This window comes from Lepisosteus platostomus, chromosome 23 (assembly GCF_059453375.1).
Source record: "Lepisosteus platostomus isolate fLepPlt1 chromosome 23, fLepPlt1.hap1, whole genome shotgun sequence".
Taxonomy (NCBI): domain Eukaryota; kingdom Metazoa; phylum Chordata; class Actinopteri; order Semionotiformes; family Lepisosteidae; genus Lepisosteus; species Lepisosteus platostomus.
This window is the reverse complement of record NC_142633.1, coordinates 17,426,132-17,697,481: the sequence shown is the minus strand read 5'-3', so window position 1 is coordinate 17,697,481 and position 271,350 is coordinate 17,426,132. Positions and strand designations below refer to the sequence as shown.

Genomic DNA, 271,350 nt, shown 5'->3' with positions numbered 1-271,350 from the left:
GGGTGTGTGGGGCTGTGTGGGGCAGTGTGGGGCAGTGTGGGGCTGTGTGGGGCTGTGTGGAGCTGTGTGGGGCAGTGTGGGGCTGTGTGGGGCAGTGTGGGGCAGTGTGGGGCTGTGTGGAGTTGTGTGGAGTTGTGTGGAGCTGTGTGGGGCAGTGTGGGGCTGTATTGAACTGTCACGCCTGGAGTGGATCCGGCTGTCAGGCAGTGGGAGATTCACTGGGATCAGTGTTCAGACTCATTGGTGCAGCTCAGACAGGAGATCAGAGCTCACATGAGCCTGCTGATGTTCTCCCCCTCTCTCCCGTCCCCGAACCCTCTGTCCTCCTCTCTCTGCTCCTGGCTCTGTGTGCGTCCCCCTGACCCCCCTGTGCCTTACATGGCTGCTCTCCTGCCTGGGCTCAATTGAGATTAATGCTCCTTTAAAAACTGTCCACCTCGCTCTGTGAGTTTGCACAAAATTCAATTTCTGGGGCAGCAGAGGGGACAGAAATACATATTATATGAGGGTGCTGAGCAGAGGATGTTTGGGGGGGGGTGGGGGAGAATGACGTTTCAAGCCACCCCTGGCTGTTGTCAAGGTAACAGTACACCCCCCCCCCCCCAGAGAGAGCTCCTCCCCTGACCCCCTGTGCAAACTGCTTGCTCAGCCTGTCATTATTCACTTAAACTCTGAGTGTGTCGGTGTCCCGGCGCGGGCAGGGGGCGAGGGCACAGGGCTCTGCCAGCCGCTCTCTGGGTCACGGCTAGGCCATTCATGAATTGAATCTGATTTGCTTAAATGACCTGCGTGCTGAGGATCATTTCAGTAATAAATGATTAACTATAGAGGAGACTTCAGATGGACAGAATTTATTCCTTTCTTTAACAGGCTGTATTGAGCTATGTGTGTCTCAGTCCTACAGTACCCCAGTCTCTATAACAGGCTGTATTGAGTTATGTGTGTCTCAGCCCTACAGTACCCCAGTCTCTATAACAGGCTGTATTGAGTTATGTGTGTCTCAGCCCTACAGTACCCCAGTCTCTATAACAGGCTGTATTGAGTTATGTGTGTCTCAGCCCTACAGTACCCCAGTCTCTATAACAGGCTGTATTGAGTTATGTGTGTCTCAGCCCTACAGTACCCCAGTCTCTATAACAGGCTGTATTGAGTTATGTGTGTCTCAGCCCTACAGTACCCCAGTCTCTATAACAGGCTGTATTGAGTTATGTGTGTCTCAGTCCTACAGTACCCCAGTCTCTATAACAGGCTGTATTGAGTTATGTGTGTCTCAGCCCTACAGTACCCCAGTCTCTATAACAGGCTGTATTGAGTTATGTGTGTCTCAGCCCTACAGTACCCCAGTCTCTATAACAGGCTGTATTGAGTTATGTGTGTCTCAGCCCTACAGTACCCCAGTCTCTTTAACAGGCTGTATTGAGTTATGTGTGTCTCAGTCCTACAGTACCCCAGTCTCTATAACAGGCTGTATTGAGTTATGTGTGTCTCAGTCCTACAGTACCCCAGTCTCTATAACAGCTGTATTGAGTTATGTGTGTCTCAGCCCTACAGTACCCCAGTCTCTATAACAGGCTGTATTGAGTTATGTGTGTCTCAGCCCTACAGTACCCCAGTCTCTATAACAGGCTGTATTGAGTTATGTGTGTCTCAGCCCTACAGTACCCCAGTCTCTATAACAGGCTGTATTGAGTTATGTGTGTCTCAGTCCTACAGTACCCCAGTCTCTATAACAGGCTGTATTGAGTTATGTGTGTCTCAGCCCTACAGTACCCCAGTCTCTATAACAGGCTGTATTGAGTTATGTGTGTCTCAGCCCTACAGTACCCCAGTCTCTATAACAGGCTGTATTGAGTTATGTGTGTCTCAGTCCTACAGTACCCCAGTCTCTATACCAGATACAGTTTTCTATATATGTTAGATGTTAAGAATGTAAGAACACTTACAGTTCAGAGGGCACCATTCGGCCCAGCTAGCCTGTTTAGTAGGTGGTAGTAGCTGGGGTATCGGCTTCGGCGGCACGAGCACCAGGCTCCCCTCTCTGAAGCAGGGCTCAGTAGATTCTATGCGGCGTGTGCAGTGTGTGAGGCGTGTGCGGCGTGTGCAGTGTGTGAGGCGTGTGCGGCGCTCATGCACGTCTGGCGTAGCGGTCTCAGCCCTGTGATGGAGGAGGCAGCTCCCCAGCCCTTCGGAGGGTTGCTCAGTGTTGCTCAGTGTTGCTCAGTGTTGCTCTCGGGAGCAGCCCACGCGCTCTGCAGATAGAGCACGGCATGCCTTTATCTCGAGGCGAGCCTGATTGTCTGTCAAGGACACCTCAGATCACCGGAGCGAGAGCGCGAGCTCGCCCGCGCGCCAGGGTCGGACACGCTGACCTCTCCCTCTCCTCACGGGTGGGTTCGTCCCGGGCAGGGCGGGGCACAGCTGCCCCCTCCCGGGGGGGGGACGTCTGTGCGTGTCCTCCCAAGGAAAGGGCCTGTTATTGGGATTGACGGCCGAGCAGCTGCATGTGTCAGTAGCACATCTGTGGCATCTCAAACCTGGAGCCGCTAGCTGCTGGTCTTGTCTCCCTCTCTCTGCTCGGCAGAACGACTTCACTTCCTGTTTCACGGCATGAGGCTTTCTGCCCCGCAGAGTCGGGCACAGCTGTAGAGCTCCTTCCCCCCGGAGCCTCTCTGCGTCCGGGGGGGGGCCGCAGCTGATGTCTGTCTCGCTGTGTCGCAGGGCTGGCCATGGACTCCGAAGACGACCCCTCGATGTTGCAGTCAGACTGGCCGGAGGAGGAGGAAGACGAGGAAGATGAGGGGGTGGAGGGGGAGGAGGAGGAGGGGGGCAGCCCCGGGACCGTGCCCCCCAGAGCAGCGGGGAGCAGCCGCTGGGTGTGGGGGGCAGTCGGCTGGGTGTACACGCGCCCGTGGGCGTGCTGCCTGGTCCTAGCCCTGGGCGTCCTGCTGCCCTGCGCTCTCTCCGCCTTCATGTTCCTGCGATGCCCTCCCCTGGACATCGACCTGTCCTACAGTGCCTTCGAAGTGCGTGGCCACACCTCCTCCGAGCGGTTCGACGCCCTCACCCTGGCCCTCAAGGCGGAGCTGGGGTCCTGGGGGCGCAGCAGGCGCGATGTGGACGGCTATACCGCCCAGGCCCTCAGGGACCTCCTGCTGCAGCACCTGCAGAGGCAGAGGGGAGGGGCTGCGCAGGGGGGCGGGATGTCAGGTGGAGGAGGAGCAGCTGAAGGGGGATCCTCAGGAGCTTCAGGAGCCTCAGAGGGAAGAGTGGTTTTGAGTGACAGGAGAGGTGCCCCAGCAGGGAGTGGACAGCGTGTGACGGGCTTCAGTGGGGGTAGAGATAGTGTTAATTGCAGTGGGGTCAAAGGAACTCTCCCAGTGCCAGAGGGGGTGAGGAAACTGGTCCGTTTAGACAGAGCTGGACCCAGAGCTGGACCCTGCCCAGGCCAAGCAGAGGGAGGCTCCGGCTCGGAGAGGAAGGCTCTGGCCCCCGATCGCCCCCAGAGAGACAGACAGAGCGAGGAGGAGGGAGATGGGGTGCGCCCCAGGGTACCCCGCGGAGCCTACCCGCACGGGGAGTTCGTCATCCCCTCGTACACGCAGAGCCACGCGCACTGGCGGATGGAGCTGGTGTTCGTGGCGCAGGGGGAAGGGGACCCCAACATCTTCACCCCGGAGCGACTGCGGACTATCCACGCCGTGGAGCGCCGCGTGATGGAGCACCCCCAGTTCCGGCAGTTCTGCTGGAAACCCCCAGAGGTCCTGAGAGACCCCCCGCTGGGGCCCTTCTCGTACTGCTCCCCGCCCAGCTCGCTGCTCTCCTACCTCTTCCCCACCGCGCGCGGGGGCAGGATCTACTACGACGGCATGGGGCCCGACCTGGCCGACATCCAGGGTGAGCAGCAGGCAGAGCCGGCCGGGGGCCCCCGGGGGCCCCTGGAGACCCCCTACAGTGCTGTGCTGCGGTACTGTCTCTCTCTCTGTGTGTCTCAGCTGTCAGTATCAGTCCTGTCTCTCGCTCTGTGTCTCAGCTGTCAGTATCAGTCCTGTCTCCCTCTCTGTGTCTCAGCTGTCAGTATCAGTCCTGTCTCTCTCTCTGTGTGTCTCAGCTGTCAGTATCAGTCCTGTCTCTGGCTCTGTGTCTCAGCTGTCAGTGCTCAGTCCTGTCTCTCTCTCTGTGTCTCAGCTGTCAGTGCTCAGTCCTGTCTCTCTCTCTGTGTCTCAGCTGTCAGTATCAGTCTTGTCTCCCTCTCTGTCTCAGCTGTCAGTACAGTCCTGTCTCTCTCTCTGTGTCTCAGCTGTCAGTGCTCAGTCCTGTCTCTCTCTCTGTGTCTCAGCTGTCAGTGCTCAGTCCTGTCTCTCTCTCTGTGTCTCAGCTGTCAGTATCAGTCTTGTCTCCCTCTCTGTCTCAGCTGTCAGTACAGTCCTGTCTCTCTCTCTGTGTCTCAGCTGTCAGTGCTCAGTCCTGTCTCTCTCTCTGTGTCTCAGCTGTCAGTGCTCGGTCCTGTCTCTCTCTCTGTGTCTCAGCTGTCAGTATCAGTCCTGTCTCCCTCTCTGTGTCTCAGCTGTCAGTATCAGTCCTGTCTCCCTCTCTGTGTCTCAGCTGTCAGTATCAGTCTTGTCTCCCTCTCTGTCTCAGCTGTCAGTACAGTCCTGTCTCTCTCTCTGTGTCTCAGCTGTCAGTGCTCAGTCCTGTCTCTCTCTCTGTGTCTCAGCTGTCAGTATCAGTCCTGTCTCTCTCTCTGTGTCCCCGCCGTACTCACTGCTCCCCCTGTCTGTCGGCAGGAGCTCTGCGGCTGGCCATCACTCACCCGGAGTTTTACTGGTATGTGGACGAGAGTCTCACGGCGGAGACCCTGCGCAGCTCCCTCCTGCGCAGCGAGCTGCACTTCGGGGCGCCCCTGCCCTCCTTCCTCTCCCTGCAGGACCGGCCCGACGAGCAGCGCCGCCGGTTCCGCCAGTTCGTCATCACCTACGCTGACATGCTGGCCCAGCAGTCCACCAGGTCAGGGCTGGCCAGGCCGGCACGGGGGGGGCGCTGCCTTGACATGTCTTTAGTTTTAGGGTTCAGGTATGGATGAGTATGGATACGCACCCCAGCGTGGCTTTAAAGGAGCAGTAATGCCTAACCCTCCCTGTGCTTCTGTCTCTGTCTCGCTCTGTCTCTCAGTCAGGTGAAGGTGCTGTACGGAGGCACAGACCTGTTCGACTACGAGGTGAGGCGCACCTTCCACAGAGACATGCTGCTGGCGCTGGCGAGCGGGGCCTGCATCGCCGCGCTGGTCTACATCCTCACCTCCTTCTCAGGTGCCACTCCTTCGCCGAGTGGGCTGGCACAGCCCAGCCCTGCCCCCTGCCCTGACCCTGGAACAGCCCAGACCTGCCCCTGGCACAGCCCAGACCTGCCCCCTGCCCTGACCCTGGAACAGCCCAGACCTGCCCCTGGCACAGCCCAGCCCTGCCCCCTGCCCTGCCCCTGGAACAGCCCAGACCTGCCCCTGGCACAGCCCAGACCTGCCCCCTGCCCTGACCCTGGAACAGCCCAGACCTGCCCCTGGCACAGCCCAGACCTGCCCCCTGCCCTGACCCTGGAACAGCCCAGACCTGCCCCTGGCACAGCCCAGCCCTGCCCCCTGCCCTGCCCCTGGAACAGCCCAGACCTGCCCCTGGCACAGCCCAGACCTGCCCCCTGCCCTGACCCTGGAACAGCCCAGACCTGCCCCTGGCACAGCCCAGACCTGCCCCCTGCCCTGACCCTGGAACAGCCCAGACCTGCCCCTGGCACAGCCCAGCCCTGCCCCCTGCCCTGCCCCTGGAACAGCCCAGACCTGCCCCTGGCACAGCCCAGACCTGCCCCCTGCCCTGACCCTGGCACAGCCCAGCCCTGCCCCTTGTCACTGTGATATCACAGGTGTATTTATACTGTACCTGTCCAGGAGTGTGGTGTGATTATACTGTACCTGCCCAGTTGTGTGGTGTGTTTATTCTGTACCTGCTCAGGTGTGTGGTGTGATTATACTGTACCTGCCCAGTTGTGTGGTGTGTTTATTCTGTACCTGCTCAGGTGTGTGGTGTGATTATACTGTACCTGCCCAGTTGTGTGGTGTGTTTATTCTGTACCTGCCCAGTTGTGTGGTGTGTTTATTCTGTACCTGCTCAGGTGTGTGGTGTGATTATACTGTACCTGCCCAGTTGTGTGGTGTGTTTATTCTGTACCTGCTCAGGTGTGTGGTGTGATTATACTGTACCTGCTCAGGTGTGTGGTGTGTTTATTCTGTACCTGCTCAGGTGTGTGTGTGATTATACTGTACCTGCCCAGTTGTGTGTTGTGTTTATTCTGTACCTGCTCAGGTGTGTGGTGTGATTATACTGTACCTGCCCAGTTGTGTGTTGTGTTTATTCTGTACCTGCTCAGGTGTGTGGTGTGATTATACTGTACCTGCTCAGGTGTGTGGTGTGTTTATTCTGTACCTGCTCAGGTGTGTGGTGTGATTATACTGTACCTGCCCAGTTGTGTGTTGTGTTTATTCTGTACCTGCTCAGGTGTGTGTGTGATTATACTGTACCTGCCCAGTTGTGTGTTGTGTTTATTCTGTACCTGCTCAGGTGTGTGGTGTGATTATACTGTACCTGCTCAGGTGTGTGGTGTGTTTATACTGTACCTGCTCAGGTGTGTGGTGTGATTATACTGTACCTGCCCAGTTGTGTGGTGTGTTTATTCTGTACCTGCCCAGTTGTGTGGTGTATTTATTCTGTACCTGCTCAGGTGTGTGGTGTGATTATACTGTACCTGCCCAGTTGTGTGGTGTGATTATACTGTACCTGCTCAGGTGTGTGAGCAGATGTTCTGCTTGAGTGCTTGTTGAGTGGGTAGGCAGCTTGTCTGTGTTTCTGAAGCGCTCTGTTGCCCACAGTGTTCCTGTCCTTCTTCGGCCTGGCCAGTATAGGCCTGAGCTGCCTGGTTGCGCTGTTCCTGTACCATGTGGGGTTCGGGGTGCGGTACCTGGGAATCCTGAACGGAGTGGCTGCATTTGTCATCATCGGCATCGGTGAGCCCCACCCGCGTGCCCGGGGGAACCTGTAGCAGCTGGTGCTCCCTCTTGGCCCATCTCCTGGGTCTCCAGAAGCCCGTGTGCGAGCGGACCGGTCTTGGCCGAGACCCTGTGTCTAACAAGCATTTAACAACACGCAGAGCTCAGGTGGTGCTGGGGCACGAGCACTGTGTTGATACTCTTTCTGCATCACGGGTAATAAATCCGACATCAGCTCCATTTGCAGACTCTGCTCTAAAGTGTCGCTCATACAGGTTCGCTGTAGTAAACGAGCACCTTGCTGCTGTGCGTAAGCCCTTTATTTCTCCTTGCTGTGGGCTCTGATGTGGCCTTGGCGCATCACGCTCACTGTCACCTCCTTCGGGTCGCAGGGGTGGACGACGTCTTCGTGTTCATCAACACGTTCCAGCAGGCCGGGCACCTGCGCCAGCCTGGGCAGCGCATGGTTCACACGGTGCAGACGGCTGGCAGGGCCACATTCCTCACCTCCTTCACCACGGCCGCCGCCTACGCCGCCAACACCTTCTCACAGGTACGGGCTCCAGGGGGCGGGACAGAGGGACACAGAGGGACAGAGGGACGGAGAGGGAGAGAGGGACAGAGGGAGAGGGAGAGAGGGACACAGAGGGACAGAGGGACAGAGAGAGAGAGAGGGACACAGAGAGACAGAGGGAGAGGGAGAGAGGGACACAGAGGGAGAGAGGGACAGAGGGAGAGGGAGAGAGGGACACAGAGAGACAGAGAGGGAGAGAGAGGGAGTGAGGGACACAGAAACAGAGAGGGAGAGGGGAAGAGGGAGAGAGAGGGAGGACTGGAGAATTGGGGTGCAGATTTCCGATGAGAGACTGGTGTTTCTGCGGGGGTGGGTGCTGTTTGTCCACATGTGGGGTGTTGAAAAGCGATACCGGTCAGCTGTGTCCGTCTCTTCCCCCCGGATCAGATCCCGGCGGTCCACGACTTCGGGCTCTTCATGGCGCTGGTCGTGAGCTGCTGCTGGCTGTGGGTCCTGCTCATGCTGCCGGCCGCGCTGTGCGTGTGGAGCCGGTGGCTGTCGCCCCGGGAGACGGCCTGTCTGCGCCGGTACGAGCGCCGCCCCCCAACGCCCCTCTTCCAATCTCTGCACTGCTCCCAGAGAGCCGCAGGGCCGCTCTTGTAATTCTTCTGAACTGGCCTCATTGAATCAATTAATTTGCTTATTTGCTAAACACCTTATGCTGTTTTGTAATTCATGTAATTCTAATTGAGTGCACTTCCTGCGGATTAACACAGCACGCAGGCTCCACTCAATACAACTGCAGCAGGTGAGACAGCTCCCTCTGGTGGAGAAACATGACTGTGCATCTCTCCCCCGATGTGCACAGCATCTCTTTATAAGAGCAGAAGAGATTCAAATCTTTAACTCAATGAAATTCAGCAATTTATTCATCAAAAGCAATTAAAATTCAATCTGTAACTGTTAACTAACTTTTTATGATGATTTACAATGTTAATACTAGTAACTTGTAAATTTCCTCACCCCTGTCGCGTTCTCTCTCCCCTCTTTCTCCCCTCTCCTGTCTCCCAGCTGTCAATCTCAGCGTGAGACCCGGCTCCCTGGGCCTGGCAACGCCACTCTCTCCTACCTGGATGATGACATCCCTCTGCTGTCTGTGGCAGAGCCAGGTGAGCCTGGAATTCTGTGGAGGGCTGGAGTTCTGTGGAGGCGGGGCCAGGAGGGCTGGAGTTCTGTGGAGGCGGGGCCAGGAGGGCTGGAGTTCTGTGGAGGCGGGGCCAGGAGAGCTGGAGTTCTGTGGAGGCGGGGCCAGGAGAGCTGGAGTTCTGTGGAGGCGGGGCCAGGAGGGCTGGAGTTCTGTGGAGGCGGGGCCAGGAGGGCTGGAGTTCTGTGGAGGCGGGGCCAGGAGAGCTGGAGTTCTGTTGAGGCGGGGCCAGGAGGGCTGGAGTTCTGTGGAGGCGGGGCCAGGAGAACTGGAGTTCTGTGGAGGCGGGGCCAGGAGGGCTGGAGTTCTCTGGAGGCGGGGTCAGGAGGGCTGAAGTTCTGTGGAGGCGGGGTCAGGAGGGCTGAAGTTCTGTACAGGCGGGGCCAGGTGGGCTGGAGGATGGGGCCTCTGCACCTCACTCTCTGTAACCCTCCTTGTCTATGTTTCACACTTTTTATCTCCAATCTCTCTCCCTTCTCCCCCAGGCCCCTGTGAGCCTGACACCGATGTCCCTCTCCTCTCCCTGGCTGCGGAGACTGACGCACCTTCCTCAGGCCCAACGGGAATGGGTCTGGTGAGCTCCCGACTGCAGGAGGTGCTGAGGAGCTGGGTGGCACAGCCCGCTGTGGAATGGCGACATGTCATTGTGGGTGAGAGAGAGATCCCTGACTGGCTGGGGGCTGTGCCCAGAGCTTGGGAGATGGCTTCCAGATCCACTCCTCAATCACGCACTCACCTCTGCTCTTTCTCCCTCTCCGTCCCGGTCTTTCCACAGTGACCTGCAGCTGACCTGTACACGCCTGTTTCTCTCAGGGCCGTACGTGGTGGTTCACGTGTGTTCTGTTTCTCTCAGGGCCGTACGTGGTGGTTCACGTGTGTTCTGTTTCTCTCAGGGCCGTACGTGGTGGTTCACGTGTGTTCTGTTTCTCTCAGGGCTGTACGTGGTGGTTCACGTGTGTTCTGTTTCTCTCAGGGCCGTACGTGTTGGTTCACGTGTGTTCTGTTTCTCTCAGGGCTGTACGTGGTGGTTCACGTGTGTTCTGTTTCTCTCAGGGCCGTACGTGTTGGTTCACGTGTGTTCTGTTTCTCTCAGGGCCGTACGTGGTGGTTTACGTGTGTTCTGTTTCTCTCAGGGCTGTACGTGGTGGTTCACGTGAGTTCTGTTTCTCTCAGGGCTGTACGTGGTGGTTCACGTGTGTTCTGTTTCTCTCAGGGCCGTACGTGTTGGTTCACGTGTGTTCTGTTTCTCTCAGGGCTGTACGTGGTGGTTCACGTGTGTTCTGTTTCTCTCAGGGCCGTACGTGTTGGTTCACGTGTGTTCTGTTTCTCTCAGGGCCGTACGTGGTGGTTTACGTGTGTTCTGTTTCTCTCAGGGCTGTACGTGGTGGTTCACGTGAGTTCTGTTTCTCTCAGTGCTGTACGTGGTGGTTCACGTGTGTTCTGTTTCTCTCAGGGCCGTACGTGTTGGTTCACGTGTGTTCTGTTTCTCTCAGGGCCGTACGTGGTGGTTCACGTGTGTTCTGTTTCTCTCAGGGCTGTACGTGGTGGTTCACGTGTGTTCTGTTTCTCTCAGGGCCGTACGTGGTGGTTCACGTGTGTTCTGTTTCTCTCAGGGCTGTACGTGTTGGTTCACGTGTGTTCTGTTTCTCTCAGGGCCGTACGTGGTGGTTCACGTGTGTTCTGTTTCTCTCAGGGCCGTACGTGTTGGTTCACGTGTGTTCTGTTTCTCTCAGGGCTGTACGTGGTGGTTCACGTGTGTTCTGTTTCTCTCAAGTCCGTACGTGTTGGTTCACGTGTGTTCTGTTTCTCTCAGGGCTGTACGTGGTGGTTCACGTGTGTCCTGTTTCTCTCAGGGCTGTACGTGGTGGTTCACGTGTGTCCTGTTTCTCTCAGGGCTGTACATGGTGGTTCACGTGTGTCCTGTTTCTCTCAGGGCTGTACGTGGTGGTTCACGTGTGTTCTGTTTCTCTCAGGGCTGTACGTGGTGGTTCACGTGTGTCCTGTTTCTCTCAGGGCCGTACGTGGTGGTTCACGTGTGTTCTGTTTCTCTCAGGGCCGTACGTGTTGGTTCACGTGTGTTCTGTTTCTCTCAGGGCTGTACGTGGTGGTGCTCCTGGTCTCGGCCGGGTTCTGCTCCCTGCTGCGTCCTGCCAGCCGCGCTCCTCTGCTCTTCAGACCCGACACCAACATCCAGGCGCTTCTGGACCTGCGCAGCAACCTGAGTGCGGAGGGCCTGTCCTGCCACATGTGCTCAGGTGAGCTGGGGCAGGATGGGGTGGGCGGGGCAGGGGGTGGGGCTGGACCAGCGGGCAGGGGGAGGGGCTAACTGGGAAAGGGCGGGGTAGCCTTTCAAAGAGGCTCAGAGGTTCAAAGAGGTGCAGAGACCATCCTTAAACCTCAGCAATGTGGACCTTGCAACTTGAAGTAACTGAAGTGTCACAAAGTATAAGTTTTATGAACCAAGATATTTTGTTTTTACTTGTTACACGAGACACAAAGCATTATCTTCCTCTCTGTCCAGAAGCCTGTGCTGCTGAGCTGCCTGTACTGTCGTGTGAAGATGTGATTGGACATTCGGACCTTTCACCTTTCTCCCCTGGCAGGTCTGTTCCTGGAAAAGCCCCACTCCCTACCTCGCAGTGCCCGCCCCTGCGCTGGGAATTCTGGGAGGCACAGCCAGAGCCAGTGCCAGGGCACCGCGGGCTCTCAGACGTTCAAGCCAGGTCCGCCAGGCACGACTGACGTCACCACAGGTCAGTGCTGCTCTGGGGTCCTCTGCTGGAGATCAGGGAACATTTTGGAAATGTTTTTTCTTCATTGTAACTGTTTTATTTTTACATGCAGTAGAGCTGTTTGAGATAACACTCAGTGACCAAAACATTAGAGTCTCTGATCGCATGTGCGCCTGAGCAGCCGTCTCGCCCCCAGCAGGTCTCCTGCTCACCGTCTACGTGTCGAAGCTGCAGGCCGGCGCCGGGCCGCCCCTCTACCACTTCTCCCTGAACGCCAGCGTGCCGTTGCCTTGGAAACCACTGACCCCTGGGAACGGGGAGGTGCCGTCCTTTCAGGTGAGCGTCTGCCGCGGGGCCGCACCTGCTTGAGCCCCAGGTGGGGTCACAGCCTCCGGAGCAGCACGCGAATCACGATGCGATAGTGAAACAGACCCTGAGTGAAGCATCAGAGCAGAAGGTCGATCCGTGGAGCCTGTGCAGAGCCCTGTCACAGAATCGTGAGGGGTCGTCACTGTCCAGATGAGTGTTGTGCATCTCCCGGTCAGCCTGGGCAGAGTGACAGGGAGCCTCTTGCTCTTGCAGGCGTTCGGCGGTCCGCACAGGAACTTCACCACGCGGCTGACCGTGTGTGTGGCCGCCGCCGGACAGCCGCGCCCCGCCGGCATGATCACCTCCCGCTCCTGCGACCCCAGCAGGGGCTGGAGGTCGGAGTTCAGCTTCTATGTGGCTTCGGCTGAGCAGCAGCACAGCAGGTGAGCGAGAGAGAGGGAGAGAGAGGAGGAGTGTGCAGGCTTGCAGGGAGAGGAAGCCAAGCTCTTCACCTGCTCTTTATTTTTGGGAGTGGGGGAGTGGGGGAGTGGGCTGTGCCTTGCCCATGGCCTGGCCTGGCCTGGCCGGAGTGCTGACCGGCCTGCTCCTTGACCCACAGGAAGCTGTACTTCGCCCAGCTGCGCCGCAGCCCCTTCCACAGCCGCGTGTGTGCGGCGCCCCCTGGCTGCGTGCTGAGCTCGGGGCCGGACGGACCCACCAAAGGATCTTTCTACACGCCGGTCGACAGAGGTGGGTGTGGCCGGAGCGCTCCTGACCTGCAGCAGAACCGTCCCCCCCCCCCTCTCGCTGGACGCAGGGGTACTGTTTACTGTGCAAACCCAGCGTTCCTGCAGGGAGCCCGACTGGGGCAGTGTGTCCCTCCAGTTTGCTCACTGGTAAAGTGACAGCAGTGGTGGAAAAGGGAACTAAATGATTTTTTAAATAATGTACGTTTTAAAATGACCCGGAATTGATCCAGAATTAGAAGAAAATGGAGCACACACTGCACGAACGCATGGGGCTCCATCTTCAGCCTGTGGGCAGGGTGACCTCATCGAGCCAGCAGTGCGTCCAGTGAAGTAACGTGAAGGAGGGCTGGACTGGTCCTGCAAACTGCGCGGCCGGGGCTGGAGTCGCAGGGCGGGGCGCTTGTCTGAGCCTCTCTGGGCTGAGGGGTCTCAGCCAGTGACGCTCCAGCCCGCGAGCTTCCTGCTGTCCTCACACCGTCCTCACACCGTCCTCTTGCACCTCTGCTTCCAGACCAGCAGGGGGCGGTCGGCTCAGCCACCTCCGGCTTCAACCCCTGTGAGAACGGCGCGTGTGGCAGACCCGCAGCGCGCCCCCTGGTGGACACCGGGGCCATGGTGTTCGTGGTGTTCGGGATCCTGGGAGTGAACCGCACACGCCACACCGGTAACCACGTCATTGGGGACATGGTAGGTACTGGCACAGGCTCGGGTCTCAGGGGAGGACCAACAGCCCGTGTTGTCGCTGTCACAGTGCCTCTCCCCTCCTCCTGACAGGGCAGCGTGATCTATGACCCAACCTTTGACCTCTTCAGGGAGATCGGACACCTGTGCAGGCTGTGCAAGACCATCGGCAGTAACTCCCACCTGGTGAAGCCTGGCGGAGCGCAGTGCCTGCCCTCAGGTACCGGCCCCTGGGCACACCGACGCCCTCCAGCGCTCTCGCCCAGTGAGGCGCCGATGCACAGTGTCTGTTAACGCCCCTCCCCTCTCTCTCAGGCAGCGGCCTGTCCTCCCTCCTGCCCCTGCTGCACCCCGAGTGCCAGTCTCTCCCGCAGCCCAGCCTGCTGCCCGGCCAGCTTTCCCACGGTGCCCTGGGGCTGCAGGACGGCGCTGTGCGCTGGGTGTCCATGGCCTTTGAGTCTGTGAGTTTCTCCAGCTCTTGATGGAGTTTCTGTTCAGATTTAGCTGGGTTTCCATTTGGAGCCCAAGTATGTTGAGACAAGCCCAGCCTTCATTCTGAAAAGTTTTGAATTGATCATTGTAATCACCCGCTGTCATCATTGGGGAACCCCCCTGTCCTCTGATCGTCCAAGTCTCATCTCCTCTCTGTCCCCTCAGACCACCTACAAGGGGAAGTCCTCCTTCCAGACCCTGTCCGACTTCCTCCAGTGGGAGTCCTTCCTGCAGGAGCAGCTGTCCGCACTCCCACAGTCCTCTGCTCTGCGCCGCGGGTTCCAGACCTGCGAGCACTGGAAGCAGATCTTCATGGAGATCCTGGGCAAGTTGTCTACTCTCTGTCCTTGTTACACTCCCCCAGTTCTCTCTACTTCTCTGTCTGTTGGCCTGACTATGGTCCCCCCCCACTCTTCCCGAGCTACTGGTAAAGAAACGTTCAACACTTTGCACAGCACAGAGGTCTTGACTTGAATCTGTTGACACCTTCGTCTGAACAGGTGTGCAGAGCGCCCTCTACAGCCTGCTGCTGTCCCTGGCGATCTGCATTGCGGCCGTGTCGGTCTTCACCGCCCACCTGCGGCTGCTGCTGCCCGTGCTGCTGACCATCCTGGGTGAGAACGCACCTGAGCCTGGCAACGCCTTCAACACGCTTGAGCAAACGGCTTTTCCTCTTCTGCGCATGAAATAAAAATACTCTTAGACTCTCTCTCTCTACAGCGTCTCCCTCTCTCTCACTACAGCGTCTCCCCCTCTCTCTGTACAGCGTCTCCCTCTCTCCTGCCCTCTCTCTACAGCGTCTCCCTCTCTCTCACTACAGCGTCTCCCTCTCTCCTGCCCTCTCACCACAGCGTCTCCCTCTCTCTCTCTACAGCGTCTCCCTCTCTCCTGCCCTCTCACTACAGCGTCTCCCTCTAACTACAGCGTCTCCCTCTCTCCTGCCCTCTCCCTAAAGCGTCTCCCTCTCTCTCTCTACAGCGTCTCCCTCTCTCCTGCCCTCTCACTACAGCGTCTCCCTCTAACTACAGCGTCTCCCTCTCTCCTGCCCTCTCCCTAAAGCGTCTCCCTCTCTCTCTCTACAGCGTCTCCCTCTCTCCTGCCCTCTCACTAAAGCGTCTCCCTCTCTCTCTCTACAGCGTCTCCCTCTCTCTCTCTACAGCGTCTCCCTCTCTCCTGCCCTCTCCCTAAAGCGTCTCCCTCTCTCTCTCTACAGCGTCTCCCTCTCTCCTGCCCTCTCCCTAAAGCGTCTCCCTCTCTCTCTCTACAGCGTCTCCCTCTCTCCTGCCCTCTCTCTACAGCGTCTCCCTCTCTCTCTCTACAGCGTCTCCCTCTCTCCTGCCCTCTCACTACAGCGTCTCCCTCTAACTACAGCGTCTCCCTCTCTCCTGCCCTCTCCCTAAAGCGTCTCCCTCTCTCTCTCTACAGCGTCTCCCTCTCTCCTGCCCTCTCACTACAGCGTCTCCCTCTAACTACAGCGTCTCCCTCTCTCCTGCCCTCTCCCTAAAGCGTCTCCCTCTCTCTCTCTACAGCGTCTCCCTCTCTCCTGCCCTCTCACTAAAGCGTCTCCCTCTCTCTCTCTACAGCGTCTCCCTCTCTCTCTCTACAGCGTCTCCCTCTCTCCTGCCCTCTCCCTAAAGCGTCTCCCTCTCTCTCTCTACAGCGTCTCCCTCTCTCCTGCCCTCTCCCTAAAGCGTCTCCCTCTCTCTCTCTACAGCGTCTCCCTCTCTCCTGCCCTCTCTCTACAGCGTCTCCCTCTCTCTCTCTACAGCGTCTCCCTCTCTCCTGCCCTCTCACTACAGCGTCTCCCTCTAACTACAGCGTCTCCCTCTCTCCTGCCCTCTCCCTAAAGCGTCTCCCTCTCTCTCTCTACAGCGTCTCCCTCTCTCCTGCCCTCTCACTACAGCGTCTCCCTCTAACTACAGCGTCTCCCTCTCTCCTGCCCTCTCCCTAAAGCGTCTCCCTCTCTCTCTCTACAGCGTCTCCCTCTCTCCTGCCCTCTCACTACAGCGTCTCCCTCTAACTACAGCGTCTCCCTCTCTCCTGCCCTCTCCCTAAAGCGTCTCCCTCTCTCTCTCTACAGCGTCTCCCTCTCTCCTGCCCTCTCACTAAAGCGTCTCCCTCTCTCTCTCTACAGCGTCTCCCTCTCTCCTGCCCTCTCTCTACAGCGTCTCCCTCTCTCTCTCTACAGCGTCTCCCTCTCTCCTGCCCTCTCCCTAAAGCGTCTCCCTCTCTCTCTCTACAGCGTCTCCCTCTCTCCTGCCCTCTCCCTACAGCGTCTCCCTCTCACTACAGCGTCTCCCTCTAACTACAGCGTCTCCCTCTCTCCTGCCCTCTCCCTAAAGCGTCTCCCTCTCTCTCTCTACAGCGTCTCCCTCTCTCCTGCCCTCTCACTACAGCGTCTCCCTCTAACTACAGCGTCTCCCTCTCTCCTGCCCTCTCCCTAAAGCGTCTCCCTCTCTCTCTCTACAGCGTCTCCCTCTCTCCTGCCCTCTCACTACAGCGTCTCCCTCTAACTACAGCGTCTCCCTCTCTCCTGCCCTCTCCCTAAACCGTCTCCCTCTCTCTCTCTACAGCGTCTCCCTCTCTCCTGCCCTCTCACTAAAGCGTCTCCCTCTCTCTCTCTACAGCGTCTCCCTCTCTCCTGCCCTCTCACTAAAGCGTCTCCCTCTCTCTCTCTACAGCGTCTCCCTCTCTCCTGCCCTCTCTCTACAGCGTCTCCCTCTCTCTCTCTCTCTCTACAGCGTCTCCCTCTCTCCTGCCCTCTCCCTACAGCGTCTCCCTCTCTCTCTCTACAGCGTCTCCCTCTCTCTCTCTCTACAGCGTCTCCCTCTCTCTCTCTACAGCGTCTCCCTCTCTCCTGCCCTCTCACTACAGCGTCTCCCTCTAACTACAGCGTCTCCCTCTCTCCTGCCCTCTCCCTAAAGCGTCTCCCTCTCTCTCTCTACAGCGTCTCCCTCTCTCTCTCTCTACAGCGTCTCCCTCTCTCTCTCTACAGCGTCTCCCTCTCTCTCTCTCTCTCTACAGCGTCTCCCTCTCTCCTGCCCTCTCCCTACAGCGTCTCCCTCTCACTACAGCGTCTCCCTCTCACTACAGCGTCTCCCTCTCTCCTGCCCTTCCCGCAGGCGTGGTGTGCCTGGTGGTGGCGGCGATGTACTGGGCAGGCTGGGAGATGGGGGCCGTGGAGGCCATCTCTCTGTCCATCCTGGTGGGCTCCTCTGTGGATTACTGCCTGCACCTGGTGGAGGGCTTCCTGCTGGCCGGGGAGAGTGTCCCCCCCAGTCCCAGCCAGGTAGGGCCACGCTGGGGTCCGGCGGCGGGTCCCCCAAGTTTTAATTCACGATGCAGCGTTGCTGCTGCGTAGCTCCGGCGTGTGAAGCTGCGGACTGGGGCGAGGCTGCGGGCTGCCCAGGGGCTGATGTCTGTGTCTGTCGGCAGGACCCCGGCGCCCTGCGGCGGAGGAGGACCCTGGCCGCGATCGATCACGTCGGCGTGGCGATCATCTCCAGCGCCGTCACCACGGTGATCGCCACGGTGCCCCTGTTCTTCTGCGTCATCGCGCCCTTCGCCAAGTTCGGCAAGATCGTGGCGCTGAACACCGCGGTGTCCGTGGCGTTCACCCTGAGCGTGGGCGCCGCCCTGCTGGCCACCATGGGCCCCGCGCGCTTCTCCCGCCCCCCCGCGGCTGTGCTGCAGGCTGGCCTGGCTGTGCTGGGCCTGGGGGCCGCAGGCGTGGCCCTGCGCTGGGCGCTGGGGTATCTGGGAGTGCCCGCGGCCTGGAGCTCTTAGCCTGCGCCCCACTCGGCCCTCGCTGCACCCCGCCTTGCTGCCCGAGCCGCTGCTGGAGTTTCAGAAGCCAGGCCCAGACATGCTGGAGGTTTTTAGAAGAGATCAGGGATCCTTTTTTAACATTGAAAATAAAAAATAAATTGAAATCGAACTGGAAGTCCTCTGGTTTGTTCCAAGTCCCGCGTGCCGTGTTTCTGGGGTGTGGGGAAGGGCTCTGGGCCCCTGGGTTGTGGGGGTGCAGTTCCCCGGGGGAGACCGGTGGCCGAGCCCTGTGCTCCGCAGGGAGGAGAAGACAGACCCAGCCCTCACTCCGGGTTCAGCCGTGCCTGCGGGGGGCAGCCCGACGGCCCTTGGGCTCACGCTGCAGGTGGGAGACACACCTGCCTGGACTCCTGCTACTGCACCTGTTCTGGAGCTGGACAGCTGCTGACCATTCAGGGCCTGTCCTGTCCAGCCCAGCCCAGCCCAGCCCTGTCCAGCCCCAGCCCTGTCCAGCCCCTGCCCCGGTTCTGACAGCTGACAAACACTGTGCTCCCCAGCTCCAGCCCTGCAGGGTCTAAAGGTGTCCTCAATTAGGGGAATGACTTAATTGATCCATTTTAATTAAGTGCTTCAATTAAACAATTGCGTGCTGGGCTCGGCTGGGCTGCAGTCCCTGACCCAGCAGCGCAGGCAGGAACAGGTAAGCGGAGATCTTCAGGGAGAGCAGGGGCGGGAGGGGCGAGCCCACGAGCCCACGAGCCCACGAGCCCGAACACGGTCTCGAGAGACAGCGCGTGGCGGCGATTTTTCTCCGATCCTGGTCGCGCGAGAGGTCGTCGGACCACGTGACCTCAAGTTTTCTTCTGCGCGGTCGAGCGCGGGAGGCGTTGTGGCTGCAGATCTGCCGGCCCCTGTCTGGTGAGTTCGCGCGGCTTCACGACTGTCGTCTCGCTCGGCGGGGAGAGCAGGCCACGCGGGAGGGTGCTGTTATCTCGTGCGCGCAGCGCGGTTGTTTGCTTTTGCGGGATTTCTTGCGCCGCTCTATACTGGGCTGACGGGACACCGGGCTCGGTTCCGTACCGTGTCATCATGTTGTGCGGGTTCCTGGTCAGCGCGTGCCGGGGAGGAGCTGGTACCGGGCCCGACCGCCTGTTTGTTCCGCTCCCCAGAACCGCCATGGACCTGTTCTACGAGCTGCGCCGCTCCCCCGGCTCGCCGCGGCGCCAGGGGGGGGTCCGTCGCCACGCGTCCTGCCCCGGGGGCGAGGAGGCGGCCGGGGGGCCGGGGGCGGTCCTGCAGCGCGGGAAGTCGCGCTCCCTGGGTGGGCAGGACGAGCCGGGTCAGGCGGGTGACCCGTCTCCCCGGCCTGCCGGGCCCTGCTGGGAGTCTGCCGGAGGGATCGCCGCGGCCCTGAGGGCGGTGGCTGTGGACCCGGGCTGGACCCCGCGGGGCGCAGGGTGAGAGAGGGGGCCCGGCAGGGGTGTGTGTGTGTGTGTGTGTGTGTGTGTGTGTGTGTGAGTGAGAGAGCGGCCGCCCCACTGACCTGCTCTCTCTCTCTGGCAGGGCGGTCAGCCAGGACGCGCGGAAGGAGTCGCGGTACCTCCACGCGTGTGAGTGTCGCCGGGTGCGGGGCGGGGAGGGGGGCCGGTGTGGCGGAGTGGGAGTGACCGGGGCGCCCGTCTCCCCCAGTGCCGCTGTACCAGGACTACTGGCTGCAGTGCGTGCAGGAGGAGCTGCGCGGGTCCGGCGGCGGACTGGCCCGGCTCCTCTCCCCCCCGGGCCCCTCGCGCTCGCTCCGGGGGCGCCCCTTCTCCCTCTGGCAGGAGCTGCCCTGGGTCCGGGACAGCGGCCTGCTGGACTCGCTCTCGCCCACGCAGAGGCGGCAGCAGGAGGTGAGCTGACCGGACGGGGGTTACGGGCTGGCGTGTCCGTCCTGGGGACCTGTGCTTCAGGCCCCTGTGTCAGTGGGGTCTCTGTGCTTCAGGCCCCTGTGTCAGTGGGGTCTCTGTGCTTCAGGCCCCTGTGTCAGTGGGGTCTCTGTGCTTCAGGCCCCTGGGCCAGTGGGGTCTCTGTGCTTCAGGCCCCTGGGCCAGTGGGGTCTCTGTGCTTCAGGCCCCTGGGTCAGTGGGGTCTCTGTGCTTCAGGCCCCTGGGTCAGTGGGGTCTCTGTGCTTCAGGCCCCTGTGTCAGTGGGGTCTCTGTGCTTCAGGCCCCTGGGCCAGTGGGGTCTCTGTGCTTCAGGCCCCTGGGCCAGTGGGGTCTCTGTGCTTCAGGCCCCTGGGTCAGTGGGGTCTCTGTGCTTCAGGCCATGTTCGAGGTGATCGCCTCGGAAGCCTCTTACCAGAAGAGCTTGACCGTAGCGGTTGATCACTTCATGAAGTCGCCGGCGCTGCGCCAGACCCTGAGCTCCCTGGAGCACCACAGCCTCTTCTCCAACCTGCCTCAGGTCCGGGAGGTCAGCCACAGGTACGCCTACCCTGGACACCGCCGGACTGAGCCCCTCTGCTCACCCCTCTGTCCCTCTGCCTGACCGCCTGTCCGTGTCCCTGTGCTCACCCCTCTGTCCCTCTGCTCACCCCTCTGTCCCTGTGCTCACCCCTCTGTCCCTCTGCCTGACCAGCCTGCTGCTGGACCTCGAGTCCAGGCTGGAGGAGAGTGTGCTGATCTCCGACCTCAGTGCCGTCGTGCTGCGGCACCGCGATGCCCTGGGCCGCGTCTACATTCCCTACGTCACCAACCAGATGTACCAGGAGGCCCTGTGCCAGCGGCTGTGGTGAGCTCCCGGCGCTGGCCTCCCCCGTCAGGCGAGGAGCACCTGGGCTTCGGCTGGGTGACTTCTTGAACTGACCGCTGGAGGATGGAGGTCGGCCAGGGCCCGCTCCAGCGGGGTCGTGGGGGAGGGGGTCTTGGGGGGGACCCTGGGGACGCGCTGACCGGCGCCCGCGGGCTGTCCTGTGGCAGGCAGGGGAACGGGCGGTTCGTGGCGGCGCTGAGGAAACTGGAGCAGGACCCGGTGTGCCAGAGGCAGAGCCTGAAGTCCTTCCTGGTGCTGCCCTTCCAGAGGATCACCCGGCTGCGCATCCTGCTGGAGGTGGGTCAGCCGGGCCGAACCCGAACCCGGTATCTACTGTGAGACCTGCAGAGGCGCAGAGCACGTCTGACCCTTCACCACGCGTCCGGAGGGTGGAGAGGGGGGCGCTTCGGCTCTGCGGGTCTGGAAACGAGAATCTGGATGAACGAGCTGGCGCCCGCTGTCTTCCAGAACATCCGGAGGCTGAGCCCCCCCGGGTCCGAGATCGGCCCGTCACTGCAGGAGGCCATCGCGGCCGTGCACCAGGTGGGGGGGGGGGGGGTCGATGCCCCCGTGGGGCCTGCCGGTGACGGCCGAGGGGCGCCCCTTCAGCCCCCCGCCCTGACGCCGCGCCCTCGTGTGCCTGCAGATCGTGGGGCGCTGCGAGGACGGCGTGCTCCGCATGAAGCAGACCGAGGAGCTGGTGCGCCTGGAGGCGCGCGTGGACTTCGGCAGGGTCAAGGTACAGATGCAACGCAATTGGCCTGTTTTTCCTTTGGGATCGTGTCCCCGTGTCCCGCGGCTGTCGGCTCCGTCCAGCTCCTGGCTGGTTCCCTGCTGCCCCTGCGCCTTCCAGAGCCGAGGGAGCTGAAACGCCGATCGCGCCTCGTGCGCCATTTCGAGTGTGAGTGAAGTATCGCGCGGGCTCGCTTTCTGCCCTGTGTCCCGCAGGCTGTCCCCCTGATCACCAGGGGGCGCTGGCTGGTGCGGGAGGGGGAGCTGCAGGAGGTGACCGTGCAGGAGTGTCCCGGGACGGCCAGTATCACGCGGAGAGCCGTCTACCTGCACCTCTTCAACGACCTGCTGCTGCTGTCGCACAGGGAGTACGCCTGGCCGAGACCTGGGGCCTCTGACCTCTGACCTGTGCTCTTAAAGAGTCATGAGCCGCATTAAAAACCTGTAGCACGTCTGTGACACGTCTGTGTGGGGTGCTCAGCCCGGGCGGTCCCGACGGGACACTGCCCTCGCTCGCAATAGCGAGCCGAATCCTGGGGCCACTTGTGGGTTGTATTGTGCGATCTTGTGTTAGACCCAAAAAACAATGCCTCGTAAGTACCTGGGGTGTCATTTGGGTGGTTTGGGGGGGTATAAGTGGAGGGGGCCCCCAGAAGGCATATTGGAGCACAGTCGTGTTCCACAATATCGCATTATCCCGTCTGGGACTTAGTGAAGGAGGAATGTGGCACACCCACGTCCCCCGGTATTTTTGGTTTTACGAGGCGAAGACGGGCCGTGGAAGCTGTGAACCGGGGTGTCTCTCTGGCCTGCTGCAGGGAGGGGCGGTTCCGAGTCCTGGACTACGCAAACCCCTGTCGGGTCAGGGCGGAGAGCCTGCAGGTGGCGCCGCTGGGCCTGCCCGGTGAGGCCTTCCTGCTGCACATCGCCCGGAGCCACACGGGCACCCCCACCGCCCTCATCCTGCAGCCCCCGAGCAGGTGGGCAGTGACTGCACGCCGTCGAGCCGCGCACACCCAGCGTCTCCTCGGGCGTGTTCAGACAGGCGCCCGTAGTTCAGGACCTTAAAGTATCAAAATCTGCTTTCACACACTGTGCCTCAAGCTGAAGCATGTTTATCCACAGTCTGAGGCTCCAGGAGGTCTCGGTTCTCTCAGTGCGGAGAATGTTGTGTAAATGACCTTGGAATATCGAGGTGTCCTGATTTAATCTGCCTGTCTGCAGTGCTGACAAGGAGCAGTGGATCACAGCCGTTTCCCTGCTGAAGGACCTGGATGAAGAGGCCTGAGGTAGGGCAGCTAGGACTGTAAACTGGAGCACCTCTGCACAAAGAGTGGGGGAGGTCTGAGGCAGATCCTGCCCCTCCTTGTTGTTGGAGTGGATTCTCTGGAGAGGGCTGCTGTTTCTTCAGCTGAGCCAGGGTGTGGGCTGAAACATCATGGGCTCTGGGGATGGAAGTTGGGCACCCCTGGACTGGGAATTTGAACATCAAGAGTGCAGATACTCCAGCTACACTGGAATCCACTCAGTTCATCCAGATTGTTTCATGGTAGCCAGTTCTTCCCAGGATCTCATCCAGCTGTTGCTTGAAAGAGGTCAGGGTTTAAGAACATGACTGGGTAGTGTGTTCCAGACACACCACCCTTTGTGTAAAGAAGTGCCTTCTGTTGTTGGTGTTCCCCATAGTTTCTACTTGTCCTCTGTTGGGGTTTCCTTGTAGTTGGTGTGGAGCTTCTCTTCGGGACTAGGAATATGCTTTTATCTGGACTGATTCCAGTTAATCCTACTTTGTAATGGGGTGGGGTGTGATCATTGTACACAACATTCTTAACCGAGGTGTTTCTAGTGCATTATGCTCTTTTTAAGAGAACATTTATATGAATTTGACAGTCTTAAGGTTATTTACTTCATTGCTTCCTCCGAGTGCATAGACGTAACAGTGACACTTAATTGGATATGAGCTGCCACGACTCTTTTTCCTGTTTTACAGCAGCAGACACCTGGAAGATTTCTGTGACGGTTCTTCCTTGACCTACGGAAATTGGTCACCTGACACGCCACCCCTTGACTATATATTTAATTAACTTGTTGTGAATAAGTGATTGTTTTAATGTATATTAATAAATAAATGAATTAATTGATGACAGAACTTCGCGTCACTTACATGAGATTTGCATAACGGATAAGATTTAAATCTTTGGTTAAGATTTTGATCTAGTGCTTGAAAGCATAAGCACAGTCACTGATCACAAGTCGCATTGGTTTGAAACTTTTTGAGTAAATGGGGAATCAAAGATACAGCTACAAATATCTAAAAAGGCCACATATACTATATATAGCGTACTTCGGTTTTACACTGCTCCCTTTTTTGAGTGGTGTAAAACGGCTCCAAACACGGCCACCTGGTTACTATAGCAACCCCGAGTTGCCTGCTGGAGACGGGCGCGTAGATATGACGTCACGCCCAGACGCCTTGCTGCTAAGTTGGTGAGAACGAGTTTTTATTTTTATTCAAACGTGATTTCGGTACCTTTTACAGTTTAAGAAAGAAAAAGAATCTAGTTCAATCTTGCTGAAAGCGATAGTAAGTTATACGGCAGTTTCCTGTTCTCGTTTTAAAGTTTATAAAATGAAAGGTAAGTACTCTGTTGAGTCGGAAACGCATGATAAACATGATTCATTCGGACACGGGGCATGTTGTTATCGTTCCAGGTGAACTCGTGAGTGGGGCCAGTTAGGAGCCCGTTGGCTGCGTGTCTCTGGGCTGTGGTGACCAGGACGGGTCAGAAGCGCTGTTAAAGGTGGCGGACCAGCTACAGAGGGCTAATGGCCGAGCTGTCCCTAGTCTTGAGCTGCCCTCTCGGTTGGTCCTGAGTGCCCCGCAGTTGCTGTCGACAGGCACCCGCGTTTCTTCCCCTGGGCCGGTCGGAAGATGGACCCGACCCCTGTGCCCGGTTCGCTCGTGGTTCTGGACTGGCATCGCTGCGCCGACAGCAAGGAGCACTTCAGCAGGATCCAGCGCAGAAACGTCAGGAAACGGTTCGGTACGCAGCGCAACAGCCGTGTTCGGTCAAAAGTGTCTCTGATAAAAAGAAAGGAAGTAACGAATCAAAGCACAGAGCTGTTCTCGGTGGGTTTACCGTCTCCTGGACTGAGGTACTGGCTGGGCACTGGTAGCCCCAGCTCTTCACTCGCTGACGATGATGATAGTTGTTCCATTAGGTCCAGACCTTGACACTTAAAGCCAGGCTCCGAAGTCTCATGTCGGGCCTGGGCTGACAGACAGATGTCGGAGGCCCTAAGAAAAGTCCTTTGTCTTGCCGCGAAAGTGACGAGGTTGATAGTCTAGCTGGCAAGTCTGAGTTGTGCGGCTCGGAAGCTGGAGACGCCAGGCTGTCCTGGGGATCAGGCTGAAGCCCCAGCGCTCGTGTCAGGTCTGTTTACAATGGAGATGCTGGATGAGTGAATGGAGTTCAGAGGTCGGCGCCTCATTTAACACTCGGTGCCCCCGCAGGGCTCCTGGAAGCCCCTGTGCTGCGCCCCCTGCTGGCTGCCGACACCGTGAGCTACAAGATCTTCCTTTCGGGCAAGAGCGGAGTGGGCAAGACCGCCCTGGCGGCCAGGCTGGCCGGCCTGCCTGTACCCAGCATGCACCACGAGACCACAGGTGAGTGCTGGGCGTCGGGCCTTCAGAACAGCTGGGCACTGAACTCTTTACAGAATCGCCTTACAAAACTCTGGACCTGGGGTGAACAACTCAAGTTCTTGAGGGCCCGGGCCAAAGGGCTTTTGGTTCCCATTCGGATCTTATTCGAGCCAGTTAGTTTAACAGTAACTCAGATTGCCAGGTGCATTACCAGTCAGCCTTGAGGACTGGAGTTGCCTGTCCCAGTGTACCACACCACTGATGTGACTCAGTCTGCTCTGTCCCTGGTGCAGCAGACTGATAGATAACGTGCACAATCAGGACTTTAAAAGCAGTAAAAACAAAACAGCACTTAGTTTCAGCTTCTCTGGCCCACCTATCTGTTTTCGTTCGACCCGGAGTTGTGAGCTGTGACTTGTCTTGCCCCTCCCTGCCCTCCACAGGGGTGCAGACGACAGTGGTGTTCTGGCCGGTGAAGCTGAGAGAGAACGGCAGGGTCCTGTTCTTCCGATTGCAGCTGTGGGACTGTGGGGAGAACACCCTGCGCAGGTTCGACCACCTGCTCCCGGTATGTGACAGTACTGCCACCACCCTGACCCACTCCTGTCCGGTGTCTCTGTCCCTCTCCAGGCCTGTACAGAGCAGGCGGACGCTGTCCTGTCCTCTCACTCCTGTCCGGTGTCTCTGTCCCTCTCCAGGCCTGTACGGAGAAGGCGGACGCTGTCCTGTCCTCTCACTCCTGTCCGGTGTCTCTGTCCCTCTCCAGGCCTGTACGGAGAAGGCGGACGCTGTCCTGTCCTCTAACTCCTGTCCGGTGTCTCTGTCCCTCTCCAGGCCTGTACGGAGCAGGCGGATGCTGTCCTGTCCTCTCACTCCTGTCCAGTGTCTCTGTCCCTCTCCAGGCCTGTACGGAGCAGGCGGACGCTGTCCTGTCCTCTCACTCCTGTCCGGTGTCTCTGTCCCTCTCCAGGCCTGTACGGAGCAGGCGGACGCTGTCCTGTCCTCTCACTCCTGTCCGGTGTCTCTGTCCCTCTCCAGGCCTGTACGGAGCAGGCGGACGCTGTCCTGTCCTCTCACTCCTGTCCGGTGTCTCTGTCCCTCTCCAGGCCTGTACGGAGCAGGCGGACGCTGTCCTCCTCCTCTTCTCCTTCACGGACCGCACCTCCTTCGATGACCTGTCCAGCCACCTCACGCGGAGCTCCAGTCCCTCGGCCAGCACGGTCAGGCTGGTGGTGGGCACCAAGTATCCTGAGAGAGAAGGAGAAGGCCGTTGAGCACTCGCCGACCCTGTGGTTTCGGTACCTGCTGTCCTCTCTGCGGCAGCTGTCACACTGTAGCGAGATGTTGCACTGTTCTTCATCTGCGCTGCACGAGCCTGAAAACAAGATTCCACACTAATCAAAGTCTGGGGCTGTGTATATATCTGTTCTGTGATAAAGGAACCTATATTTAAGCTGAAATGAAGGCCAGCAGCTAAATGGCTTGCATGCAGTAAGTTCCGTATATATTTTTTAGAAGCAGAACTTCCCTTTTCAGCCACTAGGGGTCGCCACTGTTTCAACCCTACTTTGTCTGGACAGGTCAGGTGGACAGCGCCATTCTGTGCACCCGCTGTGCAGTGCGTGCAAGTCAAACACGGCCAAATTAATTAATTTAAATAGAGGTCGTGCTCCATAAGCAATTACTTTAAAATAGTTACTGTTTGGTGCTCGTGATGTCGTTGCGGCCGACCGTGACAGCAGCCCTGTCCTGAGAAGGAGTGGCCAGGGTGCTGGTGATGAGAGCAGGGGCTTTCCTAACCATGTCGAGCTGCCCTGTGTTTCCTTGACCGCGGCCCCAGGTTCGACCTCTTCATGCACACGGACGTGACGGAGCGGGAGCTGAGGGAGTTCCAGGAGGTGTGGGGCGTGCCCGTGTTCCGCGTCCCGGGTGGCGCGGGGGCGCCCGGGGTGGCGGGGCTGGCCGAGGTGGCGCCCCTGCTCGACGCCCTGGCAGAGCACCTGTGGCACAGAGACGTCCTGGCGGCCCAGAGCCCCGAGCCCGGCAGCGGGCGGGAGTGAAGGACTGTGGGCAGACTGTGCTCACTGAGCGCCCGCGCTGGCGGGCCCGAGAGCCCTGAGTTTGTGATGGATGCTTGGGTAGGCATTGGGGTGAGCTGGGATTAAGGGGTGCTGCTGACCTGTTACGTAGCCTCGGAAGTCCTGAACCCCAGGACCTCGTGCAGCAGCACTGGCTGCCCTCTCCTCTGCACTGGGAGTGTGAAACGCTGCCCCCTTGTGAATCCGGCTGGTACAGCTGCTCAAGGGTCTCTGCTAGACGCGGGTGATGAGGTGTGTTTTTACATAACCCTTTCACAAGGGGGTTTTGTATTGGTTCGTCATTCAGATGGTTTTGGGGGGAAAAGGAATTTTGTTTAAGCGTTGCTGAGGGTGGTCTTATCTTTGTGCTTTCCTTAATGACAAAGCTCCTCACCACGCAGACACTTTGTTTGACCCCCTGCTGTCATGTTAATTTCTGTCGTGTAGAAACATCTGGAAATGGAATCGATTCTCCTCAATTGTCTCAAACATTAAAGCAGCAGTAAAACACGCCAGAGAAACTCCTCTCTCTCTCTCTCTCTCTCTCTTGCCTCATGGGCACCAACATATCCTCTATCCTGACTCTAAACACTGGAGCCCCCCAAGGCTGTGTGCTTAGTCCTGTCCTCTACTCCTTATTTACCCATGACTGTGTCACCAGGCATCACTCAAACTCCATCAACAACGTTCATCGGCTTGATCACAGATGGTGAGGAGTCTGCACACAGGGAGGAGGTTGAAACCCTGGCAGTATGGTGCCAGGAGAACAACCTCTCTCTGAACATCAGTAAGACTAAGGAGATGATTGTGGACTATAGGAAACATCGGGGTGGGGACTACACACCTATTCACATCAATGGGACTGCAGTGGAGAGGGTCAGCAGCTTTAAGTTCCTGGGAGTTCACATCTCAGAGGATTTAACCTGGACCCACCACACCACCACTGTGGTCAAGACCATGGAGCAGTGCAGTGGCTCTTTGGCTCAGGATCTGCGCCTGTGGCTGGAAGGTTGCCGGTTCAAATCCCGCAGCCGGCAGAGGAATCCTACTCTGTTGGGCTCCTGAGCAAGGCCCTTAACCCCAGCTGCTCCAGGGGCGCCGTACAATGGCTGACCCTGCGCTCTGACCCCAGGCTTCTCTCCCTGTCTGTGTGTCTCGTGGAGAGCAAGCTGGGGTATGCGAAAAGATAATTCCTAATGCAAGAAATTGTAAAGGGTTAATAAAGTGATGTTGTTGTTGTTAAGAAGTAGGTTATGTTATGTAGCTATGCTGGGAACTGTGTTGATTGATATTCTCACAGGTTCGTGCTGGTGGAAACTGTGTTTGCCTCCATGTGGGTCCCTGATGCTCATCTGCAGGTGAGGCAGGGACGTGCCTTCTTGGAGTCTTGACGGGTTTTTGTTCTGACTTTGCTCCTAACCTGAAATCGCTCGTCATTGGCGTAATGGGATCAATGAGACGGCCACTCCTGCTCTGAATAGGCCTGGAACTGCTGCACACACCAGCCGTGTGAGACCAGGACTGGCCGCCCCTGTGGAAGAGGACGCAGAGAGAAGTGCTGAAACACGTGCAGATTCTCTGGAAGGGGTGGCCTTGAACGGAGGGATGAAGACAGGGGCCATGTGAAAAGGGTGGTGTGCGTTTTCCTTTTGGTAGGGCCTTTCCCCGTACAAGCCAGGTCTTTACCGCAGAGAATCTGTGCTTCCCCCTGTACTCCAGGAACTACGGTAGCGCAGTCTCCCAGAGGAGTGGAGCTGTAGTTGTGCAGCGAGGCAGATTGAAGGCAGAGCTGTGCTGCAGACTGCTCCCCCTCCCCCCTCTCTCTCCGTGCTGCAGGAGCTGAGCTGCTGCTGTTGGCATCTTCAGGTTCCATCCCTTCGCGGCAGGAAGGGTTTTCCGTTCCCGTCGGATCGGTCCTGCCCGTGTGCGTGTTATTCTGGGTCTGGAGCTGGGGGCCGGGGGCTTCTCGTTGCCTGATGGGCCTGGGTCGTGCGGGCTAGCCTAGGGACGCCATGCTGAGGAAGAAGAGCTCGGAGGTTCTGGTGGATTTGGATTCGGTCACGGATCTGCGCGGCACGGACTCCTATGGCAGCATCCAGAACGGAGGCTTCGTCCCAGCGAGATACGTGAGTGCCCTGGTCTCACCGTGCCCCCGGGAAACGTGTTCAGGGTGCTGTGTAGGTGCAGGGCACAGGTTCCCCCTCGAGGGATCGCGGTTTCCTGTTCTTGAGCACTCGCTGCAGTCAGTGTTCAGCAAGGAGGGGATCTGTGGTGCCCTGGGGCTGAGAGGACAGGTCAGGTTGAAGACAGAGCTGTAGATGACGCAGGGTGTGCAGTCTCACTCCCAGTGCACAGCAGTCTGATCCACTCCAGGATTTACAGTGCTGTCAGTCAGACTCCCAGTGCACAGCAGTCTGATCCACTCCAGGGTTTACAGTGCTGTCAGTCAGACTCCCAGTGCACAGCAGTCTGATCCACTCCAGGATTTACAGTGCTGTCAGTCAGACTCCCAGTGCGCAGCAGTCTGATCCACTCCAGGATTTACAGTGCTGTCAGTCAGACTCCCAGTGCGCAGCAGTCTGATCCACTCCAGGGTTTACAGTGCTGTCAGTCAGACTCCCAGTGCACAGCAGTCTGATCCACTCCAGGATTTACAGTGCTGTCAGTCAGACTCCCAGTGCGCAGCAGTCTGATCCGCTCCAGGGTTTACAGTGCTGTCAGTCAGACTCCCAGTGCGCAGCGGTCTGATCCACTCCAGGGTTTACAGTGCTGTCAGTCAGACTCCCAGTGTGCAGCAGTCTGATCCACTCCAGGGTTTACAGTGCTGTCAGTCAGACTCCCAGTGCGCAGCAGTCTGATCCACTCCAGGGTTTACAGTGCTGTCAGTCAGACTCCCAGTGTGCAGCAGTCTGATCCACTCCAGGGTTTACAGTGCTGTCAGTCACTCCCAGTGCGCAGCAGTCTGATCCACTCTAGTAGTTTTGGAACGTTTTTGTCAGTATCATAAAACAAGAGTCCATAGCCCATTAATTGTTGCATCCCTGAATATTTACAGGTCTTGTTTTTTGTTTTTGTGTTCAGTATAAGGTGCTTTTCCACAGTGGATATTTTTTTCAGATTTCAGTATTTGCTTTTAGATTTTCTTTCTGATCATGATGAAGCTTGCCTGTCCTGTGTGTGTTCAGCTCGATGACGACGATGATGATGATCCAATCTATATCCACTGCGAGAGGCCGAGGCTCCAGTCTCCACATCCCAGGGGAAACTACTTCAAGGATGGGAAAACCAAAATAGGTGACCGGAGCAGATCTCTTTCATTAATGAGGGCTCAGACAGTCAGCGTCACAGCGATGCTCCACCTCACAGTAAACTGGGGTCACACTGCCAGTGTCAGAGCGACGCCCCAGCTCACAGTAAACTGGGGTCACCCCTGGCTTGCTGCCCCAGCCCAGTGGGGTAGATGAGTTAGCTCTTCAGTCTGGGCCAGTTCTGCTCTGGAGCAGAGGAGGGTGGGGCGCAGCTCTTCAGCACCTGGCAGCCCCCCGAACCCCTGAGCTCAGGCGCTTAAAACTGCGACAAATGCTGCAGGCAGGAGTGGTGGGGTTCCTCAGTGGGGCTGCAGGTATCCCTTTCTTTCTGGGGTCCCCTGGAAGCTCTGAGAGGACCCGTCTTTGGGGAGCGCTGCATGGCAGTTTTAGAGGCCGCTGGCTGCGGAGGGGGTGACCGCTGTCCCGCTGTGGCTGTTCCAGACTTCGTGCTGGTGTGGGAGGTGAAGACCCCGTCCCAGCGCAAGCGGCGTGCGCGCGGGCGTTACCAGGACCTGGCGCGGGCGGCGCCGGAGCGGGAGGCGGACGGGGAGGGGCGAGCGGACCGCAAGCGCGCCCAGCACCAGCGCTGGAGGGACAAGTTCGTCCGGAACCTGCAGAGCAGCGGCCTGCTGCTGGAGACGGTCAGGCCCCGCGGGCGAGCTCGCCCGGCCCGGCTCGGCCCGGCCCGGCTCACATGTCCACAGGACATCTCTGCGCTTGCCTGCCTTCTCTTACCCCCAGCAGGCCCCCTCTGTCCCCCTCTGTCCCCCTCAGTCTCCCAATGTCCCTCAGTCCATTGTCTCCTAGTCTCCCGGTCCCAATCTGTCCCCCTCAGTCTCCCAATGTCCATCTGTCCATCTGTCTCCTAGTCTCCCAGTGTCCCTCTGTTCCTCTGTCTCCCAGTGTCTTCTGTCTCCCTCCTTCTCAATATCCCACCTCCTCTGGTCACCATGTTGTTCTGTACTTTCTCCACTAGGAGGAGACGGTAATCGAGAGGAAGACCATCCACTACCTGAAGCTGAGTGCCCCCTGGGAGGTGCTGGTGTATTATGCAGAGGAGCTGTGTTTGAGAGCGCCCCTGCAGGTCAGTGATGGTCACTGCATCACGGCTGTGCAGAAATATCCCCCTGTTAATCTTTCAGCTGGTCTTTTCACTGTTGAGCTGGTGTCTCACTACCCCAAGCCTGTGTCTGGGTACACCTGGAGACAGGGTGAAAAAGGCTGTAGATAATAAATCTGTTGACTCTGCCTCTTTGGGATCTTTAAATGCCTTGCTTCATCGGGATTTAATTTCAATACCCTGTTAGTCTGGAATGCCCCAGGGCTGTAGGTCACCCTCCCTGGTGCAGTCCTGCCTTGAACCCTGAGCTCCTGGGATAGACTTCTGCGTGCTCCAGCCTTCACTAGAAATAAGTGACTGTTATGAGATGGACCATCTACTGCCCCCCCAGTACTGTGGCAGTTCTTTGGGGTTTTAGCCAATAAATTCCTCAAATCAAATTCAAGAGTTGCGCCCCCTGGTGGCCCAGCCCTTGTGGTGCACTGTGCTCTAATCCCCAGGCTCAGCCAAACCCCGACCACAACACCTCCGACCGGATCCTGAGGAAGCTCTGTGTCCCCAACGTCATGGCCGAGACGGTCCCCAGCAAGCCAGTGGACTACTACACCTGCGCTTTCCGCAGGTCCAAGATGAGTCGGTGAGCTCACGGGCAAACGGGCCCTCCGGGTTGTGGTTCTGCTCCAGAATTGATCCTGAGGGGGGAGCTCAGACGGGGGTGCTGGGTGGGGAAGGTCACTGATCATCGTCGGAGCCGGTTGATAGCGGCGCTTTTGCCCCGTGGATTGAGACCCCGTGAGGCTCCCTGGAGCCCCGAGCTCGGCTCGGGCGAAGGACCGGCCCGCCTGTGCGAGTCTCACCGGGTCTGTGTCCACACAGGTTCCTGGGCTCGGAAGACCGGGACTCCTACTTCAGCAGCACCCAGCGGCACCGGATCGTGAGTAGCAGTGCCGGGGAGAGAGCCGGGCCGCCTGCTAGGGCTAGTGTCTGCTCGCGGTGCCGTCCCGCGCTCCTGAGTAACGCGCGCTTCTCCGGCTCTCTGTGCGGCGCCCGCAGGTGGCCGAGGTCCTGGCGCGCACTGCCTACGGGAAGCGCCGGCGCGCGGAGGTGGGGATGGAGCGGCTGCTCAGCGAGGGGGCGTACACGGCCGCCTTCCCGCTGCACGAGGTGAGAGGCTGCTCCTCCTCCTCCTCCTCGTCCTCCTCGTCCTGGAGCGGGCAGGCGCGGGGGAGGGGTGGGCTTGCCCGAACGCTCTCGTTTCCTGTCTTGTCTTCTGCCCTTCAAAACCTCAGAGCTGAATCTGGCTGAGTGTTGTTCACCGGGGCCTTCCTCCTGCACTTACTCCTCATACTCCTCCTCCTCTTTCAACTGTGTTATCTGTGTGAGGGACAGGGGGCCCTGTGAGGGACAGGGGGCCTTGTGTGGGACAGGGGGCTGTGTGAGGGACAGTGGTCTTTGCCCCAGTGTTGTGTGTGGGACAGGGGGCTGTGTGTGGGACAGTGGTCTTTGCCCCAGTTTTGTGTTAGGGACAGGGCTGTGTGTGGGACAGGGGGCTGTGTGTGGGACAGTGGTCTTTGCCCCAGTGTTGTGTGAGGGACAGGGCTGTGTGAGGGACAGGGCTGTGTGTGGGACAGTGGTCTTTGCCCCAGTGTTGTGTGAGGGACAGGGCTGTGTGTGGGACAGGGGGCTGTGTGAGGGACAGTGGTCTTTGCCCCAGTGTTATGTGAGGGACAGGGGGCTGTGTGTGGGACAGGGGGCTGTGTGTGGGACAGGGCTGTGCTGTCGGATCACGGTGTCTCGGTTCTGTTGGTTCTGTGCAGGGGTCCTTCGAGCTCCCCGAGTACGAGGTGCCACCGGAGCGGCTGAACCCGCGGCAGGTTCTGTACCAGTACTGGGCCCGCTGGTCCAAGTGGTACAAATACCAGCCAGTGGACCACATCCGCCAGTACTTCGGGGAGAAGATCGCCATCTACTTCGCCTGGCTCGGTAGGCTCGGGGCGCAGGGGGGGCGCTGGCGGGGCGCTGGCGGGGCGCAGGCGGGGAGCTGGCGGGGCGCAGGCGGGGAGCTGGCGGGGCGCTGGCGGGGAGCTGGCGGGGCGCAGGCGGGGCGCAGGCGGGGCGCTGGCGGGGCGCTGGCGGGGCGCAGGCGGGGAGCTGGCGGGGCGCAGGCGGGGCGCAGGCGGGGCGCTGGCGGGGCGCAGGCGGGGCGCAGGCGGGGCGCAGGCGGGGCGCAGGCGGGGAGCTGGCGGGGCGCTGGCGGGGCGCAGGCGGGGCGCAGGCGGGGAGCTGGCGGGGCGCAGGCGGGGAGCTGGCGGGGCGCAGGCGGGGCGCAGGCGGGGCGCTGGCGGGGCGCTGGCGGGGCGCAGGCGGGGCGCTGGCGGGGAGCTGGCGGGGCGCAGGCGGGGAGCTGGCGGGGCGCTGGCGGGGCGCAGGCGGGGCGCTGTCGCCCTCGTGCTCACGCGCTGTTCCCTCCTGCTGCAGGGTTCTACACGGCCTGGCTGCTCCCCGCCGCTGCGGCCGGCACGCTGGTCTTCATCTCGGGGATCGTCACCATGGGAACCAACACCCCAGCGTAAGTGCGATCCCTGGAGCCTGTGCTTCCCACGCCGGAGCCGCGGTGAGCCGTGACCCGGGACGGGGCGCTCCGATCCTCCGCTAGGGGGACTCGGGAGCAGAGCCTCTCCGTGGCTGCGCCAGTCTCCCGCGTCCGCCTTCCGCCCGGTCCTGCGTTTCCACGGCAACCTGAGCAGGCATCCCCTGAGCGCTGCAGTGGATAGTGGGGGGAGGATGCGGAGACAGCGAGAGCGTGGGAGAGAGCTAGGCTGTGCCGGCCTGTCCTTCATCCTCCCCCGGCTGCAGGGACGAGAGTAACGAAGAAACAGACTGCAGCTCTGGGGGTGTGGGCAATGGCTTTCATCAAAGACCTTCCTGCAGGACATAACGGACTGATATCTGTATTAACACGTCAATAAATAATCAATAGCATTGATGAAGTAGCACTGATCAGCTTTCTGTCTTTGTGGAACTTTGTTTATTTCACTTCCTGGGCGCAGTTAAGTGGGGAAACAATTGTAGCTCCTGCGACAGTGCTGCCCTTACAGCAGTACATTTATCAGAAGTATTAAACATCCTAACAAATCTGAATTGGAAGACTTTCCAACCAAAAGAAAGCGCTGTGAATGTTATTTTATTTTATTGCCAGTTGCAGTCTAGTACTGTGGTGAAGAAACATGGTGTGGGGAAGATCGCATAATTATTTCTGTCCCGAATGTGCGCGCTGGTGAAATGGAGCTTCATCTCCAGCGACTCACCGCCTGCACACACCTCTGTGCGTCTCTGTCTCCACATGCCCCTGCCCTCCTTCGTCCCGGGAAGGGAGGAGATCTGCTCCAGCCGAGGGCGCTATCTCATGTGCCCCCTCTGTGACACCTGCAGCACCTGGAACATCTCCGACATCTGCTCCATGGCCAAGGTAAGCCGGGCATTGTGGGATGCTTGGTCCGTTATTATTCCTGCTGATTTCTGGAAGAGGGGCATCAGTGTGCCTCTGTGCCTCATTCTCCCTCCCCCTCCCTCTCATTCTTCCTCCTGCTCTGCAGCTGGGGTACCTGTTCGACCACCCCGGAACGGTGGTCTTCAGCGTCTTCATGTCACTGTGGGCGGTGACCTTCCTGGAGTACTGGAAGCGCAAGAGCGCCACCCTGGCGCACCACTGGGACTGCACGGACTTCCGCGAGGTGGAGGTCAGGCCGCCCTGTAGCAGCGCCTGCTCGGGCTTGAGCTGGGTGCCCCCTGCCTCGGGCCCTGAGAGTGTGTCTGTTTCTCCAGGAACGCCCGCGCCCCGAGTTCGCTGCCACGGCGCCCAAGATGGAGCAGAACCCGGTGACCGGAATGAAGGAGCCCTACTTCCCGGAGAAAGACCGGATCTCCCGGATCCTGACGGGATCCATGGTCATCATCATCATGGTGAGAGGGGGCCCCGGGGCGCGGGTGGCCCGTCGTCGTGGTCAGGGTGGGGCGAGAGGGCGTCGCCCCGACTCACTGGTGTTCGTGCCTTCCAGCTGTGTGTGGTGATGATCTTCCTGGTGACGGTGATCATGTACCGCGGCATCATCAGCATGATGATGTACCACACCGAGAGCGCCGTGCTGCGGACCCAGGTACTGCCGCCTTGCTCAGAGGTGACGCCAGGCTGCGGAGAGAGAGGGAGACACGGCGTGTTTTCAGCCCTCCTGTTTGCTCACCCTGTCTGTCTCCGCGGCCAGGCCGGCAACATCGCCAACATCTCCGGCAGCATGGTGAACCTGGCTCTGATCCTGCTGATGGGGCAGCTCTACACCGCGCTGGCGCAGCAGCTGACCAAGTGGGGTAGGGCTCCGTCCGCGCCCCGCGCCGTGCCCGCCCCGAGTCTGGGCCCGCGGGCCGCGCCGCGCTGCGCCGCGCGGTGTGTGAGTGAGCGCCTGTGTCTGCCCCGCAGAGATGCACCGCACGCAGACGCAGCACGAGGACGCCTTCACCTTCAAGGTCTTCGTGTTCCAGTTCGTCAACTTCTACTCCTCCCCGTTCTACGTGGCCTTCTTCAAGGGCAGGTGCGGGACCAGTGGCTCCGCTCGGCGACGGGAGAGGGGGGCGATGACGATGGCGCGCTGAAACACGCTCTTGCTCCCTGCCTGCAGGTTTGTGGGGTACCCTGGGCACTACGGCACGCTGTTCGGGATGAGGAACGAGGACGTGAGTGTTCCGCTGCTCCGCCGCCGGGGTCTGGTTGTCCTGGGGTGCCGGGGCTGTCCGCAGGGCTGCTAACCCCTCTGTCTGTGTGTGCGAGGGCAGTGCGGGCCGGGCGGCTGCCTCATCGAGCTGGCCGAGCAGCTCTTCATCATCATGGTGGGGAAGCAGATCATCAGCAACATCCAGGAGTTCCTCATCCCGTAAGTCCGAGCATGCCGGTGGGAGCTTCCCTTCCCTTCCAGCTGAGAGCCCCCGCCCTCCCTGCATGCGTCTCATCATTTATCTCGGAGCCGGTGAGCCCGGCTTCATCCCTCACTTGGATAAAGACTCGCCGCAGCCCGCCGGCGGCCGTGCAGCAGTGTGCGGTGAGCCTGGGGGGATATCTCTCATATTCAAACGGACATTTGCGGAAAGGGCACGGAGCAGCTGGGCTTTGAGAGGAAGAGAGGAAAGCCGCTTGTGAAGTTTGTTTCACTGGTGCCGAGCGTCGGCCTGCGTGTCTGGGGTCCCTCAGGCAGCTCCTCAGCCCCCCCACTGCTCAGTCAGATCTAGGGTGAGGCGCCCCCTGGTGTCCCTCCTGAAAGGGGTACGGTGCGTGTTCATCCCCGGACGGGAGCGCTGTCCCGGGCCTGACCCCCCTCTCTCCCCACCAGGAAGGTGAAGTCCTGGCTGCAGAAGAGGGAGCTGGCGGCACTCCGGGGGACCCAGATCCCCCAGGAGCCCAAGCGCTGGGAAGAGGACTACGAGCTGCTGCAGTGCGAGGGGCTGTTTGAGGAGTACTTGGAGATGGGTGAGCCCCACGTGCGCCCCACGAGCTAGTGCTCAGTGCGTGCCATTGGCACAGGTGGCACAGGCCTGGAATCGATCACAACTCCACAGCTACAGGGCTCTGCGCTTCACCAGGAGCTGAAGGCCTGATGTGGGTCTAATTAAGCTCAGTCAAGCAGACACACTTAGGAGTACTAGTACTCTACCAGTCCCAGCCCTCTGGGAGAGCAGCACAGAGGGGCGCGGAGAGCTGGCAGCTCCGGGGTCTGTGCCAGGCGGACGGGAGAGATCCCCGGCTCTCTTCCCCTGTGCAGGAGAAGACCTGGCACTTCTTCAGAGCGAGCTGCGGCATGATTACAGAGTGGGTGTGGGTGGAGTGTCTGTGCGAAGCTCTTTGTGGAAAGGCGCTATATAAAACCAGGGTTGACTGAGGGTGAGTGAATGGGTGCGGGAGGGAGAGTTGGGGAGCAGGGCAGTCTTACTCTGGAAAGGCGCTGTGTAATAATACTGGTGGAGGGAGCAAGGGAGGGACTTGGGTAAAGGCGCCATATTGCCGTCTCCGCAGTCCTGCAGTTCGGCTTCATCACCATCTTCGTGGCCGCCTTCCCCCTGGCGCCGCTCTTCGCGCTGCTCAACAACTGGGTGGAGATCCGGCTGGACGCGCAGAAGTTCGTGTGCGAGTACCGCCGGCCCGTGGCGGAGCGCGCCCAGAGCATCGGCGTCTGGTTCCACATCCTGGAGGCGCTGTCCCAGCTCTCCGTCATCGTCAACGTGAGTGCAGCGCGGGCCGGAGCGGGCCGGAGTGGGCCGGGCCAGAGTGGGCCAGAGTGGGCCAGAGTGGGCCGGAGAGAGCAGGAGCAGGTCAGAGTGGGCCGGAGTGGGCCGGGCCGGAGTGGGCCAGAGTGGGCCGGAGAGAGCCGGAGCAGGTCAGAGTGGGCCGGAGCGGGTCAGTGCTCCAGTCCCAGCAGCAGGAGTGGTGCAGTCAAACAGTTTCTTATCCGCTGTTGTCGAGACCAGGCAGACCAGAAAACCAAGCGCAGCAGCCAGAACCCATCTTGCAGAGCTCAGGTGCTCAGCTGCCCGGACCCCGATTCCAGGACTGCACAGGGGCCCAGGTCCTGGCTTCTGGGGGCTGGATGTGGAGTAAAGAGAATGTTGAGGGGTCTGGTTTCTTGGGGTCTTATTTTTCCGTGGGGGAATTGCATGTGGTGTGTGGAGGTCATGCAAAATGACCTTTTTTTAAAAAGAGAGAGAAGTTAAGTTTGACCCGTTGTGTCCTCGAGCTCCGGCAGTGTTGTCCTCTGTGCCCACAGGCCTTCCTGATCGCCTTCACCTCCGACTTCCTTCCCCGGCTGCTGTACCAGTACAGGTTCGACCGCGACCTGCACGGCTACGTCAACTTCACCCTGGCCGAGGCGCCGGCCAGCTACACGCACGCCAACCACACCGGCTGCAGGTGCGACGCCTCTCCTCCAGGCCGCCTCGTGACCGGGAACTGTAAACCACGGTTGTGTTTTCAAAGAAGTGATCCGTATGCGACAATCCCCCAGTTACAAGTAAAAACTAGTTAACATCCTTCCAGCAGGGGGCGCACTTACACTTCTGCATAGCTGCTGTATAGCTGAATACATGGCTGAGTCTGCGCCCAGAGCGTCACTCTCCGCCTGTCTCCTCCGGTCCCCAGGTACAAGGCTTTCCGGGACAGCGACGGGAGCTACACTCTGTTCTACTGGGAGCTGCTGGCTGTCAGGCTGGGATTCATCATCGTCTTCGAGGTGGGGGCAGGGTGGGCCGTCTCTGGGCGCGAGAGAACTTGAAGAGTCCAGCAGAATCCCTCCAGTCCCTCCTGTGCCTTCATACCTCCCCTCCCCTCTCTGCAGCACGTGGTCTTCTTCGTCCTGCGCGTCATCGACGGGGTGGTGCCCGACGTGCCCGAGTCCCTGGAGCTGCAGGTGAGGAGGGAGCGCTACCTGGCCAAGCAGGCGCTGGCCGACAACCAGGAGGTCCTGATGGTGAGTCGCGGCTGCGTCTCCAGCCCAGGTCAGTCCCGCCCCCCGCGGCGCCGCGCTGCAGCAGCAGCAGCCAGACTTCCCAGCGTCCCAGCGCCACCGCCGGAGCCCTCCCGCCTGCCCGAGCACCGTCCCGGTCTGTCCCTCTCTCCCTGTCCCTGTCCCTGTCTGTCTCCGGCTCTCGCTGCTGGAGTGTGCTCTGCCCAGTGTGCTGTCTGGGCCCTCAGTGGGACAGGAGGAGGGGGTCCATCTCCAGGCTGCTGCTGCGGGTTCATGCGCAGACGCTCTCCTCCAGTCTCCCGGCAGGCGCTGGGATCCAGGCTGGATTCCGACATTAGGAAGCGCTGGTGTGCAGCCGCGGAGAGTGGGCCAGGGCTTGAGGCCTCAGCCCAGAGCGCTGTCCCTGCGGCTGGCCACCGGACCCGCGGGCTTCCCCGGAGACTCATCTCAAACACCAGCAGTGTTCGAGCTGGGAAGTGGAGCTGTTGCTGATGCTGATGTTTGGTGCCATACTGTGTCCGTGCGGTGTGTCTGTGTGTCTGTGTGTCTGTGTGTCTGTGTGTCTGTGTGTCTGTGTGTCTGTGTGTCTGTGTGTCTGTGTGTCTGTGCTGTGACAGTTCTGTGTCCGTGCTGTGTGTCTGTGTGTCTGTGCTGTGACAGTTCTGTGTCTGTGCTGTGACAGTTCTGTGTCTGTGCTGTGACAGTTCTGTGTCTGTGCTGTGACAGTTCTGTGTCTGTGCTGTGACAGTTCTGTGTCCGTGCTGTGACAGTTCTGTGTCTGTGGTGTGTGTCTGTGCCGTGTGTCTGTGTGTCCGTGCTGTGACAGTTCTGTGTCCGTGCCATGTGTCTGTGCGTCCGTGTGGTGTGTCAGTGTGACTGTGTGTCTGTGCAGTGTGTCAGTGTGACTGTGTGTCTGTGCAGTGTGTCAGTGTGACTGTGTGTCTGTGCAGTGTGACTGTGTGTCTGTGCAGTGTGTCTGTGAATGTTGTGAAGGCTCATTCTTATAAAACTAAAAGACAGCTGTGTTGGGTGTTTGGCTCAGATAGGAAGTGTCATCAAGGAGACAGCTTCAGCAGAAGGCATTTGGGCTCGATCCCTGTACCTGCCTGGGCTGTTAGTGTGTCTTGTTCTAATTTGCCTCCTGTGTTTTTTTTATGGCTTTCGTTTGCTTCTCTTCTCCCTCCCTGCCCTGAAGCTAGCGACGCGTCTCCAAGCAGCGTGAGCTGAGGAGGAGGGCTGGGGATCGCCTCGGAGCCCCGAACCGACCAGGGAAGACGGCCGCGCTGCGTGCTGGGGCGCCCGCTGTCTGTCTGAGGGAGGAGGGCACTTGTGCTCTCTGGTTAATTTCTGGCTCTCTTGTGAGCATGGCGAGAGCTGTTTTTATCAGCATGAGCTCCTGGTGTCTGTAAAGGCAGTGTTATCTCAGGCAGGAGCCCCAGCAGAAACCAACGAGACGTTTCTTCTTCTGTCTTCAGAGAATATCAATGTTTTCGTTTTCTCTACCACCTCCTTCAGAGTCTAGGTCTTGGTGCAAATTCCCCCCTGTGTCTTAAATGAGCTATTTTGAGTTCATTTACCAGATTGTCTAAGTTGCAACTTACCCAGAGGAATGACTGATGATTATACTTGGGGTCCAATTCAAACTCTGCAGAAACTGGTGACTGGTCTTGTTGAAGATAGGGGGCGCCAGACTGAGTCTACCTATGGCCTGCTTTGTCTTTTCACTGGGGCAGTCCCCTTCTAGACAGACTGCAAACTCTGAGATGCTGGAGTGCTCTGGAGGTTACACGTGTGCAAGTGAACAGACTTTCTTGAAATGTCTTATCTGTAGAGAGCTGTTTCCATATCGTCGCTTTTTCTTTCTGTTCATGAAACTCAAAACCGCAAAGCGTATTCGGTTCGGAGCACAGCAGTCCGAGTGCTGCATGATGTTATCTTCGTTGTAAAATACACGCGTTTGTGTTTGAGATGCGGGCTGGCGTGGGCTGTTTAAACGCTGTGGTTAGTTTGAAATAAACCTGTCTGATGATGCACTACCCGGGGTGCTCAGACCTCTTGCTTTCTCTCGGGAAGGGTGCTGGCGCCGTGACCCGCTGACGGGCCGGTGCAGGGCTGCTCCTCTGGGTCACCAGAACCCCAGCAGGGACGCGGATCTGGGCCGGACACCTGACTACTGCCCTGGACTGGGATGTCATTAGCTTGAGAACCAACCTTTTGAGGTATTTTCACTGTGGACTTTGGGTTCAGAAGCAGTAGCTGCAGTTTTGGCTGAATCCCGACTCCAGGTCTCGTCCAGTTCCCTACTCTAACTCCCCCACCAGGAGGAGAGGCCAGGTTCTTGTGCGAGTTGCAGAGCAGTCCGACAGCGTGGTTGCTCTGCGCCAAGGGCTATTACAGCCAGCTTGGACCCTCACCTGCTAGTGTGGCTGTGGGTTCAAGGGCCTTTCTGTGTCACACAAGAACACAGGCCTGAGGCCCCAGTGCTGAACCAGAGCGCTGTCTGTGGCCTGTGAGATCTCGGCGCACATGAGACATGCTGCTTATGTTGATTGGATTCTGGGAAAATTGCCGTAGTATGAGTGTGTGTGTCTTATGTTCCCTGGGATGGACTGGTGTCCCGTCCACGGCGTACCCTGCCTTGTGCCTGTTGCTGGCCAGTATTGATTAGAAACCGGATGGCTGGCTGTTCTACGTAATAAAGTGAGAGCTTGGGAGCCAGTGTTCACTGGGCGGTTCTGTGAAGGATGGATGACCCGATGACCTGACTCCTCGGTGGTGGGCAGCAGGGCGTGATTCCAAACAGCTCCTCTCCGCCAGCTTGACCCACCTGGAAGCACAGTGGATTCTCGGGTAAAAGCAGAGCTGTCTGTAACTGGTCAGGGAGCTCTAGAAGAGAGAGGCTGCTAAAATTATAGTGTCTGCATTATACAGTATATTATGCTTACGTCATGATACAAATGATGTCATGATTTAGTGTGTTAAATTTGAAAATGGGAGAAAAGGTTCTTTACAGTAAGAATCAGAGTCCAGAACTCTGGGATCTTCCAGGAAGGGGCTGGACGGACCCCCTGATCGTCACGTTTCAGACAACCCAGCAAGAGTGACGAGTCTAATGAGCTCCTCTGTGCTGGAAATCGTCCCGGTTTTTTAAAATTCTTACCAAAATCCAAATCCTCCCATGGATGTATGAAAACAAAAACATGCAGCTCTCTCCTTCCCCTTCCAGGGAGTGCTGGAGATGGCAGCCGACAGGCAGCCGGCACGGGCAGCCAGGTTAACGCCTTTTCCTGGTAATTGGAGCTGCGCGCTGCTCTGTAATTTGCCAGCTCCTATAAACGCATCTAGGATGAATTAAACCTGATGGGAGACTTAGCTAAATAAAAGGCTTTGCAGCTCTTCTCTCTGCGTTTTAGTTCCATGCTGAAGGAAAGAAAACACTCATTTGCAGTGTTGGTGCTTATTATAAAAATGCTCTCCCACACACCCTCCATTCCTCATCCCGGAGGGCAGGCTGGGAGGCAGCGTGCAGCACGTTCCCTCAGGATCCCTGTGATCCCAGATTTATGCCTGGATTGGCCACTCTTGTGCTGTGAATGAGCAGCGGTGTGCAGAGGTGAGGGTGGGTCAGGGCCCCAAGCCTGGAGCTGAGTGGTTTGCCAGTTCACAACCAAGGAGGGGCACAGCTCATGTATCCTTGAGCATGGCTCTGCTTAGGTGACTTAGGTTCACACAGTCTAGGTACTGCTTTCTTTACCCTGGTGAACCACGGTCCCTGGATAGACCTGATAGCTGCCGGTGTCTGACCTTCCCACACGAGTCACTCATCTGGACCCGGCGTGCTTGTTCAGCTGCTGGTAGTTTATTGTTTCCGGAATGTCTTCCTGCTTTTCACCGCAGTTGGGCCGGTCTGTTCCCACCTCTCCTGCCCCTGTACCCCTGTGTGGGCAGGAGGGCACTGCCAGTGGCCTCACTCTTCCTCTGCAGAAGGCAGGGCAGCAGCGTGGGTACCAATGCAAACAAGACTTGACCTGGATGCTGGGTGCCAGTGTACTGTTCCGATTGAGTTCATTACTGGTGAGCCACACGCTGTTTCAGTAGCCTGTACGAAAGCAGAAAGTGCCTGCTGCATTCGTGCACAGTGAACCGGAGCCTGTGTGTGTACACAGCAGCCCTGCGCGATGATGATGATGGTGTGAAAGCTCCTCAGAGCCCAGATACCTCTGTTCTCCTGCGGTGACCTGCAGCAGTCGTGCCGGAGCCACAGACGCTGCACTCCCCGAGTTCTGGAGCTGTCAGGCTCTGCATTCCACCTGCGTGCGTTTCAGAAGCTGAGGAATGTGAAACCGGAGTTCTTCTGGAGAAGACGGCTCTTTCTGCTGCTCTCCAGGAGCAGGGAGCCTATGAGTCAGGACTTGTCTGCCTGCAGCCGGGGAGTGAGGCTGGGCAGTGAGCCGAGGACCGGGCGCTAGGAGCGGCTGTGCTGGTCCTCTGCCCCACTGCTGCTGCCGTCTTCCCATTTATCAGCGACGGTGCCCCCGCGCGCTCCTGAGCTCCCTCAGCCTTCTGGGCCTAGAATACGGTCCCACAGCTACTGTGGAGCCCCACTCCCACGACTGCACCCCACGATTCCCCATCAGCCCACTGTACCCATGAGTCCCAGCAGTCAGGGTCTCTGATGCCACAGTTGGATCCAGGGGCACCAGGAGATGGACTGTGGCACGTCTGCCTTGAAGGCCGGGGGAAGGGACACGCAGATCGCAGGGGCTCCCAGCTCGTCCAGCCCAGCGCTGCCCTCTATGGCCTCCTTGAGAGAACTGCAGGAGCTGCAGGGGAGGATGGGTCAGGTGGTGCGTTGGCACTTGCCCACGACAAGCCCCTGCGCCGGGGGGAGCCCACTGGTGAGTGGGCACTCTGGCCCAATCCCTCGCTTTCTGCTGCTCTTGTCCTGGCTGTGGGGCCTCTTTCTCTGTGCTCTCTGCACACCTGGGGGAGACACTGTGGCCCTAAAAATGGGGCAGGTGTTGCACTTTCTTTCTCTCTCTTCCCCCCCATTTTTACATTTGTTATGTCTTTTCGCCTGAAGGAGCTGGCCCCAGCCTGCTGGGGGCCCGGGGCCCGGGGGAGGAGGGCAGAGGCCAGGAAGTGTTGGGCATGGCACCCAGAGGGGCTCCTGCTCCTGCTCCTGCTCCATGTGGCCCCACTTGCCCAGGAAGCTGCTCTGGAGGTAGCTGGACATTGTGATTCTGTCTTGTAGGCGTGCCCTGGTGGTTTGGTGGTTGTGTGGCTGCTCCTGACCTCTCTGTTATTGTCCAGCGGTCAGAGGACAGATAGCTCCCCAGCATGGTGGCTCCGAGAGGGCAGACCAGCAGGGAAGGAGGAGCACAGTGTTCTGGTTAATCCCAGTAGGAGAAAACAATTAACCCTCCAGTGAAAAAATCAGCACAGGTGCTTTAAATCCTTCTGTCCGGAGCGCTGGTGTCCAGCCCTGCTGCTCCAGAGGAAGGAGCAGTGGAGCTCCCTGACAGCCAGTCTGGCCTAACCTGTTTTTACTGCTCTCACAACGCAGGCGGCTCCAGAGAGAGACCGCTGGGCATGTCCTAGCAGCTCCGTGCCTTCTCCAAACACACGCGCTCTCTCTCCTCCTCTCTCTCTCCCTGCACACAGTCTGGCTGCAGCGCCGTGCTTGTGAGACTGAGGAGCACCAGTGCTCAGTGAGTGCACGGCTCTACTTGTGAACCCTCTCCAGCCTCAGTGCTCAGCGAGTGCAGGGAGCTCTGTTTGTGAACGCTCTCTAGCCTCAGTGCTCAGCGAGTGCACGGTGCTGTGCTTGTGAACGCTCTCCAGCCTCAGTGCTCAGCGCTCTGCTCCTGGCAGGTGCTACGGATCAAACAATACCTGACCCTTCAAGGGAGAGGGAGAGAGAGGCGCTGCACACCGAGAAGCAGGGACAGAGGGAGGAACTGTACTGTTTGCCTGCTGTTCTTAGGAGCCAGCGGAGTGGAAAGATAAAGGAGGAGAGCGCAGGAGGGAAGTTTGTGCAGGGGCAGCCTGCTTCCCTGCTGGGATACTGAACAGGGCAGACTGGGGGAGAGGAGGCGCTCGGGACTACAATGGACCCTGTGCCACCTCTAGCGGGAGCCCAGCGTGCCTGGAGTAGTACTGACAGCATGGCTACAGTCCGGGGAGGAAGGAGCTGCTCTCAGTGAGGTAAGAAAGTGTCTGTGCCAGGGCTGGACCCTGCGCTCTGCAGTCTGGGTCGGGGCTCGGCTCAGGCAGTGCTCCTTGCTGGGGTCGGTCTAGTGGCCCAGAAGGAGAACCGCCAGACTGGGACGTGGAGCTGGGTCATCTGAGATGGGGTACAGTGGGAGCACAGTGTATCGTGAGGGTATTGAGTTTAACTGGCTCTGTCTGGTCCTGCTGTTGCTATTAGCGTTTCAGATATTGTCGTCCTTTTGTCAGTTTCGTCTTCTCCTGTCGTGGAAAGGTGTGCTGTCCTGCCCGGGTCAGGGCCAGGTCCTCTTGTCCTACCTGCCGCTGTGTGTTTATTGCAGTAGTGTTTCCGCCAGTCAGTTTTGCTGATGAGAGTCGCTCTGCTCACGTGAAAAAGGCAGGAAAGTGGGAGGGCTGGCTCTGCGAATGGGTAGTAACTCGCTCTGGCTCAGGTCTCGAAGAAGGTGTACAGCGAGATCTGGGACTCACCGTACAGAATTTGTACTGCTCTCCAGTTTTCTAATGCGATATCCAAATGTGCTCAGACAAAAAGTAGTTGATCTGTTTATGTTCGTCAACACCTTCTGGGAGCTGTGACCTGCCAGGTCTGTTAATGTGTCAACAGGCTGCGACTCTTGCTCTTATGGACGGGAAGATAAGAGACTTGCGCAAGTTTATTGCTTTGTTTTGCGATGCACAGCTTCCAAAGTAGCCTGTCCCAGGGTTTTATGGGATGTCAGCAGTTAGGAGACCATGGAGGGTTCTGGAGCTCGCCCTGGGGGTGGACATCAGAGCCGCTCGCCGCTCTCCACTGCGGCGCAGTCAGCTGGTTTTGACAGCCCCCGCGGGACAGCGGCTGACTTCCTGCCAGCCCTGCTCCTCCTCTGCCTCGCAGGTTTCAGCGAGGGGTGCCACGTGGTTACTAGGCAAAGACAGCGGCAAGCGCACTCCTGAGCCCTTAATCCCCCGCACCTCTCCCGGGGAGAGGGGGGTCTACAGGAGGCTCTAAAGTTACAGCGCAGACGGTGTCTCCAGAGCTCGAGTGCCTGACCAGCCTGTCCAGGCCACCCCCAGCTTATAGTTAACACAGTTATTCAGTAACATGCCAATATTAGCATGATTATTACTCTAATGAACAAGAATTAGTTATTGGTTTGGTTAGCAAACCAAACAGCAGTAGTAGTGGTAGGTGTAGTGGAGCAGAAGTACGTTCAGATGGAGCAGGGATAGCGTCCTTCCAGCAGGATTACTGGCAATGGCAAGACCTGTCGTAGCATCAGGTGGTGTAGCAGTATAATTCTGACACTACTCATAGTATCAAAGTACGTTTGTTCAAGCAATTAGACCCTAATTGCCCGTCTAACCTGTTTGCTAGTAACTAATTGATCCCAGATTATATCCAGTCATTTCCTGAAAGAAGCCAGGATATCGGTTTCAGCCACATGGCTGGGCAGCTTGTTCCAGACCCTCACTCCCGTTTGTGTACTGGAGTGCCTCCTGTTATTAGTAGCAACAATATTGTTTGCACCTCTTTCTCATAAAGCAATGAGCAGCAGGGGGTGTGCAGATATCCTGAAGGCTGTGCAGGTGAAGGCCGGAGCAGGAACAGTGCTGTTGTTTGATATGGATTGCTTTATTGGTCCCATCCTGCTGCTCTGTGCCAGGCTGGGGCTGATGGATGTCGCCATGCTGATATCTTACTGATAGCGCTCTGGGCAGTAAATGGGTTTCAAGGCTGTGCTGTGGTTTGTGTGGTTTGGGCTTTATTTCCTGGGGTCAGATTTCTGCTGTCAGGCCCTGAGCCCGACTGCCTTCTGCATTCAATAAGGCCTGAATCTCACAACCTTTGGGGTGTACACACTTTCAAAGAGCTTTCAAAGAGCTTCCCCTGCACTCATTTGGCCAGTATGGGTGTAGAAAGTCATAAAGCTGTGCAAGAATAAATGTTGCCAGAATGAAGAATTTTGAAGTTGAGGACGACAGTACCAGCAGCTCTGCATTTAAAACAAGGTCACTGCCAAGTGATCGCTGTGACGTTCTGGTGCGCTGCTGTCACGATCCAGGCTGAGGGCCCGTCAGTCCACATGTGCACAGTTGTACAAGACCCTTCCAGGAGCCCGAGACAGACCAATCAGGCACTGCTGTGGGAGCCGGGGGCGGGGCGGCGCAGGTAGAGTTGAGCCATCTGGAGCAGGAGGGGGGACAGTGGCGTTTCGGGCCCATTACGAGTTAATGACATGTTAGGACGGATATGCTGCCGCGTGATCCACCCCTCCGAGGCCCTGGAGCAGCTGCTGCCCAAGCCAGGACAGGCTCGTATACCAGCAAGAGGAGGCAGCAGGAACACCTGCTGCTGAGCGCCCCGCCGCCATCAGCTTCTCATTACTGAGCGTCGCCCCCTCACCTGGCCTCACCTGGCCACCGGGGTGCTGGTGCTGGACGCCGAGCTGCTGCCCCGGCCTGTGAGCTGAGGGGAAGCGAGGACACGGGCGCTGGGCTGTGGAGAGAGCGTGGGATGGTGGAAGTGTGCAAGAGGTCCTGCAGAAGCAGCCGGCGCAGTAAGGGTGCTTGCTGGACCTGCAGGTGTCCCGCTGTCCCGGGCCGCCCGTTCTGATCGGGTTGCGGTTTTCGCCTTTGCCCAGCTTGGAGCTGCGTCTCGGAGCCGACCCAACCGGACCCGACCGGAGCGTCTCGGTGTCTGCCCCTCCTGGGTCCTCCAGGCCTGCCTGCTCGCACACACCTGCCTGGAGAGCAGCCCCGGGGCTCTGCAGCAGAGCAGCTGGCTCACACACCCCTTATAAAAGAATTACCGCGGTACAGCAGGGCACAGTCTTGGCAGTCTCAATCTCGCCGTTGTTTTTACAGCCTGTGCCCACAGTATCCCCGATGGAGCACGTGCACACAGAGCTCAGAGTGTTACTTCATTTCCTGGACAGCGGCGTCTCCCAGCCTAAACTGAAGTCTTTCTGTGGAGCTGTCCTCGAAGTCCGCCGGCTGACAGCGAGGTGGGCTTGGAGCAGTAGAGCTGAAGTGGCCACTGGAGGACTGTCCCCGCAGGAGAGCTCTGTTCTTCTCTCGAGCGGACAGTGAGCTCTGAGCTGTGACATCAGCACTGGCCACTGCAGGCGTCACTTACTGGACTGGAATGTGAAGACGGGTCAGTGGTGGCGAGGATGTCTTGTCCTGGGGTGTTCATTATAGCTACCCCAACCCTGATTCCAGCACAACACTGCTGCACATGCGGTACTGGTGCTTCCCATCCCCCAGGAAACCTCCTGACACCTAGAGCTATCTGAGGTGGTTCTGGTAACCCTTTAGATAAAGGGTACTAGTTCAATTAATGCATTCTTTATATTCTGTAGTAGGTCAACAGGTAATTCCTAGACTGTTAATAACAGTAGTATCTGCTCTCTGATAATTGTTTATAACACTTACTGAAAGAACTCAGACTGTTCTCATGTTTCGAGGTCCTAGTAAATGACAAGTTAGTGTTTACTGCTTGTTTTTCATGCCCCAGTGAAGTGTTGTTTGTTTCCCTTAAATTGAAGAGCTATCGATGCTCCAAATGTAGTCAGTTTACTGACTCACACGGCACAAGTGAGAGAGGGGCGCTTAGAACCTTAAAACACAAACCATTCCTTTCTTCAAACTGTGCCACAAACTGCTGTGCTGCAGAGAGTTAATCCCTTTAAATTCCTGTTCAGAAAACCCAGCCTCTTTTTTGTTGCTGCTCAGGTATTCTAAATTAAAAGACGCATACCCTCGAGATACAAATACATAATCCCAATCCCTCCCTCCCTCTGCATGAAGGGGAATGTCAAGAAATTAAGAAAGAGGAGCCCCCCCAGCCATGTGTAATAAACCATCACCTGGCGGTGCTGCACACCTGCTCAGGTGTGGCTCAGTCCTGCCTGCGGCTGCTCGGCTTCGGGCTTCGGGCCTGTCCCGCTTTGGGGTGCCCTGGTGCCCCACTACGGGGCGGTGGCACGGATCCGGGGGAGCTGAAGCAGGCAGGGAACGTGGCTTTGGGAAATCTCCGGGAGAGATGCATGCTGGAGTTGGGTGTTGAAGCCGACATGAGGGCCTTTGAGAGGCCAGGATTAGTTTAACAGCTGCCGGGACTTAGTCCGGGATCCCGATGGGCTTCAGGGCAGGACGTTTAGGAGCTGAATCTTGAATTGGGAGGTCCTGAACAGGGCCCCTCTGGAACAGTGCAGGATGGTCTGCCATGTGGAGAGGGAGGAGGAGGCCGTGGCCCTGGGTACGAGGAAACAAGGTGTGCTCTGGTCAGCGAGCTACTGAGCACCAGAGCCCTGCAGCTCAGTGTCACACTGCGGGCCGTTCTCTCAAGCATGCTGGAAGAGTGGCACCCGGGCTCGCTGGGCCGCTTCTAGCTGAGGAATCAGTCCGCAACGGCAGCAGGAAGGACACGGCCATAAAACAGGTCCCTGTGCTGACGGAGCATCTGCGCCACAGCGATGCCAGGACAGCAGAACGCACAGCTGGGGGGGCCTGCCGTGGCCTGGCCTTCATTTCCTGCAGATGTAAATATAGGATGTTATACAGGAGTCAATATCTCTCATTGATTTGCTGTGTCACTGAAAACAAGCTCTTAGGAAGGGTTTCTAGCACAGTGCATTGATCTGGGGCCTGGGTGGAGGGTGCAGTGTAGGTCCAGACCAGCCTCTTCCTCGCTCTGCTGTGAACCTGCTCTCGGAGGAGGAAGAGTGTCTGTCCTCTGTCCTTATCGCGACCGTGAGGTGACCTCAAGGAGCCCGTGGTGAATGACAATACAGCCCCAGACAGGAACTCCTGGTCTCTGCAGCTACAGCAGCAGTGTGGCGCAGCGCCCAGGGCTCTGGGCCCCTATCCCGAAGGCTGTGGGTTCGAATCCCAGCTGTGATGCTGCTGTCGTACCCCTGAGCGGCTCTTCCCCTGAACTGCTCCAGTGGGACACCCAGCTGTGGAAACGGGTGCGAATGGCAGCTGCTATGGATAGAGGCTTTAGCTCAATAAGTGAAGCAGCTCTGTTTCAGTGCGTGTTATCCGGACTCTGTCCTGGGATCCAGCAGTGCTGAGCAGGAGTGTCCCCTCATGGTGTTTTTCCTTCCCATGACCCGCGTGACCCAGGGACACCTGATTCCGAACCCCAGGGCGGAATCAGAGGAGGGGGGGGGTGGTCTCTCTCCTATTGCCTTTCCTAACAAGCGTGGAAGGCGAGCTTGTCTTTACTTGTGTGGGAGCGTTTGGAAAAGAGAGTGAAAGTCGCAGCTCTTGCAGGCTTGGTGCAAACGCAGGAGCAGGCAGGCACCTGTCCTTCCTTCTGAGAGAGAGGTGGTGAATTAGCACAATCGCAGCGGCAGGCCGAGCTCCGGTGTTCACACCAGAGCGAGGAATCTGACGTCGCAGCTCCAACAGCGGCCACGCATCCCAGAGTGCACTGAGGGCACCCTGTCTTCACCGCCAGGCCTCGTAGCTTTGCCCCCCTCCCTGTGGAAGTTGACCACTGGCGAGTGTTCACTGTGGTCTGTGCTGTTTACCCTGTGCCTAAACCGTGCAGTCTCTTGGTTTGCCCCCTTGAATTTGTCAACACCTCTCGGTCTTGACCTCAGCCTTGCCGTTCTCAGCTGCTCTCCTCCTGCAGGTTGACTGACGTGCCACAGCACACTGCCACCCGTGTCCTCTCTCCTACAGATGCTCCGACACGGAGATGAAAGCCTCTTGCTTTAAAGGCCAGAAACGGTTGAAAGTGTTGCTGGTCAACAGAGTCTCTCCCCGGCTGCAGGAATCTGGTTGGCCTGTGCTGCTGAGGGCCCATGGGAGCCTGCTGGGCAGCGAGCCTGAGGACAGGGTCTGAGTGAGTGTGTTTAACTCCTCGATGTTGAGCTGTGTGCTTGTCAAGGGGCTCGATGTTCAGTTACAGAGTCATAGGCTCCAGGACCCTTTGGTGTGTGATGAGTGTGATGTGGCTGTGTGTGAGGTGTGTGTGTGTGTGTGATGGGTCTGTGTGTGTTGTGTGTTGTATGAGTTGTGTGAGATGGGTCTGTGTGTGCTCTCCAGCCCAGACAGGCAGCAGCTGTAGTGCAGACGCTGTGCTGGGACGTTCTCCCTGCTGGTGCTCGTGTTTGTGCCAGTTCTCATCACCCCTGTGTCGGAAGTGGGACAGGAGTGTGAGATTCGGGAGGGCAGCTGTGCTGAAGGAAATGTGGGGGGAAAACTGGATGTTCAGTGTTGGGATGGGTTTTGCCCGAGAGCAGCGGCCCGCGTCACAGCGGCCGAGGAGCTGGGCCAGCAGCTTTGCCAGCCCTGTCCCGGGCACCTGCAGCTCCGCTCGGCGCGTCTGTGCGCAGACCTGGAATCACACCACCCAGACAGCTGTAATTACAGGGCTGTTGCTGCGTCAGTGCTGGGATGGAATCCAGCTGTGAGCAAAGTCCATTTCAAATCCGCTTTTTCCAGCCGAGAGGCTGAGCGTTTGTTTACTGCGCTCCAGGAAGCCGGCCGTGCGCGGGGCGTCCCCGCCTGGCCCTGACCCGGCTGGACTCCTTCGGCCCGGGGCTGCGTCTCCCTGCTCACGCATACCTGGGATTCCTTCCCTGCGCTCCGCTGAGTAACTCCAGGCCTAACTCGCAGGCAGACTCCGAGCGCTGCAGGGACACGCTCCGAACCGGAACAGAGATCACCCGGGCGGCAGGGATGCAGCAGAGTGGGACTGGACCTTGGAGACATGCACGAAGGCTCTAGTCCAGGCCCGGCGGGCCTCCGGCTGGACTGTACCGTGGTTCCGTCACTACAAACTCCCGCACCTTCATTCCAGCACATTAGCTGTGTCCGAAAGCCCAGGCTCTGGAAACTACCATTCCAGAGCACAAACCAGGTTCGTTGATCAACGAGAGACCTTTCTTAATTCCAAGACTCACGTCTAACAAGAAAGATTGGCCCTGGTGGTGCTTGGAGCATTCCAGAGAACCAACTCGAGCATCGCTCCTCGTGTCTATCCCCGGGTCCACCTCTAGAGATACCAGACGTTCGCAAACAAAGTCATGTCAGACACAGGGGGTGAGTATGAACGCGCTGAGCTGTGTGCACATCCTCTTAAGAAGTGTGTGTTCTTGTCTGTTGACACAGATGTTTGATTCACACGTGGTGGGGACGGCTCTGCTCAGAGCGGTTGGTTTTAGTCCGAGACCAGCAGGCGCAGCCCAGGGGAGACTGTGGAGCTGCCGGCGGCCGCCAGTCTCCTGTGCGCTCGGCCGCTGGCGAGGGGATTCCTGCGGAAAGCACAGCTTGGGATTGGGTTGCAGCGTCCAGCACTGTGCCACTCAGACAATGTGGCCACCTGACAGAGTCCTCCTCCCTCCGAAGAGCCTATGAAAGCCCTCTCTGTTCGGCCCCTCTCACCTCTGTGCTTGCTGGAGCGGCCAGGCCCAGCTGCTGGGATAAAGGGGTCTTTGTCTGCGGTGGGGGCAGGTAGCGGTGGCGGCGCACACCTTTCTGTGTGTGTGAAGAAGAAGGGCCGATGGGAGGTGGTTGTTCTGGGTTTCTGGAATGAGACGCTGGTGGCCTCACCTCACCTGCTCTGTATCCATCACTGCAGCAGCCTGGAGCCTCTACAGCAGCCCTGCAGTAGGATTGGCTGCGCTGAATTTTTACTTTTCCTTTCTGACATTATTTCTGAGCTGATTTTCCATGGTTTGCCAGGATCTGCTCTAAGGCTCTCGTGTATGGCATCTGCTTTTTAGCAGGATGTAGCTGTGTTTTACTGTTTTACCCTGGCATACCACCTGCGCCAGGATGAGTTTATGTACTGCCACCATCATCATCTGTCGTCTGTGTGGACGAAGGCCTCCCCAAGTCCTTCCATGAACATGGGCTCCCAGCAAGCACTGCGTTTATATGTCTTTGTGTGCTGATGCAACACTGAATTATTCTAAACGCAGACCTTGAAGAATATCCAACAAGATGTAAACCAAAGTGCAGATCAAAGAATTGGGATACATTTCGAAACCTACGGAAGGTGACGCACTGTCAGAGCAAGGAATGAGCCTCCCTTGGTGTTGATGCTATCCTGGCAGCGCTGGCACACGGGTGAGATCAGTCGGGACGCACCCCTGCCTACTGTCAGGGTCCGGACTGAGTTGTTGCCCTCACTTGCTCTGCACACCCCAGTCTCCCCCCCAGAGGAGCTCTGTGGTCCTGCTGAGGCCCCTGTGGTTCCGGCTGGAGGCTCTGGTTCTGGAAAGCATCATGCCTGAGCTGACCCTCTGACTGCTGGGACGCAGCCTGATCGCCTGTCTGCCTCAGGAACCTCCCGACTCTCGACCGCGCCACCCAGCCGCCTGGCCTGGCTCCCTCGCACCGCGCCCGGCTTTCGGAATGCCTCTTCACTCAATTCCAGAATCCGCTCCTTCTGTGAAATCCCATGACTTGGGCTCTGTGTTTTGTCACCCCGAGGGGCCAAACTGCTCCAGCAATCGGCGAGCTTGTCTGCTCAGCACGTTCCGGTGCTCTGCGGACTCGTGCGCTGTTGTTGTGCGTCAGGGCGCCAGCAGGGCCGGAGATCGTACTCGCGTGTGTGTGCATGCGTGTATTGTGTGCGTGCATGTGAGGGTGTGTGCGCGTGCGTCCGTGTGCGTGTGTGTTTGTATGCACGTGCATGCGCGTGTGTGTGCGCGTGAGTCCGCGTGTGTGAGGGTGTGTGTGTGCGTGCGCGTGCGTGTGTGTGTGTGAGTGTGTGCGCGTGCATGCTCCTGCAGCAGCACAGACAGAGTAAGCAATCTGAGGGGAGGATTAGCGGTATTACAGGCTGGCGTGGGGAACAGATGAGGCAGCTGGAGGATTAGGGGAGGATTACAGTGGTGCAGACCTGCTGTCTGAGCAGGGGCGAGGCAGCTGGGGGGGGGGCAGGTGGTTTGGCGCTTGTTGCATCTTTTGATTCAAAGACTGTGCACTTTGGGACAACAAAGAACAAAGGCGAGAGAGACCCCCAGTGTCTTCTGCTGTCCTCAGATCCTCTCAGCTGGCCCGGTGGTCTCTGAACGTGAGCCCGTGTGCGTGGTGGTACATGACTGGAGGTGCACTGGACAGTGTGTTTCCCACAATGCCCTTCGTGTAAGCAGCAGGCGTCTTCAGAGAGCTGGGGAGCGACACGCGTTCACAGAACCGGAGCCCACAGCCTGCTGCAGGCCTGTCCAGTGTGGAGACAAGTGTAGCTCACTGAGCGTTACTGCTACAGACATGACACCAGTAGATGTAAAAGTTAGCAGGGTTCCCTGCGCCAGGGCTGTGCGCAAACAAGACTGCCTCGCTTGACCTCTGACACCTTAACCACTCGTTAAGTCCTGGGTCAAAGATCATGTCTACCCCGGTTGTTAGTGTCTGCTCCTCGGGCAGCAGTAACACAAGAGGACGGGTTTTTGGTCTTTGTTTGTGATTGACAGGTGTTAAGTTTTTTGACTTGACAGGTTTTCCATCCCAGCCTCCCTGCAGGATGCTGAGCGCCTTCCTGTCAGGCGGAAAGATGTGAGGCGCGAGCTGGGAGGTGGCGTTTCTCCGTGCGCTGTTTTGTTTTGGAAAGATCAAAGCCAGCGATGGAATCAGGAGTCAGGAGAACAAACGTTCAGCCGAGTGCTGACTTGAGCAATAACAGGGTTGAGTCTGCGGGAGTCCTGTGGAGGAGGGGTGGACTGTGCTGGGAGCTCTCTGTAGCAGCATGTGCATCAATAGGAAGAGATCTTTGTGCGTGACCAGGGCTGCATTGATGTCCACTGATTTTGTGTGAATTCTATTAATGAATATTACTTTTCTTACAGCACATATTGCGCTGTATCAGACATTATTCCGGAGCTTGACTGTGGGATAACTTTACAGCTTCTGATAGCATCTGTAAATACAGGGGCTGTCAAGGTCTTTCCAGTGGCTTGTAATTACAGCAGGAAGATACAGACCTCAAGGGCCTGGGACTGCAGATATGGGGGTGCAGGAAAGAGACTACAGAGAGGACACTATCCTGCCCTGCAGTAATCTTTAGTTCTTAACTCGTTTTTTTTTTTGAAAGCTGGAATTGTTAGTTTTCTGTGGGAAAACTACATCACGATCAATACTATGTATTAGAAAATATTATATTGCGTTTTCATACAAAGCAAGAGTCCCCCATCTCCTCCTCTACACCCAAAACAGAGCCCCTGGAAAGGGCGCTGGAGAACAGGAAGGGCAGTGCTTGAGCAGGAGAGGGGGTCCGTGTCGGAGATGAGTGAGAGCAGGACCTCTCTCTCAGACAGCCCCTGCAGCACAGGCTGGAGATCTGCTTGTGTGAAGTATGAAGCTGTCGGCTGTCGGTGCCGCATGAGGCCTCTGTCTCAACAGTGAAGTCAGTGTCCTGGCAGGCGGCGAACCAGAGGCCAGGGCGCCCCCCAGTGGTGTTCCGGGAGGGAGCACCCGCAGTGCCTTTGCTCACCCGCACCTCTGTCTCTGTCCGTCTCCCTGCAGCTCTCATGTGTCCTCAAGCTATGCTGCCTGGGTATGGATTTCCTCCGCTCCCTGGCTTCCAGCCCCCCCTCCAAGCGTTCCCCTACCCAGGAGAGAGTGCCGACATGTGGATACCCAGCTCACCCGAGTCCCCGGCTCTGAGCGAGGGCCTGAAGGACAGGCCGTTCCCCCGCCACCCCCACATCGCCGTGTGCCAGCAGGAGACGCTGACCTTCATCGAGCTGCCCAGCCTCCCTGTGGAGGCCAGCAGGGGGCGCTCCCCCTCCCCGGTTGAGGAAGGCCGTCCTCGCGCCGGGGGCCGGGCGGAGGCTGTGTGCTCCTCCGGTGGGGCCGCGGACGCGGACGGCGGCTCAGGAGACAGCGACGGGACAAGCGCAGGCCCTGTCCCGGTGGACTCGGAGGGGACCTCCGTACCCCCTCTTTCTCTCCCACTCCCATACCCCCTTACCTTGTCCCTCCCCCCGCCCCCCACCCAGAGCGACAGGGACTCCTACCAGTCGTCCTCTCCGGGCTCCTCCCTGGGCTCGGGGCTGCGGAGTCCGGAGCTGTGCCGGCCGCAGAGGCGCCCCTCGCAGAGCTCCACGCGGGAGAAGAGCGCCCGTGAGTCTCCTGCCGCCCCCGACCCCTGACCCCTGACCCCTGACCCCAACCCCCGGTCTCCTGGAGCAGCCCAGTGTGTTCTGTGTTTGTCAGTGAGACCAAATATTGGCAGTCTTCTTATTTTGTTTAAATGTTGTATTGTTTTAAAAAAATAGGATAGTAAAAAACAAATCCCACAAGACTGTGCTGGTACTGCACTCAAGTACTAGATCAGGGCTCCCCAGCCCTTGGTCCTGGGGGATCACCAGTCCACTTAGTCTTCTAGGTGACCCTGAACCAGGGCTCTCCAGTCCCTCTTCCACGTGACCTGTTCTTGGAGATTCGCCACAGCTGAGCTACTGATGCATCAAGCAAGAGACCTGTTCAGCTGAGGGAAGGCTGGCCTTTCAGGGTGGAAGAGTACTTAGATTTCAGTCCTAAATGATCTCCCTAAATTACTTAATTTAAAAAATGATCACAATGAAATTGTTCCATATCTTTAGGAACCAGTAATTTTATGGACTGGGACTCTCCAGGACCAGTGCTGGAGATCCCTGATCCAGGTGGAGAGAAGAAAAAGGATTTTCCCATTGGTGGTTTCCTGCCTCTTGCTGGATGGTCAGCATGCAGGATCCAGGATGGACAGGGGTGGACAGGAGTGGATTGGGCGGGACAGGATGGATCAGGGATGGACAGGGACGGACAGGAGTGGATTGGGTGGGACAGGATGGATCAGGGGTGGACAGGGGTGGACAGGAGTGGATTGGGCGGGACAGGATGGATCAGGGATGGACAGGGACGGACAGGAGTGGATTGGGCGGGACAGGATGGATCAGGAGTTGACAGGGGTGGACAGGGGGTGGACAGGAGTGGACAGGGGCGTCCTGTTCCTCCTGGTCAACTTTTCCTGCCGCCAGCGGAGCTGCTGTTTCTGTGCAGGGGCTCAGACGAGCTTCCTGTCCTGGAGCTCGGCGGCAGCAGTCGTGCTGTAGGGCGCTCAGCGGGACAGGCCAGGCGTGTTCCTGCCTGTGGCCGGGTGGTCCACCCACACGGGCTCTGTGTTTCAGGGCGCAAGATGCGGGTGTACTCCCCAGAGAGCCTGAGCGACGAGTCCCTGAGCAGCCCCAGCCTGGAGTGCGAGTACCTCTTCCCCGGCCCCTTCCTCGAGGAGGAGCTGGGCCTTGGCGCACTGCCGCACTGCCCCGCCCCCCCAGCAGGGGGAGCCGAGGACGCCTCACAGGGAGAGGTGACGGCTGCGACTCCCCCAGGCCTGCGCCTGGAGGGGAAGCATGGAGCGGGACCGGAGGGATCGGAGGAGAGCGTTGCCGCGGACACCGCCGGCCCCAGCTCGCGCAGTGCCGATCAGGAGCGCCGGAGGTTTTCGGCCTCCGAGCTGATCAGCCGGCTGCAGCTGTCCCAGAGGAAGAGCTCCTTCACCCTGAAGCTGGGGAAGTCCCTGTCCGCTCGAGTGGCGCCGAAGGAGAGGGTCGGCCCGCGCAGCCTCAGCCCTGACAGTGAGTCTCCCCGCGCGGGTCCTGGCGGTCTGGGGTGCCCTGGCGGAGAGGGGAAAAGGGTGAATAGGTTACACTTTAGAAGCGGCCATGTGGCCCATCTGGTTCTCCCATCCAGTTCGTCTCCTTGACCTCTTGACCTCCAGCGCCTGTGACAGCAGGCATGACGGGTCTCTGCCCCCTCAGAGCCAGCACCCTGCTCGGGCTCGTTCACAGGCGTCTGTGAGGGGCCTGGACCGGCGGCGCGGTGCTCCAGGATTTCGGCTCAGGGTGGCCCGTTATTGGTAGATTTTGTTTTCCCATTTTTTCAAAGAGAGAGTTTGTCCTTCCCGAGGTCACGAGCTTCTTCGTGAGTGGGATTCCAGCTGTTGCACCCCAGCGTGAGACCTGGGTGAAGCTCCCTCTCTCACCCGAGGGGCCGCTGGAAAGCAGGTTTCTGGGGGTTTTCCTGCTGCAGCTGACGTGTTGAGTTGCCGTGTCTCCCCTCTCTCCCCTCCACGCTGCAGGCAAGCACAGCTCTCGGGACCGCAGCTCGGCAGGGTCCATCGACAGCGCTCCCCACAGCCCCATGGGCCCTGCACCGCCGCCCCCTGGTGACAGCAGTGCGGCACTGCACCGAGGCAGCACCCGAGCCAGGTACCCAGAGGTGCACTGCACTGAGGGGTCTGTCACACTGGCAATGTGGGGTGCCATGCCTTTATAGATCGGGGTTCTTCTTACTTAGCTCTTGATTGTGCTCAGAACGTACATCAAGCTGTTTCAAAGGAGATGTGGAGCTGTTGCTTTGTAAAGGGCTAGGGAATGCTTTGGAATTAAAAGCCCTTTATTAACTAAACATTTGTGTCATTCTAAAATTTGCTTTGGACAGACAGAGGTGATTATTTTCATGTGGTGGAATGGGCGAGAGAGAGAGAGAGACAACAGAGAATGGCCGACAGATGAACAGATTCTCTCATTTCCAGGAAGGACTCCATCGAGGAAGGTGTCTGCACCCCGGCCAGCCTCAGCTGCACCAAACGTCTCTCCAGATTCCTGCCCAGCTGTGAGATTTCCCCATTCCTGTCTTCTCCTCCTATTTCTTTCTGCTGTCTGCAGGCTCTCTGAAAGGCTCCTGTCTCGCTTGCCTTGCGGTTGCTAACAGGCCCGTTGCCCTCGCTCTCTCTCTTTCTCTCTCGTGCACAGCGATCCTGTACCAGGAGTACAGCGATGTCGCCATCAACCGGGAGATCCAGCGACAGCAGGGGGCGGAGCCAGGGGCGGAGGAGGAGGAGGAAGGGGAGGGGCGAGGGGAAGCCCCGCCCACCTGCAACCTCTCGCCCACCAACTCCTTCCGCTCGCAGCGTTCGTCGCGGGGCTCCGCCTTCTCTCTGTGGCAGGACATCCCGGACGTGCGCTCCAGCGGCCTGCTGGACACCTTCAGCAACGAGGAGCGCAAGCTTCAGGAGGTCAGGGACGGGGCTGGGATGGGGGCGGGGTGGGGAGCTGTTTGCCAGCTGCAGGCTCCTGTGTGGAAGCCACCACTGGGAAACACGGCAGAGGCAGAGGCCAGGTTTGCAGCAGGAGTGCCCGAGACCTGGGCAGCTCCCCTGGGGGGGAGGCTGTCTGCATGCAGCCAGTGCCTGCGAGCTGAGGTCTGCCCCGAGCCGGAGGCACTGCACTGAGGCGCTGTCCCTGTCTGTGTCCGCTTGCCCTGGACAGGCAAAGTTTGAGCTGGTGACCTCGGAGGCCTCCTACATCCGCAGCCTGTCCATCGCGGTCGACCACTTCATGTTGTCCCGGGACCTGAGCGAGTGTCTGGGCGCCCAGGAGCGTCAGTGGCTCTTCTCCAAGCTGCCTGATGTCAAGGATGTGAGTGAGAGGTAGGAGACGGGGGGGCAAAGGGTGGCTTCTGCACTTGTGCCTGTGCTTTCTCAGACTTGTGTATACTTCGACATAAGGGTCAGAGGTCAATGGGATGTGCATGGAACCTGTGGTTTTAACACTGGGGAACTCGCACTGTCTGAGGTCAGTGTGGAGCTCTCCGCAGTGTGGGGCTGTGTTTGTGCCCTCCAGCCATGGGCTGTGTTTGTGTCCTCCAGCCAGGGGCTGTGTTTGTGTCCTCCAGCCTAACGTTGTTTGCCTGTAGTGGGTCTGTCTGCTCAGTATGCTCTCAGTGAGGAGTGCTGCTCTTTGCTGTGGATTCCTGTAGGTTTCTCCAGGACCTGGAAGAGCGTCTGGAGGAGGACATCCTGCGCTTCGATGTGTGTGACATCGTCCTGGCGCACTGCCCTGCCTTCCGCAGAGTCTACCTGCCCTACGTCACCAACCAGGCCTACCAGGAGCAGACCTACCAGCGCCTGCTGTAAGAGAGCCCGACTCGTGTCTCAGCTTTATAGGGCAGGACACCAGCGCAGGGCAGGACACCAGTTCAGGGACACCAGCACAGGGCAGGACACCAGCGCAGGGCAGGACACCAGGAACGGGACAGTAGCACAGGACAGGACACCTCAACATGCTCGACACCCTTTCTCTCCTGAGTGCAGTGCTTTCTGCTCTTTGGCTGTTTCTCCCCAGTGTCATTTCGTGGGAGATTTTTCACTGTTGTGGGTATCTCCTGCGTCCTCCTCAGCGGGCCTGTGTGGAGTGTGGGAGTGGGAGCGCGACCTCTCCCAGCTCCCCTCTGAGCTGTGCTCTGACAGGAGAGAGGCGCGAGCCGAGCCGGAGACACAGGGCAGCAGCGCTCTGTCTCAAGGGCGAAAACAGAAAGAGGCATCGAGAGCGAAAGGAAGTTCGATGCATTTTTCGTTTCACACGCTGGCACAGAATTAAAACCGTTTCAGATATTAGTCATGTCATTCTTGATCTGTTTCTTTTGACCTTAGTGATTTTCTGAGTTTCAAATGAGGGTCTGACCTCAAATCCACAGCCCCTGTGTTGTGGTACTGCGGTGGTCTGCTTTCTGATGCGTCACACACGCAGGGTGAGGGGGTTTCCTGTAGAAAAGGCATCAGCTGATGTTTTATAACCTGTTTAATTTGCGTTTCGCATTCAAAATACGGCTGACTTGTCTTTGATGCACGATCTGCTCGAGCTCCAAGGCCACCAGTAGGCCAGTGCTGGTGCAGGAGGGGCTCAGGGGCTGCATGCTGGCGGTCAGTGGTGAGGCAGACTGACGCACCCCCTCCTCTGCTGCAGACATGAAAACTCCCGCTTCCCCGGAATCCTGGCCCGCCTGGAGGAGGACCCGGTCTGCCAGCGTCTCCCCCTCACTTCCTTCCTCATCCTGCCCTTCCAGAGGATCACTCGGCTCAAGATGCTGGTGGAGGTGAGGGCCCCAGTGTCCCCCGGCCTGTGTGTCTGAGGGGCAGCACGTCTCCCCGAGACCGTTGACCGGGCCAGGGTATAGCCTGTGCCCCTCTGCGATCTTCAGTTTGCTGTTCTGTCCTAATCTCCGTCACTGTCCTTCTCCAGAACATCCTGAAGAGGACGGCTCCCGGCTCCCGAGACGAAGACACCGCGACAAAGGCCTTTAACGAGCTCAAAAAGGTGCCGTTTCTCAGTCGCTCCGCCATGAGGGAGTCCCACAGGGCCCTCTCTTGGTTCCTAGCACACAGAGCACTCTCTCAAGATGGACACTGCAGTGAAAGCACGTGAATGTTGATCTTTGTGAACTTCCCCTGGGAGTTTTTCACGCATCAGTCCGTTTTTTAAGAGTTTCTTCAGTAGGAATGAGAAGCAGCTGCAGACTTTGGAAGCAAATTTCAAACTGCTCTCCTTCGTCTTCCCAGCTCATCAGGGAGTGCAACTCCAGCGTGCAGTCCATGAAGAGAACAGAGGAGCTCATTCACCTGAACAAGAAAATCCACTTTGAGGGCAAGGTATGGCGTTCGGCTGGTCGCAGTGAGGAGCAGCTCAGGAGCTGTTTGAAACGGGCAGCCTTGAGCTTGAGTTCTTCCTCTGAAAGGTGGGAACAAGGAGATTTTGTTCCCATGGTGGTTTGAGGCTGAGAGATGCTGAGAGAGTTGATTTATGGGGAAATGTAAGACAATCCATTAGGTGTGCCTTTGTGATGATCTGGTTCAGCCTGTTCGAAAATGTTGTCACAACCAGTCTCTTAGCTCTTTGAACATGTGACACTTATTTCAAGAATCCCATGAAGTAGCTGCAATGGTTCTTCGGATTCTAGTTCCAACCTGACACTCTTAACTTCAAGGATCTAATTATTTGGTAGTCAGGTGTGTTTAGTCTTCAACTGTTTTTGCATGATGATGGCTTAAAAGGTTAACTTGACTCAAGGTGCGCTCTCCTTGGACATCCAGGACCGGGGCACTAAGGGAGACAGACAGCGCTGACTGTGACTGTATTCAGCAGCAGCACAGCCTTTGGCTTTATTCTGCAAAGCACGGGCAGGCGTCCTGCCATTTAGCTCTTTGTCTAAGTAATTGTGTTTTTCTGGGGTCGGGTTTGGGGTGCAGATTTTCCCCCTCATCTCTCAGTCCCGTTGGCTGGTAAAACACGGGGAGCTGCTGGAAGTGGACACCCAAACCATGAGCATATCCGGGTCAAAGTTCAAGCTGCCCACGCGCCCCGTCTACCTGCACCTCTTTAATGACTGCCTGCTGCTGTCCCGGAAGAAAGAGTAAGTCTGGAAGTTGTGGGAGTGTGTGGCTATTCAGAAAGCATGGGGGCCCCAACGTGCCCCAACTGGGAAAGGGGAACACACGCGTAAATGTGGAGCTAGCTCTCTCATTGAATTATATCTTCACAGCTCCGGCAACTCGCCGTGTTCAACACGCACATGAAAATGATCTGAATGCAAAGTTCTGCATATTTAAAGAAACTCATAACTTTCACCCTCCCGTACATAAATGATTGAGGATGATTAACGTGACAGCCTTCTCACCTAGAAGAGGCGAGAAGAATTAGGGCACAGTTCCATAATTACTGGTCTTTTTCTGGTGAGCTTTGCACTTCAGGGTCTCTGTAAGAAAGCACCATGGTTTTGAGGTTTAGTAGTGTGAGAAACTACTCTGAAAGTCATGAGATTGCCGGTGTTTTCATTTCTGTCCTTGATTGCGCTCCAGCAGTCTGGCAGCTGCAGATTCTGCTAGAAGTATCGGATGAACAAAGTCTAATGCGTATCGGAAATCGATGAGAACGCGAAGCAGAAATCATATGCAAATGATAGGACTTTTGCAAAGAAAGCCTCACGCTGCACACTTGAGCGTTTTCTTTTGCAAGAAAATAAAAGCCAGCATGCCCGTTGCCTGCAAACGAGGTCGGACCCTAATGCTCTGCCCACGCGCAGCTCCTGGAAGTTTGTGGTATTCGTGCACGCCAAGATCGGGGCGCTGAAGGTCAAGGACCTGAGCCTGAAGCTGCAGGGCATCACCGGCTACATCTTCCACCTGCAGCTGTGTGACGACCAGCAGCTCAAGCACCAGATCCTGCTTAAGGCACACACTGAGTGAGTACCTGCATGCTGACCTCTCACCCCGGGTCAAGGGTTAGGGGGACCGCAGGAGTCACGGAGTGGCCTAGTTTCTGTTTTGCCCGGAGCTCTTGGCTTCCTCATTCAGCCACATATTCTGTTGTCAGTGATAACTGTTACAGTCCCAGCGCTGGCTGGCTGATGTCATGCTGCGCAGTGTAAAAGCCTTGTGTGAAAATTGGAACGCTGCCCAGGCCTCTGTGTTTCAGTTTTGTATTCGCATTCACCTTTCCTTGTTGCGGAAGTAAAAGTGCTTCTTGCTGCTGTGTCGCCTGTCTCTTCGCCTCCGCGCTTCGTTAGTGCAGCTCACTCGCCGCTTTAGAATTCACAGCTGTGGAATTCTAATGCCGGAGCACCTGTATTATACAGACCGAGTACCTGAGCCAGGCGCACTGTGCGGAATGTAAAGTCCCCAGGTGAGCTGATCTGAGAGACACTGTAGGGCTGATTTAGCACATGCTGTGTTTGGGTAATCGATGCCACATGGATGAGCTGCTGGTTTTTACTCTTCCGTCAGGAGTGAGAAGCAGCGCTGGATCACTGCCATGTTGCCCTCAGCCCGGGAGACGAGCAGAGCGCAGATCAGTGAGAACGAAGGTGTGTGTGTGTGGCAGGGGGTGTCCCAGCATGCCTGGGGACTGAGAGACTGGCAGGCTGAGTGGGAGGGTAGAGGAAGAGGGCTGAGCTCGTCACACTTTCCCCACGAGGCTGGGCACACACTCGGTATTTCCACCTGGGAAAGCAACAACAGAAAGAGCACTTTTCTACGTTCTTCTTTTTTCTTTGCAGTGATATTTGTAATTTTAGAGCTGAAGTGGGATGTTTTGCGAGCACCCCATGGGCCCAGTGGGTTGTCATGTGTGACCTCAGTGACCTCACAGTCACTGTCACTTGTGTCCTTCTCATCAGCCTGCCACAGAGTGTCTTATAGATCTGAGCGGAAAACACCCCCCCCCGGTGGGACAGAGAAACCTCTGAGGGTCCCAGGGCACAGTGCCAGCTCAGCGGGTGTGTGGCGTAGCCACAGCCTGGCAGTGCAGTCCCACAGTCCCGGTGTCAGATTAGGGGCAGTCCAGCTGCAGGGGAGACTTCTGTTATATTTCACAAGGATGTTTGTAGCAGCTCCAGCACCATGAGCCCATGCAAACAGACATTTTGAGATCAGGTACACAATGAACAAGGTTTAAAACTATACTGCAGTGTCAGCTGCAAGTCCAACTGACAGAAATTGTTGTTTATTAATGATCCTTTTCTGTTTAACTATGATGTGATTAAAGCTGGAAGATGGACAAGGTCTTCAGTCTTGTTCATCTCATAACAGTTTCCCAGTCAGTTACGTGTTTCTGTCAGGTCAGAGCTGGCCCAGTGAGGGGTCATTGGGTCACAGATCTCAGGTCACAGTCCCAGGGAGAGTGGGGGAGGTCAGGGTTTCCTCTGGAGGTGCAGACTGGCAGGGAGGCAGGGAGCGGGTGCTGTGCTGGTGACTCGGTGCCTCTCTCCCCAGACCTCTCCCAGGTCCAGTGCATCAGGAGCTACAAGGCGCTGGAGCACGACGAGCTGACCCTGGAGAAGGCCGACATCCTGCAGGTCCAGACCACCGCCAGCGACGGTGAGCCTGCCGCCACTTTCCGCCGGGGGCGCGGCTGGGCGCGGCCGCTCGCCACTGGCGCTGCCAGGCCAGGGGGGCCCTGAGTGACGGTGGCCCGTTGTGTTGTTGCAGGCTGGGTGGAAGGGATCCGGCTGTCTGACGGTGAGCGGGGCTGGTTCCCCAAGAGCTACGTGGAGGAGATCTCGAGCCGCAGCGCCAGGCTCCGCAACCTGCGCGAGAACAACCGGATCAAGTGCGCCACGCAGAAACTGGAGGAGGAGTACCTGTAGCGCACAGTGCCACCCAGTGGCTAGACCCCAGCACGGCGCGCGGTGTCCCCACCTCCCCTCTCCTCCCCGCCATGCTTCCATCCCAGCTGCCCCGAGGCCCCGAGCTGGAGCGCGATCGCTTCTGGGGGGCAGCATCCCGAGGGGCCCCCCGCCGGTGCTGGGAGTTGGGGCTGACGGCCCGTCTGTTTCCCGCGGGGAGCCCGGCCCGGCCCAAGTGGAAGTCCCTGCTGGCCAGCGATGTGCTGTTCGTGTCCTGCAGGCCCCGGCCCGGCCCAGGCTGGCTTTGATTTGTCTGGGTTGGGCCGCCGTGAGCCGGGTCTGCGCGGCCCGCGGCGACGCTCCGCTGCCAGGGGAGGTCTGGAGCCCGGTCCGGCGCGGCCCTCTCGCTGGAGACAAGCGGCCATGAGGCAGGGGAGCCCCGACAGAGGGACTCCGACGTGGAGACAGTCCCCCTACTTGTCCCTCCCTGGGTGTCCAGGAGATGTTCTGGAGAGACAGCTGCCATGTGAAGAACTGGAAGAAGAGCACAACGTTATCGTTCAGTTGAATACTCGTTGGTGCTGACCTGCTTGCTTCACTGACAGTCCCGGGGTGATGTTTCTCTCTGGGCCGGACCGATCCCTGTGCTCTGTACGAGAGTCCTGTAGCAAGGGGTGGACTGTCCCCTGGGATTCCTGAGAAAACACTAGGAAAGAGCTGATATAATAGAAGGCAGCAGTGAAGACCTCTCTTGGGCTGAGCGCTCCTGTAACCTAACGCTAGTACACCTTCTGTCACTCAATAAACACAAGTTAACCACTGTTCCTGACTGCTGGCGTGTCTGTGACGATGTCACAATGGATTCGATTCCTGGGGTACTATCTGTGTGGAGTTTGGGTGTTTCCTCCCACACTCCAAAGACATGCTGGTCGGTTAATTGGCTTCTGGGAAAATTGGCCCTGGCGTGAGTGTGCGTCCGTGTCTGTCTGCCTTGTGCCTTGCTCCCAGTGCTTCCCTGTATAGACCCCAGCTGACCCGTGAGCCCGTGCTGGATAAAGTGGTTTAGAAAATGGATGGATGGAAGTCCAAAAAACAAAAAAAGAACACTTGGAGGGTTTTTCCAAGATGGACCAAACTTCTAAAGTCTGTTTTCTGAGTATTTGTAAAGGTGCACACTACTGAGAGGTGATGGACTTTCTAGAGCCCTAGCCGGGCGCACACTGAGCTCACTGAGCACACTGAGCACACTGAGCACACTGAGCTCGGCCACAGACAGAAATCTGCATCTTTCATATGAACCTTGAGCGGCAGGAGGGAGGAGGGCGGAACTCCTCCTGCACAGCGACACCCGCTGGCCTTGGCCTTTGAAGAGTTGATCTTTTTCGATTGCACTCTCTCTCGGCTCTCTCGGATCTGCTGTATGCTGTAGGTAGAGGCTCTCTGCTTCTGCATGAAGTCAAGACTAAAACAAGCCGGGTCTGGCTGTGACACGCTCTGGAGGGGCGGGGGTGTGTGTAATCCCGAGACTTTTTTGCTTCCCTGGTTTTGGTCGGAATCAGGCGGCGCTGCACTGAAATGTTTGAGAGTGCTGTTTGTGGCTGGGCACGCTGTGGGCAGTGCTGCCCCTCAGTGGCCAGGGCGCAGGCAAAGCTGTGAGCGTTGGAGGAAGGCTGGCTCTGGTTTAAAGCCAAGCGTCCTGAGGGTCTGCTGGCAGCGGGCCCAGAGACACCTCTCCCTCCAGGATACGTGCGTGTGTGCGTGCGCGTGTGCGCGTGTGCGTGGCGGGTTGCTAGGCGAGCTGTTTCCTCTGGCTCGCTGTCACACTGAGTGTGGAGGTGAGGAGGAGCTGGGTGAGCCTTTGTAAATTCCAACCACACGCCGCATCACTTCCTGCGCCTTACTGGCAGAGGCCCGCAGCCGCCAGTTTCCACCCGCGCGCGCGGCCAGCCGCTGGCTTCCTGGGGCTTTTGTGTCTTCTTCGAAAAGACAGCTTGAAAAGCAGGAAAGCCAAGGAAATCTGAAATTCTGCTAGAGTTCTGTTTCTGACTTTTCCATAGCACTTTTTTTTTTTAAATGAACAAGTTTCAGGTCTGACTCAGAGGTGAAGCATTTTTGGATCTGTCGTGGTTGTGCTGAAACAGATCAGATGGGGTAGTACCTGTAGCTTCAAAGGTCTGTTTATGTGGACGACCAGGCTCACCAGCGGAGGGCGCTGTAGCAGACATTCTCTACACATTCCCAGATCCTCTCGCCTTTCTTCCTGCCTCTTCCTCCCATCCTCATTCTCTCAGTTGCCCCCTCCTCCTCTCGGCTCCACAGATGGCTCGCTCGGACTGAATGTTGCTGTCCTGTATCGTATTCAGATATTCAGACCAGCTGTAGACTAGACCTCTGCCCTACAGCCAGGGTTGATGTTGTTATACGAACCAGTTGTGGACAGTCTATAAAGAGCATGGGACCGCCTGCCGCTGTGTCTGCACCCAGGTGCATTCAAACGGACCTCAGCTGTGTCACTCATGCCAGATATGTGAGCTGAAATGTCTCTTGTGCTTGTGTAGTGTACTCCTTTGATCAAAGCGCAGGTCCTTTGTTTCACTTTAAAAGGTGTTGTTTGGGTTGGGGAGGGAACTAGATTGTTTTGTTTTTATGAGTATTCATTAATAAAAGAAACCCTGGGCTTGCTAGAAGTCTTTAAAGAAAGTCGGTCTCAGTCCAGCTTTATTACTAACTAGGCTTCCTGTGGTTAGCAGCTGCAGTTTCACTTCCTTCCTGTCAAGAGTGTGAAGGGGGGGTCTTGACGAGAAAGTGCCTTCTGTACTCAAGGAGATATTGTAGCACAGGTGCACAGAGCTTTGGCACCGTGCCTCATACTGTATTCCACCCCAGCAATGCTCTCTAGGAGACAAGCAGGGCAGATGAGGGAGTGGGACAGGGTGCTGTCTGGAAATGTATCCTCAGCATTTCAGAAATCCTCACCTGTACACAACCACTTAACACTTCTTAATGTGTGAAGATGTGTTTTTCACAAGCAACTCCAGTGTGAACAAAATGTGTCAAGATTTGTCAAGTTTTGATCTTAAGAAGAGACGTGGGACAGCACAAATGGCATCCAAGCTGAAGATTAGGAATGGTGTTTGGAACCACCCAGTAAGTTAGATCATCCTCTGCCACCTTAAGATTCCTCAGATACCTTTAGAGAGGAATAGGTTCAGTCCATCACACACATGGTGACAAACCAATGTCACATTTGCCCTTTTGACCCCAGGGTTGTTCTGACTGCTAGCCCCCTGAACAAGTGCAGCCACACCCTTCCCCTCGATGGCAGGCTCCTGCATCTTGATTGTGCATCTCTAAACCCAGAGTGATGTAATCTCTCCCCCAGTTCAATTTGAGAACTGCTTGTGCTCCATTTTCTTTAGTCAAACAAAACACACTATGAGAAAGGGTATCATTTGAAAGGAAACTGCTTGCGCACCATGATCAAGATAGATAAAAATGCAAAAGAACACTGATTAAAAATATAAAAGGTGATTATACATTTCAGACCTCCCTTTGCACCGCAGATAGCATCTGGTTCTGAGTAAAAAGCCCAGCGGGCACAGGGCGGAGCGAGGACGCTAGCACAGCCAGGGTGCTGCAGCTCAGCATCGCTGGGCAAGAGGGCCGCTTCTCTCCCAGCGCTGCGTGGGACACAATCGTGCTCGACCTTCTCCATGCTGAGGAACGTCTTTTTAACAAAGAATGTCAAGGCAAGCAGGTGATGTCCTTGATCTCCCCCACCCTGTCACTGATGTTGTTAGTTAACGCCTTGATTAATTGCAGACAGACAAACACATCCCGGGTCTTGAAAACACAGAGGTAAGTTGTCTCTTGCGCAAATATTACAGCAGTCCAAGTCTGTCCAAGCATGTGTACTCCTTCCCCATCTTTTTGGATATACAGTAGGACTGCAAGAACTGTGCAGAAATATGGAGACATAAGGGATGGCACTCTCGAGATGAAACTAGGCTATTGATTCACTTCTTCAGTGAACTGCATTGTACTAAGAGAGCTGTGCTTATTCAACAAAGAAGCTTTTTCTATTTTTTGAGTTCTTATTCATTCTGACCAGGTAGATTGCCGAACATACCTCTGAAGGTTCATTGGCGCCCCCAGAGTGTACCCCAGACACTCTGAGCCCCAGAGTGGAAGGGGCCTGAGTGCGAGGCCTCTGTAGTGTGCCCAGAACACGAGCCCCCCTCCGCCGCAAGCAAAGGCAGAGACATTTCGGCTTTCTCGCTTCTGGACCTTTAAATACCTGACGTTGAACAGTGGAGTGCGGAGGAGATGTTTTTATGTGGATCTTGTGTAAATTCGGTAATCCATTACTCAACTACCTATTTTGCTCAGCTTTTTCCAGCAGGTCACTGCGAGACGAGGATGCTGCCCTTTAAGTTGCCCGGTGACAGAAACGGTGTTCTCTCACTCTTCTGCGCTCAGAGAAAAGGTCTGGAATTCACCTTTTTCAAAAATAACAGGTTCACCCCTCTTGTAGGAAACTGTCAGGGTGCACTTTGCTCTGCAATCTCTGCACAGCTGCAGCAAAATACTGGAACTTCACTGGAAACAGTGCCGAGGGCTCAGAATCGGTGCTGAAGGTGGAGAAGCTGTGACACACAGATTCTTACAGATAAAAGCCTTTAATCTGCTCATTCTGTTCCGCGACCTGTTTTCACTTTTTTTGTGTCTCTGTTCACCTGGAGTGTCCTGTGGGAGGTGATTCACAGCAAGCATTTTCAGAAAAGACCTGCCCTGAATAAGCAGATTCGAACAAAGAGACTGAATGAAAGATAAGCAGGAAAATAGCAAAAGAAATTGTTGCCACCATAAATCTGATATCTGTTTGACTGTGAAACCCAGACAAAATGCTAGAGTTCGAGGAGCGCGGCTGAGAAGACTTCTCAGGCATGTGTGTAGTGGAAAAAGAGCAGTTTCTCAGCTGGTATTATCTGAAGCTCAGTGACAGGACTCAGATGAGACTCACGAGCCCAGACAGTCTGCAGACAAGAGGAGAGAGAGTGGGCCAGCTCTGCCCCGGGTCTGAGGAGAGAGAGTGGGCCAGCTCTTCCCCTGTGTCCGAGGAGCGATAGTAGAGCAGACCTGTCCCAGGTTCGGATTCTTCCTCCTTCTTAAGCTCTGGATCCAGCATCAGAACTCGGAGCTGACTCGACTCGCAGAGTCTGACAGAAGGGCCCTAGTTTATCCTGCAGTCTCTGTCAGCGTTTTAAAGCTGGTGTTGTGCTTGCAGTCATCTCAATAGCACTTTGCTTTGCTCAGAAAAAACCCCAGCCCATGGGGGTGTGGGCAAGCTGCTGTTTTTGTGAATGGAGCAGGGTCTGCAGAGCGGAGGGCTCAGTCTGACACACTCGTTACAGGAGTGAGGAGGAGGAGGGGGGTTTTGGACTGTGTTTATTTACTAAGGTCTGAACTTTTCTGTTTCTGTTTTTCTCTGATTGTGATTTTCCTTGCTGGTGTTGGCTTGAACCAGGGTAGCTTCTTGTCCTCTCTGGTTAATTCCTTTTGTGCCCCAGCCTGCAGTCTCATGTTATTGATGAAACTCACATGTTGCTGAGTTTTCTTTCCACAGTTTTGTGTAAGAAGGCTGTATCTGCGTGTCCCGGTGAGGCTCGAGCTGCTCGCTGAGCTGCCGGAAAGACCCAGACACTGGCAGCTGCCTTGCAGTCACACTCACAACCGTCTCCAAAAATAAAAAGTTGATCTAGGTTGTCGATTCGGAAAAAATGTGGAGGCACATGTGGGATTCCCCGGAAGGTAAAATCAGAACATATGCAGCCATCAACAGAAATCGAGCGCCTTGAGTAGTTTAGGAGAATTGCAAGTGGCCGGGATTTTGCCTGAATGTGCATTGGGCTCCTCTCGGGCTCTCCTCGTGCTCCTCTCGGGATCTGCTCGTGCTCTCCTCCTGCTCCTCTCGTGCTCCTCTCGTGCTCCTCTCGTGCTCGTCTCGTGCTCTCCTCCTGCTCTTCTCGTGCTTCTCTCGTGCTCGCCTGGGGCTCTTGTGAGTACAAAGGGAGATGTACCTGCTCTCCAGGCTTCTGCACACTGAGGTGTTAGAAAGCTCGTCCCAAGTTACACTCTCTCCCAGGGGGCTTCTCGACCTCTCGAGAGGAAGACCACTCGTTGGCCGGCTCGGCCTGCTCCGCGTTCTGCGGTTTGCGTCAACGCGCGTCAGAGGTTCTCACACCCAGTTCTCTCCGGCTCGGGCCAGGAGAGGAAAGTCGAGCGTGACGTTTTCCGTCCTGCTGTTTGTCAGTTGGTGTCAGCGGGGCCGGCGCCGGCCTGCTCGGGTCGGCGCTGTGATCGATAACCGGCTTGGCGTCCTCGGCCACAGCCGTGGTTTCCATGCCTGGAAAAAGAGCGGGCTGTCGCTGTCGCTATCACACCTACCCAGCTGCCAAGAAGCTACCAGTGATCAGGTGAGGGTTTGTTACGGTAAGAGCCCGTAAACAAGGGGCCCTGTGGTTTCTCAGTGTTGCTTTGTTAGCATCTCTTCTCTTCCTGTTAGTGCGTTTGTTAGAGGTTTCACCCCCTGCGGCGCTGCTGTTGTTAGATTACCATAAACCCTGCTGACTCAGAGAGGCCGGCGAGCGCAGGGCCCAGCCTCCCGCAGGTCTGCACGTACGCTGTCTGCCCCGCCACGCGCGGCACCAGGACAGGATCTCTGGACGGGAAACATTGGCGTGCCATGAGGCTGAAGCCAAGCTGAATTTCTGCAGTACTCTTATGGCAGCAAAGCACGGTTTGCTGAGTTTCGGGGCGCAGAGGCACACTGGCTCTCCCCGCGACCCCCCCCATCGTGGCAAAAGCACACACATCCCCAGGCAGCAGAGACGGGGAGAATGCAGAGACTTTTTTCCCATTTTCTTTTGAGGGCAACTCTGCACTCCAGAGTGGTAACTGAACAGCAGTCAGATGTGCTGCAGTTGAAGAGTCAACTGTGTTTTGTGCGTTTCAGCAGTAGCAAGGATGCTGGTTCTGCGGCTCCTTGCCTGTTCACTTCCTCAGCACAGGGTAGCTCGAACCCGGGAGCAGGTACAGGACGGCCCACTGTGCCCAGCTGCAGTTGCCCCAGATTCACACGGGCACGGAGGCTGTAGTCCCAGATAAACCAGAGCGGCCATCATGCAGGACCTGCAGTAGGTACAGGGGCGCAGCATGACCATGGGTACTCGTATCACGGAGGAGCCAGATATTGAGTTTTGAATCTCTTTGCAAGGAAATCTCATCCTGGAACTTCCCGGAAATGGAGACCAGGAGCCCCAGCTGTGTCCTGGCAGGCCCAGTGAATGTAGCAGGACTTCGGCTGGACCAGGCCTGTGCTGAGAACGAGTGTAGGAGTTCTGTGTCGGTTGTTTCAGTGCCTTATGACTGTGCTTCGGACGAGACAACTTTCCTTTAGTCAACTTTTCTGTCTCGATGCAGACACCGTCACGTGAAGGTCTCAGCTCTTTGAGAAAGAGGTGATTCATGAAGTCTGTTTTTTCAGACCAGGAGTGCACTGTAGGACTGTCCCTCAGTGACTCATGCCTCTTCGCAGGCCTCAGCTCCCCTTCACACAGTTTAGATACAAAACACTGCACTGCAGACTAACCACAGCAATCAACCGTGGCTAACCATAACTGGCCAGTTCTGAGAAAGTGATTCTGCATGCGTGGGCACTGCATCTACTGATGGGTGTTCACTTCGGGTTCAGGAAGACCGAAATCGTGCTCTGTTCTCATTCTAAAGCCTTTTTAAACAATAATACTTGCAGTCCAGTCACCCTGCTTTGTATCACCCCAACCTTGCCCAGGTCTGCTGGTCAACACAAGTCCTGCCTCCAGGGGGATTCCCTGTATCTCTACACGCTGGGTCATCCTGAATCACTAGCACAGATGCCCGAGCAGTAGGACATCAATGCCACGAGCCAAAGGTTACTGGCTTTTGACAGGAAGTGCAATCACCTGTGATGTCAGAGGTGCAGGTCTCGGGGAAGGCGTGGGAACAGGAAGGGATCGGCGCCTTGAGTTCGTCGGTCCTCTGCGAGTGAAGTGAACTATTCGCCCAGCTGGGCTCCCTCCTGCTGCTATGCTTCAGAGGACAGAGACACACCACACTGACTGCGGCTCCTTCCTAAAGCAGAGAGAACTGAGGCCAGTGACGTCAGCAATCGTCAGAGAGACTCACACAAGCCCTGCCCTATAAAAATTGGAGACTTTTTATAAAGGCTGCTGTTTCCCAGGCGAAGAAGGAAAGGCTGTGCTACGTAATTTCCTGAAGCTGGAGCAAGGCGGTGACTCGCCTGGTCTCCAGAGCGCTGTGTCATGAGGGGCTTGACTCTCCGGCTGAACCAGCTGAGTCAAGCAGAGAGGAGTCTTCTTTGCAGGCAGCAGCTCGTGGAGACGGACCAGCAGGGAGAGAAGAGACCCTGCAGGCAGGCAGCAGCTCCTGGAGATGGACCAGCAGGGAGAGAAGAGACCCTGCAGGCAGGCAGCAGCTCCCGGAGACGGACCAGCAGGGAGAGAAGAGACCCTGCAGGCAGGCAGCAGCTCCTGGAGATGGACCAGCAGGGAGAGAAGAGACCCTGCAGGCAGGCAGCAGCTCCCGGAGACGGACCAGCAGGGAGAGAAGAGACCCTGCAGGCAGGCAGCAGCTCCCGGAGACGGACCAGCAGGGAGAGAAGAGACCCTGCAGGCAGGCAGCAGCTCCCGGAGACGGACCAGCAGGGAGAGAAGAGACCCTGCAGGCAGGCAGCAGCTCCCGGAGACGGACCAGCAGGGAGAGAAGAGACCCTGCAGGCAGGCAGTAGCTCCTGGAGATGGAACAGCAGGGAGAGAAGAGACCCTGCAGGCAGGCAGCAGCTCCTGGAGACGGACCAGCAGGGAGAGAGACTCAGCGAGAGTTCTGGATTTTGGAAAGAGTTTTTGGACACTCAGCTGCTCCTCCTTTGTCCCCGCAAGGTCCCAGGTGACCCACCAGACTGACAGGGAGATGAACATACGGTACGAGTGTGTGGGCTGCTAATGTGGAGTTTTGTTACGGGGGAACAAAGCCACTTTCCTTCAGCCACTCAAGAAGAGTTAAAGAGTTAAAGTTCTGCTCCCAGACGTCTGTAAGTATACAGTATATATAGTGTAAACTGTTATTTAAAGGCAATGCCAGAGGAAAAACAACATTAGCCTGTTGCAAACAAGTCCTATCTGTTCCGTTTGGTCATTAGTAACAGACTGATCTCAGAATCTCACCCAGCCATTTGCTGGAGGAAGCCAAAGTCTCCGTTTTCACAGCTTGGCAGGGCTGCTTCCAGCTGCTGTAATCTGAGGGCAGTTGACCAGTGTATTGCAAGGAGGAGGTTCCCCAGTGAACAGAAACGGCCGGCTGGCGGGGCGCAGGGCAGAGGAGAGAGGGGTCTGGCGCATCAGGGTGCACGCAGGAGCAGTGCTCATGCCACTCACCCCAGCTTGGCCTTTGCACTTGAGTTGGTGTTCTCAGCCCGCGGTTTCAAGCCTGGCGCAAGATGAAAGACACGCAGCTGTCTCAGCGTCAAAACCCAGGTCCTCTGTCCCTGCCATGTGGGCGCAGCTGTGCTGGGGTGTCCTTGCAGGCACCTCCATGACCTTTCGCCTCACCGCAAGGCTCCGCGCCACGCTGCCCCCGAAGGCGCGGCAGTGGAACAGCAGCGGTTCTGGAAAGTAGCGGCCGGGGGTTTCAGGCTCACCGTCATCAGGTCTATCTGCCTTCTATTTTTGGCTTTTGCATGACATTTGCTTTCAAGCTCTTTTAAAACATGTTCAGTGTTTCTCTGGGACAGGCTGCTTTTGTAGGAGGGGGTATTGCCGTGATCTGTGATCTGGTCGTGCAGTGGCAGTGAGGTAGCTCTCTTCGGTCTGCTGACTGAGAGGGCTGAGCAGAGGGCCTGTTGGCGCAGGGTTCTGGGGCACGGGTCCCCCCTTCTCGGTGCTGTCTCCTCCCAGCCTGCAGCACCCCCAGCACTGCTCTGGGGGTGCTGCTGGGAGGGGCACTGCTTTCTAAACTCAGAGGTGTTTGGTCTGCTCAGCCAGTGGAACAGGGGCTGACCGGACAGCAGTGGACGGGCAGTGGGGTCAGCAGTACGTGCTCCACAGCCCCAGAGCAGGAGAGTAGACAACACAGCTCCTACACCCGCAATCACAAGCACAAGGACCTCCCATCAGGCACTTCTCTGGGTTTCTTAGGCTGCATGTCTTAATTATGTTCTCGATCATGTTTGCTTCTTTAATACATCTGTGAATTTATAGTCCCTCATTGTAATCTTGCTCTGTGTGAGAAAAACAACTGATGAAAGCTAGTGGCTTATTTCTCTTGATCTCACAGGCCCTTTCAGTATCGACCTCTTACTGCGTTTTCTGTCGCTGCTGTGATCTGATGTCATCCTTCCATTACGTAAGAGCTGCTTAAAAAAAGATCTGTGGTTTGCGTGATGTCACCTGGCAGACAAAACGGGCGGCTGTCCCGCTGGCAGAGCAGAGGAAGTGCAGTGTGACAACGTGCGAACAGCATGGCTCCCCTGCGCTCTGGGATACTGCAGCTCGCCGGGCTCTTCCTCCTGCTGGGGCACCTGCAGCGGACCGCGGGCACGCCGCTGTGCCAGCCAGGTAGGCTCTTCTCTGATTCGTCCGGACGGGCCTTTGGTCATCGTCTGGGCTGTCCGGTCCCTGTCCGACACAGAGCAGCACTGGCCCGGTGAGCACACAGTACCTGAGTGCTCTGAGTGCTGGCTGAATTAAACTGCTCACGGGCCCTGGGACCAGAAGAGCAGCAGTTCTTTGACTGAAGGCACCGGCATCTGGCCAAACGAGTAGGAGCAGCGCAGACCATAATGACACCAGTTAGTGTAGAAGCTGACACTGGGATAATTCCCAGGTGGGCCCCCCGGAGAGGCGGAGAGGGTGGTCTGGTCAGCAGACCCCGCTGGCAGCGTAGACTCAGGGCCAGGCTCTGTGTGGAGGGGGCTGAGTGAGGCAGAGCCTGAGGTGTTCGCCCTCATGCCAGTGGGCATCGCCAGGCTCTGTCCCACAGCCCGAGCTCCGAGCTCGAACCCGCGACTCTGATTGCCTCAAGTCTCAACACGGGGATGCTCCTCGCTGCTGCTCGGACCCGGGGCTCAGCTCGGCGCCTCTCTGACTGATCTCGGTGTAGCAGGGGTCTCCTCTCATGAGGGCTGGAACTCCGGAGGGGAGTTTCACACCCTTCTCACACCTTACATCACAGGATGCTCTGAGCACGGACCAGCCTGCCTCTGTAAACTGCTGCCTTCACTGCGCTTTACTGCACTGTTGCTACACTCATACTGGGCTTTACTGCACCATACTGTGCACACAGAGCTTTACGACGTTTTGCTATGTTTTTACTCTGATTTCACTGGGCGTTACTGAATATTGCTGTGTGTTGACCCGGACCTCAGTGGGATGTACTGTAGTGGCTGTAGTCCTTCCTCTGTGTTATACAGAGGTACAATATAATTCCTGCACTCCATCCCTGCACAGGATCTGGTTACAGTTGCCTTGCAGCTGCCATTAAATGATCTTGATATTAATTATTTTCACATCAACTTTAATTTTCAAGCTGGTAATGTAACTTGCTAAGTCCACTAAAAGTAACAGTGGAAAACACACCAACAGGTAGTTCCCAGCACTGCTGTCCCCAGTGGCGCTCTGTGTCCACACTGGACACCGTCCCCAGTGGCGCTCTGTGTCCACACTGGACACCGTCCCCAGTGGCGCTCTGTGTCCACACTGGACACCGTCCCCAGTGGCGCTCTGTGTCCACACTGGACACCGTCCCCAGTGGCGCTCTGTGTCCACACTGGACACCGTCCCCAGTGGCGCTCTGTGTCCACACTGGAGACTGTCCCCAGCGCTGCTCATTGCCTACACTGGACTCTGTCTCAGTACTGTACTTGCTCTTCCAGTTTGCATTAGTGCAGTCAGCATCGATGTCCTTTATTAAGTTTATTAACTTAACTTTATTAAGTTTATTATTGTAACTCATGCTTATATTTACACTCAATGTAATTTTTCACCATTTGGCTAAGAGCGTCTGTGGAGCACATTAATAAGCAGACGAGTATGGAGTTAAGGAAGCAGAGGTGCCACAGGTTTGTTCTGGGAAGGGCTGGTATTGTCAATTTTTTATCTTAAAACACCGCCTGGCTGTGTCAGGTGAGCATTATTATTCAATTTACAGTCATACAGCATTTAATGAAGCCGGCTGCGCAGGCAGTGTGTGGAGAAGCAGTCGGTTTTGCCCGCGGGGGGGCCGAGCTCTTGACCTGCCCACATGCTGAGGCTGCTGTGGAATTTCTGCAGCATCTTCTACTCCCCCTTCCTGTTGAAGCCTGCAAATCTTGCAAGACATGATGTAGGTGTGCAGAAGATTCTTTTTTACATTTCCTTTGCGCATCTGGAGAAATGACTTTAGAGAAGAAAAAAGAGGAGGCTGGGAGCACTGGTGCAGCCGATCGATGGTCACACACCTCTCCCTCCTCCAGCGCCCCTCAGACACGACACCCCCACACTGTTAATATTAGGGCACCTCACACCTCCTGTGGCCTGGAACCTGGGAGGCCTGTAAAGACCGAGGGGAACAGCATTACAGTGGTCCAACTGGGATCTCAGGGCTCAGCCTGTCCCGGGGAGTCTCTCTCCGTGTTGCTGGGAAGACCAGGCGGAGAGCAAGTCTTCTTGACTGGAGGTGTGCAAGGCTGTTTCAGTGTCTGCTCCAGAGTGTGCGTTCTGCTCCGTCTTCGCTGTACCGTGCGTCTAGCGCTCAGCTTTCGAAAGGTTTGTGACGAGCTGCATGGTGTTAATCACGTCTGATTCAATCTTTGTTACTATGAAATGTGGGTCAGATTCTTATCTCCTGCAGACTGTTCTTTCAAAGGAAATCTTTTATCTGTGCTGAACAAACAGATCCCAGTGTCAATCAAGATGTTTGTGAACATATCCCTGCCTGCTACACAAGCAGGTTCCAGATCCAGTTTTCTTTTAAAGTTTATTATTACACAGCTGCTCATTGCTTTGGGGATGCGTTAGCTGTTATTTAAGTTAAGTATCTTGGATTTTCAGTCTGTCCTGCCAATCTGAGACACTGTCCATTAGAAACATGTGCAAAGTGACAAACAGGCCCGGTGGGCAGCTAGAAACTAGATGATCCCAGGATCTCCCCCAGCTGTTTCTCCAGGGAAGCCAAGGTATCAGCTTGTTACAGACCCCTGCAACCCCTTGTGTAAAGTGCCTCCTTTTCTCATCTGTATGTACCTGCATGTAATTTCCTCTTGTGTCCTGTTAAGAGGTCTGCTGGGTTGACTGTCTCTGCCTGTGAGGAGTTTGAGCAATTGGCTGTATGATGTATCATGTTTTGTGATCAGTGTCCTCCTCCTCCTGGCCTCTCCGTCCCTGTCCCAGCAGGTGCTCTGGTCCTGTGAGTGCGCCTGGCAGTGGGAAGTGACGTGTTGACTTTCTTGTGTCCTTCCAGGTGAGAAGAGATCTTATGAGCAAGATGGCTGTGTGCCCTGCCAAGATGACCGCTATCAGCCAAAGCCCAATCACAGCAAGACCTGTCTGAAGTGCTCGGTGTGCAATAAGAGTAAGAGCCAATCCTCTTCTTCTTCCTCGGTCCGGGACGGTGTGGCTGTCCATCCCAGAGGTCGCCTGTCTCTTCCGCTCGGACTCACTGGTCCAGAGACACACAGCTAACAGGCTCAGTTCAGGCTCGCCCCCGGGCTGCCATGGTTCAGTCCAAAGAGCTGGTCTGGATCAGAACCAGCGCCCTGGGTCTGCATGGGCCCGACCACATCAGTTCCCGCAGTCCCGGCTGGTGCAGGCTTCAAACTCCAAATGCTCTCCACCTGTTCCAGGAAAAACGTCTGCTTGTCTGTCTAACACAGAGGTTCTTTTCCTGCAGATAAAGGCAGCGAAGAAGTTTCTCCCTGCACGCGCACGAGAAATGCCATCTGTAAGTGTCTGCCTGGGTTTGCTTCTCGAGACTCTAACAATGAGACCTGCACCTGTCAGAAAGGATATGAAATGGATGCCAAAGGTAAGGGCTCACTACATACCTGCAGAAACACTTCCAGTCACACCCTCAGACACACCTCCTACCGACACACCTGGAGACACACCTCCTACTGACACACCTACTACTGACACACCCTCAGACACACCTCCTACCGACACACCTGGAGACACACCTCCTACTGACTCACCTGGAGACACACCTCCTACTGACACACCTACTACAGACACACCTGGAGACACAACCCCTACTGACACACCTGGAAACACACCTCTTACTGACACACCTTCAGACACACCTCCTACTGACACATCTGGAGAGACAACCCCTACTGACACACCTCCTACTGACACACCTGGAGACACAACCCCTACTGACACACCTCCTACTGATACACCTGGAGACACAACCCCTACTGACACACCTGATGACACACCTCCTACTGACACACCTGCTGACACACCTACTACTGACACACCTTCAGACACACCTCCTACTGACACACCTGGAGACACAACCCCTACTGACACACCTCCTACTGATACACCTGGAGACACAACCCCTACTGACACACCTGATGACACACCTCCTACTGACACACCTGCTGACACACCTACTACTGACACACCTTCAGACACACCTCCTACTGACACACCTTCAGACACACCTCCTACTGACACACCTGGAGACACAACCCCTACTGACACACCTGGAGACACACCTCCTACTGACTCACCTCCTACTGACACACCTTCAGACACACCTCCTACTGACACACCTGGAGACACAGCTGCTCCAGCATCACTGCCTTCTGTCGGTGTCCCAGCTCTGCACACCCTGGGGAACTCAACAGCTGCCTCAGCATTGCAGGGAGGGGAGGTCTGTATGATGCATGTGAGTGCAAAATAATTTCCACCCCTGTGACAGAAGCCCAGGGCCCGGAGGACCTGGAGTTCACACGTACTCTTCTATTAGCAGCTAATCAAGACTCCCTAAAATCAGCTTTTCCACATTTTCGACTTTGCCTTTTTTTTGCACGAACTACAAAGGCAACACCAGCGGTATTTCCTCCACTGAAGCATCTCTACCAGATGAGCTGAACACCTTCTCCTCCCGTTTTGAGGCTCAGAACACTGAGCTGCTATCAAGGCTCCCAGTGAACCAGGGGACTTTGTGTTACAGCTCTCTAACCATCAGGTGCTTAGAGCCTTTAAGAGAGTGAGAACCCAAAAAGCAGCCAGCCCAGATGGTGTCTCCCCTCATGTCCTTAAAACCTGTGCAGGTCAGCTATCCAGCTTTCTCCTGCCTAGACAGACATTTTTAACCCCTCTCTGTCCATGTCAGTTGTACCAGAGTGCTTTAAGAAACCACAGTTGTGCCACTACCCAAGAAGACCAAGGTAACTCGCTTGAACGATTACCACCCAGTGGTCTGGAAGTGCCTGGAAAGACAAGTCTTGTCCTATACAAATTGCTCTATCCCAGACTCCCTTGACCCACTTCAGTTTGCTTACCGCCCATATCTCTAGCACTTCACCCTGCTCTAGAAGACGGATGGGGTACCTATGTTAGGATGCTGTTTATTGATTACAGCTCGGCCTTCAGAGGGCACAGCAGTGCAAACTGTCAGCTGCTTCAGGTTCCTCGGCCTGCAGATCTCCACCGACCTGGACTGGACTCACAACACAGTAGCCAGTCTGAAAAAGACACAACAGCGCCTGCACTTTCTATGTTGCTTAAAGAAATGCAGTTTGGGGAAGCAGCTCCTCATGAACTTTTACTGTGGCACCATAGAAAGTGTCCTCACTAGTTTCCTCACTGTGTGGTACAGCAGTACTACCATGCAGGGCAGAGATGCACTACAAGGGCTGTGGCAACGGCACAGAGGATCATAAGATGCGCTTTACCATCAATCCATCCGCTGCCGCGATACAGCCCAATCCATCATTCGGGATCCCAAGCACCCTGGCCGCAGACTGTTCTCCCCTCTGCGTGCCACACTGTTATGGTACTGCTCGGGACAGGAGAACGCGGATCAGGAGAAGCTGAGGCTGCAGAGTGCTTCACTACTCCAGTACCTCCAGAACATCCACTCCTCTGCAGCCATGTGCTTTAACAGAACTGTTTGTTTTTTTCTTGTGTTCCAGAAAAAAGTTGTGTTCCATGTAAAGACGGATTTTATTCTACTGATGGAGAGAAGTGCATTAAATGGACAGAGTATGTATCAAATTCCAGCTTTGCTTGCAAATGCCTTGAATTTCCGATCTAGAACTCCCGCCTCTGGAATCCCGCAGGCAGCTCTGCTGTCCTAGATGATGTCTAGGGCCAGCAGTCGGTCACTCTCCAGCTCGTCTGCAGGCTGGAGCTTGGACTGGCCTGCTGGGCCGTCTGCAGTGACACTGCTGTACCCCCTTGGGCTCAGCTAGCTGAAACCACTAGCTCGGCAGTGCCTCAGCCTCCCACAGTCTGAGCTGTGTGTCTCCACAGAAGATTATAAGAAAGGCTAAAAAATGACAGGCGGCCATTTGGCCCAGTGGATCCCGTTTTGTCATTAGTAGCTCAGTGATCCCAGGATATGATCCTGCCATTCCTTGAAGGAAGCCAGGGTATCGGCTTTACCTACATGGCTGAGTAGCTTGTTCCACACTCCCACCACCCTCGGTTTTAACTGCACTTGCCTCAAGTTACTGCAGGTGCCCTCTAGTTAATATTTCAGTCTGCTGGGTTGCCTTTGAGGATTCTCCTCCTTCTCCCTCATAGTTTCCTCTGTTCAAGACTGAAAAGGACAGACATTTAGAACTGCAAAATCCCCACTTCTTTGTGTCTGCAAAGAGCTAGCCCTCCGTGACCGCAGGCCTGGCCCTCAGGGGACAGACCGCTGGGAGGCTGCCGCAGTTTGGACTGAAGGACAGGGCAGACAGACGTTCCCCGCGCCTGCGGACAGCTCTGTGAGAGTGACCCCCCTGTCCATGCCCTGCTCCAGGTGTGGAACGAAGCAGGTGAGGGTGGAAGGCTCGAGGGAGGCGGATGTGGTCTGCGGCGACGATCCCAGTGCGCCCAAGTCGTCCCCTGGCACCCCAGTCCCAGGCCTCTCTGGACAAAGCCACAGCACGGACATCTCCACCGTGGGCGCCAGCAGCGCGCCCGGCAGGAGCGCCACGACGCCAAGGGCAGGAGCCGCGAGCGACTTCAAACTGGGCAAGTCCTCTCCCTTCCTGCCCCCCGCCGCTGCGCCGGACCTGCGACCCCCCACTCTGACCTCCGCCGTCTCTCCCCCTCCCACCGCAGGCCTGATGCTGGCCTTCTTCATCAGCTCGCTGGTCCTTCTGGTCATCGTCATCACCACCTCCTGCAAACTCGTCATCTGGCCGTGCATCAAGAAGAAGAAGAAGCTCTTCATAAACCCAGGTGGGAGACCATTACAGCAGACGAGCTGTGTGAGCGCAAGGTAGCGTATGAGCTATAAGGGAATAGTATAGTGTAGCACTCGAGCTGTAAGAAAATAATGTAGCACCTGAGCACACAGATTTGTGTAGATGTCTATGCCCTTTGTTCATTTATATGAGAAAATCCTATAAGTTGTCACAGAAAAAGAATAGTAATTCACAGGGAAGCAGATTATTGGAGTGAAATGAGTCTGGGAGTGCAGTCTCTGACTCCTGTAAAGAGCCCCACTGGGTGCAGGGTATTCACGCGCGGGGCTGGAGGTGTCTGTCAGAGCGCTGGAGCCAGCTGGGGTGAGTATGTTGGTATGAAGGGGCAGGCAGGAGTACCGCGCTCGCTGGGGGCGGGGCCTGGAGAGGAGAGGAAGCAGCAGTAGCTCCTGGCGCCCGCCCTGCCTCCTGACTCTTCCCTCCCGCGTCTCCCCAGACGGCAGCTGCCGCAGGCCGGTGGAGGAAAGTGGGGACAGCAGCCGGTCGTCCCTGGTCAAGTCGAACCAGGGCAAACCGTGACAGGCCATGTCCTGCCCCCTCTTCTCGTCCTCTCGCCCACCCCCACGCACCACCGCTGGGATCGGCCCGGCTCGCGCAGGTGAGTCTGACCAGCAGCGATCCCACAGGAATCCTCACTCCTAACTCGCTGCAGGAGGTGAAGCTGTCTGGCCTCCTCCTGCTTCCTGACACTTTCGATTCCAGAAGCCACTCCTGAAGTCCGGGGTGTCCACGTGTGGAATGGGACCTTCATGCACTTCTGCAAACCAACAAATGTGAACTGAAGTTAAAAGATATTTATAATCTCTTCATGTGGTTACTGAATTTTTTTTATTTTAAAGATGTCTTATTCTGTAGCAAAACAGAGACCTGTTTGGCAATAGTGTTTAAAGTATGTGTCTGTGCTTTTTGCAATGCAAAAAAAAGGATACATGAGAAAGATACGTATATGTGAGTTTTCATCATATGAAATGTCTCAGGTAGAGGTCTTGGACCTGTCCTCTGTCCTCTGTCAGGTCCCGGAGACAGTGTCTTCTGTGGCCTGTGCTCTGCAGGCCCATGTTAAGGTTCAGAATCAGCAGTAATTTGCTTGTGTGCCTGTTCACGTGCCCTTCCTGAACAGTGCCCTCTTGGTCTTGGACCGGCACTACAGAGAACCAACACAGGCCCATGCTAGCGCCAAAGAGAGTGCCCCGAGCGCTGGTGTGGGCGCTGGTGTAGGAGGAAGGACACACAGAGGCAGCTCTTGCTGGTAACACTGCAGGCTCAAGGGGCAGCCACAGGGGGCACTGTTTCACAGTCGGCTGGCTGTGGGGAAGTGACACGGACTGGCAGTGCTGGTGTTTGCACGATGGGGCTCTGTCCTGCCTGTCCTCTCAGAGCAGGGACTCGCTGTTTCTGGGCTGCTTCGCACAGGTTGTTTTGGCCGAAGGGAATCGGGTGTTTCCTTTCCTGCAGGAGAAATGACAAATTTTCACTGAGCAGAACAATTAGCGCCTTATTTCTGTCGTTTCAGAAGACAAACTAACACGAACGGTATGAATTTTCATTCTTCAGCACTTCTGCAATGCAGAACATTAGCTATTTCTGTGACTTAAGGAGTCAGATTAAACAACCTATAGGACTAAAGCAGAGGTACAGTAATACCACCAAAGTCTTTTGTGCATTCGCAGGAATCAATTTAGCGTCCTGTATCTGAAGCATGTTTATTGACTCACTATTTTAAAGTTTGGTCAGTGTTGTTGGGTAAACTGTGATCGTCGGTTTGTAATCCTTCTTCTGGGTGTGTTGTACACTCACTCCTTCCACTAGATCACTGGTGCACAACTCTAGGCCCTCGGGGGAAACACCATAACCTGCAGGTTTCTCCCCTCCTCTGCTCTGAGTGACCTAATTGAGCTGGGCGTTGCCTTAATTGGACTTCATTGGTTTGACGCTGTCAAAGAGGCAGAGACCTGGAACCCTGCAGGACTGTGGCTCCGGAGCCCTGGAGTTGTGCCAGGGAAGCTCTGGGAAGACGTGTCCTCTCGGCAGACAGGGCCAGTGCCGGAAGATTTACTCATACAGTGTATGACGTTCCGCCCGGCTCTGTTTTGTGTGCATGTTGGTGGTGTCTCGCCCAGTCTTCTGTGTGGGTCTGCTGTGGGTTTTTATGGATATGAAACGGTTTGGGAGGTGTCAGGGGACGTGGCCTCGGCAGTAGCCTGGGGCTTTCCCAGCCGTACAGGAATCCACACTGCGCCAGGAGACACAGAAGTACCAGGAATCTGACCCAGTGACATCCAGAAATACTTCATCCAGGAGACGTAAGGCTGAACTGGCACACAAACTGGGAGCAGCCTATAGCACTGTATCTTGTGAGCAAGCTGCTACATAAACCTCTGTACCTGGGTTGTGTTCACCTGTTGTGTACCTGGGTTGTGTTCACCTGTTGTGTACCTGGGTTGTGTTCACCTGTTGTGTTCATCTGTTGTGTACATGGGTTGTGTTCATCTGTTGTGTACCGGGGTTGTGTTCATCTGTTGTGTACCGGGGTTGTGTTCACCTGTTCTGTACAGGGGTTGTGTTCACCTGTTGTATACCGGGGTTGTGTTCACCTGTTGTATACCGGGGTTGTGTTCTCCTGTTCTGTACCTGGGTTGTGTTCACCTGTTCTGTACCTGGGTTGTGTTCTCCTGTTCTGTACACTAGTGTCAGTCTGAGATTTAAGTTATCGGTATTTCTGTGCAGCTTTTTGAATTGTATTTAGCGGGGTCGAGTTCTACTCCCCATCATGCACCATGTGTCTCACTTCAATTTAAATGGTGGAAATGAAAGGTTGGAATTAATTAATATCGTTCTAGTTGCACAGTGCTGGAACAGCTCCAGCCCAGAGGGGCTACAGCCCAGCTTGTTCTGTAGGCCACTGAAAATCATCAGGAACTTCAATTAACCAAGGAATTTGTTCAATGTTGTATTCAAGAGCTCTAGAATGAAAACCCTGGACTGAATCTGTGCCAGTTCTGGGAGAACTGTGGTATTCATTCCTGGTCCAGTCCTTAATGAGTAACGGTCTGGACAGAGTGGGACACAAGCCGTCTAAGTCAACAGCTGATTCAGATCATGTCCGGAAGGTCCGGGCTAACCCCAGGAGTGAACTTCACCGCTCTGCAGTGCGGCACAGATGCTTAGCCTGTAGCCTCTCTGGTCTGCTCTGCTGCAGAATTTTGCTCTAGCCGGCTCTAGAAGTATTTAATTGACCATCAGTGTGGTGGTGGTCCTGGCACTTGCTGGGCTTGTGCACTGTGGTGGAGGGGAGTTTGGTGACCTTGGGGTCACCCCTCTACCTGTCTCTGTGCTAGTGGCGCATCAGCCACTGGGCTGTTCTGATGTTCCCAGAATGTTTGGTTTTATGTGACTTGTCTTGTTCTTGGTGTCCTTACGTGCTGCTGTACCTCTCTGTTCGAGTGGAGTTCTTTGGCCCTGGCAGCTGTGTCAGCCTGTGCCATGCTGTGTCTTCCACAGTGCGCAGATCCGAGGCAGTGCCCTGGCTCTCGAGCTCTGCTGCACTGTGCTCTTTCTGTGATGATGTACGCCTGTAGGAAATAAAGCCTGCTGCAATAAAGCCAAGGCTGAGACCTGGTGTTTCATGGTAGACAGAGGTTTTGTGTAGCTGCCACAGGGTAACTGGAGAAAAACAGCACCCAGCGAGCACAGGAATTTCCCCAGGGTTTCTAGTTACCTTTGTAGTTTTTCATTTTAAAGAATAATAGCCAACTCATCTCAGGAACGGAAACCAGCCCCACCACAAAGCTCAAGGAGGCCGGGAGAGCGGCTGTCAGGGCTATTTTTAGCTTTATTTGCATTGTTATTCTGAGCACCGACACCAGTCAGAAAATTCCCCTGCTGGGGCTCTGGCTCAGCTGAAGAGAAGAGACGAGGCCCCGAGATCGTGACTCCCGGCAGTACCCCGTGCCCGACACGCTCGCTCGGCCCAGCCCAGGAGAGGGATAGATCACGGCGCCTTCGGCAGAGGCAGGCAGCTCGCTGGGGTGAGGACCGATGAGCTGCAGCAGGGGAGAGGCAGCCTCAACTACACCTCCACCTTTCCAGCCCCAGCTCTGATCTCAGTCCCAGTCTCTTTCCCAGTCCCAGTCTCTGTTGCAGTCCCAATTCCAGTCCCAGTCTCAGTTACACTCCCCATCCTAGTCTCATTCCCAGTCTCAGTTCCAGTCTCATTCCCAGTCCCAGTATGATCTGTAATCCATTGCTTGTACTGCAGTTTGGTCTGGTGTTTGAAATGGGATGTGTGTGTACATTGCGAGAGAGACACTAGGCGGCAGTGACCCGTGAGGTCAGAGGTGATTGAGTGCACTTGTCCAGCAGGAAGCTGTCCTCCTGTCACCACGCCCTCTGGGGCAGTCACGGTTTGCCCGGCCCCTGCCTGCGTCACACCATGCTTGCCGTGACTCATGGGGAAAGACGATGTTGTCACCTCTGTGGTCTTTAAAGTCCCACCAGCTCTCCTCACTGCTGAACGCACATCCTGGGTCACTGATCAAATCTTTTCATTCATGAACTCCATTACAAACATGCGGCTGTAGGATCTGCGAGTTCCCCCAGCTCCTTGTGTCTTGTTCTGTCTTCTGTCACCCACTTTGACGGGCAGGACGTAGGCCTAAAAGTCAAGCTCAGCGTAATGATGTGCCTCTTCACTGCCCTCCTCTCCGACGTGATTCAGTATTTCTCATCCGTTTCCCACTCTGCATGACTCCTTGTCCATCCTCGGAAGTTTGCACTGTTTTTGCACGCAGCCCTTCAGGAGGACTGGAAACACGGAGATCCACCAAGCTCTTCCGATGGTTTCTCTAAAACCTCCTGCGCAAACCTGACTCATCAGGTGATGTCAGCCCGTCTGCTGATGACAAAGACTGTTAAGATCAGGAGAGAGAGGGACTGAAATTCCGTGACACTCCAGGCTCTGTTTGAGTCAGGAAACATCCCCACACATGAGCCACCAACATGTGAAACTGAACGTTGATCGAGAAAGGATTTCAAACGTTGTTTCTTTGTGCTCTGTATCGTCTGCAGCAGGCCTTGTGTTCAGTCTGAAGTCCCACATGAATTTCAGAATTGAGTGCAAGATCCCTTTCATTCCAAATAGCTCCAATAGTCTTGGAAACAGTCTGCCGAGTTGGATGAAAATAGCTGACATTACATTGTAGTAAATGCTCTATAACATTATAATAAACACATCTTGTAAGAGGAGGAGTCATGTAGGTCAGAGATTAATAACATCAGGGAAACACCAATGATGACAGTTGTAGATTTTGTGATATTGAAACCAAGACGTAAATGCTAAAATAGCTACATTTTAAATGCAAGCCAAATTCTTACTAGGTAGAGTTCTTACTCAAGTTCCTGCTCTACACTGATGACCTGGTCCTGCTGTCATCGACAGAACAGGGTCAGCAGCAGAGCCCGGCACTGCTGGAGCAGGACCGTCAGACCTGGGCACTGACAGCCCATCTAGACAAGACCAGAGTTATGGTTTTCCAGAAGGAGTTAGACCTCAGGGAAACAGGACCAAAACTTCACTTTACACTAAACAACAACATATTGAAACACATGGAACTACTCATACCATACTCATACTCTGACCTAGGTGTTTTGACCTGGCAGTGAAGGCCCTCAGGGCTTTCTAAGCCATTAGAAGGAGGCTCTACAACATCAGCCCCCAACTCAAAACAATCTGGCTGTGACTATTTGAAAGTGTCATCCAACCCATTGCCCTATATGGCAGTGAAGTGTGGGGTCCACTTGCAGACTAGGATTACACTAAATGGGACAAACACATAGGAGTTTCGGAACCAAAATTATCCTGAAACTAGGATCACACCTGCCTCCTTCTCTCAACGACTGACTTGTCTCCTTCTCATCCTCTCTGTTCATTTGTAGACGGTGAGTTCACACCTCTCTTCCAGTTCTTAATGAGTGTCGATACTCCTTCCCGCCAGCTCCCCACCTCCTCTCAGCAGCCCTCTCTCGTGTTCTCACCTGCTTGATCAACTCTCTCGACCTGAAGAAGGCTCCACAGCCCAAACGTTGAGTCTCTCTACTTTTTCCTTTCAGCAGGAATAAACCTTTATCTGTTCCTGTATATGCAATACGGCCTACCAAGCCGTTTTCTGATCATGACAATGAAGGCGTTTGAATCTGAAAGAATCCCTCCGTCAGCTCTGGGTATCTGTCTGTGGTACTCTGGTGTCCTCTTGTGGCTGGGAATGGAAATGCGGCTTTCTTTGGAGCAAGGAGAGGCTTTATCATCCCCCAGGGGCAATCTGCTTTACAGGAGCAGACAATATAAAGACAACCCCCACACCAGCAATACCCATGCAAACACACAAAATAATCGTTTGTTAAGCAGAGAACTTAAAGATGTTTGATTTTAAATGGTGAAATCTGCAGGTGCGTTCTGAGGGGAGGGACTGCACTCTCCTCTCCTTCGTCGGTCCGCGATCGGAACCAGGCCGCGGGCTGCTTGGAGCCCTCTGTCCCGCGCGTGGAGAGCGGGCTTCTTCCTCTGCAGAGGAGGATGGTAGGATCCCGGTGGGTGTGTGTGTGTCCAGCAGCTTTCTGTGTGGACTGTCCCTCGCAGGTCTGCTAGGAGCTGGGAGTGAACGGCTCTCTTTCATGTCCCTGGTTTTCTTCAGTTGCTCTCTATCTCCTGGGGTGCTGTCTGCAGGCCATTTCTATGTTCATGCCAGTTTCCTCCAGGTGCTCCTGTTTCCTCCCACAGTCCAAAGACATGCTGGGAGCTTAGCTGGCCTTTGGGAAATTGGAACGGACGTGAGTGAGTGTGTTTGACATCAAAGGACTTGTTTATAGGCGTTGTCGCTCCTCTGACAATCCAGCTCAGCTCCTTACATGCGTGTCTTTCCACTGCTCTCGTCCAGACTCTCCAGCTGGCCCTGCCGTCTCCCTGACAATGCAGATCTGCAGTGGAGCTCCTGCGGCCCATAACAGGACACGTGATCAGAGCTAGACCTGCTTGCAAGTCTGTCTGTTACCACAAGGGGGGGACAAAACATGAAAATACTGCTCTACATGCCCGATGTATGACTTTTTAATTATACAATGTATTTCATATCTTATTTACTTCCTTTTATTGTCCCCGATGGGAAATTTGCTTTCCAAGCAGGTAAAAGACATAACACAATACTCAATATATTTAACACAATAAGAATGTATTAACAAATAAGAGACGTACATTGAGAAAGATAAAAATACACAGATAAATAAGGTTAAATATACGATCAATTGTCCAAATTAAGCGGGTTAATAGCAGAAGATAGCTTGAATCTGGATAGTCTAAATTGACACCCAGATGAAGGAGCTCAGATTTGCTGTGCAAGGTTTGGTCATGACTGTCAGTGATCCTACTGGCCTTCCACACTATCTGTGTGATGTACACATCTGAAAGCTGAAGCTGTTGCAGGAGATCCAGTACATGCTCAACCTTTTCACGGTTTTCTCAAATCACTACCTAACAAAAGAGCTCAATGTCACTGGTCTGAAATCATTTGGTGTCTAATCGGATTTGTGTTTTGCAACTGTTATGATTGTTGCCTGCTCCCACATTTTGGGTACTCTCTGCTGATTCAGAGATATTTTGAAAACATAATGAAATACAGTACTGAGCCATTCAGCACATGTGCGCTGCTGTTACCAGCTCCAAGACTTCTCCTGACTTGTTTGTATCTTCATCTAGGGAAGCAGTGGATCCAGTGGCCCTGTGCTTGCAGTGTGAGTGGGTCCTGTGGATCTGCTCCTGCAGTGTCAGTGGATCCAGTGGCCCTGTGCTTGCAGTGTGAGTGGGTCCTGTGGATCTGCTCCTGCAGTGTCAGTGGATCCAGTGGCCCTGTGCTTGCAGTGTGAGCGGATCCTGTGGATCTGCTCCTGCAGTGTCAGTGGATCCTGTGGACCTGCTCTTGCAGTGTGAGCGGATCCTGTGGATCTGCTCTTGCAGTGTCAGTGGATCCTGTGGACCTGCTCTTGCAGTGTGAGCGGATCCTGTGGATCTGCTCCTGCAGTGTCAGTGGATCCTGTGGACCTGCTCTTGCAGTGTGAGTGGGTCCTGTGGATCTGCTCCTGCAGTGTCAGTGGATCCAGTGGCCCTGTGCTTGCAGTGTGAGCGGATCCTGTGGATCTGCTCCTGCAGTGTCAGTGGATCCTGTGGACCTGCTCTTGCAGTGTGAGCGGATCCTGTGGATCTGCTCTTGCAGTGTCAGTGGATCCTGTGGACCTGCTCTTGCAGTGTGAGCGGATCCTGTGGATCTGCTCCTGCAGTGTCAGTGGATCCTGTGGATCTTCTCTTGCTGTGTGAGCGGATCCAGCGGACCTGCATTTGCAATTCTTCTTTGTCAGAATCTGCGAAGCACCCCCTGACATTAAAAAAGAAGAGGTGCAGGTGTTCGCAGGCAGTCTAGGAAACGGACGCAATCTGGCTGAGAAATCTCCTCTGCTTTCGGGTAATCAGCGTATATCGCTAGTGGCAGTACCACCTGTGAAACCTCGACGTCAGTTCCGAGGAGTGGCCAGCATGGCTGCTTCCTGATAGGCAGGACTGTCTGGGGGTGACGCTCCCTGTGGCTCCTCTAACGTGACAAGTGAGGCCGCAGTGACGGCAGGGACGTGACTCAGCCACGCCAGTAGCTGGTGATGCAGCGTGATCCTGGGACAGATAGGATTCTGATGACATGGCTGAGCTCTGGGCTCTACCTCTCGACAGAAGGAGAGATCGCAGGCTCCCTGCAGACAGGCTCAGGTGTCGATTAACCCTGCTGTTGCCCTGATCCTCTTGTTCCTTCACAAAATCCCAAGTCTGGCCCGTGCTGGTGGAAGTGGAAAATCTATACTGCCGACTGCCCACTGCCAGGAGACTGAGGCTGACCTGTGTCTCTTGGAGACAACGGCACAACTGCCCTGTTTGCTGATGCAGCTCTCCAGCGCCCCCTGCCTGTGGCTGCTATCATCTCCACTCTTCGGAAACCCTCTGCCTGGAAAGCACTCTTCACAGGTACTCTTGTAGATGAGCAGAAAAAGCACAGAGCATGATTTCCAATAAGCTAGCATCTCTACAGTGAAAACCACACGTCAGCCTACACTCTGCAGGCAATATGTTATCAATAAGAAAGCCACAGTGCTGGTCAAACTCTGTCATGTGGGTGGATTCACACGTCTGCTCTAGAAGACGGGGGACATTTTCTTCAGCTGCTCATGCAAATCAGCCTGAAAGGCTTGACAGAGTTTTGTACATGTCCGGTACATGATATAGTCTTGTACATGTCCGGTACGTGATGCAGTGTATTGTACGTGTCTGGTACATGATGTAGAGTCTTGTACGTGTTCGGTACATGATGCAGAGTCTTGTACGTGTTCAGTACATGATGTAGAGTCTTGTACGTGTCCGGTACATGATGCAGAGTCTTGTACGTGTCCAACATGTGTTCCTATGTAGTGTCCTTTGTCTCAGGGGGTGGCTCTGTCCTGCGTGGCTGCTTTGTCACTAGGCCTCAACCCTTCCTCTAGCCCTGATGGAGCTTGACTGTGAATTCACTGGGCTTCACTGCTGCTGTACTCCTGCTCCTGCGTGTCTGACCCCAGTGCAGTGGGCTCCATGCTGCTCATTCGCCGGCTGGTCTCTGATCATCTTTGACTTCATAGCGAAACCTCCGAACTGTGCACAACACTTCTATGTTTTCTTTTCTGTTTTTGGTGCCCTTTTAAACTTTGATAAACCTTTTTCTTCATAAAATCATCACGGTGGAAAGGGCTCCCTTTTCGCAGAACTCTTGGTGGTGGTGAGAGCTGCCTCTCTGAGCGCCGTCAGCCCTGGACTGGGGGAAACCCTGAAGGCCAGTTTCTAGAAACTCAGAGCTGATCAGCCTTTCCTGCCATCTCTCAGTGACTTACCTGAAAGCGCAGGAAAGTTCTCGTTGTGGTGTTTGGTGGTTACAGATGAGACTCAGCAAGCCTTCACAGCGAAGGCCCTGCACATGCATGTCTCGAGTTCTGCTGACTGGCTGCTTCGCTCTTGGTATCAGCCCTGCAGGGCTGACGCTCTCGGGACACAAGGAAGGTCGAGGATGCGAGACGATCTCACCTGAGCCCCCTGTGTGGCGAATTCCCCTGGGTCGTCTGTCTGTCCTTGGTGTAGGATTGCCCAACCACAGTCTTCTCTCTTCGAGTCTGGTGTAGAAAATCTGGCCTGCACTTTTGTCTCTTGCAAGGTGGTTACTGTTCGTGTGATTGCTCGTGCCTTCTACCCGGTTCTTAAATGAGGAAAAGCTGAAAATTAAAATTAAGATTTGCTTATCCCCCTTTATCCCTGTCTGGAATCATCAGCTGACATTTAACCCGACTTACCGGCACAGCGAAGAGCACAGCAGCGTAGGAGCCACAGAGGAGACAGACTCAGTCTGCTGAAGAGTCCCAGAGCCGCCCTGGGTCTGGATGGCAGTGTGAAGCACTGGGCAGGGCTGTGAGCTCACAACCACAAGGCTGTGGGTTCGAATGCCAAGTCAGACACTGCTGTTATCCCCTTGAGCAATGTCCTTCATCTGACCCACTGCAGTAAAATACCTGACTGTATAAACAGGAGCTTCAAATTTAATCAGCATCCAGATTAATCTGTAATAGTGCCCCCTGCTGGCACCTCTTAGTCTGCACTCACCTGTGGCTGGCAGAGGAATCCTACTCCACTGGGCCCCTGAGCAAGGCCCTTCACCCTGACTGCTCCAGGGGTGCTGTATAAATGGCTGACCCTGCGCTCTGACCCCCAGGTTCTCTCCCTGTCTGTCAAGAAATTGTATATGGCCAATAAAGGGATCTCATCTTATCTCTTAGTGAAGCTGACTTTTTGGCCTTTCAGATATGTTGGTTTTCTGTTTATTCTGTCAGTCATGTCCTATGGAGGCAGAGTGTTTGTATTGTGGAGGGTCTTTTGGAACCTGGAAGCTTTTAATAACAAGAAGAAGAATTTATTGCATTTCCACAGCTGTTTCATGCCAGAGTGCTCTGTGTGCAGGAGCCGGACCCACTGAGGGTGGGCACGCAGGCCGGGGGTAGGAGGGAGGGTGACGTGAGGGGGGGCTGTAGAGAGAAGAAGTGTGCAAACCAGGGCGGAGGTGAGCCGAGATTCTTACAGACAGCCAGCTCCCGGGACGCACCAGTCCCAGCCAGCATGTTTACAGTCAAAGTGTCACCTACAGGTCCACCAGCAACACCTGCAGCAGCAACCCGGCTGTCTGAGTGAGATCGGATCCGGACCGCATCGCGCTCCTCCCCCGCCCCCCCAGCGAGCAGCAGGGCCGGGCGCCACGGGAATCTTCGGCACGTTTCCTGCGGGTTTCCAGGCTTGTGCCGGGCAGTCAGGCCGGCTCAGCGGTGGGCTGGTGTGGGTGGGAATCCCCCGTGGGCACTGCGCCCGTGTCCTTGACCAGGAGGCTCTGCAGCACCCAGCTAGGACAGGACGAGGGGGGACCCCGCATTCTGGGGGGGACCGGCTTGCAGTCCACCGGACGAGCCGGAGCCTGGTCCAGCCCAGCCTGACGGGCCTCTGCGCTTCTGACCAGATCTGAAGTGCTTTAGCCTTGATTTTACTGCACCATATGAACCTTGACTCTGCTTTTACCTTGCTTGTACCACACTGGATTTTTCCAAAGGATGTCCGAGGAGGTGTGGCAGTAGTGGCCAGGGTTCGACCTGTGTCTGAAGGCAGCGCTGACATTTCTTTGTTTTCGTCTGTGACACACCTACATGAAACCACTGCCTGCTGCTGGCTTCTGTTGGCCCGGGCTGATGTCAGAAGTGACGTGCGTCGTTGTGTGGCCGTTACTGTCGTTTCCTCCCGCTCGTCTGCGCCCACACAGCGAGCAGAGCCTCAGGACAGCGTGGGCCTGCTGTACACAGGGTGCTGCGGGCTTTGAGTGCTCGCAGCTGAAGCACAGCTCACATGAGTCTGAGAGTCCGGTTCCGCTCACGACTCCTGAGCTCCACGAAGCTGGAAGTTGGAATTTGAGCCGTTGAAAGTAGCGGTTGTGCCGCTTTCGTGCGTGAGATATAGTGCCTTCTTTTGTTGGGGAGTCACGTGACGTCACACCACGAGAAGTAAGGCGCTGTATCTCGGGGACGAAAGCACCAAAGGGAGCTGTAGCAAACCTGCTGGGCTGCTGGGTTTCACTGCTGTGCTGTTTCTGAAGGGAGGGCAGTTCTTGCCTTTCCAGCTAAGATGAATTAGCAAACGATCTCTGGGCCCTGATTGGCTCAGGTCCGATGTGGGGAAGGCCGGTGCCAGTCGCGACCTGACGTCTGTGTGCCCACAGAGGAGCTGCAGGGGAGGAAGGGGCCTGTTCTTCATGTGAGGGTGTGTGGTGCCACGGGAGCCTGCAGGCCTGCTGCTCGCTGGGGGTGGGGACTGAGGTGAGTGACACACTGCCCCCCAAGCCCCACAGAAGAGATTGTCTCACTCCCCCCCACCCCCAGAATGTGGAACGTGGGCGAGGGGGAGAGGAAGTGTGACACGACTGAGTGGGGACTGAAACATGAGCAGCTAGGCGAGTGTCCTGCTCCTGTATCTGTCTGTCTCCCGTCTGCCCTTCTGCCCGGACAGCTGCAGGGGTTTCCCGGCTGTCGAAGGTTTGCTCTTGAGCAGAGCGTCCTGGGCTGCAGTAGAAAGTGGCTGGGGGCAGAGAGGCCAGCCTGTTGCCCACCGGGAGAGGAAATTCTCGGAGGTCAGTGTGTCCGGGCAGAGGTCTCCTGCTTTCCTGTCTCCCAGGACAACAGAGCAACAGAGCAGGCTCAGAAAAAAAAGACAAGAGTCAACAGCTTCATTAGAAAAACCCCCAAGCCTGACGTCACTGTGGAAACTACATTTAAGGAAAGCCACAGCAGCAGAGGCTGTTTCAGCGCAGCGCAGATGGGTCTGACTTTGAAGCTGTCAGCAGCAGCCTGCCTCCTCCTCCTGGCTGTGCGGCTACCCCTCGCAGTGGAGCTCCGATGCAGCCTGGAGCGCCAGTACACTCACAAGGGCTGGTGCTGTGACATGTGCCCACCAGGTAAGGACCTCTCACTGCCCACTCCTCACTGCCAGCCTAGGGAGCCGGAGACGTCATTGTTGTTATGGGATCGAAAGCACTGGAAACGGTGCTGCATTGCACAGGTCACCACTGGTCACCTGTCTGTCCACAGCCCTGCTCCCAGATCACAGGCGGATTGATGGCAGCTTTTTCTTTAGGGCATATAGGGAAAACAGGCAAGTATATTCTGTACCAGTTTCTGGGCTTCAGAGCTGCTCAGCGTTCAGGTGGCTGGGATGTCACTGACTGGAGCACAGCGGAAGGAAGGGGCTCTGTGGGAGAGTAGAACTGGTGCAGGAACTGCTACTCATGTTACAACTTTTTCAACTGTTGCAGGTCACTACCTAAAGAAAGAGTGCAGCAAGTCAGAGGGAACTGTTTGCAATCCCTGTGAACAAGGCAAATACTCTTATACATGGGACATCAATAAAGAATGCCTTTCCTGTCGAGTGTGCAGTCAAGGTAAATGTTTGTATTACGTATGTAGTACTGGGGTAAGCACATGAATAGGATAATGCATGTATGGGATAAAGCACATGTAGGGGATATTGCACATATATGTTCATGTACACAAACGTGTTTGTCCTGGAGTTTCTCAGCTGCTCTTAGTTTCCTGTTTTTCCATGCTCCTGGGGAAGGACTTTTCTTCCAGAATGTCTCGGGCTGTGACCCCAAGCCACAGTGTCCCCCTGGGCAAGGGCTGGGGTCACCCCGGGGTCTGGAAGGAGCACCCCTCCCCGAGCGAGCGCGGCTGACGTCTGGCTCGTCTCTCCCGTTGAAGTGGTGGTCAGGCAGTGCGACTCCACGACGGACACGGTGTGCGGGTGTAGAGAGGGGTACAGCTGCACATCGGACACCTGCGAGCAGTGTGTCAGGACCAAGAGGTGCGGCCGGGGCCAGGAGCTGCGCACACACGGTGAGTCCCTCTCCCGCCGGGCGGGCGCTGGAGGAGACGAGGGCAGAGCCCACTGCTTGCAAAAGGCTCAGGACGTGTTTGCCTTTGCTTAGTATTGTTTAATTATTTTGGAAATCAGCTGCAAAGAACCTTGTTAGGAAGAGCACATCTGAGCCAACCAACAGCTGTCTTCTTCAGCAGACCTGAAACTCTCTTTTTGCATAATGGCTCAGTGGAGAGGCAGACTCTAGGCTTTATTGGTCTTACAGATTAGTCTTATAGGTCACCCTAAATTACAGATCCCCAGCCTTGGTCCTGGAGATCCATTTCTATTGTGGTCTTGTCCTTTTCTGAGCTATACTGCACTGGAGACAGGAACACCATAGAAAGTGTCATTTTTGGCCTCTTGACTTGTACTTCTGTCTCACTCTCTAAGTTGGCTTCCTCTGAGCTCAGTCCGGACTGCCCTTGCTGTATGTCGCAGCCCCTGAAGGTGCCTCCGTACCTGAGCCTCCCTCCCTGTTTTTGCTCCGCGCAGTGTCTTCCAATCCGCCGTCGCCCAGGCACACAGCAGGCCCTCGCTCAGCACAGCTGTGTCGGAGGCTCCTTTCCCAGGAAGCGTGCAATTCGGTTCCTCCTCTACACAAGACTCCCGGTTTTCCCCCCGGCGGCCCGGCGGCCCGGCTCCTAGCCCGCCCCCTCGCGCTCTCCAGCCTCACCTTGAATCTTCTCTTTTCCCCGCTTGCCGCCTTGAGCCTCGAGTTGGCCGATCTGCGCCCCTGGTCTTTTTGAGGGCTGCCTTTCTAAGCCCCTTCAGGTCCTTTTCCAGGGGGCCCCTCTGTAGCCGAGGCCCCCTCTCTGACGGGTTGTATTCAGCAGCCTTTCCTTTCACCCGGCCTCGGGCAGGATCGACCTTCCTCCCTGCCAGCCGCTGATTCATTCCCATAATCACCTTCACTTCTCCCTCGCCGGCCTCCTGCACCTGGGTCCCGACAGATCACCGCCGGCGCGGCTGCGCTCGTCCACAGCTGTACAGGTGTCACTGCTGAGCCTGAGGCAGTGCCGCGGGCTGACTTCATACAGCGGTGCCTCTGTCTTGGTCTAAATGAAGTGTTATTGCTTTTGTTCAATATGATGGCCGATGGAACCTCACGGCTTCGCTGCAGGCTCTTTCGAATTCCGATATGAATGTGAAAACTGCACACGTGGCACCTATTCTGACACTGAAGGAGGACCCTGCAAGCCCTGGACAGAGTGAGTAAGCCTCGCAGTTCGCTATCTGTTTCCGGGACAGCGCTGAGGAAAACCAGGCAGCGCGTGAGCACAGTCCCAAGGCAGACAGGCAGACCATGCACTCTAAATTATGGGAGATATGCCAGATATATGCTACGACCCTTCTAGAATATTCAAAGCATAAACACGTTTGTGCCTGTTTGCCTCGACAAAGTATCCACAAAGCAGAACTGGTAGAAGCTGTGCTTGTTGTCAAACCATTCCAGCAAGTCCATCCGTATATCTGATTGTTTGTGAGTCAGAACACCAGTTTGCAGACCTTTTCTCGAGAGGTGAAAAATGAGTTGTGTAATTTGGGATTGGAATGATTAAAGGGTCAGTTTGGCTCGTTGTTTGTGAGGGGGATGCGGTTTGTGTCTCTGTGACTCATTAACACGGTGTTGGATTGCGTGTCTCTGTGTGTTAGGTGTCACAGCATCGGTCTGAAGCCAGTTTCACCCGGCAACCACACTCACAACGTAAAGTGTGCATCACAAGGTGAGCGCAAACTGTTCACACATCTTTAGGGAGCTATTTCTGAATGTACTTTTTAAGCGAGTATGAGATATGAATAACTGTCTCGTTGGCTGATTGGGTTTTTCCAATTGTCTGCCCAGACACAAATTTCCCATCACAGATTTAGAGCTGTTTTGCCTGCTGTGGTCTGGGGACTCTGTCAGCAAGCGTCCCTTCCTCATTGATGGCTCTAAGTGATCTGCCTGCTTGTTTACAGTTTTGTTTATCTGTTTTTGCAATCAGTCCATAGATTAAAAAAACCCCACGTCAAGGATACTTCGGCGAAGTTTGGCATTCAGAACTGTGTTCAACCTCTTCCCATCTTGTTGACTTATTTCTGCCGGAGTTCTGCCGGTGATCAGTTGCCGACGAACAGACACAGAGAGGAGAGTGTCACGGCCACAGTGAGCTTCTCTCCCTCCGGCTGTGGTCCAGTTGGTTACATTTCAAGAGACAAATGACCGATCCCACTCAAATCTTAAGAGCTGTGTGCCCCATGTAGAAAATTAGCCAATGATGAAATGATGAAGGCATTAGCCAATGATGAAGATGGCTGGAACAGAATCTGTGAGACGCAGGGGTTCCCCAGTCCCCAGAGTTTGGGACCCCTGCTCCAGAAGTTCCAGAAGGTTTCTATCTTGTTCAGCCCACGGCAGTATGTAGGGCGAGAAACTTGGGGTGACGAGAATTCCCCCTGCTCTCTGAGCAGCACCGTTCGGCCAGCTTCACGCTCACTGAAGGCCATTCTGATGACTTTCAAGACCAGAAACAGGCCTTCCTGCAGCCATCTGGCAAAGCTCCTTGCCCTGCCCGCACGGACAGTTAACTTTCTGAAACGAGAAAGGCATCATTACCAGAACATCCACTTGTTTCATGATACGATATGGATACACCCAAGAGCAGAGCTTAGGGGTGAACGTGATCTTGGGTTTTAAAGACCGTTACACATGATGGTAACACGCGTGATACACACATGACACATGTGGCCACACATGATAGATCCATCCAATCCATCCAGTCCCTTTTCTTGCTTCCACCTAGTAATCAGCACAAAGTGCGGCCTTCAGGGGTGATCTTCACAGCCCCTGGCAGTCGAGGATCAGCCCCAAGTTATTTCTGCGCCATATGTGTTTTCCAGTGGTGGCCAGTTTCCCTCAGCTGCTGACTGTCCTGGTGATCGTCTCTGCTCTGTTCGGCTTGATTTTCACGGTCATCTTCACCAACGTCTGCATCTGGAGAGCGAAGTTCCGGAGGCAGAATTCCCTGATCAGATCCAGTGAGTCCTGCCAGTTCTTGCTTTCCTGGGGCTCTCTGAGCTGTGGGGTGAAACTGGTGAGGGTGACATGGTAGGCTGGGCACGTGTATGGAGCACGCAGAGAAAGCCACAGAACAGGTGGCAGGAAGCCCAGCCTGGATGATACAAAGATATGGCCAAGTAGCCCCAGACCGCTACAATCAGAGCATTTCTTCTGTGACTGATGCTGAGAAGGCAATGAATTAGAACATGCTCTAATTTTAACAATGCAGTGTTTCTAAGAATAGTTAAGTGGGCTAAGTATTTTTTTAATATGTGACTCAAAGCTTAGATCAGAATCAAATAAAACCAGTGGTCAGGTTACTCAAACCTTGTGATGGAAAACTCTTGACATTAGCACTGACAGAAATAGAGAGCTGTGTGTCGTCCTGACGACAGTGAAAGTTCTAACTGCGCTCACAGACAGAGCTGATCACCCCAGTGACTCCCTCCCCACCCCTGGCAAGTCAAAGGGAGTGCATTTCATTTCCTGCTTGACAGGTTAAAGAAAGGAAACTGAATGAGATGGTTCTCTTAGTGTGAGAACGAGGCTGCAGTGTCCAGGCGCTGGAGCTGGATCTGGACTGTCCTGGGTGACCTTGTGGAGGTGAGTCTGCGGTGGTCTGTGGTGAGCCACTCCCTTCCCTGACCCCCCCCTGTGGGAGCTGGAAGTATCCAGGCCTCAGGTCCACTCCAAGGGAGAAGCCTGTAGAGATGGAGGCAGTGAGGTGCAGGCCGCAGCCAGCGAAGGTGCGATCCTTACTGAGCGTCTTTCCCCGGCAGTGACACACCCTCTGGGCCTGGGCACACTGCTGGAAGAGTCCAGCATCTGTCCGCTGTCAGAGGAGGAGCGCGGGGACCGGCCCATTCAGGAGAACAGCGCCAAGCCCAGCCTGCCGGGCAAGCCCGAGCTGGAGTGAAGCCGGCCTGGGCCCTGCGCGGGGAGCGGCCGCCCCAGGCTCAGAAATATCGCGCCTTTCTCGCTTTGTTGTTCTGGGACAGTTGCCTTCCGAGACAGGAGATGGAGTGAAAAACTGGGCGAGGGGAGGAGGGATCCTGTGTGCTGCAGGAGCAGGACGCGGGCCTGGCAGCCCTGTCTTGGGTCGAGAGCGCAGAGCGCAGTGCAAGCCGGACGCATCGGCGTGGTTCAGGTCCTGTTCCCTCCCCAGGGCTGGTGCTGATTACTGGCCCAAGCAATGCAGTCGAAGCCACGGCCGCCGAGACAGCGGAAACTCACCCTTCTCAATCAAGAGCAGCAGCACTTCAGACTACGGGCTCCTTCCCATCATTCATACTGTAGCGACCGCATGCTCTTAAACACATTGTACAGCAGAGAGAGAAGTGATGCTTTAAAATATATACAGGGCCTCGAAAACTGTTCAATAGGCGTATTATACGTATACGTATGCAATATTTTCTTCAAAACTTGGATGCTCAAATGGAAATCCTTGAAGAATAACTAAAGAGAAAATACTGAAATGTATTGTTTGCATAAGTATACAAACCTGTGAGCTCAATATGTGGTGGAAGTACCTTTGGCAGCAATTACAACTTTACATTTTCTGGTAAAGATTTTTTAAAGAGTTTTTTACACAGACGTGGTGCAATTGTTTCCTTTCTCTGTGGCAGATTTGCTGCAGCTCTCTTGGGCTGCTTAGGGTCAGCAGTCCTTCTGTCTTTCCACAGATCCTCAGTAGGAATCAAGTCAGATGGGCTTTGAGTGGTCCGCTCCAAAACATTCACTTTCTTGCTTTCCAGCCCCTGCACTGCAGCTTTGGCCTTGTCCTGCTGGGCGGTGAATTTTCACCCCAGTTTGAAGACTTCAGCAGAATGAAACTATAGGCTCCCCTCTAGTGTTGGCCTCTACTGTGCTCCATCCATTCAGTCCTGACAGGCTTTCCAGTCCCTGCTGGGGAGAAGCCTCCCCACAGCACGATGCTGCCTGATTGTAGGGATGCTGGTGACAGGGTAACGAGCAGCATTGAACATTGGAGAACTGAGAAAAAACCTTAATTAATACAGAGACCAGGTGGTAATGTCAATTAAAAATGTACCTGCGAATGTAACTATTAATTATTACACATAAAACATAGTCAATTACGGATGCTTAGCATCTCTGAAATGAATATAAATGTAAACGACATTTCTATTTGGTTTATTCTACTGAAATATAGGTGGTATTTAATCAACAGTAGTGATTGTTAACTGCAGAGCTGAGGATACTCACTCCGTGATTGAAATATTTACACTTGTATGCAATAGAATCTCAGCACTCCTCTGACTCCAAGTTCAAGACCTGCACTGTGGTCCCTTTCAGGAACTTGTGTAGATGTAGAAAAAGCCTTTAAACAGCCACATCAATCTCTGTGCTGGCCGTGAAGCTCCTGAAATGTTATCGCCTTTGACCATCTTTGAGATCAGGAGCAAAGATGTTTCACTCCTGGTTTTGAACTTCAAAAAAGCTGAGCAAAACATCTTTTCAGAGGAAACCAGTATCGCTATAGAGCTGTTCTTTTACAATGGTTATTTCACAGCTTTCACAGCACAGCCTGCTCGTGCTCTGTGACACTGCAAGAACTGTGCTCGCTCTGCGTCAGTTGTAATAGAGATTCTAAAGTGGTTGTGTAATTATCGGATTATAACACAAGCCTGTGTAATAACATTGTAATTAAACCACTGGGGGCAGATGCCACATGGTCTTTGGAGAGAAGCTCACAAATACTCCGCACCTGGTCCTTGGTGCTCTGCCTGTTTTGTAGCTGTGAGCTCCACTCACTAGCTGTGACCCTGAGGAACTGGGCTGGCGGAGATTCCGGTTGTAAAAGGTAGCTGGCCTAAACCACAGCTTCTCCACCTGCTCTGTGAGATGAGCTAGAGAACAGAGAACTAGGGACCAGCCTCCTGGTCCGACCCAGGACCAGGTGTTGGGTTTGAGCACCACTGAGGTCCAGAGTCAGTGTCTTAGTGAACCGTGATGTGGATGTGAGGGACAGCTGTGAACATGCTCAGTCACAGGGCGGGACGTCATATTGACAAGGTGATCGAGAACAGTAGCAGAGACACTGAGGTTCTAGCTCCAGAGTTTATAGTTTTTTTTTTACACTCATAAATGAAAAAAGGCCAAGCAGAGAGAGGGAGATGTAGGGAGATGGCATGAAGGCAGGGAATTTTGCAGTGACTCAGTGCTTCCTTGCTTCTCTCTGGCTGTGGACGGGCAGTTCCAGTAAGCCTCACTGGCGTGTTGTCTCTGGGGCACTCACAGGCACTCAGACTGAAAACAGCCCGCGCCGGGGCAGCTCCTGCTGGCCTGTGGTGTGGCTGGCTGGAGGTTTTAAAGGTCACGGCCTGCCCGTGCGAGTGTGCAGCAGGAGAGTGGCTCATGGGAAATCCCAGAGCCCCTCCAGTCACTCAGGCCTGGGCCCAGCTCCTCGTTCTATTGGAGCTTCGCTTCAGCGCTCTTCAGACGTGACGCTGCTCTCTCTGCTTTTTAAGCTTTCGTCTTCTCCCTCACATGTTTTTTTTGAAAATTATTTTGCACAAATGACAACAGAAATTAAGGGGTGACCCGTTGAACAGACCATTAAAAAAATGCTGTCAGCTGCCGGTGCCGTTCCGAATATAAATTCCGAAGGCGAGCTCTGGGCCTGTGACTGGAGAGCTGCCCAGAGAGAGGGCCGCAGGCATACAGGGGGAGAGAAACAAAGAGGAGACGCAGGTACGAGGAGGGAGAGCGGAGAAAGGCGCGTTTGAACAGACAGAGCTCTGGGCATGGTGTTTCGACAGTCAGACAGAGTGTATTCTACAGCGAGCCAGTGGTACTACTGCTATACGTTTATTGCTATGCAGCTCACACCCAGAGAGAGAGGAAGCACAGGGGTACAGGATGAACACAGCATCTGCTGAGGCTCGAACACGGGACACAGCCCAGGGCTCCGTCACTCACTGGCCGGCCCTCTGTAGGGTCTGCAGCCCTGGTCCCGGAGAGCACCTGTCCAGCAGGTTTTTATAGGCACCCATCTGCGTTTACATCTGCAAACTCTAAAGATCTGGGGCAGTTTCTGCAGCAGCTTCTTAATTAAGCAATTTGGCAATTATTGGGAAACAAATTCTGAAGGCCCTTTCATCATGGAGGCCCAGGAACAGGAACAGGCTGCTTGCTTAAAAACAAATCATTCAGGATGAGCTACAAGACAAACTGGACCAAGGCTCCCGAGGACAGCGGAGTGCAGATAACTTGATAACACAAGTTATCTGCGCAGTATTTGCAGGAAGTGGTGTCCGACTTCCACTTAAATAAAAAAAAACAGGTGTAGAAAAAATCTTCACACCTCTTGTAGGCATTCCCCTTTCAGCAGTGGAAGCATCAGAGCTCGGTGTTGTGCAAACTGAAAGTCACACACGTGTCATCAAGACTTCACACCTCTGCCCTCACAGCGCTGGCCCCGCAAGGGGATTCACTGTGTGCTGCCGGTGCGGCACACGTGTCCAGCCTGTGTGGAAAATCGCCGCCGCGTGACCTGCGGAGGGTGGGGGCCGTACCGCCAGGTGACTCTCAGCCTGCTCCTCAGCCCAGTGTGTGTGCACGCGGCTCAGTCTGGCTTCGGACAGGAGCCGGTTCCATGTGCTGTTTTTACCCACACAAAACAGAAGGGCAGCTTGGAAACCCTTCAGCATCATTGCTCTGCATATCAGGCAGGTTTCTTAAAACACCTGTGTGCGTCACTGACACTAGAACTCCTGCTGCACATACGATTACTAGTGGGCTATTGGCAGCCCAGAGACGCCTGGTATTTGGAGTTGCACCTGCTTTCTGAGCCAAACAGCACCGTGAGCCCCATTAACTAGCAGTGACCCCGAGGAACTGGGCTCCACTTCTGGCCAGCTCTGGAGCCCAAGAGCTGTGTTCCCGACTCATACAAACACCCTTAACACGCTGAGGCAAAATGAAACCCCGCTGTGAAAATACACACCAACATCTACCTTAACCTACAGGAAGTGAAGATTGCAATGGCTTGGCTGGAAATCAAACTGTGACGTGTGTATGACTCTCCAGCAGCCATAGAGCTTTGAAAAGCACGAGCAGTGAATGAAACCACACGCCTCAGGCAACGAGGACCCAAGATTCCTGTCCCAGCCATCTGAGGACTCTCCGGTGGGATCCTCTGACTGCCCCCCAACCCTGACCCCCAGCTCTGAAGCAATAACGGCCACCTTTCACCACAGACACCCGTGTCAGGCCTGGCCTGAAGTGAAAGGAAGGGTAAAAATATATTACTCTGGTATGCAACAGTACCGATCTGTGCAGTCCGCCGCAGGGCCAGGCAGCTCAGGGAGCATGGCTCTGCTCTCCCGGGACCAGAGCTGAGCACTGAGGCAGCCAATCAGGGAGGCTGCTGCTGGCTGGAACCACGCTATCGCCCTCCTCAGGAAGGAGCGTGGAACAGTCCCGGGTGTGGGGGCGTGGGGGGTTCGGTTCTGGAGTCCGTTGGAAGATGCAGACGGGGTCCGCGGGCTCCAGCTCCACTCAGCTCCAGAGCCTGAGGCCCCAGCTCCTCCTCAGCTCCGTCTCTTCTTGGGGATGAGGGGCGGCGGCTGCTTGGAGATGGTGCTGACTATCGTCTCAGGCTGTGAGGGGCAGAGGAGACACGCTGTGAGCCGCTGGAGCCTTGTGTCTCAGTGTCCTCTTCAGTGTCCCTGGCTGCTGTGTTTTATGGGACAGTGCGGTGATCGTCTCTCACTGCGGTGGTGTTCAGAGAGTGTGACCTCAAGCTGTCTCACACCTGGGCTCGTCCCGGTCTAGAATCAGCACTAACATGCTCTTCTTCCTGAAGGGCAGCTTTAGAGCACCTGTGTCAAACCCTGGGCCAAAATGATACATTATTGCCTTAACAGTGCAGACCTTTAAAGTCAGGGTCTTTTGCGAGAATCAAACAGAGACGCTACCTGCAAGAAATCCCCAGCAACACAGGAAGTGAAGCCCTTCTGCTTCCTGGGGCGAGGGTCGCAGGCTGCTTCTGAGCTGAGCGCTGCTGTCTAGTCAGACAGGATGACTCCTGACCCACAGAGCATCGCCCCAGAGAAAGTGGCTTGGGATGGAAATCTGGTTTCATGCTCAGCCTCCAACTTTTCCGATAGCAGCGACCTTGTGTCAGCCACATGCATCACAGCGTCACTGCTCTGCGATGCTTGATGTGTATGTTGTTCCACTGCTTAGCATTATTGTCAAAGTATGAGCTGTTGAGGTGTGTTGTATTGTTGTTAAACACTGTATTACGCACTGTTCACATCCTTCTTCAGAGTGTAAATGCGTTTTGAGAGTCAAAGTGTCGGGAACAAAGGAGGGAACTAAATCAATAATAATCTGCAAATACTCACTGCAAGATACAATTCGCTCCAACACAACATCAGCGCAAAACTGCATGACACTGACCTGCTGCAGCCGAAAGATCCAGTTCTGATAGTCCTCAGGAGACGAGCAAGACACTAACAGGGGCTCCATCATGTCTCCTGCCAGGGAAGAGAGAGAGCATCAGTAAGCATCTGGACAGTCCAGTCAGGTACAGTTATAAAGCATACTGAAGTGCTGTGTAGTCAGGTACAGTCCAGGGAGGTACAGTCCACTCAGCTGCAGTCCAGGCAGGTACAGTCCAGTCAGCTGCAGTCCAGTCAGCTGCGATCCAGTCAGGTACAGTCCAGGCAGTATAGTCCAGTCAGGTACAGTTATAAAGCATACTGAAGTGCTGTGTAGTCAGGTACATTCCAGGCAGGTACAGTCCACTCAGCTGCAGTCCAGTCAGGTACAGTCGAGTCAGCTTCAGTCCAGGCAGGTACAGTGGAGTCCAGTCAGGTACAGTCGAGTCAGCTTCAGTCCAGTCAGGTACAGTCCAGGCAGGTACAGTGGAGTCCAATCAGGTACAGTCCAGTCAGGTACAGTCCACTCAGCTGCAGTCCAGTCAGGTACAGTTGAGTCAGCTTCAGTCCAGTCAGGTATAGTCCAGGCAGGTACAGTGGAGTCCAGTCAGGCACAGTCCAGTCAGGTACAGTCCAGTCAGCTTCAGTCCAGTCAGGTACAGTCCACTCAGGTACAGTCCAGACAGGTACAGTTCAGGCAGGTACAGTCCAGTCAGCTGCCTCAATCCCAGCTGGGTGTGTCTGTGTTCACTTGCCGCTGATCTCGAACTCCAGCCTCCCCAGCAGCGCGGACTTCTCCAGGGCCCTGATGCTCTTGAGCGGGAGCCGGCCCTATGGAGAGAGGTCACAGCGGGCAGCGGTGAGGGCACAGCGCTGCCCAGACCCACGGCGGGTCGCGGGACTGGCCTGGCTGTCACCTGCAGGCGCTTCATCGGCACCATCGTCAGAGCGAGGTCATGGAGGAACACACCGGGCCCAGGGGGAGGTCTGACACGACCCGCAGCCACGTGCAATTCAAGCGCGTTCATATCCACAGGAAGTGGGGAAGGGGAACCGGTCTGGTAGCGTGCTGGGAGTGGGGGCGCGAGCGCTGAGGAAACCGCGAGACAGCCCCGCCGGACCCTGAGCCCCGCGCTGGCTGAGCACAGTGACTCGCCACACGCGTGGGGAGTTCACACTGACCAGCAGGGCCATTCACTCCAGTTCTGCTCAAGACATGAATCAGGAGCTACTGAGCCTAAATACCGACGATCAGCTACAGCTGGTTCTTGTGTAAAGAATTACAGTTCCGTACGCATTTTTTACATATGTGCATAATTGATGTGATACTAGAGGAACGGCTCTTTTAGTTTGGAAATGCACAGAGAAAAAAATAATATTATACTAGAAATGATTATTGTGTTATACACAGGTGGAGAGTTCGTGCTCTCCAAGAATGTAAAAGGAAGTGCTCATTTAGTTTGGAGGAGGTGTCTGTTAGTGTGCAGGAGAGAGAAGGCTGTTTCTGGGTGCTTGAAAGTGCTGGGGAAGGACTGCGTGACTCATTCACACAGCGACAAGCAAGCTGAACGTTCTGCTTCATTTTTATATTTCTGAAAAGGCTGAGCTCTGCAACACGCTGAACAGCACAGGGCACAGATCTGCTGAGGAAATGGGGTGATCAGTATCAGTACTGCTTGTTTTAGACTGTGGTTGGTAACCAGAGGGGGCTAGCTTCCTGAGACAGTTTCTCTCTTTCTCTCCTCGCCCTCGGACCTGCCAGCCTAAATACCAAACCGTTAAACTATGAATTCAAGAACTCACGAACTTAACTAAGGAACAGCCAATTGAGAGCTATGGGGTGTTGAGATTTCAATATGAAATGATCTCTTATACGTTTTTGATTACATGAGCACATGTATCAACTGCTTAAGTGAGCAGAAGATTACAGTCTGTGTACAAACTGATGTAAAAATCACCGCAGGAATTAGAGACTGCTGCATCAGGTGCTCGTTCTGGCCCCAGTCGGCTACACAAGAGAAGGGTCTCCAGGGCACACTGCCCGTCCCGACCCGACAGCTCCAACAAAGCCCCCAGTGCGCGCGAACAACACTCTTCCGTCTGCGCAGAGAGAGAGAGAAATTAGCTGCTTCTGGCAGCTGAGCTCTGCGCCTGTGATTAATGAATTAATGACAGAAGACAGTCCAAGAGTTGAGGGCCTTTCCCAGGCAAGAGTTTCACTTTTGCGCCCTGTCTGTCTGTGGAGGGCTGCTGTGATTTCGCTCTGACTAGCCTGTGAGGGGCAGGACTACTGTACACGGGCTCTCGCTGCTGGTGTGTTTTTCCTCTTCCTCAGGCGGCTGGACGGGACCACAGTGAATAGCAACGACCACAGACGCCGAAACAGAGCTCAGGCGTTTAGAGTAAACTGAAATTCCGCAGAGCTGATAAGGATTTTCTTTTGCTTGTTAAAGATGACAGTGATATACAATATGTTTTGTTTGCTTTTGCATACATGTGCTGATTAAAAGACCCAACGAAAGCGTAAATATTTTCGTATGGAAGGAACGCTGAATCTCGCGCAGCACTGCATCTCTTGTTCAAATCAGGTGCTTCTCGGGCTGGTCAGGACTCCTCAGGCTGCCCAGTCTGCTGCAGAGAGTGCCTCAGAAACAGGAGGGTGGCCTTGTTTACACAGCAGGAGCGGGTGTCTAGGCTGCCCACTGGTGTTTCTCCTGGAGGCCTCTGGGAAGCAGCAGGGTGAGATTCCTGGACAGCTGTGTTAATAACATCGGATGACAGGCTGAGAGGAGCAGCTCTCGCCTGGGAGCTTCTCTTATCTCCTAGTTCCCCAGTAGTCAGCAGAGGCAGAGGCAGAGGCAGAGGCAGAGGCAGAGGCAGAGGCAGAGGCAGAGGCAGAGGCAGGCCTGCTCCACATCTTTCCTGGCAGTGCTGGGTTTGTACGCTGGCGGAGGACACTGCGTGGAGAAAAGCGGGGAACGTCGACTCGCGGAGGAGGAGCAGGCCTTGACGTGAGCCTCCTGTCCACACCGCTCCACTGCACGGAGCTCTGTTCCCACGAGAAGCGCCCCCGGCTCGCGGGCTTCCACAGGCCCGTGCCAGATCCCACTGCTGTGGCCGGAGGTGCTGGCGTGCCTTCCCCGTGTCCCGGGGGGTCTCCGAGAGGGAGGAGAGGCTAAACTCCAGGAAGGTGACCGGAGCTCAAGGCCAGGCAGCGGCTCAGCAGGAGATCGGAACCTCACTCGCAAAATTGACATACTTAGTGACTTGAGTTAGTGACCTCATTTCTGTCAGCCCCATCTGAGTAACATGCTCCTCATTCCCGAAACCAGGCTGCCAAGAGAGTAAGGCCCTATCAGCAAGAACTCCCCTCCGCCCTGTCGAACGAATAAATGACCTAGCCCAGGTTTATTCCGTGCTGAAAAGAGAAGAAAAGAAACACAACGTTTCGGCTGCAGAGCCTTCTTCGTGAAGGTACCCGAACTGTCACACCCGATGAAGGCTCCCACAGCTGAAAGGTTGCGTTTGTTCTCTTGTCAGCGGGAATAAACCTTTACTGGTTCCTTTGCAGCCTACGCCTCCTGACACAGCTCCCTACTCCAACTACTTGATTGTAAAATGGCTGTTAGTAACACAGACATCCAAATAATTAAGCAATGCCAGTAGCAGCAATTAAAAACATCACTGTGTATCCCTGAGCAGCTGTTACCTATGTGTTAAAGCGCACAGGTTGTGTGTTGTGTGTGTTGTGTGCTTTGCGCATCCAGCGCTTCTGCTGACCGGATCAGACTCCGCCGCCGAGCGCGAGGGGCCGCCATCTTGGGGCCGCGCCACGTGCAGCAGCGCGCGCGCCTGCGCCGACGCGGTTTTTCAAACCCGGCGACGTCTGAAGGTACGTTCCTCTTCAAACGTTTGCGAAATATCAGTGAGTTTTTATCCGGCAGGTTTATAAAAGCTGCCTTTAAGCTTTTGTCCCCCGGTGCCGAGTTCGAAATTGAGGAACGGTTATCGTCGAAGCTGTTTTTTTCTTCAGTTTTTTTGCAGCCCAAATACAGTACCATACGTCTGAGAACCGAAACTCCAGATATTCGAGTTAAAACGTGACATATTACCGTACCGTGCGGTTATGGTTATTTCTGGTTCTTTCCAGGAAACTAATAAATGCGATTATTAATAGCTATTTCGAAAAGGTGCTTAGTTTTGAGCAGGACGCAATTTTCTGCCGCTGACGTCTGAGTGACGATCGGAGCGGTCTGACATTTCGGTAGCGGCGTTCAGGTTCCGTTTGAAAGTTAATGTCAGCTGTGAATGTTCCAAAGCTTTGGTCAACCAGAGAAATTACTTTATTCATCTATATTTTTTGGCAAGTAGGCTACACTCGAAGGTGTGTAAAATATGAAGGTCTGATCTCTTGAACGGTGCGAGCTGGCCACCTTAGAAATGATAAACAAAAAGATCTTGAAACGTTAAGGTTGGTAACTCAGAGACTGCATGATGAGTCTGCAAGATAAGTCATTGAGTTGGTTATTATAGGAGAGGAAAAACAGCCTAGTTCTGTCACTTAACTTTTTGCAGATACAAGTGTAAGGCATCAGGCTTCTGCAATACAGTACCTTCTAGCGTCAGACAGTCATTTAATTTGTAACATTTAAAACTAAAGTTAAATCAAGGTGTAAATCATTCCCGTAATCACTAATCTAATCCCCTGATGTCTTTGTAATGACTCGCATCATGCCATTGTCTGTGCGCTCTTTATTTTATCATCTAAGATGGCATTGTACATTTCGTGATTCCTTTCGAAGTGACTCTTGCGGTCGTTGATGGCATTTAATACAGACAGAAACGACAAAAAGAGAAGCAAAATGCTTTGGCGCCCCCTTGTGGTCTCACTCGGGTAGCACGTGTTGCTGGAGCCCGGTGCTTTGCTCAATAGTGCCGTTAGACCCGCTGGCGGCTTCGGCCTCTGCGGTTTCATATGGTCTCAGTTTAACGCCCTCAGTTGTATTTGCTGTAAAACGGATATGTGCTCGTTAAGCATAAATGATCATGTTCATGCAGATTTCCAATTAAGGTAGAGAACAAGATTTTTAAGAATAAAACTAGACTACATTGGCGCTCTGCTTGGATCAGCGCTCACAGTTTCATCAGCGGGGGAGGTCAGTGCTGACCGTCTGGATCGCAGGGGAGCTTGCAGTGGGTCAAGCCAAGGGTTCGAATGGGCCCGTCAGCCCCTCCTTATTCTCCCTGCGCAGTGCAGGGGACTGTGAACAGGGTCGGGTCTGAATGAAGATAATTGCTGAGTCTAGATATTTGTTGAATACCAGGTTGGTGCCTGGCAGCTTTTATAGTTTTAAAAACGAGTTTACAAGAACATCTAGAGGTTACAGTGCTTTCACTGTGTTGCCCTTCTGATGCTTTGCTGCCCAGCGAGTTAGAAAACAAGATCATAAGAAACGTTACGAATGAGAGGAGGCCGTTTGGCACTTTGTAGCTGATTGATCCCAGGATCTCATCCAGCTGTGTCTTGAAAGAAACCAGGAAATTGGCATCAACAACAGGACTGGGCTGCCTGTTCCAGACTCCCGCCACCCTATGTGTAGAGAAGTGCCTGCTCTCAGTTTTAAATGCATTTCCCAGTCATTTTCGCTTTTGCCCTCTGGGTCATGTTTCCGTGTTTTGGTCCCAGTCCAGCTGGGAGGTTTCAGTTTCCTGGGAGACCAGGGGCTCCAGCCCTTCGGGACAGGCTTGGCAGCACTGGGCTCCTGGTCCCCGCTGGCCTGCAGTGGTCAGCCTCGCTGGCCCTGGATAGGTCACCCCCACCCCCAGGTTACCTTGTCATCCCCTGATTAACCCATTCCTTCCACTGGAGCTGTGAAACCCTACCTCATACTTGACGTGGACTCTCTGGCTGTCGATGGAGAGCAGCAGGAGGTCCTGAGGGAACAGCACCAGGATGCGCTCCTGAGAGCCCTGCACAGGAACCAGCAGGGAGAGTCGGACAGTCAGCTCTGGCCCTTCACATTCGGCATCTGCAGGACTAGTGCAGCGGGCCTCAGTGTGGATCCCCTGTGCCGGATCAGCCCAGGGCTCCCCGCGCACAGCCAGCTTTCTGGATTGAATCACACGATCTGACCCCCTGCCTCTTGGTCAATCCCAGTCACAGTCAGCTAGTGACGTGTCCAGGGTTCGAACCTGGGATACCTGGGTCACAGAGTGCGACCTGCACCCAGATGAGGGCGCTTACTGCTTAATACCCTCAGGAGGCCCTTTCATTCCAGCTTTGAATTTAGAAAACACTCAGTATTTGGTCCTTCCACAGTCACAAGCGTTGTTCAGCTTTGTGTTAAGGGCTTGGGTATAATTATTGACACAGAAATAATTACAGTTGTAATTACTATAATCCTTTAATGACCCTCACCCCCACCCCTCTGTTTCCCCCCGTGCCCACCTCTCTCTGGGCATTGGTGACGTAGACCACAGACAGGTAGCCAATTTGTCCCAGGTGCTGTATGGGCGTGCCCTCCCACTGCCAGATGGGAGCTCGCAGCAGGTACCTCTTCAGCTCCTCCCTCTTCCACTTCTCGTCACATGGCACCTTGTTTGTTAAACAGAGAGCATGGTTCTTAAGTGTTTGCCCTGAACTTATTGGAAATATTATCTCAAAAGGGTCGCCATCCAGTAGTTTACTATTGCTGGGTCATGATGTCAGTTTTACTGCAGATGTATTCTTTTGGGTTTATTTGCTAAACGGCTAAACTGGAAATGGCACGATTCAGTACTGGTTTCAAAGCAATAATGTGTAATGGAACATTTTTCAACTCTGGAGTGAAAGTGAAAAAAGGCTTGTTTCTCACCTTTAAAACAAAAAACAGGCTGATTTTGTGATTGTTGTGATTCACTGTGTTCCTGAATTTAGAAGTTTGAAATTCATTAGCACATCAATGCATCCTGTTTATCGATTAATTGGGTCTTTGAACCGCAGGACTAATGGATGTGTCTGCTAGTGGCAGACTAGGCCGTTGCTTCAGTTGCTGCAAGTTTTCTTATGTCTTCACTCCTCTCTAGTGAAAGGGACTGCAGGATTATTTCCTTGTTGTGTTGAGCGGAAGTGCACAAAGGGTTCTGGGCTGCGTACCTGTTTTGATTTTGTAGGTTAAGGAGGATTTGCATACCTTTGTCTTGACTGACGAGACAAGGCAGATCAGAGGGAGATTTCCGTGAGAAAAAAAAATCTGAAACCTCTGTGCTCTAAAAGCTCAGCAGAAAACAACCACAAAAATATCTTTGTGGTATGAGAAATATTTGATGTATTGAAACATTCAGTTCTGCTCTGGTAGAGTGCATTTCTCTCTAAAGCCTCTTTTTTCCGTGAGGTAAGACTGATTTGAAGAGCTTCTTGTTAGTAAGATATTGCCTGATGCACCGATTGCTGCTACTGTATAGGTGTCGCTCCAAACGATCTGGCACAGCTGGGCCTGTCTAGTTCCATAGCTGTGCTTATCGTTTTCCATATTTCAAACAGATCACCGTTGCCAGATAGGGTGGAGCACTTTGCTCCAGAGTACAACAGCAGCATCTGCAGCAGTGTCCCAGTTCAGAGTCCAGAGACCTAACCACTTCCCTGTAGCCCCCTTGATATAGGATAGGTAGGGCAGCACCGCACGTACAGTCGGCAGTAATGTGAATCTTCCTCTTACAATCAACATGTAAGCGACAAGACTAATCTTTTTTTTTTAAATCTTTCTCAGAAGAACATTTCCAAAGTGCTATAATAGAACAATGTATACTTGTGTTATCTCACTTTCAGCATTTCTGCTTGTACAAGACAGTGAGGCAGGTAAAACCTGAAGTGGAACCAACTGCTCTGCACCAGGAGTTTGATTTTCACCGCAAGGCAAGTGTCGTACCAGGCAGGAGAGCACACTCTGGAAGGGACTCAGCTGCTGGTTGAGGACCTTCTGCATGCTCTCTTCAATGTGCTCGATCCAGTTTTTCAGCTCTGTGTGGTTGGCACAGATGACTATCTTTGAATCCACCATTGGCCCTGGAGATACAGAAATCTGTTAAGCTGGGTGCTGCGCTGTTCTCTAGGAGACTGAAGCTAGGAGAGGTGTAAAAATGTCCCCATATTCCTGTTTGTACCTGTAACCTTTGCAAGGTGTTTCAGCATCAGCAAAGATTTAAGAGCAAAACAACAATGTAAACAATCACTAATGTATTTTAGTTAATCAGGCGATGATCAGTGACAATGGAAGAGCTGAGCCAGTACGGCACTTAAAGTGGCAGAGAAGTGTTCTGGTACAGTGTGCAAGGACGTTAAAGTTTTAAGTGTAACAAGGTGGGTTTTAGTAGGAAGCCTTGTGGCATCATCAGTGATAAGAGTGTGCAGCGAAATGTTATTTTGGTCATCTTCAGACTTCTTAGCCCAGCGGTGCATGACATGCTCTGGCAGTGAGTGTGTCAAGGGTTACTAGATAACTTTAACTGAGACAGTTTGCAGACTCTTAATACCTCATGGCAGACTCACCATGAATTTCAAACATGTTGGAGACATCGTTGTCCTGTCTGATCTCCCGTACGGACATTCCAGAGAGAGGGAGGACTCCCTGTAATCAAGCACAAACGGGAGCCGGCTGAGCTGCAGTTTCTAAAATGTGCGGAGAAAATCAGATGAAAACTCCTCTCTTTGCCGGCCCAACCCACTGCAGGCATTAGCAGCAGCAGCTCTTTTGCACAGAAAACAACTCAAGAGGCTGGAGATTTGAAAGCTCTGTACTCTCTATACTGTACTTATTGTTAGAAAATATAATGCACATTGACAGAAGTCTGTTGTTAAAGTATTAAAGTGTGTCTCTTACATTAGTATGACAAAATAATACAAGAGCCTGCCACTCCTAAAACTTGAGGTGAAGCTATCAACCACAGTTTGGTTGATTAGGTACATTTGTAGAGATTTGTTTCAGTGCTACAATTTTAGTAGTTTTACAGTAGAAATGTTGGCTTGGTTTTTGTATTTGGAATAGGTAAATACAATTTTTATTGTATATCCACCAAGTGGATAGTGGGATCTCCCATTATTTTAGACTTAACCTGCTGTCCTTGCGATCTGTGCTCTGTAATTATGGGCCAGTCTGCCCGGAGAGTTCCTCAGATGCCAAGCGGCAGGAGTTATCACTTTGCTGACAGCTGAGAAAAGCTCTGCCAGCTGCACGCCACTGCCTGGGGACTCTTGGCCCAGGTCCCGTGCTTTCAGCAGGCGCCTCTGCTGAGTGGGCAACATCCAAGAGCCCCGATGTTCTTAATGACTGTGTTAAAGTTTAGAGCCACACTGACCTGCTCCCCACTATGTTAACAAAAGAGACCCAAAGAGCTGGGAACTGACCTGGTAGATGAACGCCTGCTTGGGGTGGTCCAGTTGCAGTATCAGCAAATGGAAAGAAAACAGCACAAGGTATCTCTCATCCCTCTCCTGCTGAGAGACAAGGGGGACAGGGAAGGTGGGGTCAGTACAGCTTGTAAAAACCCTTAAAACTCTTAACCATGCTTTCATTAGGGCATGTGCAGGTATTTCATTACAGCTACCTGTAGATTGCAGCAAACCTCGTTATATTGTAAGACAGAGAAATACCAGGCCTCCCTGCCTGCTCCAGGAGCCTTTAGTGCAAAATCTTTCAGAGGGGAAGTCTTGGTGTTTGACATCCCTGCCGTACAGGAACAGGGTTGAATTAAAGTTGTGGTCTAAGAGCATGCTTGTAGACATGTCAGCTCTTCAGCGGGGGCTGCATCGTCTCTGCTGAAGCCACTGCCTGCAAGCTCAGCTCCTGCTGGGCCTGTGAGGGCTGCTGCAGAGGTCAGAGGAGAGCAAGGTGGTCTGTGGGAAGGATGAGTTGAGCACAAGTCATGCCTGAGGGGCGAGATCCCTGCAAGACCTCTGTGCCACTGATGAGAAAATGGCACTGGAGATCTTTGGCATTTTCCTGAGAGAGAGAAGGTGCGAGCTGGCGCAGGGGGGCACTGGCAGGCGATGGTACCTGCGTGTAGTGGTTGAAGAGCTGCACCCTGGAGGACCAGGCGATCTCTCCGTAAGAGTGGACAGCCGGACCTTCCCAGGCGACAATGGGCTCAGTGTAGATCTTGCAGTGCAGGTCCTCCCTGGTGCGGCCCCAGAGCAAGACCTGGATGGACAAAAGCAGCTCTTTTGTTGACCCCCTGCTTCAGTCCCTTTGTTCGGTGGGTAAAATAGAGTACTTTCATGCCCATTATGGAAGAGCCGTAGGTCTCCCAATTCTTTTTCTGCCCTTGGTTCTTTTAGCTCAAATGCCTGAATTTGTCCTTTACTGAAATTACTGAATTTGTTCTTTTACTTCAAATTATTGAATTTGTCTCAGTTCCCATCTTCTTTCATGTGTTTAGCACAGTGTGGACATCTGTTCCATCCCAGTGCCTTTGTGAGAACAGTGTTTTTTGGAGAGCAAGCACTGCTGTTCCACAATGACTTAGTGTAGCCTCATGTTCTCACTCATTGAACACCTGTGAGGAGCTTATTTTTCCAGCAGGTCCTTTTTTCCTTGTCTGCTTTAATTAAGCAGGGCCACTTTAACGTGAAGATGCAGTCAGGTCTGTCAGTTGTTGCTCTGTTTCTTTCTGCGTACAGATGACTTGATAACAGGTGTGTGTCACTCGTGTGAGTAATGACAGGGCAGGGTTCAATGGTGAGGAGTGTTCCTGTCGTTTGTGAGGTAGGAGCTTTGCCAGCTAAGGAATGAAAGTGTTTGCCCGCGCCTGTTATCAGTTTAAGTCCTGATTTAAGGGCGATGTCTAATGCCCTGTCTGGCCCAGGCTGGAGCCAGACTGAAAACAGCTACTGGACTCCAGGAGGAGTAACAGCAGTGCTACTTTAGGAGGCATACTATTAGTGATAGCAGCACTTGTATTAGTACTGGTATTAGAAGTAAAATTAACAGATATTCTGCTCATAGTAGTATAGCATGTGTGGTAGTTTACTTTATGTAGGAGCAGTATTATTCAAACTGCATCTTGCTTGCTGTAAACTAGGGACCAGGGAGCAAGTCTCAGAGTCTCAGAATGCAGCAGGTCTTTACAGGCTACCCTTCAGCCACTAGTTAGTAAAGGCCTGTGTGGTTTAATGTATTAAACGACTGTCACTTAAGTCAGGAGTGGAAAGCTGCAATTCACATGAGCTACAGTTTTGATATTTTCATATTAAATGATAAAGTATCTGATATACTTAACTGAACAAATCACCTGCTGTAGTGATCAAAACAAAATTTTGACATTTTATTTTAAGATTGCTGATCTATGGGTATCCTGCTGGAACTGCTAAACTGTGAGATCTCAACCTCCTGGACCTTGGCTGGCCATCTCTGCCATATGGAGTTGGTTCCTACAGGTTGCCTACCTGCGATTTGTAACTTTTCTCCAATGACTGCAATTGTAGTGTTTTTAACCAGGCTCTGAGGTGTTTTATAGGTGGATGTACGATTAATAAAGTGAATAGTTAAGTAATAAACTAAAAAATCCTGAAGAAAGCTCCTATAGATGTCTAATCAAGACGATCATGAGGTGCACTGTTTAATTGATTAGTTGGTTAGCAGCAAAGACCAGAAGCTGCCAAGCCCTCCTGGTCTGGAGGAGGAGCCCCTGTTGCGGAGGGAGCACTTCCCTCCACTGGCACAAATCTCAGCCTTCTGAGTGCACGTGTGTGCCAGGACCTGTCTGATAACAGACCAGGGTTTGTGCCTTTGGGCTTTGGGATCGCTTGTTCATGCAGATGAACATTATTTGTCTTCTGAATCAACTGCACCAGCAGGTGGTTCAGCAGGGTGTAGGGACTCCAAGGTCAGGAAGTGGTATAAGACCATGGTGTCAGACCATTAAGTGGCCTCTCTCCTGCTCTTGATAGTTTCAAAAGCCTCAAACAGCCAGTTTAAACCAGATTTAATTTCCTGGGTGCAGCAGAGTTGTCTTGACGTTGTGACCCTCTTGAGAGAGCTGAGACCTGCTGGTAGCGTTGCTTCAGAACACCAACGTATCCTTTGATAGAGCAGGATGTCTTGTCTCTGTGAACCCTTGGAGAGGGTGCAGGAGGGACCTCAGTGTGCCGCAGTGCCAGAGTGCTGAACAGGGCTCAGGGCCCATTGAGAGGTCCCATTCCACACGCAGGCACTGACTATAGCAGAAGGGTTAGGGAGCAGTGGGAGCTGCAGTCCCAGCATGCCTCTCTTCAGCGTGACGTACCGGTGGGCAGCAGTGGGGCTCTGCACGCACACTCTCTGAGATGGGCTCTCTGGTCTCCGCCAGACTCCACACTCTGGAAAGAAGAGGAGTCTGTGTTACACTCAAACTGAGAAGCGGAGTATAAAGGGTATGCAATAAATGTTTACGTACAGTTTGTATGTTATGTTTGGCACTCTTACATTGTTTTCAACCCAGTTGTTTTTTTTTAATTTATTGTAGTGTTGTTAAGGCTTACAATATGCCTTTTTTCACACACATAAAAAAAAACAAAATAATGGAAAAAGAGAGAAGGGGGAGCATATAGAAAATCAAAATAACAGTTAAATAAGTTTCTAATTCTTTGTTGCATCTCTTACTATGACATTACTGCGAGAGAGTCATACAGTATATTTCATTTATAGAAATGTGCCACATTTGAACTCTCGGCCTGTCTGGCTTTAACAGGTTTCTGGTTGGTTTCATGGTTCAGCGCAGTTGTGAGGTTAGCATTAGGGTATGCTGCACCTGTACTCTGACGAGGGGTTGGCACTGTAGCAAAGGAGCCATTACACACCAGCACAGACACTATTCAAGCTTGCCAGACACCTAGCATGCTTAATATGAACTAGACAAATGCAAAGTCATACATGGCACTAAATAAAAAGAGCTTACTGATGAAAGGCTCTTGTCATTATCCTGTGCTAGTGTGGAGAATTTACATCATAGTAATATGATTGTATACTTATTAGTTAACAAGATTAAGCAGCAAGTAAACTAACACAACAGACTGAATGGCCTTGGTGTTGTAGATCACGGAGGGCAGAATTGCATTGTACTGCATTTACAGGCCCTTTAATGTGATGTCGATAAAGAGTTCTACTTTAGTACAGATTGTGTTCCAGAGTATTCCACCCATTTTGGCTTCAAGTCAGTATTTTTTCTCATTAATACTTTGATAATTCCTTTTTAATTATTAATACCCCGTATAATTTAGCAAATGTCTTTTCGGAATTATAATAATAAGGAGCATGAAATACAGCAAACCGAAGTGATTAACATGATCAAAGTAATCTGCATTTGGTCCCTGATAGCTGTCTGTTTTCCAGACCCAGACCCATCTCTTAAAGACCAGCACTGGGGAAGGGGCCGTCTCGCCTCTCTAATCTGATAATTGGAATGTGGGAATCGGGGGTTGAGCCGACCCTTCCTCAGACACGGCTGTCTGTCCTGTCTGACACGGGGTGCACTCTGCCTCTGCTCTGGCACAGATGGCAGTGCCGCACGAGAGTGGAGATGAGCATCTGAGGAAGTCTGGTTTCTTCACACTTCCTGTTGTCCTGTCTCTCAGCTTTCGGGATCTGCCTGTCCGCCTGCGCTGAGGGCGAATGCCCTGACTGGGCTGAGCCCCTCTGTCTGACGCCGTGTTTGAACCCCATGCAGTCTTGCTGCCGCCCTCATTAAACCCTCTTTGTTTTAATAATGGGATTAGTCTGTTATGGTTCCTTAAGGGGATCAGCCTGCACACAAAGGGTGGAGGAAAATTGGTTGAAAAGCCTTTTCTCCATAAACAAACCTAAAAATGGCATTACTGGGAATTTTCTTTCTAATGAGGGACTAGCTTAATTTGCGTGATTTTTTTTTTTGCTGAGCTTTATCGTTCAGGGTGTGTTTTGCGCTTTTACAGATCTTTGTATGAGGAAGTCATAATGTGATTCTCTGTGTTGCCAGTAGATTGTAACACAGAACAAGCTCGTAGCTTTCGCACTTTCTAAATTGCTCTTGTGCTGTTTAAAGACTTTCAGTTCAACATTTACATTAATTTTTCAGTATACAGAAAAGTGGCTTTAAAACAAAAGTTACTGCTAAGTGCCAATATAAAAAAGCACCGTAGTCGCATTTTTAGATCATTTATAAAATTGTTTAATACTAGTAGTTGGAGCATAGTTCAGTATTGTTGTAGGTTCTGGATTTCAGTGAAAGTATTAAACATTTTAACTCTTCTTTTTCAAAGGCCGGAGCTTAGTTATGTAATTAACCAGTCTGTCATCAGTTTCAGAACATAGAGAAAGTTAAATTTGTTCAGCTTAGAAAATATTAAAGCAAAAAACATCCACACAAAGGCATGAAAATAGCTTAAACTACTGCAGCACCCTCTTACATTCACAGTAACACTCGTAGCTGCTTAATAAGAGACCATCACACGTGGTCTTTTCCTGCTATAGCTCTCAAAGGAGAAACAGTCGAACCTCACAGACTGCTGCTTTCTGACTCAAACAAGCTGAATGTAGCTGCCACACAGAAGCATAGTAGTTGAGCCTTAACCTTGCACTGTGGCTTGATGCCCCCTGTGGAAGAGCACCTACCCAGGTTCCAGCAGCTCGATTTCGTCAGGTCCTACGGTGTCCGTCCCAGTGTGGCGCGCGGTGAAGCTGCAGCAGCCCATCGCTGTCCCTGTCCACCTTCAGCCCCCGAGAGCCCCTGCTGTGTGCTCGCTCTGTCTTCAAGCTCAGGACCGTCTGCCTCCGCCCTCATCGCACGGGATTTCCAGCAGGCCTGGCCCCCTGCATCTGCTCCCTGGCTGCCAGCGGCCCGGCTGGTCGTCGTCTCAGCTTTGAGATCGGCCAGAGCCAAGCTCAAGTGAAAATCACCAATAATGCCGTGGAGCAGACGAGCGGTGTCGAGAAAGGGTCCCTTCAGTTCCGTGGGCCAGGAGGGTTTTCTGTTCTAGACGGTGTGGGAGATCAGCGAGTCTGGTGCGATGAGCGGTGTGCACGCGCCGCGCTGAAGATCTGAAGTGAGTTTCTTTCCTGTTTGAGCAAACGTCGGCTTGTGACACAAACCGACTTCCTCTGCGACTGACGCTGCCTAAGCAAGCTCTGCTACCTCGGAAATAGTTTTTTCTTTCCTTATTTTGGCATTCTGCCCCCTCAGATGTGGTAAATCACTTGCCAAAGTTACCAGTGTGTTTGAAGTATAGTCCTTTTCTCTAGTGGACCTGTGACTTGTGTCCTTTTCCTAAAGGCTACCTGTTACTGTTGGCACACAAGGTGTTAAGAGGGGTATCTTTTGAGACCTGCTACCTACACTGACAGCAATGGGCAATATTGTTTTATTTCCTTGGATTTAGGTTTTAGTTAAGTTTTTGTCTACATGAACAAGTGCAATGAAATGCTCATTTGCATGTATGCTCAAATATAAAGACATAAAGAAAACACCAGACTTAAACACAGAACAGGAGCAGCAACAACAATCAAGTTAAATAACACTCAACTGAAATAAAAGTCAGCACAAGCTGTGTGCAAAAGAGAACCCCTCAGTGTGAGACAGTGGTAGAAGTGGAATTCAGTAATCTGACAGCCTGTGGGAAGAGGCTGTCTCTGAATCGGGAGGTACAGTATGTGCCTTTATGCTCCTGTGATGCTTATCAGAGGGCAGGGGAGAGAAAAGTGAGAAACAAGGATGGCTGTTAACCTTTGTAATACTCCCAGCCTTCCTGAGACAGCGAGTTGTAGGAATGTCCACATTACAGGGGAGCTGTACTCCAGGAATGGACTGGGCTTCCTGATAACCCCCTGTAACGCCTTTCGGTCAGACATCGAGCTGCTGCCAAACCACACTGTATCACCACATGCACTGTATCAAGCACACTTTCTATAGCGCACCTGTAGAATGTGGTAAGAATAGTTGAAACTATTTTTTCATCTGTCTGAGGAAGTAAAGGCACAGTTGCACCATGGAATTGAACGATTTGTTTGAAATTGATTGGATGATAAAGTCATTTTCTAGGTGGATAATACTATACTAAAGATACTGGCTAAAAACATTTTACTTTATAGTAGGACTATTAATGCAAGTATCCTGTGTCAAAACTGAGTAACACCTTCAGAGATCATGATACAGAGCTGTAGAGTTACAGACAAAAATTAAGTACCATTTTTATTCTGTCTTGTGTAATTTTGTAGCACAAACTAAGTATAAATAGTTTCATTCTACTTTTCTGGACACAACAGACCACCATCCTGTTACAAAAGGAACAGGTACAGTTTCAGCAAGATGAAGAATATCAAGAGAAGGGTACCTGCAGGGCAAGGTGCCCAGAGCCCAGTGCCCTGACGCTGTGCCGGCAGCCTGTGATGTCAAGAAGAGATGGCAGAGCTGCCTTCCGGGTGCGAGAGCTTCCCTGCCCTGGCTGCCTCCTGGCCCTGCGCGTCCCCCGCGTGCAGTGTAGGAGTGTGTGGTTAATCGGGGGGCAGTGTCGAGAGGCACACGGAAGTGTGTGGAAACAGTAGCAGCGAGAATAAACCTGTGGAGCCCGGCAGCCACAGCACTGTAGTTATGCCATTGTCTAGCAATTAACGCAACAGCTGATTATCCTTACTGTCCAGACCAGCCTTCTCAACCAAGTCTGTTTCCCAGCCTCGCTCTTCCTTCTTCATTTACTTGTGTATGAGGAGACGTTTGTGATGCTTGGACATTGTGCTTAATAAATCTATGTTTTGTACATTTTTCTCAGGGCCATCAGGGCTTACTGATATTTGTGAACCACCGTTTCGGTTTTTCTCCACACACCTCTGCCCCTGGCATCAGATATTGGTAGTAAGGCATTCCCCCTGCCTCTTTGAGAGCTGGAGAAGCTCCGTGACTCGTTGGTTTTGTGTCACTTTCACATGAAGAGAACCCACAAGCTGAGTTTGCAGCTTGCACACAAGTATGCAAGAGACTGTCGTCATGGCATCGCAGGCTGAGTGCCACAAAGCTACAATACACAGAGGGCTGTTGTGTAACTGCAGGCACAGTATTGAGAGGGCAGAAGTGATGAAATACAGTGGGGATGGAGTAATCCTGGTCTTCTGCTTTGTACAGTATTACAGTTCTCTTTCACATGAAGAGGTATTGTACTGTTGTATTGAACTACAGCATTTGCTGAACCCCTTAATTTGTCTGATGATCGAACCTTTGAAATGATTTTAGATACTGAAAGGTGTAGATTCCATGTTGTGTCTTAACAGCTCTTTTAACAGATCTGCAGTAGAAGACAATTCGAAAAGGTGTCATTAGATAACAGCTTCAATTAAGTAAACGAGAACTCGGAGTGAAATCTGGAGTGAGGTAATAAGCTATATATTTATAAATTTGGAGTAGTTGTTCTATTGTGTACCCGCTGAATAGCCACTTGTTTAAGGCTCCAGCTGTGACCCCTGTATTGCACAGGGGGAATGAGGACCTGTGGATATGATTTGCGGACACACCTGCCTGTCACAAGGGGAGAGGGCATTGCTCTTTAAAGTGTGAAGTCTGCCGACAAGTTGTAGACGTCTTTGTTTTGCTAAGAGGACCTGGTTGATTAATCCTCACCTTTTCCTGGAGAGTGCTCTGCCAATCCTGGCCGTCGCCTGGGCTCGAACCTGTGGTGTCTGGGTTGTTGAGCTCCGCCTGCATTCTGGTAGTCAGCTGGCAGAAATCTGGGCATTAATATATACAGCAATTAAAGCAGAAACAAATGCAGAAACAGAGGTCACCTGTTTTTCTTGGGACACCAGCAGAGCTGTGAATTCTTGGCTTGTACACTGTGTGGTCTTTCTCAGTGAACACTGTGCACTGTTGCAGGAAATACAGGAAGAAAATCGGACCTTGACTGGGTTGTTCAAAACATGTATTTAATGTATAAAAATACTTCATTTCATACTGGATATATAAATACATATGCTTATCATTTATTCAAGGAGTTGTAAAATTAAAGAAATGTAAACAGCTGTATCCTGTATGATGATGTAATAAAGTCACGGTTATCTTTCAGCAAAAGGAAGTGCAGTAAACAGTTTCCATTGTACAGGTAGCTAATAAATGCACACAGCTGGTCAGGCTCCTCGGTTTGTTGTGACCATTTCTGGTTCGTCTCTCCCCTGTTCGGCAGAGGCCGTGCCTTTTCCCTTGACCTTCGACAGCCTGACCTCTGACCTGTGAGGCGCCAGCCCTATCGCTTCGTCCGCGTGGAACAGTTTCACTGCTGGGGCCCGCGGCTGCAGCCCAGCGGCTCTGATGGGGCCCGGCCCAGGGCACTGCGTGGACAGGCTGTGCTTGGTAACTGGGTGCGATATGAGCCCCAGGTGTCTTGTGGACCGCGTTGGGCTGTATGCCTTTTCGGACAGGGTGGGCGTGGACAGGGAGGCGATGGTGCTCTTCATCTTCCAGAAGCTGCGGCGGGGCTCGGGCTCAGGAGACTGACTGGGCCAGCCGCACTTGTTCAGCTTCAGCTCCACCCTGTTGCCTGTCTTCGCGGGCGACGATACCTGACCGTTGTCAGGAGCTCTCCCCTGCGGCGCCTTCTGGGGAGTCTGGCTGACCGAGGCCACCCTGCTGCCTGTCCTCTCGGGGGACCTGCCCCCCGCCACCTCCTTTTGTCTCTTCTCAGCAGGGGCTCTGGGCAGCGGCAGTGCCGCTGGGGCCTTGGCCTGGGGCCGAGGCGTTCTGCCAGCGGCGGGGAGAGCTGCCACGGCTGTCTTGCTGCGTTGCGGCTTGGCCTGCAGATCGTGGTCCTCGCCGTTGTACAGCAGGACGAAGTTTCTCAGAGTTTCCAGCGGGGCCAGACTTTGTTTCTTGCGGCACTTGTTAAAGATCTCAATGGTCAGGTCTGGGGAAGAAAAGATTTCCTCTGTAACATTTCATCAGCAGTTTTACCAAAAACACAAAGCAAACAAATAATTGCTTGTGGTATTCTGAAACCCTGAAGGAAAGAGAAGAAATAGAAGCGAGGTGCCAGTATGTCATGCTTAGAACACCAAAGGAACAAGCACAGGTTTATTCCTGCTGAAAAGAGAAGAAAAGAAACCCACAGTTTCGGCTGTGGAGTCTTCTTCTCTTTTCAGCAGGGATAAACCTGTACTTGTTCCTTTGCAGCCTATGCATGCTGACGCTGCTCCCTACTTGAACTACTTCATGCTTAGAACTGGTATAGCAGTGCACAAAACTATTATTTTTATGTGTAATATACCGGAAGCGGACTATGCTCAAACACAGCGGAACTGTGGACGCCTATAAAAGGTGATCTTGAGTGATGTTGTTCATGCTGTGGGTGTCGGAGTGATGAAAGTGTAGTCCCGTTACACAGCAGCCTGATCCTTTCCAGGCTCCACATCGCCCTGTCCTGATCCTGGGGACTGGCTCACCTGCTGGTTGGTGTTTCATGTGAGCACTCTGCTTCATCCCATAATTGAACTGATGAGTTGCTTGACTGGAACCTTGGCTGTTTCTTTACCACGCAACTGAAGATAGTTATTTGTGAAGCGCCGTAGTAAAAGGCAACCTCCAACATGCTGAAGTGCTGCAAGCACAGTTCAAACTAATTCTATAATTTGCTCGGTTTAGGGCCAATTGCGTAACTGAGAGATCAGCTCCACGTTTTGCAGTTTTCTCATGCTGCTAGTGTGTAGCAGTGCAATTCACGCCAGGATTTGTAATGACGCTGATCAGACTGCTGGTGCACAGCAGTCTGCAGGGATTGATGACACGACCCATATGACTGCTGTCAGTACAGCGTACAAAGTAAAATACTAACATCAGCCTTACACTACATGTACAGTAAGTGGTATTTGCAGTTTTCCAATGGTGATATTTTACTTCCCTTATTGTATTACTATACTTAGCTCATAATTTATTATGGTGTGTCCGACAGTAAATGTATATAATGCTAGACTTATCACATTATTGATTTAAACAGTGCTTTTGTCAGACATTCCCTATGCCCTGATTCCCTAATCGGTCACGATGACAATTCAGAAAACACAGTGATGCAGCAACATCAACCCGTGTTCAGTAAAAACACCTGGATGCGAGTGTGAAAAACAGATTTGATTGTAAGAAGTGAATCTGAATAGTTACCCAGCGTCTCATTGACCACACTGGGCACCACCTCCTTGAGCACCTGACAGTTGGTGTGCAGCGCCGGGTTACAGTTCATCTCCAGGAGCCACACCTAGGGCAGGGAGAGGGGGTGGGCAGGAGCCCCGTTAGACCATGTCCCCACAGTGCGTCAGCTCAGAGCTTTCCCTACACGATTCCGCCACGCATTCGCCTCCCTTCGGCGCGGGCGCCATGATACACCACTCCTCGATGGGAATTCTCTCTGCTCTGGGCACTTTGCTTTTGTCAGGTTATACCAGCGGTGTCTTTCTTGAGAGCTAGACATTGCAGTCCCGTGGGTATTTATTCACTCAGCAGGCTTGCCTGTCCTTTTTGTTTCATATGCATTGGGGGGTGTCGCCCCCTGCAGGGGAGGGAGTCTTGTGCTCAGAGGCACAGATACTGGAACGATTTAACACCTTTTAAGTGCATAAAATATTTCACCTGCAAAAATAATCACCTTATTAACAGATTTTCTTCTAGTTCTGCTTTTGCTGCATTTAAAACGTTGTGGCAGTGTTTGTTTAAAAGTTCAGAATCTCAAGTGAAAGGACTATGGAGAGGACATTAATAAGACCAATCATCTGTCATTTCAAGGGTGGAAATGACCATACTTCTGCCACTTTTCTCATGGTTTTCCATTTTGAAACATTAAAGGATATTGAAGGAATTACATTTTAATTCGCTAGCACTGTGAAATGTGTGTCTGGACTGACCTTCTCAAATATCTCAGCCTAATTAAATCTGACAAGATGTGTGATGGAAGTCTGTTCTTCTGAATTCACAGTGCTCACTGGGGGGAGCTCTTACTTCAGCTCTGAGGGCAGTGTCAGCCCCTTGTGAAATCTCTGCAGAAACCCGGCCAGACCCAGATCTGCAACCAGGTATGTTTTGCCTTGTTAAAATTGTCTATTGTACAAAATTATTTTTGCTTCATTCAAGAGAAACACTTGAAATTACTCATTTTGTTTTTCATGCAATATGGTGGTGTCAATAGCTTGTAGCGTGTTCATATTAATGAAGTGTACTGGTGTCAGAAGTGTATATAACATCCATGGTCATGCAGTGTGAATGTGTAAATGAACTGGTGTCAGTAGAATACAGAGAGGGTGTACAGTGTAGTGGTTAACACAGTCACCCAGCCTCTCCCTGGTGTGAGGACATCATAGCGCAGATTTACAGAATAAAAGTAGGACACTGGTGATAACAGATTCTTTCAAAGGTGTGATAGCAGGGCAGACTGGTACGTCTTTGTGATAGCAGGGCAGACTGGTACGTCTTGTATACAGAGCCTACGCCTCAGTTTGGTACTGGTGGTGTTTGTAGTTGAGCAGGTCTTTATTAGTTGTTAGTAGGCAGTTTCTCCCGTCATCCCATCAAAACCTTCATGCTGCTTTCCCTCCTTTAATTATGGCTCAGTGGAGCAGCCTCCTGCACACAGGGCTGCAGAGGTGGCAGTGCCAGCTGTGTGTGAGTGAACAGGGAGGGCCTGGACAGCAGGTGGTAGGGCTTTGGTGATGACAGCTTGTCCTTTTTAGAACAAAAAAATCTTTAGCTTAACATTACCGTTAATTGAGTGAGAGAAGGTCAGAAAAAGGAAGTTCCGTCACTAGGGCAGGAAGACGGAGATCTGCCTGAGTGGAGAAGGTCCTAAGAGAGCAATTCGCAAGCCCTTCTGTGACTAGTGCAAAGCTTGTTTGTCCTTGTACAAACTGTTAGTCAGGCACTACAGAGCTCTGACTGTGCTTCAACTGAATTGGGAGTGTTCGTAATAATTGTAACAGGTTTGCCCATCATCGCTGACCCAGCCTCCTGCCCCTGGGTGCTGTTTCCCATGATGTCTTGCATCATTCATCTGTAATTGCTGTGATCTACTCATCAAGGAACATACTAGTTTTTAAGTGTTCAGGCAAAGTCAAGAGGACATTCGCAAGTGGTCTGTGTGCTGATTGCTTGTTTGCAAACAGAGGGAGTCATGCTCCACAGTTACCGTTACACTCTCCAGAATTACCGGCAGCGTGCCGCAGTCCTCACAGGTCCAGCTTTCACTGCTAGCAGGGTAACATTACAGCAGCCTCTCAGGCAGGCGTCTTCCCCTGGCTGGGTTGCTAAGTGTTGAAGGGCTCAGTGGAGCTGGTCACACTTGGGAGGCGAATTTGAGCTGCTGTTTGCAGCCCTTTTCAGTTGTGTTTCGCCACCAGCAGCTCTCACACTGGTCCGAATAGCTCCCTGGCCTGAAGACGTGCTGGATTGCTGTGTACAGTGTGCTGCCATGGCAAACGAGCGAGGGTGGGGAGTGGGGGAAACCGAGCTTGTTATGCACGCGGAAGAGAAGGCCTGTGCTGCTGTTGTGTTTTACAGGAAGGTTTATTATTTTAATTAGACACGGATGTCAGTGATCCTCCAGAGATCAGCTTAATAGTTAAAGAAACAACTGCAGTGGTGGCTTTTTATTATTCAGGTACTCTATTCTGGTGCAGCACACACGTACAGTACCAGATATCTGATTTCTAGTGCCTGTTGTGCATAAGAGAGAGCTGCAGATAATGAGTTTTTCCCTTCATTAACATCCCTGTTAGCAACATGCCAGAGACCAAACTGCAGTTTTGTAGAAGTGCAGATGAGAGGGACCCTCTGTGAACATAGTCTGGTACTTGATTCTGTCTGTACAAGTGTTGAGGACTGAGACAGGCTGTGCACAGCCATTAGTAATGTTTACTTTGTTTCATTAGAGAACTTTTCTTGAATATTGCAGTGGGCTGATGGCTGCCCAACCAGGGCTTCTCTTCCCACAAGGCCTGCTTCACCTGAGTGGGGATGAGTCTGGGCTTGCCCTTCTTTTAAACCTGCCAGCCTGGCAGTTTGCCCTGTAGGCACAGAGATCAGAACAGTGCTTCACTCCAACAGATCAGAGCCCCCCCAAAATCAGTGTCCCATTCCAGGGTTTTGCCTCCCTGATCCAAGCTGTACGCTGGACTGGCATTCAGTCATGGCTATCTCTAACCTGCCAGGTCTGTGAAATACAAAGTTCACCCCCCTGCAGGCAAGATCACGCTTCTCCATCGCCTCCTTTCCTACTGGAGGTATTGATGCTAGTTATTGGATTAAGAAGCAAAAAGAAGTTACACAGCTGATGGTTTTATCCAGAGGAACACAGAACAGAAGTGCAGAGTTGTACGATCAACCGCAGCTGCTGAGTCACTGACAGCAGGACATCGGTTTGATGTCTTGCATGAAGGATGCAGCACAAAGGCTTTGGGACACTTCCGCAGAAGAAACTCTGCAGTTCTGGGGCAGGATGGGCTCCAGAAAAGGCAAACAGGGTTGGGCTGTTGTTGCTCTAGGAAGTGATTTGGGGTCCAGACTGTGATTGAAGATGGTGCTGTAGGAGACATACAGTACTGTATATGCAGAAGTCACTGACGTTGTCACTCAGACCCCACTTTTATTGCCATAGGAGCTCCTCTCCTGGAACTTTCCGCTTTCGTTGTGTCTCTGCCCCTCGTGACAGTGGGCAGTTGTTGTTGTGTTCAAGCGAATTTAAATATATGGATGTGGTTATGTCCCAGGGCTGGTACTGCGGAGGTGCATGCCATGCAGTGTTTACCTTTGGGCTTTTTAACATCGCTAAGCAACAGTTTTTTCCAGGGCGTAATGCCGATTGTTACCAAGGCGGAGTGTTTGTTGTTTGCCAGACCTGAGGTCTGAGGCTGTAGAGCTTGTTCTGCGCAAACAGAGGGCGATCTTTGTACTGGTCTCCTGCAGCTCTGTTACAGAATACGGATTAACAGGATTAGGGCGGACAACCAACTGATGCTACATAAACAGACACCCCCCTTAGGCTTTTACCAGTGTAGCCTGTTGTGGAACGAAACCTGACTAACTGGCATACCGCAATGAGTCCTAGGTGACTCAGTCAGTGATTTTGAGATTAGTAAGTCTTTACTGTGTTTTGTTTACTGACTGAGAAAAGGGTGTTATTTTTTTCCTTTGGGTGTTTCTCAATTTAAGGAATAACAGTAATAAAAATTGATCTTGGGAGTGATGCAATTCTAAGCGATCGATTGCGCTGAGCTGAGTGATGAGGAGGCTCCTCTGAGCAAAGCCTGGCCCATAAGGAGCTCTCGGAGGTGTGTGAGGATTAGTCAGCACATTGCCCTGCAGGAGGCCAGACCTGTCTCGAGGAAAGTCCTGGCTGTAATCGAGCCAAACTGACAGCGCGCTGCTCAAAGCATCCATGTTCTCTGGTGAAGGTGACCAGCATATTCAGCCCCTTCTTAGAGAGAGGGAGCTGGAATTATGAGTTAACATACAGCTTTTTGGCATGACTTTTCCTGCAAATATGTTTGTACAAGAACATGCAATCGCTAGTTCATGTGATCAGTGCATTCCTTTAAAGACGACTTTGTGCCCATGTCACTGGTCAGAGTTACACTGTCGGTCTAATGAACCAGACAGTGATTTGTGTTCGCTGTCTTAAACATGATGTATGCAAACAGCAGAATTAGATCTGCTCAGACAGTTCATATTCATTTATATAAGCATTTATGGTCAGGTTCACAATGTAACAATATAATTTACTCGAAATAGTGTAACTGTTGTCCTGTGTACATGCATTTCCGTGTTTAGCAGAATATTGGGAAGATTGTCTGGGTTCAGGGCCTGTATCTGCCCCAGTTTCTGAAGATAAAGGAAGCAGTAATTTGCGAGTCTGCCTGTCTCGCTTGCTGATCTCCCTGGCCAGACCTGTGCTAATCCCACACCGTCTGCCTTTCCCTGACTCCCTGCCTCCTCCGCTAAACTGAGAGGTGAGGGAGGCAGGAGCTAGGGGGTCCCAACACGATGGGCCTCACCTTGAAGTCCTCATCAATCATGAAGTCACAGCCGATGAGATCAAAGTACCCCAGTTTCCGCTCCAGCTTGGGTCTGACTGCGAGGAAGCACTGTGTCATGATCTGCTGCATTCGCTTCTAATTTGGGACGACAAGAAATTACAGGATGAGGATTCTTGAGATATAGAGAATCCAAGACCTGCAATCTGTAATTTATGGCAGATGAGTGTATCTATTGGTTCAAAGTTATTGCTTAAAGTTCTAGTGGCTCCAGACTTTCTTCTAAAGCCTTTTGAGAATCGTGTGTTTGTAACTTGTGTTTCTGTGCTGCAGGAAAGATATGCAGCCTCTCACAGAGACTAAGGCTTGAATGCAGCCTGGTGGATAAAAACAGCAGATAAGCAGCACACAGCCCTGTTTTTTACACGCAAGTCCGATAGCACTTTTAGATCTGGCTTCATAGCACAAAAAGAACAACTATTCACAAAGATACCAGTCAGCACAACCTTCTCACCCCCTATGACAAGTAGTCATTTTCAATGCCTTCTTGTTTATTAGTAAACATTTTAATCTCGAAAATACGGCTCCTGTAGTGAAGCCGGTTACTGTGGCAACAGGGGAGCGCGTCACCTCCCTTGTGATGCTGCTGTGTCTTACTCCCCTCACCCCCCCCTCTCTGGGACACCTGGTTTCCAATGGAAACCCCATCATGCTAATTAAGCCCAGCCACCTTTGCTCTCGCACGCAACTCACTGTGAAAACACTGAGGACCCAGTCCTGGGGGAGAGCCCTGACAGCCCGAAACTTCTCATTAACGTAGTCGTTGAAGCGCTCCATGGACCACACCGTCTCCTCCTTCACCTCATTATAGAGAGGGTTCTTCTTCTGCATGTACTGCGGAGGCAGCAGGGGACAGGCAGGGCGTGAGTGAGCCGTCCCTGAGTGCCACTAAGGCAGGGGAAAGGCACTGCGTTTCACAGAGCAGTGCTTTCGCGATTGTACATTCGCTGTTAAAAAACAATCAGACTCCTACAAAAGATTTCTGACATTAACTATGCAAAACCCCCAAACTGTTTGGTGGTGCTTTTTCATTGAAATAAATCCGACCCTAGGGATGCTGGAGAGATTTGACATCTTGCCCTAAACACCTTTTGCAGTGCCACAGTATTTTTAGTATTGTTTTATACATGCAGTTGCATTTTCAAGGGACACAGAGGAGGCCATTCGCCCATCAGCACGTTTGGTTGTCTGTAGTCCCACAGCCAATACTGTAAGCAAACCTCCCAGAGATTAAAACACTGCAGATTTATTGCACAAGTGTATTGGAATGAAAAGCACTATGTAAATCTGTGTCACAGATAAGCAGTCTGACAAATAAGAGCCGATCCACACATATTCCCTTCTGTTTGTCAGGAAGTTGATGATCCACTTGCAGGTGGGCAGGGGAACATTCAAATGAGACTGTTTATTGCAAATGACTTCTGGGATGATTGTGTTGAGTGCAGAGCTGAGATCAACAAGACGGAGTCTCACATATGTTCCTGCAGATTCCAGATGTTGCAGGAAATAGTGGAGGCAAATATTAGCAGCATCATCCACTGACCTATTGTCTCTGTATGCAATTTGTATCCAGTCAGGCCTGGACCTCACTGTTAGTTTAGAGAAAACATTTAAGTTGTTACCGAGTGTATTTCTATTTTTAAAGTTTTATTGCATGAAACTTTAACTACAGATAACTCCTTAATATTCCTTAAAGAAACTGACTTATTTCGAATTATTTGTATTTTGTAACTTCAACAGATCAGAAGTTGAGGGTAAATCAGGGCATTTTTGTAATAAGCTGAATGATGAGAGGTGACGCAGTTGTGCAAGTCTATTTTGTAGTTGTAGCTGATGAATGAGAATATACTGTACCTCCTTGATCAATGGAACAGAAAATTGGCTTGCAGTAAACAACAGATATATAGATATAGATATAATGTGCGACCCAGTTCTGTCAGAATTGGCAATTACAGGGGCAGATGTAGGGGCTGGTTAAGAAGGAGACCTAGATGATATTGAAGCCAATAGGATGTTGTAGACGGAGATTGTCTTCATTCCCAGGCCAGGGGCAGATCAGCCACCACAGATACGTGGAGAGAGGCATTTGAGGGCAAAGGGCCAGCTCTTCGGTGCCTGTTAATAGATGTGTCTAGAGGCTTATGGGACAGCTTAGCAAAAAAAAAAAGAAAGCTTAGCTTTTTTCATTTTCCTTTGCTTTAAATTCCTGACATCAGCTAGCTGGAATCTGTGCCCCCAGAGAACCTGGGGAGGCTGGGGAGTCCTGGAGCACAAGTTTCACCCCTCTCCCCTTCTCACATTCGACCCTTCGGATCAGCTGACATCATGACTACACCAGTGAAGAGACTGTTCCTGCACTCGCGGCGTTAGAAATGAACAGGTTTAGAACTACATACTTTTACATTAGCCTTTCCTTATACCTCTGCTAAAAAAAACACCAAAAACACAGTTTGTTATATTAGGATATTAGGTAAAATAAGTACATCTCTAATGGTTTATACCATCACAAAATCTCAAATGGATCCAGGCTGTAGAAAACTCAGATTTCTCCCTGCTTATCTTTCTCCCTCTCCCATGAGTGTATAAGAATATGTATGAATGAGTGAGTGAATTAAAGGCTTTGCTGCATGGCGTGCAGTTGCCAGAGAATAAAAACAGCCCCCCCCTCCTTCCCCAGTGACACACACCCCCCCCTCTGCAGCTGCTCAGGTGTTTTTAACGCACAGTCGTTCTCATCGTTCCTCCACCGAGCTGGTGGGTAATTTGCAATGTGCTAATGAGCACCTGTCCCCCTCCGCCCCCCCCGTGTGGTCCAGCCTGTGTCTCAGTGTCTCAGGGTCTCAGCTGTGCGACTCTGCGCCAGCCAGAGCCCAACAACAACAGGAACGCAAGCGACACACCTGGAGACACGCACTGCTCCTCTCTGCACACTCCTTCCAGTCTTCGTTGCACTACTAGAGATGCTTCCTAGACTGCATGTCCGCCCTGGTGAGGAACTATGTACTTTCCATCTTCCCGTTTGCAGGTTTGCAGATAGGAGGGGGTTGTTCAGCCCCCAAGGTTTGCTTGGCTACGAGTAGCTAACTGATGTTCGGCCCTTCTCCCACCATTTCTGTACTGATCCCAGGGACTCAGATCCACAGCATGACTGGACGGTTTGCTCCGGGCTTTCACAGCCCTTTGTGTCAAGAAGTGCCTCTTGTTTTAAATCCTGATTGCACCCCTTCTTAGATTCCACCTGTCCTTATTCACACGTGCTGCTTTTATTGACCAGAAAACTAAAACTAGAAACCAACCGCTTGTTTGGAAGAATGTTAAATTTAAAAGAAATGTATTCGGCAGTTAATACAGTTGTGAATCTAAAAATACGGAGAGCCTACCTGATTGGTCAAGTGAGCTGACAGGTCATCTGAGCTGGGGTCATAAGGGTCACAGGTGAGCCTGACGTAACCATGGCGAAAGAACACCATGTACGGGGTCAGGCAGGCGATGAGGAAGTAGGAACGGACGTCAAATTTCCTGCCTTCTAATAGCAAAGGGCTCTGAATGTACCTGAGTAAGGAATAGCACCTTGTTAACATTCACATTCAGGACTTCAGCTCCTGTGATAGTGCACCATACAGAAGATGCAGTGTATCAAAGCAGGATGCTGTGAGTTTTGGTATGTGCTGTTTTTAGGAATACGTCTGGAGCAGGAATCTAAAGTTAGCTAAACCAGAAAATAGTCTAAAAGTTCAGTAGGCTGTAATATCCTTTAGGGGGCAGTGTGAACCAAGAAACAATACTTAATACAGCGAAGCTTCTTAAATCACAGTCAATTTTGCAGACATTATCTGGATAGCAGTGGATATTGTCTGCAGAGTTTTTTATCTCCAGTACAGGAGGTAGAACAGCCTGCTGAGCTAATCCTCCTGGGCTGGAGAGCTGACCCACCCTGCTCTCTTGATTGTGTTAGAAATCCTCTGCACTTTCCTGAAGAGGAGAGCTATTAATGGCACTCTCTTTGCATACATAGTAAATAATTCTGCTGTGCAGGGTTGGTCTTGAGAATCGTGGGTTACATGACTCTCTTCTAATCCTGCTGTTGGCCACTGCTCTTCAGTTGTGTATTCTGGTTTATAAGAATGGTCCCCACTAAGAGGATTGGTGTGCCTCTGTGGATCTGAAAGGCTTAAATTGTGTTTTCCAGTATTCCACAGTTAGTACCTGTATCTCTCTTATAGGCTTGCCTTCCCCGATAACCTCCAGAGCAATTTAAGTGTTCGGAAGCTCAGAGGAGATTATGGGAAGGCATTACTGTGTGGGAGAGGCCTTTTCCTCACGATAGCATGTGAGGGAGGTTAGTTGTTGCAGAGTCATAGAACACAGACAAATATACACATTTTGCAATTCCCATCAATTATAATGGTGAATCTTTCATAATTACCTGTTTCAACATGTTTTTAATAATTACTTACATTTATGTAGCACTTTTCATTGCACGTGATCCTGAAGTGTGTTATGTATAAAAGGTAGAGCCCACCTCACCCACCCCTGAGAGACATCTTCCCACCTGAGTGACGTACAGAGAGTGAGAGATTTCTCCCTAATATTCTTTAACCGAACTGAATTAGTTTAAAACAAATGTATTTTATCTTCAGTCCAAAATGAATGAAATGAATGAAAAGCAGGTCCAACATGTCACACAGCAGCTTCTATACAGAACAGATCAGTGGGAGGACAGAGAAATTTCTTGGCCAGTTGAATTTGAGGGGGTGCCATATTGAATTAAGGGGGTACTTCAGGGGTACCAGATTGTACAAGTCCGGGGTAGAATTGAGCCAGAACACTGGGGTTAACATCCCTACTGTTGTAAAAAGTGCCATGGGTACTGTAATGACCAAGGAGTCAGGAATTTGGTTTAATGCCTCACCGGTAGAATTTGTGCCAACAGTGGTGCTCCTCTATCAGGGTGTCTCTAGGCTTTATTTTGGGATATTGGTTTAGATGTTCTGTTCTAGAGTGAAGAGCTCCACTTACTGGTCCACCAACACCTCTTAGAGCATCAAACTGCCTTTCCTTGGAGGTCTCCCATCTTGGTATTGACCCAGGCTCTGCTGTGGTTAGCATGAACTAGAGGCTCCTGAATCAGTAAGCTCCTAGCAGACAAAATGAACTCAACAAACTCATTTCTGTTCGCTACTGTTATTGTTGATATCCAGCTGTATCTATTTTGCTTGGCTTGGGTTGCATTTGCAACACCAGATTGATTGTGTTGTGATAAGAGATCTCCTCAAAGGTTATTTGTGGTTTATCAGGGTAAAAGCTGAGCGAAACTGTTGTAAAGCAAACTATGTGGAAACCTAACAAGCCTGCAAAAGGTGCCGTGGTACAGTAGATGTCTGAGGGGATCCATTGAAGTACAGTATTTTGTACAAAACATGGATTCATAATTTTAAAATTGTGGGCTAAGCCAATACAAGCATTTTAAGGCTTTTCAGAATCAATGACTGTGTAAAAATAAAGGGAGTGTAATTGCTTTTTACCACAGAACATCTCTGCAATCTAAAGGTCATACTGTATATACCCTTGTCACTTCAGTCTTGTCCTGGGCAATATGGTCAACTCACAGGTAATTACAATATAAACGACGCCTCGTGTTTATTCTGAACGGAACATTAAACAGCCGCAAATAAAGCTCAGTGTCTGGCTGCAGGTTTCAGGGTGATTCTAGCTTTATCATTCTGCTAATTGAGCTGAGAGTCCTGTAGCTGGCAGACCTAGTGTACTGCCATATGTTATAAATCTTTATCGCTGCTGTGGTTTGAAGCCATGTTAGGGAGAGGCAGGTGAGCCTGTCCTGATAACCACGGCCGTTATGACAGCTCATAGCTGTGTACTGGTGTGGCAATCTTTCCGTTTTACTGCGACGTGATGATCACACTGTATGTTGGCTGTACCGTGATTTCGTCCTGCTTATCTGCACTTTGCTGTGCACCGGCCATGCCATGCCACCGTAAGCTTGCTGGAAGGGAGAGGACAGGCGCAAGGCTTCTGGGAAGGGTCACCCACTGTTCATACAACCTTTCCAGCACTCAGCAAGCTGCTCCAGTTATCACAGCAGGTTCCTGCCTGCTCTTTACATAAAAACAGCATCACCAGGCAGAGGTGTGCAGAAATCAGTGAGTTCGAACATCAAAAATACCCTTTTCTTGTTTTATTTCCTGTGGTGCTCCTAAACCTGAGGCCCCGCTCACTAGCCTGCAGGGGAATCCAGGCACATCACTGCTCTGGGCTGTGTTAGACAGCAGCAGTGTGGCAGGGGAGGACTGGGCCCTGCCAGAGCTGGGAACTGAGCAACGACAGGTGCACAACACCTGGGCATCTCCCTCTCCTACCTCTTTCTCTCCCTCTCTCCATTTTTGACTGTGTTGCCATAGACCCACCCTTGTAATACACTTCTCTGCTTGCCCTGAGTTTACACTGTAGCTCTTGATGCGATGGCCTGTCCGTTCCTGCCCAGCTGGGTGTGAGCCCACTGTGTCAGGAGCCTGAGACCGCCTCACTCTGCTCCTGGCTGTGGGCTCACTTGCACATTCGGGCACACTTGTACTTTGACAGACTTGAAATTGCTGAGAGTTTTTTTTTTCCACGCTGTGATTACAAAAAAAACGATACCCAAAAATACCCACTGTAAGCTCTGTGGGAATTCCTTTTGAGTTTTGGGCATGCAGTGTTAATGTACTGTGATGTACAAGTAGGGCAGGTTCATGTATAAACTACATTAAGTTTCAGTGTTCTTGTATGTACTACATACCATATAGTTATAAAACCTCAAATAACTTAACAGATGCTCAACTACTTTTGGTAAGGAGTTTCAGGACTTTCCTAATTTTGTTTTTCTTGACAAAAAGAACTGAAGCTCTGAGGACAACAGAGCCTCTCACGAGCTGTACACGCACGGTGAAACAGCACAGGAGCAGGACGTGAGTGTGGAATGAAAGACTCATGTAAATTCATTTCTGAAAGAGAGGGAGATGATTTCAAAGATAAGAACAGCGCATTCATGTTTACTTATTGTTAGAATGTCAGGAAAGAGGAAGGTAGCAGAATTTGCTGGTATACTGATGTTTTTTATGAATATTTCCATGTTGAATTCAACTGAGCCTTTACCTCTGACTACTGTACCTCTGGCAGAATGAATCCAAGCTGGGCAGCTGATAGATCTGAGAAATGATTGAGAGTGTCTTCAAAGCTATCTGTCTGGTAGAGCGCTGATCTCATTAATCAGATTGGAATCAAAAAGAAACTACCAGAGGCCATGAATTTCTTTCTATTACCACCTTTCTTGGGAAACGTCTATGTTCTATTTGTGTCTTTCGTCACATCATCAGTTATTTTGCTTGAAGTGTAAATCTACTGATCCTATGATGCTTTTCTTAGGGGACTCCGATATAGCCACATCAGGAGCCTGAAGGAGTCTGCTTTGCTTTGTAATATACTTAGAGCATCAGGCCTGCTGGGCAAAACTAGACACCCATAGGCAGAGTGGAATTGGTCCCGTGTTTTCACATTCCTGCTAGATATCAGCCCCCTGCTTGAGCATCAGCGTCGGTGTTAATATGGGATCTCTGCAGCAGGACTGGGCCTGAAAGGTGGTCGTAGATGAGGAGTGGGGTGGAGTTCAGTGTTTTGTGGGGTACATAGCTTTTTCAAAGTACAGGACCTGATTTTCCTCCATGAATAGAGGGGAAATTAGCTAAATCATGTCACGTCAACAGGTTAGCGTGTCTGCCCGTGTGCTCCCAGTGCTTACCGTTGTACGATCCTGGCCTGTGGACAACGGAAGGGCGTGGCCCTGTGCTGCTGGCTGTCTTCAATGCTCTGCAGTTTGGCCCGGAAGGCGTTGATCTCCTCTTGTGTCCGCAGCAGGAAGATCCCTCGGCCCTGATTCAGGCCTGTGGGCTTGCAGATCCACGCCTGTCCCGCTGGGCCAGAAACAGGAGGCTGTTAGCTCTGCACTCGCCTGAGACCACTATCGCTGACACTGCGCAGGCCGTCACTACAGAACACCTCTCGTCAGCTACTTTCGTTTTGGTCCTCTACAGGCTTCAACGCTGAGTGCTGCCTTTGTTTCTCTCTGTCCAGGTCTTCAGCTTCTCTGAGGATATTTAGTTTTAGTGCCCTAGAAACCCAACAGGACATGAGTGGAGAGTGCTGGACTAAGCTCCTTGACACCTAGGTTTTTAGAAAAATGTTTTCATGCAATTTGTATAAAAGCATTCAGAGCTTATGTTGAACATGAGGTCCTGTATAAAGTCCAATGACAGCTGCACAGTGGTGCAGGATTGTGATTCTTCCTTGTGTTAATTCCAGCTCCTCACCTATGTAAAATCTGTATTGATCTGTCAATGGGAATAGCAATGAGCTGAAGTGGGATCAAGATGTGAAAGTTGGGCAGCCCTTGTACTGGGGTTTGGAAGAAGACTGACAAAATCAGATAACTATCATTTGCAGCACGCCTGAACTGAAGGATTTAGAGATAAGTCTGAATGTGTTCTTGAGGCTTAAGTCTGATTGTTTCGAGTCTCCAACAGGAAGATGGAGAAAATAAGCCCTGCTTCTTCTGTTGTTTACCCCCCAGCCTCTCTCTCCCCTCTGTCCGCTTGACCAGAGCAGAGCCTGCGTGCACCAGTGGTAATTGGAGCCAGTCCTCTGCTGACCTGCGAGTCTTGATTTCAGGGTCCCCACCCTGCTAATGAGCTCAGAGTAGTTTGTCTAATGGGCAGTGAGGAGGGCTCAGACCGTAGCGTTGCTGCCTGAAAACTCCTCTAAATCTCCACCAGACTGTGCTGCCAGACGAGAGAGTGGGGTGGGGGCCTGACGTTAACAGCCTCTGGTGGCAGCCTGGCTGTGCCGCTGCAGGTGGAAGAGCGAGGCTGTTGGAGCTTACGCTTTGCTTGGTGGACTGCAGAGTCGAACAGGCTGTTACCAGCATACTGTGTTATAATGTTAAGTGTAACGGAAAAAATTGGCACAACAACAAAAACAATATTAATTATAACGATAGCATGAACTAACATTACAAGGACGGATTGTTTTCCAATATTTGCCCACTATATGTACATTTTTGTTGTTTAGCTAATAGAGATCTCCAGATGGCCTGAGGAATTGGTGTGCATTTGTAAGCCATCTGATAACTGTCTGATGATCAGTGTCCTGCTCTGGCATTGCTGCCCACAGTGATGTCCAGCCAGTGATTTTATGGGTGAGGTGGTGACACGTGGTAGGTTTTTAGGTTTGCATAAATATTTCTGTTTTATTTTCAAAAGGCTTTTGTTGAAACAGAAAACAAGGAGGAACTTTCCTGATGAGACGTGTGGTGTGAATGATGTCATTCATGCATGGTTCAAGGTCAGCTCCCAGCGTGAACCTTTTTCTCATCTATTTTACAGAAACCTTATCATTTTTCTTCCAGATTAGGAACAGAAGCAGTAGGATGTTATTGTTCTTACTGTGAGTATTATTTTGAATTTTTGATGGATTTTGGGAGTCTCGCACGAAGGTTGTTAATCTTACTGACAGTCTTTATCAGAGAGCTTTAAAGAAGCCCATTGCCATTTTTATTTTTTATTTTACAGCTGCTTAACTAATAAAGAGTCGGAAAGTGAGCCAGGATTGCCCATTGCAGGAGGGAGAGTTAGCCAGAGCTACCAGTGACGAAAGTTTCAGTGTGTCAGGGTTTTACCTTCTTGCTGTGTGAAAAAGGCCTCCTTTTCCTCCCTCACGTCCATGCGGAATGTGTCCGGGAAAAACTCCTCCATTTTTAATCTCCTGCAGCGCGAGACAGAGACTCAACCCCATTCCCATGTTAATGCTACTGTACTAGGAGAGATGGGAATTAGCACAGTCGATGTAATGCACTTCCATGCTGTGATTTATAGGGGAGGTAATTAAATATACAATTAACTACTGGAGTGCTGCATTTGGCACCTTGTGTCAAAAACATTTACCCAGTTGAGTAGGAACACTGAAATGATACGACAGATTTTTTACTGATATGTCTGCTGCATTTTGGGATATTTCCTCCAAGCAAGTGGGAGATCAGATATTCTAATGTATAAACCTATTTAAGAGACAGGAGGCCAATACTTCCATTAGCAGCTCTGTGGGGTTCATACTAATCTACATCAAAGGACGGATGACTTTTTAGTGTAAGTCAATAATTTCATGTAATTGGAACTGCAATTATAATTAAACAAAATCTAGCTTGGCGCGATTGCCTTTTTAACTATCACTGCTGCTGCTGGGACTGTAGCTGTAATTCCAGCCGACCTTCGCTGTGATTGGGGTGACGGTTCCCCCACACTGACCTGTGACCCCGGCCTGGCTTGACCTTGCTGGCGACCCTCTCGTACTCCCGCAAGCTGCTCAGGAGCCCGATCTTGGTGGTCAGCACCTTGTTGTTGGGGACCTGATAGAGCAGCTGCTCCCCTGTGCGGGAGAGAGGAGGCACTGGGGGGTCGTGCGCACGCAGCCGGGAGGGCTGCTCCCATCGCTCTGGGAGGTGTAGCCCATTGAGAGTCCTAGTGCATCACTGAGCTGGCTCACTGTGCTTAATGCCACAAAAGTCTTTTACAGCTCTGATTTTTCCTTTCGTTCTCAAGAAAAGGTGCACTGCAATTTCAAGTGTGATTGTGGTATCCAGCCAGCTTTCAAAAAGGTAAAAATCAGCCGTCGTGCTGGCCGGAGGAAGGGCTGTTGTCAGAGTGTTGTTAGTTAACGAGAGGCACAGGATGAAATGACAGCGGCCCACCGTACCTTCCCTGAATCTGCAGTAGGCAGAGTGCGACTTGGTCTCGCACCACCTCAGTGTGTAATCCTCCCTGGTCTTGTCGCAGACGCGCTGCCAGCCTCTGCCCTCGCAGTACGCCCTCACTCTGCATCGAGACAAGACCACGCTCACCTGTGAGCATGTGACCTCTGGCGCCAAGCTCAGGCAGGTGTACAGGCCATCTTTCCTCATGTACAGACAGAGGTTGTGATGTTAACTTGAAAAAAATGACTAGATGGATACATTTGGTTTGGCTGATGAAATTATCCATAGCTTTTTTAAGGCTTTAAAAATCCTCAGTCATTACAGCTTTTTTTTTTGTATGAACTACACAGCAATAAAAGTCTGCTTAAACGTTGCAGGTCAGGAGCGATGTTAACCTTTGTTACAGGAGTCAAATTGAGAAGGTACCTCTTGGCAAACAGACAATGTGGGGAGACCCCCACAGTGACAGTGATGTGCATTATTCACCCAATAGCATCTTTTAAACCTAAAACTGTTAAGAACAGTCTGTTTTCACTGTGTGCAGTGTCATTTTGGTGGAGTTTGTCAATAAAAATAGAATGGAAATGAATGGACGAATACGGAATACAATGTGTGTGGCACTTTATTTACCTGAGGTGTTGTGCCTTGTCTGAGGTATAGCAGCAATCTCATCAAAGAAACGGCTGCCGCTACCTCCTGCGTGTCTCAGAGCAGTCAGGTCTGACAGGGAGCCCTGCTGTTACTCAATAGACCTGGCTGCAGGTTGTGTTGGGAGCCCGCAGGGGGCACTGTTTCCCTTTATTCCAAGCTACTTCCTTTAAACTTGCCTGCTGTTCTTACTCTGCCAGCAGTGTGTATGAAGATGTGTGCTTTGAAAGAGCAGAGGATCAGTGTGTTGTCGTCCATGTCCGTGTCAGGGCTGACTCTAGACTGAGATTTAATTCTTCTCCCTCTGTGGTGCTCTTGAGTTTAGAGTTCACAGACTTCGAGACGGAGAAACCAGGCTGGAGGTTTTGATGGGGAGCTACAGCAGGTGGGGCGGCAGACCCGTGCGAGAGTAAGTCAGCAGCAGGAGGAGCAGCAGTGTACTCACATTGCCACCCCGTTGCCTCCTCCGATGTAGTAGAAAGGCCCTGTTCCTCTGGGATCCCCCAGTCTCTGCTCCGTGTCGGAGTGCTGGTGGGAGGCGTCGCAGTGGCAGGGTTTGGGAATGGAAGCTGTGCTGCTGCCCTGTTCTCCTCGGTCCAAACCCTCACTGTCCCGACAGCTAACTGGCAACACACAGAGAGACCCACATGTTAGTGTTTCACTGCTTATCTGTTGCAAGGAGCTCGCATTAGGTACCGCCTGCTTGGTTTGTGTGGAAGGACAGTGAAAGTGTTGTTGGTGCCTTAAATCGTTTTCTTTAGTATTTTGTTAGCGGACATACTTTGCACACTGCATCATTAACATCTCAAGTCAAGTATGAGATTCTTTGTCTTTGAACAAGAGGCATTTGAATGTGTGAGTTTTCAGATCTGAAATAATTAGAATTACTTGCACAAGCTAGAGACTAATTTCAAACTTTAATGACGTTCTCTTTGCTTAAAAGGCTTTTCTTGCCCTGGAAGTTTACCCAGGGGAGATGCCGGAACTGCTGTGCTGTTAAAGGGGAACTGCAGAGCTTTTTTTACATTTCGGGGTTAGAAAGAATCAGCACTGATGAGGGCATTTCAAACCACAATAAAAGTCAAATGTACACAGTAACTTGTCAAAACTCCCTTTTACATCACGAATCTCCAGGTATGCTGAGCACCATGTTCTGTAATTCAGAACGTGGCAACAAAACTTCTGTTGATATCTTGTGGCCCTGTGATATTGTAAACAAGCAGGCTTGTAATTACATCTCTTTTAATCCAAAATAAATATCGCCCTGAACGTTGAGACGGTTTTGCTGATAAATGGAACTTACTTGTTAACTCTTTATGCAAATCAAGTTGGAAACTTTCTGCAGTGAAGTATCTGCTGAAGTATCAATTTGTACTTATTCGCAGGTCCATCGTATCATGTTAGTTACTACAGTGACTAGCGAGCAGGAAGGGCCCCAACACAATGTGTGGGAACCCTCACTCTCGCCTGTGGTAAGACCAGGGGTTTGTGACAACATGGCGACTTACAGTACTTTCACAAAGTTCTCGATTTTGTGCTTAATTCAAAATTTGTATTTTTTTTATATTAATTAATTTTGTTACCAAGATTTAATTACTGGGTCTGCAGCTCCCCCTTAATGTTGAAGTGTGGGGATCATCAGAGGTGATCTCCTGTGCACTCCTGCAGACTCCTGTGATCACACCCCCATCTGCATTCCCGCCAGAGATGCTGTGACCACAGATTATAGCTTCACACTCTCCCCCCAAACATGGCAGCTGCCAGGACAGGGGGAGGGCAGACTGCAGAAGGAATTTAACTGCTAACAGACTCATTTGCCACTGTTGTGGTACATTGCTAAGCAGAGCCAACTGTTTGTTGTTTGCTTGGCATTAGTCAGGCTTTATAGCTGATGCTCACAAGACCTCTGTTGGTCATTTATGGAAACAGGAACTGTAATGATACTGAGAAGGTTCTGTCAGAGGCAGAGGTTAGCTCCATCTTTTCTGTTTTGTGTACAATGGCCAGCTAGCATATAGCTTTTTAATGCAGTCTCATACCTATTTGCTTTGTCCTAATGTGCGCTGTATAAATGTAAGCTTCCCATTAATTCAACACACCCCCAGTCTTGCCAGAATAATTAGACAGTTTAAAGAGAATGAACCAGCTTTTAGAAGATCGATGTGCACTGGAGTTTAACCCTGTCTCAATGATAGTGAGTTTGGAGCTCTATAATATCACTTGGTTTGTCAGACTTTTTAAGGTCAATTCAGAAAGCTAAGCTTGATTTGCTGCAAACACGTTTGACAGGTTTTTATAGGGATATAACCAGATGCTATGCAGCAGTGGGATATTTACAGGAACACCCTTGCTAGAATCTACAATATTATCTTAAAAATTAAGTGGATGAGCCAAGCTGTGGGAAAGCAGGTTGTCTGAGCTTATTTTAACCTACTAGCAGTTATGTTTTGAACTTCGCTGCGTCCCAGGATGATGTAGATTCTGGCTGTGCTGGGCTGATAACCTGTTATCCACCCAGAGCCAGTTTGGAGAGCTGATCCATCAGGCTGAATGCTGTCAGTAGTTAATCTGCCTCATCGCAGGATTACTTTGGTTTTATCAGCCCTGTGATAATTCTCTAATGCGAACAGGAAAGTCCGGTTATCACTTGAGCACCACCTAAACTCCCTGTCCTGCCCTGAAGGACGACAGGGGAGAAACCCAGCCTGCTCTGAGCGTGGGCGCTGATGTGGGCGGGAGAAAGGGGGGCGTAGTCCCTTTCACTTCAAACCTAAAAGCAGCAGGTGCCTATCGAGTATTGCTCACGAGGCTAGACTGACAGTGGGACGCAGAGCTGGCTCTCTTTCCCGGGAGTGTGCCTGGAACTGACGGGGCTGGCCCGGAGCAGGGGCCTCACTCCGACAGGAATTCTGTTTCCTGCTTCACACGGGCTTCTGGGAAGCACAAGCGCATTTTTTCCCTTTGTTTCCTTTTTACAACACCTGGAGGTGGGGGCTGGCAAAGCGGCACCATGTCACACCGGCTTCAGACGGGTGAAATGCGATCCTGAAGGCGTGGCGTGGCCGCTTTCATGCTTTGTTTTTGTTAAAATGAATTTCTTTATTTTTTCAACAGAGAAGCACAAAGGTGGCTTTCACTGCGACGCTCAGTGGCCCTGTGATTGGGGCACTGTGTGCTGCGGTGCAGGATCAGAATTTCATAGTGTGTGACCTCCCTGGCAGAACTGCATGGGATTTTTTCATATCCCCATATTTCCAGTCCATGGCTCTCTTTATTACAACTAGTTCTGCAAACGCTTGAGCATAGAAATTGAATTTGCATGCTGCTGGACTGCTGACTCTGATGCACCCTCCTGTTGTGTTCTGCACGTTTGTCTGATCTTTGGGTGAAGCACAGGTTGCTCTTGGTTAGTGAATTATTGTATTTACAAACCCAAGAGCCCTAGCGAGTGCAATTATCCTTTTATTCTGGTACAGAGGGCTCTAGTCTTTGTCAAGCTAGTCATTAGGCAAATACAAGGAAACTCTAGATCCTATTTACCCAGCTGCTGAGCAACTAATAGAAAGCATTTCATTTGCTTAGACCGAGGTCTGTAATTCTCTACCTAACAGCCAGAAGTAATGATTTTCTTGTTCACATCATTGTTCTAGTCTTTTAATGCTTCCAGTTTACTGAGCAGAAATGTGCACTTGATCATTTCTGTGATGCGTTCAAGTGAGGAATGGTATTGTTTTCATTATAGAAAGGAAATAGGCCAGTCAGGATAAAAGCACTTTTACAGTGTTTTGGAACATATTATAATTCTGTTTTTGCTGGATTTGTCTTTTCTGGTAGATTATTCTTTCCTGCTTAAGCAAAACCAAGAGTGCTGCAGTTTAATTGTGCGTATTAGGCTGTGAGTGTCACCTGAAATTTCTAACAGAGAGATCTGTGAAGGAGTCACAGAAAACATTGGTATTTTTTATTATGTAATGTAGGATCTTTGTGAGAGTAATTTTGCTAGATTTAAAATCACTGATAATTAATCTGGAAGAGTGGGGTTATCTGAGAGCAGTTGTAAGTTTTTTTTTCTCAAGTTTAATGAATATGTATGCCCGATTTCAATCATTTTAAATAGTACATGCACTGCTAATATGCATTGCCAGCAGCCAGTCTTACTTGTAGTAATAATAAAAATCATAAACACTGGAATTTGTTTTGTAATCTAATCTAGTTTTCCACAGTGCTGTGGATAGACAGCTGCTTGAATTGTTCTCTTTTCATGACTTTGAAATCGGAACAGGCCGTCTCTCTGTGCTTCTGTCAAAGTGCGTTACACAGTGCAGATCAGAGAGCCACGTCAGCAAGCCGCCAGCAGGGCGGCTCACAGAGCATGTGCAGGCCCTGCAGCTGGCACACCTGGCCCACCTGGCACACCTGGCCCACCTTCCTCCTTCACTGCTGGCCTCTCCAGGGAGACCCTGTGCCCGTCCTGCTTCTCCTCCTGCTGCTGCGGCAGCTGCACGTCCCTCTTCACCTCCCTGCTGGGTCTGGCACCAGGCCTGCTCCGGGCCGGGGGGTGTGCCCTGGGGCTCCACTGACGTCCGGAGGGCAGCTCTCCTGTCTCTGGTGTCGACGGCCCGCCGGGGAGCTCAGAGCCAGTGCCCGGTGGCACGGGAGGCCCGCCAGTCCCAGTGCACTCCTGTTCTCCAGCTGTGTGCTGCCGGTCCCCTCCGCTCGCAGTCACGGGCTGGGGTTCCGTGTGACCCGGTTCACTGAGCGGCCCCTGGGGGGCCCCCTCCTGCTTGGCCATGTCCTCACAGTAGAAGATCGATTTCCCACATGGCATCTCCCTGGGGAACCCCCACTTGTGGTCTTTGCAGTGACTGCAGAAGGAAATGTACAGTAGTTGGAATAAAACATGTGCGCTAGTGTTGGGCATCATTGTGCATGGATAGTTTCCATTGTAATAGTGAGATATAATTCTTAAAAGCTTTGTATAAACGCACATGCCATACTTGGAACCTTATGCAGAAGAGCCTGCAGGTATTTCTGTAGGCATGCAATCAAAGGTTTTTTATTAAGCAAATCAAGGAGGAATAGGAAGGAATGCTCCACTGAGGCGTGAAAAGAATGGCTGTGGTCAAGAAGAGAGTCACGGATCTGTGACTCGGGTGAGAACAAGCGTTGAGTGAGAAATGTTAGACTTGGGCACCGTGGAGGTGGAGAAATGTCACCTGTGACACAGACCAGGGCAGTTCAGTACCACGGTGACTACAATAAAAGGATGATCTAAATACGTGCTGGATACAACATGCTGGTTGTATTGTTTGGGGATAAAAATGGTCTGTTTAAGGTTTTAACTGGAGTGTATTAAGTGTTAAAAATGGAGCTGAATTCAGTTAAGTCCAATGTGGTCATTGTTCCAGACTATTCCAGATAATTTCCCTTGCATTCTTCTTACTGTATCTGCTGCAGTGTTTAGATGCATTTGATTACTGACTTAACATCAGACAGCTTTTCTGTGTTTGTGCCTCTTCTTCAGTTATGAGTGGATATGGTGAAGAGAAAGCAGTTTAGACGAACTCACTATGCATTGTAAATTAGCTTTTTTTAGGTAATTAAACAGCACCCTACCAATTTAACAGGTAAATTACAAAATTAGTTCCACCTTGAATTAAAATTTCTAGTTTTAAAGTAGAAAGTCTAAAAACGTTATATGGAAATAAAAGCAAAAGTAACCTTAGACCCCTCTAAAATTCAAATGAAACTTTTTAAACTTGCCTGCAAGACTGGCAGCTATCGGCTTCGATTCAGCTTGCAACTGTTGTAGCCCAGCTACAGCTCTTGCGCTCTCACAGCACTTTTGTAAATGGTAACATCAAATTAACTCCTCATCGATCCTGAAGAATGCCGACAGGTTCCCGGAGAAAGATTAACTATTTGGCATGCGTTAGTTCTTTAACAAGTACAGGAGATGCAGGACAGTGTTCAGCAAGCGCTGGGGAACCATAAACAACTTCTGGTCGCCTAGGATACAGCTGCCGTGGCAACAGTTACTAATTGTAGATGGATTCTGAGAACTATTTGTAGGACAACTTCCTCAAGGAAGTGCACACTGCACACGGTCACTCTTCACTGGGCTTGCAGCCATTCATTATTAAATATCACGAAGCCTCTGTCCTAGCACTGAAGCGCTGGAGTACTGAGTATAGCAGTGCTCTATAGCTCCTGTTATTTGTATAAAAACAGTACATTGACCTATACCATGTGTATAGCTGATTAGATTGTGTCCAGTAGAGAAGCTTCAGGTGCTTTAGGTACCATGAAAATCCATTCTGACAAGAATAATTCTGAATTGTGGGTGAAAAACAACCATCCACACATTCTTATGTATTATTGTGTGTCTTCTCTTCGTGAGTGCTAAGCACCTGTTTCTGATCTTCCAAGCAGTTGAAGTACTTTGGCAGGTCCTCAATTATCGAAAGATGTGTCTTAATTCAAATCACTCTTCAGCATTTAGTAAACACACGCATAACCTGCTCACTTCAATGTATATGCCAAACAGCAGTTGCTGCAATAACACAGCCTCTTCACTGAAAACAGCCTGTGATGCTAGAGTTCTGGGCAGAGAGCAGACATCAGTGCTCTTCTGCAATCTCTGCTGTTCCCTGTGCTGTTGTGCTGGTGCAGAAAGGCACATGTGCCTGCCTGCTTCCTGTACTTTTCAACGGCTGACCCTTTGAGGCACCTAGACAAGCAACAAGCACCTCACAAAGAAAGATGGCTTTCACTCACACACTTCAAAAGCAGCATCAGGTGATTTCATGAGGCTGGAGCAGCCACACAGCGCTTTGTAGTGAGGCTACTGGAGCAGAGTGGCTGCTGTACTATTTTAAATTCAGCGGGGGTGACCAGCAGCTGGAGGACATCATTCTGAAACAGTTCTTTTATGTGCAAAAGTGAACATCAGTACACACTCGGGCCTCACAACAGAAGTGCTGATGAGCTGTAGAAGTGCGGCTGGTCGCGGTGTAGAGGTTAATTAGAGACTGGAAGCCACCCTGTCTCATGTATGTATGCGCCCTGAAGGACCAAATACTGACCTGATGCAGCTGCCGGACAGCCAGGTTTCGATGGACTTGAAGTGGTACTTCACATGCCCGTAGGAGGAGGAGGTGAACTTGTAGGAGTCGAAGACCTGCACTGTGCCCCTGCGCCAGCGCGCCCCCAGTGTGCCCTCCCCGTCTCCCAGCCAGATCTCCACGTGCACGATGTCATGGATCTGCCTCTTCACTGGAACACAGCGCCACAGACCACAGGCGTGACACGAGCAGCACAGAGCGCCCTCAATCAAAATGATCTTCCAAACCAGGCTGTGGGTGCTAACATTAAGTACCTGCATTTGTAGAAAGTTGGCCTCCTTCATCAGAAATAATTTTATCACACATAATTAATACAGCATTATTGGTATATAATACATATTGGTATATGATGGTATAGGAGTTAGTTCTGCTGCCTTACAGCTCTTGGATTGTCGGTTTGATTCTGGCTTAGGGTACCTGCTGTATGGAGTCTCCTTCAGTATGTTCTGTCTGCTAATGGGTGGATTAATGGAAATACAGTTCGTTAAACTGATCATATTTGTCAGTGACACCTCTTCTAAGCTGATGGAACACTTATCCATCCCAGCCAGTAACACCTAAAATTAATATGTTTGAAAGACAGGGTGCCAGTTATGTTGTCTGTCAGCAAAAATCTAACACAATAAACTGCAGCTTGTCTAAATTTTTTGTTAGTTTCTGCCAGTGCTTATTTATCACTGTATGAGATAGATGAACATTTAGTAGATACCTCTGCTGTCAGTCTTTGTGATATAAGTGTATTTCAAATTGTTTTATAATTTGTTTAATTTGAAACATTAAATACTGTACATAGGAAAACTTTTAAGATATTTTGTTTTGCATTTTAGGAACATATTTCTCTGGCATTTGTGCCTGAGATTTACGGTACATGAACAATCCGAAAGGAGTAGCCATGGTTTTGGGATCCGTATGTGATGAATGAAGGTTTTAGAAAGCAGAACAGGGTTTTTGATGTGTCATGAGAGTTTGATTGAAAACAGCTTCTGTTTTATCAGACTCTGTACCCTTTACCGCTCTCCCTTCACTCCCCTGGACTCCTGCGGGAGGTTGGCAGGGTTTGCTTGACAGTGAAGAGAAGCTCATGGTTATTGAGCTGTTGGCTGTTATTTAACCTGGACCAGGCCCAGCACTTTGGGGGTGCTTTAGGGCACCAAGCCCATTTTGTTTAGATATAGAGTCACCCCAGTTCATGCTGCTGGACTGATGATTCTGATGCACCCTCCTGCAGTGTTGTGCTCTTTCCCCTGCCCTTTGGGTGAAGCCCAGGTTGCTTTTGGATACTGAATTCATAAGGAATGTTCCAACTATTACACGCCTGGTGCTGGCCACACCCTAAAAACCGCTGTGGAGTGCCTTTGAGCTTGGTGCCAAACCTGGACAGGACCTAGACTGCTCTGGCTTTAATTCCAGGAGTGCATGAGGGCTGAAGTCATGTGAGGACCTGTTACTGTGAAGGCTGAGGTCATGTAGGAGTGTGAGGGCTGTTACTGTGAGGGCTGAGGTCATCTAGGAGTGTGAGGGCTGTTACTGTGAGGGCTGAAGTAGGTCCCCGAGATGAACACCAGATCTCCTGGCTTCATGTCCTCGTGCTTCTCCAGGGTGAGTGGCAGCGTGTCGTACTGGTAGGCCTGGTTTCCTGGCCCGATGACGAAGCCAAAATCCTCACTCAGATCTCGCACCGCCTTTCGCACCAGCCCACAGCAGTCCAGGAACAGGGGGGACTCGTACTCCACGGCTGCAGTGAAGCAATCATGGTAAAAGCCATGTAAAAGCAGTAAAGATTCAGGGGAAAACGTAGTACAGGCTGTGACACACCCTGACAAAGCAAATTCATGGGGTCTGTATAGTAAACTTAGTAAACTGTGGGAGGACTACTAGAAGAGGGGTGTGGAACATCTGCTCCCTGGAGCTTACTCCCAGGCTCCTGGTACTTCCTGCTGTACGGAGTTCCGATGTAACTCTTCGCCTGCGTCAGAAACTTCATCCGCAGTCTCCACCTCTCCTCCGGGTCCCTCAGGTGGCCACGCGCATTCTCCCTCATCCGTCTCAGCCTCTTCAGGTTCTCCTGAGCAGGAAGAACAGTAATTCCTGATGAGCTCGAGCGCAGCAGGTGAGCCGGTTGTGCTGCACCAGCGGTTAGTGATGCGAGTTTGAGGGGCGGGGGAGGGCGGGAAGCCGATCTGTGGGACATTCTGGAGTTGTTCCTCTGACGGTCCGTGGGGATTCGTTAGGATTTTGAGGACCTGCTGTCTCAAGTCAGAGCATTTAGTCAGTCTTTCCTTCCTGGAATTATTTCTCATTAGATATAATTAGTCTTGTGTAAATTATGAAAGCAAAGACTTGATCATCCTGATGTGTCACTGCTAAGTGGTAGCTGTGACTCTACCAGCCTTCCTTTTATGTGTGTATAAATCTAGCAGCTAGGAATGTCACTCATTTTCCAAGTGTCAGCTTTTTACGCAGTATTTGAAGAATCACCATTTTAAAATCAGTTGATTTAAGAAAACCTTCAGTTTACAATCTCTTCTTACAGCATGGCGATATGAAAGTTTGATGATTAAATCAATAAGATTTAAGTTGAGATACTGAATTGTAAACAGAGGACAGTTGTCCAGTATTACACATATTCAAAATTGAGACCTGAAGAAGGCTCCACGGCCGAAACGTTGTGTTTTCTTTCTTCCTTTTTTTCAGCATGGAATAAACCTATTGTTCCTTTGCAGCCTACGCATGCTGACGCAGCTACCCACCTGAACATATTCAAAATAATGTCATATAAAATGTTGATGGCATCACCTCTGCTTCTCTTTTTGTTAATGCCTTTCTTTTATTATTGGTTTCGCTGACATGCTTATCAAGGGCAACTCTGAGTGCTCAAGGGAAAGTTGCCTACAGTCAGTCACAGTCATGTGCATAGAACAGTCTGAAGGAACCACATCACGATGTTGGGGGTCATGTGGAGAGCAGGTAGCTTCTCACACATGTTCTGGTCCTGCCCGGAGATACAGCAGTAATGGCAATTCATACAGCTAAAGTAGATCTTAATGAGACAGGAAATTTAGTCACGCCTTTTGAATTCTCTGTATTATATCTGGGAAATGTTCCCTTTGATCACATTGATCCAAAAGATAGACATAACTAGGAATTCTCCTAGCTGCTAGTCAACGGGCAATCACAAGAAACATTTGAACAGTGGATTGATATTGTGAATGGGCTTTATATAATGCAAAGGATAACATTTACTCTCAAATTACAGTCCAAAAAGTTTAGCAAACAATGCTTAACCAGAATAAAATCTATGAGTTTGTTTTTCTGTAGTGACCCAGTGGAGGGACTCAGTAGCTTGAGAAAAGGCTAGATGAGTCACAGAATTCTGGGTGATTTCTTTACTAGGATATGGTATTGAGAAATACACTTTTCTGTGCCTCCAACTATAAATAGACCGAAAGGCAAAACCCTTTTTCTCTGTTAGAAACAAACTAGTCCGTCTGGTTTCTGAGCTGCAGGCAGCCCTGCCTGTATAGAGAGCAGTAATTATGGCTGCACTCCTTTGTTGATCTGGGAGAAGCCACCTGAAAGAGGCTCCTGAGGAATTCGCTTCCAACACCAGCGCGGGTCTTTGCATTTGGAAAGTGCGGTTTTAATAAGGCACTTGGTTATTTGTGAAAAATCCCTTTACTGTTGTTGCAAATTTTAGGAAAAAAGAAAAGTAAAGTAAATTTATGTTTCTTTCATTGCTGTTGCAGAATAACTTGACGGCACAGAGGTCCACAATTGGCCATTTAAAGAGTTCTGCTGCTACAGAATGCAAAAACATAAGAAAGGTTGGAGGAAATAACTAGCCCATTTGGTTGCTAGTAGTTAGTTGATCCTAGAATCTTATCCAGTCTCTTCCTGGAGGAAGCCAGGGTGTATCAGCTTCAACAGCTGGATAACTTCTTCCAATGTCCCATTACACTTTGTGTGAAGTACAGTAGGGTCTCTTGTTCTCAGATGTTCTGTGTTCCACATCTTCTAAAACTATTTTACATTTCAATTAGGTCTGACTAAAAACAGAACTATCTCAAAATAATTTTAGTTCTGCTTCATGAACTGGAAAACAAGTCAATCAACAAAACAGAATTTAAAGTGTGCTAAGATTCTGCTGAGTAACACTGAATTAATATTCTTATATGGGCAGACAGATGGACATACTCTTTCAAATCCATGCTCTATCAATCTTGTTTACAATATTAAGCAAAAGTAGGCAGAGCCAGTGTATTTATGTGAATTGAGCTGTGCTGCTTCACGTAGTTCATTGCCAGATAAGAGCAGTGAATGCAGAGCTGACCCTTGGAGAGCCCCGTGCCAGAGGAGGAGGTCTCAGCAGGTGGTTCGCTTGTTTGCTCTCAGTGCCAGCAGGCCAGTAACAGGACATGCCCCCTGGCTCTTCGAGCTCTGCCTCACTGTTGCTGGGGAAGAGACACTGGGCTCCGTGTTAGTTAGTCCTGACACAGACCTGAGTGGACAGTGGAGGTGTTTGCGTGCATCCCGAAAAATGCAAACATGCCAATTAACGCCAATTTACCCATGGGGTATATGTATATATGCGTCATTATGAGCTAATTAAGGTTTTTAACGAGAGGAAGTCATTAGATCCATCTAACTGATTTGGCTGCTAGCCGCTAATTGGACTTGTTTCAGATGTTTCTTCGGGCATCTTGGGGATCGTGCTTCACGACCACAAGGACTGTTTGTGTTGTCACATGTCGCGGTGCAATTCTAATTTCAGGAATTATTCATTACAGTTGAAGTTGTAGTAGCTTTAGCAGGACATCGACATTACTGTTCATGTGTCTGTATGTTAAGGAGGAAATTGATCCTATTCTGTGCATCAGGCATGCACAGCTGCTGTGACTAGTTACTCAGTTTCAGAGCCTCTTACTGTCAGGGTTGTAAAGCCTTATGAGCAAATAATAAGCGTTAATCCTCTAGCCTAGCAGTCGGCCACACCCGAGCAGCGTTCAGACACTCGCAGCATCCGGGAGCACCGTCGTCTCCCCTGACGTCAGCGGCAGGGCCAGCGATTCTGGAATCCAGGCCACGGCAGCCCCCGGCCCGAGGAGGAACCTGCCCCTCTGGACCCAGCGCTGATGAGCCTTCTGCTTGGTCAGGATCTCAAACCCTCAGCTCTTTATTTCTCAAGATTGCGATTATTCCTCATTCCCATGTTACTTTATCTTACTACCTTAGAAAGCTGTTTGGATTCAGGTTTATAGTGGCAAATGGCTGAAAAGTTTTATTACTTTATAAGTAATGTAATCTTTATATATAAATATTAAGATATTTGCATTTATTAAAAGCTTTTTGTGCTCCCCAGATTTATATAGATATATAAATAGAAAGCTAGACAGAAAGATTAGTGCACAGTGCATTAGCAGGATTTAGGCTTAAGTGGTAGAAATCCCTTCATTCTATTGTTTCGTGTGTTGAATCAGATTGAGAAACAGCTGCAGTCTACAATAGGTGCCAGAAAACTGATTCCGTTAACTGAAATATCTGTCTTACTCCAGCTCCTCTCCCGCCCTCCTCCCCTGGACATGCAGTCCCACCCAGTGAGGTGGGCTGCACAGGGCAGTGTAAACAGTGACTAGTAGTCTACTTCTCTGTTTCCAGTGAATGGTGGTGTAGGAAGCAGTGATCTTTGATCTGCTGTGTCTAGTTGCTCTGTTTCAGAGCTGCTTACAAAAAATGTCGAGCCCAGTTCGTTCCTTCTGTGCTGTGAGTCATATCAGGTCGTTGTACTACGGATGTCCAGTGTCTCCCTGCTCCTAACACCTGACAGCACAGTTAAAAATAACACAAACTCTAGACAAAATAAGATGCTATAGTGCTGCCAGTTAGTCATTTCACAGATGCTTTAATCCAGAGTGTATTACAAAGACTGGCAGCGTCTCTGAATCAGTAGTGGGAACAGAGCCTCTGACAGCAGGTCCTCAGGCTGGTGTCTCACCTGACAAGGCACCAGGAGGTTCCCCAGCTCAGCGGCACAGGTGGCACAACCAATACAGCCGATCTGCATCATAACGTGTGCACTCTAGGTGTTCCTGTATACCAGGAGTTGTCAGCACTTTGCTCCAGTCAGTCCACAATTACGGAAGTGATTTTGATGCTTTCTACAGGTGGGGTCAACGCACGAGTGTAATCTTGCTTGAAAAACATGAATCATTTTCTGTGAAGATGTCCTGGGTGCAGTCGTGGTGTGGCTGATATTCAGATTCTGGTGGTGCTGGATTCTTGTCAATAGTGCGTGTCACCTCATGCTGGGAGGGTTGAAACCACATCTCACAGATCAGGGACGACTAAGTGAAAGTGAAATTAGGTTTCATGCAATTATTAATATAAGGAACGTGTCACTCTTTGTTTGAAGGAGGGCAGCCAGGGCCAGACTAGGGAGGGGGAGTGAGAGCTGGCACAGAGCTCAGAATATTGCGACAGTTCCTCTCTGCTGGAAATTGACTGCTTTCCATTATCACAGACAAGGGCCCTCCCTGGTGCTTCTCCTAAGCCTGTTATTTGATATTAGGTAAAGGGAGAATATTTCTTTAAGGAGAGTTCCACGTTTTGCTTTGTCAAACCATTAAAATGCAACGGCAACTACAGAAGAAGAAAGCAAGCAGATGAGCAAACTCGTCTGTACTGTCTCATCTGCCCTGACCTCTGGAGACTAAATTAAGGAGTAACATGAAAGCTAATGTATCCTTTTTATCTCAGGATAAAAAGAAATGATAAAAGACCAGAAATCCTTCATTTTCAAAGAAACATAGAAAGTGGAAATGAAGGTTTAATTCACAGCATATTTAAAAGATAAATCTACAGTGCACAGTTATTTAAAATAACTATACATTTTGCATATTATTTTGTATCTTGGTTGTTATTCAGTTCTCTATTGTTTAGGTGTGTTGCAAAGAATTAATCACCAACTGTTAATGATAACTACTCTTGTCAAAAAGCCTTTTTTAGAGACCTGCTCTTCAGAACTCAAACCTGTAACCTCTTCTGGTTCCACGTAATTCCCTTCCTTAATTTGTGGCACAGTTCCTAACTACACAAACCACCAACACGCAAAGCTGCTTGAAGATGGCCCACGCATTCTTCGTCACAGCGCTCTGCCTTGACAATCCCTGTGGCTTAGCCCTCGCTGACTGCACGCGAGAATCCGGTCTGGCCGCCCGCGGCGTGTCTGTGCACGTTGCACCGTCTTCCAGTCCGCCCTTTTGGAGTTCCTCTGTGACCCCTGACCCCTGACCCCTAACCCCGCCCCCTGGGTTCACTGTCTCTGCCCTGCACTCTGCACTGCCCTCACTCCAACTGTGAGGGGAGCCCAGGGGTCAGTGACAGACGGGGGGGCGGAGCCTGGCAGCCCACCTGGCAGCAGTGCAGGTCACACTCTGCTACCTGGGCCTGAACTGACAGTTGAATCTCTCCTTTGTCATAATCATGTTTGATTACATAGAGGCGTACTTTGCCTGTGGAAGGTGTTCAGAAGACATGGAAATGTGCTCATTCTTGGACAAAAATGATCTATCCGCAGCTTTTCATGCGTATCAGGACTATATACCAAGATACCCCTCCAGTCTGCAGAGACTGCTGATGGCTGATGGCTGTTCCTTAACTGCTCTTTAGACAATTGGAAAGATCAATATAGCAGATATGGCACCAGTCCTGTTAAAGTGCAGAATTGGAATGGGGCCACACGATATCTTCTAATATCTACTTTATCTACTGGAGAAAGATATGTTTTATTTTGAAATAAATTCCGCTTTGCACTACTGCTAAACAGTAAAATGGTATTTGGAGTGTTTGAAGCTGAATATGATATTTTACAGAACTCGATGGAAACCCAGTGAATGGGATGAAAGGGTAATAACCCTCCTGTTGGTGATTTAGCGTACAGATCATCTTGTGTCGTCTGCATGTGGAGAGGCTTCAGGGCTGGTGTCCTGCCCGTGGACGATCGCTTGCGTCTGTCAGAGAGGTCTCAGAGTGCGGAGCATGACAGGGACAGGACACAGGATCAGCAGAATGGATATTTACCAAGCTGTGTCTAAGTGAGCACAGAATGTTGTCTAAACATTTCAGGAATTAGTGTCACAGGGGCTCTGCCATTTAAAATTTACTTTTGCAGCCTCAGAGCCGGGGATACCCTCTCCAGGGGTAAAGAACTGCAGCTTACGGAAGCTCCCACTGGCATCTCCAGAACTAGACTGCACTTGCCCAGAGCCACAACAGGTCAGACTTCTGATAATGCTAGGTGTCAGGTTAGAGTTATCTGTCAGTCTGCATGCTCTCAAGGCTAGTGACTGAGGCCTGGCCTCTTCCCTCTACTCACTGCAGCTTCATCTGGACAGAAACACTCTGTTTTTCAATGTACTGTACAAAGCACAACTTGTTGTCGTTGTTTATTTTTGTCTGCGCTTTCTACTTTAAGAACTGTGTCAGCTTTGTCAAACTGTGTTTATTTTCTTTGTGGAATAACAGGCTCTGAAGTTCCCTCAGCCATGCATCTCTCACTGCAAAACAGAATGTCAGATGAGGAAAGCATATTGATGTCTGTACTCTTTGAAGAGGGAGTATTCACCGAGTTACTCTGCCTCGGTCTCAACATAAAGAGTTTGAGGTTTATTCACAAAAACAGATGGTATGTCCGTGCTGCCCTGTTATAAAACCATAACAGTTTTCTGACCTTGTTTCTAAAGCCCCAGTCAAGAACACGAGCAGGAAGTGACAGAAAATTACAGACTTGTGTCAAAGCAATAGATGTCAGTGTGCAAATGAGACTTAATGGAACTGTCAGAGAAGCTCTCTGTGGTACTGAAACAGCTTGTGGGATTGAAAATAATATGACAGGAAGGCAAAGACAGTCAACACTTCATGATGTTAAGGGGGGAGCTTGTGGAAGTGACAGAAGAACTAACTGAAGTGTCTGTGTGGGAAGAGAAAAAGCATATGGTGTGATCACAGCTGACCGTCTAAACTTGGTTTGAAAATTGTGAGTTCATTTTGGGAAATATTGGAAATTCTGCCTATGTAAACGTGTTGCATATGGCACACACTGGTAAAAAAGTCAGCAGAAAAAATCACAAGACTTAATCAGCACATCACAGTTCATTTTATACTACACAACCAGAATCGCTGGTCAATTACACTATTTGTGTGTACAAGTAGGCTTAAATCTGACCTTAGTATTAGTTGTTGATTTTGTCCTGATTATTTCAGGATTGTGTACTATTATTTTTTCGCTAGGCAGTGTGATTATGGTTTTGTCTTCTGCCAGTTTAAGAACAGTGACATTTATTTTAATTACATTGTGCTGCTGGCTCGTGTGTGGAAAACTTGAGCACAGAAAGAGGGCCAGAGTCCATGAAAGAGGGAGGTCTGTGTCGTGGAGGAGCTAGATGCAGTTTTCCCCCTGGAAGAGATGGGCGAGCTGCCTCACTGCAAGATTACATTCAGATAATGGATGCTGCGTTTGTTTCAGGACAGCCAGTGGGCAAACAACAGTACACCAGACAAATCTGAATTAAAGCACCCTTGAGTTTGAATATGGAGAGGTAAGAGAGAGCCCACTGGCGCGGGCCCCTCTTCACTGTGAAATAAATCTGTAGTTCATTGGCTGACATCGTGAGTCTGTTTTTTTTGGTCTTCTTTGTTGTGGGTAACAATGTGGTCTTGGCAGGAGAGAGAGGTATTTAAAGGGAGCACTGTTAGCAGTAACCTGATCGCTCACTGCAGAGTCAGAGCGTTCTGCCTGCCCAGGGACACTGCACACTGGCGCAGAGCAGAGATGGCGGCAGGTGTTTTCTCAAAGGCCTTCCAGAAAAGAATGCTGACTTTACTGCCTTTACACATACATGTCGTTGTTAATTATGCCAGCGAAAGAAGTTGCAGAGGTCATATACTCACAGAACTGCAGAAACCAGTAACTGTTGTGTGAATACAGATCATATACTGTATGTGTAGATGTATAAATTTTGAAGTGTGGTTCTAGACCTTTCAGTTACTCCAAAACAAACTGCTCCATATGGTGCCGATTGGGGAGTACAAATCGATCTAGAGAGTAGACCCTAGTTTGGAATGTTTTATTCTTGAAGCAGGCGCCTCCTGGATCAATGTGTTAGTGTGATGCCCAGTGAAAATGTAAAGAAAGGAGCTTGCAACAAAGACAAACTAATAAAGAACAGCAGCCTGCGTTGTGGAGTTGTTTTTTTATTTCATAATTCTCCTAATGGCCATTTCCATGATACAATAATGCACTGGGCTTTGTTTTGAGTGTTTTGCTTATCTGCGGTGTTTGCATTGTAATCTCAGCGCCTCACAAGCCTGTGGCTTGATTACATCTTCCTGTTCCCAGGGTTTCCTCCTTGTATCCTATGGAAACCGCCACCGGGGCTGGATTGGAGGTTGGGTGGTTCAGGCCCTGATTTGATTCCAAACCCTCCCGTGACTCTTTCTCCTGCTCAAGAGTTTGTCTTTCGGTTTTGGCTCCTTAAAGAAAGGACATTGCTGTGTTTCCACTAGCTGACTGTTGTGTACAGCTGAACTGGATCTGCAGAATAAGTAGGCTCTGTAAAATTTGCAACAATTTCATAGCTTACTTTTTTCGGCTTGGTCACAGCTGTATTTAGCAATATCTTGGATCAGACTGAATTTGTGTTTGGATTGGTCGCTTATTAAAACATAGCTAGTTTGTTTGCATTGCAGTTGCTGTTGTAAACGACTTGTATTGCTTGTTCACAAACATGGAGTATTGATTTTTTTTTGCTGGCTGCACTTGTGGGACTGAATGTGATGAGTGAATGGTTGATAATAATAATAATAATTGCTTACACTTATATAGCGCTTTTCTGGACACTCCACTCAAAGCGCTTTACAGGTAATGGGGACTCCCCTCCACCACCACCAATGTGTAGCATCCACCTGGATGATGCGACGGCAGCCATAGTGCGCCAGAACGCTCACCACACATCAGCTATCAGTGGGGAGGAGAGCAGAGTGATGTAGCCAATTCATAGAGTTGAGTATTGGAATTGAGAGGTATTCATTTTCAAAACACCTGACCGTTAGGATAACATGCACAGTGGCATCCATACTTTTTACTTGTAAAAAAGAAACAGCAATTCAATCAAAATATATTTTTCACATTTTATTATTTGTATTACAAGAGACATACAAATGTACCTGATGAGTGTGCACTTCCATCAGGTTGGAAATTAATGCCAAAATAAAACCTAAGCATTTGATTAGGAGGCTTGGAGATCTGCCAGACAGCATACCACAGAACTGCACTTCTGCACTGCCAGAGAGCGAAGCTATTCGGACAGCCTGCTCGGCTGAGTCATTCTAGCTCGGAATTTGGTAACCATGACGACTAAAAGGTCTCGTTTCCAGGACTAAATTTTTTTTTGAGGCAGGGATAAATAATGAGTGTATTTAAGATATAAATTTTCTTTAGCCTCCAAATTGCACATCAAAAATTAATTCCAAAATTACACTTGGCAGTTTTCTACCTCACACGCTCTTCAGATACCATGAAATCTCAGCCATCTGTATGCAGTTGAGCGTGACCACACATTAAAAAATGTGAGAATAAGACCAATTTGCAAGATAGACATTCTGCTATTTTTCTCCAAATACCAAGGCTTCCTTTCAAGCCTGGCTTCACTAGCCCTGAATTCACAGCAGGGTGCACACACCAAGTCCTGCTTTATACTGACGCTGAGAGAGGAGTGGAAAAATCTGAATACAAATATCAGGGCGCGAGGAGAATGTAGCCGCTGAGTGAGAGCGGAGACCTGGAAACCACAAGTTGAAAAGCACACAAAGTGAGCACAACAGTGGAAGCAGCCATCGATCCCAGCTGAGCAGCGGAGGGCTTGTTGTTGAGCACACTGAATCACAGGTGCAACAGCAGGGACAGGATTACTCGTTTTAATGATGAGTAGGTGGAAACTTCTACAAAACATAATAAAATGCTTCATACCGTGTTTTTGGAGCAGTAATTCTAGAATTAAGCTTCCATCTCCTGCACCCCTCCTGATCTGTGATCCAGGTAGGCTCGAGTCTGGGTCCTGTCACTACTCGCTAGCCAGCAGGGAAGGGCTGATCTCAGCCAGAAGGACTCCCAGAGACACAGCCACCCCTGCAGCACCCTGGTCTGTTTCACTGTTTTATTTCCTTGTGCTCAGAAGGCAAAGCAGAGAAAACAGAAAAAGCAGTGGGATCTGTGACAAGGTTACCCAGCATCGGCCGTACTGCAGGTGTGCAAAGACAGCGCATTGCAGAAGATCCAGCGGGCTCGGGGCTGTCAGTGCAAACTCTGACTCAATGCACTTGGAAGAGCTCTGTAAAGCGTGCCAGTCTTCCAGTGCAAGGTTCATAGTTCATTTAGCCACCATCATCATCGTCATCATCATCTTTGCCCGTTAAAAGACTGGACGCGCTGGTCTGTCTGCCATTGGCCGAGAAAGCGAAGCGTAGGGATTGTGCCACGTAATGAACGGCATTACCAGACAGTATTAGACAGGAATAGCTAGATCTAACCTTGTCTGGTAAGACGTCTATCAACAGGCAGGTCATGCTTTGGCCTCCGTGACCTCTGAGCTACACCTGGAGAAGACAGGATTCTGGGAAGGAAAAGGTGAAACGGGAGGCAGTTAGGGGAGAGCGAAGCTGCAGAGAAGTGGCTCTCTCTCTCTAAAACCAGCTCATGGAGACAGATTCTTCTGGGGAAAGGATTAATCTTGCCGGTAGCCTCTTCGTGAGCAGGCATGGCCAGATTATTGCAAGACAAAAAATGTAGAATCAGAAACATGTTCTCAGGAATGATCTTTTGAGAGCCTGGTTTAAGGAGATTGGGAGATAATATGTGGACTTTTTTCACAAGCCTTCAATCAAAAGACTTTTTATAAAAACAGACCTTTTTCTACAGTTACAGTGTGGCCCTCTTATCTCAATGAGGCAGGATTATTGATGCACCCAAATCCCAGATGGCCTTGCCTTGTAATCACACTGGGCTGGATTAGGTACACTATTACATCACAGACTGTTTTTAAAAACCTGAAAGGGAGTATTGAATAGATTGCATGAATTGTAGAGACAGAAGTCAGCTCATCAAACTGTCAAAACATGTACTGTAGCCTACACCTTGTACAATATATTACAATAAGATTTTTTATTCTAATAAACGTTAGGAAGTACCTTTCAGTCACTGCCTTGGTGTTAACTGTTAAATGGGAATTTAAAATTCAAATTTAAAATCTAATTCATTTAACAGTATTAACTTACGTTTAATACATGAAACGTGTTTTTGAGGAATAAACAGTAAGATTTAAAGAGTCAAAACAAAACTTTTAAAAACTTAATAAAACTGGTGTATCTGAGAGAAAACGCATCAATCTTGAGTTACATACTTAAAAATGTCATTAGACAATTACATTGGTTCCTGTTACCTGAAACTTCTCAATGAATATCAAATGTATGTGTGCTGATCCCGAGGATAACAACAATGACGCAGCCGTTGAAAAGACTACCCAGCACAATAGTTTAGTTAATAGCTATATATACATACAGTACAGATGCTCCACGGTTTCTTTGTTCTCTTTGTTCATTGGACTGAATGACAGGGTCCCTAAACAGGTCATGCTTTTTGATTCACACAAAAAATAGGAGAAGAAAAGCTCAGGGAACAGTGCAACAGCCCTGGGTGTGTACACGTACTGTAAGTCAAAGGTCAATGACGTCGCTTAATTAGGTAACCAGAACACAAAGGAGGAAGAGAAGAAAAAAGTGACATCATACCATTTCGTTCCTCTGTGACATATTTCATGAACACTCTGCTCTGCACTGGGTAAATAAAGGTGTAATTCAATATTTGCAGGTTAGTTTAATGTTCAACAGAGATTAAAACCCTTTTCACACTGAGCTGCGTCCCTTAGCAAACACTGCTAGACCGTCAGCCACCTACTGTACCACAGAACCCTTTTAAAAGTTTAACCCCCCACCCCCATTAATATTGCCCTCAGTTCTTCTGAAAAGCAGCAAAAGGATAAAACTCAGATCGGAAGGATACATGAAGTATAAACAACAGGAGACAGCAAAAAATAAAGCATTAGTTAAAAAAGTTTTTTTCTGCATTTGTGCCCTGAATACACATGCATGTTTCCTGTCTCTGAACAGGCCACCATGTGAGGAACAGAGTGAAAGCAGTTTACACTGTAAAAAGCACAGGTATCAGAGGCGCCTGTGTCTGTGCAAGGCCAGCTCCTGCTCAGAGTAGGGCACCATCTTGTGATGCACTGGCGAGGAGAGAAGCGCCGGGCAGGGCTGGCAGTGCCCAGGGAGGAGAGGGTGCTCGGGGGTGGGGTACTTCCTGTCTGTCCTGCGCTTTGGTGCAGCAGCCCCTGTCAATAGCAGCTATTCTTTAACTAGGGCTGGGTGTGGCAGGCCCTATTAACGGGCCAGGATAGCAAATAAACCTCCAGGACAAAGGAGGGCCCACACCCTGCTGCAGCTTGAGCAACATGTTCTGTCCACATCCCACCCCGCAGAGGGGCTGGCGGGGCTTCGAACGCAGATCTGCATGTGAACGTAAGAGTGCAAGCTCTACGAACGAGGCTTCAGCTGCATGAAACTGCCAGTAATTAAAAAACAGTTACCTGTGCATTTGTTTTGGGCTGGAAGATTAAAAAATAACAAATGACAAAAGTAATAATGCATGAACACAGCAATGTTGTGTCAGCAAGGGGAATTATTCTTTTTTTTGAGGGCTCTCTCACCCAGTGCTGAGTTCAGGTTCCTATGAAGAGCATTAGCAGACGGATATTTGCTGGAACACAAAGACCTCCCCTGCCGCTGAAGTCTGCCTGTCCTCTGCGCTGGTCCTGGGCTGCACTCTGCTGCCTCTCTGACTGGCCAGTCACAGCAGCATGAGCCTGTAGCCCCACCACAGGTCCTGCAGTGCTCTGCTCACAGCCACAGCCATGACCACTGCAATACAACTGCACTGCGAGACTGCTTACAATCTGAATGATGGAGAACTCAACGGTACCTATTGATAAGAATAGTTTTCCAAATAGGTAACTTCTAAAAAATCATCATAGTTTCTGAAGGGAGTTTTCCCATCTGCAGGCCTGTTTGTTATGGCATCCGTAGAAGTGCTTTAACTGGACTGAAATGGTTTCTTTTCTGAAATTTTAATTTCCAGCATTATTGTTCCTCTCCATATGAGATACAGGGACTGTGGCTTTCATTTGTGTTTTTTGAATGTAAGCATATAAAGAAAATCGTAAGTATGTTTTAATAACGATAGAAAGGTTACAAAGGACAGGAGGCCATTTGGTAGTGATGAGTTAATTGATAGAAGGATCTCATTCAGATCTTTCTTGAGAGAAATGAGGGTATCAGCCTCAGCAGCATGGCTGGGTAGCTTGTTCCAACCCCCCACAACTTGCTGTGTAAAGAAGTGCCTCCAGTTTTAGCTTTTGAAAGCACTTCCACATTAATTCTTTCACATACACTGTAATTGTACATTTTTTAAAACACAATTATTATGATTCTCCTGCTATATTACCGGTGTCTCCCACTGATCTTTTAATTCTTAAAAAAGATTTCAGTACACAGTATCTGTTTTTAGTGTTGCTAAACCTCCTCATCCACCCCAGGTCCACCACCTTCCAGCCGCCATGGTCAGCATGACCACAGACAGAGCTGGTCAGTCCTGCTCTAGAGTAACAAGCTCTCCCCTCCACCTCTGTTCCTCAGGGGTGTGGAGAGCGTTCTGCTATTGCTCTACATCAGGTGCAAAGGCCGGGCTCAAAGAGGTCAGGGAATTTGCTGATCAGAAAAGCCCATGGCCTCAGAAGTGTGAAGTAAGTGTTGGAAAGCACTTTGGAACAGAAGAGTATAACGGGGCTTGGTAAAGTGTACTCAGAGCATAGTAACGGCATGGTAAAACTGCACCAGGGTAAACCTGCGTATGGGTAAAAGGACTGTTTTAATAATTCTGTGCTTCAGCCCTACTACTGACACACCTGCACACACTCACTTGCAGCAGCCAAAAGATTCGAAAGGCAGTGCCGTTAAAAAGAGGAAGACACGGCGAAAAATGGCAAGACAAACCGCGTGCTTTACCCTCTTTTAACAAGGCAAAGATGAGAACCCTGTCCACATGCCATCCACCCCAGCTGCGATCCCTGTGTTTGAAACGGCGCCGAAGCGCAGCTGCCGGGCAGCCCGGGCCCGGGAGTCGTGATGGCAGGGCCGGTGAGGGGCGGGAGTGCGGCAGCCCTTGGGTCACCCTGTAAACATCGTTACCAGACAGTGTTAGAACCCAGGTGTACAATCCAGCACTGTCTAGTAAGATGTCCATCGAGAGCCATGTCTATCCTCGCCAGGAAACAGGAGTTCACTTAGGAGTGCAGAAAAAATCCTAGGATCTCAGTGTGGGATTGTTTAATCAGACCCCATCTCTTTTCCTGAATGACATGCGTTTTTTATATTATCTCATGTCCTGAGCATTAAGGGAGAAATTTTATATGAACCATGTTCATATGAATAGACATATACAGCATAGTTAAAAAAGAAAAAGGATAATATGCTAGGCGTTTTAAATTCACTATCCTGTGAGCATTGATGATTTTATTCTTACAGCACAGGGCTGCACCAAATCAAGCCTATGAGTGGTATTTCAGGTTTGTGAGGGCTTTTCAATTCTCTGAAACGTGTGAAAGGCTGGCACAGGACAGGCTGTGCGGAGGTGCAGGGAGGTGGGAAGGTGGGAAGACGTGCGGTTGAGCCCGTTTCTGAGCCGGAGCCGAGTGGGGAACGGGAAGGGAAGGTGGGAAGTGCGACAGTGGTGTGGTCTTCGGGGCCACGCGCCTGACCGCTTGTCCGCCGCCGTTTCTTGTCCCGCGTAGCTGAGCTGTCCTCCGATGAAAGCAGAGAGCCATCATCATCATTACCAGGCAGTATTAGAAAGGGAGATCACATCCAATGCTGCCTAGTAAGATGTCAATGGCCATCCAACCGAGCTGGAAGCGTTGGTCTTCATCAAACGCACGTTAAAGCACAACAGCTGCCGTCTAGAAACTCGCAGCCACTGCAGAGCCGATGGGGGCGCTCTTGTGGGGGGCGTAACGGAGAGGGGGTCTCGGCACTTGTCTAGGCCTCATCTCAACCGAGCACACAGTGCTACTGCCCGTGTCCCTAATGTTCTAAAAATAGTGAATTCACTGCTGAAATTCATTTCATCCTGTTTTTTTAAGCCTTAACGTCAGCTAAAAGCACAATATAAATGTGAATTGATCCAGACTGATCCCCAAAAAAAAAGTTTTTCATCCATCCGCTTCAGCAAGTAAAAACAACGGTTGTGGGAACAATCTAGCCGGTATGAACGGATCTGAAATTACAGCTGTGGAAGAATAATTACAGGCTAATGGAAAGTAAACAGGAATTATTAGTCTTGGTAAGATTTTCTTCACTCATGCCTCACTACCTTCAAGTCCTATATCCAAATGCCAGGGCAGATTTTTTTAAAATTAGAACACAAACAGGCTAAGTTGCTGCAGCTCTAAATACTGAGACATGATCAAATTGATCATTTTCAGTACTTTATGTTTGTCGAACAATGTGGGACAAAAAGGGCCACTGTGATGCCCAGACCAGCTGTGTAGGTATGTAAATAAGGAGAAAATGCCTGTTGAAACACAATACTGACGGAGGAGGAGGCCTCAGGTAAAGCTGCATTCCTCTGTAGACTTGCAGGAGATCCTGCTTCTCCTAATCAGGGCAGGCAGCGTCCCCCAGAGCCCGGACACTGTGGACTCACCACACTGATGCCACCATTTTGTTTCGAGTCTGCATCATTGAGCAAAATGGCCCCCCTTAACTGAAACGTGAGGCCTCACACTCGGCTAATCCAGAGACCCCCACCCCCCACACAAACACCCCCGCTCACAGCACACACTTTTGAGACTAAACAAAAATATGAGCGTTCTTTAATCTAAACACCAGATTCTCGGGACTGAAAGTGAAACTGCTTTGCTTCCGTGGGGCCAGAGTGTTGCCTCCAGTAGCCACACAGGTTGTATCACACTTTCCTTGCAGTGTCCACCAGCATAGACGACCTTTACTGTTCTAGGCATTGCTGTGCTGCTGTACTGCTGCAAACCGCATAATTCTGCTCGCAACCGAAGGGGTTACCGGGCTACTGCGTTCTAAGAATAATTCTTCGTCATAATTAAGAATGTGCAAAAGTGAGTACAATCACATTGCGATTAGTAGAATTACACTGTAACTCTGATTAAAAGGTGTAAGAATGTGTCTGTTTCCAGGACCCGGTGCGGTTCAGGACAGGGATGAGGTGTGCTTTGTGTGCTGCAGCGCGCTCCTCTCTGCTGTAAACCCAGTGGCCTTTGCCTGAAAGTGCGGTATACCCACGCACAGCAGACTGTCGAGCAGGTTCCTCCACCGCCTTTGTTAATAATTGCCGAAACCTGTTCTGACTGGTCTATTTTTACAACAGAAAAAACGGCCAGACCAGAATGGCGGCTACTGTTGCGACAGCCCGCAATGATAAGAAGCCGGTGGGCAGCGGGCACGGCGGAGCCGGCCGTGGCGCTCTCTGAAGCGCCCGGGGGGCAGGGGAACCCCGAGGAGCTCGGCCATCACTGCCGCACACAGCAGCCCCCCATCCCTGCGCGCAGGTGCTCGCTGAGCGACAGAACACGTTTGTCACCATTGATTTTATTCTAGGCTGCGAGGTTCCTGAAAATATTCATCGTATTGTAAACGGCTCAAACGGCTTTTTTTAACAATCCATCAGCTGGCAAGAACAACTTAATGCTGGTGTAAACCATGGTGAAGCACCTGCTTTCTGGATTTAACTACGTTTTTTCAAAGCTAATTTAAGAGACAGGGTGATTTCTGTCCCGCGCCCCAGCCACTCCTGTTTGCTCTGTGAGATAAATTCTAGTAAGAATGTTGAACTGGACTAACCTGTGACCAAATTCAGCACCTAGAAGGTCATTCAATGACACATAGCTTACTGAGTAACAAGAAAACCCTTTTTTGGTTTAGTTACATAGGGCAGAAATTCACACTCTGCTATTAATAGTGCAGGCATGGTTTAAAATGCACAACTCTTAAATTTGTGCTTTTTTAATAAGTTGTCCCAGCAGACTATAAAACCACAGCATCACAGTCTCTTAAATGCACAGCACCAAAAACATTTTCAGCTGAGAAAATATAAGTTTCACTTATATCACCTTCAGAGCTCTGCATGTCCCTACTCTGTAATTTTCAATGCTCCTTAACAGCTTTCTGTAACAGTTGTAAAATCAAAGAGCATTGAGATTATGGTTCTGTACTATTTACTAAAATTGATATTAATGTTCTTCTTAAAAACAGTCGGAATTGAGATCTGCCCACTATACTATCAGTAATTCTTGACCAGCAGTTGACGTGTTATTTAACATTTCTGCTCCCTACCTCCATCTGCACACAGCATGAAAATTACAAATTTACGAAAACTTGTCTCTCTTGTGCCTTGCAACCCCCGAGCTCACAAGTAGAAGCACAAATCGTATTCACCGCGAGACAGCGAGAACAGAGTAGAGTAGCAGGCCTTTGCTGAGCACAGCAAGTTAGAAGAAGCAGAGAGGGGGAAACGTGGAGCTTTGAAAGACGTGCGGGTGTGCAGTCACGGGGAGAGGGAGGGAGCGGGCAGGATTGAGAAGGGAGAGCAGAGAGCACCTGTAACCTTACCGTGGTGAAAAGGCCCAAGCGAAGAATGCAAGTGGAGAACCCCAAAAAATCTCAGTTTCCCAAGTCCTGAATGCTCTGGCTCTTCTGGTCAATCAGAACCCATGAAACAGAAACACGACCGCTGGTTGCCCAGACTACAGCTCTCATTTAGTTAATCATCAGCGTTATTACCAAATGCTTCAGGCCTTCAGGAGGAAAGAGAGAAAGAAAAAAAGAGGGAGAATGAATATGAAGGAAGGCATGGAAAAAAAACAAGGAACTGACCCCGGGCTCCTCCCTTTGTGCAAGGCTAGTAAAGAGCTACTGCTATTACCTGAACTCTGTGCTCCTCCTGTCTCAGCCTTTTTTCTTTTAAGGCAGTGCCTCAGCAAAGTTTTCTTTCTTTAAAAAAAGAGAACCCTTCCAGGTAAGACTTAATCCCTGAGAGCTTTAGCTGGCTGTGCCTTGCTCAGGAGTCTACTCAGGTAGCCCTGCCTTCACAAATGGAATGTGACTCCACTGGGAAATCGGCAAGACCTGTTGGTTAAGCCACACTGCAGCTTAATCAATAGTTACTGACGAGGTACAGAACAATGAGGGAGAAACCCAAAACCTTATCTAAAGCTGGATCTTATCACAGGTACCTGGAGCCCTGAGAGACAAAACGGGGCCTTGTTTTCAAGTTAAAAAAAACGAGACTCTGCCTGCCTGTTCTCGGCTACTGTGCTCTTTCTTTACTGCTTCTTTGTCTTGACTTCTCCGTTCTCTCCTTTCTCTTTCTGGTTTGAATATCTTTCCAAAGCGTTCCTCATTTGCATGGGAGAGAAATTTGAATATGCCTTTTTTAACTAAAAGTCAATTAATACTCCCTTGTGTGACGTGACGTTTGCCAGACCTGCCCTCTGGTGTGGATCCGCAGTAGAACGGGCCCTTTTCTCACTCATGTCCTTGTCACCTCACAGGTCTGGTGTCAGGGTATTTTGAGTAATTTATTCAAAATAATTTTCCTGAAAATAATATTTTTTCAGTGGAAATGAGAGTTTTTATTGATCTTATTTTTAAACTTTTTTAAACATTCGTTTTTCTGAAAGTGTTTTATTTAAATTGATCACCTTAACAAGGGGGGTCCCTGTGTTTTTAAAATCCTCTACAGTTATATAGGTATCTCTCTGATTTTGTTCACAGACAGGATCGCAGCTTGCCAGCGGAGACTAGAGCCTCAGTGGGCTTTGCGTGTCTGTGTGTGAGATTGGTCATTTGGAGCTCACAGGCAGGATTTTCTCACAGAGGTGTTTTAGCACTTTATCTGCTAATGGCCACAAACGTGGGTTTTTTTTTCACAGCATCACAAAAATGAGCTGTTAAACAAGGGGACGGCAGTAGCTTTCGGAGACCTGGCTTTCCTTCGCAGGAAACAAAAGAGCAAGCTGCTTAGTCATAATTACAAAATGGCTGTCCTCCTGTTGGACCTGCCGATACCGGGGGCGTCAGCTGGCCTGACCTGAACCCGCGCGTTTTTACCGAGCACACACTAGGACACAGCGACCTGCCCAAGCACACCGGCCTCGCCACACTGGCCAGGAGACACACAGCAGGCGCACCTGCGGAGAATTCACCGAGACAAGACTCGTGCTCCTGCGCGCACACACACTCACACTCCTGTAGCCATTTCAGCTCACAGAAGCTGCCCTGACTCGAGCTGCTCGGGGCAGTTCCCAGGCGGCCGATAAACCAGCTGCCGGACATTTTGAAAACACACGGTCAACGCTATCCATAGAAAAGAGCGCATTTCCAAAGCGTCTACCCCAGACTTTAGTTAAAATCCTAAGGCGTCGTTTTACGATAAAAGGGATCAAGAAGTCTGTTACACCGTAATAGTATCTGGCATAAGAGATAGAACGAATTGTGTGCTCTCGAGCGTGGTTCTTAAGGGCAATAAAGCAGAAAGAAACCCTTTGGAGAACAAGAGAAGGAGCACATTTATACCCAACGTCTCCTGACCAATCCAAGCCCTCCACCTCACTGTTCCTCTCCTGAAGACTGATGACACTGCTCTGTCTCGCTGCTGCCTGAGCAAACAACACCAAGTCCCCTCTACCGACCGGCTAGGCCCACAAGCGCTACTGTCCGCCTGTCTCTTGCAGCCCTTGGCAGCAGACAGCACCAGAGCTTTCAGAAGCCTTTCGATGGCCACAACACAGCACAGGGCGAAACCCCGTTCACCTACCAGCTAGCTGACAGGACCACTGCAGGCAGAGAAGGTTCTCGTACAGGAGAGAGGAAGGGAAAGAAGGTTCTTTTTGTCTAAAGTCTATCCAGCTGTACCAGAAGAAGCAACTGAGAACGAGCCCCTGTCATTTTTCTTTCACAGAGGTAGAACACATTGTTAAAAAATAACATCTATAAACAGTATTTTTTGAAAGAAGTCAATTTAGTTAAAAGCATTTCTATCTCTTACAGTAAAAAAGTATTTTGACCGGTGTTTCTGAAGCGTGTTGTGGCCGAAGCTAAACTGCTGTTCTCTCCTTGCCTCCGCTGATGGTACAGCAGCACATTCGGTGTCTGAAACGCAACACGCTGTACAGCTCGGGCTTTTGTCGAAACTAGCTGTAGTTTCGATGAGCCCTTGGAAAGCAAAAGAGATCTAAGAGCCTGAGAAAATTCCTACCAGCGTTAAAAACGGAAATAAAAGAAAAGAGTTACCCATTACGAAGAGTACCGAATGCCTCTTGCTTGGTTAAATTTTAGTGTTAACCGTGAAAAGAGGGCTACTCTTTTTTTATACCTTAGGCAAGCCTGGCTGTCTGCCTGTACCTGCCCCAACTGGTTTATCCTGTAAAAGAATGAGCGTTCAGATCCGTTGTCCGCCCCTCTCCTTTTTTTCAGAAGATAGGAATCTGATGCCAATGATTTTCTTGCCATGAAATTCCCAACTTCCCTAAAACCCCAAACACAAAGTGGAAAATTTCTGCCCCGTCATCGAGCATCTTCAGATGTTGAGATTACAAATATTATATTTACTGAACCTTCTTACAGTACGTGCGAGCATGACGTTAACCTTACAGCTAAAATGAACCGGATGGTTTTTTAAAAAAGAGAAGAAAGCAGGAGAAATGAAAAGGTTTACTTTCTGATAGCGTGTTACCCAGCCGTTCCGGGAGCCGGAGCCGTCGACGGAGGGAAAGAGACACCATTGTGTGCGCTCGCACGGCGAGGAGCTCGTCTTCCTCTTCTCCACACTTGTTGAAGGACAAATAACTTCTCGCTCGCCTGCGCCTCCCTCTCCGGCACCCTTAGCCTCTGGGAAGAGGTGGAGAGTCGGGAAGGTCGAAGGAGCTGGGGGAGAGGTCGCCGAAAAAGAACAGAAGACCGCGCGCGCCACCGGGAGAAAAAAACAACTCAAAAAGACGGGACTGTCTCCGTCTTTCCTCAGGAGCGCCTGCATGCTGCGACGATACCTGGTTAAGCTCTTAATGGGAAGAGACGGAATTTGTAAAGGGCTTGGTTTACATGTCACCCCGCGCCCCTCCCCGCGCAGGTGTACAGTTCGCAGGTCAGCCAATCCCTGCGCTTCTGGCACACGCAGGTGTGTCCCCGAAGACAGGGATAGGCCAGACGAGCCAGGACGTCTGAGGTTTTTTTCCCTCTTGTGAGTGTGATGTCAGGCTTGCCTTCCGTGAGAATAACTTCCACTCCCCGACCCCTCACCCCCTCCCCCCGCCTGCCTTTCAATCGCAGTCATACTTGTCTTTCCTCCTGTATTACAGGTTACACGGAAAATGAGATCCATAAGTAAAGGACTGCAGGTGAAAAATGCGGTGCTCTAGGCTCAGCCGAGCACACTCTCAAGCTGTAAGAAGGTCACATGGGAACTCCTTATCTGATCAATAGTCATTTTGCCCTTATTCTTAAGATTGCCCTGTTTGTGTTTACGCACTTAGGCTCCTTAAACTAGGAGGATGTTACAAGCTATGGGTTTTATGGCAGTGGTTACTACCTCAGGCAAACAACCTGCCGGTTAGGCCCTGTGCTGTGGTTTGGAATGGAGCGCGGTGTCTGTCAATGGCTAAGCTCTGGCTAATACAGGCTAATTGTACAAGCCTGCAGGCTACGCAGGTTAATGTTTTTCCCGTTGAGGTATTTTCAATAATTACAGTTAAAAAACAAGTTTCTTTGGTGGGGGGTGGGTTTGAGTATTTTTCACAGAGATGTCTCCTGTTACTGCAGGCCGCGCAAGGTCAGACTTTCCCAGCCTGTTCCTCTGCGCGAGGAGAGACCTGATGCAAGACAATAATACAGGAGAGAGCAGGGGACAATGCAAGCATACGCAATCCAATACAGCGCAATACGACACAGTGATGGACACCAGAATAACAGGCGGCACAATGCGCTGTTCAGCACTGCCGTTCTCAAGTGGCAGTAGCAGAAAAGCAGCTGTTGCCAAGCACAGATGCCCGAGAGCAGAAGAGCTAAAAAATCAGTCAGGTCTCGCCTTTGTTTAAAAAAGGAAGAAGACCAGTGTTACAGCGATAGCCCAACACCTGCATGCTCAAGACGAATTTTATTTCATTGTGCCTCTGTGTGCGTTCTCTGAATTTTGGGTGAATAATTCAACCAATGTCACTGCGAGGTTAAAAATCCTGTTTAATTTCCCTGTTAGCTTCGGTGTGTAAATTATAGATGCTGAGAACACCAGAGGGTTTTTGACTGAGACTCCATCTCGACAGAACTAGGCCTGTGGTTGTTTGCCAAGCAGGGCATGGCGGAGCCCATTCACAGGCTCCTATTCACAGGGGCTCCAACAATGTGGACGCTGTTTGATCCCGGTGCGTTGTGCAGGGGGGTGGGGGCTAAATCCAGGGCTCTGCTTCTTTTCTCTCCCAAAGCACACAAAGGGTGCTCCACCACTGCTTCCATCTTCCGCTCCGAAAACCCCTCGAGCTGCAGCCTGGGGGGGACAGGTGTGTGGGGGGGTGTTGTGCCTAGCGCTCGCGGTAATCTGCAGAATTCCTTCTAGTAAAGGGCTTCACAGCCCACGCTGCAGCCTCATCCACTGAGCACACATTTAAAGAAAAAAGGGATTAGCTTCATTCTTCAGGGACCACAAAAAAGACAGGATTTGTGTACCCCTCTAGTGTAATACTAGACAACACATTTATCGCATTGTGAACATCTGCAGACTGTCTCCGGAGCAAAAAAAGACTACAGCGACCCTTTTATTGTTTATTTCTCTGGCCTAAAAACACTTCAGTTTGTTTGAATGAACATTATGAGCTCAACCTATTTTGTGAACACAAAGTTTTGATGCCATCGCCAGTCTTACTTGTCTATAACAAGTATCTATAACATTCAGTCTTGGCTCAGAAAAAGTTTGCCAAAATATGTGACAGAAAATCAACAACATAAAAATAATACCTCTCCTGACTATAGCTGTCTCAATATAAAGGTTTTAATCCAGGATTTATTTACAAAGCAATTCAGTGTTGCTAAAGTGGCTGAAACACGCATCTAATGAAGCTTAGGAAGCAAACATCTTCCCTGAAAGAGGACCGCGAGTGGACCGCGCTGAATGTAGCTGGAACTGTTGAAAGCACTCGTGCCCTCGGAGCCCACTCGCCTCTGGCCGCTCTTTAGAGTGTGTACAAACACCAGGACTTCGATTCAGGCAATCTGAGTCATGTGAATAGTGTAGTGGAACCCCTGACTACTTCAGGCTCTACTTTAAAATGAAAGGAAATTACAACTATTTTCACTTCACTGAGCAGCTTGATAACATCTATTCTTCCTTACATTACAGAAACAAATCAACCTGAAACAGTAGTGAGATCACCTGAGACGTGTTCTGCGCAGCCTTTGTATAGTTTGTTTAATTTATCATATTTCTGGACGCTTGAAATCACCGTGCGTGCGTGTGCAAGTCCGGTGAGGTATTGATCACATCGATCGTCACCAGGATTGTGACCGGACTGGCACTGGTGAACAGAGGAATGTTGCCCGGTCTAACGCTCGCCACTGAGCGACGCCAGAGCAGCAGTGCCAGTGTCACGCAGGGCTTGTGGACCACTCCCCAGGCTGGCCAGGGGAGCTCTGTTCTGCAGAGGAGCCACAACTGCCCCGTGCACCCTGTCTGTCTGTGGTCATCTGCCCTGTGGCCCCGACTGCCCCGTGCACCCTGTCTGTCTGTGGTCATCTGCCCTGTGGCCCCGACTGCCCCGTGCACCCTGTCTGTCTGTGGTCATCTGCCCTGTGGCCCCGACTGCCCCGTGCACCCTGTCTGTCTGTGGTCATCTGCCCTGTGGCCCCGACTGGCCCGTGCACCCTGTCTGTCTGTGGTCATCTGCCCTGTGGCCCCGACTGGCCCGTGCACCCTGTCTGTCTGTGGCCAACTGTGGCAGAATTGTTATGGAGGCTTTCTCCCCCAGAAGCCTTGCGTTCAGACAGCAAGAGCAGCAAGGGAAGACAGCAGGATGATGGGTAATATTCCTGGCAAGCCTTTTTCTTGTGAAGTACAAATGAACACTTTTTTTTTTTTGCCAGATCTGAAAGGGCAAATATATTGCCTTCCACTCACATCACTGCCCCTTAGTTCCTTTTTTCTAATAGTCTCTTTTGCTTTTTTGTTTAATGAATGGCCAAATATTGTGTTAAATAGTTTTAAAGTAAAGTTGAGTTGAAGAGATTTTCCAGCAAAGGATAAAAGCAGGAACGGTCAGGCAATCTCATATTACAGTATGCTGGATACACCCTGTTATATAAAATGTCAGTCTTTCTCTACTGTATTTTGAATATTAGGTTAAGCTTGTATAGTTTTGCATGACGCGTGTGACAATTCTTAATGCATTTTGTTGAATCTTGGCTCAAAGGTGTACCAATCCCCCTGGACTCAAGTTTATCAAAAAGCCTGAGTTCTGAAATAATTTTCCTATTTCACTCACGTGCACTTCCTAGCAAGTCATCTGAGGCCTTGCTTTGGGTAACAAATCTGGATTCAAAGCATAAGCCACCCTGGCAGCAGAACCATTTTAATTAAAATACAACAGAAATGGTAACGCTGAGCCCTGAGCCCGGGGCACAGCACACGCCTCTCCACGTTAAATACACGGGCACAGTCGGCTTGAACATTCATTTCCCAAGTGTAAAATGTCCCCTGGACCCAGGAAGGGAAAATGTACTTTTAGTGTTTAAAAGTTTTCACTTCCTTACTCTGTCTCGCTGTACTTGTGCGTGAGGGCCACTCACGGTGGAAAGAAGGAGCAGGACTGGGAAAGCTGCAGGCCAGGCAGCCTTGCTGCAGTCATCAGGAGGTATTAAGCAGCTGCTGAGAAGCTTATGAGATTTGCATAGGGATCTTTCACAGCTCCTGGGTTGTCTTAAGGGCCGGCTTAATTATCCCCAGTGATGACAGTTTCACAGTCCCGAAAGTTGTGTAGAAGGCGGTTGGGGTTTGGGGAGCCGACGGCCTGCAGTCTGGCGGTGCCCTGCTGTGAGTGCAGTGCCACTGGTTCGTGCCGTTTTGTGGCGTGCTTGTCTAAATGTGACCACGTGCTGGCCTGGCATCATGCCTCGTGCCTGCATACGCTGGGCTGGTGCTGGCCCCTGCCTGCACTGTGGGGGACCGCCACGGCCCTCCTGGTGCTCTTTCTTTGGCCCGGGCCTCTGGGCGAGGAGAAGCATCCTACTGGAAGGTGTGCGGGCTTGATGGCAGGCAGGCAGGCACTGGGCTGGCAGGCCTGCGGCGGCTCCGGGCACCGAGCACGAGGGCATTGCCCCTCGCCTGGTGGGAAACTGCACCAGCACGGCCCCGATAACAGGCTGCACAGCTCTGATGACTCTTTCCAAGGTGTCTTCTTAAGCTTCGCTGCAGTCATTATGCAGGCAAGATTAATTAAATAGAAGCCGTAAATACTCCTTTGTGTACGCAGGGGAAAGCTGTAATAATGTGTATTAGGGTGGGGGAGGTAATGTTGTATTTGATCCTGCATACAAATGTTTGTTTTGTGCATTTAAAACCTGTGTAAATAGGATACAGGGAAGTCTGTGTTATTCCAGTTTGCTTTTTTCCTGTTCTTGCCTGTACACTTAGGTTGACAATACTGTCTCATCTCATACCGGTATGTTAGGAAGGTGTGAGTAAGACCAGTAAAAAAACAGTGACACATTGCACAGCGTGTCTTTTTGATCCATTTAGTGTTGAGATGAAGCTGTACTTGCACACTCAAACTCTTCATCCTCTGGGTCAGTGCAGCTGTGAGGAGTAACGCGAGGAGTAGAAATCTAACTCTGTAAAAGCTGTGCTTTGTTTGGTGTTGTCATTTGCCTTCCAAATGAGGCAGAGCACCGAGTCTGCAGCGAGCACCAGCTCATTTGTGTACAGATGAGTATCTCTGGGGGGCTGTCACGCAACGGCCTGTGAGGAGAAGGACACTAGCTTGCCCTGCCTGCGCCCGTGTCTGTAACTACACCCCACACTGCACTGTCGTAACTGCTGCTGTAGTTGGTGCTCTGTGCTGAACACGCTGCACTGTCGTTACTAACTGCTGCTGTAGCTGGTGCTCTGTGCTGAACACGCTGCACTGTCGTTACTAACTGCTGCTGTAGCTGGTGCTCTGTGCTGAACACGCTGCACTGTCGTTACTAACTGCTGCTGTAGCTGGTGCTCTGTGCTGAACACGCTGCACTGTCGTTACTAACTGCTGCTGTAGTTGGTGCTCTGTGTTGAACACGCTGCACTGTCGTTACTAACTGCTGCTGTAGTTGGTGCTCTGTGTTGAACACGCTGCACTGTCGTTACTAACTGCTGCTGTAGTTGGTGCTCTGTGTTGAACACGCTGCAGTGTCGTTACTAACTGCTGCTGTAGTTGGTGCTCTGTGTTGAACACGCTGCACTGTCGTTACTAACTGCTGCTGTAGCTGGTGCTCTGTGTTGAACACGCTGCACTGTCGTTACTAACTGCTGCTGTAGCTGGTGCTCTGTGTTGAACACGCTGTGCTGTACTTTACAGAGATGGATGCAAATGTTCGCCATTTATTAATGCAAAGTACTACTTTTACTTACAATAATAACACTTCAGTTTTAAACAGATGGCAAATTAAATCCATATAGTGCTGAACAATAAAATGCCCTGATGTCAGTTTTCACTTTCTGATAAATTGTTTATAACTGACAAAATTAATTGTAAATATTGAATTCAGTGTAAAATTAAAGCATATATATATAAATAGAAAATACATATAGATAGGTAAGATTTTCTCAATCCAGATGTATATTCTTAAAACCAACAAGTATATAAATAAGTCTGCTAGTTTATTACATCTTGACGTCTTGACTATTACATCTTGTTTTTCACACTGATGTCGTAGTGTCAGATGGGGGTGCTTCTTAAGGGGCTGTGTTGTAATGGGGTGAAGGGGCAGTTCATGCGCAGCACAGCTCAGCAGCTGGCGTCCTTGTAATTGGAGAGACATGCCTGACTTTGCCTGCCGTTGTGATCTTGGAGTGGCGCTGGCCTGTGCAGCAAGCCCTGGCGATCAACGTGTGTGAGACGTGCACTCGGAGGAGAGAGCTCGCTGGCCGCCAGCCAGGGGGTCAGACGTGCAGGTCTGCCCCACCGCCACACCCACGCCCCTCAAAGAGAAACAGTGATTTTACTCTAAAAGCACCAGCGGGCAGCCAAGCCCTGTTTGATGGAAGCAGATTGCTGGTAATGATGCCCCCCGCACAGCAAACCGGCTGATTACGTGAAACAGTCAGATGAGGTCGGTTACTGACTAAACCAGTTCTTAACCTGGGCTGCTTCCCTCTTAGTCACAGAGAGCTACTCTTTCCATTGTTTCATGTGCTGTAGTGTGTGGTGTAATTGTTGCTTCCTCCTCCTCCTTCATCGTCTTCCTCTTACTCTTTTTCTCCCTGTGACCCATGTAATTAGTTGTCTTTGTTGTTCTCGGCACGTTGGAGTAGGTAGTTTCAGGACTGCAGTAGGTGTGACAATGGAATGGGCTCTGATTGAGGGACTTAAGAGGTGAAACCAGTTCAAACACAGACTCACAAATGCAGTGAGACGAGGAGCTTGGTAATACAGTATGTGTAGGCAAGGAAACTGAGGCACCAGTGAAGCAGCATAGGTTGCAGTGTTAAGGACGCGAGCTGCAGGAGAGCAGGTAGAGGTGAATAAAACAGAACGTTCTATTCTGTTCAGGAATGTAAGGCAGAGAGGAAGAGGCCAGGACACTGGCTAATAATTTTCAGTGTGGAATTATCTCTGCCTGTTCATAATCTCCAGTAAACATATGTAGCGCTGGGGTTGTGTATATTCCAGCCTTTTCACCAATATGCCACAAATACAGTAAGCCAATAAAAATGACTTTGGAAAAAACTGCTATTATTGCTGCACAGGGCTGTGAACACTACCTATAAATCATGAGCATTAAAAAGTGTTTCTTCACTGTGCTCTTTTCTATCAACATTGATCAGCAAACAGCAAGTGAAGAAAAAGCCAAAAGAAATTAGCAGTTGAGCCTATACTGGGGTATGAAGGGTGAAGATAAGAAACACAGGAGTGGGTAGATACAGCAAGCAGATTGAGAGGCGAAGTGGGGGAAGTGGTGCACTTTTCCACCTACTGAATACGGTATCTTGGGAATCGCTGGGACTGAGGTTCTTTAATTGCCTCTCCTAGCAACAGCGCCACTGCGCCGGGCCTGCCGGAGATAATTGGGCTCTGAAGGAAGGAGGGTGGGAGGCCGGGGTCCCTGGGCTCACAGGAGCCCCTCACCTGAGGGCCTGCTGCCCTCCCGTACAGCCACTCGGCAGAATCCCACCAGACCCCATCTTCTCGCCCAAACCCTGCCGGACCAGGAGCGACCAAACTGACACAGCCGCTGTCTGAACCATCGTCCCTGCTGCCTTAAAATTGTTCAGGAAAATCTCGAAACTCTCCGAGCTCTGAGACGTTCACGGCAGGTCAGCATGGCGAGAGTAAGGATGTTTTGGGAAGTGTGGGAATGTCTGCCTTGGGAAATCTGGTTTTCCTTGCTTTTGGCAGCTCCTTGGCCAGGTCCTGGCACGTTCGACCAAGGCCCCTGACAGCAGTGCAGAGTGCCTGGCGTGGCCTGTCAGTCCAGCACTGCGAGGGATCTGTGTAGTTGAATGGAACCAAAGCCGCAGCTGCAGAGAGTTGAAGCCACTGGGTAGCCTGGTGGTTTCTCGTGGGAGCCTGTGCTAACGATGGCCTCCGATGTGAGCTTTTACATGGTTTTCTTTGACTTCTCTGCCAACTTGACATGTCCTCTGCCAATATGCCACCTCCTTGTGAGACGGCGAGCACTGAGGCGTGTGCACACACACACACACACCCTCCCCCCACGGCCCGGACACCATCGAGTACACACCTGTGCCTGTTTTGTGTGGGGTTGTGCGTTTGTGAAAAACACCGTGACTGTAGTTTGTTTAGGGAATGGAGATGAAAGTTGACCTCTAGGTCTGTATTGTACCTCTCCTAAATGACATTGCTGCATTAATGCATTCTTCTGTTATTTGTCATTTAATTTAGCTGTTTTCCTTTTGTACAAATGTATTCTGAAGCAGCTATTGTACAGGGCTAATTTAACACAGCTGGGCTTGTTTTGTGATATTTCAAAAACACAAAAAAGACAAAAGAGTGGTTATGTATAATACAGGCACCGTATCGGTAAATTTACTTCTGCACAGGCAGTAAGCAGGCTCTGTCCTGACAATAATATACACAGGCAGTGAGTGCAGAGGTACTGTACTGGAAATAATCCATCAACACAGGCAGTGAGCGAATAGATACTGGCAATATTCTATCTATACAGACAGCAAAGAGGCTCTGTACTCGTAATAATATTCTATCTGCACAGGCAGTGAGTGACTGGGCAGCATACTGGCAATATTCGTGTCATATACTCATTATTTAGAGCTAATGAATCGGATTTTAAGCAGAAAAAAGCACGTAAACAGTTATATCATGATGCAACCCCTCAGTTCGCGCGGTGTCACCAGTGACTGTGTCTCCGCACACGGGAGGCTGCGTTGCTCTGAGTGCAGCCGTGGCTCAGCGGACACACGGCACTGCGGGGCTGTGTCTGTTCCAACAAGCCTCACTCCTGCAAACTCTTTCATCAGCTTTCTTTGAGTCGCTTCAGCCCCAGAGCTGTAGGTCCCTCCTGACAAAACACTGTTCCGTTTCCACAGCTGTCTCACAGTCTGGAGCGGTCAGAATTCTGAGCTTGATATCAGTTATCTGTCTGCTTCTCACCTCTGGCACTGCATTGCTTTAATAATGTAGCTAAATTGCTTTTAATTTTACTGCTGGTCAATGGGAATGGGTGAAAAAATACTGAATGCAAATGAATTATGTACTACACTCTTTATGTGTGTGAAAAAGAAGCATATTAATATAATTAATTCTGCATATTAACACAAGTTGTGTGCTCATTTACTGCATTTTATTTAAATGGTGATGCTGGTGGTCTTGGAAAAATAAATCACAGAACAGAGATCTAAGTAAGTCCATATAAAAGACCAAGCGTTGCCCTGGAGAACAGTACAACTATTTCTTCCTCATTGTGGCTGAGATCGGGAGTTCCCTGCTCCCTAGGAGGCAAAGACAGAAAGCCCACATTAACACATGAGGGGGACGGGACAGCTAATCTCCCTATAGGGCTGGCAGTCTCAGTCCAGTCTGCTGTGTGAGGCTGCAGACAGGCCTCTCTTCACAGAGGTGACCTGAGACAGCTGAGCAGCCGCTGCTCAACGGGCCTGGACACCTTCAGCCTGGACTGGGTGGTAAGGCAGGACCTGATCGGAAGGGAAGTATGGCAAAGCAGAACACAGGCTTGGTACAACCAAGCAGAGCAAAACTGCAGGGGTACCGTGGTAAACTTTCAGACGAGAAAGCACGTCTGCTCCTCCACTAAATCCCCCGACCCATGACCCCTGATCTGTGGGACACTGTGGGTGCACTGAAGTCGTACACTGTCATATGCAATCAGCTAGCTCTAATGGGAGCATGGCCCCGCTGTGTCAGATAAGGATCAGCAATCTGTGAGCCAGCGATCTGACGTTTTGCATAGCGCCGTGCGAGTGCTGACATCTACCTCTGCCACCCTGCTACCCACTTCTCCAGAAATGCTGTGATAAAAATGTAATGCCCTGCCCTGTCCTTCAGCCTGGGTCACCTTGCTCTGCGGTTGAACAGAAGAAAAGTAGCACAGTATTGAGAAGCTAAAAGATGTATCATTTCTGAGTAGAACACAGACACTCTTCGCCTCTGATTTTCTCCCTTTGGCACAAAGGAGCTAGTGTTAAGCTACTTGTTTTCTGTCTGCTTGCTGTGGTTTGGCTGCACCTAAACTCTGCCACCGTGAGCAAGGACACTTACACTGCTTGATTGAACTCATATTTTCAGCGACAGCATCGGAATGGGTTTGGCATTACAGGGGTAGCAGGGGTTTTGATAATCAGCACTGTCTTCATTTTAAGAGCTGGCAGGCTGTCCGGCTGTCCGGCTGAGGTCACTTGCCTGGCTCCTACAGGTGCTGGTGAGGTCTCTCCTGCCTCCCCATGCCTGCCGGGAGCTCCTCCCAATTTAACACAGGACAGACGTGTTATTATGCCAAATCTGCCTGCTCTCCAGACAGATGTTTCATTTCTTCATCAGGACAAGGGCCCCAGTCTCTGTAAACACTGTGCACAGACTGAAGTCAGGCTCCTGGCGCTCATCTCACCGTACCAAGCATTTTCGATCAGAGTGCCCGTATGGAAGTACATGTGTTCTCGATCATTTTCAAGGAATTGGTTTATTGTCATGTTCTGAATAGGTTGTTTCAGGACGGAGCTACAGTCAAATATTTTTCTTTTGTATGTGGAATTTAACCATTTATATTATTACTCTTATTACAAAACAATGGTGTAAGGGAACTTTACAATTACATAGGCCACTGATTCTGTCAGCCTGTGCTTTTTCTCTGCTGTTATCTTTATTATTCTGAGCAAGATCTCAGTATCCAGTTTGGTGATCTGTATATATTGAAGATACAGGATCCTTGTGTAGCGTCAGAGTATCAGTGTTATAGTAAAGCTGGTGTCCTTGAACAGCTCCTCACCTTGTTAGTGACCACGTGTTCCTCTCTTTGTAAAGTTTTTATTTATTGCTCTGTATGAAATGCAGTGGTGAAAATGGACTATTTTTAATTGGTACTTTTAGATGTACAACTAATGCAGTCTGGTTTGTGAAAAGTCATGCTTGTTGTGAGGACGTCTCCGCCTTGTCTGTTTGCCAGGAGTTACAGTTTGTAGGGACATTGTCTCAGACGTTGTCCCTGTTTTGATAATAACACGTGCCCGTGCCCACGCCCACACACACGCAAGGACATGCTGGGACAGGCCAGCTGCCACCTGCCTGCCTCATGGGTGAGTGAGAGAGCTCCCTTTGATCCTCAGGGAGAGATCTCTGTGCACTGTCACACTCTGTACATGCCCTCAGCACACTGTGCATAACACACTGTGTCCACTAGTATCTGTGCCCAGCTCACTGTGCGTAACACACTGTGTCCACTAGTATATAGTCCATCACACTGTGCGTAACACACCTGTGTCCACTAGTATCTGTGCCGAGCTTATTGTGCGTTTACACACCTGTGTCCTCTCGTATCTGTGCCCAGCTCACTGTGCATATATACACACAACGGTTTCCAGCACACTTTGAATTTACACACCTGTGTCCACTCGTATCTGTGTCCAGCACACTGTGCGTATACACACCTGTGTCCACTCGTATCTGTGTCCAGCACACTGTGCGTATACACACCTGTGTCCACTAGTATCTGTGTCCAGCACACTGTGCGTATACACACCTGTGTCCACTCGTATCTGTGTCCAGCACACTGTGCGTATACACACCTGTGTCCACTCGTATCTGTGTCCAGCACACTGTGCGTATACACAACTGTGTCCACTCGTATCTGTGTCCAGCACACTGTGCGTATACACACCTGTGTCCACTCGTATCTGTGTCCAGCACACTGTGCGTATACACACCTGTGTCCACTCGTATCTGTGTCCAGCACACTGTGCGTATACACAACTGTATCCACTCGTATCTGTGTCCAGCACACTGTGCGTTTAAACACTTGTATCCACTCGTATCTGTGTCCAGCACACTGTGCGTATACACACCTGTGTCCACTAGTATCTGTGCCCATCTAGTATGTTTCCTTCCTAGCACACTTCCTCACTAATATTCCTACTATAAGTTTCTTATGAAGCTGAGAGCAGGGGGCTTCATCGGGTATGTGCAGTTACAATGTACTGAATATGTAAGAAGCTACATTTTCTATTCTTTATAACTAAGGTTAAAAAAGAATAGCAAGGCAAATGAATCACAGCCCATATCAGAAGCTCAAAATCAAGTGTTACAGAAGCCATGACAGGACTCCTCTGACTTTCCTGTGTTTGGAAAGTGATGTCATTGGTTTGGTATAGAAGAAATGGGGGAGTAGCTCTCACATTCTTGGGTGAAGTATTTGTGGTGCAGCTCATTATTTATCAAGCCTTCCCCGCAGTTTTTCCGTTACATGACTCGGGTACTTTGCATCTTTTGCCACTCCAATTAAAAATGATTGACTGGGAACAGTGATAAGCACAGCCGGGGCAGAGGGGGCTGTGTCCCCAGGATGCTCCCAGCAGTGGGCAGCCGGCTGCAAGGTTCACACCAGATCTGAGAGAGACCCGCCAGCATGGCGGTGCCTGTGTGAACGTGTCCTGGGTGACGCCGTGCAGATTCTCCTCCTTCTGGCTCGACCTGCCCAAGTCGCCCGCGGCAGCCAGGGTAATTCGGGCTGCTGGCCTCTTCCCCCCGGACCGGAGGCTGCAGACAGAGAGACCTCTGTCTCTCTCCCGTGATGGATGGAGGGGTGGGGGTGGGGGGCAGCATGTTGTCCTCTGCATCACCTCCCTGTCTCTCCCGCAGGGAGAGTGCTGGCTTTGAATCAGGGCCCGTGCTCGTCGCCTGGGCAGCCCGCTGCCTGGGCAGCAGCAGGCAGTTTTGGGGTTCGGGGGGACGAGACGAACAGAGGAGCCCAGTCTAACTGCAGGACAGGGAGCAGTTCTGGGGTGAATTCCCTCACCTCTCCACCCCAGGCCCTTGGGAATGAGCTGGCAGCCCCTTCTGCTCCACTGTATTTATGGTGCGGTGAGCTCCAGAGCGGGACAGTCAGAAATCAAGGCTATTGATCAGTCCTGCTTCAGCTACAGGAAAGGGCCTGGACAGGGTGGCAGCCTGGGAGCTGGGGAGACTGAGGGATGAGGGAACAGGATCAGGGGAGACAGGCTGGACAAAGCAAAGCAAGTATAAGTGTGACTGGCCAAAGCAGCGATAACACATGGAAAAAGGAAACTGAACTGAATGAGTGATGGAATATATCACATTGTTCTGTCATGTCAGACGACACTGCTACTACTGATGATAATGTTAATGAAGTGTTTGCTCAGATGTTGGTCACCCGTTCAGGTCATTTTCATTTTGAGTGTTTATAGGCAGTGTGCTTTCTGGGGAGACGTGTAGCATCAATCACAGTTGGCGCTGCTTTGCAGTCAAATTCCGTTATTTGAATGAATTTGTTTAGGTTCCTCTGTGAATAGTCATTTTAACTACACTGTCTTCTGCTGTAAAACACAATTTGTCTGATGTAAGACACTCACAAAGAACATTGCCTTTATACAGGACTGAAGGAAACAATGTTTCTATAAACACTTGCAGAGCTGTATGAATTGTTATTGAAAAGGTTCCAGTATTTAGTGCAGGTAAATAGACAGTTAAAAACTTTGTATAGTACAGATATTTACCATTTTCCATTAAAATGTTGAGCAAGGTAGGTCTACATTGAGTCTTTAATATATTTACACTGGACAATAATGCTGTATAGTGTACTATTTTACTGTGGAATAATGGGATACACTGTACAGCATATACTGGGATTATGCTGTAGGGAATACTGAGTACACAGTATATACTCATATATTCTGAAAAAAAATGGCAAATGTGGGATTTACATACAATTATAAATCCACATACGTGAGTATACTGCACTGTATATACTCTGGGATACTGGCATATACTGTGCTGTATAGTGGGATATGTGGTATATGTACTGGTAAACCTGGGTCAGTACTGTTCATACTGAGGAGTAGCAGAGTGTACAGCACTACAGGGTGTACACACTAGGGGGTTGTGGGGTGCCGCTGTGTATCTGGAGAATGGTTGGGTGTACTGCCCTTGAAACAAGCTAACCACTCCTCCCTCATCTCTGTGTACACTGTGAACGTGTGCCCTCGTGCTGCCATAGGACACTGCCCAGGCCCGAGCTCCGAGTGCTGCCGACTGGGGACCTGGGGACCCGTGGGGTAGTGCAGGGCGATGATGCTCGCTGGCACCCTGGACAGGAGGATAGTCTGTCTCTGTCTGCCACCCCTGAGCTCCTGGCCCAGCCTGTTCCTCTAGCCCCAGCCTCCCCATCCTGTCAGTGAACTTAACCCTTGTTAATTAGCCTCTCTTCAAATTTAATGTTGTCTTCAGCCCTGGAAAGGTGTCGATTCCAAATTACCTGATAATGTTTCAGAGGCAAGAACAATTTGTAAACTCTATGTAGAAAAGTATTAGTTTAATTAGGAGTTCATTTAAGAGAGTTGAGGCAATTGGGAGTTTTTGATCCTAAAGACGTACAAATGGTGTAACGGGTTTTTAATTTTTCTGTTAATTGTTTCGGGGTGTCTGTATGTTTATGTGTAATCCAGTTGACGAGATCTGACAGCTCACATGCAGTGTGTGTCTATGGTTTGTGTTAAACTGCAACCCGCAGGCTTTCTTTCCCACTGGCAGAACTCCTCTACAAAGGTTAACGTAGCATTTTGACCTAAACAGACGCATGACGTAACAACCCTGCAGGGAGAAATTCGCCTGCAGCCTGCCTTCAAAATGCCAAGATAGTAAATGATTGAGGAAGTTATAACCACGTTTAAAGCTTTCACAGAAGATGATTTCATTGGACATGGGATGATTTTGTGAATGAAAGGCACTCAAATGAAGCAGGCTCTTCAACTTTTGAAAAGCAGCCAGTGCAGCAGAAAGCTAACAGATAAGTCCACTTGGCCTGGACAGTCTCAGCCCCTGGCCAGATGTGCCAGACTGCTCCCCAGATCACCCCTCCCCCCACCTTAACCTGCCCCAGGTGAGAGGAGGGGCTGGAGCAGCCGGGTCGTAAAGCACAGTGAGTCAGAAAAGGTGTGGGCTCGTTAGGAGCTTTATCTGCAGGCTGCAGCCACCTGCCGCCTCTGCTTGTGGCCGTTACAGCGGAGTCATGGAGGCAGCAGGGCCTGCGCCACTCCTCTGATCGCATTCGTCACGGCACTGTCGCAGAGTTCAGAGCTGGAAACGGATACTTTGACTCTGCTCTCCTTGCAGGAATGGTTGGTATTTGCGGACAGTATATGGCACTTTAAAATCTTTTCAGTATTCAAGTTACGGTACTTCTTTAGTTTTGTAATAAGTCACAGAACGATGTCAAAGTTCCCAATGCAATATGTATTGCTAACCTTATCTGAAGGTTCTAGATAAAGTTCATAAAAGCCTACAAAGAAATATCGAAGTAGCCAAGTCATAAATTTGAGACCTACCCTGGGCATGTGATTATTTCTGCACTTAGAAACATAATTCCTTTGTTCTCACAGTCACACACATTCGCACAGCCTGCCTTTTAATAACATCATTTAATCACTGAGACAGCAAGACAAGCTTACAGCCTTCCCCCCTGAAATGGCAGAAAAAAACAGCTCCGTGTTTCGATTTCGAACTTTAAGAAAGCAGCTTTTAGGAAAAGGTAGCCTACCTGGCTCACTTCCTCCCCCGCTGCAGAGGTAACGTGAGCCTGACGCTCTGCCGGACTGACCCCTGCTATCCATCACGGAGCTCAGCGGCTCCCCACAGCGCGGAGCAGCCCCCAGACGCCTCTCCCAGCCCTGCTCCCTCTCCCCACGGCCCGGCTTCTGTGCACTGTTCTCCGGCTACACTCAACCCCAACGACTCAGCTCAAATACACACATTTTAAAAGGACTCTGGCGTTGAGGAGATTATGTTTTCCCTACCTGTGAAAGCCCAGAAGACGTGAAGGCGCTCTTAGAGTTTCCCATAGTGGCTGGTGGAGAGTCTGCTCCCTGTTATCTCTCCCAGTTATGCAAGAATTGTTTGGTGGAAACCTTTGCCTGGTACAGTATTGAGCCTCTTACACAGCAAAGGAATTCCGTTTTATTTAATTCCTAATTGCTCAGAAAGGAGGGAATTTCACTGACAGTCAGGATTCGTCATACAAGTAGAATGTATCTCCCGTTTTATCTGAAATGTTCACTTTTTTCTGTAAGGACAATATACTATTTTTAGTTTTAATCTCATGTTTTTTGTAATATAAACAGATAACATACATAAAGAGAGTAGGATATCCCTCTTAAAGCTATAGTCACACTCATGTCCATTTTACATGCTTCCAAACACTGCTACAGCTCCGGCTGCCTTCAGAGAAACAAGGTAAAGAACGGAATTAAAATGATGTCATCTGCAAATTGTGAACACTGGTATAGCTCTGGTGCATAGGCTCCGTCTTCCCAGATCACTGCAGATCACCGTTCTGAGGATAGATCTCCCCCCTCCGCACTCGGTGTCTTTGATATTGGCTGGTTTTATTATGTGAAAACAAGCTGTGTCTTCTTCCATCCCCCACACACCCTACATCAGTTTCCACACCTGGACAGCTGTGTGTGGGCCAGCCCATGGATCCTTCCCAGAGGCCACGTTAACAGGGATGCTTCACTTAGGGAGAGCATACAATGAAAGGCCACTGCGTATCACAGAGGGTTAATCCGGTGCCTGTATTAAGTTCTGAGACGGTGTGTTTTGACTGGAAAATAGGTGTACCGTATTGAGTGACTGGTTATCTGGGGGGGCGGCACAGTGGCGCAGAGGTCAGCATTGCTGCCTCACAGCTCTGGGGTCCTGGGTTCAATTCCTGGGGTGCTGTCTGCGTGGAGTTTGTATGTTCTCCCTGTGTGTGTGAGGTCGGGTGTAATCACACGCACAGACTAAATAAGATCAGCACAGCCTTCTCAAAGACAGCACCTGGCTGGGGATCCAGGGCAAATGCTTCATCTTCCAAGCCAGACGTCAGGCAGCCTTTCTGTTGTGAAGACAGAAAGCGAGGATCTGTCGGTGGAGTTCAAAGGACAGATCTTTAAGTACCTGCTGTTGGCGTCCTTGACTCCCTTACACCTGGAGCTGCTGTCTGAGAGCGCTCACACTGTCACGGTGTCTCTGGGAGATCTACCAGGAATTAGCTTCGAGTTTTAAATGGAATCACCTTACAACTTATTAGACCTGATGACCTCAGAGGCAGGCGTGTTGCTAGCGGACATCGATATCTGCCTGTTGCAGCTCAATCAAGTGTAAACAGACTGAACATGACTAGCAACCATCCTTCTCCAGATTTGCAGAAGAGAGAATTGAACGTTTCCACTTAGAAATAACTTAGAAATAATTAAAAAGCTTATTTCTGGTAGTAGATCCAGAAAGGGTTTTTCAGGCAGAACTTCAAGATCAGGGACTTGGTCCCATTCTGCATTTGAGGAACTATTCATCCAGCACAGGCATGTCTGAAGTCATGTGATCTTCACTTCCTGTGTCAATAAAGCAACATCCTCAACACAGGCCGAGTTTCACGATGAGGTGAGGTCTGCTGGAGAGGACGCTGTCCTCCAGGAGATCCTTGTTCCACATCCCTGGTGCGCCGATCCTGTCTCACATGTAGACCATCGTCCTGCAGTAGTGAAAACATCCATAGCAGGCGGGATGATCTGTAGTGCCAGCTTCTGTCTTTGGGCTGGGTGCAGGAGTGTCCAGGAAGCCTGGGTGTACGGGGTACGGGGCAGTGAGAGGGTGTGTCTGGCTGTAGCAGGACACCATGCTTCTCGGCAGGTTAGGGGCATGTGGTCAGCATCCCAGCACACATGAGTAGAAGTATCAAAAGCCATTGTTTTGCCTATGGACCAAGTTGAATTCTTTGAGCTGGTGCATTTAACCAAAGCAACTGCATCAGTCCCCACTAGGGCCAACAGCTGGGTATTCCACTGGAGTGTCTTGCACATGATAAGGGGAAGGTCTTCCCCACCGACTGTCCTCTCTCCTTTGCTTCTTTGCTGCTGGAGACCTTTGTGCCACATCCATGGCCGCTCTGTCTCCCTGGATGGTCGGTACTGCCAGAGGCTGCCCATTTCTGGGCTCCGGCAGGGGTTGTGCGACGGTCTGTGAGTCCTGAAGGGCCTGTGGTGAATCTAGACCTGTCGTCTGTGTGGAGGTTCCTTCTCGGGGCCCTGTTGAACTGTATCGATCGGGCCCCTCGTAGCTGGTGTTTGTTGTGGGCTGGATGTGCGGACGGTTTTAGGACAGGTGAACAGGAGCACCTTGGTGATCGTATCTCCCCCCCCATCCCCCCCGGTTCCTTTGCCAGGTTCCTTTGTTATCCTGTGGTGTTGCAGCCTCGCAGCCTCACTCGGTCATGAATCCAGGGATCCACTTAGCTCTCTGGACTGGAGAAGGCCATCACTCCCACTCTTACATTACTGAAGTGTATAGCGTTTGATTTGGTATTTCGAGTTGAAACACATATTGTTCAGAAATAGGCATAAAGATGGATGTTTATAAGTTTTTCATTTCCTTTTTCCCCATCCTAAAACATGTAAATGGATTGCATAAATATTTGCAAGATTTATTTTACTTTTAAAGCACGTTTACTTTTCATCCATTGCAAATGCAGCCTCCCTGGTCTAGCCTGTAGCTCTGCCGGCAGAGGATCACTTCCTCATGCTTCAGTTGGGATTTGCATGGCATGGAAATACTACTGATAGCCTTCGGGAAGGAGGGAGCATCCCTGTGTGCTTTCACTGTCTGCTGGAAGGCGACTGCAGATGGAGACTCCCTTTCCCAGAGCCGGGATGCAGATCCTGAATGACTGAGGCCAGGATGCTGATCAATCAGGGCTCAGTGTTCTCCAACCTCTCCAGCCTCCAGTCCTTTAAGTTTGCTGGGTGCCTTTAATCAAAGGCTAAGTCCGCTTGGTAAAGAAGTATCATGTTCTTGAAGTGTGTGACACCCTCGACCAGCATACGGTACATCACGCTATATGGAGGCAGGCACAGGCACAGCTGGTCGCCCTGCAGTGATGTGATGAGGACAGGGAGCCCAGCCCAGTCCTCGTGGAAGGCAGGGGTTCAGTGCAGCCAGTCAGACCCAACCTGTGTGTTTGAGGAGCGTGAGAGAAACATGAGCTCCAGCTCCAGATATCATGGAGAACATGCAATCTCCACACAGACAGGCGCAAATTTAATTAATAACTGTAATTAAATTATTTTTACGCATATTCACGCAGCTTCCATTATATAAGATCTTCTTATTGTGAAAAAACTCATGTCTCAGGCAGAGGCTTTCCTTTAATCACTCCAGAGCAATTCTCAAGGAAAGGTGCCATTGAAAAATCAGTACTCTCTAGTATATCCATCTTATCATGGTTAATTCTTAATTAAAACATGATAGATGACAAAAGCAGAGGTTTACTTTAGCATCTATCGGGGTGGCTCCCAGAAGTGAGCTGTTGTGATCACAGCGTTATCTCGCGTGTTAAAAGGAAATGAGACTTTTGCTCAAACACAATGATGCTGTTCCTGTGAAGTTCAGAAAGCCGTCCGACCGCTGTATAAATCTGTAGCTGTTGTAATAAAGGCCGGTGCCACATGCGCTGTTGAACCCGAGCTGGTCCAGTATTTCAGATGAGGAAGTCGGTGCTCCTCTACACCCCGTGGAAGGCTTGTGGGCGCCCGTGTACTGTAAACAGTCTCACCTGTCCGAGATCAAAGCTGGATGCCTGTGAAGATTACATGTCTTTACTCCCGGCACTGTTTTAATCTGTCTGCTGATGTGTCTCTGGGCCAGGCTGCCTGGGAGACATGGCAGGGGCGACACAATCCCACCAGTAATTACAGACCAGTACGTCTTGCTTCTGTTACGTGTGCGTTTATGGAAACGATAATTAGAACTAAACTAGAGGACCACCTGTATGGCAATAGGACTCTAGCGCTTAGTCAGCCTGGATTTAGAAAAGACAGGTCTCACTGAAGTGTAAAAGCAGCAGCAATGGATGCAAAGTGAATATACAATATACTATAGAAGCCTTTTGATAAACATTTCTCAGAAAAGATTAGTTCTCCAATGGCAATGACTGGGCATTCAAGAACTGGTTAATAAAAGGGAAATGAGACAGTTCAGATAAGGTGTAAATGGTTGGATTGGTGTGATGTAATTACTGGAGTCATTTTAGACTCGAGCAGAAAGGTATTCCCGGTGAACTTCTTCGGAGCGCGCGCTGAAGCATGTGCCAGAGCACAGGTGGAAAATAAGGGGAGGCACATCTTTATGACCGTTCTTCTGTTCTTCTGTCAGAGTTTATTCACGTCACAGTCTTGCACACACAGTGCAGAAGGAGGGGAAAATTGCAGTTTTAATTGCTAAAGTAAACTTCAGAATTCACAACAACCCAAATCTGTATGAATATCTTAGTGACGTAGGTTTTTCTAAATCTGAAGTTTCGAAACTTCGATTAAATATTAGGTAATTAAAGAACTGTAAGAGATGAGGTATATGTACAGTATATGCAAGAGAATGAACCGCTAGAGTCAGTCATTCTTCCTTCTCCTCCCTTGCTGTACTCTCCCTGGAGCGTAAAGACATCCCCACAGCAGGTGTGGAGAGGGTAGAAAAGATTTCACTTTTGTTGTTTACTTTTGCATTACAGCACCTTGTTACGAGTAATTTTTATATGGATCATAACTCAACAATAGCTCACCAGGTGTGACCTTCAACAGCAGTTACATGGTTGGCTGCAGGGAGGAAAATATGGGGGAAGGGAAGTCCTCTTTTCCTAATAAAAAGTGAATTATATTTCATCCAGACAATAATGTTGCGTCAGTCAAAGCTCAGTTCAAAGTGCACACTAGCACACACATGCCTGGACTTCCTACCTGCTGATCTCCATTACCTGAGCGCACGTGAGTCTCAAATCTCGGCAATCTGTCCCCGCCTCTCGGCCGAGTTTACACCCCTGTCTGAGGTCAAGACAAGTAAGTGGAGGCTGAAAACCGGGGACCTGGGGAGGAGTTGGCATGTGCCAAAGGCCGGGTTCTCATTTTCCTATTCAAATCGATTTGCATGGGAAAAGCAGAGAGGGATTTCTGCCTGGAGACTGTGGTCCGCTGGCCGAGAGCTTGTGCCCTCCTGGCCCTGTTTATAAAAGCAAATAAGCATGCAAAGCTGTTCTCGTTGCTGCTGAACTGATGTCTTCAGTTTATGGTTTGGGCAGCTGCCTGTTGCTGTGTGTGAGGAGTAGAAGGAATATCAGGTTTTATCAGTGGGACTGAGTGAAATTGAGTTATTAAAGCTAAACAGAACCGGACAAGCGGCTTTTCTTAATCCCCCACTGCTGTAGAGGGCCCTGACCCCTGACCCCATGTTTAGTGTTAACAGTGGTAATACTGTGCTTCAGGTTTCTCTGTGTTTTGTGTGCATGTGCATTCCCTGCCATTGATGTATCTCTCAGTTGTGTGGAAAACAGTACCCAGATACAACAACAATCATTACACACAGCAGAGGATTAACAGATACTTTCAGTGTTTTCACAGAAATCATTTCAGCAGAAGAAACACCTGATTCACAGAGCTGCTGCATTTACATAGTTTACACTTCCTGCTTTCCTCCTGGGCTCCAGGAAACCCAGCACATTCTTGCGAGGGATGCATTTCCCCATCAGAGTTCACGTGCTACACACATCCAGCACAGCCGCAGACGGTCTGTCTTTGTGAAACGTGCGATGGCACTTCAAGGAACAGGAGAGGGAAGGTGTGAGGATGTGGCAGGTGTTTGTAAAGTTCTTCCCCAGCCCGTGGCCTCAGTGGGAGAGCCCCAGTTAGAATGGCCCCTATTAACAGTCTGTCACCCTTTGCCACCCACCCCCTCCTAATTGCTATGGCCAAACAAGGAGTTAATTTCTAGGCGCACCCACTAATTAGGCCCATCTGTGGAGGGCATCCTGACAGATGGCTCAGGGGAACAAAGGAGGAGCAGAAGCAGCCGGGCCTACACCGTGGCGCTGGGGCAGATTAGAACTGCAGGATGTCGGCACCGGCCACCACTCCGGCCTCAGGTGTCCTGTCCTCCGCGGCCGTGCCGGTGCCCTTCCCACTGCCACAGAGCTCGGTGCTCGAGTCTAGCGAACCGCAGTATTCCAGGCCGTTTCCCTGCCCCTGGAGCAATGTGTGGAGTTTGCGCATCAGGAGGTGGGGAAAACGTCGCCCAGTGTCGCTCGTCAAGTGTCTGATGAGCAGATCCTTGTTGTGGAGGTCGGCTGAGGTCGGTTTGCTGTCTCCCCATGGTTTTCCAGAGCTCCCCGCGTGGATCCGCTTGCCTTTGTGAATTCTCGCAGGCTCCAGCGCACTTTCCTGTAGCTCTGCATTCGGCCACCTTGGTTTCACTGCCCTGCGCTACGTTTCACTGAGACGCGTGTGTGGGAGTCGGGCTCTGCCATTAGTTCATTTCATTCTGTCGGGTCTGTTGCAAAGCTGCTGATCTCTAATCATCTTATACAGGAGGTGTACAGAGAAGGAACTCTGTAGGTTTGCAACCTGTACAGCGTGCCTTGGACCAAGGCATCCACTATAGCAAATAGGTTTGCTGTGATGTGTTTGCGTCTGTGCTGGGATCACTCTGAGTTCTGATTCGTGCTTTAGTGTCCCTGTTTCTCACTGTAGTGCAGCTCAGGAACATAGAGGTGATCTCTGCTGCCTCTTGATGCCTGGGGCCTGGGTTTCATTCCAGCCTGGGCGTCCTGTCTTAGGGGCTTTAAAGTAATAAGCCTTGTGCTTATATAGCGCTCTTCTGGACACTCCACTCAATGCACTTTACAGGTAATGGGGATCCCCTCCACCACCACCAGTGTGTAGCCCCACCTGGATGATGCACCTGTCCGCTCCCCACACTCCAGCTCCCAGTGGGAAGGAGAGCAGAGCGATTAAGCCAGTTCAGAAATGGGGGTTACTAGGAAGCCATGATTGGTAAGGGCCAATGGGAAATTTGGTTAGGACACTGGGGTAACACCCCTACTCTTACGTCTCATCCGAAGGATGGCGCCTTTTTTATTGGGCTTTAGTTTGCGAGTTATGCCTTTCCCTTTCAAGGGGATGTCATACCTGGGGGTTCTGGCAGTGGGACTGTACATATAGACAGACGAACACGCTGGGCTTTGTTTTCACCCATATCTTTCTGAAGATACGCAGTGATCAAAAGGCATTCGCCAAATCTGATGGCAAACATGCAAATTCCCACCTGTGTTCACTCACGCAGGAGATGGCAGACCAGATAAAACCTAAAGCAGCCAAACATATAGTCCTGCATCTCTCCCCACACACGGGATTCCCAGAAGTCTGTTCATGCACCAGTTCGTTAAAGAATTAAATTCCAGTTTTTTAAAATGAAATCAACCCAAGAAGCCATTAAGCTGAAGCAGCACAATTACGCCTTGCAGTGTTTTCACCTGACCTGTGCTTTGCTGTGCAGGGGGTGCGGCTCTAAAGGCTCCTGCTCCCGGAGCGGAGGGTCGGGCCCCTGGGGAGACACTCTGCCGAGAAATTGCATCAGACGGGAGGCTTTTCCTTGGAAACAGAGCGCTGGCTGCACCCGTGGGAGCAGGGAGGAAGGAGAAAAACAAGAGCTGTTCACGCAGTCCTGGCTCTGCGCTCGGAAGGGGGGCTGGTGCTTGAGCAGTAACAGGCCCTGGCAGGGTTAATGAGGACACCCACAGCTCCTACCCATCCCCTGCACCAGCTGGAGTGCCTTACTGACCTGACCCAGCAGGAGGCGCTCTCCCAGCAGTCCTTCACTGCTGGGTACATACAGCTTTTCTTTTTGTAAGGAACTACAGGCTTGGCGCAGAAAGATGGACTCACTCTCCAGTGCAAATGAGTACCAGAAATTTCCAGAATCGTTTCTGTTTTCACGTTGAAACTATTCTATATTGATTACGGTATTTTAGTTGCTTTCCACTGTTTGTGTTGTGTAGCAGCATTGTCGCATTGCAGGCTTTGGTGCTCTGAGGATCTAGGAGAGTGGCAGGGTATTGTTCTGCTGATGTAATGATGGGCTTAGTTAAGCGTCTGAGGAGAGTGGAAGAAACCTGTTGATCTGCAGTCCTTGGCGGCCACAGTGGCACGCCTTGTGTCCTTGCTGATGCGCCACTATTGGTGGGGGGAGTTAACTCCACACAGTTTGGGCTCCCCACTAACAGCACTGCAGCCGGACCGGGGTGCAGCCAGCAGAGCAGAACCCAAGGAGGGGAGAGAGAGGACAGCGCAGCTCTGCTCTCACCTTCGGCACAGGGGAATGACAGGGAAATCAGGCATCGCCTGAATAAGAAACATTCATCTCAGGGGCGTCCTTTCTATGCAAGGATTCAGATACAGTAATAGTACAGCCTCAGCTGCCAGCTACACCTCTTGCACCCTGGCTGCAGTGGCCAAGCAGCAGGGCGGTTCTTCTGCTCTTGCTGGGCCCAGGCAGCCATCACTGGCCCGGTTCACTGGCCCGGACAAGCCAGGGGGGTCCAGCGGCCCTCTCTCATTCGCAGTCATGCACAGGTCCTGTTCGTCTGGGTCTGGGTATGGGATCATTTGTGAAACCTGGCCTCCACTTGTACCTCAAAAAAATATTTAACAACCTTGCCTGTAAACAAGCATGTCCCTAACAACACACTGTAAATGCAGTTTGTCTCCTTGCTGTGTTCTAGGTGTGTCTGCTTGAAGAGCTCACTGGAGAGCAGGACACACTCTTTAAGCTTCAGGGGTCACTGCAGAAAAGCAGGGCAAACTCAGGCCACAGGAAGGAAAGCAATTTCATTAAATAGCCTTTTAATTTAAATTTGAGCCTCATTTTTATTTAATAGTACATAATATCTCAAAATGCTGTACAGTAAAACTGAGGATATAAATCTTGAATTTAAACACAATAATACGATGTTTAAGAGTGGCGCATATAAGGCACCGGTGTGGAGGAGCAGTCGGGGTTCTGGGTTCATAACAGTAAAGGCTGTGGGTTCAAATCCCAGGGGGCACAGCTGTTGTTCCCTTAACAGGGAACTGCAGTCAGATTGATCAAGGAAACTGCCAGGCTCCGCGAAAGAGTCCAAGTGACAGAAGCTTTGGGGAAAAGCATCAGGCAGATTCGGAAAATTAAAGGAATGTGTTCAGAGGTTTTAGCGAGTTGGCTTTGAGGTAAGATTTGAAAATTTTTAGGACTCCTTATTTCATTAAGTAGATTATTCCACAGCATCTCTGAACAATGGAAAACCCTGCATTAGCTTATATGTGTACCACAATTTTAGATGCGAGTCTTGGACAAAAGCTTCTGTTCACTGTGTGAATTTACCCCAGTGACGTTTCCTTAAAAGATGAGAGAGAGAATGAATAAACTGATGCCGATGGACAGAAAGACAGACCAGATGTAGGATGATGTAATGATGAAGTGTCTAAAAAACAGAGCCTGTTACAGACCGGTATCAGCTCTTACACCTGTCCGTGCTGGAAAGAGACACAACAGCTCCCCCTTGAGGACAAGCAAGTGCATGTGCGCTGCTGTCTGAAACTCTTCTGAAGAAGGCCAGGACTCGGGATCAGAAGAGCAGAAGACAGCTTCAGACTGCAGACAGGAACTACATGTTGATCCAGAGTAAGACATTTCTAACGTCTTCATTTCCCTTGCTTAAGAAAATCCCTAAGAAGCTGTACAGATGGCCTCATGCGTTTATATTAAATGATGACAGAAACGATGATGATGATTATTGTAAACTACCAGTCATTTGACATTTTCTCTTCATTGTGCATGCAGAAGGATAATATTACTAAATGCAGCTGACTGACAAGACTAGATACACTGCATTCCAGGGAGGACGTCAGTACACCAGTGATTAAAATGCAACCCTGCTGTGAAAACAAGATTACAAACAGGACTAACATTAAAATGTCAGGCCACTGCTGTGCTCTGACTAACAAACACCAGAGAGAAATGAATGGAATAATTCCAGCGCCGAGCTACATTGCAGCAACAACATAAGTCACAACTTGCTGAAGCAGAACACTGTTCTTTGTGATGAGGTGGCAGACATGACACCCAGTACTTTTCCATGGAATTGTGCATTTCTGTATTTCACCTGTGCATGGCTGTGGCATGCAGACTGCAGATCATCGGGGTGACCACTAGGTGTCAGAGTAAACCAATGAAACACACCTGCCGGCTGTGTTGCCATGGTTGGTCTGTTTTGAAAATGACATGTGAAGTCAGAATCCACCATATTGAGCATGACGTTGTAACAGCCTGAGGTGAGGAAGACAAACTGGCTGGCTGTCCGCTCTCAGTACACAGCACTTGTGCAGGAGGCAGTGTTCTGGTGCTGTTTTCAGCTCAACAGCTTGTTGACCATTGGAAATGCTCAAGAAGCACCAAAGAGCTGGGAAGGGTAGAACAAATTCACACCAGCAGCCCCCCCAGCGAGAACCAGACAGAGCTGCACCTCATCTCTAAGAGCGCTGCAGGCTGTAAGAGCTGTCTCGGGACTTGTTTAGCATTCTCAGCGAAATCAAGTCAGAGTCGGTCGTGACACACTTGTACATATGCTGCTGGGTTTAGAAGGTTAAAGAGCACTGCCATGGTCACATTCTGATACAGAGCAGGAATGCCCAGTCTGCCAAACACGCTTTCTGCAAGTGTAGAACCACCTCACAAACATGTGCACCTATGAACGTGCCACCTACAGAGCTTTATACCTCTGCGGCTGTGTTGTCTCTGTGCATAAACATGCGTTGTGAAGCAGAGCGGTGAGCAGTCTGGGTTGTGTCAAGCCTGAGCTGTGCTTCCCGGCCTCCCTCCCTCCCTCCCTCAGAGTGCAGCTGTGGCGTTCAGTCGTTCCCCTGGCCTCGTGCTTCTGGACAGAATGTCTCAGCCTTGACTCTCGGAATCTCTGGTGCAGCGACTTCGTTACTGCAGCAGTTTATTACTCTTCATGGAAACAGCCGGCAACTCATGGCATACATAACAGATTTTTAAAACGGCAAACAGCAAAGACTGCAAATTCTTGAACGGACGGAAACCTAGTAATTTGGATTGGAACACACTTCAGCGAAGAGTTGCCAGACTACCCTAGAAGCAGCACGCAAACCATTCGGATGACTAACTGTAACGTGCCGAGATCAGAGACACTCAGACTCTCACTCTCCCGTGTGATGCGATTACTGTTGTGTGGAAACGCGTTCTGCGTCTTGGAATGTGAAAGGATTTCGACCGGAGACCGCTGGGTGTGCGTGCTGCTGAAGCTCTGATTTGGACTGGTTTCTTCTGCCCGCAATGCCTCCGAGACCAGTCCAGGCTCCCCTGTTCCGGCGGCGGGAGTACCTGCTGTCGCAGCCGGAACCTCTGGAAGGATTCCTGGAGGCTCTCCTGCTCCCGGCAGCTGCCCGTCTCCCCAGGGAGCGTCACAGGGAGAGAGGCAAGCCTCTCCATGGCTCCGACCGGGGTGGATGTGTCTCTTCTCCCTGAACACAGAAGAGTGGCCCCCGTGAGCGACCCAGTGCGGACCCCGATTCCACGCCACAGCCCGGATGGGGGAGACGCGCCCCGCAGCTACTGTGAGCCTCGGGTTTCAGCCTGCAGGGGGCGCTAGTGTCTGCCCTGTACCCCAGGCCTGTGAGCCCTTACCTGTCTCCTGCCTGCGCTGAGCTCTTGGAATGTTCCCCTTCTCCTGCCGGCTCACCTGCCTCATGCGGGACGTCCTGCCATTTGGGGCCTGGGTGGGGCGTGGCGGTCTCCTAGCAACCGCGGGCTCAACACCAGCGAGGCCGTTCCTCCCCACTTCCTGCAGGCTGGTGACGCCCACTCCCCGGCCAGAGCTCGGCTTTTCCAAACAGAGTGGTGTCCCTTATTTCCCACTTGCAGTCAAACCAGAATCTGGCACGTAGATGTCTAACACAGAGGGAGAAGCCTTTTCAGTTTTATACATTCATTACATCAAAATAATGTGTGCATGTTGCTCATTATTGCAGTGATGTATTGTAATTACAGTGTAGGGTGTGTTTATGTCTATAGCTCCTGAGTGGCACTCATTTCTCTGTTCTGTAATTAACTTTAGATCAGCAGTGTTGGGTAGCAGTTTTAATCTCTGTGAACAGAAAGAGGATTATTTGCCTGCACGGTCAGAGCAGTGAGCCAGCATGGTACCTGGAATACCGTGTAGCTGGAATACCGTGTAGCTGGAATACTGTGTAGCTGGAATGGGGTGTTTTCAAGCGCGGCTTCCACAGGTGTAAGTCTTCACCTCTTTGTTCACTGTGCTCCCACTGATAGCGGATGTGTGGGGAGCAGACTGGCGCATCATCCAGGTGGGGCTGCACACTGGGGGTGGTGGAGGGGATCCCCATTACCTGTAAAGCGCTTTGAGTGGAGTGCAGAAAATAGCTATATAAGTGCAAGCTATTACTTCTCCACCTCCTCTGCTGTGTACTGGGGCAGTGGGTGCAAGAATGTGCCTGAAACACACAATGTGAGACCCACTCGTTCGAGCAGGGAGCTGCGTCAGCATGTGTAGGCTACAAAGGAACAAGGAAAGGTTTCTTCCTGCTGGCGAGAAGAAAAGAAACGCAAGTGGGGCCCTCCTCGGGTGTCAAAGGAGGGTGTCACACCCGAAGAAGGCTCCACGGCCGAAACGTTGTGTTTCTTTTCTTCTCCTGTCAGCAGGAATAACCCTGTGATGAGCAGCGCGGCGCAAAGGCGAGGAGTTCTTGCAAACGGAGGAAGGGGGCGGGGCCGCTCCGGCCTCACGCGCGGCTCGGCGTATCCTAGCGACCGAGCAGGAACTGCCATTTTCTGCGCGAGCCGCGGGAGCGAGCGCTCCGTGCCTGGGCGGCGCGTCCTCCGGCTCAGGTGAGGAGCCGCGGCTGCGCGGGGCCGCGCCTGCTGGCGGCCGCTCGCCCGTGCGCGCCGGCCCGCCCGCCGAGCAGCTGCAAGCGCTCCCCGCGCCGGGCTGAGCGTCTTCAGCACAGAGCCAGGAAATGAGTGTCATCTGATTGTTTTGTGCGCTTAATCCGAGGGGACCCCTCGCACGGCAGCGGTGAGCACTCGGGGTTTAGTCGGGGAAGAACAGGCGGACAGATGCTGGCGTCGCCAGCGCCTCCGTGTTTGTGATTTCCTGCAGCGGTTAGCGTGTCGCGCAGGTCCCGTCTGTGCAGACTGAGGAGGAAAGTCGAGCCGTGCGGTGTGTGATGGCGGGACTGTAACACTACAAACAAACAAGCCGCCGTGGCGTCTCGCACACGACCACGCGTGGCGCCTGTCCCGCGTGCGGCGAGCCTGACTCCTCGGCTTGTGTGTGCTTGCTCTCCAGGGCGATGTCTCTGCTGTGCGCCGCTGTCCTCGCCGGAGCCGCGCTGCTGCTCGGCGGTCCCGGTCCCGGAGCCCCGGTAAGAGCCCGGCCCGCCCGTGAAACCCGGGAGGGTGACGAGCTGTGCCGATCCCTGCCCGTGGGAATCGTCGTGCGGGACGCTGGCGCTGCTGTGTCTTTGTTGAGGCAGCGGGTTGCCGGAGTGAATTCCCGGTACAGGTCCCCGCTGTGTCTGCGGCGGTGTTCCCAGACTCCGGCTTTCGACTTCTTTCTGTTTTCTGTTTTCGCGACACCTCGGCGCCACTTTCCCCGGTCAGGTGCCGCTCCCTGCGTGTCCGCGCCCGGCAGATCGGCCCACGCAGCGCAGGCCTGCGAGGTAGCTGGAACATGTTGGACACGGAGAAACCACGGGGAAGCGCCTCTTTACACAGAGGGTGGTGGGAGTGTGGAACAAGTTACTTAGCCCTGAAGCTGCAGCTAGTAGCCTGGTTTCTATCAGATAAGGGATCACTTTATCGGCCATAAACAATTTCTTGCATTAGGAATTTGTCTTTTTGCAGACCCCAGCTTGCTCTCCATGAGACACACAGACAGGTAGAGAGAGCAGCTGGGGGTCAGAGCGCAGGGTCAGCCATGTACAGCGCCCCTGGAGCAGTTGGGGTGAAGGGCCTTGCTCAGTGCCCCAGTGGAGTAGGATTTGAACCAGCAGCCTTCCAGCCACAGGGCCCCCTCTCCCCCCGTGATGGCGGCTGGATGAGACTCTGGGATGAAAGTGTGCAGGAGAGCCAGCTGAACTGACGGCCTCCTGTTGGCAGCCTCTCCTACTGGTTGGTGGGTGTGACCCACATGGGAGTCAGTGGTTGCACTGATTTACCTGCAGTTACTTCGCAGTGTCAGCAGAGGGTGCTCTATGACTGTCGCACCTGGTTACTGTGCCTTGGCAGTACTGCGTTAGGGTCCGTGTGCCGCCGGGTACACCTCACAGGTGTACGGTGTTTCCTCTGTGTGAAGCTGGGTTTGGTTGTGCCTGGTCGGTGTCCTGGGAGCAGCGGTCAGGCCCAGTTTGAGGACTTGCTGTCTTGCATGATCAAACTGCTCACTGTGCTCCTCGGGGCAGCACACTGGCAGGTTTCAGATGTCCTGTGGTGACGCAGTTAATCCCTGTGGATTCCCCTGCCCCTGAGGGGAGCACCTTTATAAATAGAGCCCGCCTGGAGCTCTGGAGGTTCCCTGCTGTGCTGGTCAAGCCCATGGCCCTGCAGACAGCAGCACTGTCGCAAGCGAGTTCTTCTCTTGGGGTCCCAGACACTGAGCAGGGCCTTGCACTTCACACTGAAGAAACTCATGTCTTTCCCTGGTCTTCGTGTCCTTATCAACGGTGTCTAATCATGGAGTGTTAGGAGTGAGAACTATGTTCTTTTTTAAAAGTGCAGTATTATTAATAATAGCTGCAATCATTGTGGTTAATCTCTTAATATCTCCCCCGAGCAGCAGGCTAAACTCTGCCTGGGAAATGAAGTAGTTTATATTTTGGTATAAGTGTGCTGTCCAGAGGCCTGACCATAATTATGATTGTTTTTAATGACATGTTTGACTGCAAGTCCTTTCTTGATGGCTTCAGCATGTCCTGTTTGTTGCTTGGGCTTGTGGGAGCCCGGCTTGTCTCGTGTGGTTTCAGGGGGTTGCAGTCACGAGAAGCAGGGTAACGGTTTTCTGGTGGAGCCTGTGGCTCAGAGTCGAGATTCTGGATCCCGAGCGGAGTCGGATAAGGTCAGCGGTGTTCGGTGCCGGCCCTGCGGCAGTCAGCGGTTCGAAATCGCAGTCGTTTTCCCCCACGTGACACACCTCCGGCTGCTCACCCGAGAGGGGCGGCTCTGGCCAGGCCTGCGCCACGGGAACACAGGGACACACTCGACGGGCCGCGTCTTTCAGTGACTGGAAGACTGAGGGCTCGAATCCCAGCTGTGATGCTGCTGTCGTACCCCTGAGCGTGTCCCTCTTCCCCTGAACTGCTCCAGTGGGACACCCAGCTGTGGAAACGGGTGCGAATGGCAGTTGCCCTAGACAGGCGCGTGGGCCAGAAAAGTAACTGCAATCGTGCGCCCAGGGCAGGGGTTCTGTCCCGCTCTGCGCCCTGGGGTTCTGGGACTGGCTCGGGTTGGCGTGGTGTTGACCTGGAAGTAGTGGTTTTCTGCTGATAGATGGACTCGTTCAAATAAACACACGGTAAATGTGTCTCTAAATCAAGGTTTTGCTTTCCAAAACAAAAAAAATTTGCAGCTCTTAAGTTTCCTAGTGCAGGCCTGTAGAATATTTGATCTGGGTGTTTATGTAAATCGAGTGCTCTTCTCTGCAGAGGGATGGGTTTCTTCTGCACTAAGGAGTCCTGCAGCACAGCTGGTGGGGTTGTTACCTGATTGTTTGAAGTCATTTGTGTGTTTTTTCCCTGAGTTGCATCAGCACAGTCTGCCTTCGACTGTGGCATTTCCTGACATTCCATTCGTCTGCTGTCTTTGGAAAGTTGTTTGTTTGTTGAGCACGTTTTTGTTTTGATCCATGAGAGACTGATGTGCTTAGGAATGAGCTCCTCTGTGCTTGATCCAGAAAGCTCTTTGAGTATTGTAGCACTTTCAGGACTGGTTTCACAGACCCGTGTCAGAATTTTCTGAAATTAACCTTGATTAGTCCAAGATGAGTGATGGTTGGGTTTTGTGAAACCAGTGCTTTATAGGAGTACCATTTAAAAAAAGTTGATGGGAGTAACTTATTTTCCTTTTTGTCAAAAGGTCTTATTTTTTCTGGTTTGTGTGCTGTTGTTTCAGAGTGTCCTGCCAGGGCAGAGTGACTGCTGCAGAGATGCACTGGAAATGAATGGGACGTGCTTAATTAACGTGCATTGTGATCCAGGTATGCTTCAACTTGAATAAGCTTCATTGTCTTGCACCTTACTCAAAAGAATGCATTGCAACACAATGTGAAAGCTTCATTCTATGCCGAGAGGTAAGGAAACGCGATGTTTTGGCAGAGTTGCCTTCTTCAGGTGTGAAGGAGAAGGCAGCTCTGAAGAAGGCTTTTCTTTACAGCATGAAATTAATATTTGTCTGTTGCTCTGAAGCCCGTGCTTCACACCTGATTGTGTAGGAGCTGCCCGTCTCATTCAATGCAGTGGTAAGATAACAGCATATGCAAGTAGTAGCAGACCAGGCCTCACCCCGACTGCACTGTGAAGGTGGGGTGATTTGGTGACCTTGCAAGAGGTGTGAGTTCGGGTGTGTTTGCCTCAGGTGCAATGCTTAAGGCAACAGCAGACCTGGATAGTGTGTCAGTTCAAACAGTCTCAAGGGTTAAAAGGCACTGGCTGGCAGATTAAAACCCACATCAGGAAGTTTCTAAATGGCTGTGGCAGCTGGTCTTGACTGAGTGGTCCTATATCTCTGTAGACATTTAGTGGAATCGCTGCTGGAGTGTGTTAGCACTGTATCTGCTGCTAGTGGTGGACTAATGCTCTAGTGGAGCTCTGTATAATATTACTGTGCTATCATGTGCATGCAGATCATTGTGTTCACGAGTAGCACTCTGGAGCCCCTGACAGCAATGACCTGACTGTGTTCTCCCCAGGTTGCTGTCTGCTTACCATGGAGAACTCCACATATGTGTGTGTCCCGTGGACGATGGTGAACAGGACACAGTATAATCTCACGGAGTGCAGTAGTGGTGAGTGCTAAATGTTTCTCTGCTCTCCAGCCTGGTCCAGTCTCGCGGTGCTCAGTGTGTGACATGGAGTGCAGATCCAGTGTATCTGGAAGGACTCTTCTTCGTGTCTCGCGGAGGCTGAGACTTCCCTCAGTTTCCAGCAGGCTTGTGTGAAGGAAAGCTGTGAGTCCCCCTTGTTTATTCTGCAGAGTCTGTTCCTCTCGCGTGTACATGCAAGATGGGTGGCACAGTGTTTAGCATTGCCGCCTCTCAGCTCTGGGCCCTCGAAGTTGTCTGTGTGGAGCTTGCATGTTCTACCTGTGTTCACTTCTTCCTACAGTCCAAAAACATGCTGGTGGGTTATAGGGATTCTAGGAAAACTAGCTCTGGGGTGAGTGTGTGCATGTTTGTGTCTGTGCCCTGCAATGGACTGGTGTCCCGTCCAGGGTGTACCCTGCCTCATGGCCAAGGCTTGCTGGGCTCGGCTCTGACTCTCCTGTGATCCTGAATGCAAGAAGTGGTTAGAAAATGGATGGATGGATGTTTGATTTCCTGTGCTGGGATTGTGCTGATAAGCTGTGGGTGCTCCAGGTGATCACTGCAGTGGGTTATAGCACTTTCAGATGGAGCCTTATTTCAATAAAGATGTCCTTTTCTTTTCCCTCAGATGATCCCAATGCCACTGTGTGGTTGACAAATACAAGCACCGTAGCTCCTGTACGGCCCAAAATTGGTAAGGACACCCCCTTAAAAGTCTGCTGTTCATCTGCACAGGTAATGTCCTTTAAATATTAATCAAGGAGTGTTGCGGCATTCCTGTTGTATTGTGAGAGCACAAGATAGGGGATATGTATTCGGAATAAGTGTTTTGTAGCTGTCTGCACTTTCAGTGCAGTCTCATTGTATAGAATCTGTGCTCATTTGGCACTGGCTGCTGTCTATTTCAAATTCCAAGGGGTGGTTATGAGTGGAAGGAAATCACTGGTTACTTGCTGGGCACCATTAAAAGGCCTGTTGAGAGGGGAAAAAACAGCCAAGTACAGGAGCACAAGGAGCTGGGAAGTGATCGAGTGGCTCCCTTCCTGATGGGGCTGTGTTCCTGAGAGAGAGGCCATGCTCTGAACACTTCAATTTTAGCAATCCCAAAGCCATTCTTGAAAATCCATGTCATGAAGAAATAGGAGTGTTCAGGGCTCTGCAGACACACAGCTGGACAGAGCAAAGATTCTCCTTGCAGTTGTCCTGACTCTGTATAGGGCCATGCACATGAAACGACCAGAAACCCCAAATCCACAGGCTGTGTGTTCTGTAGGGCTCATCAGACCAGATCTCTTAAGAATAAAACGTCCCCTGCTTTTGGGGGAGCTTCTGACAATCTGGGAATAATCCGTGTTTTGAGGCTGCAGCGGTGATCTGTGTTCGGAGGTGACTGTGCTCTTGTGGTTCTGTCACAGGCGGTCCAGGAGTTGCTGCCTCCCTCCTGCTGGGAACACTCTTCATCAGCCTCTTCCTCATCCTCACTGTGGCTGCCTCCTTCTACCTCAAACGGACCAACAAGCTGCCCAGCATCTTCTACAGGAGAAACAAAGGTACCTGGGTCCTGGCTGCTCTCGTGCTCTCCAGCAGATGGCAGCCCTTTCTGCTCCAGGGGCTGTTTGCTCAGGTTTTTGAAGCTCTGATTTCAGCCAGGTCTCTTTCTCCAAACACTGTGAGCATTGACCGTGCCAGCTAGTCTTGCACTCATTCCTTTCTGCAGTCAAGTGATCAAGTTAGCTGGACTGACCCAGTTGTCTGAGATTGAATGTTTTTATCTTTGTTTTCCAGCATCAATATTGCAGCCCAGTGAAACGGTAAGTTACTCTGTATTAATCAGTCAGGTTTGGGGTCTTGTGCATGCTTGTGACTCCTGTTGCGTAGACCTTTACACAATTATACTAGCTTCACCTCAAAGTGCATAAATAAACAGATCACAGTAGTATGAAAACTCCATAGATTTTTGAAAACAGAGAAATGTGTCAAATGTCTGTCTGTTTTGTAAAAAAGAGCTGTGATGCTGATCTGAGTTGTTCTTCTCTGCAGGCTGACATGATTCCTACACCGACATCGTCAGGTAAGCTGCTAGATTACATTTGGGCCTCAGTGGCCTTGTGCTCTGATTGTAACTGTAAAGCTTGGTAATGTAAGAGGATGAGACCTCCGGCCTTGTATCTGTGTCTGGTGGTTCTGAGGGGCTGGGTGTGTTCACATGTGCTGGAGCTGTGGCAGCAGGCAGCCTGCCTCTTGCCCTGGCCAGGGCAGAGTGGGGCCTGAGGAGCCCTTTGGACTGACAGCTGAGGCTGTGGTGAGAGATGGCAGTAGGGGTCCTGACCTCTCAGAGGAACAGGCCTGCTGCTGCTCCCCAGCCTCTGGCACCTTGCCCACTTGCTCCTACAGCAGCTGGGCTGGGCCTCTCCTGATCTTCCTCTTTTCATGTCGCTGATCTGTCAAGCCTGCTCTGGACTGACCACTGACCTGAGAGCCTCTTTCACATCACTCTTGTCTGTGAACATTAAAGCAGGGGAGTGGGGTTGTGTGCTCCTTGTTCATGTGTCAGGCTGTTAGTTCTCTCGGTACTGGTGTCTGTGCAGGATGGTGTGAGTGTGTCGAGTAGATGCTGTCTGTTGTTGGCTTTGTTCCTTTTTTGTAATGTTTGTCGTAAGTTGTTTGAGCTCACAAACCCAATTCATTGCAGCTTGTTGTTATGGCAATAAAGTGTTTGAACTTGAACTTCAGCTTTATCAGAAACATTTGAGAGTGGATAAGCGTGTTTGGATTCGAGGTCTTTGGGTGAGTGTTTATAGAGTGGGTGTCTGGCTTCATTTTTAATCAGAGCGCGGTGCAAGGCTGATGGGGGTGTTTTTCTCCTTGTGTCCGCAGTCCGCCGGCCACGCTATGTCCGGCGAGAGAGGCCCACGGTCACTGCAGCCACGATCTCCACGGCGGCGGTCACCCGTGTGAGCAATGTGTGAGGGCGTGCCAGCAGAAGCTGTCCTGCATCTGTATGGGAAGGCAGGGGTCACTGTACTGGGGGAGACTGCTGGCAGCTTTCCTTTCCCCTGTCTTGATCTTTCTGCTGTGTTTACTAAACATGGGTGGGCTGTTTGTGTGTGGACAGTTTGGGGAGAGCAGTTTAGGGGTTTAAAAAGGGCAAAAAGACTTGGACTTCTGTGAGAGCTTGTGTTCCCAGTCCAGCCTCCTCTTGAGGGCAGTTATCTGAAATGGACTAAAAACTTCATCATGCTAATTGCTTGCAGTTGGATCTTCATGGCCTCTGTGGATTATCTGCAGCTTGAGATCAATATGGAGTCTGGAGAATTCCCCTGGAAGAGCCTGTTTGGGGAGGCGGGCCTCATGCTGCCAGGACTGAGCACTTGGAGTCTGAGTGTAAGGGCATGAGAAGTGCAAACACTGGACTTAAAAAGACCACTGGGGAAGAGCTGCTTTTCTGAGGAGGAACTGTCCAGCTGCTGCACTCTGGCCTGGGGTGTCTCAGTGAGTGACCGGGCTACTGGTGAAGCTAAGCAGGATCAGCCTCTGTGTCCTCCTTGCCAGGTAGGTCTGTCGAAGGGAACAGGAAGGAGCTCTTGGCAGGAGGAGTGTCTGTGGAAGCACTTCCTTCCAACCCAGTGTCACAGGTGGGTCCTGACCACTTGGCCTTTGGTATTGGTTTCTTTTTTTAACCAGAGTTCCTGTGAAGTGATTTCAGGGCAGATGGGGAGAATCCAAATTACCAACACTCCTGGCCCTTTGTGCTGGGAGGGCAACTGTTGTGGTTTTTGCCAAATACAAATGAATGTAGTGAGTCTTGGAGCCTGAGATGCTGTGACCAGGATTGCTCTGTGTTTCCTGGGGGGTGGTGACAGTATTCATGTAGATTGCACATGGAACAGGCAGAAGCAGTTTTTGCTACTGTTCCCTGATGGTGACTGTCCAGTGCCAATCTGAAAAAACTTTCATTCCCTCCTGTTTTGAGAGCATTGTTTAAGACCACTTTTTTTTAATTGGGAGGAAGAGAAATAAAATTAGTTGGCTGATGTTCATTAACAATTGTTGCCAATTTTTTTTCCTGGATGCTTGTGTTGATCATGCTGTAAAAATGAAATAAAAGCACTTTACCAAAGTTTTAGCCTTATTTAGAGGCTGGCTCCCTACATCAGAAAGTGGTGTGTAATAATGATGGTTTCTAGCTGGGGGGTTGTCATCATTATCTCCCATTGTACTAGATTGTGTCTAACAATTTCAATACTCCAGCCTGCTTTCTGTGAGGGGGAGGGAGGCCATTTTATGGTGTCCTCTGCTGGTTGGCACTCTTAGCCAGCTCAAGGTGGGATGTGTGTGCATACAGCCCTGTCCAGGAATTTTAAACCCTAAGTTCCTTTTGTATTTAGGGGATGGGGGTGCTTACTCCTCTGCACTCCAGTATTAGTGATAATGGTGAATGTTCAACTTGGCAAAACTTTTAAAAGGCTCCCACCATTGAGCCCAGACCTCACCACCCCCCTCCCATAAAACAACTCAATGCAAGTCAGTCAAAAGTTCAATTTTTTATTTTACTCAGCCACTTAACAGTTCTTCAAAGACTGGCCCCAACAAAGCCATTAACCCCCCCATGCCAATGCACAGGAGGGCCTCCCCCCTATGGGCAAAATGCCCATGCAAAAAAAAAGGGCACATGGACAGTTTGTCCACAGGGGGGAGACCACCACTGCCAGGCCACGCACACACCCAGGACACCTGCAAGACAAAAAGAAAAAAGTTAGACCAGAACGCTGACAACACCCACCACCACACCGCAGCGCCGCCCACGCACGCTCCACGACACCAGCGCCCGCCTGCCCCGAAACGCGAAACCCACGGCCGTCGCGGAGACGCGCACCCCCACGCAAAATCCCGCCACGGCATCGCCCTCGCGTGACCAGACTCCTCAAGCCTTCGACTTCCGCGCCCCCCCCAAAAAAAAATCTTCGGGGTTGAGGGATCCTCCGGCCTCTCCAGTCACGGCCCCACGCCGCTGCTCCGTCTTCGCACGACATCCTGGGGGGAGGTGGGGTTACACGCACGCGGACTAACCGCCGCTCCAGGTTTGTTCACGATCAAGTTCCACACTCTTCCGCGCACACGCAGCGCGAAACGAGGAACTCCTGCCGGGAAGGAGCCGGTTTAAACCCCAGCACGCTCACCTGAGCAGCGAGACCGCCCGTCTCTTCGCGCTGCGCCTCCGGCCCTGGAACAAACAAGAACAAGACTCAGCACAAGAGCTTCGAGCCCAAACCCTCCACACCTACCGGGGAAGAGTCACACGGGCTCCCCAGACCCGACCCGGCCAGCTCTCCTGCTCAGCCACCGAGAGAGAAATCCAGCCCGGAGCACCCGGAGGCGCGTCTCGCCGCAGCCCTGGAGGGAGAGAAACCTGCAAAAAAAAAAAAAGGAAGCACAGTGAGAACCGGCGCCACCACAACCCGCTTCTCCCGCCCACACCGGACATACTAATACCCCCCGCCCCCACCTGCTGACACGCGTGCCCACGCGTCTCCGCTCACTCACCCGCTAATTGCCAATTAGCCCCACCTGACTCCAGCGCCCGGAGCCCTACAAACACGACACCTCCAGCTGCCCCCTCCTCCGCCACCAGAGGGCTACACCCTCGCCCTTCCGGCGCGCTAAACGTGCGGCCCCCGGACCTGCTCAGTTTGCTCGCCCTCCAGGTAAGTCGCGGACCGCACTCGGATATTTCCCTAAATTTACGAATCGCAGATTTCCCACACCTACCAGAGTCACCACAACCCCCCCTGCTGGGAGAGGGAGGAGGGAGCTCGGGCGGACTGGCAGCCCAGTGTGTGATCTCCCGTCACAGCGAGTCTCTCCAATACTCCATCTGTTTATATGTAAGCAAATACAATAAACTGTCTTTATTGTAAATATCTGGAGGTTAAATGTATGTGTATTGCTTTCATGCCAATAAAGCACCTCGAATGGCCCAGGAGAGTTCACAGTGCGGATACTCACCCTCTCCCCGAGCCCTCCGGATGACCCTGCGGGACCCGCCTCCCCGGAAACCTGCTGTTCTCCCCCGCCTGCCTCTCCAGAAGCTACAGCTGGACACGCAACAGACGGGAGTAAAATACATTTTCAAGAAAACGCGCATTCGTCCCTGGGCCTCGATTCGTCCCGCTTAAACACCGGACCCTGCCGGCCTGCGGCTCCACTGTTCAAGTCCGACACGGGTGGACGGTACAAGAAATGCGGTTTTTTTTACGGTAAGTAGTTTCTTGCGATTGTGCAAGAAAAAAAGACGGACAACAGCCACTGTGCAGCACGACAAGTAACGGGTGAAAAACCGGTAGGCATCTTCCTATTAAAAAGTAAAAGTTACCCCCAAACCGCTGTGGCGCTTTCTTTTTAAAAAGTTACCTTGTCCCAGCTGCAGCGGCGGCTGCTCTCGGCACAACAGGAGGAAGAGAGAGGGACTCACCTCCGGCCGGCTCGGGCCTCGGCCTCCCCTGGTTCCCTGCCGCCGGTCCGAGCGCCCGGAGGGGCGGGCGGGCGCAGTGGCGGCGGCGCCCGTTGAAGGAGACGACGAGCTGAGAGGGAGCAGGGGGCGCCGGAACATCCTTCCCCGGGTGTGCGCAGTTAAAGCCCTCCATCCCTCGCAGCGAGGAGTGAAAACGAGTCCCGAGGCCGGAAACCACAAACCCTTCCAGCCCGTGCGGAGGATCATTAGCTTCCGCTCGGATCGGTCTCCACAGCCGGTCCTCCTGCGCACAGAACTCGCGGGCCGGGCCGGGCTGGGCAGGGACACGGACCGTTTCCACGGTCACTGCAGCTCCGTGGGGGCTTCCTCACGCATAAGTGTGGAGGGCAGCTGATTGCACGCTCCTACTACTCCTGGTGTAAACACTAACACCTTGCTCCTGTCTACACCTGAAGCACAAAGCTGGGCTGGGGGGTATTCTGCCCAGGAAAGTGGGGAAACAAGGACCTTACTTCTCCCTCCCCCCCCCTCAGCCCAGCCTTACACAAGCACAAAAGAGGGGTGCAGCTGTTTTTCTAGACTGTGGTCAATAATCCAGCCCCTCATGATCCCCACCTCCTCCCACACAGGGGCCTGCTAATGCTGAAGTCCCCCTGCTGCTCGTACCTGGGCTCGAGCCCCCCCCCCAGCGCTGTAGAGCAATAGAAACAGCTGGAACTGCTGAACCGCAGCCTGTCAGCTGGCAGCCTTCACTCACAGAGCCACTGGCCCCCAGTCAGGACACAGACTCCTAGGGAGCACGGGGAGCCAGTCAGCCCCAGGCTGGGCCCTGTGTGCACGCTGGGGTCCTTCACCCCAGCCTGCCTCACCCTGCAGGGGCCCAGCTGTCAGAGAGGCCTCTCTCTCGCTCGCGACTCCCTCCAGCCCCGCCTTTTCAGCACTGTCCTGCTCCAACGGGCTCAGAGCACACATTTCCACTGTCCACTGCAACACAACGACTTTCTCGCTCAAGACAGAAGGGTGCCGTTCGCCGCTACACCCTGCCCTGAGACGCTGTCCCCTCTGCTCCGGCAGCGCAAACTCCCAGACTTTCAGAGGTTGCTGAGGTTCCACTCCCCCACCTACACCTGCACTGATTCTGCAGGGCTGGGTGCTCCAGTAGCCTGGCCTCAGGCTGCTCTGTACTGCAGTGTTTCTAGATTTTATAGCCTCTCCCATTCTGTCGAACTGGAGAGTTCTTTGGTTCAGGCACACTGCAACATCAACCCCACGTATCCACTCGGCTCTGAGGCTGGCTTGTGATCCAGCCCACTCCGTTGCCCCCCCCCATGGCTGCTGCTGTGTGCGACACACCCGCCCTGCAGCCTCACGGAAGAACGGCTCCCTTTTCCATGACTTTATCGCAGTCATAAACCTTATCTGGGAGAGCCAGCCTTTCCCCATACACTGATATCCAGTAAAGGTGCAGCGTTTCCCTGTTGCCTCACCCCAGATAAAAGTGCACCATATCAGCTGGCTGCACTGGCGGTTTTAGGACAGGTGCAGCGGTCTTGGGCCACCAGGTGTGGCTGCAAGATATCTTTGGATCTCACAGAGTCAGGCAGACCAGGACATCCTGGCGGCTCAAACTAACGAAGCCAATTAACCGAGCTGCTGCAGTCATTACAGACGCCGGTGCTGTGGCCAGGTGTATCAATCTACAGGGCAGACACCACAAGACACCCCCTCTCACAGCAGGAGAGGAGCCCCTGGAGCTCTGCATGGTGCCTGCGTGCAGGGCTGCAGCCTTTGCCTTCCCACCGCACAGGACGGGTGAAGAGCTGCTCTGCCTCGTTGGGCTTCGGTGAATGAGGTCAGACATTGAATTGCTTGAAACGCAGTCACGCCCTGTCTGCTGTAGCACCTGGCCTTGGGGGCCGACTGTGCCCACAGGCCCGGCTCTCTCAGCAGGACACGCATTCCCAGGACCCAGGAGTCCGCGACCACACTATTCGTTCAGCCACACGCAGGCCCACCGGGCCTGGAGCCAGCACCTCAGAGTCCAGCAACAGAAGAACGGGCCGCATGCGTGAAGCGGTGCAGGCGTGTCCGCTTGGTGGACCCATGTGCGTTTCACCTACAGACGGCACGTGCCCGGTCTGGGAGCCGGGACGGAGCTCAGCGCAGTCTACATCTGGCTGATCCACGCTGCAGCTCGGCAGGTGGTATCTGCCGACTCTGCTGGCCAGAAGCGACACTGTGTCACCTGGCAGGTGACTGTCAGGCCTACTTATTCCACAGGTGCACTGATTGCACCAAGTATGAGGGCTCACAACGCCCCATCAGGAGATAATGTAAGAATAATAATTTGATTTTGCAGTTTGCTTGTTGATTTTCTTCATGCCTTTTTCAACAAAGAGGTAACAACTGGTTTTTATCAGGCTCAGAGACGGTGCCAATCAGTATACGCTTTGCTAATGGACCGATAAAATAAATGTATCAGCGGTAGGACAATTACAGGCTGCCCACACAGTACTCCTGAAACAGCACTTACAGCCCGAGGGCCATCGCCTTCTCCACCCGTTCTCCGCCAGCACCCAGTGTCTCCACCTGGGATAAAGACTGCGCTCGGAGAGGAGGCGACAGCTGCACTGGAAAGCAGACCTGCAGCTGTGTCACCCAGAAACGCTTTCTCACCTGTTTTCTGTCACAGCTGCAGGAGGCAGAGGTGCAGTGAGGTTCTGAAACCCAGCCTGGAGCGCAGAGCCCCTGAGGGCCTGTGTTCTGGCGTCTTCAGAGGGAACACAGGCTCGCACAGCAGGTGGTGCTCTCCCAGGCCCCTCCAGGGCAGGTGTCCGGGTACGAACAAGAGTCCTTCCCCTGTAGAGGAGGACAGTCCGGTCAGACCCAGGCCTGTAAGAGCAGTGACCAGCGCTGGAGCTGCTGGCCGGACAGGACTCCTATTGCACAGCACTGCTGAGTCATCCTGGCTTGGAGGAGCTGCAGGACTCCTCTCTCTAAGCCCTGAAGAAGCACTGGGTGTTTTTTTACAGTTACCTAATAGTTCAATAGTACCCAAGACTGCCTCAGTCTGGTTAGTTAGAGTTCACAGGCACACGGACAGATGTTAAAGATGTGATTCGATTTTCAGGTGCATCAGTGAAGTCAGTCACTGGTGTTTTTTCCCCAGGGGTGTGCCACCGTCGGAATATGGATCCCGTTCCCATCCCTGGCTCCTTTAAATACCTCGGCAGACAGCCTCCGCTGCTCAGCTGGGGGAGGAGTGAGTTGGGCCTTCGCAGCTGTGGCCGCAGGCGGGGGGGCAGGAGAGCCTGCTGGGTGTCCAGAGGGGGGCTGTGTCTGCACCTCCTCTTTCCCACCGCCGCCCCCACCTGGACACAGCAGGAGTGTCTGTGAGAGACTGAGTGTGAGTTTGAATGAGTGTGTGTGTGTGAAGGTGTGAGTGAGAGCGTGTGTTTGAGGGTGTTAGCTTGCATATGAGTGATTGCGAGAGTGTTAATGTGTATGTGTGTTTCAGGGTGTGTGTGTGTGTGTGTGTGAATGTGTATTTGAGAGTGTGAGGGGGAGTGTGATTGTGTGTGAGAGACTGTGAGTGAGTGTATGTTTAAGGATGAGTGTGTGAACGTGTGTGTTTGAGAGTACGAGGGGGAGAGTGTGTGTGTGTGTGTGTTTGAGAGTGCAAGGGGGAGAGTGTGAGTGTGTGTTTGAGGATGTGAGTGTGTTTGAGAGTGCGAGACTGGGCATGTGTGGAGAAGGGAAGGAGGGGGGTGGTGGCTGAACACTTTGGAGAAGAAAGGCTTCACTGTGTCTGGCTGAAACCCGATTCAGTGTGACGTCCTTTTAGTCACTTTGAGCAAAATCAGATCAGCCACGCCACAGCCGAAACACAATATGAGTGGGGTCGGTTACGCAGAAAAACACCACGAAACTATTATTCAGCTCCTAAACCCGCAGAAAACCAGAGAGTGAAGCCAGGAGAGGAAGAGGGAGACTGACAACCCCCTCCAGCACCAGACGGCCCTGAGACAGTGAAAAGTGAAAAGTGCTGCTTCCTCTCACTGCCAAGTTCCTGGGAAGGAGCAGTTTCTTGTAAAAGCTCATGACAAGCTCGTTCGGGAGAACAATAAAATCTACAGACTGTAGTTACTGGAAGGAGAGACAGTCGAGCTCAAGGGTCGGACCTGCGCTCGAGGCTCAGCTCTGCGTCTTGCCCCGATTCGTGTGGCCGAGGGCTCTGCTGGCATGCTGACTCACGCCGTGTGTGCAGGGCACACAGGTGTGCTGCAGGCTCTTCCCAGCACACTTCCTGGTTTGCATGACTCTGCACGGCTTTATCTGCTCAGTGCCAGGGAATGTCCAGCCTGGTCATCAACAGATGAGCCGGGCTGATTCATGCCGAGTACGAGGTGAGGCAGGTCTGGACTCTTCCCTTGTGACGAGCACTACCAGCTGGAGGCCATCATAACCAAGCAAGCCAAACAAATGCTCTATAACACCTTTAAAACCAACCGTGTTCCCTGTACTGTCCTGTTTACAGAGCAGGCCTGAAAATGCTGGACGTTGTGACACGTTTCACTCCTGAACTGAGACACAGAATGAGCATTCCAGTTCCTTTTCTAGGTCAGCCAGCAGGAGAATGGCAGGAGTCTTTATGCACACATCTCATTCTTGTTTGAATGGCTCGTGATGTAGAAGAAAGCAGAGAGGGGAAATCTGACATTTTCCTGAAATCAGGCTCCCACACTGCTGGGGAAGGTTTCATACTGTTTACTGTGATAGCCAACTCTCTCCCCTACCTCACCTCCAAAACCTGCAGCCAGACTCGACTCAATAGTGTCCCTCAGCCGTGTTAATCAGACACCGGGCTGAGTTTCACACCTGTCCTGCTGTTGAAGGTGTGTTGTACTCACTCTCTCTTTTGTGCCCAATCCCTGAGATTGAGAGAAACTGAGTTTCAAATGTAATTAAGGTGAGTAACACACAACCCCCTGGTGGAAGAATAGCCTGCTCAGTAGCATCACTTCCTGAGTAACGCTGGTCTTATCAAGCGCAAAGTCACACAGACTGTGTGAGGGGTGTGTAGGCAGTGACCTGCCTCATGCTCAGTTTTTTCCTACTTCTTCCTTTCTGCTGTTATTGTTCGCTCCGGCTCATTTACATACCGCTTGAAAAGGCAGGGGCAGAGCCTGCCAGGGGAGTCCAGACTACAGCAGCGGAGCTGAGCAGCTGCAGGTGTGTCTGATCCTGCCACAGCCCGGAGCTGCCCTGCAGCACACATCCAGCAGACATCCAGCAGACACACACACACAGACCGGCCAGCCCGACGCCCCAGCAGGACAGCAAGCAGCATGGAAACAAGGGGACTGAGGAGCTGAGCTGTAACCCTCTTCCACAGGTATGGATTTCTCTGCACACTCATTGTGTACGCCGTGCGCTACACACAGTGACACAGGCCACACAACCGTCGTGGGTGAAAGCTGCGATACAGGTCTGACCTATCATTCCTCATTTCTATAAGCATTGAGCAGAATGGGATTGAGTTTTTGTAACAAAGGACCCACATTTAAATCCTGTACATCTGCCAAAAAAAAAACAGCGATTTACTTTTTAAATAATCTATTGCTTTCAACAAGATTCCAGCTGAAAAGTGAATTAAAGAAATTAAGGCAGTGACTGGACTATACAGTACGTGTATTAGGGAGAACTGTACAGAAATCTGATAGCTCTGCATTTGATGGAATATTCTTTGTTAAAGCTTTCTTGCTCTGGTTAGGGCAAACAAGCACACCTTTAAAACTGCTAACCCCACAGCATCTGACAGGCTTAAACTTCATAATCCTCTTTCAAAACAACAAAGAAATATCTAAGAATATCCCGTGGATCATGTACAGTACCCATGTGCTGTACACAGCTCAGTATCTGAGCCCGGCCAGTGAACTCACCTGGTACAGGTATGCTGAAGTTCCCGGAGTGTCACAGCCAGCCCAGTGCCGTCTCCACAGCTGCAGCGCAGGAAGAGGGCGCCTCGGCTCTCTCTGGGCCACGGAGCCAGAGCCAATCCCCTTGTCCGGAAGGCTGGGCCAGCTGAGCGGAACCAGTGCCTCCTGGCTCGGCCCCTCTGGAAGGTCACGCGTGCCGGTCCCTGCAGCACACTCCACTCCCGCCCTGAGCACGGCTCCTGCCGTCCAGGTCTCGTCCGGGCTCCTGCGACTCCTGGACAGGGCCGCCTGGGGGGCAGCTGTTGCCATGGGGGAGGCCTGCCACTCCAGGATCGCCCAGGACAGGAGAGCGGTCAGCGGGCGTGTGCAGAGACGCTCCACGACACGCCTGCAGCTCAGCCTCTCGACTTCTGGTCCGGAAGAAGTTCGTGGAGATTTTTTCCACGAAACGAGGGAGAAACTATCGGACAGTGAGGGGCACATGTAGGGCTTGGCGCTGACCTGTACAGTTATTCTGTCAGCATGCGGTCAGCCCAGGCCCCGGTCTGAGCTTGGGACTGTGCAGCATGTGAGGAGGACAGAGAGTGACCTTCGTGCTGAGTGTTGCTAGGCGCCATGAAACCGATACACTGTAAATGTTTATCTACCTTCTGAAAACATCGCTCCTCTGGCTGGGAACCTGGCTGGCGTCTGCAGGGCAAGAGGAGCAACACAAGCCCCCACACAGACGCGTGCCCCCCCTCAGAGGGCAGCTTTCGTCTCCCTGTGTGCTGTGAGCCCCCCACCTGGTCACACACGGGGGGAGCCCCCCGCTGTCCCGTCCCTGCGTGCTCACCGCTGCTGACCGGCGAGCTGGGGCCAGCAGGAGCTCAGGAGCGTGGTGGCGTGACTGCGGCCTCTGGGGGCGCCCCGGGCTGAGAGCCCCGGTGTAAATGTCAGGGTTGCGGAGGCGAACAGAGCCGCCAGTGTCTGGAGCTGCGGTTCTGTAACAGTATCTCCCTGCTGGAGCACAGGGGCGCGGGCCAGCACATTTCACTCCCCTCTCGCACACGCGGAGGGGAACAGCCCGGGGCTGGGAGAAGCAGCAGCTTGATGTGGACAAACCGAGAGAGCGGTCGTTCCCGTCCCCCACCAGGCCCAGGCGCCCTCCAGCTGAGCCTGAGGCTCGAGCCCCGGGGAAGGCCGGCCAGCAGCTGAGCTCGGCTCACTGGAGCAGGGGCCCAGACAACAGGGAGAGAAGAAGTCCCGGAGGTCTTCCCCCTGTCAGACCCAGGGCCGGCGAGGGCAGAGACAGGGTGCGATCTTACTTCAGGACACGGTGCTTCCGGTCAGATCACCTGCTGCAGGTCTCCGGCGACACTGCCTGTAAGACCTTCAGGGCTCCGGCCCCCAGGACTGAGGCTGCGCCTGAGTCAGGAGGAAGTCTTAGACACTCAGGGTAAATGGGGAAAAGCTCGTACACACCTGCAGTCGGTGTGCCCATCTAGGAGAGAGGCTCCAGGGCAGGGTGTCAGGTTGTCCCAAATATTTCAGCACTCAAAATAAGCAGACAGTACCGAGGAAACGATACTAGAATCTCTGTGAGCTGTTAATGTAGCCTTCAAAGCAGCTCTGTGTGCACGCCCTACACACCGTTAACGAAACGCAGGGCCAGGCCACCCCTCAGGACAGGGCTCTCTGGCTCAGCAGCACTCCTTGCACACAGGCAGGGACGGCACACGAAACACATCCAGTCCTGCCCTCTCTCAGCCACGGTTTCACACTGTAAGAGCTGGGAGCTGTTGAAAGGACAATACCTGCCCAGCATGTTGGCACGAGGTCTCTCCAGTAAAGGTTTAGGACAAGACCGTCCACAGCAGGCTGTCCACGGTGCTCCGCGGCCTGTCCCTCGCCGGCAACTGGAAGTGCGAAGTGTGGCCTTGCAGGGGGCAGCTGATCCTTATTCCACAGGGAGCGAGTGGAAGATCTGTCAGCAGTGCTGAGCTCAGGAGCGCGGTCTGGGCTGAACACGCCTGATCTAGGAGCGGTGGTGGGGGGCAGAGGCAGGGCCTGTTGTCACTGCGCGTGAACCCACTCCAGCCTCTCTTCTCTTCCCTCAGGTGGGGCAGGACGAGCCGCAGCCCCCAGAGCAGGATGGCGGAGGAACCCCGCGTGTGGAGCATCGAGGACCCCCCTCCCGACGAGGACCCCGAGAACGGGGAGGGCCGGCCGGAGTGCTCCATCTGCTTCAACACGTACGACAACGTCTTCAAGACGCCCAAGGTGCTTGAGTGCGCCCACACCTTCTGCCTGGAGTGCCTGTCCCGGCTGATGGCCGCCGTGTCCGCGGAGCAGGAGGCCGGGCAGATCCCCTGCCCGCTGTGCCGCCAGACCACCGCGGTCCCGGAGAGGGGGCCCCCCGCCCTCGCCACCAGCCGCGAGGTGCTGTGCCAGCTGCCGGCGCACCAGCAGCGCGAGGAGCCCGTGTGGATGGAGGGGGAAAAGCTGTGCTACAAGCGCCTGCCGGACTCCGGCCTCTCCGACTTCTGCGTCTGCATCGACATCGGCGTGTCCAAGCCGGAGGCGGCGCCGGCCGTGCTCCTGGCCCGGCCCCGGGGCCGCTGGGGCCGCCTGCGCCCGCTGGCGGACTGGAAGCGGCTGCTGCTCTTCCTCCTCCTCGTCATCATGCTGGCGTGCATCGTGCTGTGGCCCCTGCAGTGCGTCTTCACCACGGGCACCTTGCGCTGCTTCCACAGGGAGGCGCCGCCGCCGCCCTCGGGGGCCGCCAACTCCACGGCCCCCTCCGCCACGGCCGCGCCCTGGGCCAACGCCACCACCCCGCGCTGAGCGCCCGCCAGGAGCCCCACGGGCTGCACCCGCGCCGGGCACAGGGAAAGCGCGAGGCATTTCGTTCGGGGAATCTTCGGCAGGCAACAGCTGAAATACGCCACTCCCCTGCGCCCTGGCCGGACGTCACGAACACCACAACACGGGGGGACGACGCCGGAGCGCCGCCCCCTTCTGAGCGTTTCCAGCTGCTCCAGGGTCCGGGGCCGCAGCCACCTTCCGTGTGGAGTTTGCAGGCTCTCCTTCCTCCGGCGCTCCAGTTTCCTCCTGCCTCCTGGAGTCGAGCTGGCCCGGGTAGCTGGTGTGTCTGAACAGTCCTGGGGAAAAAGTGCACACCCTGCAATGGTCTGGCGTCCTGGTCCTGGGTCTGATCCCGGTCCCGAGTCTGATCCTGGCTCTGGTCCCGGCCCGGCCTGGCGCCCTGTGCTTCCTGGGATACCCTGACTGACGGATGCGTGGAGTTACAGTATCCTTAACCCAATGCTGTCGATTGTATTCTTCCCAATTCAAGGTGGAGGTAAATCTCATTTTTGGACTCGCCGTTTCTTCTTAGGACCTCAGTGTTAGCAGAATGTCCTTGTGAGCGTGTAGCAGCTGCAGTCCGAAACCCAGCGCAGCTGTGCACACCTGGGCAGCTCCGTCTCACGCCAGAGGGCTGGTGCGGCCAGCCAGGCGCTGCTGCGGGGAAACCTCTCCTCACTGATGCCCCCAGACACCCCGGGACTGTGCGCGGCGAGCAGCAGGACAGGGGAGCTGCTCAAGGACAACCTGGATATTTTGTAGACTGTCAATTTCTGTGTTACTGCATTTTTTATCATGCTTCTTTTTTTGTACACACAAAAGTGCAATAAAATTTAAAAAGGTGAAGTTTTGACGTTGGTGACGCGTTTCAAGTGCTGTTGTTTGACAAGGTGGTCAGGGGAGGCGTCAGGCCAGAGGTCCCTGGGGCTCCGTTGGGGCACCTTCCTTCCTCGCTGACCCGTCAGCTGGCCGCACGGCCGCGGGGAGGTCGGGGGTGTTTCTGACACTGAAGGGTGGGAGGGGCGCAGAGGAAGAGGACACAGTGGCCTGAAGCCCTCTTCTCACTCCTGCTGTGGCTTGTGTACGCGAGACAGGTCAGAGAATAGTGGCTCAGGAACTGGATGGGCTGGTTGGCCCGGTTGCACAACTAACTGGCGTGAAACGGCACCTGATAAAAAACGAGCTCTGGTTACAGGCAGCTGGCGCAGACAAGTCCTGACTCGCTCCGACTCGCCGCCGTGATCTACAAGAGCAGAGCCCCAGGTGATCGAGAGAATCGCCCTTTGTTCCCGGAGCGCCAGCTCCTGCTGCGTGCGCAGGGCCGGCCATCACACAGCAGGCTGGGACAGGTCAGCAAGAGCCGAGAAAATAATGCGCCTCTCTGTGGTTTATAGTCCGATTTGAGATAACCGGGAAACTAATTTAAATCTGACCGTTTGATAAAACAAACCAAGTTCATTTCTGTGCCGGTCTGCCCAGAGCGGACATTGGCAACAGCTCCACCAAGGGCTTCTGGGGAGATCGGGGAGATGATCACTGGCGAGAATGGGACCCGGGCTGCCCTGGGTCCGACTGGGCAGCAGCGTGGCAGCTGTGTGAGACCAGCGCTTTGGATTTCCACCATTCCTGCGCTGTTCCAGTGACCTGGGTGTAGGAGTTTCCTGGGGGAGACGGGGTTCCACAGACAAACGGCTCCCCGTGGAACAGACGAGGAACGCTGTTCTGGGACTCGAGACCCCACACGGCCCGTTCTAAACCCCAGCCGTGGGGCCCTGTGCTCTCCCTGCTCACTGTCCCGCGCCGGACCACAGAGGAGCTGACCGGTCCTCAGACCACAGAGGAGCTGACCGCTATTCACTCCGCAGAGAAACACCAGGGCCCCGGGCCAGAGCAGGAAGGAAGACAAAGACAAAGACGGGGACACGACGGCAGAGGTGAGGAAACACCAGGGAGCAGAAAAAGAAGGAAGGGCTGATGGGAAATTCCAGAGCGATTCCAAGAAGCGCGAAAGGGCAGCGTTCTTCTGGGAGTCAGAGCGGAAGCCGGGTCAATCTGTAACTAACACTCTGAGCGTCATCTTCCCAGGAGGTGTTCTGACCGGGCAGTTAGTGCCCACTACAGTGCCGACAGAGAGGGCGGCTCTCGGTCAGTGTTTTACAAGTCAGTCACCACGGCCCGACTTTCTACTCCAGTGATGAACACCAAAACGACAAGCTCTCCGCCGCGATCCTCTTCCGCAAGCAAACCGAGCAGGTCTCAGAGCAGAAAGATTACGGCAACCAGGTAAAAAGGATCTTTCAGGGAGACAACAATCCAAACAAATACCAAATGAGGTTTGTATTTCGAAACCTCTTCTTCGCCTGAGCTGCGCAGGTGAGGTTACCGGAGAAGTCCGGAATCGGGGTGCAGGAGGGAGCCCGGAATTTCTCCCAGGGTGGTAGTGAAGACGAGTCACAAGTGAGAAGGGGTCAGCAGGCCTCGTTTGTGACCTTCAAACTCCTGGAATCCCTTAAGCCACACCTGTAGTTCTCGGAACACTGCCAACTGGATCGAGCCAGATTATCACGGGACGTCCCGGTCGCCGTTTCCGAAAGAAGAGGACGGGCGGCCTGATTTACACCTTCCCAGCATCCAGCCCAGCCACCGCGGCTGTGGAGAGACAGAGACAAGGAGCTGTCCACTGTAGAGGGAAGAGACAGCTGTCCTGCTGTCAGAGGACCGAGGTCTGAGTTTACTGGTTTCCCCATGAGAGAGAGTTAGGCCCATAAGCAGGACACCAAACTACAGCACAAACCCAGCTGTCACCCCCCATTCCTGGGGAACAGCCCAACAAGACCATCATTCAGGCGCCTGGTACTCTCTTAGAAAAAGGAAAACTGGAGCCAGACAAACAGGAGAACATTTCCGCCCCATTATTGTTGGGTGCAAATGGAAATTAAAATGGAAAATCAAATTAAATGGATTTCATACACATGTATCAACACCTGCTGACAGACCTCCTTTTAATGTGCATTTCAGCAGTTACATGGCAGCTACAAACTCTGTAGACCCATGGCATCTTCATGAGCACATACTGATTGAAAACAGCTTTATAACGAGTATTTACACGAGGACCCCCTACAGAAAGACAAACCCAGACCATCACTCCCTGCAGCGTTGCTCGGACCATCGGGAAAGCACAAGGAATCCTCTTCAAAGTCTAAACCGAGATGTCTGCAACACTTTTAAAATTTTACAATTGCTTTCCAAAAGGTACGTTTAAACTACGTAAAGCCGGTCTTGAGATAAAAAACTGAAATACACAGGGACCCTGTTATTCACACCTAAGCATTTCGGAAGTGTGCCAAGTCAGCCCCTTGCAGCCTGATTCAGCCAGGCCAGGAGGGTTTCTGACCTGTTCGAAAGGGCCTACAGTGCAGACCTGCTTTCCCACTCCTGTATTTATACAGACCTGCAGATTACATAACCTCTGGGAGGTGAAGGCAAGCAATGCACACTGACCATCACCAGCCAGACAAGCACACCAGTGCCCCAGAGTTGTGGCACAATCTCGCCCTCGTTATTCTGGTTTGCTGCATTATCCAATACAAAATGAGCAGATTGCCGTTTCAACCCAATCGATCACCATGACGATGTAACCGGCGCCGGGCACCCCACTGTGCCAGTCCAGCCGGCCGTGATGCCTGCTGTTCCAGTGTGACCTCCGCCCGCAGAGCAGGGAAAGAGCCGGAGAGCTCCTCCGACTGATACAAACACAGCGACGGGCTTTGCTTTCCATTCTTTTTATTGAGGGGGGGGGGGAGGGGGTTGGGGCAGACAGTGCCCCTCACGTCTGGAACCACGACTTCACAGAAACGCAACACGAGGTGCGTAGTGCGCCCCATCTGAGAAAAGGTTGAAAAATTCAAGTAACAAAAAAAATCAGATTAAGAAACACTTGCTTTTGAAATTCTCCTCATAATAACGGTTTCAGGATTATAATAATAATAAGATTGTGGTCAAAACCATCCTTCAGAATACAGAAGTCATTACACTGTACGACATACAATAAACAGCTTACACACACATATCGAGAAAAAACACATCCTACGAAAATACACTTACATTTACATGAACAGCCTACAGCTCGATACCCAGAGTACTGCTTGTGGCCTGGAGGTCCCTCCCAGAATTCAAAGCTCAGCGCATTGGCTGCACACTCCACAATCACCTTTCGAGTATCGGAAGTGGGACAGAAGTTTCCCACCAACCGCTTGGGTGCAGAGACACGGAAAAACATTCTTAGAGCCTCTACTCAGCTGGGATACAGCCCAGCAGTGCTCACAGTGCACTGTCAGTCACACAGAGGCGCCGCCCCTGACAGAGCACCTGGGCAGGGAGACTCTCCCAGCACATCGACCATCATCGCTTCTCCACTCAGGTACGGGGGAAACCCTCCACTCCACTGCCATGTTTCAATACAGCCAGCCCCTTCAGGGCCAGCTGTCAGGGGAACAAGCAGGAGAAGCTGGCTCCAGAGAAAGCCAGCACTGCGGTAGACCGGAAGGGCCGCAGACTGAGTATCCTGGCCTACAGTATAAACGCACTAACACGTCCTGTGTGCACGCAGTCCATGTAAATCCATACACAGGTGGAAACACTTTGTTTGACAAATCACCCCATCAAAAAAATAAATGATGTGGCCTCTGACATGACAATCAGAGTGACCACGTGTACACAGAGTGACCAAGTGTACCTCGAACCTGACTCTCTAGTTCTAATTTACCCTTCAAAGGCAGCAGCACCAGAAATACATCTGGACTGTTCTGGAAGTAATGGGGCACAAGTCCAGGTCGGTAAGTCGCTTGTTGCACGAGATGCCCGAGCTTTGACACGGGAAGATGTTTTGAAACCTCGAAGAGGTTTTCGAAACAGTGCAACATTCCAGCTACTTCCTGAGCGAGACGACCAACTGGGCTTCCTCCAGAGCAGCACTGTTCCTGTCCCAGCCGGACTCTGCCCTTCCTGCCCCACGCAGCTCGGAATGAGCTGACAAGCAAGTAGCTTCTCCAGTTGCCAGAGCAGCGAGAGGGAGGGAGATGTTTCTAGCGCACCTGTACGCCCACAGTGGGGCCAGCGGCCAGCCAGGTGGGAGTCTACAAGTTTTTCACATACCTGCCTTGGTATAAGGGGGATCACCAGGGCACATGGCATCCTCGCTGTGTCCTGGGATTAGACCAGTTCAGCTCTGCTGCTCACCAGGAACGGACAGACTGGCTACAGCGCCTCCACGCACCCCAGCAGCTCTGCAGGTAACTCAGAAATCTCTGCGACGGACAGCGTTGTGCTCTTAAACACTACAGGTCCAAGGTCTGTGGATGGTTAATGTCTGCACACACTTTCTCCGACAACAGAGCAGGTTATCAGCCACCCAACAGACAGTGTGGGAGTTTGTAACACAGCTGCCCCTGTACATATGTGGCTGAGCACTACGGTTGTTTGCTGTGGCCACAATGTATTACATCATATTTGAAACACGCTCATGAGGAATAATAAAGTGCACTAGATGCAGTCAGTAAATCAACACACCCTGTCAATTTCACTGAGCTGGGAACTGTCTGGTCAGCTCACATGCAACTGACTGAACCCAAAGGTCTCCGAAGGAACAGGAACTCAGCACTTCTGAGAGCACTATATGGTTCAGCCGCAGGCTCTGTTCAGCTCAGATGCTGCCTGAGGTGGGCACTGACGCCCCTGTACCTCACTCCGTGCCTCTGGACCAGGCCCAGGGCTCCGCAGCTGCTGTTGGTGACCTGGCCAAGCTGACTCATCGCATAATTAGGCCAATTTCAGTTTCCGGTCTTCCGGGGCTGATCTTTTAAAGACCGAGAAAGACCCGTGGAGACAGAGCCCCAGGGAGCACCAGGAGTTCACACACTCGGCCAAACGCAGAATCATGACAACAGGGGTGTTTGCAGGCGGCATGCCAGCAAGTCCCAACTCTCCTTACAGCAGCACAGAATTACACACATACTCACTCCTTCAGTCACCTTCATTCCTTACTGCCGGTCACCACGTTCGGCTCTTATTCTAGTGGTCTTTAAAGTGACCATCACCACACCACAGCTAAGACTCAATATGCTTCAAAACTCAACACCCCCCACCCCAAGTGTGTTTGTCTTATTTACTTAAGTATCAGCCCCCACTTTCCATTAGAATCCTTCACAAAATACTGCAAAGGGCATGTCGAAGACTGCTGGACACGGGTCCATTTTTTATATTAAAAAAACAATTGTACTTTGATTCACGGGAACGCTGGGCTCCTGTGCAACTAGCTCGAGACAGTAAAGCGCTGTGCTGAGAGTGATCTACGTCCGACCGATAGGGAAAGGGAAGGGCGCAGACTCCCGACTTGTGTCAAACGCTAGCGAAGATGTGGGAGCTGCTGGTTTCACAAGGAGTAACTAGTAAGTGAGACCACAGAGCACCACCTGCAGCTCGCGGGAATGAGGGAGGGCTCACTGAACAGAGTGCTTCACATCCAGTTAACAACTCCCTAAGCCAGCAAATGTGCATCTTGAAAACAGGGTGTGCTTGGAGAGACTGTAGGAAGAGTCCCACAGCACAGCCCTTTGTGTTGCTCTGGGTACAGAAGAGGTAAGGTTCTGGGACACATCTCGTTGACACAACTGTCGTGAGTTTCAAAGACGGAAGAATCCTTTTATTTTTACCGTTCTTTTTCCACTTTTAAAAGAGTGGAATTTCTGCTCGACTCCAAACACTCCAGAGAAAGTTCTTTGAGCCTGATCACGTCAGTGGTCTTTGGTTACAGTAGATAAAGTAGCTAACAACAACAAGCCAAAGCACACTTCAAGACACAGGGGGGAGGGGAGACGAGCACCCGGCGCCAGGACCGCGGTCAGCTGCTGCCCCTGAAGGACGGAGAACGGGGGGGTGCACTAACTCGCTCTGGGCAGCCTGCAGTGGCGCAGCGACAAGGCCGAGGTCCCCCCGTCTCTCCAGCTCACAGGGCCGCCCAGTGTCCTCCGACACATCCAGTTTGCACAACAGATCCAGGAGAAGAAAAGCTGCTTCACCTTTTACTTCCCGTATATATTGTACACTTTAAATACTTTAAAATATATTTATAGATCTGTGTATATATTATTTAAAAACAATGAAAATTTCAGAACAATCAGTAGGAGAAAGATTATCCGAGCTCTTTTCCCATCTCTCGGAGCCTGAACATGTCGACCCATCTCCCCGATGAATGCAGATCCCAAACACAGTTTTGTTCCCATAGTTCACTGTTTGGGGGCTGAGAAGGAGGACGGGTTGGGGTGCATTCAAGAGCAATCCTGCAGAGGAGGCACTTATTTCAGGAACAGAAGAGGAACGAGACGAGGAGGAGGAGGGGAGGAGGGGACAAAAGTCACGCTGATTAGCCAAAGTCTTTCCATCCTCATAGCAGGTGACTGAAGCCAGGCTTCGCGGCTTCCACCTCAGGGGCTTCAACTTCGCCTTGCTGCCTGTCTGAGGGGTCCACCCGATCAGCTCGGCTTAAAACCCATCGTTGTGTTTAGGAACTCCACATGTCCTGAGGGAAAAAAAGGACAAGGTGTGTGGACTTTATGGGGCAAAAAAAAAGGGCTAAAAGCACACTGGGCACCTGCAGCAAAAGCGAGAGGTCAGCTGCACAGAGCGCAGAAAAATGACTCTGCACAAGGACAAGCCAAAGCACAAAGGAAGCACAAACTACGCCGGCTTCAAGAACAGCTAGCTCTGAACAAGAGCTGGAGAGCCAGTGATGTCAGCCGGGTGGCAGCGTGGAGGAGAGGCGCGGACCCCCTGGTGTGGGGGTTCGAGCCCCAGGTGAGAAACGGGCTGTATCCATGTGACTTCAGCACCCCCAGCGTACGAATGGGTGTCAGATCAAGCGGATAAACTATAAATCTTTTGTAGAAAAAAACAGAATCGCAGGCTCTGGTAAGAACAACCCGGGCTTGTGCTAGAACCTTGTGGCTCTTTATGGTATCTCCTGCAGAGACAAGGGCAACGTCCTGCTGACAAATCGCTTGACGTCTGCGTGTAAGAATAAGAGAGGGTGCTCAAGCACAACATAAAATCATAAAACATGTTTTTTATAAAACATAAAATCTGGCAAGGCATCAAGAAGGACATTAACGCATCCGGAAAATGTGTCTTAATGGCCTTCAGAAGTGAAAGACGACACGCACACACTAATCCAAGCCTGCAGAAGGCCTTTCTGAGCCAACGGCTGCACAGACACAGGTGTGGCATACTCACAAGCACCCTGCTTTATCTCCTGGCGTTGCTGATCCCTGAAGCCTTGGGTTTTTTAATGTTTAAATTCTCATACACGCTTGCTGAATCATCATAAACCCTGGAAACAAGACAAAGGACCACAGTGAGGTTCTCATCAGGAGAAACATTCAGCAGAAAGACAAGCTCGGAAACGCATCTGATCAAATCTCTGCGTATAACCACAGGCTCTGAACAGGCAGGCTGAACACAGACTCTTCTCCTTTCAGAGCAGGGGAAGTAGCAGAGCCTCAGAGGTGGCTTTCCCCTTGACTTCCAACAGGGGGAGCCACTGTCCTGAGCTATGGATGAGATGGGTCAGAGCCCATCTTTTTTTCAGCACAGTGTATAACCTTACATTTTATACACGTGAGTCACATGTGTGAAATCGTGTGGCATTCTCAGCCCTCCTATATTATCCATCACAAGAAAACCGCCCAGCAGCAGTAAAGAATAGACCAGTGGGAAGCCTTATCGACTGGGTAAAAACAGGTCCCTGCCAGGTCTGATCTAGCAGTCACACTGCTGGCAGAGCTCATCCACCTCTGCGTAGAGTCTAAAAAGCACAGCACGCGATCCAGCAAGCACGGAGACGCAGCCCAGTGTCAGTGTGACGGACACCAACAGTAGCTCGCGCCCAGCTGGCAGATCAACGCCAGTCAGACACTTCTCCAGTCTTTCTACCTGTACGCTACTTCACAAACCCCGAATTAGGAAGACACGGTGTCGTCGGCTTGTGTTTGTGCTGCATGATAAGCGTTGTTCCTTTCATATCAAGCTCCGGGGTGTGAGGCTGCAGGTTCGAGAGCAGGGCGGGCGGACAGCGGCCCCACTCACATTGAGGGCGCCTGGGAGGCGGGCACGCCGGGCTTCTGCTTGGCGTTCTCCGTGGGCGGGTAGCGGATGTTGGAATACTCCCTCTCCTTCGTCTTATTCCTCTGCGAAAAGGAGAGTGACCAGTCCATGAGTCCTCAAACTGTCCCACTCCTTCCCCCAAAGCACAAGCGACACCGACTGATCCTATTCAGGTGTTCGGCCAGCACTGACCTCTCTAGAGGTCACTCTACTGACCAATCCCCGAGTACACAAGTCAGAAAGGTCAAAGGTTACAAGGTCACAGTCACAGCAGACTATACTGTTCCTACTTCCACATCTGCCATTTTCTCAAAGACTAAAACCAAAGGTCTCAAATAAATTCAATATATCAATTCTCTCAATTCCCGGTGGCAGCTGCCGTTTAAACCGTTAAACTTCCGATAAAACCTCTGGAAGCAGCAGCGTGCAGTGGGGTGACCTCACCTGTTCCTCCTCCAGTCTCTTCTGAACGGTGTCTATGTACTGCTGCACAGCCATGTAAATGAACTTGTACTGCGCTTCAGTCTGGACCATCCCCGATCGTTGGCACCGCACCATCTGGATGGTTTTGGGGATGTCTATGTCGCAGTCCAGCCCTGCGGCAAGGCACGGGAAACAGGAAACACATGGCAGCACAAAACACTTCCGGGTCAATCAGCACTTTGGTAAGAAACAACTCTTTGTGAGAACAGCTGGGTTTCTGCAGACCTCCACAACTCCAGCTCAACAATAAGAACGTCCATTCTGGACAGGCAACCCTGCTCCTTACTCTGGCTTATCGGCACCCCAGTGTTTAGTTCAGGAACGTGTACTTTCAACAGTGCCCACAAGAGGGCCTCATCAACCACACTGATGCCCTGCAGCTGATAACACAGCAGCCTCTTACCTTGTCTGTTAATGATGTCGATGAGAATGTCGATGACAATTATTGTTCCTGTTCTGCCTATTCCTGCACTGAAAGAGAAAAATAAAGTCTATATTCAGTGTGTGACATTTAAACTTCAGTCTTGCCAAACTTGCAGGGAATGGTTAACAGCACACTGACTGCTGCACACTCAAGTCAAAAACAAATAGCATTACTTTTCATTTTCGTGGGCAGAATGGGAAACTGAATTCTGTTCTACATTCCTGACCGGTTTACTTTACTGCCCTGTATCGATTTTGTCTGAGCCAAACTGAATTACAACTGAAAGCTATTTGCTCTCTCTATCACATTTTTCTTCTCCTTAGCATGAGAAGCACAGCCAATTATAAATCATGAGCGCACAGACAGTTATATATCACCAGTGCCACCCAGACTCAAAAGCTGCACGGACAAGGCCTCGAACCCGAGACCAGGTCTGTGCTCTCACCGGCCGAGACTGGCTGTGGGGGAGGTTTATTTTCTGTCTCAATCAGTCTGGTCTCTGCTACAGTGCTCTTCACAGCAGTTTGCCACCGAGCTCTTTGCTGGGTTACCCGAATGAAGACAGACCGGGCTGCCGTCTCTCTTACCTGCAGTGCACCACGATGGGCCCAGTGTCTTGAACGCTGTTCTGGGCTCGGTTGACCTGGTCCAGGAAGCTCAGAACCCCACCCGGCTCGTTAGGTACCCCATGGTCAGGCCAGCTCAGGTACTGGTAGTGCCAGATGTACCTGGGTGGTTCATTCTGCAAGAGAAACAAAAGCGTCCTGGGCTTTAGAACATCCTGTTTTGTATTTAGGAAGGCTTTGCTTGTGTACTGAAATGACAACTTACCCTGGTGAGCCATCTTTGATGGGCAATAATACATAACAACAGGAGTGACTACACCAGTAGAGGCATAGCCTGCTGTATACTAGACTACAAACAGAATCACACAGTGTGCCCGAGCGCGAGGCACAGGCCTGTGCGTTACTGGACAGGCCGGACACAGAGCGCACCGAGCTGGCTACCCCAGGAAAGGGGCAGGCCAGGATAGGGAGCCAATGCCCCACCGCAGGCTGACAACAGGAAACACAGCTGAATCAGCTGAAACAGATGTCGGCTTGACCCCATCCTTGCAGGCAGGATGCTGGGACGTCCTGGGACACTCCCCACGTCCAGAGAGCGACACGCTGGCCATCCTTTGGCCTCTTCAATCCTGCACCTTATTGTTTACGCAGAAGTGCATTTAAAAGTGAAGCAGGAGGCACATCTGTGGGATTCTGGAACACCCTACCAATCCATGTTGCTGAAGTAGATAACCCCGGCTTCTCCCAAGAAACACCACTCCTGTCGAAAACCCAGCTGGACCAGATGGGGCCTCCACTTGTCCGTAACTGTTGTGTTTTTAACTAAGCTGGGGCAAATCTGAGCTCCTGCCAAACGAACCCGAGCCGGCCCACTCTCTCAGGGCCAGGCCTGAGGTACGGGAGACCGACTGGGGCCACCTCCCCTGTCCAGAGCTGACCGGCCGGGATCAGCACAGGACGGGATCGGGCCGCGTGCAATCCAGAGCCCCGGCACGCCTTGTACAAACTGCTCCCGCTGCCCGACGGCGCGGGAGACCCCTCATGCTCTGGCCCCCCCCAGCTCACCCGGTCCAGATGCGTGACGTTCAGGATCCGCAGGATGTAGTCCTGCGCCGGCCGCTCCTCCACGTTCCGCACGCACACCCGGCCGAAGTCCTGGGAGCAGTCGCAGTCCGGCCAGTACCGCACGCACTTGTTCTGCAGGGGCAGGGAGAGAGGAGCCCCGTGAGTCTGCCCAGCCCGGAGACTTGTCAGCGCCGCAGCGCCGCAGCGCGCTCCACGGTCGCAGGACGAATAATTACATCCACAGGGGCATTAAAGGAATCACCTGAAACCACTTTTTATGCCTCAATGCAAAAACCTGAATGAATCAGCCGCAGTGCAGTTTCACCACCCTGACTAACAGTACTCGCGCCTGGGGCAAGTCTTGCCCGTCCGGACCAGGGTAGTGAAACCGGTCTGTGGTGCCATTTTAATATTTTCTGTGTTTCCTTTCAGTCTTTGGACCTGTGTGAGTGTGCGTCTACAGGTAGGTCCCTTTTCGGACTTTTAAGGCCCCAGGGGGAATGGGGGGCAAGGGCCACCACTTTTCTTGACCATCCGCCACTGGAGGTGGAGGTGACGTGGTCAGCATCACGCTCCGGCCGGATTAACCCCCGGTACTCACCTGGAAAGCAGGCTGAGTGGACCTGGGGGCCAGCTGGAAGGAATGAGAGCTACAGCGTCTGCCCCTACCTGGGCCTGAACCCGGGACCTTCCGGTCAGGAGCTAGACGCCCTTGCCGGTTTTTTGTTCAGAGAGCTGGAGTCTCCCAGGACAGAGTTTCTACACCCACCCAGGTTCCTCCACATTCCTCACGGGTGGCGGACCAGCGCAGAAGCTCTGGAGCGCATCTTTCTCGTTTTAAAAACACCACCACCACCACCACCACCCGTCAGCGACCAGTTAGCCTACCCGGCCTCTCTCCAGTTCCTTGGTTGTCATGACGATCACATGGGTGTTCTCCTGGTACACCATCTTCCAGAAGTCCTCGACGGTGTTCTGCAGGCAGCCCTGCGTGGCGATGTACATCTTACTCACACCCACCAGCCGGCCATCGTCCTGCACGCTCTGTGGGCAGGACGGACAGTCAGGGGCACAGCCTGACGGGCAGGGCCAGGACAGACAGGGGCAGGGGCAGGCAGAGGGCAGGAAGGGCACAGACAAGACAGGCAGAGGCAGGACAGGCAGGGGCAGGGTGAGGCCAGAGAGGGGCAGGGGCAAGACAGGCAGGAGGGGCAGGGGCAGGTACAGGGTGAGGGCAGGGAGGGGCATGGGCAGGACAGGCAGGGGTAGGGGCAGGGCAGGCAGAGGCAGGAGGCGAAGAGGCAGGGGCTGGGAGAGGACAGACAGAATGAGAGAATGAGAGAAGGAAAGCTGGGCTGGGTTCTGACCTGGATGTAGTTGGCGTTGATGTAGTCGGAGCCAGGGACTTCTGGATCTACCTCCTTCAGAATCACACGGGTAGTATCAACTAGGAGATCAAAAGGATGGCTTTGATTAGATGGGATTGAAGGAACCACTTCTGGCGAGTAACTCCTGGGAGCATCCCGGGAAAACAGAGCCTATTTTTTTTTCTATCAAAATAAATTTTAATAAACTATTTCACAAAAAATGTCTCAAACTCTAAGTACACACTCTAACAGATTTAGATCAATTAAAGGCTTTCTTCATCAGGTGATTGTCCATTATCAACCCGAGCAAGAGGATGCTGGGGCTGGACTTGCACCATGACAGAGTTCCTCCAAGCCCAGCCCCTTGCTCTGTCCCTGCTCCGAGCCTGCGGCCGTCCAGTCCTCCGCAGGAGCTCAGGGAACAGGGATTTCTGCTTTAGTCCCTGTACAGGGCCCACAGTCCCTCGCCGTGGAGAAGCTGAAACCACAGCCTATCCCAGAAGCACGGGGCACGAGGTGGGAGTGCACCTCGACTGTGTGCCAGTCCACCGCAGGGTCCGCAATCCCACACTCATTCACACACACTAACTCACATGCTCATCCGCATGTGCACACACACATTCACACACACATCCCCACACTCATTCGCATGCACACACTCATTCCCGTGCACGTGCAGATGTGCACACACACACACACACACACACACACACACACACACACACACACACAAAGGTGCACTCTCTGGGACCCTCACTTTCTGCCACGCAGCAATGCAAACCTGAAGCACGGCGCGACGCTCACTTACAAGGCAGGATGTTCTTGTATCTGTTCTTGCTCTTGTTCGCTGGCCTTTGCCCCTCTTTCCGGGGGTACAGCAGCTTGCACTCCTGCTGCTGCAGCATCTGGACGGGCGACAGACACAGGTGTAGACCGCGCACAGACTGGCCGAGCACCCCGCACCCCGATTCCTCGACACCCTCCTTCTCACTCATCAAGATCAATTTCTCTTCCACAGTCTGGAGTCGGTGACTCTTTTTTTTACCAGGCCCCCTGACATTCTGCAAGAGCTACTTGCTCATAACTCCGGCTCGAACCATTCAGGTCGCACAGGTGGGATAAGGGCTGTGGTGCCTCCCCCCGAGCTGCGCCGGTCTCCGAACCGAGCGTCTGTCTCAGGACAGCCCCGCCAGAGACACTCTGACCTCACGGCCGCCCTGTACGTCACAAGGGTCACAGCCGGGCACAAAATCCAGTGAGGTCCGAGTGTCTCTGGCAGGGCTACACCGTCAGGCAGGTCTGACTGTTACTCCCCCAGCCCTGGTACCAGCACCACCGGTGCCACAGGACCTGGACTGTGTTCCTTTAAGGGCTGAGCCTAGCTGCCCTCTTTCTAATCCTCTTGGATTGACGTCACTAGGAAACTGCAGACGGAGGAAACCCAGATTTACCCAGCGCCTCTCCTACGTGACTTACAAACACAGAGGAGACTCTGGGAACTGACACTGCTTTAAACAGCGACACTCTTGTCTTCAAGGAGAGAAAGATGACTAAACACACAGTGAGCGTCGATCCACAGCAGCGGAGAGCACAGATCTCAGCCTGGCGTGAGGCTGTATAAACTCCCAACCCCAGGTCTCAGCGCCGCGCCCTCCTGCTGGCTGCAGATGAGCAAGCGTTAATGAGGCATCCATAACGAGCTGGCTGGCCTGGTTCGTCTCCTCCCCCTTCCTCAGCGCCAGCTCCCTGCTGTGTGCCCCTCACATGCTCGGTGCCTAATGGTTGCGGGGACACAAGCTGTCTGACAGGGCACCCCTAATGGAAGTGTCAATCAAAACCCACATGTGGTCTGGCTTCCTTCGGTACCCCTGCCAGCGCAGAGAGGAAATCGCCTAATTGGTCCGAACAAACGCTGGCCCACTCGCAGGCCTGCAAGCAGCGAGCAGCTCTCCTGAGAACGATGCTGTCGCCTGATCCAGGGCAGGCACAGACAAACTGACAGGGACTGACTCCGGACTCCAGAACCTCCCCTGCGTCCCAGCCTGAACCCCCAGATTAAGTCCTACCCGGGGAACTTGGGGGCGTCCGGAGGGAGGAAACAGTCACAGAGTTACACACTCCGACACACCTGACCCCAGCCGGTTCTGTTCAGCCCGTGGGGGCGCACTGTACCTCAAACTCCTCCCAGAACCCCTGCTTGGGTTTCTCCGAGTTGTCTGCCACCTTGTTCAGCTCCCTCACGCGGTTTTCGATGTTGGCTGCGTTTATCCTCGTGGCGTTGAAGGGCTGCAAGAGGGAGGGGGGGGGAAACCGAAAATCAGACTCCAGCAGACACCTGGAACCCCTTACAGCTTACGTGTTTGGAAGCCAGATGTCTTGTAGGAGATATTTCAAATAGAATGTATGCAAAACCTCCAGGGAAATAGTCCTGGACCTGTCACGCCTGGCCGGGGTGCTGACAGTGAGGAGCCGAGCCACGGGGTCCAGAAGCTGGCGCTCCAGCAGCACCGGAGAACTTGCCTGTTTGAGGTGGACCACGATGCCGTTCTTCTCCACCATCGGGTTCTTCTTGTAGTGCTCCACCAGGTCGGCGAGGGTGTCGAAGCGCTCCCCGCCCCCCACGTCGTACTTCCCAGCCTGCGGCGCACAGAGGAGAGCAGCCAGTGAGACCCCAGAGAGAGAGGCTCTCAGGCGCAGCCTGGCAGGGCGGGGCCGGCAGGAAGCAGCGCGATGATCCCCGATGGAGCCGGCTGCTCCGTTCCCACCGGACACAGGGAGGGAGCTGGAGCCCCAGCAGACCGGCTCTGCGCCGCCGCTCTCCGAGCACCGCCTCCCAACAGACAGCAGAAGCCCCCGAGATCAGCCACTCTAAACGTGCCTGACGGGAGGCGCGATTTTCCACTGCTGGTGGATTAATCCCGAGCAGCTTTCTGCTGGGCTTCTGAGAGTTTATCAGCAACACAGGGCCTGAGCCAGGTCACTGGGCTCGCTGTGAGAGGGGACTGTGGGTGAAAGTGTCCGTTCAGCTTCTTCGCCACATGCACAAGTGCAATGAAATGCTCATTTGCATGTATGCTCAAATATAAAGACATCAAGAAAACACCAGACTTAAACACAGAACAGGAGCAGCAACAACAATCAAGTTAAATAACACTCAACTGAAATAAAAGTCAGCACAAGCCGTGTGCAAAAGGGAACCCCTCAGCGTGAGACAGTGGTAGAAGTGGAATTCAGTAATCTGACAGCCTGTGGGAAGACAGCGAGTTGTAGAAATGTCCACAGTACAGGGGAGCTGTACTCCAGGAATGGACTGGGCTTCCTGATAACCCCCTGTAACGCCTTTCGGTCAGACATCGAGCTGCTGCCAAACCACACTAACACCATGTCAGCTAAACAGACTGGACACGCGTCTAAAGAGAGACGTCCAGTATCTCAGTCAGAGAAAGAGACGCGTGAGGTCGTGGGAGTGCTTTCTTGCAAGAACCCTGGCAAACGGTGACTTGAAAGGAAATGAAAGTGATTCAGCGCGTGACGTCCGCCAGGGAGAGCCGCTCCGACAGAGCCGGAGGGCGAGCGGGAGCAGGAACACGGGAGTCTCCGGCAGGAAGGCGAGCTGCCAAACCGCCCCCCGGCGCCCCCAGGGGAACAGGAAAGGGCCGCTGCCGCTGGGGAAGAGATAACCTCAACTGGCAGGCGGAAGGGCTTAGTGTCAAGCGCCGCAAGACCCCCCTCGGCCTCTGCCCCTCGGCGCGACCCGGAAACGCAAGGCGTGTGCGAGGTGTGAGCTCTCCCCCTCGTGCCCCTGTTCCGGACAGAACCCGCGGCGGGCGCAGAGCGACCCGGGGTGCCGCCCCCACCCACCTGGCAGCGGATCATGACGTGGGTGACCTTGGTCTTGCGCTCCACGTACTCGTGCTTCTCCTCGTGGGTCAGGACGGACAGGACGAAGTCGCCCGGCTTGCTCTGGCTCTCCCTCACCAGGAAGCTGCCCGGCTTGCCCTTCTCGGTCAGCAGTTTCTCCGCATCTCTCCCCGACAGGTGCCCGTGGTACCACCTGAGGCACAGGAAGAGGAAGGTACACAGTGGGCACATCAGTGGGGTTTCAGACACAGCAGCCTGAGCTGTTCCAGGCTTGACAGCGCTAGACAACATGCTTGGCTTCTTTAGACGCCAGTACCCATTTCCCCCAAATCAGAGGGAACGCTGGGCGGGAGCTGCCAGTTAAAAAGGGGGTGTTTCCCCATGTCAGTTAACACAGGCTTTACAGGCCGTGAATTCTCTGAAGTTGTTTGGCCGTGTCTCAATGCTGGTGAGGTGAGGAAGTGACAGAGACGCCCTCTTGGTACCTGATGCTCTTTATCAGACCCAGAGGGCGTCCCGTGTCTCTTCCGTCCCCGCCTGGACTCCCGAAGACTTCCGGACTGCAGAGAAAACCGGCAGCACGAAGCGCAGAATAAAAGTCTCCTGGCAGATTGAGGTGTGTGGTTCATTACTGACAGACACGGTAAGTCACTCAAGAAAACCTCATAGCTGTGAAACTGCTCTCTGGAAACCAGCGCTTTCAGAACTGCTCCGTCAACCAACTGCCGAAAACCCACGGCCTGTGTCAGAGATCGGCAGGAGAGAGAGAGAGAGAGAGAGAGAGAGAGAGAGAGAGAGAGAGAGAGAGAGAGAGAGAGAGAGAGAGAGAGAGAGAGGCACTGACATCAAAGCCCTGTGCCTGGTACTGGCGGGCTCTTAGCTCCACACGACAGGGGCAAAAGCGCTTGCTGCTGTTTCTGAGCACAGCGGACTGAAGAGGCTGGGGAGCACACTGGAGCCCCGGCCCTGAGGGCACACTGGAGCCCCGGCCCTGAGGGCACACTGGAGCCCCGGCCCTGAGGGCACACTGGCGCAGCACAGCGCTCCAACAGGGGCCAATCTGCACAGCTCAGACTCGGGAGACACTGTTTCTTACAAGAACACGTACTTGGTTACCGTTTCTTTGAGCAAATAATTGCTCCGCTGGAGATGACATCTGCTCGGTGCCCAAGAACATGAAGCGCAATGCTGACAAGCAGCAGGTTTTTTTTTTTTGCACGTGATTTGTTTTAGAAAACCGAGCCGATGTGTCTGTGCGGGCGTGCGAGTGCGTGTGGGTGGTGGGAGAATTTCTTCAAAACGGGTTCAAATTCTACCAAAAAACCACAGAGTCGTGGATAAGCTGACATCAGCATCCCCTTAGTTAGAAATTAGACCTGAGAGCTGAATTCACTTTGAGCCGTTGGTGCCCTATCGCTGCTCGTGTCTATATATATCGATCTGAGGTAGCTGCGTGGCAAGAAAGCTGCGCTGGGCCCTATAAATAATGAGTCCAGGAGGGTCTCACTGTCATTAACTGGCAACTGAAGGCGAGTTACCAAGGAAACGACTTTACCAAACTGTTCTGACGGAGAAGAACGGCCACAGGCGCTCCTAACGAAACTGATCACCTCTTAAATACACCGCTCTGCGTCAGAGGGTAATTATTACCATTTGGAGAGACCGCCAAGCAAACACAGAGACCAGGGCGGCTGTCGTGCTCCAGAAACAGGTGACATGTCACCTCAGGACTCACCCGCGGGCACTAAACTGGTGAGCAAACCATGGCAAACTTCTAACTCCTCAAACCCAGCGGACAGAAATAAACTTCTTGAACGTTTAATTTCTTGTTAGGCTCTTTACACCTGCAAAACCCTTATCGTGAATTTAGAACAGAAGAGAGCACGTCAGGTCGCAAACAGCACGTCACGTCCTTTCACCCATCACGCTGCCTGCCAGTTCGACACCAGTGTGATCTGACCACTGCTGGAGGGGTGGGGGTGGCCAATACCACAATCTGGGTCTCCGCTGTACCTATTGGCTACACACAAGAATTCACCTGTGGATGTTTTAACTCTCACTTGGCCCAGGACAGGGTTGAGAGCGCAGATGACATATATCCGGTCAGGAGGAATCGACACAACTTGCAGCTGGTAAAACATTCTAGTAAAGAGTGTGCGTGGCTACATCTCTGCACAGCACTCTGATATAAAATATATCACAGGCAAGACCCACTGGTCCTTGTGGAAAAGTGCTATTGTCTATTCGAACCAAGATTGAAAAACACCTCCGACTGGACCTTTCATCATAAGCTCCCCCACACCCCTTTCCTCCGCCGATCCCTCCGAACAGGGTGGGCGGCGTGACGTAGGAGAGGCGTTATCAAACGAGCCACGACTCTTTCTCTCCTCCTCCTCTGGCTCCGTGGGCCGCAGTTGTGAGTCACACTCGCACTGATGTGCCAGAGCTCAACCCCCCCGGCTTTCAGGACGGTCAGCTGGAATCAGGAGGTCAGCAGGAGCCCCGTCAGAAGCTGTCAAAACGAATGTCAAAACCAGCCACTCGGCAGGCCCGTACCTCTCGGACGTGGGGTCCTTGCAGTTCAGGGGGTACTTGAGCTCGATGATGTCCCCACTCTTCTCGCGCAGCAGGTCGTGCTGCTCGGTGTAGTACTGCACCAGCTCGGCCAGCGTGGCGAACTTCTCGCCCCCGTACAGGTCGTAGTAGTCCCCCGAGTTCTGGATCTTGATGTGGGTGACCTCATCGTTCCGCCTAGAACAAAGGGGGACGAGAGCAGCGTGTTGGGACGCAGAGCTGACAGCCTGTCGGGTCCCAGAAATAACCACCCGGCCACGTTCCAGCTGCTCCAGCCAATCCCGGGACGCCAGAGACGGACACACGCACACTCACACCTGGGCCACTTTTCCCAGAAGCCCGTCCACCTGTGAGCATGCCTGTAGGCCGTGGAGGAAGCCGGAGCGCTCAGAGCAAACCCAGGTGAATAAGGGAGGACACACAGACAGCACCCATTAAACCCCAGGCCCCAGCGCGACTGTGCTGTCATCACTGAGACACGGCTGGAGAGCGGCACTGGTTTCACAGAAGAACTGCTTCTGACGAGGGCCGGGCGCCGGGCACAGCCGCAACAACAGAGCTCCCGGATGTGCCGAGCCGATCCCTTCAGAGAGGGGGAAAAAAATCAGGGCCGTTTCTCGAGCGGAACCGACGGACCATGCGGACACTGGCGTTTTTGACCAATTTCATTCAGTGGGGAAAAAAGTCAACGTTTGCGTCTCAGAAAAGGAACTTTCACAGGGACAGAACCACAGGTCACACAGCCAGCCCAGGAAACACACCCTGTAGCTCACTGCATTAGTGGAATAATGCTGGAGCAGTTTACTGATCTCAGAGGGCTTTGTTGAAAAACACCTCGTCTGCTGCACTTGTTTTTAAACCCAGCAAAGCACAGCTGCTGTCCGTCTGAGGTCTGCATTATACAGACTGAAGGGGCTGGGGGCCTGAACGTCATACAAGTATAAAAGGCTCTGCTTCTATAAATGAGTCAAATTCGCACCTTCGAGACAAAGGCTCAGAAGAGAAGTCAATCCTTCACACCGCAGGCAAATTGCTGAAGCGATTCCAGCCGCGCTGAAAGCGAACAAGATCTCTGATCGGCTACCCTGGCGGTTGCGCTCTCAGTACACGCCTCACACAAGGAGCTTTCGGAGGCGGGGGGGCGAGGGGGGAGAGGGGAGTGGGGGGGTTTCAGATTTCTGAACGCCTTCACTGAGAAACCATGTTCATCCACCCCAGCGTTCAGCCTCTCGGCCTGCACAAGGCCGCGGTTCCCCCGCCAGCGAGACAGATAGAGATCTGCAGCAGGAGCGCCTCGGCAGCCGTCAACCGTCAAACTTCAACACACAAACAAAACGGCAGAAAGTTTTCCACTGAGGTGTAAACCTTCCTATGGCTAAACTTGTTCTGTTAGTTTCTAACAGCTAGGTCACGTCCTGTAAATATTAGAATAGTCCGAAAATGTATATTGCATGGACACTCAATATTCTGCAACCTAAGCCAGAGGAACTGACGTGCTGTCTGCCGAGATACTTAACTTGCTAGAAAACCTTATCTAACATCACCACTGTAGACTGTTTCAGGAGAACAGCCTTCTACTGCTCTTGAAATCACTTTACCCGGTACAATCCACAGGTGATTGAATGCATTGCCACTGTAGCGGAAACTGCTTACGTCTCGACAAAACAACACTTTCGGGACTGGGCAGAGAACAGCAGACTTGGGAATGTCGGGGCTCCGGGGCCTGCAAGGCGTATCGGACACCAGGGACCTGCTGAAGTCTGAGCAGACCAGAACCGCGGGCCCTGAAGGCCTCACACACCTCATCGCTCCTGAACACACAGACTGGAATCTGTAAGGTATGGCAACCATCTTGGAGAAGGGCAAGACTGAAGTCAAGTCTAACAATCATTCGGATAATCATTCCTAAATGACCGCTGGTAGCAGCGGTGCTACTCTCCTTGTCCAATCCGCTGGGGAGTCACAAACTGGCTTTGAACATGGCGACGAGGGAGCTGACAGCACCTCAAGAAAGACGGAGTGCACCGACATCGCATCCCTGTGTACAGTGCTGAACAGAACGGCTTGCTCTCATGCCCTTGGCTGTCCTGTAAAGGGCGTGCAACTCTGTGATGCCTTCCCAGCGCACAGCCTACAGCCACTGCTTCATCCCTGCCCTGCTGCTGGCCGGGTGACATCACCGGTACGAGCCCAGCCGGGGCGGAGCCGCCGCCACCCCCCCCTCCTCAGCTCTGCACTGGACTGGCCCGAGCACCCTCCTGCTGCTCCAGAGACTCCCTCCGTGCCCCCTCGGCCGAGTCTGAGCCCGGGGCTTCTGTTGCAGAGGCTGAAGGCCCAGAGAGGGAACCCTTCCTGCTCAGCATTGTCCGGCAGTGTGATCACACCAGCACCATACTCGCGCCTCTGTGTGAACACAATGGGGGTCTGAGGTTACAGCCGTGCTGCCCGCCAGCGCTGCTCGACCTGATGAGCCCCGCTTGCTAATTTGATCTACAGAGCATTAGTTCATTACGAATGTCACTGCCAAAGCGATGCTCTTTCAGAAGGAACAGGGGAGGGGGGGCAGAGGCCTACACAATCACGTCATTGAAACCATTCTGCACAGCGGCTTTCCAGCAGGCAGCCACTGTCCCGGAGTGTCTCCGACGTCGGCATTAGTAAGGGAAGAGCCCAGGTCCTGACGTGCGCCCCCAGCAGGGCCGGCCACGTGATGACACCCATCGAGCACGCATTTAGGGTAAAGAAAAGGCTTCGTCCCCCCATTCCCGGACCGCCCCTGCTCCGATCCCTCTGGACCCGCCTGTGGTGGGGAGAGCCGCGCCCTGTGCTCGCTGTTCCGACGACACAGCCTCCTGTCCGCATTTCCCTCGCTCCCCTGGCTTGCCCTCGGAGTTTCTGCTACGTGTTGCATTTGTGCGGAGCAACACACGGAGTCTCATTAGAGCCTGAAAATTACCACTGCCTGACAGCGGGCCTGATAATGCACGCTATAAACGGTGAAAGGAGTACAAAGGGAGAGAAGCATGACAATAAAGAAGAAAGGCTGCCCTTTTCTGGGCTGAAATAAAACCAGGTTAATCTGACACTTCAGACTCCTTATCACAACGGCTAATACCTCCAGTCCCAGGCTGTAGTTCCCTAAAGAAAGGAAAGAGAAATTATCTGCCCTGCTCTCTTCTCAGTGAGAGCTTCTACTGCTGTCAAGCCTGGCAGAATATAATGCGCTTCCTCAGAACAGAGCGGCTGTGGGTTTTTTTTCTTTTTCGGCTCCTAGGGTTTATCTGTTGTGTAATGGCTCATTAGAAGCAAAGAAACGTTTCTGTAATTCTGGCCTGGCGCTCTGCCTGTGAAAGCGAGAGAGGGAGAGAGGCAATGATGGAGCCCTGGTACGTCTATTAGACCGGAGCACGGTTCCAATAGATGAGAAAATGCAGCTTTATCTGATGACCCGGGGGAGAAGCACCACTCTCTAATGGCTTCATAATTGCTACTGCTAGTCCAAGCTCCGTTTCCCCAACGAGAGTCTCCAGTCAGCGAAGAGGCCATTCAGACCTTGTAGTTTGCAGCCAATTGATTCCAGGATCTCTAGAAAGAAGCCAGGGCACCTAAACAACATGTCTGGGTGACCTGTTCCGTACTCCCACTGCTCTTTCCATGAAGATCCTCCTACTCTCACCCCTAAGTGTGCTCCTCCTGGCTTCCATCAGCACTCCGCGGGCCCTGACGCCGAACGGGCAGGTCAGTGTGGCTGCCCCCTCGCTGCTGACCCTGACCGCTGACACACACACAGCGGGGGAGGAAGAGACCCCTCCCAAAAAACACGGCCAACAGCAGCCGGCCACAAACCACGAGCGCCGAGAGAGCTGGCCCGCAGCTTTCTGCTTGACGCAGGGATTGCTGGCGAGATACAGACATTGAAGCGCGCAGCGGCTCGTCTCCTCTACCCGCGCGCCGCCCGCTGTGGGCGCGTTGACGGCCGTGCGCCAGGAAACCCAGAGGGGACGGGGAGATTCTGTAGGTTGCACGACGGCGCGAGGGGCGAGACAGCAGCCCGGAGGAAAACCCACGGGACCCTCACTGGCGGCCGCCTGGCAGCTCGCTACGCTGTACAGCCTGTACCAGCTGACCAGCGCTCACGGCCTCCCTTGACCGCAGTGCTGGCAGAGCCAGGATCCCGGCTGGGCGAGATCTGCCAAACCACTTTCTTGTGCGCGGCATCGCCACCAGGAAGCAGACCTTCCCTCGGGCTCAGCCTGCTGCACTCCTGCGGCCTCGGGCCTCACGAGCGGTTTCCTGCATTCCTGTGGTCCATCCCAGGCGCGTGGACATCATTTCTGCGGGCTGGTTTTCGAGGTCTGGATAAAATTACACAAGGGGGCAAAAAAAAAAAACCTGCCGCTTTCTCGCGAGCCGCAGAGCTGTGTGGTCTCGTCCGCCCGAGCCAGTCCTCATGTCCCCACCCCTCCCTGCTCGCTCACTCCCACAGCCCCCCCTGCCCCCGGTGACCACCCACCCCAGAGATTTTAACTGGTAGAGCTTTCCAGCCCATTACACAAATTCCAGTTGTGCTGTTTTGGGAAGCGGAACAGGCGGCGCAGCGCTGTACCAGCAGGTTCAGCACCAGCTGGGGGAGAGGCGCGTCACAGCCTGGGAGCTCCGCATGCCTGCAGGAGCCTGGGAGCCCACAGGGGGCGCCGTCTCCCAGCCCAGGCCACCCTCCCCAAAACGAAGCAGCCTTCAGGGAAAAATCAGTACCAATCCCTCTGTGGGCATCCCTGGCATTGAGTGACTGGAACACAGGGCGCGGACTCTGCTACAGTTTAAAAGCACTGGCTGTAGTTTTCGATTTGAAAAGAAGGTAGGACAAAAACAGGAAGAACTGAATCACAGCCCTGCTATTTTGCTGCCATTACACGGCGCGGAGGAATCTTCGCTGCTTTCAGAGGCTTTTAAAAACCTGATTGACAGCGCTTGTGCGGATAGGTGGGCAATGTTAAATGCAGCCAGTGACGGACGCGCAGAACCCCACATCCTGGCTGCTGGGTGTGGGGGTGGTGCTGGCGGGGGGGGGGCTTGTGTGCTTGCAAATTCTCACCACTGCTGTGCTGAAGCTGTCAACATGATTTAATGTCTAATGGGCTTTGAGTTCTCCGATAACGCAGCAGGGCCACTGTTCTTGGAAACACATTTCCTGAAAAGCTACACCATCTTTTTAAAATACAGATATCCCCTTCCTGTCATCGCCAGATGGAGTCGGAGCGGACTTCTCCCAGTGCAGGCTTCCTTATAGAGAGGGACCGGCACTGCCCGCTGGTGACTCAGACAGCTGCCCTGAGCTATCCGGGGGGGGGGGCACCTTGGAGAGGGGGCACCGGGGTGGTTGAGGGGTTATTCTACCTGCTGAGCTCAAAGAAAGCTGCACGAGGCCGATGAAGACCCCCCCAGCCCAGCCACAGCCTGATCTCCTCCACCCCCAGCTCCCCCCCTTCCATCTTAGACAGGGGAATGGCTTCGTCACGGTAGGGAATAATCAATCATCACCAGGCTGCCACTGCTAAAAATACCAGATCTCACGGACGAGACGAAAACAGCAAGAAAAACGAAGACGGACGGAGCTGTCTGATCTGAATTTCGGGCTCTCTCTCTGGGTAACGGAGGCAGGTCATATCCCGGGACTGGGGGGAGCTGGAGATGGGTTTTTCTACTGGTACCGTTACCGTCACAACGTCCAAAAAGAAACTTGGCTTTTTTACCACTTTTTCTTCACAACAACTCTCACAACCACGACTAAGGCTGCAGGCTGGGTCCAGTCTGGCCAGTCCCAGGCCACAGGGACAGAGGCACGAATCCTGAGCTCCCCTGGAGCTGCCCAGTGCTCCCTCCGGCCGCGGGAGAGACAGACGGGGAGTCTGAGACGCCCCAGCTCGCTGCGCTGCGGGCTGACAGGCGAGCAGGAGGAAGGATCTGTGTGGATCTGCGGAAAACGGGGCTGAAACAGGGGTCACACAGAACAATGCGTGGCGCGCGACCATCCAGGGCTTCCTTCCTGCACAAGGCACATCGCAGACATACCGCCAGGCAGCCGCCACCTCCAATGACCACTGACAGTCCTCTCTCCCTGTAGCCTTCCCACTCCTCGCGCTCAGCGACGCTCTGGAGACCAGCTCCTGGCCGTGTCTGGTCGCACATCAGAATCCAAGCACGGCCGGACGGGGGCTCACTAAGGACTAGCCGATCGTGACTGTGAATAGTGTTCGCAGACCAGCAGGGGGCGGTCTTCCCTTCACAGCAGAATTTCCAACCCAGTTCCCCAGTAGCGTGACTGGAGACATTGTACTGCAGGAGGTGCTGCCCTCTGGGTAAGACCCTAAACACCTGATTGCCCGGACACTGAACACGCCATGGCACTGCTCACAAGATCAGGGGTGTTAACCCTCCTGCCCCAGCCAAGTTCTATTGTGGGCTTGAACGATGCGACTCCCTAAGGTGTCCTGTCCTTTTTAGCCAGTGGAGGATCAGACATTCGTCACACCTGTGTCTCTGGCAGCCGACCTTCAGTGTGAACGCCACCACAGCTTCCGGAAACAAAAATCTCTGGAAATGCTCCAGAGGCAAGCTGGGGGGGTGGCTGCCGTGAAAAAGCAAAAGCGAAATTCCCAGTGCGTTTCGAGCGGCGGTCCGTCAGGCCCGCTGCAGGGCCCAGCTGTCATGGGCCCGCGCGGCTTCACCCGGGGGCAACAAGAGCAGAACGAAACCCGATCCGCCCGCCCTCCTCCCAGCATTCCTGAAACCTCTGGCATAGCTGCCAGCCCCTTCCCTCCGCGCCAGCCCGGCGATGTCACGAGTTCCACTGGATCAGCAGCGCCCGAACCGCCTGCGCGCCCCCTCCGGACCCCCGCGGCGCTGTCGGGGTGTGGGGTTACAGTGCGCCGCCCGCCCTGTCGCGGCCTGCCTGAAAGCCAATATTGAGGCATGATAAGCTACTAAATCTGCCGAGTTCCACTCATTCTCAGACAGCACGAGCTGCTCACATCATCCCGCCCCCCCGTCTCCCAGCATGCCGAGAGCCCCTCCCCAACACACTCCTACTGCGAGTGGCTCCCCGCGACCTGGCGGAAGCCGAGCCCCCCCTCCGTTTCCCTTTTCTTCGACCGTTCCGAGTTCGGCGCGCGCACCGCAGCGATTGCTAACCGATCGGGGACGCTGGCCCTGGCTCTCTCAGGAGTACACGAGAGACAGACAGACGCATCATAGGTCACAGCTACTGAAAAATCAGCAGCTCAACGGCCACTTTTAGAGGAACACCCTGAATTACAGCAGAAAAACAATTAAAAAATACAGAAATAATTATTGAATATTTATTAATTACAGGACAATTAGTCTGGTATTATCCCCCTCCCTGTGGAAACAGCTCAAACTGCACAAATGAACAGCCCCGGCAGCAGAAGAACGTGTCCTGCAACTTCTGTGTGTTTCTAAATGTCTGGAAACCTGAACCCCAACCAGCGGAATCTCCTCCTGCGAGCTCGCCGGGCGCTCTGCGGAGACGGAATACTGCGCGACGGACTCTTCCGCTGCTCCGAGTCTCTCTCTTGTGTTCGCAGCGCTTCCTGTGTGACAGCCCGGAGTGCTATTCTTGGGGCTTCTGGACCCCGCGAGGAAGCTGTGACAGGTTTGCGGTCTCTGGGGGGCACGAGCTGAGAGCACGTCCACTCCAGTCGAAACGGCAAAGATGCCACCGTTCAGAGTGTGTGCGAACTTCCGGGAACAAGGAAGCAGCTCCATGTTCCACAAGCTGAGGACTGCTGAACAATTCGCTCTGCTTAACCTCTGTTCGTGCTTCTGTACTCCAGATAACAGCGCTCGGCAAATCTCATACACAAGAGCCTGCAGCTCTTAAAGCCAGGAGTGGATCAGACTGCTGCGCAATGGGATCCTAACACAGGTCTGCCCACGCAGACATGCAGCCTCGTTCTGTGACACGCTGGAAACATGTTGCTAGGGGCTGCCGGAGAATAGGGGCCGTTCCCAGGATAATGTTTCACGTACAAACTGCACCAGCCTCTAACATTTCTACACTTCAATGAAGCAAAGCTCTTTCCCACACAAACGTGCAGCCGAGAACAAAAAGTGTGTCAATCCGATCAACTGGGAGCGAACCCCACAAAATTTCCAGAACGGAAACTCTACAGAGAGCAAGCTCTCATTCCGGCCACATCTGACAGCACTCCAGCACAGGTGGGCCCGTCTGAGCTCTGCAGATCCGGCCCGGAGTCTGTCTCAGGCAGGTTTCCGAATGGAAAATGACAGGGGGAAGTGTCCTGCCCGCCACCGCGATACGCCTCTGCCCCGAAACCGCACAGACCAGCGAATCACGTACGCGCTCCCTCTGCAAAAAGAGCGAAAACTCATCGGAGCTAGCTGCCACATAACCGACCATTTCCGGCACAGCTCGGTTTCGCTAGATGATCTCACAGTGAGCTGTCCTGTCTCTGGCGTTTGAAGAAGACACATGATTCAGGTCATTTACTCATCCTGCCCCTTCTGGCCTGCAAGGAGAAAACACCTTCATACAACCAGACTATTACACTGTTCACTGTGTAACTACACAGAGGCGGCAGAGCTCGGACAGCACAACGCTGCTAAAATCAAGTGAAAGAGTAAAAAACCCAGAGGTTGATGGTGATGACTGCAGTTACATTTTAACAAATGTAACCTGATATATCCAGGATTCCTGTTTGTGCGTGAAGAGCCTGTGCAGACTGCCCTAGCCTGCCCTAGTCTGCCGACGGTGGCCTCTACTCTGTACAGTAACGGCCTCGTCAGGCCATTCCTCACCCCCATGCCCAACCCCCAGACTTCACTGCTAGGAATGGAGATGAAGCACTGGGCCAGGGAGATAAGACTCCTGGCAGGCAGGGTGAGGCTCGTTGAGCGCTGTCAGCCCGGCCCGACAGCACAGCTGAGTCTAGACAGCACCACGCAGGGCAACAGCCCGACTGGACTTACCCCCCCTCCTGTCTTACCCCCCAGTCCCTGGCTGGAGCTGAGCTGAGCAGCCCCTCCCAGCTGGACCCGCTGCTGGCCTCGGGACAGCTGACCCTCCATGCTGGGCTGGAAGCACTGGTCGGCCATCCTGTGGACACCCGCACCCGAGCCCAGGGCCCCACTACACACGCTCGGGCCCCGTGACCACACACCCCCAGTTTGGTTGGAGGTCCCTAACGCTTGAGCTGCTCATGAGTGCAGGGTTGGCGCGAGTGACTTCATGAACAAGAACAGCGCCATAACTCATGGGCAGGAGGGAGGGGCTGCTGTCCAGCCCGGCGCAGGCAGAGGGTACCGGCGGGCCGGGCGGCAGCGAGGCGCGGGGCAGTACCTGACGGACAGGGTGAAGTCCCCAGGGTTGCTTTTGCTGGGGCGGGCGAGGAAGCTGCCATGGACCCCTCTGGTTAAGAGCAGCTGCTCCGCCTCGATCCCAGTGATGTTGGGGTGGAACCACCTGGAAAGACAGGGAACAGAGACGGAGAGCTCAGGAGCGGCCGGAAGGGAGGGCTGGGATTGGCTCAGGAGCCCAGGAGCTCAGGAGCTCAGGAGCCCAGGAGCGGCGCTCTGCTGCCTCGAGCTGCGCTGTGGGCACGCCCGTCCCTTTCCACACCTCCGGACTGCCAGGGCCCGCGACAGCAGCACTACTCTCTGACCACGACCCGCCTGCCACCCTGCCGAAGCCCTCTTACAGCCCCCTCCATGCGCTTTTCTCCATGGGCTGAGTTTTAGATCAAGCAATAAATAAAACTGAAAGGGCAGCGGTGTGCATGTTTAAGTTCATTTTCCCTTTGCACATTTTTAACACAGCTCACTCCGGGGTGACGCGGGTGGCCGGCTGCCTGCGCTTTTCATCTCCCCGGGACTCAACTCGCTCGAACCCGAACCCACAGCTCCTGCCAGGCTTCCTGTCGTCCAGCGCCCCCTGACCACCAGCCCAGCGAAGGTCCAGGTCCAGGACAGCCCACCAACACCGGCCAGCGGTGATCACATACTGACAGCTATTGAATTGATCAAGACCGGTCACAGAGAGCACTCTGTATTCAAGCCTCACTGTAAAGAAAAGAATTTCCAGCAGAAAGAGTTCAGTGAGTAAGAAACAGCAGAGACAGGCAGTGAAAAGAGTGACGCATTCATATTGTAAACCAATTAGTGCAATTCTGTTAGCAAGAGGCAAGCCTGCTTACAGAAAGGCACCGCAATTAAAAGGAAGAGAGACTAACAACTGCAGAAAACGGTACGAAGAAATGTTACTGACAGAAACAGTTTCTACTCTAAAATTCATCAGTTCAATTGAGCGAAACAAATCAGAGGGATCTTATAAACCTGGGGTTTTACTGCACTGATACAGAAAACCTGTGGAAACTAGATAAACTACGTGTTGAAGATAAAACAACTTCCACCCGTATCTGATTGTTTTACTTTACTGCTCTTTGTTTTACCGTAATGATGATGATTTATTTAAGACATGTTTCATAAATGAAGACTTTCTGCAAGCCTCGTGTGACCACTCTGGCGGTTTCATTTCACAGCGCGAACTGCGGTTCGAGGTGCCGATGCCCGGTTTATTAATTCCAGCCACCCCCACTGCTGCCGGGTCACACTCTCCTCCGCGTCCAGCTGGAGCAGAAGCAGACGAGCAGAGAGAGGAGCCACTGGGGCTCCAGGAGGCACAGAGAAAGCGCCAAGGTGCACAAACACAAGGTTCAGGCGAGGAATTTCACAGATAATGAATAATCTGCAACACGTGTGAATTACTGCGTTTTCACATTTCCCCTTCGAAAACCACACACCCTTTGACAACAATGAACCAAACAATTGTATCATGACATAGTAAAGGCTGATCAGCCTCAAGAAAAGCTCTTTACTGACTTCATGTGCCTCCCTTTCCACAGTTGATCAAACGTTTGAACGACCTGTTCGAACCCGCATCCCACGCGCTGCTAAAGAACACGCTGATGTATATTTATCTGCAGGTTTTTCAGCCTATTTGTACTGTTCTTCGCTTTTGGCTCCGCGATGAGAACAGAGCGTGGCCGCGGTGTGCTGCCAGGGGTGTGTGGGAGTGTGTGTGGGGGGAGGCTGGTTCACACTGACACACACGCTCGCCCGCACGCTCACGCACACCTTCCCCTCGCCAGCCGGCCTCTTCACGGCCTGTCCTTCAAACAGACCCTTTCGGAGGATCCACATGGGAGCAGACGGCAGGGAAGCAATTCAGACTGGTGATGAACTTAGTCTTAGTGCTAAAAAAAAAAAAAAAGTTCAAAGTAAAACAAGTTGAAAGTGAAAACAAAATGTCAGCGTGAGCGAGACCCATTCACCAGGAACAATCGCGCCCGTGGCTCTGAGCGCTAGCGCCGGCGGGAGAGCAGGGGGCTCTCGATCCCGTGACCGCCGGCTCTGGGAATGCCAGGCGCTTCTCCATTCCTTGCTGTCCGCGCGGGGAAACAACAGCCGGGCCTCACAGCGCCAGCTGGGCTGGCCGAACATCGCCGCCGCTGGGGCAGCTGTGCGTGAATCCCTCTGCGCGCCGATGGCACGGCCCAGTCAGACACAAACCCTCAGACACGTCTCACGACGTCAGGCTGGCCTGTGCCTCGCTCGGTCTCCGTTACCGCTGAGCTCGGCATGCTCCCACTTCCCGGTCCTGCCTTGAAGGATGTTTCCCTGGGATGCTCACAGGCTGAATGTTGTACACGTTAGAAGTGCAGACGTTTGTCGCACAGGAAGGTGGCTCCAGCAGGCAGCATTTCCAATGATCAGCACATTAAAATCTGCATTCACACCTGCAACCTCATTCAGTGGAAGAAGCTCTGTTCAAGCAAAACCCTGATGACCAGCAATAGTGGTTCCTTGTTCGGTAGTGAACGGAGCCCCATGCGGGCAGTGGGACGGGGGGGCTCTCTGTCGGGGAGCCCCAGGAGCGGGGGCCTCGAGCTCATCTCCGGATCAGCAGGCAGAAGGAGCTCTAAAAAACCCGCGAGAGACAGCACTACTCTGAACCGCTATTCCAGTAAGGATGATTCAGGCAGTGGAAAATGTGACACACACACAGAAGTGAAAATAAAGATATTCTTTAAAAAAAAGGTTTCCCCTGCTGAGGAAGGCAAGACAAACAAGCGCTGAACCGAGGCCAACATGCAAATGAGGAGAGAGCCGTGGAGCGGAGCTCCTGCCGCCCTCTCGTTCCACTCCTCGCTCCCTCGCACCCGCGCCAAGCGAGGACAAACCACTCCAAGCCTGCCGGTCAGCTGCGCCTTCGTCCTGTCTTGGTGGTGAGCAGATCATTAATCATTAACCCACGGATCTCATCCATCCATTTCCTGAAAGAACCCAGGGTATCGGCTTCAATGATGTAGCTGGGAAGCCTGTTGTAGACCCCCACCACCCTCTGTGTAAAGAACTGGCTCCTGTTTACGGTTTTAAACACACTTCCATTTACACACCATCAGTGCAGTCTGTAACGTCTGGTCCAGTCCATGTCTGCTTTTTGCTAGACTGGCTCTCAACGATCTGGTTTGTTCCAGTTTGATGACGCTTATGAAGAAAGATTCACCATAAAGAGCACCAGTACTAAACGCCAGCAGTAAGCGCCTGCTGCCCTGCTGCTCGTCGGGGAAGGGAAGAACCCAGGGACATGGGCTTTTAAGGGATTTGAAAGGGGCTCTCGGTCAGGTGTCACTGTACTAAGGAAGACCTGCAAGCACAGAGAGCTCTTTCCGTGGCTGTCTCACAGGGTATGTGCATCACCGTGCTTCAGAACAGACGCAGGACAGCGAAGTGCAGGCAGCCACAGCTCCTGGTGCTGTCGACACGCTTGCAGCGATCCTGTAAGCAGCCTGAACGGCAGACATCCAAGCTCAGCCAAAGACACGAGGAAAACGATGCAAGACTGATCTTGAAACAGAACAGACTGACGCACGGTGTCGGCTTCTGCTTTGTTCTTTACATCGAAACGTTTAGCACTCTTCTACAAAACACGATTTGGTGATGGCCAGCCGTGTCCCCCGATACCGGGCAAAAACTGAGGTTACGCAGACAGTTCTGGTAACAGAGCAGAATTCTTGTTAGTGTGGATGATTCATCCAAAGGGGAAGAATAGAGCAGAACATGAGAGTGAAAAAGGAGCTGTGAGTCATGCCCTGCTCACATGCCCTTCTCTGGATGTTAGCAGCAGCAACACACACCCTGAACGCCGAGCAGGTGCTCAGCAGGGCCCCTCACAGGCCTGGCATCATCGGCACATAGCAAGGAGACCCTCGACAGAGCAGCACCTGGGCGCGTGATCCACTGGAAACCAAGATTCGGGACAAGCAAGGCCTGCGTTCACATTTCAGAACGAGCAAAACTCGAAACACCGGGCATTTCGAAAACTCCATCATTAAAGCTTTGTTGTTTAATTACAATAACTCGCAAGACTTCCTCTGCAGGGTCTGAAACAATTTGGCAAATACACTGCAAATTAAGCTCCATGAATGCATCTGATCTTAACAGACAAGTACTGAAGTCACACCGGGCTCATGAGAGTTGAAGTGGGCGAGCTAGAGGCATCTGCTCATACATCAGGAGTCATGGGGCTACAGGTGGTTTTGCTGCGTCTGCAGATTGAAACCTGCAAGGAGGTACAAGACAGCATCCTGCGCCCCTCATAAAAAACCACTGTGGAGTAATCTGATTCTACACATCTTAGATGCAGACTGGCGGCTAAGACACCAGTTGGAGAAGTCGGTTGCTAGATGCAAGAAAATAAAAAAACTAAAATCAGTTTAACTACCGTCTCCATCACACATCAGATCCACAGCCTTGAATTAAAAAATGCTTCATGCATCATTATTAATAAAAGTCACTGACAATCACAGACTGACTGACAATTTACAGAGCTAACAATTACATCTAGTATTGATTATACACAAGATTTGGCTGCCATTTCTACAGCAGGGCTTGCTGATGGATTTCAGAGCCCAAACCACTTACCCATGCTGGAGTGAAGACTAATACTGCGGTATGAAAAATCGGTATTACAACAAACTAAATAAAACACTATATACAAATGCAGTCGGAAATGTAACAACAGAACCAGACATGAATTTTGAACATCTGGGCAGGGTATAGGCCTCAACACGGATTGCACCTGACCCACTGTAATGCCGTTTCTAATTCCCCCCCCAAGAGATTAAATCCAGAGGATAATTTACGAACACGGACTCCGAGGCAGATTATTCCAGTCGCTAATCATTCGGATTTGAAGACGCAAGCAGTGACAGTATTACGACAGCCAGCAATTCTTCATACCAACAATCCCTGTATTATTACTGGGAGGTGAAGGGGAGTTGGAGCAGAATGCCTACACATCATGCCCACAGAAGTTAAATCCAGAATAAACCAAATTCAGCCACTAACAACGTGCAGTTCTTTCTCCTAACATTTTTTTACACCCCCTCTACCTGTGGTAATATTCACTACCTGTTATCTGCTTATCGGAAGCACATTACATTATATAGAGCCGGGAACACTCTGCTGAACACAGCGCCCCAACACCACAACAGCTTAGCACACTCTCGAGTCGTGTTGCCCTTTTTAAAAAAGTAAGGTACGTTTCTGGGAAACAGCAGATCGCCCTCGCAACTAGCGCCGCATTCTGAACACTTCAGCAGCAGAGAAGCGTTATCAGCCAGCTGACAAGATGACAAAACCGTTCGAGACGAACAGGGAGGACGCTCCAGTGAATTCGCTCAGAACTGGCCCAGGTGATGCAATCGCCTGCAACGCGGCCAGGCTCGGCGCCGTGGCGTTCCCAGCGAGCGGGTCTGCACAGCTGCGCCTCTCTGTTCACACCGGGGTCCAGCCAGAGCGCAGATCAAAGCTGCCTTGCTCTCCAGAGCGTCAGCATTCAGGGGACGGGTTCTGGCGCATCTTACCACGAGCTTATAGAAGAGCAATTAGACACGGGAACATGAAGCTGGGGCGGGGGGGGGGGGTTGGGGTGTCTTTAAAAGACACCTCATTCAACCCCTCCGAACGCAGGCCTATTTCTACAGCCAGGCGGCTGCGGACTCGAATCCACGCTGTGGTGTAAAAAGGGTTTCGGTTTTTATGGGCCGCGCCGAGCTCGTGTGGACCACGGTTCACCACCTGGGGAGACAGGCGCCTGAGCCCCAGGAATCCCGCGCACACAGCAAAGAGCTGAAACCTGGATCACAACCCGCGCCAGAGTCCAAACACCCTTCGCTGTACTTCAGAACCACTCAGAACTGCAGAAATCGGGTGAGATCCTTTCGGAAAGTGGTGCTGGTCTCACGCCGTCAACGTCTCTCCACAACCTTCCTGAGAAATTTTAACATCAGTTGTACCAACTCTGCAGCGTGCCTCTGCACGTTTGACCTTTCACTGTCTTCTGTTCTCTCTGAAGCTCAAGCGAGTGCTGACATAGAGGGTGAGAGACAGGTACTCTGACAACTTCAAACCCTCTCACCCTCGTTACTCCACCAGCGCAAAAGCCTAACGATGTGAGAAAAAAGACGAGCAGAGCCTAAATTTCCAAAACACTTTCAGTGGTTAAGAAAAACACAGCCCGCGCCCCAATAAAACACTTCTTTCCCCAGATCAATTCAAGCTTTTTAAGGAAATCGTAACTTTGGGTAGGGAAATAAAACTCCCAGCTCAACAGGATTCCGCAGCTGTGGTGTTCCAGGGAGGTACACACGCAGGAGAAGCACCTGAACACTTCCGCCACACAGCTTTGTGCCACACACATCCCAGAACACTCCAGGCGGACCACAAGGGAGGTCAGAATCCCAAGGGCCACCACACGAGCCGGGCTGCGCCTGTGCGATACAGCTCCTCCACCGAGACCTGGGCCGGGCAGGACCCAGAGACAGGGCCCTCCATCTGACTGGCCACCCCAAGACCCGCGGGGTTCATAAGACAGCAGCTGGCTGTGGTTGAATACGCGGAAACGACTTTAAAACCGAGAACAGAAGCTGAGGGGGCTCGTATCCTGGCTGCTTTCGAGAACAGGATGGACGTGATCCTTGGATGGGATTCACTTCGACCCGGACTACCGAACGAGACACGCGCGCCGGAAGGGTGCAACTGAGAGGCCATTCCTGCACTCTTGCGCTTGGAGGTCGGCCCACGAGCACGACGAGCTTTAAGTCCCGCCGAAGAAGTCAAGAGAAGATTCTGAAAAGGAACAGCCCACGCCGGAAAACCAAAGAATCTACAGCCGCTGGGTTGGCAACTCTTGCCCACAGTAAACGTGGCGCAGTACGGCTGTTCGGCACACTTCGGCTGTACTTCCACATCCCTTTTTCCTCTTTTGCCCTCTTCCCCCAGTTCAGTTTTTGAAATTTCACCCCCCGTCTGAAACAGGAGGCGATGCCATGATACAGCCCCTGGTCCGTCCAGGCAGAGGGGTCCTAGCCGCCCCTGTGTGGCTGACAGAGGGGATTAGACAGGGCTCTGGGTTCGGACGGGTTGGGAGCGAGCCCGTCTAAATCCATCGAGCCTGTCTGTCACCGGACGCTGGCTACCAACAGTGAGGTCCCAGGAAAACAACACATTTCATTGACACATTCCCAACAGCCAGGGTCAGGAATCTGCAGGCGCACGCTGGTGGAGAACTGACACTTCAGTGACCCGTCTCCCTCTCTCACTCGCTCGCTCGCAGCTCCTCTGCGTTATTCTTCATGTTAACGCAAAAATGAGTCAGAAGGAGCCTGCCTCTCACCTGGACAGCAGTGCACCAGGATGAAGTCTTCACGGTCATTAAACCCCATGAGGACGTGACCCCTACAGGGAGGACACCTCTGGGACGAGCCCTGCCCACTCACAGCCGAAAAGCCCATCTGTGGCAGCGGGCGGCCCAGGCGCTCGGCCCGGCCCGAAGCCTCTCTCTCTCGGCGTGTGATCACACACTCCGGGCGCCCGTTTCCCCAGCAGCTCGAGCAACAGTGAGTCATGGAAATGCATTTATTTTTGTATCAGAAATGATGCACAACGTGCAGTGCCGTCTCTCTCCTGTCCTGATAAACCTCCCAGCCACTGCTTGCTCTCACTTTCTTTTTAAATTCAACTCCCATCCACGGGGATCTGAGAAAAAACACATTTCAGTGAAATTCAACCCCTGAATTTACTTACATTGAGGTTTTCAAGAGACATTAACTGGACACATTCTCCCTTATTACATTAGACTCCAGGGTATAGTAATATTAAAATGAGGACTTGTGCAAGCTAAGCTGCGATTTTCCAGTTTGTACATTACAGTACAAGGAATTTCACTGCAATTATTATTGATCAAGAATATTATTATTGGTCAAGAAATGACAAGATGTTTTTGGTCATTTTTTGAAAACAGACCTGATTCATTCTTTTTCGCACACAACAGTCATTTAAAAACAACAGCAGCAAGACAGCTGTGCAGCGATCCAGGCCTTGCAGACCGAGCAGGCAGGACTGTCCTGTACCGAGCGCTTCAGGCAGCGAGAAAAGACGCACACCTTTTAACACAGGAGCGACCGAAACAGCATTTCCTAGACCACCAAGGAGTGCTCGAAAAACACCCTGATTCACATAAACGAGCACCAAACAATCCTAACACAGCTGATCAAATATCTGAGGAGGCAGGAGCCAGCAGCCAAGCAGCCGAGCTCGAACCGGTCTGTCCCATCGCCCTGCAGAACCGGCCAGGGGCTCCCTCCCCGACCCGCGCAGCCCACCTGGGGCAGGTCCGCGTCCCCATGGCCACGCAGGGGCAGCGCCAGGACAAGTGCCCGCCTGGCGCCCTGAAGCGCATCCGAGAGGGAGCCGGCGCACCTCCGGACAGCAGAGAGCAGGCGAGCGCGCGCACGGGGAAGAGAGACCAGGCAGGCAGGCGGATGAGAGTGAGAAACCCTTTCCTTACCTCACCATGCTGATCACAGACAGTCGCTCCCCAGCTGCCTCACAGCCACACCAGTAATCCAGGAAAACACAGGACAGTTAAAGAGGGAAGACGGTGGGAGGGAGGGGGAGAAGGAGGGAGGGGGGCGGACCGCAGACGGGGGTGGGGGGGGTTATTTAATCTGGGATTTGGACGAGTGTGAGCTGCCCGATAGCGGAGAGTGTGCAATCAGCCCTCTAACAACTGTGGATTCTGCGAGGCGAACGTGACGAAGCGTCAGAGAGAGAGAGAGAGGCGCGCACACACACATCGCCTCGCTGCTGGGTTTTTTCTACTCTTTTTGGTCTATAAATGGAGGAGGAGGAGGAGTGACAGCTGGCTGCAAAACGCCGCTCATCTCGTCGGAAGAGGAAGTCAGCTCGGCTGGCTCAAGCCACCAGCCGATTTCATTTAAAAATAAAACAAGAGAATCATCCGCAAGGTGCCGCAGATCGCTCCCTGGCTCTGTGGCCCGCAGACGGCACAGCCCGTTCGAAATGGCTGAGGGAGGCTGTCCAGCTGCACAGCGAGCCTGTCTTAGCAGGACTGACCTGGCCGCCGCAGGCGCTTGGGGGAGACACGGTAAATCGCGCTCGCAGGGTCTTCCGGACAGCCAGGCGCTGTCCCAGAGGAACACCCGTCCTGGCACTCAGCGTGTAAACCTTTCCCCCTGCTGTCGTTCCACCAGCCGACAGACACCAGTCCTCGCCCACTGGAGCAGTAAGCCCACTAGGAATGCTGGAACGTACTCTCTGGCATTTTCCACAGGTCACTCCCAAAAGAACCAGAGGAAAGAGGGCCTGGGTGATGGGTTCATGATTACCAGAGAGGAATGCTCGTCCTTTCAAAACAGTATTCCACCCACCCATCTTCTGACCGCTTCAGCCAGTGCAGGGTCACAGGGGAGCCAGAGGCTCTCTCAGGGCAGGATACACCCTGGACGGGACGCCAGTCCATCACAGGACACGCACAGACACACACACACTCACACCAGGGCCTGTCCATCACAGGACACACACAGACACACACACGCTCAAACCAGGAGCAAGTTCCCAATAAACCAGTAAACCTACCAGCATGTCTTTGGATTGTGGGAAGACACCGGAGCACCCGGAGGAAACCCACACACACAGGGAGAACATGCAGACTCCACACAGACAGCACCCCAGGGCTGGAATTGACCCCAGGGTCCCCAGTGCTGTGGGGCAACAATGTGAACTGCGCCACCATGCTGCCCCCAAAACAATACAATTGTTACAAAGAGCTAGACACCTGCTCTCTTTCTTTTCCCTTCTTGGTATTAGATTTCACAAAACACACCAGTCACTTCCTTCCTGACTCGTTTCAAAAGAAAGTGCAATTTCCTGCCATCGGGATTGGCTTGGCTAAAACAGCAGCAGTTAGCTTTCTCAAAAGCCCTCCCTGTTAACCCCCACGACACGCAGAGCCCACGAGAGGGGGCACCTCCCAGGTGTCCCAGTCCACCCCCACGAAACCCTCGCTCACGGAGCTGCTGCAGGAACACGCCCTCGCCAGACCAGGAGTCCCGGCCGCTCCAGAGCGCACACCCGGACACGGGCCGGCGGAACGACGGGAAGAGCGCACCGGGCTCGGCCCCCGACCTGCGGGCCTGCCAACGCGACACGCGCGACGCCACCCCCCCCCCCCCCCCCCACCCGCCCGCGAGCACGCGTGTCCACCCCAGCACGGCAGGCGGGCGCCTGGGTCCCGCAGGCTGCGGTGACGAGACCCGGCGCGGCGTCAACGTCTCTGGCCTCGAAAACGACATCATGCCGCCTCTTGCCTCTCACGGCACACTGACCGTTGACATTTAATATGTACAATATTTGAACGGATTCCTCCTCCTCTCTCTCACTCGCACACGCCGTCGGCCCGATCCAGTTATAATTAAAATGACCAAGAGATTACTGATATCCACACGCTTGAAACGTGGCGTCTCCTTCCCTTCAGCAGGAATACAGCTTCACCTGCGCCTGCTGACGCGGCTCCCCACTCGAGCCTCCTTATTAACATTAGAAGCAAAACTCTTCCCACCCTTGGCCCGGGGCCACACAGCTGCCTTATCCCGCCAGCAGCCGATGGCGGTGAAACACGGAGCTCTGTGCGTCTGCGTGTTTTTTTCACGCCCGCCAAACCCGAAAAACTCGACTCGCACGAGAACCGTCCTGGAGCTCTGCCTCCGTCTCGTGCAGCTCCGCAGTTTATTTACTCCACATCTGCAGTATCGACAGCAGATCTATTCTCCATCTCTGCTTCTCCTATGTGACCTCCTCCTCCAAGCAGGGGTTAATTTCACGCCAAAAGCTAAAAAACGTTTCGGCTGTGGGTCTTTTCAGGAGCTCAGTAGATGAAGATGAGGAAGACAGGAAGAGCCCCAGGTGAGTGCCGGGGGCAGACAGGAAGTGCCCCAGGTGAGTGCCGGGGGCAGACAGGAAGTGCCCCAGGTGAGCGCCGGGGGCAGACAGGAAGTGCCCCAGGTGAGCGCCGGGGGCAGACAGGAAGTGCCCCAGGCGAGCGCACTCTGTTGTTTCCATGTCTGCCATGGAGAGGGCAGATGGGCCTCCTCTCCAGACCAAGCAGTCTCTCGTTCTTACGTAATGCCCCATTCATTAGCGCTGGGCTATTTAAAAATCTGGGCGCAGTGACAAAGGATAATCTGCTCGCCTGCTTTGAAGGCCTGCCAGTCCTATATTTGCCACAGCCAGGCTGTGTCGGACACATTTCAGAGATGCCCTCAGTATTTTTAGAAGATTGAAACAGCTGGGTCTTACCCGCTTGTTCTGCTCACACCTTCCCAAAGCCGCCCCACAGGGGACCCCCAGGGCACCCCACTCTGAAAGCTGAGGGCACCCCACTCCCAGGGTAAGAAATACAAGAACACTGGAGCACATGGGAAATAACCGAGCAGCATGGTGGTTTGTGGTGCGTCTGCTCTTAGGTCCTGGGCTTGAGGGCCTTCTGTTTGGAGTGTGCGTGTTCTCCCTAGGTTCGTGTGGGCGAGGCCAGGTGCCTCGGTGTCCTTCGCCTTCCCGGCGCCAGGCTGGCCAGGCTGCCTGCTGCGCTCCCGGCTCCCAGGGCCCTGACCAGGAACGAGCAGATTGCGGACCAGGGAGGGACAGGAAATAACTGCACGCGACTCTGCATCACGGAGTGTGCGCCCTGCAGGGATCGTGACAAAGCCCATCAGCCTCAAGGACCAGCCCTTAACAAACAAATCACCTGCTTAATTGATGAACCTACCAGTTCGTTAGAAACAGGTGATTTATGCGTCCTTATAAGACCAACTACAGTGGAGGAGCCAGGACCCCCGAGGTCAGAGACCCCTTGCTGCTTGTTTGCTGTCTCGTCCACAGTTATGTGAAGAACCTCAGACTCTTCAGAGAGGGGGAGTCAAAAGTTTCAGAGGCATCCCTGACTGAGCTGCTAGAAAAGAAGCCCCCGTAACAGTGTACCACCCCAGTCCTTCCCTCCAACAATCTCAACACCTGCATTGTCTGCAAAACACACACTCCACTGCAGAGCGCTGGCTCACTGTCCAGCCCACTGCTCGCCATGCCCACAACACACACTCCACTGCAGAGCGCTGGCTCACTGTCCAGGCCGCTGCCCGCCATGCCCACAACACACACTCCACTGCAGAGCGCTGGCTCACTGTCCAGGCCGCTGCTCGCCATGCCCACAACACACACTCCACTGCAGAGCGCTGGCTCACTGTCCAGGCCGCTGCTCGCCATGCCCACAACACACACTCCACTGCAGAGCGCTGGCTCACTGTCCAGCCCACTGCTCGCCATGCCCACAACACGCACTCCACTGCAGAGCGCTGGCTCACTGTCCAGCCCGCTGCCCGCCATGCCCACAACACACACTCCACTGCAGAGCGCTGGCTCACTGTCCAGCCCGCTGCCCGCCATGCCCACAACACACACTCCACTGCAGAGCGCTGGCTCACTGTCCAGCCCGCTGCTCGCCATGCCCACAACACACACTCCACTGCAGAGCGCTGGCTCACTGTCCAGCCCGCTGCTCGCCATGCCCACAACACACACTCCACTGCAGAGCGCTGGCTCACTGTCCAGCCCGCTGCTCGCCATGCCCACAACACACACTCCACTGCAGAGCGCTGGCTCACTGTCCGCCGCCGTGCCCACAACACACACTCCACTGCAGAGCGCTGGCTCACTGTCCAGGCCGCTGCCCGCCATGCCCACAACACACACTCCACTGCAGAGCGCTGGCTCACTGTCCAGCCCACTGCTCGCCATGCCCACAACACACACTCCACTGCAGAGCGCTGGCTCACTGTCCGCCGCCGTGCCCACAACACACACTCCACTGCAGAGCGCTGGCTCACTGTCCAGGCCGCTGCTCGCCATGCCCACAACACGCATTCCACTGCAGAGCGCTGGCTCACTGTCCAGCCCGCTGCTCGCCATGCCCACAACACGCACTCCACTGCAGAGCGCTGGCTCACTGTCCAGCCCGCTGCTCGCCATGCCCACAACACACACTCCACTGCAGAGCGCTGGCTCACTGTCCGCCGCCGTGCCCACAACACGCACTCCACTGCAGAGCGCTGGCTCACTGTCCAGGCCGCTGCCCGCCATGCCCACAACACACACTCCACTGCAGAGCGCTGGCTCACTGTCCAGGCCGCTGCCCGCCATGCCCACAACACACACTCCACTGCAGAGCGCTGGCTCACTGTCCAGCCCGCTGCTCGCCATGCCCACAACACACACTCCACTGCAGAGCGCTGGCTCACTGTCCAGCCCACTGCTCGCCATGCCCACAACACACACTCCACTGCAGAGCGCTGGCTCACTGTCCAGGCCGCTGCTCGCCATGCCCACAACACGCACTCCACTGCAGAGCGCTGGCTCACTGTCCAGCCCGCTGCTCGCCATGCCCACAACACACACTCCACTGCAGAGCGCTGGCTCACTGTCCAGCCCACTGCTCGCCATGCCCACAACACACACTCCACTGCAGAGCGCTGGCTCACTGTCCAGCCCACTGCTCGCCATGCCCACAACACGCACTCCACTGCAGAGCGCTGGCTCACTGTCCAGCCCGCTGCTCGCCATGCCCACAACACACACTCCACTGCAGAGCGCTGGCTCACTGTCCAGCCCGCTGCTCGCCATGCCCACAACACACACTCCACTGCAGAGCGCTGGCTCACTGTCCGCCGCCGTGCCCACAACACACACTCCACTGCAGAGCGCTGGCTCACTGTCCAGCCCGCTGCTCGCCATGCCCACAACACACACTCCACTGCAGAGCGCTGGCTCACTGTCCGCCGCCGTGCCCACAACACACACTCCACTGCAGAGCGCTGGCTCACTGTCCAGGCCGCTGCTCGCCATGCCCACAACACACACTCCACTGCAGAGCGCTGGCTCACTGTCCAGCCCACTGCTCGCCATGCCCACAACACACACTCCACTGCAGAGCGCTGGCTCACTGTCCAGGCCGCTGCCCGCCATGCCCACAACACACACTCCACTGCAGAGCGCTGGCTCACTGTCCAGGCCGCTGCTCGCCATGCCCACAACACACACTCCACTGCAGAGCGCTGGCTCACTGTCCAGGCCGCTGCCCGCCATGCCCACAACACACACTCCACTGCAGAGCGCTGGCTCACTGTCCAGCCCGCTGCTCGCCATGCCCACAACACACACTCCACTGCAGAGCGCTGGCTCACTGTCCGCCGCCGTGCCCACAACACACACTCCACTGCAGAGCGCTGGCTCACTGTCCAGGCCGCTGCCCGCCATGCCCACAACACGCACTCCACTGCAGAGCGCTGGCTCACTGTCCAGCCCACTGCTCGCCATGCCCACAACACACACTCCACTGCAGAGCGCTGGCTCACTGTCCAGCCCACTGCTCGCCATGCCCACAACACACACTCCACTGCAGAGCGCTGGCTCACTGTCCGCCGCCGTGCCCACAACACGCACTCCACTGCAGAGCGCTGGCTCACTGTCCGCCGCCGTGCCCACAACACAGCACAGCAAGGAAAATTTAGTGGGGAGGATAAATGTGCTCCAGTGTGAGGAAAGGAAAACCCAGTCCCCCTTCCCCCTCACACAAGAGGCTTGTCAGGAACCCGGGCCAACCTGGGCCGCAGCAGCTCCTGCCCTGGGCCAGCCTGGGCCGCAGCAGCTCCTGCCCTGGGCCAGCCTGGGCCGCAGCAGCTCCTGCCCTGGGCCAGCCTGGGCCGCAGCAGCTCCTGCCCTGGGCCAGCCTGGGCCGCAGCAGCTCCTGCCCTGGGTAATACACAGCCAGCACTGACCCCAGTCTCTCTGTACAGCACTTCACCCTGCCCACTGTGGCAGGTGACCAGTCCACCCCAGGGGGTGGGGGGGTTCCTAAGTAACAGACTTGTTTTTGTTACTGTGTAACTCGGATTCTGGCTGCCCAGAGCTCCTCCAGCTGGGCTCTCTCCAACACAAACGTCTCGCTGCGGAGTACAGAATGTGCTTCAGATAAAAAAAAAAATAGATGCTAGCAATTTTTTAAAAAAAGTTTCATCCTTGCTGCGTTTCCAAACTTAAAAAAAAACCGGTCCAGACTGAACGCAGGTGAGACGCAGGTCAGGCATGAAGAGGTGAAGCTCAGCTCAAGGTCAGAAAGGGCCTGTTTCTGGGGATTTTTGAGGGAAAGTGCCTGAGCACACTGGGTACATCCCCGAGTGTCTCTGTCGCCCCACTGACCCCACAGGAAGCACAACTCTCCACCCCAACACAGACCCACACCAACAAACCAGGGCTGCCCACTACTTCTCTCTGTCCAGGACACAGGTCTTATTAATTTCACAGAAATGCAGTATTAACAAGGAAACAAAAAGGAGTTACAAAATGTGCACAAGATTACAGCCACACATACCACAAAATTACTATTCAAGGGGATTACAGGATAAGCCGAACAATAAAAAAAAATCTACTGCTGCCGTCGGGAATAAAAACACGGTAATCCTACATCCTCCAGTGTGTGCTAAAAAAATCGGCTCTTTCAGACTGACACAGGCTCTGCTCGAACAAGAGCAGCAGGCGTGATCACGGTGGATCACTGGGACAAGAGCAGCAGGCGTGATCACAGTGGATCACTGGGACAAGAGCAGCAGGCGTGATCACAGTGGATCACTGGGACAAGAGCAGCAGGCGTGATCACAGTGGATCACTGGGACAAGAGCAGCAGGCGTGATCACAGTGGATCACTGGGACAAGAGCAGCAGGCGTGATCACAGTGGATCACATGAGCCTAGATGTTTGAGCCTTCCATGTTTTAAAAGGCAAAGGTAAGAGATCCTCGAACCCTGGCAATGACGACCCAGAGGGCACACGGAAGACCGCGCTGCTCTCGAACACCGGGGATTTCTCCAGCCAACATTCCAACATTCCGAGACCCCCCCAGCCCCACACTTCCTGGATTTTTCCTGGCTCTGGGAACGAAACGCTGGCTTGTGGGCGACCGGCCATGATAATTCCCCTAGATGGAAAACCCCCGTTATTCCAGGTTCCTGTTTTGGTGCCACACAGGGAAGTCCCGGGAATCTAAGAAGGAGATACACATTTTTGGGAGAACTTGTAAATACTCTTTAGACACAGGAAGGCAATGAAGAGGCTCTCAGCTCTGTCACACACCTGAAAGGACAGCAGAGGCCCTCAGCTCTGTCACACACCTGGTGGGACACCAGAGGCCCTCAGCTCTGTCACACACCTGAAAGGACAGCAGAGGCCCTCAGCTCTGTCACACACCTGAAAGGACAGCAGAGGCCCTCAGCTCTGTCACACACCTGAAAGGACAGCAGAGGCCCTCAGCTCTGTCACACACCTGGTGGGACACCAGAGGCTCTCAGCTCTGTCACACACCTGGTGGGACAGCAGAGGCTCTCAGCTCTGTCACACACCTGAAAGGACAGCAGAGGCCCTCAGCTCTGTCACACACCTGAAAGGACAGCAGAGGCCCTCAGCTCTGTCACACACCTGGTGGGACACCAGAGGCTCTCAGCTCTGTCACACACCTGGTGGGACAGCAGAGGCTCTCAGCTCTGTCACACACCTGGTGGGACAGCAGAGGCCCTCAGCTCTGTCACACACCTGGTGGGACAGCAGAGGCTCTCAGCTCTGTCACACACCTGGTGGGACAGCAGAGGCCCTCAGCTCTGTCACACACCTGGTGGGACAGCAGAGGCCCTCAGCTCTGTCACACACCTGGTGGGACACCAGAGGCTCTCAGCTCTGTCACACACCTGAAAGGACAGCAGAGGCCCTCAGCTCTGTCACACACCTGAAAGGACAGCAGAGGCCCTCAGCTCTGTCACACACCTGGTGGGACAGCAGAGGCCCTCAGCTCTGTCACACACCTGGTGGGACACCAGAGGCCCTCAGCTCTGTCACACACCTGGTGGGACACCAGAGGCTCTCAGCTCTGTCACACACCTGGTGGGACACCAGAGGCTCCTCCGGGTGCTGCAGCAGGCAGGCAGAGACTCTCCCCTCCAGTGACCTGGACAGCCTGTATGAGACCACCATGTGGCAAATGGGAAATTGGGATGCGAGAGGGCCACTGACTGGGCATCGGGCCTTTGTCCAGGCTCCCAGGTAGACAGTGCGCACTGACCGATAGGTAGGCACTTACAGACGCATTCCTCTTCGTACCAAACCCCAGAATCAGTTCTTAATCCTAGTCGTGCCCAAACACTTCCCGGTAGCTCCTATAAATAAAATGTCTGACGCGCACAGACCACTCAAAGCGCCGCGAAATGAAAATCGCTGAGACGCCCAGCCCTAATATTCTCCACAGAAGGGCTAATCCTTTAATCTCTGCCGAATACGCTTGGTTGCCAGTTAATAAAATACAAGAATTATCCAGTAAAGTCCCCCAGGAGAGAATAAATGATATCACTCATGTTGCCGCATCCCCAGGGCCACAAAGTTTCAGGAGAAAGTTGCGCCAGTGACGCAGGACACGCAACCCTGGCGCAGGAAAGACAGACTATCCACAACACCGTCACGCCACGCCAGCCTGCTCCGACACGATGACAGCTGTGCAGAACACAAAAGGGAGCACCTAAAGCACCCCATTAAACTGGCTAGGAAGCGATGTTTCTCGAGCTAAGGAGTTTTTCTTTAAAACCGGAAAACGGAGGAATCATAATCCGGTTTTAACTCCAGGGTGAGAAACACACTCGAGTGGTTTACAGCAACACCTCTCCTCACTCCAACGCGCCCGTTGTTCTCGTGGTTTGGTTGGCCTTAAAAGGGTTTAGGTACGAAGTAAGCCAAAACTGCGCCATTATCTGGGCACAGAAGAGCTGTCAACCTCTCAGTCTTCAGAGTAAATCGGCCTCGCACTGACCCGGCACTGCCTTGGACACGGGAAGCCCACGTTAGAGGGACACTTCCTTTGAGTCTGCAAACACACCGAACCCCTACAGTACACTTCGGACAAACTGACGTCACTCGGAATAAAGGATCAACTCCAGACATCCCGGGGTGCCCCGGCTGAAGAGGGGAACGGCCGCCTCATACTGTGATCCGGTACCCGGCCAGGTCGCGGTGTGCCCCTGCGTCCATCCTATTTCTTGCTACATACAGCGCTGATGAGACCCAACTCTCTCGGCTCCCTCACACGGACGTAGAACCACAGCTCGCAAGATTATTTATCATCTCCGAGTCGTCCCATCGCAGCGACACAGGAGCAGCGGCCATCGTCGCGGTGCAGCCGGCCGGAGGGAGCAGAGAACATATCAGCGCAAAACCCCAGAGCCGACACCAAAACAAACCGCAGAAACAACGCAGCACCCGTCCCCTTCCACACACGCCTGTCACCGAGAGAGCCGCCGCAGGGAAGCCGGACTTCCTGTCTCAATCCCACGACCCTGCGGGAGATGGGATCTCAATCACGGCCCCCTGAGCGCAGGTGGGGGGCTCAGCATTTCGGTTTCCGCCGACGGTCCGGTCCGGCCCGGCCCGGCCCGGCGGGACACCCGTATCTGGAACGGCACCGGAGCCCGTGTCCGCGACGCCGCGGTGTCGGACGCGAGATCAAGCCCGAGCCGAGGCGACACGGGCGGCTCGGAGTCCCGGAGCCCACAAATGTATCCCGCCCGGTCCCGACACCGAACTCCCCGCACCCCCGTGGCACCGGCGGCAGCAGCAGCCTTTCGCCTCACCTGCGAGAAGTCATGACCGGTCTCTGCAGGCTGTCCGAGTCCGACCGCAAGAGGGGCTTCTCTCCAGGACCGCCGGACCCCCGAGTGAGGCGGCGCAGTCCTGCCGGAGCCCCGGCGCTGACCAGACCACGCCCCCGGCTCCCGGCGCACAGCGCTCTTAAACACACAGCGACCCCCCGGCCGCCCGAGCCTCTCCACTCCAGCACACTGCGGTCATAATCATCTGCCAGGGCGTAATGAGAAAAAACAACAACAAACCAACATCGGACTAAATCTGGAATTTCAATCCCGTGGCTAGAAACCCGGACACGCACGGGTGGCTGCGGTACTGGGGGCCGCTTCTGCAGAGGCGCATTAGTAGGAAGTACTTTAATTCAGCTCTTCCTTTTTTCTTCCTCGACTCGCATTCAGAACATTGGCCGTTGCTCTGTGTGAGCCGCGTCCGAATCAAGGTTCAGGGTGTCGAAGCGGATTGGATCCAGGTGTTGTGTGCACCGGGTTTTGGCTCCAACCAGGCCGGACTGGCCCTGACTCAGTTCGCTGATCGGCCGGTGGCCGGCGGTGCCCAGGACGTCTGTCGCTGGGGGCTGCCGGCTGCCTGTAAAAGGCGGTGTAGCCTCTACCTCCAGGATCGGGAGCGCATACTGACGAGGGTTCTCACCTGCGCGCCGGTCTCCGCCCGCACCCGGCTCCTCCGCAGTGTCCCGACTGCGGGTGGTGTTGTGTCGGACCCACACGACGTGCTCGGGCCGGGGGGGGTCTTGAACAGAGGTGAACTGGACGTTTCAGGGCCGAAGGTCACGTTCTCTTGGGGGGTCCGGCATTCAGGGATCGGGACTGGAGGGGTCCAGAAACAGTCCTGACTCCCAGAGCAGCTGGTCTGCCCGCCCTTTCTGAGCCGAACCCCGTCCCACCGGGTCTCCCCGTCCCGGGCGGGATGAGCCCACAGGGCGCGGCGCACGGACGCGTCTCTCTCTACGGCGGCCCGTCAGGTCCGCCCCGGGCTCGCCGTTCAGTTTCGGTTTTTCCGGCCCGTTTGGGGAAATTCGCTTTACAGCGCATTCCCAACGTTACCGCCACCGGCACAGGCGGCTTTTTGCCAACTAAGACGTCCGGGCAACAGTGTTGCAGCAGGAGGAGGGGAAGGATGCACTGTTTGGAAGGGATATTGCAGAGGGGATGAAAGATTTCCTGTGTCTGTTACTATCACACCTGGGGACACAGTGGCGTCTCCCACACGGGCGAAGTGTGAACTTGCTGTGGAGGGGCTGAGAGACGCAGTCCATAATACACCCTGCTCTGTTTGCCACCCTCTGTTTGTAGAGAATATTAAGTATCTAAAGGCGATCTGACTCGCCCCAAATAATTGATGACTTATTTTGACTACCTTTCCCAGTCTGTCACACTCAATGGTAGTGATGTTACCAAAGAACAGCAAGTGAGACAGTATGTAAAGACACTTTCAATAAAAGACTTGTAGAAAAGCATTAAGATGGTTCCATCTACCTTGGAATAGCTGAGCTTCCTCAGAAAAAAAAGAGTCTCTGTTGTCCTTTTTTATAAATGCTGTCACAGCACTCGTCCAAGCTCAGGACTGTGTCTAGGACCAGTCCCAAGTCCTTGCAGTCACTGACGATTTCTACAGTCTGACCACTAGCTGCAGTGGGTTCGAGGGGTGTTTCATTTTTCCTGAAATAAACGACCAGCTTCTTTGCTTATAAATCGTTGAACTGCAAAGAGAACTGCTTTGATGTCTCTCTGCCCCGGCCATCGCCAGGCCTTAATCTGGTGTGGGGATTCAGAGCCAGTTACCCCCCTCCTGACCCACAGTGGTCAGAACGAGCAGCACCACCGCAGAGCAGACAAAGTTTAATTGCTGGATCAAATCCTAGCCAGTTGTTTATTCCTAGAGAGTTAGTGTTCCATTGACTGCAATAGCTTGCTTTCCTATTCCCTTCTGAATTGATTTTGCAATGGAAACCACAGCAATTTCACTAGGAATCTGTTCTCTCTACAGGCAGGTGTACAGAGTGAGGGGAAAATACATATTGCTGTAGAGAAGGCGTGTTGCTCTTGCAAGCATGCAGATCTGTTTGCTTCAGCAGCAGGGAGTTGTGTATTAACTAAGCCCAGTGTAACAGTTTTGAAATGCAGCCGAATTGTGAGCTTCTCTTCCTTGCTGCACGAGGCTTGAAGGAGCTGCCCGGGGACTCTGGTGTGTGGAGTGTTACTGCCTGTCAGTATTACTGTGTGCACCGACTCTCCCTGCTGCAGACACAGCTGAGTCAGAACTGTGAATTCATTTATTTTCTTAAATCGTAACGCTGAGATCTGATGTTTTACTGTGTGCACTGATGTCTCCTTGCTGTGTGATGGCAGGATGCTAGAGGAGGACGTTCTTTCAGAAGTCCTGCCTTCTGAACCCTTCGGAGAGGATGAACCTCTGACAAGCACGTCTGTGGACTGAGGGCTTTCTGATCCCTCCAGACAGGAGCTCCCTTGTCTTAACGAAGAATGACTTCGTTATTCTGCGTGTGAGCAGACTGTGTGTGTGTGCGCGGGTGAAGCCAGCCGGCCTTTATGAGCGATTGAACTTTTCATTTTCCACGCAGAATTACTACAGGGCTTAAGGGCGAATTCCACCACATTTCCTCATAAAAGCTTCCGATTTCTCGTTTTAGGTGTCTAATCCGGCCCCTCGTCACAGTTTCAAGCAGCACAACGCTTGAAGCAATTTTCTTTCGTTGTGGTGTAATTCGGCCTCTGTCAAGACTAAAACGTCCGGACTCTTAAATACCACATACACATTAAGAAGGTTAGGACTGAGGGCACAGGAGGAAAACAACTTCATTGTTCATGACGTCTCTCCTAATGTGGAATCGCCGGCTCTCAGTCCAGAGCGCTGCTGCTGAGCAGTGAGAGAGAGCTGTGCGCGCACATCCTCCTTGTCAGGCCCTGCACTTCCTGCTGGCCCAGTCTCTCTGCC

The 271,350-nt window shown here is 52.5% G+C and overlaps 14 protein-coding genes and 5 long non-coding RNA genes across 45 annotated transcripts in view; 11 read left to right on the top strand and 8 right to left on the bottom strand.

The window, feature by feature from the left end:
* Positions 1 to 17,648, top strand: part of disp3 (dispatched RND transporter family member 3) — a 19,709-nt gene extending 2,061 nt beyond the window's left edge. Inside the window, exons 2-21 of one of the 2 annotated variants that reach the window (XM_088617065.1) lie at positions 2,719 to 3,894; positions 4,785 to 5,004; positions 5,170 to 5,306; positions 6,914 to 7,048; positions 7,423 to 7,583; positions 7,992 to 8,131; positions 8,616 to 8,713; positions 9,234 to 9,398; positions 10,842 to 11,003; positions 11,352 to 11,501; positions 11,677 to 11,816; positions 12,063 to 12,232; positions 12,409 to 12,539; positions 13,050 to 13,225; positions 13,313 to 13,439; positions 13,535 to 13,680; positions 13,877 to 14,036; positions 14,212 to 14,325; positions 16,834 to 17,000; positions 17,147 to 17,648. In XM_088617065.1, coding sequence (XP_088473191.1) covers positions 2,727 to 3,894; positions 4,785 to 5,004; positions 5,170 to 5,306; positions 6,914 to 7,048; positions 7,423 to 7,583; positions 7,992 to 8,131; positions 8,616 to 8,713; positions 9,234 to 9,398; positions 10,842 to 11,003; positions 11,352 to 11,501; positions 11,677 to 11,816; positions 12,063 to 12,232; positions 12,409 to 12,539; positions 13,050 to 13,225; positions 13,313 to 13,439; positions 13,535 to 13,680; positions 13,877 to 14,036; positions 14,212 to 14,325; positions 16,834 to 17,000; positions 17,147 to 17,497 — 4,218 coding nt within the window. In that variant the 5' untranslated portion in view covers positions 2,719 to 2,726 and the 3' untranslated portion in view covers positions 17,498 to 17,648. The remainder of the gene's footprint in view (positions 1 to 2,718; positions 3,895 to 4,784; positions 5,005 to 5,169; positions 5,307 to 6,913; positions 7,049 to 7,422; positions 7,584 to 7,991; positions 8,132 to 8,615; positions 8,714 to 9,233; positions 9,399 to 10,841; positions 11,004 to 11,351; positions 11,502 to 11,676; positions 11,817 to 12,062; positions 12,233 to 12,408; positions 12,540 to 13,049; positions 13,226 to 13,312; positions 13,440 to 13,534; positions 13,681 to 13,876; positions 14,037 to 14,211; positions 14,326 to 16,833; positions 17,001 to 17,146) is intronic. The other variant, XM_088617066.1, reaches the window with a different exon arrangement.
* A 576-nt stretch (positions 17,649 to 18,224) lies between these two features.
* Positions 18,225 to 23,153, top strand: LOC148642243 (rho guanine nucleotide exchange factor 19). 3 transcript variants are annotated; one of them, XM_088617369.1, is made up of 13 exons: positions 18,225 to 18,397; positions 18,649 to 18,936; positions 19,043 to 19,089; positions 19,169 to 19,371; positions 19,784 to 19,944; positions 20,099 to 20,251; positions 20,440 to 20,569; positions 20,741 to 20,815; positions 20,919 to 21,011; positions 21,221 to 21,372; positions 21,823 to 21,984; positions 22,229 to 22,293; positions 22,995 to 23,153. In XM_088617369.1, the coding sequence occupies exons 2-12, from the start codon at positions 18,656 to 18,658 to the stop codon at positions 22,290 to 22,292; spliced, it is 1,521 nt and encodes a 506-aa protein (XP_088473495.1). In that variant the 5' UTR covers positions 18,225 to 18,397; positions 18,649 to 18,655; the 3' UTR covers position 22,293; positions 22,995 to 23,153. The 3 variants fall into 3 exon arrangements, with proteins under 3 accessions (XP_088473495.1, XP_088473493.1, XP_088473492.1); XM_088617367.1 differs by lacking the exon at positions 18,225 to 18,397 and having other exon boundaries at positions 18,433 to 18,936; positions 22,998 to 23,153; XM_088617366.1 differs by lacking the exon at positions 18,225 to 18,397 and having other exon boundaries at positions 18,433 to 18,936.
* Positions 23,154 to 23,497: 344 nt separating this feature from the next.
* cplane2 (ciliogenesis and planar polarity effector 2) lies at positions 23,498 to 27,249 on the top strand. 2 transcript variants are annotated; one of them, XM_088617371.1, is made up of 6 exons: positions 23,498 to 23,588; positions 23,717 to 24,048; positions 24,519 to 24,671; positions 25,094 to 25,218; positions 25,757 to 25,893; positions 26,491 to 27,249. In XM_088617371.1, the coding sequence occupies exons 2-6, from the start codon at positions 23,937 to 23,939 to the stop codon at positions 26,708 to 26,710; spliced, it is 747 nt and encodes a 248-aa protein (XP_088473497.1). In that variant the 5' UTR covers positions 23,498 to 23,588; positions 23,717 to 23,936; the 3' UTR covers positions 26,711 to 27,249. The 2 variants fall into 2 exon arrangements, with proteins under 2 accessions (XP_088473497.1, XP_088473496.1); XM_088617370.1 differs by having other exon boundaries at positions 23,498 to 23,640.
* A 153-nt stretch (positions 27,250 to 27,402) lies between these two features.
* On the top strand, positions 27,403 to 40,634 carry ano11 (anoctamin 11). 4 transcript variants are annotated; one of them, XM_088617364.1, is made up of 23 exons: positions 27,403 to 28,854; positions 29,914 to 30,022; positions 30,478 to 30,677; positions 31,013 to 31,120; positions 31,597 to 31,733; positions 31,973 to 32,030; positions 32,150 to 32,260; positions 32,914 to 33,079; positions 33,575 to 33,665; positions 34,469 to 34,565; positions 34,693 to 34,836; positions 34,922 to 35,059; positions 35,155 to 35,253; positions 35,359 to 35,461; positions 35,571 to 35,682; positions 35,770 to 35,824; positions 35,924 to 36,021; positions 36,475 to 36,611; positions 37,155 to 37,360; positions 37,903 to 38,045; positions 38,274 to 38,364; positions 38,470 to 38,601; positions 39,794 to 40,634. In XM_088617364.1, the coding sequence occupies exons 1-23, from the start codon at positions 28,741 to 28,743 to the stop codon at positions 39,818 to 39,820; spliced, it is 2,676 nt and encodes an 891-aa protein (XP_088473490.1). In that variant the 5' UTR covers positions 27,403 to 28,740; the 3' UTR covers positions 39,821 to 40,634. The 4 variants fall into 4 exon arrangements, with proteins under 4 accessions (XP_088473490.1, XP_088473489.1, XP_088473488.1 ...); XM_088617363.1 differs by having other exon boundaries at positions 38,470 to 38,629; XM_088617362.1 differs by having other exon boundaries at positions 35,155 to 35,461; positions 38,470 to 38,629.
* A 3,240-nt stretch (positions 40,635 to 43,874) lies between these two features.
* arhgef19 (Rho guanine nucleotide exchange factor 19) lies at positions 43,875 to 65,534 on the top strand. Of its 4 annotated transcripts, none has more exons than XM_088617361.1 (17): positions 43,875 to 44,805; positions 50,503 to 50,665; positions 55,297 to 55,896; positions 56,943 to 57,389; positions 57,893 to 58,022; positions 58,349 to 58,428; positions 58,569 to 58,831; positions 59,085 to 59,245; positions 59,575 to 59,727; positions 60,561 to 60,690; positions 60,837 to 60,911; positions 61,154 to 61,243; positions 61,841 to 62,004; positions 62,674 to 62,832; positions 63,374 to 63,453; positions 64,361 to 64,465; positions 64,577 to 65,534. In XM_088617361.1, exons 3-17 carry the CDS (start codon positions 55,302 to 55,304, stop codon positions 64,732 to 64,734), a joined length of 2,790 nt encoding a protein of 929 aa, XP_088473487.1. In that variant the 5' UTR covers positions 43,875 to 44,805; positions 50,503 to 50,665; positions 55,297 to 55,301; the 3' UTR covers positions 64,735 to 65,534. The 4 variants fall into 4 exon arrangements, with proteins under 4 accessions (XP_088473487.1, XP_088473486.1, XP_088473484.1 ...); XM_088617358.1 differs by lacking the exons at positions 43,875 to 44,805; positions 50,503 to 50,665 and adding exons at positions 51,430 to 51,685; positions 51,937 to 54,827; XM_088617360.1 differs by lacking the exon at positions 50,503 to 50,665 and having other exon boundaries at positions 43,876 to 44,805.
* Positions 65,535 to 72,906: 7,372 nt separating this feature from the next.
* Positions 72,907 to 85,841, top strand: LOC148642239 (tumor necrosis factor receptor superfamily member 9-like). 4 transcript variants are annotated; one of them, XM_088616924.1, is made up of 8 exons: positions 72,907 to 73,864; positions 75,226 to 75,386; positions 78,268 to 78,378; positions 78,697 to 78,831; positions 80,954 to 81,023; positions 81,790 to 82,004; positions 82,095 to 82,254; positions 82,677 to 85,841. In XM_088616924.1, the coding sequence occupies exons 2-8, from the start codon at positions 75,290 to 75,292 to the stop codon at positions 82,840 to 82,842; spliced, it is 954 nt and encodes a 317-aa protein (XP_088473050.1). In that variant the 5' UTR covers positions 72,907 to 73,864; positions 75,226 to 75,289; the 3' UTR covers positions 82,843 to 85,841. The 4 variants fall into 4 exon arrangements, with proteins under 4 accessions (XP_088473050.1, XP_088473048.1, XP_088473049.1 ...); XM_088616922.1 differs by having other exon boundaries at positions 75,106 to 75,386; XM_088616925.1 differs by having other exon boundaries at positions 72,925 to 73,864; positions 75,106 to 75,386; positions 82,095 to 82,214.
* Positions 85,842 to 89,446: 3,605 nt separating this feature from the next.
* LOC148642238 (uncharacterized) lies at positions 89,447 to 94,311 on the bottom strand. Its single transcript, XR_015929565.1, has 2 exons — positions 92,382 to 94,311; positions 89,447 to 91,300 (listed from the first exon to the last, which is right to left on the bottom strand). It is a non-coding gene; the product is annotated as an uncharacterized LOC148642238 (long non-coding RNA).
* A 185-nt stretch (positions 94,312 to 94,496) lies between these two features.
* Positions 94,497 to 100,929, top strand: LOC148642237 (tumor necrosis factor receptor superfamily member 5-like). The gene is made up of 7 exons (XM_088616915.1): positions 94,497 to 95,334; positions 95,692 to 95,817; positions 96,137 to 96,271; positions 97,417 to 97,504; positions 97,950 to 98,020; positions 99,177 to 99,314; positions 100,116 to 100,929. The coding sequence occupies exons 1-7, from the start codon at positions 94,764 to 94,766 to the stop codon at positions 100,250 to 100,252; spliced, it is 1,266 nt and encodes a 421-aa protein (XP_088473041.1). The 5' UTR covers positions 94,497 to 94,763; the 3' UTR covers positions 100,253 to 100,929.
* Positions 100,930 to 103,148: 2,219 nt separating this feature from the next.
* On the bottom strand, positions 103,149 to 120,821 carry LOC148642236 (rho guanine nucleotide exchange factor 7). 5 transcript variants are annotated; one of them, XM_088616916.1, is made up of 11 exons: positions 120,344 to 120,815; positions 118,002 to 118,074; positions 115,775 to 115,918; positions 115,126 to 115,215; positions 114,271 to 114,349; positions 113,651 to 113,787; positions 112,192 to 112,338; positions 111,627 to 111,713; positions 106,499 to 106,574; positions 105,763 to 105,839; positions 103,149 to 104,957 (listed from the first exon to the last, which is right to left on the bottom strand). In XM_088616916.1, exons 1-11 carry the CDS (start codon positions 120,421 to 120,423, stop codon positions 104,889 to 104,891), a joined length of 1,059 nt encoding a protein of 352 aa, XP_088473042.1. In that variant the 5' UTR covers positions 120,424 to 120,815; the 3' UTR covers positions 103,149 to 104,888. The 5 variants fall into 5 exon arrangements, with proteins under 5 accessions (XP_088473042.1, XP_088473043.1, XP_088473046.1 ...); XM_088616917.1 differs by having other exon boundaries at positions 115,126 to 115,212; positions 120,344 to 120,811; XM_088616919.1 differs by lacking the exon at positions 103,149 to 104,957 and adding an exon at positions 104,988 to 105,191 and having other exon boundaries at positions 120,344 to 120,821.
* LOC148642234 (uncharacterized) lies at positions 109,565 to 159,236 on the top strand. Its single transcript, XR_015929564.1, has 5 exons — positions 109,565 to 109,635; positions 126,667 to 126,763; positions 157,509 to 157,612; positions 157,862 to 158,021; positions 158,722 to 159,236. It is a non-coding gene; the product is annotated as an uncharacterized LOC148642234 (long non-coding RNA).
* Positions 123,621 to 150,811, bottom strand: ttll10 (tubulin tyrosine ligase-like family, member 10). 2 transcript variants are annotated; one of them, XM_088616913.1, is made up of 12 exons: positions 149,303 to 150,811; positions 146,616 to 147,082; positions 142,663 to 142,840; positions 141,572 to 141,690; positions 141,124 to 141,244; positions 140,499 to 140,584; positions 138,567 to 138,738; positions 134,152 to 134,323; positions 131,465 to 131,605; positions 130,733 to 130,849; positions 125,859 to 125,952; positions 123,621 to 124,611 (listed from the first exon to the last, which is right to left on the bottom strand). In XM_088616913.1, the coding sequence occupies exons 1-12, from the start codon at positions 149,623 to 149,625 to the stop codon at positions 123,839 to 123,841; spliced, it is 2,763 nt and encodes a 920-aa protein (XP_088473039.1). In that variant the 5' UTR covers positions 149,626 to 150,811; the 3' UTR covers positions 123,621 to 123,838. The 2 variants fall into 2 exon arrangements, with proteins under 2 accessions (XP_088473039.1, XP_088473040.1); XM_088616914.1 differs by lacking the exon at positions 149,303 to 150,811 and adding an exon at positions 147,981 to 149,261.
* Positions 150,786 to 172,666, bottom strand: LOC148642232 (uncharacterized). 4 transcript variants are annotated; one of them, XM_088616927.1, is made up of 3 exons: positions 172,251 to 172,666; positions 151,256 to 151,406; positions 150,786 to 151,076 (listed from the first exon to the last, which is right to left on the bottom strand). In XM_088616927.1, the coding sequence occupies exons 1-3, from the start codon at positions 172,566 to 172,568 to the stop codon at positions 150,844 to 150,846; spliced, it is 702 nt and encodes a 233-aa protein (XP_088473053.1). In that variant the 5' UTR covers positions 172,569 to 172,666; the 3' UTR covers positions 150,786 to 150,843. The 4 variants fall into 4 exon arrangements, 1 of the variants encoding a protein (XP_088473053.1); XR_015929560.1 differs by lacking the exons at positions 150,786 to 151,076; positions 151,256 to 151,406 and adding an exon at positions 160,512 to 162,006 and having other exon boundaries at positions 172,269 to 172,333; XR_015929558.1 differs by lacking the exons at positions 150,786 to 151,076; positions 151,256 to 151,406 and adding an exon at positions 160,512 to 162,006 and having other exon boundaries at positions 172,251 to 172,315.
* LOC148642233 (uncharacterized) lies at positions 159,574 to 162,006 on the bottom strand. Its single transcript, XR_015929562.1, has 2 exons — positions 161,924 to 162,006; positions 159,574 to 159,868 (listed from the first exon to the last, which is right to left on the bottom strand). It is a non-coding gene; the product is annotated as an uncharacterized LOC148642233 (long non-coding RNA).
* A 5,336-nt stretch (positions 172,667 to 178,002) lies between the features above and the next one.
* On the bottom strand, positions 178,003 to 200,398 carry LOC148642231 (uncharacterized). Its single transcript, XR_015929561.1, has 3 exons — positions 200,026 to 200,398; positions 199,723 to 199,862; positions 178,003 to 181,736 (listed from the first exon to the last, which is right to left on the bottom strand). It is a non-coding gene; the product is annotated as an uncharacterized LOC148642231 (long non-coding RNA).
* A 660-nt stretch (positions 200,399 to 201,058) lies between these two features.
* On the top strand, positions 201,059 to 209,555 carry c23h1orf159 (chromosome 23 C1orf159 homolog). Its single transcript, XM_088616926.1, has 9 exons — positions 201,059 to 201,246; positions 201,707 to 201,782; positions 204,526 to 204,610; positions 205,322 to 205,417; positions 206,064 to 206,129; positions 206,851 to 206,985; positions 207,221 to 207,246; positions 207,476 to 207,506; positions 208,313 to 209,555. The coding sequence occupies exons 1-9, from the start codon at positions 201,074 to 201,076 to the stop codon at positions 208,402 to 208,404; spliced, it is 780 nt and encodes a 259-aa protein (XP_088473052.1). The 5' UTR covers positions 201,059 to 201,073; the 3' UTR covers positions 208,405 to 209,555.
* Positions 209,556 to 209,960: 405 nt separating this feature from the next.
* On the bottom strand, positions 209,961 to 212,140 carry LOC148642229 (uncharacterized). 4 transcript variants are annotated; one of them, XM_088616716.1, is made up of 4 exons: positions 211,908 to 212,140; positions 211,442 to 211,530; positions 210,721 to 210,845; positions 209,961 to 210,169 (listed from the first exon to the last, which is right to left on the bottom strand). In XM_088616716.1, exons 1-4 carry the CDS (start codon positions 212,077 to 212,079, stop codon positions 210,034 to 210,036), a joined length of 522 nt encoding a protein of 173 aa, XP_088472842.1. In that variant the 5' UTR covers positions 212,080 to 212,140; the 3' UTR covers positions 209,961 to 210,033. The 4 variants fall into 4 exon arrangements, 1 of the variants encoding a protein (XP_088472842.1); XR_015929517.1 differs by having other exon boundaries at positions 210,616 to 212,140; XR_015929518.1 differs by having other exon boundaries at positions 209,961 to 211,310; positions 211,442 to 212,140.
* A 2-nt stretch (positions 212,141 to 212,142) lies between these two features.
* Positions 212,143 to 221,544, top strand: rnf223 (ring finger protein 223). Its single transcript, XM_088616715.1, has 2 exons — positions 212,143 to 217,302; positions 219,946 to 221,544. Exon 2 carries the CDS (start codon positions 219,980 to 219,982, stop codon positions 220,670 to 220,672), a length of 693 nt encoding a protein of 230 aa, XP_088472841.1. The 5' UTR covers positions 212,143 to 217,302; positions 219,946 to 219,979; the 3' UTR covers positions 220,673 to 221,544.
* A 5,823-nt stretch (positions 221,545 to 227,367) lies between these two features.
* Positions 227,368 to 269,281, bottom strand: ptpn11b (protein tyrosine phosphatase non-receptor type 11b). Of its 3 annotated transcripts, XM_088616712.1 has the most exons (17): positions 269,026 to 269,281; positions 268,365 to 268,587; positions 249,569 to 249,691; positions 240,172 to 240,366; positions 237,616 to 237,808; positions 236,275 to 236,391; positions 235,927 to 236,040; positions 234,563 to 234,659; positions 233,755 to 233,834; positions 233,276 to 233,431; positions 232,388 to 232,519; positions 231,344 to 231,498; positions 230,736 to 230,803; positions 230,294 to 230,445; positions 229,832 to 229,932; positions 228,980 to 229,076; positions 227,368 to 228,269 (listed from the first exon to the last, which is right to left on the bottom strand). In XM_088616712.1, the coding sequence occupies exons 2-16, from the start codon at positions 268,376 to 268,378 to the stop codon at positions 228,992 to 228,994; spliced, it is 1,782 nt and encodes a 593-aa protein (XP_088472838.1). In that variant the 5' UTR covers positions 268,379 to 268,587; positions 269,026 to 269,281; the 3' UTR covers positions 227,368 to 228,269; positions 228,980 to 228,991. The 3 variants fall into 3 exon arrangements, with proteins under 3 accessions (XP_088472838.1, XP_088472839.1, XP_088472840.1); XM_088616713.1 differs by lacking the exons at positions 268,365 to 268,587; positions 269,026 to 269,281 and adding an exon at positions 258,140 to 258,296; XM_088616714.1 differs by lacking the exons at positions 268,365 to 268,587; positions 269,026 to 269,281 and adding an exon at positions 251,107 to 251,126.
* A 123-nt stretch (positions 269,282 to 269,404) lies between these two features.
* Positions 269,405 to 269,851, top strand: LOC148642226 (uncharacterized). Its single transcript, XR_015929520.1, has 2 exons — positions 269,405 to 269,486; positions 269,541 to 269,851. It is a non-coding gene; the product is annotated as an uncharacterized LOC148642226 (long non-coding RNA).
* The last annotated feature ends 1,499 nt before the right edge of the window (positions 269,852 to 271,350 follow it).

Coding starts and splice junctions, on each gene's coding strand:
- LOC148642232 (XM_088616927.1), bottom strand. CDS start 172,568: ATGCAGGCGCTCCTGAGGAAAGACGGAGACAGTCCCGTCTTTTTGAGT. Junction 151,407..172,250: donor GGGTAACACGCTATCAGAAA/GTAAACCTTTTC, acceptor CTTCCTGCTCAG/GAGAACCTGAAGAGGCTGAG. Junction 151,077..151,255: donor GAAGTACCAGGAGCCTGGGA/GTAAGCTCCAGG, acceptor GCTTCACTGCAG/CCGTGGAGTACGAGTCCCCC.
- cplane2 (XM_088617371.1), top strand. CDS start 23,937: ATGGACCCGACCCCTGTGCCCGGTTCGCTCGTGGTTCTGGACTGGCAT. Junction 25,219..25,756: donor GGTTCGACCACCTGCTCCCG/GTATGTGACAGT, acceptor GTCCCTCTCCAG/GCCTGTACGGAGCAGGCGGA. Junction 25,894..26,490: donor AGGCTGGTGGTGGGCACCAA/GTATCCTGAGAG, acceptor CCGCGGCCCCAG/GTTCGACCTCTTCATGCACA.
- rnf223 (XM_088616715.1), top strand. CDS start 219,980: ATGGCGGAGGAACCCCGCGTGTGGAGCATCGAGGACCCCCCTCCCGAC.
- LOC148642243 (XM_088617367.1), top strand. CDS start 18,569: ATGTTGTGCGGGTTCCTGGTCAGCGCGTGCCGGGGAGGAGCTGGTACC. Junction 19,090..19,168: donor GTCGCGGTACCTCCACGCGT/GTGAGTGTCGCC, acceptor CGTCTCCCCCAG/TGCCGCTGTACCAGGACTAC. Junction 21,373..21,822: donor CTGCTGCTGTCGCACAGGGA/GTACGCCTGGCC, acceptor GGCCTGCTGCAG/GGAGGGGCGGTTCCGAGTCC.
- ttll10 (XM_088616913.1), bottom strand. CDS start 149,625: ATGAAGGAGGCCAACTTTCTACAAATGCAGGTACTTAATGTTAGCACC. Junction 134,324..138,566: donor CAGGCCAGGATCGTACAACG/GTAAGCACTGGG, acceptor TTCCTTACTCAG/GTACATTCAGAGCCCTTTGC. Junction 124,612..125,858: donor TGTGGTCAATGAGACGCTGG/GTAACTATTCAG, acceptor TTTCTTCCCCAG/ACCTGACCATTGAGATCTTT.
- ano11 (XM_088617362.1), top strand. CDS start 28,741: ATGCTGAGGAAGAAGAGCTCGGAGGTTCTGGTGGATTTGGATTCGGTC. Junction 30,678..31,012: donor GCGGCCTGCTGCTGGAGACG/GTCAGGCCCCGC, acceptor TTTCTCCACTAG/GAGGAGACGGTAATCGAGAG. Junction 38,630..39,793: donor CGGCTGCGTCTCCAGCCCAG/GTCAGTCCCGCC, acceptor CCTGCCCTGAAG/CTAGCGACGCGTCTCCAAGC.
- ptpn11b (XM_088616712.1), bottom strand. Junction 233,835..234,562: donor ATACAAGAACATCCTGCCTT/GTAAGTGAGCGT, acceptor TTGATCTCCTAG/TTGATACTACCCGTGTGATT. Junction 229,933..230,293: donor AGAGACTGGAGGAGGAACAG/GTGAGGTCACCC, acceptor TCCTTTTCGCAG/AGGAATAAGACGAAGGAGAG.
- LOC148642237 (XM_088616915.1), top strand. CDS start 94,764: ATGTGGAACGTGGGCGAGGGGGAGAGGAAGTGTGACACGACTGAGTGG. Junction 95,335..95,691: donor CTGTGACATGTGCCCACCAG/GTAAGGACCTCT, acceptor CAACTGTTGCAG/GTCACTACCTAAAGAAAGAG. Junction 96,272..97,416: donor CCAGGAGCTGCGCACACACG/GTGAGTCCCTCT, acceptor GCTTCGCTGCAG/GCTCTTTCGAATTCCGATAT.
- LOC148642239 (XM_088616924.1), top strand. CDS start 75,290: ATGGCTCCCCTGCGCTCTGGGATACTGCAGCTCGCCGGGCTCTTCCTC. Junction 78,379..78,696: donor GTGCTCGGTGTGCAATAAGA/GTAAGAGCCAAT, acceptor CTTTTCCTGCAG/ATAAAGGCAGCGAAGAAGTT. Junction 81,024..81,789: donor AAGTGCATTAAATGGACAGA/GTATGTATCAAA, acceptor GCCCTGCTCCAG/GTGTGGAACGAAGCAGGTGA.
- LOC148642229 (XM_088616716.1), bottom strand. CDS start 212,079: ATGGAGGGCTTTAACTGCGCACACCCGGGGAAGGATGTTCCGGCGCCC. Junction 211,531..211,907: donor GAGGCCCGAGCCGGCCGGAG/GTGAGTCCCTCT, acceptor TTGCGTGTCCAG/CTGTAGCTTCTGGAGAGGCA. Junction 210,846..211,441: donor CCGGAGGGCTCGGGGAGAGG/GTGAGTATCCGC, acceptor TTTTTTTTGCAG/GTTTCTCTCCCTCCAGGGCT.
- c23h1orf159 (XM_088616926.1), top strand. CDS start 201,074: ATGAGCAGCGCGGCGCAAAGGCGAGGAGTTCTTGCAAACGGAGGAAGG. Junction 207,247..207,475: donor TATTGCAGCCCAGTGAAACG/GTAAGTTACTCT, acceptor TCTTCTCTGCAG/GCTGACATGATTCCTACACC. Junction 207,507..208,312: donor TCCTACACCGACATCGTCAG/GTAAGCTGCTAG, acceptor TTGTGTCCGCAG/TCCGCCGGCCACGCTATGTC.
- LOC148642236 (XM_088616916.1), bottom strand. CDS start 120,423: ATGGGCTGCTGCAGCTTCACCGCGCGCCACACTGGGACGGACACCGTA. Junction 115,216..115,774: donor TCTTCAACCACTACACGCAG/GTACCATCGCCT, acceptor CTTGTCTCTCAG/CAGGAGAGGGATGAGAGATA. Junction 105,840..106,498: donor GCTGGAGTTCGAGATCAGCG/GCAAGTGAACAC, acceptor CTTCCCTGGCAG/GAGACATGATGGAGCCCCTG.
- arhgef19 (XM_088617358.1), top strand. CDS start 54,779: ATGGGGGTGCAGGAAAGAGACTACAGAGAGGACACTATCCTGCCCTGC. Junction 58,832..59,084: donor AGGAGCGCAAGCTTCAGGAG/GTCAGGGACGGG, acceptor TGCCCTGGACAG/GCAAAGTTTGAGCTGGTGAC. Junction 61,244..61,840: donor AAATCCACTTTGAGGGCAAG/GTATGGCGTTCG, acceptor TTTGGGGTGCAG/ATTTTCCCCCTCATCTCTCA.